The sequence below is a fragment of the Cydia splendana genome, chromosome 3 (genome assembly GCF_910591565.1).
Source record: "Cydia splendana chromosome 3, ilCydSple1.2, whole genome shotgun sequence".
NCBI classification, from domain to species: Eukaryota; Metazoa; Arthropoda; class Insecta; order Lepidoptera; family Tortricidae; genus Cydia; species Cydia splendana.
The window spans coordinates 11,759,084-12,047,441 of record NC_085962.1 but is presented as its reverse complement, the minus strand read 5'-3'; the positions used below and the strand labels follow the sequence as shown (position 1 = coordinate 12,047,441).

The 288,358-nt window shown below is 36.8% G+C and overlaps 1 protein-coding gene across 3 annotated transcripts; it reads left to right on the top strand.

Moving 5' to 3' along the window:
• Positions 1-80,469: 80,469 nt before the first annotated feature.
• On the top strand, positions 80,470-261,490 carry LOC134806792 (hemicentin-1-like). 3 transcript variants are annotated; one of them, XM_063780153.1, is made up of 17 exons: positions 80,470-80,722; positions 107,839-108,045; positions 165,342-165,495; positions 201,478-201,671; positions 233,478-233,588; positions 234,771-234,980; positions 240,538-240,692; positions 243,630-243,774; positions 244,237-244,367; positions 248,736-248,895; positions 249,380-249,531; positions 251,625-251,847; positions 253,194-253,409; positions 253,624-253,752; positions 256,515-256,610; positions 260,511-260,653; positions 261,295-261,490. In XM_063780153.1, the coding sequence occupies exons 2-17, from the start codon at positions 107,952-107,954 to the stop codon at positions 261,397-261,399; spliced, it is 2,418 nt and encodes an 805-aa protein (XP_063636223.1). In that variant the 5' UTR covers positions 80,470-80,722; positions 107,839-107,951; the 3' UTR covers positions 261,400-261,490. The 3 variants fall into 3 exon arrangements, with proteins under 3 accessions (XP_063636223.1, XP_063636222.1, XP_063636224.1); XM_063780152.1 differs by lacking the exon at positions 80,470-80,722 and adding an exon at positions 96,567-97,142; XM_063780154.1 differs by lacking the exons at positions 80,470-80,722; positions 260,511-260,653 and adding an exon at positions 96,567-97,142 and having other exon boundaries at positions 261,295-261,378.
• The last annotated feature ends 26,868 nt before the right edge of the window (positions 261,491-288,358 follow it).

The window sequence follows — 288,358 nt, the reverse complement described above, 5'->3', positions numbered from 1 at the left end:
ATATTTGCTGAGAGGGTCGAAAGGATTTACCCGACTTATTAGGTACTTACTTTTTTTATACTTGAATCTAGAAATCTCATTAAGTAATACATTTTTTGGTTTTTTAATCAGCTTCAAATAACGTCATCTAAAACTAATAAACTCGCAAAACACACAAAGTTGCATAAATATAAATACTTTTCCATATTATTTTGGCTCTAAGTAGTAATAAAGAACTATACTTGAAATTGACGTTTATCGGCGCGATTCGGGAAATGATTTAGAGATTCGCTAGATATGAAATAGTAAAGATATGTGACGTTCCACGGCAAAAGGTACCTTATGGCGGTTGGGTTGGTTAACACCTTTACACCAGGTACCTTTTGCCGTGGAACGTCACATATCTTTACTATTTCATATCTAGTGTATCTCTAATTCATATCCCGAATCGCGCCGTAAGTCTTGTACATAAGTATATGTTTTGTACTATGTGTTGTTTGTTTATGTTATGTATTGTGTATGTTTCGAGTCATTATTTGAAGCAACAAATTGATGCATTAATTAATATAAGTACTGATTTTTTACACGCACAGAGGCCACATACAACACTTTGCAAAACACTTCATATTTACCGATACTGATACATTTTATGTAACTTCCGTTGACCTACCCTTTGAATAAAGCGCCGGAAATTTGATTTACGGCCCTGATGAAACAAAGCAAAACATTTACCTATCGCGGATTGTAAGGCACAAGTCTATTACATAGTAGAAAAAAGCGAGCCGAGATGCCATTAGGTAGGGGAGCATTGGACAGTCGGGAGGTTCAGGCACCACCTTGCAAATGGAGACGCGTAGAAGATACATAATTTTGTATACTGGCATGAAAGCTCAGGCTAATCTCATTCGTAATATTGTTTAGTGGTCAATGTCACATGGTGTCGACGGTTTCGTGAGTGCAAAACGAAGTATGTATCTTGATGGGATTGCGGAGGAAATAACAACATGATCTGCCAAAAAACGTAAGTTTCTGTATTTATACGTATTAATTAAGGTAATTCATTAGACTGCAAAAAACATACCTGAATTTATTAGTGAAGTGAGCATATGGGGAGCATTGAGCACTAATTATAGAGGGAGGTTTGACATGCCCAATTATGCTCCCGGTCGACTGTTTATTTTGGCGATCGGTGAAAATCGGTAATGATCTGACTATTACTTTATTGGCTAAATGGAAGAAGTGACGAAATTCTTATTAAACATTGCTACTATAAAATTCATGCGTATGAGTGATACGTAATAAATGTAGGTACGTAGGTATTCAGAACTTGAAGATATATCAAGATATCCCATTGACAGACATTTAAACCAAATTGCCAAATGGAGCAAACGGGGAAGTTATTTTAGAAAAGCCTATCTGGGTAACATAAGATTACTGAGTATTGAGTAATTTCCTTGCCTACTTAATTAAGATTAAAACAATTAATTGCTTGTCGATAACTTACGTAAACTTTAGTGTTGCCTAAACAATACGTATATAATATGAAGCTAATTTTGTATTAAGAAAAGCATCTAAGTAAGGTAATTGACGATAAACGACCATATCGACTATCGTGTACTGTACCGTCGTGTACTATATCGTGTACTGGCTATTTTTAACCGACTTCCAAATCTCAAAAGCAGGAGGTTATCCATTCGGTGATTAAAACATTTATTTACATACAATATATATAATGTATGTAAATAAATGATAAAAATTGGTACATTGGATTACCGATACAAACACCAGGGAGGAGGAGATCAATATTCGCATCCAAAGCGCCATCCATTCGGTTGTAAGTTCAGCGAGGAAGTCTCCATGTTGGGGGCACCGTCTACCGTGGAGTTGACAAGTTCCGGTACCTTGGATTACCATCCAAAGCGCCATCCATTCGGTTGTATGTTTTTTTTTTATGTTTGTTACTCCATATCTCCGTCATTACTGGACCGATTTAGAAAATTATGATGTATGTATATGCACACGAGTTCAGCGAGGAAGTCTCCATGTTGGGGGCACCGTCTACCGTGGAGTTGACAAGTTCCGGTACCTTGGATTACCATCCAAAGCGCCATCCATTCGGTTGTATGTTTTTTTTTTATGTTTGTTACTCCATATCTCCGTCATTACTGGACCGATTTAGAAAATTATGATGTATGTATATGCACACGAGTTCAGCGAGGAAGTCTCCATGTTGGGGGCACCGTCTACCGTGGAGTTGACAAGTTCCGGTACCTTGGATTACCGATACAAACACCAGGGAGGAGGAGATCAATATTCGCATCCAAAGCGCCATCCATTCGGTTGTATGTTTTTTTTTTATGTTTGTTACTCCATATCTCCGTCATTACTGGACCGATTTAGAAAATTATGATGTATGTATATGCACACAGATTGGTCCCGTTTTTGTCAAAACCCAGTTCTAATGATGGGATCCAAAACTGAATACCTCCACATGAAGCGCTACAAAAATACACGAGTTCAGCGAGGAAGTCTCCATGTTGGGGGCACCGTCTACCGTGGAGTTGACAAGTTCCGGTACCTTGGATTACCGATACAAACACCAGGGAGGAGGAGATCAATATTCGCATCCAAAGCGCCATCCATTCGGTTGTATGTTTTTTTTTTATGTTTGTTACTCCATATCTCCGTCATTACTGGACCGATTTAGAAAATTATGATGTATGTATATGCACACAGATTGGTCCCGTTTTTGTCAAAACCCAGTTCTAATGATGGGATCCATGAGGAATCGAGGGAACTCCTCAAATCTTAAAGGCATATATATAGTGATTTTTGGGTTTTTATCAACAAACCAAGCATACACATTCAAAAAAGTGACATTTGATGACGTGGAACTGCTGATTATGATCAGAACGGAACTCTTCAACGATGCATCGTTCACGTTTGGCGATTTGTCATCTTCGTTATGTTTGTTAAGCAAGTTAAGTTTTTAAGCCACATTTTTGTCAAGCTCGAGTTCTGATGATGGGATCCATGAGGAATCGAGGGAACTTCTCAAATCTTAAAGGCATGCGTATAGAGATTTTTGTATTTTCTTCAGAAAAACAAGCATTTTCATTAAAAACTGTCGCATTTTATGGAGTGGAACTGCTGATGATGATATTGATGATCAGAAGAGAACTCTTCAGGTCGGCAACGCGCATGTAACACCTCTGTAGTTGCAGGCGTCCATAGGCTACGGTGACTGCTTACCGTCAGGCGGGCCGTATGCTTGTTTGCCTCCGATGTAGTATTAAAAAAAAACTGTTCAACGACGCATAGTTTGGCGATTTCGATTTTGTGGGTTAGGTTAGGATAGAACTGCGACCCTTAGAGAAACTTTAGGTATGGGTGACCCTATAGGGAGATGATGTAAACAAGGTAAACTTATAACACTGATTTATTCTGACTCCATAAAGAAATATCAGAAGGTTACGCAAATATATTTAAATACACAAGGACGGGACCAGAACCAGGCGGCGTCGCGATATCGAACTAGTTAATTAAGTATGTGCGCACTGTATGCCTTGCGCTGAGCGACTGACTGGACTAAATGCTCCTTCGAACTGTATACCGAAAATGCTGACTCTAATCCGCGTCACCGCCATGTCCCTACAAAACGAAATGCTACTAGAAAAGTACGTAAGGTTAGGTTAGGTTAGAACTGCGACCCTTACAGAAATGAAATATGGTACCAGAAAAAGGTGACGAAGTGGATTACTATATCTGGTGATCAGTTAAATAACTTTATTAAATTTGCACAACGGGACTTAATCGCGTATTTAAGTTATAAGATTTACCTCCGACGTCTCGAGGACGGCGTTGTCCTCGTGGTCTCGGAGGAGTACCGTTGTGCAATTTAATAATGTTTAAAAATCGTGAAAGTTAAATACCTACCAGCCAATAATTTATATATGTGGGGGACACATCACAGTCACGTAAAAACAGAACACATTAAGCTCCAAAATATTTGGCGTGACTAAGTGACGTGATATATGCCAGAGTGTTTTTTAGTTAATAAAATAATTTAACAGAGTCTGTTTCCGCTGGCTCGGAGCGGCATGAGAAATCCTTAACGCGAAAGCGGATACTAAAAACGGTGAATATCAAATTGCCGCGTATACTTAGCGTCGGCTTCGCAGTAAATGTTTAATTTAGCATGGTAAACATGTTTATTATCCAGGCCAACACAACGACAAAGCGCATGTCACTAATAGGCAACAAAATAGTACTTAAAAGGAATAAGCATAATAAATATAAAAGAAAATAATCCATTACAACAGTTTACAGTGTGATGCTGATGAATCGGGGGTTTGAGGGATTGGTAGAGTTCAGGGATCAGCATAAGGTAGTAGTTTATAAGTCGGGGCGTTGAGTTGAGACCGGGACTAGAAGAGATGTACGCTTTGTGAAATTATTCGAAGACATTAATAAAAATAAATTCTGACTACGAGTTATTTCATATGAACCGCAAATTAAGCGGAGCCGTGCCGAGATAATTTACGTAGCCGTGCTCCTGTTCACTTACCGGGTTGTGTTGATGACGAACTGACACGTCATTCATAACCTGGCCCCTATTTCACCAAGTACGACAGGTATGACAATTGTCAAAAAATGACAGACCTCTGTTTCACCACACCGACATTTGTCAGTGACACATGCACACGCATAATTTTTTTGTTACGTTTGAGTTATTTTTTCTGCAAATGCAAAGTGCAGTGATGTCAAAGTAAAAATCTATTCGTACCTACTTTATATATCACCTCTGTTGCTTTCGCGGAGATTCATTTTCTAACCAAAACCCTAACTTTACCGTTAGTGCCCAACTTCGCCCAAGTAAATTATTAACAAAAAAACAATACCAACCTAAACATACCTTATTTCGCTACCGGTCCCCAACGTAATCAAAACTATACTGAGACTTATTCCAAATCTAAATCCTAAATGTTGAAGTACTAAACGCCTTCGTAGGCAACAATTACTATTTATAGTGTTATTATGATTTCATGCTTGTTAAGAAGAATTTAAAAGCGATTTAAAGCGATTTTTATTTGTACCCTAAAGGCGAATTTAGAGTACAAAGTTTTGCCAACGTTTGCCAATAACGGGGTTTGCTAACAACGAAAACACTACAATTGTCACCTAAGCCTGACACAGCTCCGAATTCATGTCAAGAATTACCGACAAATTGACAAACATGTCGACTTATAAAAACTACTCTTGTTTCACCAAATCATTGTCATTAAATGAAAGATTGACAATTGTAACTAAATGCCTGTCAAGTTTATAAGCACTTCTATACAAAAACAGTTTACGAAATTGTCACTTGTCACCTGTCACTTGACAATTGTCACTCGACATAATTGTCACTGACAAATGTCGGCTTGGTGAAATAGGGCCCTGTACTTACTGTACTTAATTATATTTGGTTCAATGATTGATGGCGTTTAACTCAGAAGGTTTTCATATTTGTTTTCTTTTGTTAAATACCTATTTATTTAAAAAAATGTTGCCAGCGCCGTGGCACATACCTTCATTTATGACTGAACGATATATATATTTTGGGGAAAGGCGGGTTAAAGGATAAGATGTATAAAAATTGTAATATGATAAAAATGGTGGGTGGTTACCGGAATCACCCGATATAGCTACTGAAGTATTCAGAATTACCTAAACAAGGTGACTATTCATATCGCCAAAGAGCGATCTCTTCCATGCAACCTTGGGGTAACGGATTATTTTCTCTTTTATATATATATTATTATATTAAATTTTCACCTAGCTGCAAAATTATATGGCCATTTTATGAATTATTTCATTTATAAAGGGACCCACTGATTAACAGTCCGCCGGACGGTATCGGCCTGTCAGTCAGAACAAAATTTTGACAGTTCCAAACAACTGACAGGCCGATACCGTCCGGCGGACTGTTAATCAGTGGGCCCCTTAATGTGTCTATACAATTTTGCAGCTCGCTGTACAGCAGTACTTTTGTCTCTTTACTGTTTGATTGTGATATTGTAATTTATTGTAATATATACGTTCTAATGTATAGATGCAGTTAGTGTGAATAGGTCAGGTACCCCGTCTTTGAAATTGAAATTAGATTGTTAATTAATCCTTGCCGTAGAAGCAGGGTTAATTATTTAACTGAAAGGCTTTTCAATTTAGATATCCGTTAGAACTATGTTTCCGTTTTCTATTAGGAACTACCCGGTGGTTTTAAATAATTTTACCGCTGTGTGTGTGTGTGTGTGTGTGTGTGTCCGTTTGTTAGGTACCACTAAAAGTTTGAGTATTATGTTCACTTCACACACGTTCAAGTTTACTAATGCGAGAACAAACTTGGGAAAAAAACAATTTTGTAAATCGAAACATTAGATGTACACGTTATAAAACATAATTATGTTAAAAACTTGGTATTACGACGTTACTGCTGCAGCGTTGACGCGGGCAACTGGCTTGATTCGAGTTTTAATAAACGTCAAAAATAGATCTCGATACTATATGGATAGGATCTGTCAGTGTCAAAAGTGACACTGACATTTTGCAATAATACAATAGCTAACTGATATGATTAAAGTATCCGTTTGATGTAAGAAGCACTACCACCAGTTTTAACATTGACATATTCACTCACGTTTAAGTAACTTACTTTCTATGCATCTCGCTCGTACTCGCATATTAGTGCAAGCGAGATGTATAGAAAGTAATTTACGTAGACGCGAGTTAATCTGTCAATGTCAAAACTGGTGGTAGCCGTACAGGGGCACGTTTAAATTGGCCTGAAACGTAGGTATTTAATAATAATAAGTACATACATACCTACTTACATAATTATATACAAAGACAGCTAAATTCATAACCAGTCAGTTTGGCTCTTAGACGGGCGTAAAATAATTTTCTCGAGTCGCTGGAACATGATTTAAATACTAGGCGCAAAAAGTTCTTTTTGGCTTTGACAACGCTTTTCTAACGTTAGCTGCCTTTGCCTTTTGAGCTACGATACTTACACATGGTTCAATATCCTATCGAGCTCAGATTTTACTGTACAACAACAAAATGTCGTTGTCTTTCAAACACGAAGGGTAGGGTGACATTTGATTTCTTTTTCATTCCATGCCATCGACGTTTCATTCATACGTCAAATCGTTTCAGTCGCGTCCAGCCGGTCCAGCTATTTGTTTACTTAAAAATAAAAATCATCCCCAATAGAATCGATTATATGGCCATTGCAGATTTAATCGAGAATAGTAAAAAATCTTTTCTAATTTGCATTGTCACAAGCTAATAATTGGTTTTTGAAGTGTCAGTCTACCCTTCGCGTTTGAAAAAGATTATAAGAGACACTTAAAACACAAAGAAAAAGCACAAAATACTGAACGTTATCGTTAACGACGTTCCATTTACCGTATTTTTTAAGTATACGTAAATGACATACTTAAGTCAAAAACATCATTTGCTATTAATATAATCGCTATTAAATCACCACCTGGCGCCCGTTTTTCAAAAGCTTGTAACTTGTAATACAAGTTTAGTGGAAGTCCCTTTCTAACAAAAATTGTGAAAAAGTGACATCCGCTCTTGTATCACAAGTTACAAGCTTTTGAGTAACGGGTCCCTGGTTAAGGTGATAAAACAAAATATACCTACTCGTGATACATGACCTGAACTTTTCGCTGCAAAAAGCTAGCTTAGGTAAATGCATTAAATTTGCTCGACACAAAATTTTCCCATGCGAGCTGCTACTTCGGGCGTAGGTACATTCAATTACTATAGACGTCGAGTGTCAAAGGCTTTCAGTGTCGTGTGTCGTTTAATCCTCGGGTCTAAACGGTTCATTCGTGTAAGCTTTTAAAATGTTACATAAAATAATACACTCCGGCTCATTTTTTCTTTACATTCTTTAAACGAGCAATTCTTGTATATATTTTTATATATCCTCCTGAGTCCCCCTTGTCATTATTGCAGTTTTGAAATTGGAACCTTCTTGTGTATTCCATTTTAATTCAAAATTCGATTTGGATTAAATCCTTAAAAAGGCCTCAAAGACTCAGGAGAATATTTCGAGGTTCTCGGAAACGGCTCTAACGATTTTGATGAAATATTTGCTATATGGGGGTTTTCGGGGGCGAAAAATCGATCTAGCTAAACACGCATTTTCGAGTTTTTATTTAAGTTTTCCGAGCAAAGCTCGGTCTCTAAATATATTGGTATTGGTAAATTACTCGTACAAAATATTAGGTAATTTCACAAGTGTTAACGCTTGTGGGATAAGGGTTGCGATCCTAGGTCTGGTTCGTACCTGGTCCAACGTAGGGACATATGTCGTAGGGACATAACTCGTATCGTTAGCAATTCAACGCGGAAACGCCGCTGGTATTTTGGGAACATTTATGCCGGGTACTTACCGGATTAGGATATAGGTTTATTCTTTATTAGTTACTCTTATTATTTTGTACCTAATCGCTTATTTGTTTTAATTTTGACAATGCGTGTTGCAGAGTAAATGCACGTTTTCTCATGACGAAGCTTGCGCTGTGGATCTAAATGTATGCATTTTTTTCTGTTATTCAATAAATTAACTAATTGATTAAAAAAAATATTGCACATAAGTGTACTTAATACAATTTATATGAAACACTTGATCACAAGCTGTTTCTTCTTCAAAGAATTTGTCACAATACAAAGTCAGTGGCTTATGGGGGTCGAGGAAGTAATTGAACAGCTTATGCGCCAATGTACGGCAATGCCGTATTCTCTTGCTAACACCCACACATAACATGGGTCAGAAGGACATCTGACGTGACCGCAAGGGTAATAACAAGTCACACACTTGAGATGGGACTTTTAATATCGGCCCAATGTGACGTGGCTACCCTACGTAATATTGTTGTAACTAATTTGACAGGACACTTTGCGGCGTCGACGGGTTATACGGCGTGATATGAATTTGACAGGATGACATAGATTTTTGGGGATCAGGTACGATTATCAATTTATTTTTACGTTGATCGGATACAGAAACGCCCTGCAATAGACATATAGTAGACTGCTAGCTTTATTGCTTCAATGCTGCAATGCTTTTCGCACTTAAAACCTGGACTATATAAAAGATAGAAACGGTTTTCTGTGTGGGAAATTTAAACCCAAAAATACTTACTGTTTGTTTACTACGGACATAATGCTTTACAAGGCGTGGGTAATGTGAAAACTTCGCCCATAGAACCAACGGCGAAAGCAATAGTTTAATATTAACTTTTGTAATTTAATGTTTGGTAAACTACTTATGCTTGTCTTTGGATATTTTCATTGCGAATATGTTAGGTATAAATGATTAATGTATAGAATAAGCGGTAAGTTAATTTATCTACTTAGAGTAGGTACTATTTATTTTTCTGCATAATTAATACAATATATAAGTTCATTCGAGTAAATAAATTAGAATATTCAAATAAAGTAAAAAAATACAAACATATTTATGACCTTACCTGATAATATCCTAGTTGATAAAAGTGCTAAACATTTTTGGCTAATTTTATTGAATGAACAAAGATAAATTATTCTTAAACACTCCCTTCAACCACACAGACAGCACAGAGCTAACAGTGACGTGACGAGAAAGATACGCCACCAAACTTGTTTTTGCAGTTGGCTTCACAAAAACAACCTTTTATATAAAGTATTTTCAACTTTGAAAGGTTTTTACGAGTTGCAAAGTTAACTTGGCAGCACTCATACGCCCTACTCTTGTTTATCACGATTATCCGGCACATTACATGCGACGATCTCGTGTTCGTTCGTAAAAAGAAACGACGTGATCGTTCTTTCCTTTTTAACGCTATACCATTTTTTGGGATATTTTTCTCCTGATGAAGGGCTTCGCAGTAGTACCTATTTTTACTCTACTTTGGGAAGGGTTATTATTTTAGCGGTCTACATAAATATGTACCTATGTAGGAATTTGTTTGAATTGTGCTTGACAAAATTAAACTTTGTCATACTTTTTTGTATGTAGATATTGAAGCACTTGAAACTCGTAACAAAAATAATATTATACTGACATTTAGTTTTAAAACAAACCGACTATTTTCTATTATATATTTTTTCTATGATTAAGTTACAATAATAGGACTCAATAGCTTTCATTTTAATATTAAGTACCCACTAAATTTAAATATAGGTAAGTAAGAAAGGTATTCAATACAGGTTTTGGATTTGAGCTTCTTAAAGGAGGTTACAGAGAGCTCGTTATAATAATTTTATTTCCTACCAAAAATCTACAGGCTGGAATATTCAATAAATAATACACTTCGATAACTATTCAACCCTATCATCCAATATCAATTCCTATTTTTTTATCTTACTACTCACACTTCCGCAATATTTTCCACATCGCTTCCTATCAATACTTACTGACATTTTGATAATAACAATGAGGCAATAACGTCTCATTATTATTCCAAGAGAAGCCCTCAATTCACCATACTGCGTATTAATATCAAATTGTCAGAAGTCGCACGACTGCTCAAATATAATACGACTCAGAAAGTTTGAGGCAATAATCCAATTGTACTGCCGATATTACTTGAAGAATCGCTTATTGAGAGATCCCAATAACATTGGTTTTTACTAACGTTATCGGGATTTTTTTTCGAATAAGTATATTTTTTATTTCCTTTAGTGTAGTGAGTAGGATGTCATGGAGGTGGCAAGTACTTATTAGGCGTTCATTCCCGTGTCCCCGATAGTAATTATAGGATGACTTACTTTTTGCACAGACTATGATCAGTCGTTTTGTAAAGTTTGTTGACTAAAGTAATTCATAAATAAAGAAAATTTATTTTAAATAATTAGTTTTTTCCATATTTTTTTTTTTGCCATATTGACATTATTTTTCATTTTACATATATAATTTGACATCGTTAATAAATTAGTTAATTAATTGATTGCTCATAATGGTTTTTAAAATAGTGTATTGCTTGACATTTGTATAATTAATATAATTATAATCAATTGTTATTTTCCTACTTGACAAATATAATATAAATTCGTATAGATTAGTGTAAAGTAATTTATATTGTAATTTCATACTATGAAATAAATAATTCTAAATCTGAATCTAAATCTATTTCCTTCAAAAAGGCTTAGGTGCCCACCACTGGGGGACTTCCCCCTAAGTAGCTGTATTAGATTAGTGTTAGGCGAGCTTTTATCACAGAACAACTAATAGTACTACCGTACAGAAAATTCACTCCTTCACAAAAGTCAGATTTAGGTATAAAATTATACCTATACTCGCCGCCTGCAATAAAATTGAAACTTATAACCGCGCACGAACTGTGAATCTTGTTTGCGCGAGCGCCACGTGACACGACTATCGTGCGGTCGAGGGGCAGCCCACTGCCATATATACGCCTGCTGCTAGTGCTGCTCCGAGCGGCGCGCCGGCCAAATGTACCTAAAGTTTAGGTACAGGTTAGGTAGTTTAGGTCCTAAACTGCGTAGTGACACCCCCCTGCTTTTATGAAATAATTAAAGGGCACGTGTTTCATAACTTCGTATTTTAGACCGTGGCATAATATTATGTTACCCACAGTTGATATTATTTATAGAAATGTCAACCGGTAACTGATTTTCAAACTCAATAGCTGTCATTTTAATAGCATGGTTTAGCAAAACAAATCGATGACTGCTCCAAAACCATCAATATTTGCTGTACAAACTGTACACGGGGGACAAATTTGCTTACTGAACGCGACAAACATTATATTTCAAATCCTAATTACAATAAAAAGATCACAAAAAAGTTTTCTATTAAGAAGTAACCTTGAAGTTTAAGTACCTACATCAGTTGACACTCATGATAATATTATGTAGGATTTATGTTGGATTTGCAGAAATTGACATCGAAATAAGAAAATAATAATAACTTTATTATTTGTACCATTTAACGCAGAATAATGCATAGGCTGCCGTTAAATAAAGCTGCTTTTCTATTCCTGCACTTTTATCTATCATTTATTCAGTCACGAACACACATAAATAAGGACATTTGGGGGACGTCAGCGCCCCGCCAAGACAAAACTACATTATTTAAGTCTATAGAAAAGTACGCACTCTATTCCACATTAACTCAAGCAGAGATATATGTAACACCGTATAAGATAAGTAGTCTAAGAAAGAAACGTACCTCGGAAAATCAAGAAAAAAATATGCTCGAACAGATAACGCCATACCTTTGGCCTATAATCGCGTAAATGGCGACAGCGTTTGATATTTCACAATTTTAACACGTATCAGTGAAAGAACATGGGTCAAAGTCATATGGCGTTCTAAAAAAATAAAAAAACATTTATCCATATATATGTATATATGTACATATATTATTTGATAATTTTATTTTTAGTTTTAATCCTGTGTCGAAAGATGGTAATAAATTTACTGTGACTACAAAAATTACTATGGCAGAATTCTATACACTCTATTCTCTTTGGCTCAAGTACCTACATAATTTTTTCGACTTTAACGCACTGCGGGTTTCACATACAACTACAATGCTACAACTTAACAAAACCTTAAATTCATACATATTATATATATAAAAAAGCTTTTAGAAGAAGTGCAGTACTGCCAACTTTTTTTATTTTTAGTATCATCATTGGTTACTATTTTCTAGCTCTCTACGCCAGCTAGCTCGAACAAGTTAAGTGTAATTTGTTCAATAGGTAGGTACTTGATTTTACCTCAAAATTTTACATAATTATATACATAAATTCACTCCGTAGGTACATAAGTAAACCTAACTATTTTTACATGAACGTTAACATAAAGCCTTTTAATATTGCTGGACTAGTGCCATATATTACCAAATATAATGGTTTCAGCCGCGTAAACTCTAGTAAATATACCGTAGAATGGTTTTATTTAGGCTGTTACGTACACTCGGCCTACGAGTTAGCTCTTTTATGGCAGGCTCATAAAAATGATAGATCACTATATGTGACTTGCTGGTCTTAACTCTTAACATAACAACGCGTTTTCAGTTCCCCGAATGTTCTAGTATAGTAAAAAAAAGCCTATATATGTACGTCCCACTGCTGGGCACAGGCCTCCTCTCATGCACGAGAGGGTTTGGGCTTTAGTCCCCACCAAATACATATTATGTAACGCTGGCCCAATGCGGGTTAGGGACTTCACATAGATACATACATTCATTCACACACACATACATTCTAGTATAATAAAGTTGAGAAATTGATTACAATAAATAATTAATGAAACTCGGTTTTGGTATAGGTGTTTTTAAATATCTTTTGGAAATTTATCTATCTATCTATTACTTCTTTCTAAGCTAACCTAACTTTATGGTAGGGATATTAAATATATTAAAAACGGGTCACTCACGTATTTTAAGTCGAAAAACGCTCGACATGTTTCACTCCGTACCGAGGAGTGTCATCAGGAGCTTGCGTTTACGGTGACGGACCGGCGCAGACTGCGGCTTTCGACTTAAAATACGTGAGTGATCCGTTTTTAATATATTTAATATGTCTGTGTCTCACGGAAGTTTTATGGTAGGGGAGCCCAAGAGGGGATTTTTGTGTTTACTCGAGCGCGTCAGATTATGATATGAATGATATCCTGCTACCTCGTGAAGCTTTACCCCTTTTAGCCATCTATGTTGAGCCCTTGGATGGTGGGGGGTTGGTGCGGGGTTCAACAAATTGTTAAGCAGATTGTGGATTTGGTCATATTAGTCCAAATTAACGGTATTATTGTGCTATTACTAAATCTGATAATTATTTGCACGCATTTCCTTAATCTGACGGTTACAATGTCAAAATTAGGCGTCAAACTTGTGTTCGTCAGATTAAGAAAATGCCTACAAATAAGTGTTATATTAAGTTATAGAAAAAATATAGCATTAATGTGGACAAAAACGAGCAAACTCACAAATGCCTAACGATTTTTTAACCCTCCACCAACCTCCCTAAATTTAAAAAAAATTGTAGACGCTTTCCGGCTCCCTGGAAAAAAAAAACTTTATATAACTTTTTTTGTTCTTATCATCTAATATTTCGATTCCAATAGGTCTGTATGACGCTCGAGTAAATCCCGATTTAGCATCGTGGGCTCCCCTACTATTACTACATGCGACGTCTAAACGTCACCCATTCATGTTTTATGCAACATGTTGAATCTTACTATGATTTTAGCATTACCAGACGAATATGAAGTTCCTTAAGTTTCTTTTTTTTTATCAAGTACATCCATTTTTCCTATAATAGTCTTTTCTTGTCTCATTTTGATGCAAAGTAAATACCATACCATGGTAATATATGGATACCATACTAAAATCCCACAAATAATATTTCTTGTTTGTTATCGGAACGACGCAAATACCTACTCGAAATGTACTTACGTACCTATATTTTCGTTTGATCAGGGACTTCATATTCAGCTGGTCAGGACAGGAAATTAGAATCCCCGACATACTTCGGAGATTCGAGAATTCTTTCACCATTTGATTGATTGAACGAATAAGATTCAGAAAATCCTTAAGGTTCATTGCGTCAAGGTTAATCTAAACTGTGACACCTACTTTCATAAAATACAAAGGTTACGTAAAAAAAAACTGCTTTTTCAAGTCACTACGTAAGTGTTTCAAGTACTATTACTAAGTCTAAGATTAACCCAGGCATATCACGATCTGCTTTATAAAAGGGCAAGCAGGTCAATCAGAGCAATGATGTATTCGTCGATTTTCCTAGCTTCATAACGATGAAGATTTAACCATATGGCTGCGTTTCATAATATGCCTAGTTTCATGATCTATCGAATTTTATGATCGGCCGCCGACATACATAACTTTTTAGCGAGCAATAATAAATGCATAAAATGCCAAATAAAATTATTTTAAAAGGTTAGGTATATAGTCTTAGTTTGAGTCAAATGACAGATGAGGGAAGAAATACCTTATCGCATCTTTGACTATACGTAAATACGACTGTTTTATCTGTTGTTTACGAGCTCTTAGCATGTGTGGCAGTTTGGCAAAATTTAAGTCCCGTTTACGTTTATTTTGCATTTGTTGAGAAAGTTGAGCATACGTACTTTATGTTCATTACGAATTTTATTATCTTGTTCGCTAAGTAGCTTTTGTTTATCGTACACATTTTATTCTTTGACGAATACTCGTACATAAGAGTTACTTACCATTGTAGGAATTGTTAAGTGTATGTTGCTAGACGTTGTTTGATTCATTTAGTGTTTGTAACAAAATAGGATAACAAGCATCTACTCCGTATATTCTTATACTTTCTTTCAAAGCATTAAAGATGGCGTGTGTATTTAGATTTTTTTAACTCACGGGAAGTGATTGTGATTAAACGAAAAAAATACAAACTTTTATACCAAAACGTAAAAAAAGTCTACATAATAAAAATGTCTCCAACCTTAAACGAGGCCACATTTCCGTACTGTATATTTTTTCACCCTCATATCCTCAGCTTTCAATAAGGTCGCGATACACTTTCGGTATCCGGATATTTCTGAAGATATACGAGTATATCACCGAGATCAAGTCCCAATAGAACGGTCTCCCTTTTTTGGATCTTTGCTCTACGGTTCAGGGTTTAAAGTCTTTTGCTTATCGGTATAAGAACGAAAATTATACAGGTACTTCGTATGTAGAATAATAGAGTCATCGGTAACGTTTTTACCTTGGACACTTTAGTATAGGGTAGTTTTTATTTCACAAGACTTAAAAGAGTGCCTTAGGAACAAGTTAAATACAATTAAATCCAGGCTTCCGTACAAATCACGCAATTTTTATGGTTCCGTACCTCAAAAGGAAAAAACGGAACTTCCGTCTGTCCGTCCGTCTGTCCGTGAAGACCCTTTATCTCGAGGACACGTGGAGGTATCGAATTGAAATTATTATTTAATTTAAATTTTAAGTAAATACAATTGTTTTACAAATTGGGTCGGAGCTCAATAAAACGGTTCTCAAGGGAAACACCAAAAACTTTTTGTTAACGAGTTTTCGTCTTATTGACTTAGAGAGATTATATATGAATGTTCCTGTTAGTCTAAAATAAATTTCAGTTTTTTCAATTATTTCGAGTTTCAGAGGTCAAACCGCAAAAAAAAATCGTCTTATAGAGGAAAGTACATAAACGCCGATAGTTAAGTACCGGTATTATTACGGCACTTCGCTGTTTTATAGATAGTTCATGTTAAATAGCTAAATGAGTCGTGTAAGCATAAAATTAATTAATTACCTATAAAAGTTCTTTATACTAGATGTAGGTATGTTTGTGCTAGAATATCCGTACTTCACTCACACAAATCCCATTTTAACTTGAAGGAATAATTTGAAAATCTGTTTCACTTGGGCACTGAGCGGAGACAATGAATTATCCCTTAGGCGTTTCGTCTTAACTTCTCAACTTCCGTCTTTGTTGAAAGCCATTAAAGTTTTATCAGAATCGGTTCATTGGGATCCAGTACAGTCGCCATCAGATATATCGGAGCGGCCAAGGTGCTCACAAATATCGGAACACGCCTCTATTGTCAGGGCGTTAGAGCGCGTGTTCAGATATTGTGCACACCTTGGCCGCTCCTATATATCTGATGGCGACTGTACCTACTTTGGATGTAACCTTAACTACTTCCCGATGCGTAAATATCATGTAGTAAAGTGCCATTCTATGGAACTTGCTAACTATGTAAACAAACCGCCATATTGAAAATGTCAAAGAATGATGTATTATTTACTAGATACTTTTATTTACATAGTTAGCAAGTTCCATAGAATGACACTTTATATCTATTTCGGATGGTAAAAGGCCTGACGGTCTGACACTGGTGCCATGGGAAAAAGGCAAGTGCTTACTATGGGACGCTACGTGTGTAAGCACTTTTGCCCCCTCACACCTTTGTCGCACCATCCGGACGGCGGGCGCAGCCGCTGAGGTGGCGGCCCTACAAAAACACCAAAAGTACTCAGCACTCACCAATTACCTGTTCGTCCCAGTAGCCGTAGAGACGTCCGGTTGTTGGTGCGCTGAGGCAAAAACCTTCCTTAGGGAAGTAGGTCGCCGCCTGCAAGAAAGGGGCCTTGACCCGCGCTCCGGGTTTTTCCTGGTGCAAAGGCTGTCCATCGCAATTCAACGCGGTAACGCAGCGAGTGTGATGGGCACCTTTGCGCCGGGGGTAGCGCGTGGAGGCCTCTTTCAGTAGTTTTTATATTCCTTGGTTTATTTTAGATATATTTAGGGTTGTTAGTTTTAATTTAGTTTTATTCATAGATGTATTTAGTTCATAAGTTATTTATTTGTCCTTTTACTGTCTTTTACAATGAAATAAAACAAAAAATATAAAAAATCACTTATTTAGGTTCTGGTTACATTTAAATCTAGTTAAGTGAATTACGGCCAGATTCGAACTTTAAGATGCGTCAATTAATAGATCTAGAAACGATATGGAGTAGATGTGTCAGTGTCAAAAGTGACATTTTTGTTTGAAGAAACGTCACATTTGACACTGACTTATCTAATCCATATCGTTTCTAGATCTATTAACTGACGTATCTTAAAGTTCGAATCGGGCAGTTAGGTACGGCGTCATATACTGGGGATTCCGAATAATGGAAGAATAAGTAGTTGTATCTTTTGTTATTTTGAACGAACCCTATATCTATTATATTAATATTTATAATTTTCATTCGAGTTTACTCATTAGGACACCTAAGAATAATTTCAAAATTCAATTTCAAATCAAAGATTTATATTGTCCTTTTCCAACGCATGACGCTTTCTCTTTCTCTCTAGCTTGAGCCGTGGTGACTGTTCGGAACAGATGTGAGCCGAGTGCGCCCGGACAAATTGAATAAAATATCATTATATTACCGTTTTATGGAGCTCATTTACTGGCTGGATGTTTCTGTATATCTAATTGATAGGTATGGTGTTTGGTATCATTAGGTATTACGTAAAAATCTATGTTATGATAAAAAAGCGGTCCCTTCGTTTTCCATAAAGTTTTAAGTCATAATGTATTGTTTGTCATATTATCGTTACCGTAACTGCGGGTTACTTTGACCAAAAATAATTAAACTTTTTACAAACGCGTCTGCCATTTCTTCTGTTATTGATATTTTAGAACGAAATCAAGTTTAATAGTAACTTAAGGATATATTCAAAAAGTTTACGCATATAAAAAGAAAAATACACACGTATTAATATATTTTTTTATTTGTTTATAAGGGAGGGCTACTATGGTTCAAAATGATATGGTCGTAGAAATAGCATATTGTGTGCATTTTTGGGCCAATGAAAGTACAATGTAGGGGTAATAAAAACATAACAGGAAGTATGTGGTACTAATAAGAGTATTTTTATTGAAAAAATCAACAAAATGTCGACTTCAAATTTTAGACAAATAAATCTACAAAAAAATATTTTTAAATGGGATAAACACCTTTTTTAAGCTAAAACAATCACTTTCTTTAAGCAAAGAAAGTGATTGTTTTAGCTTAAAAAAGGCTGCATGGCAATAATCAAGCTACTTCTAAGTAACATTTATTACTTAACTTAGATGGTTTACTTTTTTTTTCTGTCAGACTTGACCTTGAAAGGAGATCAACGTAATCATATAAATTTCGCTTATACGTAATCCAGTTTCATTTAAAACAACAGCCTTTATTTCAACTTTTTGAGACTGCTTTTACTTTTATAGGCTTTCTTTTCTGCAAACCTGATGATGTTGCGTCTGTCAGTGATGAAGTACCAATGGAGACCCCGGCACCGGCAGGCACATTTATTTTTTCTTCTTAACGTTTATTCTTGTTTCTACGCTTGTGTTACATCGAGAATGGTGCAGTTTTTGAATAGAAATCTCAGATATAAGATCATTGTTGATGACTCGGTCCTGGTTTGGTAATCTATCCAGCGGTTCTTGTTTGTGTGGAGGATTTATTGCAGTCTTGGCTCAGGGCCAATGTAGCCCGAAAAGCGGGATAAAGTATACCTCCTTTTAATTTTGACAAATATCACTACTCAAAGTTAATAAATCTTTATTATCTTATCATGGTTATATTACTAAACACATAAATGACTTCAATAAATATATATTATATAGTATACTTACCAAAAAACAAAGTTCTAACAGAAAGTTTGCTGAGGTATTTTTGCCCAAACTCACGTGTCCGCATTTCGAGTATGACTGACAGGTATGAACACGATTGCGAGACCACCCAAACAGTGCTCAATCGCTTACATTGCCAGCTACGATTTTCGGCTAGAACTCTTACTATTGACCGATAGACTATGACACGGTGGCAAGTAGAAACATTTTTTTGATTTGGGCTAAAGTTATCCCCTAGGGCTAATGTAGCCCGCAGTTACGGTAGTCATATAACTGAAACCGTTAACTTTTCAGGATTTTCGTAAGGTTATCCTTAGTGATCGTTATCAACGTGCAGTTTTCGTAGCAGAGGGTATGGTTGGCAGAAAAAACAAATACATTTGAATATTCACTTTTGTTCTTAACTAACAATAAATAGGTACTTATCTTAGGGTTACACCTCTAGATATATCTCTTTACGGTACAAAACCTTTTCCGCCCTAATATATTTTTAAAACATCACACATTAGAGACCCAATAAAAAATTATAAAAAATAGACGACATTATAAAGAGATTGACCTCTTCTCAGTTTAATAACCCTAATTAATTAATTATCTACGTCACTCTATTTGCACGATCAGGTCGGTATCTAACGTACCCATGAATAATTATAATAATGAATTCCTTTCCATTATGCGACCGGCCTAAAACTTATATTCACGTATGAATCACGCTAGAAAAAAACACTGTTGTCATAATATTTTGCAAATTGTAAATTTGGCTAAACATCGCAAACCAGGATATAAGCTCTCATATCAAATCTAGTTAGGTTTCAGATTATTCATAAGCAGGTGACTCCATCACACCTGAGCTCGTATATTATGATTGTTTACTACGGAGCTGCATGCTGTAGCCTCGAAATAGTGTGTTCAAAATCAAGAGGCGTGTAGCGAGTAGTGGTGGTCCGTTACGTAATTTTGGCAAGCAAGTAATTTCCCTCTAAGTTGTCGTATTATGATACCCAATATTACAATGAAAGCTGCTTATGAAGAATTAATTGAGATTTTTAGAAGTTCGAATTGAAACGTTGGTTTAAAAAAACACATACATGAGTATGGAACATTGTGCAACAAAAGATATCAGTAGGAGTTCATAATTTACCCCCTAGGTATGGTAGTAGTTGTTTTTAACTTATTTAAATTGAATTAAAAAATATAGACATAAATAAAAATCATTTATTTCGGACTATTCAATCCATAGTTTGTTAGTTAAAAAAATACTAAAATTACTATGTTAGTAGGTACCTCAACTAAGATATTGGGAGGAGTAACTTTGTTTCTCTTAAAATTAAGTAAAGATATGTTTTTTTCTGAACAATGTCGAGTTTCTGATTGTGATTTTTTTCCATTAAGATTATACTACCTGTACAGATGTAGTGCATAATTATTTTCCTTCGTATTTTCACGGAAACGTACGAACGTGTCTTGCTATTTCAGTCAGTCTCGGTACAAAAAGTACTGAGGTTGATTAAAGTGATACGAACGTTTCGAGAAAATACGAAGGAAAACAATAAACAATTATGCACTACATTTGTACATACTATTGTTTTCTAAACATCTGTCTGATAACTGGTACAAGGCTATCTCGTAGCGCTCTGTAAATCATGTCCCGTGGTCGAACATTTATTTCGACTTTATGCAGCAGTTAGTTATGCGAAATGGTTTAGAAAGTTCGGTTTACAGTGCATATGCGACACTCGTTTCGCTTTGGAGTTAGTGGAGTTTATGAATTGTTTTTGACATTGGAAATGTCTTTTCGTTCGCTCCAGTATACGGTCCGATTTCACGAAAAAGTGCGATCCCCTTATATCTCGGAAAGTTGTGAAGATATGATATTAAAAAATAGGCTCAAAAGACGCATAATCACGAGAGCTGTAAGGTGCAAAAATAAATATTCGAGAAAGTCAAAAACAAAAAAAGTTATGGTCGAAATAGTGAAAATAAAATTCAATTTTTTCCGAATTTTTGATTTTGGTGCTCGATAATTTGGAAACGAAGAATGATATCAAAAATGGAGAGGGAGAGGGAGAGGGAGAGGGAGAGGGAGAGGGAGAGGGAGAGGGAGAGGAGAGAGGGAGAGGGAGAGGGAGAGGGAGAGGGAGAGGGAGAGGGAGAGGGAGAGGGAGAGGGAGAGGGAGAGGGAGAGGGAGAGGGAGAGGGAGAGGGAGAGGAGAGGGAGAGGGAGAGGGAGAGGAGAGGGAAGAGGGAGAGGGAGAGGGAGAGGGAGAGGGAGAGGGAGAGGGAGAGGGAGAGGGAGAGGGAGAGGGAGAGGGAGAGGGAGAGGGAGAGGGAGAGGGAGAGGGAGAGGGAGAGGGAGAGGGAGAGGGAGAGGGAGAGGGAGAGGGAGAGGGAGAGGGAGAGGGAGAGGGAGAGGAGAGGGAGAGGGAGAGGGAGAGGGAGAGGGAGAGGGAGAGGGAGAGGGAGAGGGAGAGGGGAGAGGAGAGGGAGAGGGAGAGGGAGAGGGAGAGGGAGAGGGAGAGGGAGAGGGAGAGGGAGAGGGAGAGGGAGAGGGAGAGGGAGAGGGAGAGGGAGAGGGAGAGGGAGAGGGAGAGGGAGAGGGAGAGGAGAGGGAGAGGGAGAGGGAGAGGGAGAGGGAGAGGGAGAGGGAGAGGGAGAGGGAGAGGAGAGGGAGGAGGGAGAGGGAGAGGGAGAGGGAGAGGGAGAGGGAGAGGGAGAGGGAGAGGGAGAGGGAGAGGGGAGAGGGAGAGGGAGAGGGAGAGGGAGAGGGAGAGGGAGAGGGAGAGGGAGAGGGAGAGGGAGAGGGGAGAGGGAGAGGGAGAGGGAGAGGGAGAGGGAGAGGGAGAGGGAGAGGGAGAGGGAGAGGGAGAGGGAGAGGGAGAGGGAGGAGGGAGAGGGAGAGGGAGAGGGAGAGGGAGAGGAGAGGGAGAGGGAGAGGGAGAGGGAGAGGGAGAGGGAGAGGGAGAGGGAGAGGGAGAGGGAGAGGGAGAGGGAGAGGGAGAGGGAGAGGGAGAGGGAGAGGGAGAGGGAGAGGGAGAGGGAGAGGGAGAGGGAGAGGGAGAGGGAGAGGGAGAGGGAGAGGGAGAGGGAGAGGGAGAGGGAGAGGGAGAGGGAGAGGGAGAGGGAGAGGGAGAGGGAGAGGGAGAGGGAGAGGGAGAGGGAGAGGGAGAGGGAGAGGGAGAGGGAGAGGGAGAGGGAGAGGGAGGCACAAAATAAAAACTTATACAGAGAAACATAAAAAATTTCTTTCTTTCTCAGCATGTTGCTGGCGACTGCTAGCAGATAGCTGATGCTGAACCCTGGCAGTACCTAGTGGAGCTCGGGTTTAATACAACATAAACACACGCTGTTTTGGTCATCGGACTCGTCTTAGGAGAGTAGTACCCAAGATAGAGCTGATGCTGAACCATGGCTGTACCTAAAGGAACTCAGGTTTGTTGCAACATAGGCACACGCTGTTTTGGTCATCCGACTCGTCTTGATGAGCACTTAGGAGAGTAGTACCCAAGATAGAGCTGATGCTGAACCCTGGTTGTACCTAGCGGAACTCAGGTTTGGTGCAACATAGGCACACGCTGTTTTGGACACCCGATTCGTCATGATGAGCATTACCCAAGATAGCTGATGCTGAACCCTGGTAGTACCTATTGGAACTCAGGTTTGGTGCAACATAGACAAACGCTGTTATGGTCATCTCTCGTCGCGTCAAACTGCTGTCAAGAAAATTTCATATCTTGCAGCAAATGGGCCGCTGGCGCCGCTGCCGATCACCACTTCTCGAGTTGACTACGGATTTGCCGTGTAATAATTTTCTTGTACTTTGAACATTAATAATATATCCTGCTTATTAATCGAAAAATGAAATATGTACCTATACTTATGCGCCACGGCGACAATTATTCATACTTGGATACGCGTGTGGAAATTTTGCAATTTGTTTGTTCACATGCGTTATGTCCAGGATACTTGTGTTAGTCTAAGAATAAAATAATTATCATTCAACGTTGTAGTTTTATTTTGTAACTTTTTCCTTATCCAGACTTTCTCGTCATTTTTCTCAATATTTTTTCGAATTCCGTAGATTCATTTCCAATGTGCTCGATAGTCGTGTGAGGCACGAAATCTGTGATTTTTTTGGGAAAATCCAGCAACGTTGCATAGCATAACGTTAATTTATTGTCTTAAATGTCTTTGTTTGTCATACGACGACGACATTGTGGCCAAACGAGAATTACAAAAAAAATACTTTATTAATATAAATATCAACAAACTAAAAAATCAACGTAAGTATAACAAATTAAATTAAACCTGATATTCTAACGGCTGAGATTGAGCGGACGATCACCTTGAAATAATGCCTATGAGGCCAATTCGAATGTACACTTGACATCAAAACGATATCGAAATGATATCAGTAAGTTATCATTCGCCCGTGCGTTTCGATCCGTCCCGTCGTCGTCGTCGCAATCCATTTAGTATTTCGTAGTTGGTTAGAATTCCAATCGCAGTAATTACATTTAGGTACTTATTTTTTATATTTATTATTTGCGGTTTCTTGAATTATGCTGCTAGGGTCTAAGATGTCAACCTTACAAAACACGGGTATCTTAAGAAAAGTCTATGTTGCTCAAACGGCAATACAGAGAGAGTTGCGCTTGGAGTTGGCCTGCGAGAACGAATTAAAAGTGAAATAATCCATAGGGGAACTCCCTCCTCTTGGGGATGGTCTCTTAACTGGACAGTACGTACGGAAAATAGAGCCTTAAGAAGTCCCCGCTGCTGATCTGGTTAAGGTCACAGAAAATAGTTAAATTGGGACTTCACACGACCAGTGCAAGGTCTTTAAACCAGTAGAGAACGTCTTTCAGTTAATATGATATTATACTCATAGAGAAAGAAATAACAGGTTTCTATGATGAACTATCTTTAAAATATACGTATCGATATAACCGATGGCCATTTATATTAGCAGACCCAAATGACCCTTTCAACTAAGAGCTAAGCCACAACAAACAGTTGTGGTTAGGCAATGTTCAGCTACCAATTAAAAGTTGTATTGAACTCACGATTAGCAAAAACTGCACACGCACCAATCGACAGGGGAGATAAATGGGGGGCAAGTTTTAATTACTTCAACCACAGGGTGAGATTTTGGTGCAAGGATAGAGTGATGGCGGATTGAAAAACGAATTCCTTACTTAATTAAATTACAATAGAAGGAAATTCAATAATTATAATATTTACAACTTTTGTCTCTGTTTTCGAAATCGCCTGTAAATAAAGTAGGTAGTTTAGAGAGATGTATAACTAAGTTTGTGTAATCAGAATTCGTTACATTGATGAGCACCAATACTTAGAAAAAATATAAATGAATTCTCACCCTCTTGTTGATAACTTTGGTTGTTATTTAGTTGGTTGTATAATTAAGTACCTGGTGTTTTATTACATAATATCCAGATTTTCGCGAGGCTTCAATTATAAAAATGTCTATGTCTAATAATATCGAAGCATGTGACTAAAAAAATTACCTACTTGGCAATCAATATTAGATGTACATACATGCAACAATAGGCATTTTTTAACAAGCTTTTATTAGGTCGACCTGTATGTAACTAACATGTAATGGAATCTAAGGTAACTAATTTAACCATCTTCCAAGGATCGTAGCGTCATGAAAATTGGCAGCTGTATGTAGTTCTGATGACAATACAATGATATGGTACTGTCGAACTGATCTGATGATGGAGACAGGAGGTGGCCATAGGAACTCCGTGATGAAACAACGTAACCTAATTGTGTTAGGGGTTTTTAGAATTGTCTCGATGAGTATTAGTTGTCTGTCGTAAGAAAAGTACAGTCAGCGATAAAAGCTTGTACCAAAAATGAAAATTTTGCCAAAAACTTATTCTTACATAAAAAGCAAACACAATTTGGAAAGAATAAGTATATTATGTTTCTTGTATGCAGCAGGATTTTTGAGCTGGCAACTACGTTGATCCCAGTCTTTCTGGCGCGACACCCTTGACGCTACCTTTAGTGTGGTACAAAAAAAAACTTCTTCCGCCGTTTGATGTTCGAATACACGCTCCGGACCGCGTCGCATTTCGTCTAAATTAATTTCCTCGTGGACCAATTCGACGTATCCTGGACAAACGTGGATGTCAGTAGACGCAGTGGATTTTCGTGATCTGTAACCACGAGGGTACGCAAAAGCGCTGCTGGATTGCATATAAGTTTGCCTCTCAATGTTATTGCCATGCCGCTACAGTAAATATGTTGCCGTGCAATGATTAACCCCCAACCGTTTGTCCCTTTCTGATGTATTAGTATGATGGAAAGGGACAAACGATTATTATCGGCTTGTCAACTTTAGTAAACGTTTAGGAATAAAGGGGTTAGTCGTTAAATTTGTAAAATAAATAAAGATTTTCTTATATTGATACTGTTACTAAAACTTGTAATCATCTAATAAATAACAAAGTAGCTGGATAAAAATGCTCCCGTACCTCTACAACTTTCAATAAAATTTTTGAGGTTGAATAAAAATTAAGTGATTCTATCATTTCCGTAAGTATTTTTAAGTAAAAAATACAGTCAACCAATAGAAGTAGGTAACTCTTCTCTTGCAACTCAAACCGTAGTCAAAACCTAGTTCAGCCAATCAGTAACAAGAAATCGACATCAAGTTTACCTATATTCCGATCCGTTTGCGATAAGCGACGTAGGCGATAAACAACCTGAGAATTTGATTGGTTGCGAATTACTACATACATTCGGATTTCGAGATAATCACAAGATCTTGAGACGATTTAGAGATCAACTAGATCTACATTAGATATCGACTAGATGTGACTTGGATATCTAAGTCATAACTTTTCGAAATCGTTCAAGAGGACCTCCAGAATCGCGGAAACGTCAAATTTGACATATCTATCTTACAAATATCTTTAAATTATCCGTATCGTAACTTGTTGAAGTCTAGTAGAAATCTAATTAATTTTCCGAATCGAGCCGTTAGCATTTTCCCAATAAATACCTATACCTATATTTCTAATTTGAACTAGACACTGCAACTCGGATGGGATCAAGCGTTACAGAGTGCAGTAGCAGCGGCGAAAACGGGCAATACCATGGCTGACAATCTTCTCGGTTTTAAAATTATATGTGACGGATTTCAATTTATAATTCGACAGCAGCAATGCGGCAACATTTTTGCTGCTGAAATAGGTATCTATTTGCGAAATACTTTTAGAGTACATATGGTCCTACTTTCCCACACTAGTGCGGGAAACAGCACTTTCCGTGCATATGTCAAAAGTTTAAAGGGCCATATGTACTGTAAAACGTTGTACGACACACGTGCGAATAAGTAATTCGCAACTCGTGTCGATTTAAAACACTCCCTTCGGCCGCGCTTGTATCGTAAATAACTATTCTGTAAAGTGCTACAAGAAGTTATAAAAAATAAATAACTAATTAATGGAACTATTTAAAAGCGAATCACAGAGGCAACACCCTTGTCTTAGTTATCATAAATTTTATTTTACCTGTCATAATATGCGTAACATTGCTGCAACCCGGTCTTACATGTTTCGGGTCAGATAGCAAAATACCGATTAGTTCTACTTATATTAGGTAGTTGAAACTTGAATGACAGGCAATATACAAAACAAAGACCTCAGCAATTATTTGTATTCACAAGGCAACTATTTGCTCTGGGAGTTATTGCGTTTGTTTACTCAAATGAACATGCTGATGGGTCGCAATTGATAATTTAATTTATTAGCAAAACGGCGGCAGAATACGCAAGTTGGCCTTCGAGTTTAATAAATAAAGAGCCGACAAATCGTTGTGAAGTTAAAAAACATGCAGTCTTAGTAGCTTCCGATAAAATCTGTATACTTATATCTTACTGTATTTAAACTCCCTAGAAAATATCCAAAAACTCCCTAGAAAATATCCAACTAGTGATTTATATAAAAAGAGTGATATCCTGAGCATGAGGAAATTATATGTGCTTCTCACTGTACTAAAACTGCATAAGACATTAAATTTTAATCCATCCCTATTAAATCGTAGGCGAAGTCACGCAGTAGCCCCTAAATGGCCAACAAAATCTTTATTTGCTAAAAGACAATTTAATGCAATATCATCACAGATGTATAATAAAATTAACAAAGCTCTCAACATCTATCCAATGCAACGGATAAATTGTAAAAGAAAAATCACAGAATGGTTACTGACACTTACCTATGATGAGACTGAATCGCTTCTTAAGGCTTAATGCCTTAAATGATAAACATAAATGCACACACAAACACACACACACACACACACACACACACACACACACACACACACACACACACACACACACACCGAGAGAGACACACACACAAACTTACACCCTATTTAAGACTAGAGTTAGTAAAATAGTATAAGGATAAAGTATACCTACGAATTAATTCTTGATTGTAATTATAAATGAAAAATTTAAATTATGAATTTGTAATTGTAATTATAACAAACTAACTTGAACAATATTTTTCCCTGTATGTATAATTTATTATAAATCTCTGAATATTTAATTGTAAAAATATAATAAAAAAATAAAATAAAATACTTATATGAATTAGCTATAGGTATAGTTATAGTTATTGTAAAAATAACAACTATGTACCAATTATACTATGTATCTGGTATTAAACCTGAATCACTCCGTTTGGAAGGAGCGGTACCTCCTAACACAAGTATTGCTATACTTAACAGGAGGTATCCACCACAAATTATTGTATAAATCCACCTAGATACCAAATAAATAATTTTGAATTTTTGAATTTTGAATTTTATATACGGAAGAAGAAAGGATCTACAGTCGCAGCTCTCACCATAACTCATCATTCATCATTTATTTTACTAGAACGTTGTTACAATTTTTATGTCAGTTCATGAGTTACATGAATGCAAAACGTACAGTAAATCATACAATTGGCTAAGTTTACAATAAAGTTTGATATTAACGGCAATTTTTATTTTTATTTTAAGTATTTCTTCGAAGAGACAAATGATTTTTTTTTATTGATCCACGACACTCCATTCTATGGCTAATACTACCTCCACCATGAGAATTAGAGCCAGCTGAACGTCAGATCTTAGAAAAAACTGAATGTTCCAATATTTGTATAGAAAAACACGGTCTCAAAAAATTTAGACTGTCTACCTATCGGTTCTCGAGCGAAAGCCCAATGACTGACAGACAGAATAACGACACGATGGACGGACGGACAGACAGTGTAAGATTTGTAATATGATTTCGATATTTTCGATTTTCACCCTTCAGGTCCGGCGACCTAAAACAGGCTACAGAATTTTGCACGGTAACGGATCGCTAGGAAACCGGAAGGCACCAGGGGCCGATTTTTGAATTTCGATCGCTCGATTTCGTCACTCTAAAACCGGTGGAAAACGGCGAAATGCTAATTTTTGAAATACGAGCCATCGAAATTTGGAATCTAGTGGTATTGACCACTCGGTTTCAATTCTATTAGTTGAATTTAAATGCCTAGTAGTGGAGATATTATTGAACGAAATACACGAAATCGAGCGGTCGAAATTCAAAAATCGGCCCCCAGGGTGAGCGACGCGCAAGGCGTAAGTACCTATTTGAAAATATTTATAATGTATGTACGAGGAACGACGTCTAATAAACTTTCGTCAGTTAAAGGTTAATTATTTTATTATATTACTTAATTTAGCAAGATAAAATAACTGAAATTCCTAAATTTTTTTTAGTAAGAAAAACATTTATTTACATACAAGATATACACAGTGGTACTACTAAACGAAATTAATAACTAGCTTAAATCTAAAATAGGCCCTTGAGGCATTGTAATTCCTACATTATAATCATAACAAATATTAATGCTAAAAATGTCTTATTTATCAAACGACTCAGTCAGGAAGCCATTAAAGGAAAACGGACTCGCAAACACAACTTCTATATTCTACGTGACGATAAAGAACGTCACGGAGGAGCGATTATTGAAAACGTTTTGTGCATAGGACCTTTAATATCTAAGCAGCGGTGTCATAAATGTTATATCACTTCAAAGGCCAGAAAATTAGGGAGCCTCGCTAAGCCAGCAATTATATTTCACCTAATAAATATGTATTAGTGTTTTTCTTTGAATAAATGTGCATAAAGGATGACTCACACTAGACCATGCAGTGTCCGGGCCGAGGCGGCCGACGTGTCATTTTCTATGACGGCTGATCGGTGATCACGTGGTGCTTTTCATTGAAAACGAAGCGCCGGAAGCTCCGGCCCGGCCCCGGCCCGGTCTAGCGTGAGTCATTCTTAACTAATAAGTGTTCGTAATTTCGGTAATGGTCACATAGTATACCATAGGTGTGTGTTGTAGACCTCGCGATAAGATTGATAAGCTTAAAACATGTAAAAACAAAAAAATATTTACTTCTTTGAGTCATTATCACAGCGTACTCACAATGGTCTTAAGTGCCATAGACGCTATGTTAAGTCCTTTATGCTAATTTCCACCATCTTTAACATAAAAAAAAAACGAAAGGACAGATAAATTATATATAACTACTGAACCTTCTAACAACATTTCACGAGAATAGGTTGAGAATTGCGACCTGTAGAGGAGAACATCCGGACATACAAAAGTCACCTTAGCTAACAGTACGGTTACCATCAGTTTGTCACTGACATAAACGCCGTCGAGAACGTAATTTACTTTATATACATCCCGTTTGCACTAATATGCGAGTGCGAGCGAGATGTATAGAAAGTAAATTACGTTCTCGACGGCGTTTATGTCAGTGACAAACTGATGGTAACCGTACAGTTCGGTCAACTAATCTGAATAAATAACGTTTCTATAATGTAGGTATTTTTTTACCTACTTAATTGTTTCTTAGACGGAAATCGGTATTGTTTTATATGTGAAATTTAAAATATTTTTTATTATACATTCCACCATCGGAAACCTTTTAAAAACACGTACCTATTAGGTAACGGGAATTTAAAAGGCACAGAATCCTATTTGTACATTCGAAGGCAAAAGGGGTGTTTCATAAACGGCTTTCATTTGCAGCCGACAAAAAGGCGAACGGAAAGGTTCGAAATATCCGAATGGAGTCTATGAGTGAATTGATTGAATTTTAAACTTTACCCTATAGCTAGAGGATTTGCTTCCAAGCCAGAGTTAATTACTTGGTCTGTTCGGAAACTAGAAAGTTCTACTAGGGGCGCGGCCTTTGGTAGGCCAGATCCTGTACCAGTCGACCTGTGCAGCTGGCCCCGCCAGAGTCGGAGCTATTGGAACCTCCGGCCATCTGGTCGAGAGAGCCGTCGACTGTCGCTACAGTGCAGCTAAGCCTTTCACTATTTTTTCCCTAAACTGCGATTTTGGACTATTCACCTTTTAGTATTAACGGTCAAATAGCGCAATCGACCAAGTATCACCAACGATAATTAAAACCTGGTTATATAGACATATATTTAGAATTTAATTTACTACCAATAAGTCGTCAAATAGTGATTAAGCTTAAAAGTGTAATCTTAACTAGCCCGACAATTAAATTGTTCCTGTCCACTATCGGGTTGTTTGTTTTATCTCCTTCGGTGAACCTTAGTTTAAAAATAAGTATTACAATACCTAGTTTATAATTACGTATATATGTTTAAACTGTAGAAACATGTTGCTTTGATTTAACTTAAAAGTTGATTAACATTCGATCTTTTGACAACTTTTGACAACAAATAAAATAATTTAAAAAAGTTGTCAAGATAGAGGCGTGATTATAATTATTCGTTCGTAAAAAACTTCGGAGTTAAGAGGGAGAGGGGGGGGGGGCGGGGCACAGGGGTGAACAGGTATTTTTTTTGTCACATTTACCTTCATAATATTTTTATTTTCGGTCATACCTGTTAAAATGTGACCTGTAAAGTTTGCTTTTACCAACAAAGATCTGTATTATTCTGTATGAAAAATGATCTTTCAAATGATACCCCACTTGACCTGTTATCTAGACTTTAAATGTCCCCTTTTAATATTGGTCATTTTCCATAGGTAATTAATAAAGAAAACATACTTTCGATGTGTTTTGGTCAGCGTGATTAATGAGTTTTCCAAATTTCAAATCGATAGCTTAAGGTGGATGTCTTGGGATGGGATGCCAATTATCAGCCAAAAGATGGCGTCAGTGTGCACGAATTGTGGATTTTCACCGTTTCTCCCAAAATATAAACAGTTTCATAAGATGTGTTGATATTGGAGAAAACAATAAAAAATATTACGTCCAAATCGAAACATGTTATACTCAACAGTGTCTAATCTAAATAATCAGAGAATAAAACTGCAAAATATTGCAATATCTTGCATTCACGCACACTCACATACCTAAAGTCAGTGTCAAATGTCAGTAGATTGTAATGGGTTACTTAAATAAGAAGGCATGTTTCGCCCCGATCTACTACGGTCATATGGTCTAGTGGCTTCTAGCTATTGAGTATATAATACAGTAAAATTATACATTTTGCGTTTGCGTCAAATCCGGTAGTTCTGATTTTTTTCAGACTTGTTTATGATGTTGGCCCAATGAATAATCCAAGTTTGTGACCTCGAGCGCCGAACTCAACTTTGTCAAAAATCGAATAAACCGCAATTTTTTTTTAGATTTGGGTGATTATAACCCTAAAGTACTAGTTTTTGATAGTAACTTCATAGGGCGTTTTTAAAGTAGACTAAATTTGCTACAATAAGACACTAGAATTGTCTCTGTACATCTAACATTTTGCGAGATAAAGCCTTTCAAAATGTACATACATATTTCGAACTTGTATTCGTAGGCTAAGTAAATGCAGTGAGTATACACTTTTGTCTCAGGCGATGCCGGTTGGCACAATTGTTTCTAAGGTCAATCAAAGCTGATTTGGCCCGGGGTAGCCACAAGATCGTACCCCCCCTCCCCTCCTCAAAACAGGGTTGACAAAGTTGCGTTCGGCGCTCGAAGTCACAAACTTGGATTATTCATTGGGCCAACATCATAAACAAGTCTGCCAAAAATCAGAACTATCGGATTTGACGCAAAAGAGCCAGGTTACAAAATTCGACAAAGTTACTGGATTAATATGTCTAAGTTGAACTGCGTGGCTGAGTTCAAATCACGAACAAAGACTCAATTATTTTTGTTTTTATTTATTTATTTTATTTCATTTTTTGGCTTTTTATAACCTTATGCGACTGGCAAATATCAAATGATATTAAAAAATTAAAAAAAAATCAAAATATTTTTATTTCATAACTTAAAATTACAGGGGCAGTACAGTGATCCTCACACGAGGTCTACAACTAGGCTTAGCCTGTGACGTGGGGATCTAAGAGAAATACAAATTATTATTTCGTTCAATTAGTTCCGAAAAACTCATTGGTACGGGGTCATCCATTAATTACGTCACACGAATTTCTAGGTTTTTTGACCCCTCCCCCCCTTCTTGTCACACTTGGTCACATTTGGCAAACCCCTCCCCCCTAGTGTGACGTCACATTTTTTCTACGAAATCGCTAAATTGAATTAAGTAAGTACCTACGTATTATTAATATTTTATCAAAATATTTTTGACGATATAAATATTAGTAATTTTATAACCCAAAACTGCTCAGGAAAGAAAATTAAACGAATAAAAACGATTATCGTTTTAAAAAACTTGTTATTTAAATGTACAGCGAATAAAATAATTTAAATAAATTTTCGGTTACTGATGAATTCGGTTAAAGTGACGTCACAAAGTTTGCGTCCCCCCCTCCCCCATGTCACAATATGTCACATTTTCTTGACCCCCTCCCACCCCCTAAACGTGTGATGTAATTAATCGATGACCCCTACGAGTCGGGGTTTGAACCCGCGACCTCCGGATTGAATGTCGCACGCTCTCACCGCTAGGCCACCAGCGCTTCTACGTGCAACCATATATAGGTAAATAAACGAGTTCGCATCCCATCATAATCACAATATTTTAGTGTGTTTAAAAAACACTATTTTGTCTTTTTCTGTTTCTCATTACTTCCCCAAAAATCTGACTCACACGCCAGCTTAGTTAGTAGTGTTAGTACTAGGCTAATATTAAAAGCGTTTTTGTAATTTTAGGTAAAATAATTTGCGTCATATTCAATTTATAATAAGAATAAAAAATAAATTATAAAACTTTTTATAAAATAAACACAATTAAAAAATTAAGCACCTTCGGGATTTGAACCCAGAATCATTGATAGTCTAGCTAAAATTTATTCAAAACAGATGTTGTGGGTGCCACAAGCACATGACAATCAACGTCTGAAAATACGTATCAGTTGATTCTAAGTTACTTGTCAATGTCTCAAATAAGAATTTAAATTCTAAATTGTTTTTCCTAAAAATATTCATGCGCTGCACTGCGCCCTCTAGGTTACTTTACTGTGACCGTAAACGCAAGCTCCTGATGACACTCCTCGGTACCTCGTTCTTGATATATTTAATATAAAAATATAAGTAGCTACTTTAGTTTAAAAATCATTGTTAGAATAAATATAGGTTTTTCCAGAGAATATTTATTTATATTTCTGCCGAGACGAAAACAGAATTCACAAGTCTTTTCGGTGGACGACCGTTACGCGAATGATTGTTTGGACTGACCTTTCTATTAAATGTATAGTTATATAAATGTATTTTATTATATAATATAACATCTGGGAATGAAATTATATCAGAAAAAGGAGACTCTTAAATGAGTACACTCATAACAGCTCATAACATGCTTTATGCATTAAATATATCTCCCTCTATTGAGTAAAGATAAAACAAAATACACAGGTAACCTGTGTTTCGGTTTTAAAATGCCATCTGTTACACCTTTGATAAATTAAAAATGATTGCTTGTCAAATGAAGTCGCCATGTTAGAATTACACCTATACTAAAAGCATCACTCACACAAACAAGCAATGGGGCAAAATTTTACTAATTTTCAAAGGCTTTTTTCTTAATAATATTAATTCTTTTCTTAAAATAATAGAAAGTCGCATCTCAGGAACGCTCGATAGCCATCAACCGCCCGAACAGGCTGGGTTCCGCCCAGGCCTCTCCACCACCGACCACTTGCATGCCCTTAACCAAGTTATCGAAAAATGTCAAGAGTACAAAATACCAATTTACCTTGCATTCATCGATTACTCAAAAGCTTTCGACAGTCTTTCCCACAATTCTATCTTCACAGCCTTACACAATCAAAACATAGACCTTAGTTACATTCAGCTCCTTACCACCATCTACAGAAATAGCACAGTTACAGTCTTCAGGTGTATCTTTCGATATTCAAAAAGGAGTCAAGCAAGGAGATCCGTTGTCGCCGAAGGTCTTTACTAGCACACTAGAGCATGTTTTCCGAAAGCTAATGCCGAGGTGGGGAGACAGGGGCCTTGTCGTGGGAGATAGAAGATTAACCAATCTTCGATTCGCCGACGACATTGTTCTGTTCTCCCCAACTGCTTCCGAGTTACAACAAATGCTCGAAGATCTTAACAGCGCAAGCCTCGAGGTTGGACTGAAGATGAACATGTCGAAGACTAAGCTTATGACCAATAGCACCCCACGTAGGATTGAGATAAACGGAGAATCTATTGCATATGTCCAGGAGTACCTTTACTTGGGCCAAATAGTCTCCTTTCAGGCGCGACAAGAGATGGAAGTCGTAAGACGGACTGAAAACGCCTGGAGGAGCTATTATTGGTCCATGAAACATCTCATGAAAGGTGATCTCCCATTATCACTTAAGAAGAGACTCATGGACATGTGCATACTTCCAATTCTCACCTACGGTGCACAAACTTGGTCTTTGACAGCATCTCAGAAGTCCAAACTCGGGGTTTGCCAGCGAGCCATGGAGCGCAGCATATTAGGTGCAAAATTAATGGATCGTATCCGGAACACCACGCTGCGCTCCAGAACACAAGTCATAGATGTAACTCGGAAAGCGGCTAAGCTGAAGTGGGACTGGGCTGGCCATGTCTGTCGTATGCCGAGTGAGCTGTGGGCCAAGATTACCACAGAGTGGCAGCCCAGCTCAAAACGGGGATTTGGCAGACCACGTCGGCGATGGCGAGACGAGCTAGACTCCTTTTTAAAAGAATGGCCGAAGACTGCTCAGAACCGGGAAGAATGGAAAAAACGGGGGAGGCCTTTGCCCAGCAGTGGGATACAACAGGCTCTCAATAATAATAATAATAAATAGGCGTAGGGATGTGACGACCCCATCGCCCGCTGGTTTTACCAGTGCAATCAGTCAACGCAGGGCAGCTTGTGGCGAGCTGTTGGGGATTAGCGACCTCACGTACCCGAGTGCTCCTGGAGAGTTCTGTTACCCGCAAGGAGGGTGGGTGGGACAGGATTCTCTGCCTCTGGCTTGCCTTAGCCGGCCGGCCAGAGTGGAGTCGTTAGAGCTATAAGCTCCAGGGGTGGAAGTGAAATATGCATAAGACGCGAGTTGGCACAGTGGCTGTTAACAGCCACTGGGTAGAAAGCGGCGCACACCTCTCGACACCCCTGAGCCGCTCACACCGGTGTTGCCCTTGAGCCATCCTAGATGTCGCTTTTTGTGGGGGCCCATCTTGTGAGGGCGAGTCACCGTCTGCCGGAAATAAAATTGCATACCGTTTTATTAGGCAGGCGTCCGGTTTTTTACCCCATAGCTCAGTTCTTAGTCCATCGCTTTCACCCAATAACCTAGTTCATTTTAGATTCCATCAACTCTCAATAGTCCTTACACCCTGGCAGGTGCTGCCTCTGCGTGCGTCCCATGACACGGGCAAGGGCAGCCTCCGCTCGGTGTACCCCTTACATTTCATTAAAGTGTCAAAAGGGCCTCTACGTGTTGGCTTCGGCTCCGCGCACGCCTCCCAAAGGTCCGGAACACCATTGTTCCGTGATGGGAAAGACATACAAAATAATAATAACAAGTACTCATCTGCGCCTGTTCTCGAGAATGGTCGTGCCACGCTCTATTGGGATCGATCTATCATCACTGACAGGACTATTGTAGCCAATAAGCCTGATATTGTGATAATAGATCGTTCGCAACGTCGGGCCGTGCTCGTTGACATCACCATCCCCCATGATGAGAATCTCGTGAAGGCCGAGAAGGACAAGTCCAGTAAGTACCTAGACTTGGCTCACGAGATAACCGCCATGTGGGATGTTGATTCGACGATCATTGTCCCGATAGTCGTTTCAGTGAACGGTTTAATAGCGAAGAGTCTCGACCAACATATAATATTAATTAATTTCTAGTATTTTGTTACTTTGGCGCAGTCAGAAATATATATACTACCCAAACATTACGTATTCAAGTGAAGAAACCTTATAATAGGAGTTGGTAGCCAAGAAAGTTTGTATGAAATTCGAGCAAGAAGAACCATCTTAAGTACCTAGTTCTCGAGATATTTAGCGACGTGGCAGACAGACAGATTCGCACATGAGGGTTTCTTTTGTACCTTTTTGGTACGGAACCCTAAAAATTGTATTTTTACCTAGCAGTAAGACGGGCGACATACAAACGGGGTTCAAACTCTTGTACCAATAAGTTTGTAGCGATTTTGTAAGTACAGTCAGCTATTCGCTTAGTACCTTTGCATACAAAGTTCTATGCAGAAGGGTACCTTTTCTCTGCAACTGACTGTACAAAATATTATTCGATAGTTACTAGTAGAACCAACCAAGAAAAAGAAGCACCTAGCCGTCCTTCTAGTCATGGAGAAAGCTTGACCAAGTATGGCACATAATAAAACAATATCTATTGCCTACATCACCTCACCTTCTTCTTCATTCAGCAAAGAAATTTCCTTCGAAAACGTGGTTTGTCACTTTGTAGTATGACTTTACCTAAATACTTACCAGCACTCGTAATTCCACAGAGGATTTAATTAATAAAGGCGCAAGTTTTGGGGTTTCGAAATATAACCCGCTACATAGTTTAGCAACAACGCAATAGCTTGAATGCGGTCAGCAAATAAACATACTAATTTACACAAAAATGTAATCTTCTACCATTTTTAATTAATCAACAATTTTCATTTGTACGTACATACTCGTATTCGTTGAAATGAAGTAGAATTTCGGATAGAATGCCGAAGTATTGCATGGTAAATTCAACATTGCTAAAGTTTAACTTTGCATAAATATGAAAACTTACAATTACCGACTATAATATTTTAATTTCATTTTCATTTTATGTGTACTTTACATGGAAACTACGCAAAATAATTTACGTACCTATCTCATAATCAAATATTCCAAAAAATCTTCCAAAAGGATAACAAGACTAAAGATAAGTATATTCATTGGGTACAATTATTTACCTGTCCCTTTAATTATAGTCTAAGTCAGTTTGAGATTTCCATGACAAAACGTGGCTGCATGCCTCAATAAAAGCCATCGGTGCTTTTATACTAGAAGAGTAGGACAAACCCCGACAGGGCGCACGATGCGCGCGCTCCATTAGAGCGCCCTCATTCTTAAATTTATGATATTATTTTATATTATTTATATATAAAAATCCCGAACAAAGCCTGACGTAAGGGCGCGTTGTTCACGTTTCAGTGGCAGTAGCGGGCGCTTTCGGCACCCTCATATTCAAAGAGTCTATGAAGCCCGATGTACGGGGTGCGCTCCGTGCGCTCCATACAAGGCAGTATTGGGCAACGTACAATAATGCCCTTGTGGTGCCCTACACTGGAAAGTACCTACGAACAGGGCTAACTAAATATGCAATTAAACTTAAAAAACAACATACATAATTGGACTTCAATTAGTTTGAGTTTGCTATTTCAAAGTCAAAGGTTATTTCTCTTGTTTTATACTTAGTTTGCTATTCCAATTTACTCAATTTAGCTAGTATGTATTTTTGTACGTTGACATAACTTTATTTACGATAAAATTCTATCTTTATATTTATTAGTTTATCCTGACTGACTGACACATTCAGTCAAGGGAGTTCCTCGAGGTCCCCAAATGTCAAATAATGTCGACATGAAAAAGAGACCTAACATACATACCAATTTCCAGGACGGTTTCTGCTATTATTAATAATTTATTCTATACTCATCTCCCTAATCGTCTTTACACGTTTCACGCAAAATAGGCACATTGGATGTCGATTTGCGGAAATGCCCAGCAAAATAACTAACTAATCGTCTTTACAAACTTTATAATTGGGTCCAAGTGTTATAACTAAAAACACTCGAATGTGGCGAATAGTCGAATAAGCTACAATAGTTTCCCGGAACAGTCTTCAAACGGATGGCGCAGTTCTATTTGTTTTATCAGAGTTGATGCCGCGTTTGTTACATTATGATAGTGTGCTAATAATGACTTACCTCATGCTAAGACCCACTGAAATAAGTATACAAATTTTAAAGCTGTTGTTCTGTTACTTACAGATATCTGAAACAACGAATACTTTGTGCTAGCCGAGAAATTCGTGAAAATCTTAAAAACTGTTTTTTAATGTGGTGCCGATGATTCAAGGACATTATTTATGAGTTAAAATTTGAGCCTAAATCTAAATTTGTATCTTAAAAATTCACAACAAAAATGCGTACCTACCTACTAATAAACATTAAGGAGCATTTTTATCACCATTTGTATTTCAAGAACGATTTTTTCTAACCTAGACTGCCCACGCGAATTTACATAGTTGCCTCACCCATATAGATACATACAAAAAAGGTAGTGTGGTAGGTTTTACTCTCAATGCGGCTCTAGCAACTTGTTGAAAATAGACTATAAGTCTTATAACGTCGGCAAACCTCGTAACTCATCCGAAGGAGAAGCACATTTTGTTATGTTTAAGGCAACAAGCAACGTCAATCACAGTGATAATGACGTAAATTGAAGATAATATATATTTTGTATCCAGAATCCTTTGTTTAAACAAAAACATGCTATTATATTTCAATGTTTTGCGCATCCGTATCTTTCTTGGGCTAAATAATATCCATTAAATATTAGTAAAATGTTAAACGAGTACTTAGAGAAAAAAAGTGACGTCAAACTATCCGTTATGGTTCAATTAAAGTAGGTATCCTTTTCAATTACCTACCTATTTAAACTTGCTCACTTACTCGCTCAGTGTAAACGGGGCTTATGTTTGAATAATGATAGAATAACAAGAATCTGTATATTGAAGGGCAACTTGTGGGAAAACTAATAGTTGGGCCCGATGACTAACGGAAATTCGTTATAAAATAAAATGGAAAAGATTCTAAATTTTTAAGACATTGCATCCTCCGTCCAGTGGCGCCCTCATTGGGGGAATTATGTTTTCTAATAAACCCAATTTATTTCTGTATACCTACTGATTCCCCAATTTTTGCTTTACGCAACTAAACAGCAAATGGTGGACACAAAAATAAATGGGCCTTCCTTGGTTCAGGTGCCTTACATAATAATACGTTTGATGTTAAATTTAGCGCAAAATCATTTGCTTCAATATGGTCTCGTTTCATAATGGTCTCGATACGTCGTGACTCAACTGTCATTGTCTCGATTATTGTCTTAATAGTTAGATTATGCATTTAAATCCATAGGAAACAACGTACATGTTTATATTGCACCTTTTAAGTCTCAATCGTAATATTAATAGGTACTTTCATAAATTATGTGAATTCTGTCCAAGAGCAGAAAGACGCAACGGGTTTGATATTGCCACTGAACCACGACGTTTTATAAAAGTTGTACGATTTTCTGGGCTAAGTAGGGCACGTGACTGGGACTCGTAAATTACGGCAGAGGTACACTTAAAAGGCTCTTAGAGTTCGCTTATCGCTTGCACAGTCAGCATCTCTACACGGGCGGTAAGCTCAAAAATGTGTAAACACTGTTGATCCCGAAGCTTTCACGATTAAAAGGTACCTATACCTACTAGAGCTAGAGCATAAATTATCGACTGGTTAAGTTACTTCAATATATATGTATGCTTATTTTTTTGCTTACAGAAATGTTATCGAGTTTATAAAAATATAAAATTTGTACGCAAATAACAACCACAAAATTTTCGCAGAAATCATTTGCCGCCTAGAGGTACCGGTGTAGACACCGACTGACAAATTATTGGAGACCTACTGTACCTTAACATCCTGTACTACATGTTGTTTTAAGTATTCTAGCAAATAAAATAATTCTGATTCTGATTCTGATTCTGAGAAAATCAAGACAAGTAAATATTAAACAAACCTATATTTTATCTTCATAAAATGCCTAATTATCAATTTCTATCGGGCATTGATATTTTATATTCAAAATTGCAACTCGTGAACCAGTTGTGAAGTTTATTATTTTATTTTATTGAAACCCACATTGCAAAATGGCAGTAGCTAAACAAGCTTATAATTACAATCCATATAATGAACACATAAATCAGTAGTAGTAGTTCATTTACAGGAACATTCGTATAAAACTTGTGATCTTTGGACGTCGTGCCTCGTGCCTTTGTCACTTGCATGAATCAGATAGGCATAGGGTTTGCACGACGGATCCGAAATGTATGGGAATATCCGCGGATCTGGATCCAGATCCGGATAATTTCATACATTTCGGATCCGGATTGCAAACCCTAGATAGGCAATATGTACATACGTTCACTGTGCGTTCAATAAGCAATTTTATAAAACGCAGAATTTTGTCCGCTTTTTCAATTCTAACAGTCAAAAATAGCTAAAAAACATAAATCTAAGTACGAGTATACAGAGTAGGTACAACCTTGTACACTACTGCAAGGTAAGATCAGTTATTTTCACTGTATGGTTACCTCGAGACCTGTCGCCTCGAACAAATGCGGCAACTTCGTAACTTCCTAAATGCTTTGGCGTAATCCTGACATTGAATAGATATTAGCTCTGATGCATCGCCACTAAATACAAGTTAGTAGACGTCAGTGCAAACTTGCGCTGGTAAATTTTAAGGCAGGGTGCGAAAATAACTCGATTATAGTTAAGACTTTGCAAATTTTCAGTTCAGTAGTTAAGGTTGTATGCGAAGTGCTGGCACTATTTTGTCAACACAAAAATAAAGTGTCGGTAGAGTTCAAAGTTACTGATTTATACACAGATATCAAATCTAGATACCTACTGTCTAGAAATAGAAACACATCACCAGATATTTTTCTATTTCACATAGTTACATTTTAAGTAACTTACTTCTTCGGATTCATCCACAATGAAAAAGAGTGCTGTAATGTTAAAATGTCTAGTCCGCTGCTTTATGGGAAGTGCTCTAAGAGACAGTTCCCATCCAGGCCTGTGCCAATCAACGCCGCCACGGGCGCGGAGGGCACACACTGAGCGAAGTAGTTAACGGGCCATAGGAAGAGCTCCAGGTTAGGAAATTATTAAAAAAGTTAAAATTAAAGTGTGGATGGGGCTGATAATAGAAGTTAGGCCAAGAGAAGCACAGGTTTCTTCAAGGTGCGGAGCCTGCCTCGGCCTTTAAAACTTGCAACTATTTGTCTGAGTACCCACAACACAAGCCTTCTTGAGCTTACTCCACAGTAAGCCCCACGGACGGCTTAGTCAATTTGTGGAAGACACTATAATAACGTGCTAGTATAATATATTTTTTTATTTACCAAACAACTTGTGACTCACTTTTAAATCGATGTTAGTTACAATTTTCAAGGAAATTAGTCCTATAAAGGAGGAGTTCTTCGATAAGGTATTACAATAACTTATTCACGCTTGTTCTAAATCTGAAACCTAAATGGCCTTTGTACATTAACATCACAGCAAATATTTGAAACCATCCATTACGATACGTTGCGCCTATTCATCTCAGAAAATGTTGTTTAATAATCAAGTAAAATTGCTTTGATCTATGCACGGCCCCAGTTAATTACATAAACATAATCTGTGTGATAAAATAAGCTCCTAATATACATTGTTTCTTAGCTGGCACAATTCGAATTAAGTAAATGTAGTTAAGTAGAAGGATAACATCATGTAGGTATGTTCGCTTTCATAGTTGTTGTGTTTTCAGTAGTCACACCACTATGTGTCGTTTCCAAGCAAAAAGTCCCACTTTGTCGCTTGCCTTTGTAAGGACGCTTTGACTGGTTATTCGTATAAAGATACAAGCGAATCTCGTCCTTGTGGTAAGTGACAAAGTGGGAGCTTTGAATAGACTTCGACACAATGACATAATATATATATCAATAATTTACGTAATGTGTAGTGAGTATTTAATTTATTTTTAATTATTATAAACTGAAATACTAAAGAAATTGTGACCAAGCCCTCCCTCGTGTATATTTTGTTTATGAAGTTGGTTACAAAATGTGTTTTACTGTGCATATAAAAGTTCAGTATCTTGACATAAATTCTAATTTTTGGTGAACCCGAACTTACTGACGGCTTTGGATCTCGCTTATTTAGCCTTCGAAAAGACGTTGGGTCTCTATGCCTGTTCTACCATATGTACAATGGGGACTGCTCTAAAGAACTGTTTGAATTAGTGTCCTTGTCTCGCTTTTAAATATCACCGCACCTCCTGCCAAAGGAGAACAGCTAATTGACACATGCATACATGGCACACCCAGAATAAGCTGGTAACTTGCTCGTTTCATCCCAGAACATGCAAAATGTAGATTGAGTTACCTCCTGAGGTCCTTCGCATTACGCCATCGGGTTCTTCAAGAAGCGGGTATTAGGTTCATTGCGTTTTTTTAACTTGATTTAAATGCTTGCCAAAATAATTATAACTTTAGTCAAATTTTGGTAGGTAACACTAATATTCTAAAGTGGCTAAAAGTATTTAATATCGGAATCAGTGTACGGTAGCCGTTGTTACAAAGGAATACATACACTAATTCGAGTTAAAATTCGTCAAGTCAAATTTCGTTCAGGTTTTAATTTACGAACCCGTTAAAGGCGTTAAATCTCACTCTTTTTGCCCATTGTAAGGGTCAAAATGTAAATAATCTTAGTTCCCGCTGCCGCACGGTTAGACAATACAAAGAAAGTTCCACTTTGCTTCATCAAAGACCGTGAGAAAAGTTAGAATCGAATTTCCGGGTGCTGTTTTCAGTCGATGTAGGTCAAACGAGGGCTATCAATGGAGGAATCTGTTTTTAACCGACCTCCAAAAGAACGATTCGAAGAACATAGGGAACAAAGTTAAAGTGCTTAAGTTTTGATTGTTTGGTGTATGGAGTTTATGTAGAACGATCTACTTAGTGTATTTGCTGAATCCAATGACATTTCATTCAAGTACTTAAGTAATAATTTAATACATTTATTTTGATATAGGTATAAACTCTTGCTTATTAGATTCAAGACTTTTTTGCTACGTTCTGATCAAGATTTCATAACGTATTAGGACATAAATACCTATGTTTAAAAATCGCCAAGTACACAAATTGGCGACCGCCGAACATCTTCTAACATCTGGGAAAAATTACTGGATTGGGCTTCATAAACCGAAAATTGTCTACACTGACCGACATTATTAAGTCTTGACGAGACATAAAACTGATGAGACTTATCATCTTTGAAAGTGAACTAGAAGTGAAGGTTGATGCAGTCTAAAAGCAGTTCTGGTCGGTCTCAAAGGACTCGTCTTCCTAAGTGCACCTATTCATCTTAGTTGCTTAATATTAAAACAGCTACGGTATCAAAATTCCAAGCAGCTCTGGAGCGATATAAATTTACCTATAGATCAGAAAATGTTAACGATTGAAACCCCAACTATAAGTGAGAGCCAGCACACTAGGTACTATATTTAAACTGAAATAGATACCATACACTAAAGAAAATGTAACTAAATTCACATATATCAGCCGCGTAAGCTGAAGACGCGGGTTCGATTCCCGCCTCGGTCCAAAATACAGGATTAAAATATCCAAAAATACAATAATTAACTAAAATACCTAAAAACTTCTCTACATGAAAAAATCGATTCAGTAACATTATGAAACTTCAAATTTAATCTAACATTATGTTAGATTTAAAAAAAATAATTGTAGTTGCACACATTATAGTCTGCATCATTAGGTATTTAAATAAAAGTAAACAAACAATTTGTACATTTTCGAGTAGTTATAACATTTATTGGTTAACCAACCAAATACAAAACCGCCTGGATCAGTCACTGAACGACCTGACTTTAACCTACATTATTTGATCATGTAATGTTTTCATCTACTCTCAACTGGCGGAGCCATTTAAGGGTAGATTTTATTTACTTTTATTTAAATACCTAAAGATACAAAGTACAGAAACAAGACATAAAAAGGCAAGTTCAAACGTTTTAGATTCCATAATATTGGTTTTTCACATACGGAGAGAGGGAGAGAGTATGTTAGCCCATCGACCTAGATAATAAACACTTCTAAAGTAGGTAAATGTTTTTTTTTTATATCTGGGAGCTGTTCGCATTTCAGTCATGGATTATCTCTACGGAGTAATATTTTTACTCGTTTCCGGGGGGAACAACTAAGGCGAGAAATATGTGTCGCGGTAAAAAATTGAAACGCTTCAGGATGAGGAAGATTATGTTGGCATTTTGTGGTGCGTGGTTTTGCACATAATACAACTAAAACTTATCATATCATAAACGTGAAACTTTGTGCCAATGTTTGCTTCTCTTAATCGCAAGGAAAAGGATTTCTATGACATTTTCTAACAATATAGCTTCTACAGAGTGGCTAAAAAATAACTGCATTCCCGTTGCCAGGGAGGTTTTGGGATTATACTGAGCAACTTTTACTATGGGACCAACCCCCAAAATCGCGAAATAAAATTTGGCTGCTTCATACATTTTGGCTGGTCCATTTTCTATGGGAGGGTACATTTTTTTTCGCGATTTCGGGATTGGTCCCATAGTAAAAGTTGCTCAGTATAATCCCAAAACCTCCCTGGCAACAGGAGTGCAGTTATTTTTCAGCCACCGTGTATATCTCAATAGAACAAAGGTGTTTGAAGAGTTGGTCTGGGAGTAAAAGTTTATATGGAGAGCCTTATTTTGTAAACCAAAATACTTGAACGTATATGCGAACATTATTTATTTAAAAGTAATCAGATTAACTCTAATCATTTAAGTGGGAGACTGTGTTTATAGAATCTCATCAAAAACATAAATGTGAAATGAGAGCTAAGTTCAATATTAGAACGAAGGAATGGGAGCTTATTGAGGATATTTATTAATAACTTTTTATTTATAAAAGTATGTTATTAAAAGATGTTTTAAAAATGGATGATAGTTGTTTATCTGGCTACTCATAATCAAAGAAAAAAATCCACAGATCTCGTGCCTCTCACGACCTTCGGGTACATTGAAAATGAATTAAAATAAATCAGTTTTTCACATTTTTATTTCTTAAAAATTCATAATAATTAAAATTATACGATACTCGAAAAGAAAAATAGTAAAGAAGTAACTACCACGCATGCGCTCCTAAATGACACAAGAAAAATAGTTAAGCAATATACGTTGCACTATAAGCGTACAGATTATTTTAGATAGTAGATTGTATAGATATAATAAATGACAAAAAAATGAAACTACCACACGTGGGCTTCTAAATGACACACTTAAACTTAGTTATATTTTTATTCGAAATCACTTTTTTATTTATTGAAAAATCTTTACAATTAAAATTATACGATACTCAAAAAAGGAAAGAAATAATACCATGCACTTGTGTACAAATTATTTGAGTTTAAACAGCAGTTATTTGTACAACAAGAGATCAAAGTTTGATATTTCTTCGAGTGCTTATTTTGAGTCCCGCGCAACTGAAAGTATAGTGTAGGTAATTTAGAATTTTGAGCGTAGGACTCCAAACTAACTAAATGATGTAAATATCTTTGATCTCGTGTTGTACACACAAATTTTCACTTCAGAAGTGAGAACGTAAATATTAGACATCCTGAACCTGTAAAATTTAGGTAATCCTTCTTCATCAGCATCACACAGTAGAACACGAGATCAAAGTTATTTACATCTCGTGCGCTTTTGAGTCCCTTACTACGCTCAAATTCTATAATAGATTCACTCGCTACTTCGTGAGTGCAAAATTAGTTACGGACCACGTACTGGTTAAATCGAATATCGGTTTTTTTCATTAATGAAAGAAATTTCATTAATACGATATTTTATAAAATAATAGGTAATAAAACGTTATTAGATCTTGTTTACACTAAATAATAAGGATCTACTAACGAGCTAACGACACGCAAAGATATATCATTATAAGTTTTTGGCAAAAATTTCATTTTTGGTACAAGCTTTTATCGCTGACTGTACTTTTCTTACGACAGACAACTAATACTCATCGAGACAATTCTAAAAACCCCTAACACAATTACGTTGCGTTGTTTCATCACAGAGTTCCTATGGCCACCTCCTGTCTCCATCATCAGATCAGTTCGACAGTACCATAATATTATTGTATTGTCATCAGAACTACATACAGCTGCCAATTTTCATGACCTTAGATTCCATTACAGTTAGTTACACACAGGTCGTCCTAATAAAAGCTTAAAAAGGAAATAAATATACCATGCACTTGTGTACTAATTATTTGAGTTTTAACAGCAGTTATTTGTACAACAAGAGATCAAAGTTTTATATTTCTTCGAGTGCTTATTTTGAGTCCTGCGACTCCTGCGCAACTGAAAGTATAGTGTAGGTAATTTAGGGGACGGAAGACGGGAAGGGACTCCAAACTAACTAAATGATGTAAATATCTTTGATCTCGTGTTGTACACACAAATTTTCACTTCAGAATTGAGACCGTAAATATTAGACATCCTGAACCTGTAAAATTTAGGTAATTCTTCGTCATCAGCATCACACAGTAGAACACGAGATCAAAGTTATTTACATCTCGTGCGCTTTTGAGTCCCTTACTACGCTCAAGATTCTATAATAGATTCACTTGCTACTTCGTGAGTGCAAAATTAGTTACGGACCACGTACTGGTTAAATCGAATATCGGTTTTTTTCATTAATGAAAGAAAAGATAGTTGTATTAGAAAGATATATCTTTCAACTATACAACTATCTTTTCTTTCATTAATCCTGTAAAAATTAAATTTGCAGGAATTGTTTATACTGAGTTTTACAGAGTAAAGTAACACGCAAGTCTTAAGTACCGTTTGTTTACATTAGGGAATATTTTGTTGTTATAGTCAGGCAAGAATTCTTATCACTGGGGTTTCAAGTCGCAGCTATCAATGACTGTTGTTGTATTTCGAGGTAACTTTAAGTGCTTCATTCATACCCACTTATAAGGATATGGGCGGTGTGAATATCAAAAGTAATAACGCGAGTAATTGTTTAATTTGGCTGAATAAGGTTGAATGTTGAATGACTTTAGATTTGAAACAAATTTTACCGGAATATATCGCGTATATTTAGGTTGTCCACGTATGAATTCTGAGCTGTTGAAATTATTATTAAATTTAGCGCGTTACCGATGCTCGTTTTATGTTGACGCAAATTGCAATTCACACCACTAACGCATTTTGAGAGTGCATTGGAATCTAAGAATTTGTGACTGTCCTTTTTTTGAGCGATCTTTCGAAGTGATTCGACGTAGTATGGTCAAGTGGTTATTACTTGCACATGTAGGGGCGCTCGGTCTGCGCTTTCTTTCTCATGCCTGCCCGACAACAAAAAATCAGTGTTCCTGTGTGTTGTACCAACAATGCTGAGTCAAATAAACTTACAACTTAATTACAGAAGCTATCGTAGATTCGTAGATAATTGTTGTTAGTTATTGTTGATTTCGAACATCACTACATTTTAATACTTCCATCAATTGCGAACGGGAATGTTCCTTCCTTCTTTTCCAAGGCGAACCCTCTTGACGTCAGAGGGGCTACCGCGAAAACCGAAATTCGCAAATTGCGGGGATCTTACTCTTTTACTCCAATGAAGGCGTAATTAGAGTGACAGAGAAAAATGCCCGCAATTGACGATTTTCGGTATTGGCGGTAGCCCTACTGACGTCTATCCGAATTTTCTCGACGTATGTACATATAAACTAAATTGTTCTAGACACTAGTCCCACTAAACAGATCTCACACAGAATCGAATCACTCTCCAACACCACTAATCACTGATCACCAACACAGTAAACAAATGTTGAAATCACACTTACCTATAAAAAACAATGTCAGTAATTATCCGCACTCACAAGCACACTTAGATATTAAATCATCAAAATAATTTGGAAATAAATAAAAAATTTGGAAATTAAAATAAAATACCATTTATATTTATTTCAATAACATATCAAGCTTTAACTATACAAAACTCAACAAACATCAATCATACTACTTGTATAGGTATCCCGCGCCGCGCACGCCTCCTGAAATTTCGCTACATAAAGGATAAGCCACAGCCTAGGCCGTAATAGATAGAGAGATCTGGTTTTTTCAAAATGTAGCCTAACTCAATACCCCTAGGGCCATTTTTTCACTTTTTCGATATCGCTTTTCTTTTTCGATAAATTGTCGATTTAGTGCGTCATTTTTCTACATTTTTGAGATTTCCGAAAAGAGTTATTGACTTTTTCAAAATATTTATTCACTATATTATAGCTCTTGTTAAGACAAATCTTTTGAGACCTGGACCATTTACGTAGCCCTAAAACTCACAAGACCAGGGCGATGTCTCACTCTGGCTGAAATTGGAGGGCTATACTGGTGCGATCGAAAAAACATTTTCAATGTTAAAAACGAAATTAAACATAATCATCAATGAGACACGAAAAAAATGGAAGTCGCTCCCATTACCACCCACTTCGGGTTATCTGAGCCAAAGAACATGTCTAACCTGAAATAGTTTCGAATTGCATTTTCTAATGTTTCTACTGTCTAAAGTAGGCTTTTGTATGTAGTTCTAAGGTCTCTTATTCGGGGCATTTAGAAAGGTAAACAAAACTTGTACATGAAAAAAAAACACAAACTGCTATGGGGTAATGAGAGCTAAATTCAACTACTTCTGCTGTGGTGCTATTAAAGCAGGCCACTGACGAGCCTTCCAAATGGATGCCGTTACAATGGATTCATCCAAATGGACGGCATCGGCATCCTAATATTAAACATTGTACGTTTTTGACATTCACGGACCGATTTTGGATTGCAGCCACGCTATTTGGACTGTTGGAAGGCTCGTCAGTGGCCACCTTTAGGCTCTCATTGACCGCATATCACCCGTGCAAAAAATAATATGTTTCTCAGTTGTTTGCAACTTGACAACAGGATTTGACTTGGCTAGTTTTTGGCTAGAGTTACTATGACATTATCAATAAAAAAATCAATAATTAATTTATTTAGGAACTCATGCCTTCACAGAGACATAATTATTATGCTTGTGTTGCAATCAATGCTATAAGATATTTGGTTTTATCAAATAAAATACGGTAAACTTTCCTTGGTTACTTACGTGACAAATATTCTCTCTCAGGGATAAAGGGGCTCTGCCCCTATAAGGAAGAAAGCAAGAAAGTAACAGTAACATACATAACTTGTGTTTACAGCTCACTGAGACCTCACTCTGCTTATGGCATAATTTAGAAATTCCTCAATTTATTTTAAACACTTGTGTATATTTTACATTGACTTTTATAATACGGAGCTTGCGAAACGATCATGTAGGTAAAGCCGATTTTACTAATGTAGGTATATTACCGTTAAGAATAAGTGCTCCTATTGCGTATCGGTTTAGTCAGTCAAAATATATTATTTACTTCATTTTTTAAGTCAGGGTTTTATAAAATTCTGACAAAAGTAAAATATAAACATACCTACATTACATCCGCCAGTCCATACTTGAAGTCGCGCTATATGAAAGTACGAAGTCGCGCGCGAGAACGCAACTCATGCTAGACCGAGAGGTCAGTGTAGGGTTCCGTAGTTACCCGTCCGTCACAATAGGCTGCCTTTAAACGGGGGCCATTAGTGGATATCAGTGTACACGCTGATGACATGACATGACATGACGCTCCGCGATTGTTGCGCCATTTAGGGCCCTAGCTAAATTGGTTGTTCAATACTTACGCTGTAGAATTTCCAATTTAGCAAGAACCATAAATGGCATAACAATCCCATGTGGTGACATAACAAGCTATATCATGTTCATTCGCGGCGCTATTATACATACTACGAGTACTCACTGAAATTTAATGGTATGTTGATTACTTTATTTTCTACCCAAAAGTGCTATAATTTGCTTTGATAATAATGATAAGATGGTAGTTTTTTGACATTTTCCTTCATATTTTTATTTTATATTTAATTTAAGCACTTTCATAATAAAATTGTATACCGCTTGACGTAGTAACTAGACTTTGAAATTGTGCCCCCTCTTCATAATGGGAATCGTCCATAGTTGATAAAAATAAGATAAATAAATAACACTTTCAATGTGTGTGGGTTAGCGTTGTTCTTAATTTCAAATCAATAGCTTAATACAAAGTTCTCGAGATATTTTAGAAATGGGACGGACGGATTGATTCGCACTATAATAGGTTCCTTGTGTACCTTTATGGTACGGAACCCTAAAAATGGCTACTCTGCTCACGTTCTCGTGAAAATCATCATCATCATCATCTCAGCCATAAGACGTCCACTGCTGAACATAGGCCTCCCCCTTGGACCTCCATACGTGCCGGTTGGAAGCGACCCGCATCCAGCGTCTTCCGGCGACCTTAACAAGATCGTCTGTCCATCTTGTGGGTGGACGTCCTACGCTGCGCTTGCTAGTCCGTGGTCTCCACTCGAGCACTTTTCGACCCCATCGGCCATCTTCTCTGCGTGCAATGTGGCCTGCCCATTGCCACTTCAGCTTGCTAATCCGGTGGGCTATGTCGGTGACTTTAGTTCGTCTACGGATCTCCTCATTTCTGATTCGATCACGTAGAGAAACTCCGAGCATAGCCCTCTCCATAGCTCGTTGAGCGACTTTGAGTTTTGAGATGAGGCCGATAGTGAAAGACCACGTTTCGGAGCCGTAAGTCATCACTGGTAACACACATTGATTAAAGACTTTCGTCTTGAGGCACTGAGGTATGTCGGACGAAAAGACATTACGTAGTTTCCCGAACGCTGCCCAACCGAGTTGGATTCGGCGGTTGACCTCTTTCTCGAAGTTGGACCTACCTAATTGGACTACTTGTCCTAGGTAGATGTACGAGTCAACAACTTCGAGTACCGAGTTCCCAACAGAGACTGGGATGGGCACAACATTGGCATTTGACATAAGTTTTCGTCTTGTCCATGTTCATTTTCAAGCCCACCCGTTGTGAAACTCGGTTGAGGTCATCGAGCATCATGCTGAGTTCCTCCATCGACTTTGCCATGACTACGATATCGTCGGCAAACCGAAGGTGAGTGATGTATTCGCCGTTGATGTTGATGCCAAGTCCTTCCCATTCCAGGAGCTTGAAGGCGTCTTCCATTACGGCAGTAAACAGTTTCGGAGAGATAACTTCTCCCTGCCTTACGCCTCTTCGCAATGGAATCGCCCTCGTGCTCTGCTCCTGTACTCGGACCGACATGGTGGCGTTACTATACAAACACTTCAACACTTCGATGTACCGATAGTCAATATGGCATCGCTGAAGAGACTCAAGCACCGCCCATGTTTCCACCGAATCGAAGGCTTTCTCATAGTCCACAAACGCTAAGCATAATGGCAAGTTATACTCTTCGGTCTTCTGTATAACTTGCCGCAGCGTATGGATGTGGTCTATGGTACTATAGCCTTTTCGGAAACCGGCTTGTTCGGGAGGCTGGAAGTCATCAAGTCTGTGTTCGAGACGGTTCGTGATGACCCTTGAAAACAGCTTATAGACATGGTTCAGAAGCGTGATGGGTCTGTAGTTCTTCAATAGGTTGTTATCACCTTTTTTGAATAACAGCACCACCTCGCCTCTATTCCATGTTTCAGGCGTTATGCCCTCGGACAAGACGGAATTAAAGAGCTTCTGGAGGACTTTAAGTACCGGTGTTCCACCCGCTCTCAGAAGCTCTGAAGTGATTCCGTCTTTGCCCGGCGCCTTGTTGTTCTTAAGCTGCTTCAGGGCCATCCTAATCTCGTACAGACTGATGTCCGGGATATCTTCGGTATAATGTCGGGACAGCTTGGCTCTTGGATCTCCTACCAAGCTGTCAACGGGCTTTGCGATCGAAGTGTATAACTGTCCATAGAACCTCTCGATCTCACCTAAAACCTCCGCTTTGCTCGACGCTATGCTGCCATCTTCCCGTTTCAGCTTTATCAGCTGGCTTTGCCCAATAGACTTGTCCTTTGCGAACACTTTGGAGCCTTGGTTTCGCTCAATAGTCTCTTTAATACGGTTAGTATTAAAGAGACGCAGATCATGTCGCAAGGACTTAGATATACGTCTATTGAGCTGCCTATATGACTCCGCGTCATCGGGAGACTGCAACTGTAGCGAGCGTCGTTCAGCCATGAGGTTTAAGGTTTGCTCGGTCAATTTCTGAGGTCTAGATCTTTACGGCGGGGTCTAAAAAACTTAGACCCTACTGTGTGGACAGTTTCCACTAGCCCGTCGTTGATTTCGTCCACTGAAGCCAAGTTCTCTAGGCAAGCAAAGCGGTTAGAGAGCTCGAGTTGAAAGCTTTCGGGGTTTTGAACATGGGCTCGAGTAGGTCGAAGCGTAGACTTCATCAGGCTGGACCTTTCAAGTTTAATATTGATATTCAGTGTGCCTCTTACGATTCGGTGATCACTACCAGTCTTTACCCTGTTGATCACAGAGATATTACTGAATATGATGAAGTCTGTCTCGTTTCTCGTGGAACCGTCAGGACTCATCCAGGTCCATTTCCTGTGAGGCGGCTTCTGGAAGAAAGAGTTCATCATGAAGAGTTCCTCTCTCTCCAGAAAGTCGGCCAGCCTCTGACCCCTAGGGTTCCGTTGCCCATACCCAAATTGCCCCACTCTCAACTCATCCCCGCTTCTCTTGCCCAACTTTGCGTTGAAGTCCCCCATAACAACAGTAAAGTAGGTTTTAGAAGTATGTATGGCCCTACTTACGTCCTCATACATAGCTTCTACTTCATCATCGGAGTGTGACGAGGTCGGTGCGTATACCTGAATGACCTTCAGCGAATATCTTTTGGATATTCTGAGTATTAGGTATACCACCCTGCTCGACACACTATCGATGGTTATTATGTTGTTTACGAGGGACTTGTGAACGAGAAACCCGACACCACCTTGGGACTGTTGGTCGCCCTCCCGGTGGTAGAGCAAGTTACCAGACTTCAGGGTTGTCGTGTCCTCCCCCTCTCTACGGACTTCGCATAACCCTACAATGTCCCAGTGTAACCTGCTCAGTTCCTCTTCCAGCTCGCAGATCTTTTCGTCAGTCCTCATAGTGCGTATGTTGTGTGTTACCAGGGCCAGTCGTCGTCAGGGCGGGTAGCCGGATCTTTGCCGGAGATTCTTAGCACCCCTGACCCCGCTAATGCCCTGACCGCTACCATAGCCAGAGCACCGGGGGTCGCCGGAACCTCGGGGCCGTGGTTTTATTGTGCTCATCATGATGGGGGGTGAATGCCATAATCGCCACGCTTGGCAGGCGGGTTGGCGATCGCAGTCGAGTACACCGAATTTGAGGGACGCTGCTGCCCGTCCACCGGTGGTCTTGGACGGGGAGCACTGTGGCCGCATAAAAATCTACACGCGAGTGGCGTTTTAAGTTTTGGGTAAACCGAAATCTGCTCGTTCCCAAATACCCTTTTCATATATTTTTGCATTTATTTATGTTTTGTCTCTGTCTACAATAATCATAATTTTAGTATAGGGTAAACCTAAATTGCATAATTCCTAACTACCCATTTAGGCATACCAATATTTTCTCTCTGTCTCTCTCATGTAACTGTTTGTTATTTTTAGCGTAAGGTAAACCTAAATAGCGATAATTTAAACTACCCTTTTCCAGCGCAGTAACATTCTATCTCTTTCTTTCTTATGTGTCTACTATGTTCGTCTCATGCCTGCAAACTTGTATAAAAGGAAGACGATTTTCTAAATAAAGATCCATTACATCCCTGAAACTGCTTTCATTCACAAGCCACAGAAGCTCTCACCTCAACAGTGGTCCGGGTCCGGGTCCGGGTCTCGAGAAAATAGTTTACGAAAAATATATTTACGATACACACAAAACACAGATCCAATTTATTTCAAACCTATTTCACCTCCGTACCATGCCGGGCTTTCCAGTTTTTGACAGTTTGACAAATTGAATTTTGAAAAATCCACTTTCTTTGCGTAGGTGCTTCCAGGGTACTTTACTTACACGGACGGTTACGTTGCTCCAGTTATGTTTTTATTTTATAAACTATAGTTCGTTTTAAACTGAAATAAATGTCTATACTAAGAAAAAGTGACCAAGGCCTCTAGTGTCCCAGGCTGGAATCGAACCAGCGTCCTCTGCTATCGCGGCAGGTATTTGTTCAAATACTTTAGTATAGTTCGTTTATTTAGCATTAGAAAGAAGGTAAGCGATCTTGACATGTCTTTTAATTGAAAAACGCTTTTTAAAAATCAGTAACTATTACTTACAAAAGCAGAAAAATAAATGATCGTATTAGATTCATAATTGTTACGTTTAATAAAAAAAAATCAGACCCCTAGCAACGGAAAAACATGCTCTTTGCTGAATTAAATTTTAAATAAGTCTCCTAGCCCCCTTTCCATCAGTTTTTTTTTATCTCAACCAATCTACATGGGTTTATTTATAGTCGACATACCGCTTGCGAATTTTCTTTGTGGAGACCGCAGCCCGAGTAAATGGACCCTAAGCTCTGGCGGCCGGCTTGACAGACGTTACGTCAATCTAAGAAGATGTGAAATCATAACAGAAAAATGTTTACAAGGAATATGTATTCCAAAAAAACATTATATGTGGTCATGATAATACAATAATTTCACACAAAAGTGTAATAAGTGCATGTGTGCAAGTAACTGAAGTTCCTATCCGCAGAATTCGACTTATTTAGTGATTGTTTATGCATGTTTTTATATTCATTTTAGTTTCTATTATACTCATAAGTTTTTATTTTCTTTGTGATAAGTTTTCTATGTCGCTTCAACCAAGTGCAAATAATGCCGTCCCCTCCACGTTATCCCTGGAATCCACTGAAACACAATGCCCACTCTGTCCTGAAGTCCGCTTTTTCAAAGGGCAACGTGGTCTCAATATTCACATCGGTCGTGACCACGGTAACCCAACTCCCAGAAACACGCCGCCCGTTAATTCTAGTGTAGTCTCTAACCCTACAAGCTCACCTCCTAATAATTATCCGCCAATTTCAGAAACTTTAAACAAACTCAAACAATCAATTCCAGTCATTAAAAGAATCCCACGAGGCGCCCAATTTTCAGCTACCCAGAAACTTGCAGATGATTTGAGAGCCACGGTGAATCAGAATTCTAAGGAAAGCTGGGAAAACCTACTTACCTTCCCCTACAGAGTTCTCTACGCCAAACAAGCTGCGCAAAGAGGTGTTTCCCTAACGTCTCGGATCAAGCAAAACGGTTCCAATCCCCATGATGTCTCCGAGTTGTCAAGATCCGCCTTTAATTACAATTATTCACTTGCGCGAAACGTAGAAAATAAAATAGGGGAAGGTAACATTAAAGGAGCTGCACACCTTCTATTCTCTAGCGACGCTGTAGCCCCTGGTACATCTGATACCTTGAATGCTCTACTAAGTAAGCACCCTAATCCGGATGACAATCTCTTGCTACCAGATCCTCCCGGCCCAACAGATCCCTGCCTTCAGATAACATCCGATGAGGTTTTTAGATCTATTTGCGCCTTCCTAAACGGTTCAGCTGGGGGTCTAGATGGTCTAACTCCACAGCACCTTAAAGACCTGCTTGGCCACTCCTGCGTTGAAGCAGGTGATACCCTACTTAAAGATTTAACCGTTTTAGTGAACTTCATGCTGTAGCAACACGGAAGGATAAGGTTAACACGGAAGTTACCAACATCTTGTACGGAGCCAACTTATGTGGTTTGATTAAAAAAGACGGCGAGATCAGGCCTAGTGCCAGTTGGCACCACCTATCGCCGTTTAGCAGCCAAATCATGCTGCAAGGCGGTTTCAGATAAACTGAGTGCTTACTTTCAACCGGTTCAATTAGGCTTCGGTTCCAGGTGCGGGTGCGAGGCAGCGGTACACGCACTACGTTCTTTTGTTACCAAGAAAGAAGGCGAGATTGTATTGAAAGTTGACACGAAACGCATTCAACTCTGTCGACCGAGGCGCTTTACTTACCCAAGTCAAAGAAAAGACCCCTGAGTTGTATATCTTTGTGTGGCAATGCTACGGCACAAATTCTAAATTACTTTTTAAAAATAACCTTTTATATTCATCAGTGGGCTGTCAGCAAGGCGACCCTTTGGGCTCTGCACTTTTCAGCCTTGCCATACAGCCTATCCTGGAAAGCCTAAATTCTAAATTTAATGCTTGGTACCTCGACGATGGTACCCTGGGAGGCACCGTCGACGAGGTATTTGAAGATATGCGAATTCTCATAGAAAAGTTTTCTGAAATTGGCCTGTGTTTAAATTTTTCAAAGTGCGAAGTATTTTTTTCCAACCGATGCATGCATAAAGATGCAGCGCTTTCAAAGTTTTGGATGAAAGTTCACTTTAACTCCTAGGTTCACCGATCCTGGACGAAGCTTCCTGAATTACATTAATAACCAGCTTCAAAATTTTAAAAACTATTCGGACCGCTTGCTCACAATTAACCCTCATATGGCCTACACAATAATTAAATTTTGTTTGTTGGTCCCCAAACTTACCTCTGTCCTGCGTTGTAGTCATTTTTGGAAATATCCCAACCTTTTGGAAATACTAGACCAAGAAATAAAATTTACAGTATCGTCCATTTTTAACATTACTTTTGACAACTCTCAGTGGTCCCAAGCCTCCCTGCCCATTAGGCACGGTGGTATTGGGATACGACAAACATCTGCTGTTGCTCTTCCGGCTTTTCTTTCTTCAGCGCATAACATTGAAAAACTGTTTCGAAAAATCCTTAAAACTGGATAAATTTAAATATTTGGACGCCCCTTACAAATTTGGACGTCCCTTTCCTGCCGGAGGCCATCGACAGCTGGAAAACGACCTGCTCTAACACGGACTTGCCCATTACTCGCCATTCGCAACACCAATGGGACGAGCCGCTCTGTCTGCTAGTACGGGATAATCTGTACGAAACGTCTACCAGCACCACAGAGCGCGCTCATCTCCTTGCTGCGACGAGATGGGAGGCCGGCTTATGGTTGCAGGCCCTGCCATCAAAGAACCTAGGCACACTTCTCTCTACGAACTCCTTTTGGATTTCTTTGTGTTTGCGCTTGGGGGTGGCTTGTGTGGCTCCTCATCTGTGTCAGTGCGGTGCAAACGTGACGCGTTTTGGTTTCCACGGCCTATCCTGTGCGAGGAGTGTCGGCCGTCTCTCACGACACGCGAGCCTAAATGACATCCTCCGCCGAGCTCTTGTCACTGCTGGGGTGCCGGCGGTTCTGGAACCGTCTGGTTTGGCCCGCGATTATGGGAAAAGACCGGACGGCATGACCCTCGTTCCCTGGAAGATTGGACGGCCTTTAGTTTGGGATGCCACATGCGTGGACACCTTTGCGCCGTCCCATCTTCCAGGAACATCAAACAGAACTGGTTCGGCCGCCAACGCGGCTGAACACCTCAAGCGGCGCAAATATGCAGCCATTGAATCTGGCTGCATGTTTGAGCCGTTTGGGGTGGAAACCCTTGGGCCGTGGGGACCTAGCGCCCACGGCATATTCTCCGAGCTGGCGAAGCGCCTCGTGGAGGCGACGGGTGACAAGAGGGCTGGCTCCTACCTTGCGCAACGCATTGGGCGGCAATGCCGAAAGCCTTCTTGGCACCCTGCCCAAAGGCACAGAGCTGGAGCCAGTTTTTTATTTATAATTTTACTTTATGTTGTAGTTAGTTGTAGCTTTATGTAGTTTTTTTATTTCAGTATCAGTCACATCATTTTATCACGAAAATTGACAGTGCCGCAGCAGTAACGTTGCAACAGAGTACCTAATGCTGCTGCAGTCGCCACCCGAATGTCAATTATCATATCTTAGAATGTTATTAAAATGCGAGCGAAGCGAGCGCGAAAATTTTGTCGATATAAAAACGCAATTTGATAGACAGTTGTACATTTTTACTTTTAGTATGGAAATCAGTCACATCATTAAATCACGAAAATTGACAGTGCCGCAGCAGTAACATTGCAACAGAGTAATGCTGCTGCAGTCGCCACCCTAATGTCACCTTTATCCAGGATTTCATACAGAGAAGGGATGGGACAGTTTTCTATTAGCCTAGCTTCGCATAGGGCTCGATATTTAACGGTTGAGCGAGGTTGTTTTCATACAGAAAAGATGCAAGAAAGCAGAGCTTGGAATTGACCAAGTGAATTGAATTGGCGAAGTGTGAGCAAGGCAGAAGGCCCAGCTGCGAAAGAGGAAAGCTTGGATTTGGATCCACGCCCAAGTGTAATTAAGGCAGAAGATCAACTTTGCCGTAAAGCAGAAGGCCTCGCATAAGACCTAACGCCAAACTGCAAAAGATTAGCTTGAAATCGAATCTATGCATGTAATCACGACTCTTCTACTGCTCGCTCTTTTTCTTCACTCGAAAGCGCTACTTGATAGGATGCTTTTAGTATTCGGCTTTCACGGGGCCCCTTATAACACTTTGACAGTTAGGTCTGAGGATCGCGGCTAAGGAGCAACTCGGCTTGACCGCCAAATCTGGCGTGCAAGAGAGCAATATTCGCTATAAAATCGGTAACCTATGTCGAAAAAATTGGCTGGCCGCAAGCTCGAAAGCAAGATTTTTTTCCATGACTTTAAGGGCCTCCGCGTAAAGTCAAATCGAAAGCCTACGTTGGAGATGTTCTTACGTACCCTCACTCTCTTACTTGATCCCTACGACCCTTCGTTATTAGATGGGTACAATGTACACGTATAAAAGTTTCATGTAGGTACCTACTCCACGATGACTGCAATGCTGATGCAGCCTGCGTGTTTTTTTGCCTACGGTTTTGGTGCCCCCTAGACGGGGTACCCTAAGCAAGTGCTTATTTTGCTTAAAAGGGTTAATCCCGGCACTGCAAATGACAGAGGTGCAATGTTTTTTACAAGCTTTTATTTACTTTCACCTGACCGTTGTCTGTCTGTCTGTCTGTCTGTCTGTCTGTAATCAAATCTTGCAAGTTAAATTTGATCCACTTCCCGGTGTCCGATTAAGCTGAAATTTTTCATGCGTGGATAAATTGGATGACAATGCAATATTATGGTACCATCGAGCTGATCTGATGATGGAGACAGGAGGTGGCCAAAGGAACTCTGTGATGAAACAACGCAACCTAATTGTGTTTGGGGTTTTTAGAATTGTCTCGATGAGTATTAGTTGTCTGTCGTAAGAAAAGTACAGTCAACGATAAAAGCTTGTACCAAAAATGAAATGTTTGCCAAAAACTTATTTTAAAGTACCCACCTTCGTGGCCATTATTACGTGCTTAATACGTATGAATATGGATTTGATATGGATGCGATATACATAATTACGATTAAGTATAATTCATGACGGAGAAAATTTATAATTTTAAATAGTTATGCAATTATACGCGTGTTGATATGTGTGTTTATTTTACCACTACGTAAATAACTATGTAAATTCATTTTTAGTTTTCTTGATTACTTAATGTTTACTCAGTTCCCCAAAAGATGGCACTGTGCAATGAGGGGCAATTAATTTACTGTCGTTTAATTTTGTTGTATTATTAAATCAACATAATTATTCAATTAAGTTTTTTGATATCCGTACCCCCTCGTCTAACCTTAGAGTTAATTTGGCAAAATCCTTTCTCGGTGATTTATTCATATCACAACGTATTAAATTCAACGCCATCTGTTAGTTTACCAGGGTATTCTATAGTAGTAGCACATATTTGAAAAAAGTTTGCCCCTCCTTCCTAAGTAGCGCCATAAGATTCAGGGGCAAACTTAAGTCAATCGAGTGTTGTGGCTACCCCCCCTTTTAGGGGTTAAATTTTTATAGCCTATAACCTGGCCGGAGATTTTCTCGACAGATTAGTAAAGTTTTTATCAAAATCCGTTCAGCCGTTTTCACGTGATGCGCGGTCAAATAAACAGACAAACAGACAAAAATTCTAAAAACTGTTGGAACGTGTTCTGTTATCGATTCTAAATATCCCCAGCCAACTTTTTTTCGAATATATTCCATGTTCAGACTTCCGACCCTCTTCAGCTTTATTATATGTATATAGATAGATAGATAGATAGATTCTCTTACACTGTATATGCTTGTATTACCTATTTACTAATCATTTGATTTCATAGGTAACTCACTAACTGATATTGCAAGTTATTAAAATTTACCTTTTCATATTTCATCTATGAAGAGTAATAAATAATTACGTAGGTATTACATTTAAAACTTTCGCGTTTTGAACACATATTAATTACTTATACTACCACCAGTGAAACCTGCATCGAAACGTCGAAAATAAACTTAATGAAATTTTATCGCGATAGACCCGTTAATATCATTAAATATGTGTAGGTACAAAACGTGAGAGTTTAAAGTGTTATAATAACACAAACCAGTAAAATGGAGATATTTTCGTTGCCGCTATCTCGGCTGCAGACCATATTATATGTGAAAGAAAACAAGCAGCTCGTGTTTGCTACTTCATTAAGTAAAACAAATACTCACGTACTGCAGCCACAGTGATACTGGACTTCGTTAACAGAAAAACTTTTCTATTGCAGATGATATTACAGTATGAGGCTGATATGATAGCCATGTTATGTTTATTTTTTATAAAGTGTCAACATTTCCCCGTTGATTTTTATCACTTTAGGATTCCATAGTAACCTTATGCTGCAATTGAAATTATTGTACCTAATCGTAGTTTAAAAAAAAATACAAAAATTTTTTTTGATTGGTTGTATGAATTAAAGAAGCCCGTATTAATTAATAGGATTGATCGTAATTGACCGTAAAAGGATAATTATCACCCTTTTCTTGGCAGTGTATCTTACAATATAGATATTTTGACACCCTCTTTTGTATTTTTTTCTAAGAGCTTTTTTTTTTGCTGCCCCAACCCTTCTACGTTCTACACTATTACGGTTCTGAAACGTGTTAGGCTTGGTTATAAGGAAACAGCTTCAATGGATTTTTATTTTAATTTAATACATTCGTTTCATGACAAATACCTACATAAGTATTTGTACAAACAATGTAAATACCTGCAATTTTTTTATATGTTTTAAAATCATAATATGCTTCGTCAGATCAATATAATTTAAATTTTTATTGATGTAATGTATGCTTGTAACAGAACGCAACTACAGACTATTTATAATGACCCAGTACATATGGAAGTGCCAGTGACAGCGAGCGGCATTTGTTAAGTACAGACGCTGTTGAATTGGAATGAACTGTGTAACTATAGGGTCAGCCATATCGAATTTACTGGTCTAGATGTTTTTTGGTCGCACACGAGTAAAGCTTATTTTAAAAGTAATATAATAAACTCAGTGTTAATGATACGAACGTTTTATGACTAAACATTACATGGCGCAGCCGGTAGGATTTCGGATGTTCGACTGTGACTGTTATTTATCAATTACTAAACATTACAATTGAAACTACCTGAAATGGCTTATACCCCATGCCACTACAATCACATTTTGCAGTTTAGCGATAGCGGTACAACCTGAAATTCGGGAATCAGCTGCAAATGGTGTTAAAGGTATGAAAATCGGCACGATTAATCTTTAGGCCATTTGAATCAATTTGACCCGTAGCACCAAAAACTAAAATTACTTTGGCGGTAATGGCGGTGAAACTATAGGCAATTGACATCATTTAGTTTGTTTAAAAAAATAATATCAAATTTATTAAGGATAACTTTGTTCATTGACACTTTTTCTGGATCGCTCACGGCTCCCACGAGTACAGTTTCATCAAAAATTTACAAAAAACTTTGTTTGGGGACCTATTATGTGGGTGTGCGGAACGGAAGGTTGACGATTTGCGGGTGTGTGGGTGGGAGCTTGAGGGGAATAGGGAATATTAGGCAAAGCCCTGCGGCCTGCGTAGGTAGCACCACTAGCACATACAGTAAACAAACCTCACTGACATCATCAATGACACATCATGCGTCACTAGGTCAATCACATGACCTACCGTGAAACACGACAATCGAAAGTTCGGTTTCTGCCTCTCTATCACTCTTGCCTATTAGATCGATGGAGAGGCAGATAAAGAAATTTCGATTTTCGCGTTTTGCGGTAGGCCACCTGTAAACAAACCGCCTTGATGCATCAATGTCATAGTGAAAACTTGTCATAAAACTGTTTAAGGCCTAGTATGTATAAGTCACTCTATGGTTTACTAAACAAATTAGTGCTGCACTCTGGCTGCAGAACATTGCAGTGATGAAAATTAACTTTGGTTTAAAACGTATGTATAAATTCATAAAACTACCCCATTTATTTATTTTCAATCATAATTCTTGAATTATATGGAAATCCACTGACTTCAGCATGGTTCAACATATTCTCGACTGTTTTTTGTTCTGAATGTGAAAACCATGATTTTAGTCTCTACTTTGCATTTGATTAGTACTTACCTTATTTAAAAATATATAAGACAGTAGTAGTAGTAGTAGTAGTAGTAGTAGTAGTAGTAGTAGTAGTAGTAGTAGTAGTAGTAGTAGTAAAACACTTTATTGTACAAAATCAAAACAAAACGGGAAAAATAACATTCGTCAGGGTCTCTATTGGTTCCCATACATTTTTTGTTCCGTTTTTTTCAGTCCATAACGTTTTCCATCATAATTTTTATTAGTCATATTGTCAATAGTCATAAATTTTAACAATATAAATTGCAGTTCCGATTTTTGCATGTCATTATTATTGTTAGTCATAAAATCTGTTACTCATAATATTCAAAGTCCAGAAGGTATACTATTACATAATGTTGAAGGTAATAAACTTACTTACAATAATCGTTGTAAATTCCCTAAATTTCAAGTTCCGATTTTTTTAGACCATAAAGTTTTCCATCATAATTTTTAGTAGTCATATTGTCAATAGTTATAAAATTAAACAATACAAATTGCATGCTTGCCTACCTACCTTGGCAAAAATTTGGCTTACTGATTTGCCCTCCATTTCTTATTTTTCATGTAGTTTATTAAGCCATTTCGTCCCGCCAACAAGTCGACGGAGCCCCGCTTCGCGGGGCCCCTATTTCCGCTCTGAGGGACACAAGGTAACTAACGAACCTACCTGAGGAAACAGATTTTTTATTGTTTGGCTTACTGATTTCCCCGCCATTTCTTATTTTTCATGTAGCTTATTAAGCTATTTCGTCCCGCCAACGAGTCGACGGAGCCCCGCTTCGCGGGGCTCCTATTTCCGCTCTGAGGGACACAAGGTAACTAACAAACCTACCTGAGGAAACAGATTTCTTTTTTCTTTATATGAAGGATGTTATTGATTTGGTTTCTTAGACGTAATTCATTTTAGTAATTAAAAATGGGGGTCCCTTTGATTGACACAGTTATTGAAAGTCATAATGTTTAATATTATAGCTCCTAAATATTAGAATATTAGAGGATATCATTTTCTGACTATCGAAATTAGAAACAGTAAGTTTATGGGAAACAAAGGGATGACATTAAAACGATATGATTAACGACCATTAGTCCGATAAAATATATGCCTTAAAATATTTCTGAATAATTATTGATATACCTTTGAATGTTATACGCATCAATTTTATAACTTTTGTGATTATAGCGTTTAATATTATAGATGTCTAACATTAGAACTATGAAACGTTATACTTAACAAAAATTATGACTATTGATGTTTATGTCCATAAATTATATGGATATCAATTTCTGACTATCGAAATTCGAAACAATAAGTTTATGGGAAACAAAGGGATCCCCATTCGTCATTAGTACAAAGGCGAACTTATCCCTTTAAGGGATCTCTTCCAGTTAACCTTACAATACAGACAGTATTATTGACAATACGTGAAGTTTTTTTCTGTCTCATGTTCTAATATAAAGTATAATTGTATGAACAAGAAGTAAACAGATGAGAGTGGATTTATTAACAGGTAACGCCTTAAACGAAATTAAACTTTTACATTAAACCTGAAACTTGGTAGAGCACGAAAACTAAATTCATTATTAAAGCGTTTTAAAAGTTTTGCTGGTTCTTCACTAGAGTCCGTCTAAGCTAATGCTTGCTTAATAACATCAAATTTCTTTGAAAATATAACGTTAGTAACTATTTGATTATCAATTTTTTAAACAAACTTTTTCACTGCCCAGTAAGTGCAGAACAAGCTTAGGGTGGTATTACACCTATCCAATTTCTTTGTCCAACGTGTATTGCGGCTCACATTTTGCTTTAATGAGAGTGAGACACACTGACATTGGACAAAGAAATTGGACAGGTGGAAACCCTTAGACAGACCCAGGTTATTTAAAATTTAAGTCTGGCAACAAGGCCCATATTACAAATACCTTACAGATTAACATACATATATGTGACGTCCCACGGTCAAAGGTACCTTATGGCGGGTATGGAGTTATGCATACCCCAGTAATCTACAATAAATAAGCTATCGATAACACAAAAGATCAACCTTCTAGGTTGCGTAGTTACAGAGATATGATTTTTTGAAAATAATGTTGTGAAATGAGCAACTTTACGATAGAGAAGTTTTAAGTTTAGCCGCCTAAAAAACTATGTTCCTGAAGTAAGTTACATAGTTGACTACAAATAATAATGCCTTATATATCTGAGATTAAAAAAATATTGCGACTTGTTCTATAATGCAAATAGAAACTTTTGATATCGACTGATTTATGTGTATACTAACCAATCTCTTGAAAATAAAGTTTTATTTCATTTTCACGATTGATTGCAATGAGCTCTCAAGATTTAAATTTTATCTATTAGAAAACGACACTGACAGACAGTTTAAGCAAAAAACAATACCGATTTAGAGGTGAAAATGTATTTTCTGACTTTTGCATATAAAATCACAAAATTGAATATTTTTACTTTTAATGTGACACACAATCAATTTTTCTGAGCACATATGAAAGAAATTCTGTCATTCAAATGAAATAAATCCTAAAACCCCAACTAAATACTATATTTAACCCCTTATGCCACTTTAAACTTACATAACAATAACAGTATTTGCTCCATACATTTACGAAAAGGTACCTTATGGAAATAAATCTAATAATACATCACTACAAAATATCAATCATATTATAGTTTATCTTTTATGAATAGAAAATATTAATTTACATTAAACTGCCCCCAATTTAATTAGTTCTTCGTCATAATAATCTTAAAAAAGACCAATAATTTGTATGTAATGAAAAGGTACCTTGTGGTCAAGTTACATGATGAGGCATGATGATGATGGAACAGTTAGGATAAACTAATAATATTTTGGGGTTAAGATGGTACAAATCGTCTATTTCTTATCAATAATATATTTCGGTTGCTATTGAAGATAAGCGGCATTGAGGTTCAATGACCTCAGATATTCCATAAGGTAATGCGTCGGGTATTGGCATTTTTCAGCAAACCAATGGCTGATTTACTGCATGCGACCAAACCAAATGAAGATTATTCTAGTTAAGAAAGACTTGACGAGAGTAACTTTGGTATAATAGCAGTCTACTTGGATTTGTGATGTCGGTCTATGTACGGTTATAATATTTGCGAGGCGCCCCAACCAGAACTGAAATTATCAAATTAGTTTTGCAGAATGCTAATACAGTTCTCTACCAAACTTCTTTTCCCGTATTGACTAGTTTTTTTGGGAATTTTCAATCTTTTTTCCATAAGGTACCTTTTCTACTAAACTCTGAGACGACATTACTAGGCTTATAACTAACTTATAACAAAAATAAAAACAGGTAAACAAACGTTAGGCATTAAGGTTTCAGATCACACAATAAAAAAAATTGAGCATTTTTCACCTCTTTACAAAACATTTAATATCTCCGAAACTAGAAGGTACCTTTTCCCGTGGAACGTCACATATATTTTATAAACTTAAAAACTAAACACTATTTATGCGAAAAAACGGCGTGGCTCCGTTGAATCGGCTGTTCTAAGTAATGTTGTGGTTGTTGTAATGTTGCCTACCTAGGTACTTAATTTATTTTTCTATGACGGGACGTTACTAAGTTACCTATATGTGATATTACTGTGTAGGTAAAGTTTTTTTTTATCAACGATATGGTAATAATTAATCTAACCTAGTATGATTTTATTTATGTGGATGCAGACTGAAAATAACCACTATGCTTTACGCTCGGGCATATAAGTTGGCTGTATTCATAATGCTGCAGATTTAGGCCGGTACAGCAACCAATTGGTTTATTGTTAGTACTTTCATCTTGCTGCCTTATGAGGTAATTACACGACTACCAAAAAAAGGAGAGTAACGTTTTTAGGGTTCGTGTTTTTTTTAATGCACCTACGAATCCAGTGGTTATTTTTATTACGAAAAATGTTGGTTATATGCTAAGTTCGTAGTGAGACAGCTAAGAGTCATGACAACGCATGGCATCCCGCAATTATAAAATTTTGGAGGTCACCCAATAAAATGTTATTACCTCTGTGATATTCTCCCTATTGTTCAAATAAAGTAAGTAAAAGAAGTTATAATCAATGCACTCAAAAGGGAAAATTGAATCGCAAGTCACGTTTTTTTTATATTTTCAATACAGATTGTTGAATATAAATTAATTTTAAGAAGAATGGTTCCATTAATAATAAAACCACCAATCACACGCTATATCGTGCCAAGTTTATAGAATTTATTATACCTATACATTTTTAACAATTTCATTCCTACTGCTTTCTTTTTGTGAGTTTAAAGTATATTCTACCACGCCAAATGCATACACATATACTACATATAACATAACTAATTATAATCGAAAACCAGTGCTGAAAAGCTGTAAAGCTATGCGAGTAGGTAGCCAGCAGCGATAAGTGCTTGATAATGAACGTAACTGAAACGATTTTACGGTCCAATTTACTGTTGAAACTGAGGGCCTACCGCGAACCACGTTCGACGTGTTGCCTCCCTGTCACACGTACGTAGGAATTTGCAAGTGCGACAGAGAGGCAACACGTCGAACGTGGTTCGCGGTAGGCCCCCTGGCGCTTTCAATCAACACGCTCCACCATTACTTTATTGCAGCACGAGTGCGTCATATAAATAATTAATTACGAAATTAGCTACTTTGAAATTTTAAACCGTTAAGACAGATTGACTAAGTTAAATGAGTTTGAAATGTTCATTTTGATATGTAAGTACGCAGATAATCCGTCCGTTTTATACATTTAGTTAACCTTTTATTACGCTTAGGTAGATTAGGTTAGAAACAACATAATTTTTGGCCCTAAAAGTAGTAATTTTTAACTATTTATTCAGCAAATAAGTAAGTGGTACCTATATATGTAGTTAAAATAATAAAAAATAACTTAAACGTATCCAAATCAATCAATAAACTACAAAGCTAAATAAAATATTTTATTCAAAAAGACCTCCGCGAGCTGTACTGGGTGCAAAGGTGCCCATTACACTTGCCGCGTTACCACGTTAGATAGCGATGGCCAACCTTTGTATCAGGTAGTAGGTACGAACCCGCGCGAGCATCATAGTTCCTCTCCGAATCCTATGTCCCACCTCCCTAATGAACGCGTCAGACACCAACACCCCGTGGTTTTCGAAGGCTAGGGGTACAAAATAATAATTTTCCTCGAGGATAGAAGTTTGCCCTCTTTCTCAACGCTGCCGACTCTGCCGTCGGGTGTCTGCACCGTCCGGCTGAGGTGTAAGGCGGCGAAAGTGCTGACGCACATTGCCATGGCACCAAATTTAACCCGTCCGGCCTTTTGCCATCGGTGCGACAGAGACCCGGTGGTTCCAGAACACACGGTATGTTCGCGGATACTGATTGTTTTACCTTATTTCCACTCATATTTAGAGAAAAGGAGAAAAGCACTACTCTATATGCCTCGGCAGGAATAGCAAGTCATGGATTCGTTTTTCATGTCGAATCGAATCTTATCCACAAATTACCATTTCCCGGCCTATATGTACTTACTATTTAAAGTTTGTTTACTATTCCTGGCACTCCAACCCATCCGATTGCGTATGCGTAGAGAAAACGTTACGGAGAAAACAATTTCATTACTTACTGCCCGATTCGAACTTTAAGATACGTCAATTAATAGAACTAGAAACGATATGGATTAGATTTGTCAGTGTCAAAAGTGACATTTTTGTTTGAAGAAACGTCACATTTGAGACTAACATAATATCTAATCCATATCGTTTCTAGATCTATTCACTGACGTATCGTATAGTTCGAAGCGGGTCGTTAATGACTCCCCGCTAAGTTTAATAGATACTTACTCTGGATTCAGTTTCATCAGGGGGCGGGTTAAAATAGGCTGCTTTTTCGAAATAATTGTGGTGTATTAATTGTGGCGTTGCGTATATTAAACTATGGTAATTTTCAGCTATAGGTACCTATTTACTGTTCAGAAATTGGTACACTGGTTTTAAAGTTTTGTGATAATTATTTAGAATAATTAACTGCCTGCAATGATAGCCGATTGTTCAGACGTCCGACTATTGAGAATTCTGGTTCATAAGTAAACATTTGTATTTGGCATATAATTATATGCTTTGGGTGAATGTTTTTTTAATAATAACAATGGAAAATATGTAAAAATGGAAATACGTATGTCAAAAGGTACCGTAAAACGGGGTGGCTTTCAAATGCTGGGACGACTTTGAAATTCTAGTTTTTAAGCCATAATATATTTTTATGCGAGATTTTTACAGTAGCAACATGGAAATATATAGTAATCTAACTTGTTACACGAACATTTTCAGTAAATAATGAATAATGGTAATTTTATGGCAGAATAATTTTCCTAAATCCACCCCGTTTTACCGTAGTTAACACAATTCATTCTTTCGTTTCTGAAAATTTTGCGACTTTAAAAATGTAATTGACCCGCTTTAAAATATATAATAATATATACAGTGTAGAGATCAGGTGAATAATTGCGTACGCCACGCAATACACTCTTTAAAAAATTCTGAAACTTCGGAATGAATAGGTAATTAGATATAAGACGACCGCATCTCCATACAAACGTAGTTCCCATTTTCCTCCCTTGGTATTAATTTTATAGAAAATATATTGACCCTATGCCCCTTCGTTTGTTTTTTTCGAATTTCGACCAATAAATAAATAAAAATAAATAAAACAATAATAATGTAAGATAAATACGAGTTTGAAGGTTTTAAAATTTGTATGGAATTTGTTTTTCGCTCTTATAATAGTTATAATAATACGAAAAAATTAAAAAATAAAATACAAAGGGGAATAGCTATAAACATCGTACCTTAGATAAGTAGGTATTTAAAGTTAATAAACACATTTTAGTAAATTGGAAACAACAATAATGTCAGGCATAATAAATAAATAATTGAAACCTGTTAATAAACATCCTATTTCATATAATATCACTTATCAGTCTTATCACTTTTTTTAGAGCCCAACACGCTCCGGCTCTCGAATTGCCTCCGTTTAGGTATCCCGGTGTGTGCCCCTCATCGTTGCCCCTGCGGTGCGGACGTAGACCAGTTAGGTCACCACGGTCTCTCCTGCCAGAGGAACGCGGGCCGCTTCTCCAGGCATGCCGCCCTTAACGACATCATCCGCCGGTCTCTTGCATCGGTCAATATATGTGCCTGCTCTATTGGAGCCGACCGGCATATTGAGAAGTGACGGCAAGAGACCCGACGGGATGTCTTTGATTCCGTGGAGTATGGGGCGGGTGCTAGTGTGGGATGCAACCTGCGTAGACACGCTGGCCCCGTCACATCTCCACGGAACCTCTGCGAGGGCGGCAGCTGCTGCAGAGGCGGCCGAAAATGCAAAGGTTGGGAAGTATAGCGGTCTCGGCGCCGAATACTGTTTTGTTCCTTTCGGCGTCGAGACCCTGGGTCCGTGGGGTCCTGGCGCCCTGAGTCTCTTTGGAGACCTTTCAAAGAGACTCAGGGACGCAACTGGGGACCCAAGAGCTGGCAGTTACCTCGCTCAACGCTTCAGTCTGGCAGTTCAGCGGGGTAACGCAGCCAGCATCTTGGGGACCTTGCCACAGGGACCTTTTTTAGATTTAGTTTAGTTTAGTTTAATTTTATTTTAGAATAGTTTGTATTTAGTTTGATTGTAATTTTAAGTTATTTTAATTTCTTATCACTTATATTTCATAAAATATTTTTCATAATGGAATATCCAGAGAAGTAAACGGTGAAAAAGTTTCTATGGACAAGTGGTCCCCTTTCCTCTTAAGAGGCTTGTTTTGTGTAGTTTCATTTATAACAAAAAAGATTTGACGAAAGGGTAATAAAAGAGCAAATTTGCATCTCAACCGATGCAGGGCGTCTAAGTAAGCGGCAAGACTCAGCATTTACAGTTTTTGAAGTACAATGTAAGCCTTTCCGAGCTGGTGTGGTGAAAATAACTTTTTCATAATGGAATATCCAGAGAAGTAAACGGTGAAAAAGTTTCTATGGACAACTGGTCCCCTTTCCTCTTAAGAGGATTGTTTTGTGTAGTTTCATTTATAACAAAAAAGATTTGACGAAAGCACATTAAAACAGCAAATTTGCATCTCAACCGATGCAGGGCGTCTAAGTAAGCGGCAAGACTCAGCATTTACAGTTTTAAGTAAATTTTAATTAGAAAAGTTTCGAGCAATTAGCTGTAGCACTCCGAGCTAGCCAGGTATTCGTTAGTCAGATAAATTGGAATTGTTTAATTTGGTTGCTCTGCATTGTACGGAGCGCCGTTAATCTTTGTCGTTTGAATATTTTAATGAATTTTGGAAGGATTAATTCTTGAAACAAACCTGTGTTCGAATGATAACGAAATCGACTTAAGGCGCGCTTTGTTTGCCTGGTTTGGCTGTCAGTTTATTAAGCTGTTTAGAGAAGCGACATTCAACTTAGTTTAGAGACAGCACGTGATATCATTAAATGACGCTATATAAATGTAACAACATACTAAAATAATAATTATGATTTATGTTAATTTGAACTTTCTATGATCTTTCAATCCAATTAATGAACCAGATCTAAAAAAATAAAATAAGATACGAGTTAGTCCTTGAAATTATGGTTGAGAAAAAATATAATAAGATAATAATTTAGGATGGTCATTTTTGCTTTACCTACAGTATAAATTGAGGTACACTACATAATTCCGAAATATTTTATGCCGAATTTCAAAATATCGAATTTTATTATTCCGATTTTTAAATGCTCGACCCATCAAAATTCCGATTGTATTAATTACCGAACGATGAAAATCACGAAGTTTTATATTTCCGAATAGTAAAACCGACGATTTTTTAAATTCCGAACCACATAATTCCGAATATAACAATTCCGATAGGGAGAAACACCGAATTTAACATTTACGATTTTTGATATCACGAATTCCGAATTGTCATAAATCCGAAATTTTGAATTCCGATTGACGTGATTCCTATTTTTTAAATTCCGAATAACGATATTCCGAATTTGTTGTTAATAAATAAAGGTACCTACGTTTCTACGGGGGGTAGCAGTTCTAACGTAACCTACACCTATTTTTTTAAAAACAGTTATTTACTGTAGGGGTCGCAGTTCGAACCTAACCTATACCTACTTTTCTGTAAGCAGCTGGTTTCTGTAAAGGTCGCAGTTCTAACCTAACCTAACCCACTTTTCTAGTAGCAGTTGGTTTCTGTGAAGGTCGCAGTTCTAACCTAACCCACTTTTCTAGTAGCAGTTGGTTTCTGTAAAGGTAGCAGTTCTAGCATGTCCAAATGATTTAAATGCATTTTTTTGCAGATCAATTTTAAAAACGGCTGATTTAATTACTTCCCTTTTGAAAATCACGAATTTCATTATTCCGAGTTTACAAAAGATCGAATTTCTGAATTCCGAATTATTTTATTTCCGATCGGTCAATGATTTTTCGTAATAGACAAATTCGGAAAAACAAATTTCGGATTTTTTAAAAATCGGAGCTTTAAGCTTTCGTTCATATGACAATCGGATTTTAAGTATTCGGAAATAGCGCAGTCGTGATTTTCTTCTTTCGTGGTTTTCAAAGTCGTGATTTCGATATTTCGGACGTATAAAAAATCGTGATTATGAAAATCGAGGTTATGAAAGTCGGAAAAACATATTTCGGAATATTTGGGTGTTCCCTATAAATTGTTCTCAATTAAGAGTTAAATAAAGTTCGGTGGAGACTCTAAACTAAAGTATCTTACACAGCCTTTATTAGGTCGCATTGTAACGAGCTGTTATTAAAAAGTCGAATATAGCCTCCAGTGTTGCTACGTGATAACGTTTTGTTATTGGGAGCTATTTATTCAACGGTTGCTGAAGCCTGCAAATTATACCCATCAAAGATTTAATTAAATCTTAGAGACGTCAAATCAAATGACAAAGCATAATTATGTTGCGCAGTTTTTCCACATGGCAGAATGTATTAAAGAGATGGCAGTTCAGATTTAAAAATTAGAATCAAATCACAAGAGCTGCTAAACCAAGTGGTCACCATTCTCACTAATGAGGGACCGAAACAAGAGCAGAAAATATGTTATTGCCTCCGTGTTTTTTAAAGAGCGGTCCGTAGCACGCAGGCATGGGATTCGAACTGAGTTATTTCCCGTCCCTCGTTCAGAGGACTTGATTATTTTACCTGAAATGTTTGTACTTATTTAGGTAGATTCAGATTTATTTATTTCATAATATTTAGAACCAGGTGGTTATCTTTCTTAGATGACAATAAATTAAGTTCTACTAGATGTAGGGGAGAATTATTTATATTGTACCAGTTTTTACTTAAATTTTGATATTTCTTATGAAGGCAGTTTCGAATGTGTTTACGCATATTAAGTTCAATATCTTGGCTATACTTGTTATGTATGAAGATGTTATATGAGCATTCTGGTATTAAATTAACTAATTCAAAAAGTATTTTTCAAGGGATTGTTATCGGTAACGATTTAGCTGACGAGTCAACTCACTGATAATATTTCTTAGATTTTGATTTTATATAATTCAATATAGACAAAATAATAGTCCACTTGGCCAATTTGTACAAGCCAAATGTCGCATCAGATACATCTAATCTGTTTATAGAAACCTATAGGGGTTTTAAATGAATTATTCAACAAGAGAATTCGACATTGACGTCATTAGCTTTGAGCTAAATCGTCCAAACACATGCAATTTAACCACGGGTCGCATGTCCGTTCCGTGCGTAATTACGAGTAGCTTTACTTAACTCCAATTGAAGTGTCAGCCGTTCATCTGAATCATTAATAGTGTCAACACCTGCTGGATTGGATGACTCACTACGCAACTAGAAAAGAAAACATGTATTATACATTCGAATGACCAGTCGGCATTCCATCTATTCCATTGTGGGTCCCATACTGTAATGGAAAAATATTTAGATAACAAAATACTTCTATGAAGCCGGACGGGCGATTAAATCTGTATCTCGAATAGTGTCAATGGGCTGTCAAGTTGACAGCGATTCCGCGTTGCCAGGGAGATAATTCCGAATCCCTTCGACACCAGTTCGGTCGATAACTAGTTCTTACCAAAATAATTATTATAATTCTCGATGAACGGGTAGAAATGTATAGATTGTCGAGTCTTCCTTTTCTTTTCTTAAAAAATATCATACCGTGCTTGTCCAGCAGCGCTTACCACGCTCTGGTTTAATTTCCGTATTTAGAATTTCACGTCAGTTTGGTTAAATGCCTTGGGATTGTAACCCTGGCAACATCGAAAAAGAGGCCCTCAGGAGGCAGTGATTCCGCCATTTTTGCCTTGGATTTTCTTCCCCGACCCAGCCGAGCTCGGCTTTAAATTAAATATTTGGGACAACGTTCTCATCTTTGCTGCCCTCAGTGTGTGATCGTGCCTTGCGGTTAACCCGTTTCCCGAAAGGGCGAGCCAGGCGCGTCCTGGGCTCTCCGGAGTTGACATTCGCTCACTCAGAAACCCCCGCAAGACGATTTTCCTCCGACAGGAGGTGTCTACTAGGGGCCCGGCCTTTGGTAGGCCAGATCCTGTACCAGTCGACCTGTGCAGCTGGCCCCGCCAGAGTCGGAGCTATTGGAACCTCCGGCCATCTGGTCGAGAGAGCCGTCGACTGTCGCTACAGTGCAGCTAAGCCTTTCACTATTTTTCCCTAAACTGCGATTTTGGACTATTCACCTTTTAGTATTAACTATCAAATAGCGCAATCGACCAAGTATCACCAACGATAATTAAAACCTGGTTATATAGACATAAATTTAGAATTTAATTTACTACCAATAAGTCGTCAAATAGGGATTAAGCTTAAAAGTGTAATCTTAACTAGCCCGACAATTAAATTGTTCCTGTCCACTATCGGGTTGTTTGTTTTATCTCCTTCGGTGAACCTTAGTTAAAAAAAATTAGTATTACAATACCCATGTCTTGGTAAACCGTCTGCAAAGTTATGTACAGTTGTAATCAAGAAAGACTTGTTGTATTCTTGACAAATAATTCATTTACGAAGATTAAAATTATACATTTTATAAAGTCCTCAAAGACCTTGAGCACTGAGAGCAAATAAACATCTATGATGATAACTCAACCGAAAATAAATTGTGTTGTCCACACACTGTCTAACTATAATACAAAGTAGGTACAGAGCAAACGGACATGTACCGCAATGTTTATGCTCTGTGCTTGGTTTTAATAAATACAATTTTCATTACACGTTGCACGTAGAATTAAGTGTGATGTCATGCAGAAGTACTGTTCCATTTGTGCCCCAAACGACGGCAGCTGGCTTTATGTTAGACTTTTATTTCATAGTACTACAGTATACTATTGTTTGGCTAACCGCAATGGAGGAATGTCGCCTGGCTTAATGCAATCTTGTTCCTTATAAACTGTACTCAGCACTGCAGGCTGAGTATCTGTGGTTGCATTTTGACACGGCTTAGTTGGAGAGACACTGTTATTTCAGCGTTAGGTACTCGTAGTTCCAAATCAGCACAATAATGAGAATTACGTTGGAGTATTGTCTTGTATTACTACGAATATGGAGTTGCAGATACTCGTAAGTAGGATTTTAGGAAACCAAAATACATAATTCATTTTATCAGCACTCCAATATCGCCTAAAGGTGACATTAGGATGACAACTGCAGCTGCATGACGGCTCGGCCACGACATTGCGCGACTGGCGACGGCGGCGGCGGCGACAACCATAGGTGGCAACGAAAGGTCCGATCGCTGTGTCTCGCTCCAACCTATGTTTGCCGCCGCCGCCAGTCGCGCAATGTCGTGACCGAGCCGTGACTGTTGCAATATTACTACGGCGGCGTTGATGCCACCGCTGTATCTATGTCAATTTCCTTTATAAAATGAGTGACGGAACCGATCTCATAATAATTGCAGCATAAATTGATACAGCGGTGAACGCCACTCATTGTATCAAGGAAATTGACAGATACAGTGGCGGCATCAACGCGTCTGCAGTAACGTCATAACAGGCACCTCTAGATGTTCAACCCATCGGGCCGATCAGGCGCAATCCGAATATCACCTTAAAGGTGACGTTCGGATGTCAACTGCAGACGTGTTTATGAAATGGTGCAAGTGTCCCACACAGACAAGTCTCCCGGGCTCCCCCAAATATGAAAAGGCATCAGTCCAATGGTGCCCTCATTAGGGGGATTGTGACTTCATCTTCTAAACGGAAAAAAGTGGCCACCCTTTGTCGTTTAGGTGATGAATTGATGAATCAAGAAATAAATAAGCCAAATAGAACTATACTGTGACAAAGACCAAAACTTTGGGAATCAGTAGGACTACATTAATATTATACTGAATGATACAGAAACGAGTAGATTTATTAGACAACACCGATTCCAATGTTTTACCTGGAAAAAACTTACCAAATCCACAATCAACTTTGTTTGTTACATTTTGCGGAGCAGTACAGGAATAAAAGGCGACACAAATTTAAAAACATACTCGATCATTCATTTTAATAAGTATAAAAGCTGCGTCCATTAGAATCCGCAAAATGAGACGGTCAAATCCCTGGTGGGGTGATGTATGCAAATTAGTTGACAAGTTCAGAGCCCCTCGGGCATCGTTGGCCGGTTGCGCAGCACACAGTTAATCGATGCTACCCGTACTAAAGGGATATAGTACACATGTTCAGCAAAATGTAATCTGGTTATGGTCTGTAGGAGACTTTATAAGGATTTTCACTAGCCTTGGCCATTATTTAGAGCATTTAATAACCGGAGTCGCCTTTAAGAGCTTACCCACAACTGTCCAAACTTTTGTATGGACTGACATTTATCTGTCATGACTAGTTGTACGTTACGTACAAATCATGTACAAATAAGTGCCCCTCCCCCGCAAAAATCGGCAGACTGTTTTGTATAGTAAATGACAGCCATGGCGTCTCCAGTTACTATATACTCAAAGGGCCATTTATACACTAATTTTGAATTAGTTCTGCCATTTAGAGATGTAGGTACATGTTATAATTACAAGAACTACTTCATGATTAGATTTGTTTATTACGTCGTGTGAATTTTAGAACCTACATTTGATTAGAATAAATTGTCAAAGTTATGCTAATTTAAATAGGTATCACAAATAAGCCAGTATACAAACATGCAACCTCGAATACACCCTTTTAATATATTATATGCTTACATATATTAACATACATAAAACTCGGTTAATAAAATAATATTTAGCAAACTTTTGTGTGCAACTAAACACAAGTACATGTACACATAATTATTATTTATACAATTTACCAACAAATTAAATACGTATTAAAAAGCTTTTCTTTTTGCAAACTTTTGTGCCTAACTATATACAAGTACTTATGTATAATAATAGAAATTTGCCCAAAAAAGTTTGCTAAATTTTATTTAAATATTTGAGTTTTCTAGAATATTATTCTATTACCTACCTAAACAAAACATTTAGGTATAAAATTGTAACACATATGTAATTGCTACATGTAACACTCATTTATTTATTTAACCTTTATTGCACAAAAGAAAACCTTACAGTCCAAAAGGCGGACTTAATACCATGAGTCATTCTCTACCAGTCAACCTTTAGGCTTATCAAAGAAACTTGGGTAATTAGCAGAGTTACTACAGTCTAAGTTTACTTAAACACTACTTTACGTAAACATTATTTTACTTGGTGAAAAATATACCTCTATTGCAAGTAAGTTACAGACAGCAGTACACAAATATTAAAAAACCGTTACTATGCTAATTTAAACAAGTGTCATATACTCGTGTCGTAATAGGACTACTACTAATGTGCCAGCATAAATACGAGTACACACATGCAACCTCCACTACGTTCTAAGTTTCATATTAAAGTACACGTTGGTGTAAGCGAAGCGCAAAAATTCTCGCTGTTGCAAAAAGCTAACATTGTGTATGTTGTACCATTTCAGTGAGAACAACAAATTTTTCTACATCGTTATGAAACAACATGGCTCACCTTTAAATATTTAAACATCTCTCTTTATGCGGAAGTTTTAGCCCTTAACTTTGCCAAGGTAACGGAGGTTCGAGAACCATCGTCTTAAGCCGAGGGTGCATTTTAATTTTTTCCCACCTCGTTCCTTCGAGATACGCAATATTTTTTAAACTTCTTCCAGTTTTATGGCGGTGTTAGTATAATCAAGAGCCATTATTTAGGATTAGATTGCGTTTTGCTCTATAATTTTGAAGAAAGTTTTATGATTTTTATTTGTGTGTGTTTTATGATTGTTACTTTGTTTATCTTGAGTTACAGTTAGCGATATTAGACAGATATTCGTTTCACAAAACGTATTATAAGCGTGCGTAATCGTATCTATAGGTCCCGTGGATGATATGGGGCAGCATAGGAGCCGTCCGATTTTTGACGCGAGGCGTAAATGTGTCGTTTATGCTTCCGATGTAGCCCACAAGATGGCAGAACCTACTATGCACAAGGAAACGTAATGACGAGAATAGTAGATGGTAGCACTTTAGTAATGTACATGTGCACATGTATATATTTCCTATTCAGGTCACAAGATGGCAGACCCTCCAACGCGCACGGTCCCTATAAGTACATATTTTTTGTAGCAGAAGATAACACAAAACTATAAGTTATTTCAAATAAGCATCTTACTAAAACGTTAACATGTTCTGCATTTGTACCGTATGTATATGTCGTAGTCAGATCGTATAATCCGCCGTATTACATTACGGCTAGCCGTTTTCAAAAACAGGGGCGTTTTGAAATGCGGCGGTTCGACGATTAGCCGGATTGTCATTGCGATACGTTCTTCAATAAGGCGGCCTACGTTTAGCCGCATCGTACTACTATTTAGATTGTAGAGTGACCAGTTCTTTCGGTCACCTACGTAACCCGAGTTTGACAATGTTTGCAATTTAATTTATTTTTACCATGGTCCCACCGCACTACATGTGTTTCTTTTCCAAAACATTTCCTTTACAACTTAAATAGACGGAGCCCCGCTTTGCGGTGCTTCTATTTCTGGGAGGTTTGCCCTTCGGGCATCTAAAGCTACTTAACGAACCTAACCTACTTACCTACCTACGCTTTTTTCCCCGAAGTGTAATGTTTTCACGGACGTCTCACTAAATCAATAGGTAGGTTGGTAGGTTAGGTTCGTTAGGTAGCTTCAGATGCCCGAAGGGCAAACCGCTCAGAAATAGGAGCCCCGCGAAACGGGGCTCCGTCTAGTTAAAATGCGAAGGAAATGTTTTTTGAAAAGAAACAGTCCGACGAACTCCAGATTTGATTGACACCCCAGCATTTTTCAAAGTTTGTTGTTGTTATGTCAGGCAGCGCCACGAGTGTTAAAAATGGGAACTAAAAACTGTCAAAGCGGCGGCTAATGACTCGCTGTATTACATTACGGCTAGCCGTGTTGAAGAACGTATGGCGCCGAATACATTCCGGCGGATTCTCATTCAGCGCCCCTGTTTTTGAAAACGGCTAGCCGTAATGTAATACGGCGGATTATACGATCCGACTGCGACATATATATAATCCCTCTAAAATCAGTTGAAAGCAAGTTCAACGTAACGTAGCATTACCTTATCAGACTCAAGAAACTGCTTTTCAACATGCAACTCATAATTCCAGTTTTGAAGTACGACCTAAATTAATTAGTCAATGCCTTGTTGAAAAACTTTAGTTTAAATCTGCCAGCAGCTAAAGCTGCAACATTTTATTAAGAAAGTTCACGCAGATAACTAACAAATGAAACGAATTTTCTTATCAACTTCGTACACTTTCTTTCAGTCTTGGTTTTCATGTCAAAAATGCAAAATAAAATACATACTAATGTACCTTCACATAATAAGTATCCACCCGGCAGTTACTAGAATTATCTTCGTGCAAGAGAGAACTTAATTATTCGAGACCACGAGGACAAAGTTGTCTTCAAAACGTCGATGGTAATTTTAAAGCTTAATTATACGTGTTTAAGTCCCGCTTAAGTAGGTTAATAATAATAATTGTGTACAAGTCGTAAAAGTTTAACTCTGTATATTTTACGTAGCCATGGCAACGTGCAAGAAACGTGTTGTTCACTGAACTTTACTCCCGCTCATACATCAGCATCACATATGCGCTGGATGCAAAGCATGCTCTTAAATAGAGTGGTTAAGTTGAGATTGTAAAATACCAGACTAAGGTGACCCCGGCAAGAGACTGTCTTATAGGGAGATGTATTATCATCTCTGTATTCTTTATGTGTATGTACATTAAAAAAAATCTTTTATACGTTTTCGTTCCATCTATACCTACGTAAGTATCAGCTGCATCTGTCACACTCAACTCGCAGCTCGGAGATAATGCCAGTTTATTCACACTTTTCAATAATGTTCTCCCGTAAAAAGACTGATCTTTAAAGCTAACTTTTGAAACTTAAGTCCTTCTTACATAAAGGATAAAAGTAATCATAAGCCGTATGCCAGAGCGTCATGCTACCAGAATTAGATCAGCCGGGTTACCTTAGGTCAACACAATTAGTACTTAATTGGCCAAAAGGGGTCCATTAAACCAACTTTTACGAACGTCATGTCATAATCTTGAATTCAGTTTTAAGTGTGCGTTATTTGAAGAGTGACGTCTATAGTGATAAGTTTGTTTGGAATAGACTTTGCTGTTGTGCAGGTTTTTGTAGGTGTTTGGTGTGGTATGTTTTGAACACGTTTTACTCGTAACATGGTAGAGCCTAGACTTTTTTAAGAAGAAAGGAATTTTGCTGTATTAATGCATAAACAATAATAACAAATTCTAAGGTTTTTTACAATAAGAAGTTCATATCATGAATAGACCTCATTTTGTAATTACAGTAATCAAAATTAACTTTTGTGATTTACCGCTAACATAGATACATAGGTGCAAACTGCTAGAGTTAGACCAAGAAAAGTCTGCAGCGATTTTGGTAGCCCACGCAGTGCAAATATCATTTTAAACGTCAAACTTCTATGAAATTATGACGTATAAATAACACTTGCACTGCGTGGGCTATAAAATCGCTGCAGACTTTTCTTGGTCTAACTCTATAAACGCGTTAATATACCAATTTAATAACTTTACGAGAAAATGAGTCAAACACATTTTAAAAGCTAAGCTGATAGAGTTTTCGAATATAGTTAGTCCATTTATCAATTAACAATGAACACGATTTTTAGAGTTCCGCGCTACAAAGAAATGGATGATAGGATGTTATAGGTTCAAATTTGGTACACATATAAACATACATACATATTATGTAGTAAGTCGGTGACCCAGAGACGGACGAGCAAGGTAAAATAATTTGTAAATTTAAACCTAGCGGCCAATTTTAGCGTGTAACTTGAGTGACAAAATATATTAAAAAAAAATTAATTAAAAAAATCCTTTTATTTCCATATTTTTATTGAATTTTTATTAAAATATCCGAAGTAGAATGTTGTGTTATGGCAAAATGCAATTTTTGTGAGAAATCGGCTTTGAAGTTTCAAATCGTTTTTTGGAGTTATATCGAGACCTTTTAAATAAATGCATAATTATTACTCGTATTTCATAAGAAATCGAGATATCTATTAAAATCTTATACTTACCTAAGCATCAAAACATTGCCAGAAATATACTTAACTATTGTGAACTAGCTTTTACCCGCGACTTCGTCTGCGTAGAATGATGATGATGAACACTATCATATGTCTTTCTCTTAGCTTGAACTATCTCCATACCAAAGGCCATGCCAGGATAAGCTAAGTAAATCTGCCGCCAGCGAGTTTTGGCTTGTAATTTTTTTCGATGTGGCTTTGTATTGGTAACGAGTATGAAAAATTTGAGCCACCAAAAGTTTATAGTTTTAAAATAAAAAATAAAAATGAAATGTGATCTTTCTTCCAATTTTTTTTCTAGACAGCCGATTTTGACGTGCCTCACGTATAATGAGCATATAGTAAAGACAATTATATGACATTAATTAGGTATAGGATATATTGCCATACAAAAAAGAAAAAAAATACAATTAGGTACCTACTTTAAAAAAAATATTACTTTCACGTCAGCGACACCTCCAAATTTTTCACCAAAGCTAGCCTCTTTAATAAGTTACATAATGAATGTATTTACTTAATTTTATCTGTGGTGTTTTTTTTAATTGAATACATCACTCTACACTTATAAATATTCGAAGTTCATGTGAATAACCGGCACAGAGGGACATTTTTTAAAATTATTATTTTATACCTGGCCAGTGTTCATCATTATAAGCATGCACGTTTCTATAAAGAGTTAATCGAGTAGTTTTGACGAGCGGGTATAGAAAATCTATAGTGATGTATTCAATTAAAAAAAACACCTTATTCTACCACAGATAAAATTAAGTAAATGCATCTATTTTGTAACTTATTAAAGCGGCTAGCTTTGGTCAAAAATTTGGAGGTGTCGCTGACGTGAAAGTAATAATTTTTTTTTTTTGAAAAAAGTAATTGTATTTTTTTTTGTATGGCAATATATCCTGTAATTAATGTCGTACAATTGTCTTTACTATATGCACATTATACGTGACGCACGTCAAAATCGGCTGGCTAGAAAAAAAAATATTGAAAAAAGATCATATTTCGTTTTTTATTTTTATTTTAAAACTATAAACTTTTAGGGGCTCAAATTTTGCATACTCGTTACCAATACAAAGCTACATCATCGAAAAAAATTACAAGCCAAAACTCACTGGGGGCAGATTCACTTAGCTTATCCCTGCCATATGGCCTTTCGTCTTATTCGGTTTAGCGGTTTAAGTGTGAAGAAGCAACAGACGTACAGAGTTATATTCGCATTTATAATTATTACTAAGTTTTAAGTCTACCTAGATACGAATTTATTTATACGATTTTAATTTGGTAAGGCCAGATTCTGATTTCGCAGTAATTCAAAACACCGTATCTACCAAAATATTCAGCGAAAATATAATCATTATCGTATTTTAATTATATAGTAATCTACAATCTACATACATGTTCATTCAGTTGCAATGGCAGATACCTTCCGGCAATTATTTATCTTGATAAATTCATTCAGAAATTTTGACATTGTTAAAAAGTTCCCAGTGAATTGATTCTAAAAACAAAATTATGTAACAAAGGAAGCAGAATTAATGTTAAACTCAAATTAACAAATAAAAGGAAGTCTACGCGGAAGCGAAGTATTGTCATATCAAGCAACGGTTGACACGCAAAAATTAACATCCTTTTCACCACACCAGCTGGTAAAGGCCCTCTTGATTTTACAAAAACTGTCGTAGCGAAAAGCACAACGTACTGTCATTATTGATTTGATAATAATTGCAATAATTTTTCGTTCTTGTATACAACCTTGACTCATTTACATACTGTAACGTTAGATTATTGCACTGCAAATGAACAAATATCTAATAAACAAAATAAAGGATGACTCACGTCAGACCGGGCCGGGTCCGGGCCGGAGCTTCCAGTGCATCGTTTTCTATGGAAAGCATCACATCTGTTATGTCATAGAAAAGTAAGTGCCGGATGGTCCGGCCCGGGCACGGCCCGGTCTAACGTGAGTCATCCTTTAGCCTTTTAAATACCATAATAGCGTATCTATAGGCCCTATCATTTTTCACTTGAGTGAAGATCCTTTACTGATAGGATTGAAGGTACCTTCGTCAATTATTCTAAATTAACGTGGCCTAAAAGCTGGCAACTCTTACCTACCGTAAACCCGCGTCGAAACTTTTAACTTTGCGAAGTTTGTTTACTTCCTCGACACTAATGTTATTTGGTATGGTGCTTACCTGCTTACTTCAAGCGGCAGAAAACGATTTTCAATTTTGGCTAACTTTTACTGAATACCTATATTGTTACATCGGAATGTATTTAATTAGTAATTATGTAGTTAACTATGTCAGGCGTGTCTCACTCCGCGATTTCGTCGCTTTGCAACAGGTAGCTACAAGTACATCCGTCCCACACCAATTTTGGTGCCTAGCCATAATCCGCGCGTGGTGCTGTCGCCACCTAGTGGTCATATCTGTCCTAATCGTAACAGACGCGTTTTGTTAGAGAGTGAATCTTCTGTACCTAGTAGTATTATTTATTCTGTGACTATGTCTCCTATATGGTTAATACAATTTGATACCTACCCAGCAAAGAGCACTTACTATTAACGGACATAAATATGTAGTTTGTTTAATTATGTGTTACATAGGTCTATTTTACTTTAGATTTATAGTTACCTATACTAAAAAGCCGGCCGAGAGCATGTCGGGCCATGATCAGTGAAGGGTTCCGTAACTAGTGTAACTACCCGTCCGTCACAATAGTCTGCCTTGAAGTGGGGCTATTAATGGGTGTTGCCGACAAGTACCGAGCGCTCGGGGTGAGACACCAAAGATGGTCAACACACGTAGTACTACAAGACGTGAAATGGAAAGAAAAGAAGAAGAACGTAAACAGGCTTCAATCCAGCAGCCGCAGACACCTGTAAAAGATGAAGAACCAAAGAAACCGATCGACAAGACTATTATTTTAGAAACAGGTAGTCATATAAAATCCGAACATTCCGAACAAAGAAAGATCGCGAAGCCGCTAAGTCATCATTCTCGCAAAACCAGCTACCATGGTTCTAAAAGGTCATCGTCGTCATCTATTGTGGCACAAAGGAAGAAGCTGGAGCTGAAAGCAGCTGAAGCAAAGGCTCGCATACAAATGGACTTGATAGACAAAAAACTACAAGTAGATCTCGCCAACCTTGATGAATACAGTCCATCTGAAGAATCTGAACCGTCAGAACAAGACCATCAGTCGGTTAAAAGTGATGTTACCAGGTGGGTCGAGCGCAGCCAGCTGGAACTGGAGTCACAACACGTCCCCGAAACTGGAAATAACCCGGGCGCGCTGTGTTCGTCGGCAGCAGTAGTGGCCGGCACCGAGTTGCCAGTTCAGGAGTTAGCCAGCGCACTGAAGGAATTGGCCACCGTATCTGCATCCAACAATAACCAAAACGCAAGACTGCTGAGCCGCATCAGCACCCCGAAGGAACTGCCTTTGTTCTACGGTGAACCAATGGAGTGGTTACAATTCAAACAAGCTTTCGAAGAATCGACCAGAGTGTGTAGTTTCAGCGATATTGAAAATATGTGGCGTTTAAGAAAGTGCCTACGTGGACCCGCCAAAGAATCTGTAAACGCGCTGCTTATTAGTGGCACATCAACTGAACCTCTAATGTCAACTCTTGAGTTACAATTTGGAAATCCGGAATTAATAATATCGCGCATGTTAATAGAAATTAAAAAACTACACGCTCTGCCACCGGAATACCACAAAGAAATAGTTACGTTTTCCGTGAAGATAAAAAATTACGTCACAGCTGTTCGTGCCTTAGGTCGCGGAGAGTACCTGCAAGAAATGAGCATAGTCGGCATTATCTTATCTAAGCTACCTACGGTGTTGCTACCCAAGTGGAATGACTACAGTTACGCGCTAATTAAAGAAGGAACTAAATCTAAACTTGATATCCTCTCCGAGTTTCTCCACGAGGAAGCTATGAAAGTGTCAACCTGCAGTGCTTCTCTTATGCAAGTGCAATCAGACTATAAACGTAAAAACTATAGTGAAAACAGTGACTATAAACCGCAAACTATTTTAGTGCAAAGTGCGCAAACGAACAGTACTGATAAGTGCCGCTTTTGCCGCGTAGGAAATCACAATTTACCAGAATGCAAAAAGTTTAAAAAATCACTACGCAAGGACCGTTGGCAGTATGTGAAGCGATTCGGTTTGTGTTATAAGTGTTTATTATCGCATCGTGATAGACAATCGTGCACGGCCGCGGCGTGTGACGTGGAGGGGTGCGGGCAGGCTCACCACCGGCTCCTGCATTACGTATCGGGTCAAAGTTCGCGTTCGACTCCTTATAACGTTGTAGAAGTGTCGGACACTAGTGCTCAAACTGAAACTGTTACGCATATAAACGTTAACCAGCGCGAAGTGCTATTAAAAGTCGTGCCGATATACCTTCATCGACCTAACGGTAAAATTAAAACGACCGGTATGCTTGATGATGGAAACAGCGTGTCTTTCATAAGCACGGAACTCGCGCAGCGCGCGGGGCTGCGCGGGCGCCGTCAGTGTTTAAATGTGCGCGGCGCTTGGGTCAATTCAGAACTGAAGTGCGAAACAGCTGATCGATTGCTCGATATCTAATAGTGCCGGGACAATGTTCAACTTAACCGCGCGTAGTACAAACAATCTGGACTTACCTGTACAAAACATAGGACTTGTTAAGTGCGGTAACTACAAGTACCTAGACCGTATAAAAACTACTTGTGTGCTCAAAATCAGAAACCTGAAATTCTTATTGGACAAGACAACTACCACTTGCATGTACCACTAGAGGTCGTGGAGGGCGGCGAAAATGAACCCTATGCGACTCGTACCCCGCTGGGCTGGTGCGTGCACGGTCCGTGTCAACGTGCAACTGTAATGAAACAAAGGGAAATACATACTTCATTACACCTTAGTCACAACTATGAGCAAGATATTGCAACTGAAAATAATCAAATTCTACGTGAACTGCAAGAAGACATACGTCGATCTTTCTCCATCGATTCAATGGGCATATCTGCTAACCCTCGGCAGAACTCGGAGGACGTACTGGCCCAGGAGCACCTGGAACAAACCTCTGAACTTATCGATGGCCAATGGCAAGTTGGCTTACCTTGGAAGGATCCTCACTGTGTCACCGTCGACTCGTATCCAAATGCATTATCACGACTGAAAGGAGTTGAGCTAAAAATGAAAAGGAGTGAAGAGTATGCACGAAGGTATAAAGAACGCATACAACATTTGTTGGACAATAAATACGCTGAGAAACTGAATAATCCAGTCACATCTACTAGAACTTGGTACTTACCTACTACCTACTACGGAGGCTCTTCTTATTTGGATTATCCACGCCATGGGATAATCCAAATAAGAAGAGCCTCCGTCTGGTTTTTGATGGGTCAGCTAAAACAAAAGGGTTTAGTCTAAATAGCTACCTACATAAAGGTCCCGACCTACTAGTACCGTTAATAGGAATCATGTGGCGATTCCGCGAAAACAAGGTCGCGATCTCTGGCGATATCAAGGATATGTTTCTCAGAGTTAAAATAAAACCCGAAGATCAGCAAGCCCTACGCTTTCTATACCGAGATAAGCCCGAAGATCCTATAGATATCTACCTGATGACGTCACTCATATTCGGAGCCAATTGTGCGCCGTTCATAGCACAATTCATCAAAAATAAAAATGTGCGACGCTTCGAATCTACATATCCGGAGGCGGCTAATGCTATATACACGCAACACTACGTCGACGACTACATCGACAGCTTACCTGATGAAGAAACTGCAGTGAAGCTAGTCCGTGACGTCACCTATATACATGCGCAAGGCGATTTTCATATACACAATTGGAATAGCAACAGTCAAACCGTCATCAACAGCATTCCAAAAGAGACTCTCGGTACCAGTGCAGTAACGTTCAAAGTCGGACAACAGTATGAGGGCGAGCGAACACTTGGATTGTTGTGGAATCCCAATGAAGATACGCTCGGGTTCGATGTATCACTGAAAAAGTTATCTGAAAATATAATCCACGGGAAAGAAAGGCCTACGAAAAGAGACATTTTACGAGTAGTAATGTCGATTTTTGACGTGTATGGATTTTTAGCGCCTTTCACCATAAATGGAAGATTAATTGTTCAATTAACGTGGCATTTAGGCGTTACTTGGGATGAACAAGTACCTGACGTCGTCTACGAAAAATGGCTAAAATGGATAAATCAATTAGAATTTATGCGCAAGATACGTCTACCTAGATATTATCATCATGCCGCTACAAGTGCGAACGAGAGAGTCACAGAGTCTCCAAGTGCGAGCGAGATGGTAACAGCGTCTACATCAAGTGAGAGCGAGACATCCACAGATACCGCGAGAGCGAGCGGGACGCGGTTAGTACCTGTTATCAGTGCAGCGGGCGGCGATGCGCCTGCACAAAAACAAGATTTAATAACTATGAATAGTTATAAAGATCTACAACTTCATTTATTTTGCGACTCGTCAATGAAAGTTATGTGCGCAGTAGCATACTGGCGCTGGCAAGAAAACAACACAGTTCGCACGGCATTTATAGTCAGTAAATGTCGTATTGCAGGCCTGAAGAAATCGACTGTGCCTCGTTTAGAATTGAATTCGGCAGTTATGGCAGCTCGATTAGCCGAAACAATAATTAAGGAACACAGAATAAAACCAGATCGTCGTATATTTTGGTGTGACGCCACAGTGGTTCTGCACTGGGTACGAAACAACGCGCGTACATACAAACCTTACATCGCGAACCGGCTTGGTGAAATAGATGATTTATCACACGCGAGCGAGTGGAGATATGTACCTACGCACCTGAATGTCGCCGATATACCTACCAGAGAATTATACGACCGTTGTGTGTTGCCGACCGAGTGGATCCAGGGACCTGCATTTTTACAAAAAAGTGAGAACGAGTGGCCGCAAAATATTTTGAATGCCAACATAAACAATGACGACTTAGAATGTGTTATGACGATGACGTCGTGCAATAAGGAAAACATACCTATACCTGAGCCTACAAGGTTTTCATCGTGGTTATGATTACTCAGGGCTACTTTTATAATGCTAAAGTTTATAAACAAATGTAAACATATGAATGAAGAGGACGGCGCTGTAATGGAGAAGGCTGAAAGGTTACTTATAAAATATTCTCAAGCGCAGATGTTCTCCGAAGAAATCCTGAAACTGAAAAATAGATTATACTTACCTAAAACAAGTAGATTACTTACCTCATCGCCGTACCTCGACGAACACGAAGTCCTACGCCTCGGGGGCCGCATAGGCGCCGCTGCTGAAGTCGGACCTGAAATAAAACGACCTTCGATCTTGGACGGACGAGACTACATAGCGAGGCTGCTAGTGAACCATCACCACGTTCTCGCAGCCCACGGGAACCAGGAAACTGTTGTTAATAACCTGAAACAAAGGCATTGGATATTAAGATTACGACCGACAGTTAAAAATGTTACAAAAAAATGTATGCTATGAATAAGGAAATGTAAACAAGAAATCCCACGAATGGGAGACTTACCGCCTGCCCGCGTTGCTCATCATCAGCGCGCCTTTACCTACACTGGCGTTGACCTCTTCGGGCCTTTAGAAGTTACTGTGGGAAGAGGTAGACAAAAGAGGTACGGAGTTTTGTTTACATGTTTAACTGTGAGGGCAGTGCACATCGAATTAGTAAACTCACTTACCTCAGATTAATTTATAATGGCTCTCAGACGAATGGGAGCACGACGCGGCTGGCCGCAGTACCTATACTCTGATAATGGTACCAATCTTCGAGGAGCTGATGCAGAACTACGAAAGTCAATTCAGGAGTTGGACCAGGAGTACCTTAAGCGTGAGTCATTGAACTATGGGACTAAATGGATATTTATCCCACCCGGAAATCCACATTGGGGCGGAGCGTGGGAAAGGCAGATCAGAACTGTTAAAGAATGCATGAAGATAGTGCTGAAAGAGAGAGCCACTCGAGAAGAGACTTTGTGTACATTTTTGGCAGAGGTCGAAAGCATAGTAAACAGCCGGCCACTAACGCACGTCTCCGTAGAACCTGAAAGCACAGAAACTTTAACGCCTAACCATTTTCTTCTTGGCTCTTCTTCCGTCTTACCCCACCTTGGCGTTTACAATGACTCTGAATATTTCCTGAAAAAGCAGTGGAGAATCGCCCAACGACTGGCCGACTTGTACTGGAGAAGATGGGTGAAAGAAATTCTCCCGGACCTGCTACCACGTAAAAAATGGACACAAGAAGTGAGGCCCTTACAATTGGGAGACCTCGTCCTAATTGTAGACCCAGATGGACCTCGCTGCGCCTGGCCAAAAGGATTAGTAGAACAGCTGTTGCCAGGCAAAGACGGCCGAGTAAGAGCCGTTAGGATTAAAACCAAGAGTGGTGTACTTACCCGATCGGCTGCACGCGTAGCCCGTATACCAATAAATGGTGAGTGCTGCTAAGCAAGCACTGGGGTGGAGGATGTTGCCGACAAGTACCGACCGCTCGGGGTGAGGGCGCGCGGGGCAGGGACCCCACCAAGCAGAGATCCGAATGCGAGTCATACCGAACGGACGTTAATTTACTCATTTATTTTTCTTTTCGCTAATTATCCTAAAATGTACTGTGTAATGTTCTATATAGTTTAAAATAAAAGTAAAGTGCATAATTTGATCATTTTTATTGGAAAGAACCACTACAAACTACGACAATGGGTATCCTGTACAGTCGACGTCAAAGATATATTATGTTTATATCTTTGCACCTTACTCCTTTGTAATAAGGCGAAAAATGTAAACATATCTGTGACGTCGACTGTACATAACAATTAGAAGGACAAAAAAGTACCTTCGGATCACTTTTAAAGACGAAAGGCGTTTGCAATACTCAAAAACGACCTATCATGTTTGTTATCGTTTTTATTGAAATTTACAAAGCTTTTCTTTCACGATTTATTTCATACTTTTTGGCTAAGCGTCATATCCGCAAGACGCGACCTAAGCCCTCCTACACGTATGTATACCCGCAACTCGACTGGACAACTCCATTGCGCATCGTGTGACCGCATCTTCAAGACAAAGTTTGGTTTTGCGAGCTACATTAGGGCATTTCAAAATAAAAATTGTTGATGGAGTCGCCATTGCCGGATGCAGCAAGGAAGATTGAGGTAGACTTTTTGGACCCATGGTTCAAAACTTAGAGGAGATATATTATATTTTCTATATTTTTTTACCACTTTGTCTGGTAAAAAACAAAGGCCAGCCTTGTTATGGCGTGTAATATTTTTTATATATTCATGCCTAATTGCAGCTTTCTAGAACTAACTATAACGAAGCAAACGGACGGACAGACATACAGAAACAATAAGGATTCCTAGTTGACTACGCGACCTTAAAAAGGTTAGGTACCCCATTTTACCTACTACCTCGACTTGTCCCTCTCTTCCATAATGCAGTGAAACGTAAAGCTTAACTTTATACGAGTACCATAGAGTGTTTGAACATTTCAACTTCGGTGAATTTATTTCACGTTGCGTACAATGTGTATAGATGTGTTCCTTAACGAGCCAAGGATTTGATCTTACTACTAGGTCAAAAATTAAGTAACTTTTATTAGTATGAAAAAAAATAACTTCATTTAAAAAACAAAAAAAATATTTTTAGAAAGGCACTATTCGGCACACTATTCACTGGATTTCAGCACACTATTCGTGCCACTGCAGCTGATCCTGGTACTTAATTGTCATTTTTTGCAGTTATACAGTCAGCAGCAATGCTCCGCTGTATAATGATGTCTCAACTGAAATCTAACCTTAAAATGTACCTATTTAAAGCTCTCTAACATAGACAAACTTCCGACGTTTGGTTAATAGCTTGTTGTCATACCTACTTTCATTGAATTTAGAAGCCTTTTGATTATGAATTGTTCCGAGTCCTTAATTAGTTTGTTATTTGTCTAGTTGAAAGCTCCGAATTTATATTCTCTCCACAAGAATGGGTAGAATTTATGGGAGATGAACTTTACAGGGGTATTTATTTGTAAAATAAAAGCTCTCGTGTTGTTTGATAACAAGAGTATCTCACCCGGGACTCACCATGGGCACTCTTTTCCTAATAAAGCATCAGCTAAGGTTATTTGGGCATGTCCAGGGAATGGATGACAGCCGCTTGATATTTTCCTCGCGTTGGTGTCATGAAAATTTTTGTGTTTTACTCGGGAGCTACGTTTGTTTAACTTTCGTGCCTTAAAACCTTTCCAACGCTCAAGGAGTGATTCTCAAGAAAGTGGCATCGACTGGTTAAAGTTAATGAAAAAAATTATGAAACAGTGAAAAATAAATTCATGTTTATTTTTTCCCTTGAACGGATAGTAATACGAATGTCTCACTTTTAGCATAGATGAATAAACCTTCATACAATATAAAATGATATTATTACATTAGGCCCCATACCAAATACTTAAAAAAATCGAGACAAGTTAAAGTTAACATTCCGTTACAAAACCCCAGATGTCTGCCTTTAACCACTTGTCTCTACGAAACTACGACACTTGGGTCATGATGGTACCCTACGGTGGTTAGCTTGATACTTACCTAATATTTTGCCATAGTTATGATCTAAATATTTTTTTCTGTGTAATACGGCTCGATTCGAAAAATGAATTAGATTTCTACTAGACTTCAACAAGTTACGATACGGATAATTTAAAGATATTTGTAAGATAGATATGTCAAATTTGACGTTTCCGCGATTCTGGAGGTCCTCTTGAACGATTTCGACTTTCTTGAAGTTATGACTTAGATATCCAAGTCACATCTAGTCGATATCTAATGTAGATCTAGTTGATCTCTAAATCGTCTCAAGATCTTGTGATTATCTCGAAATCCGAATAGGCCTATGAGTCAGATGCAATACCGCGCATGTACAGGTTGGTACAGGTTAACAGTGAAAATATCCTTGGACAAACTTCGTGCGTGAATATTGTTGTAAAAAAATATATATATAAGGCCTGTGCAAAGTACATTTTAAAAGGTATTGTTTATGTTATTATATAGCATGATATTTATTTACATAAATTGATGCTTATTAAATCTAAAGAACTAAAACTGGAAGAGCGATGCTTTTGGACAAGACAGGTTACAGTGAAAAGTGCTATTCTTTATTTTTTATAAATATAAGTATTAAATTTAAATAAAAATAAAGACTTGGCCTCGATAAACATTGTTTTAGTTTAATCTAGATACATTTTTGTTTCATATGAAAAAACCAAATAAAGATACATTCAATTCAAAAACTCGATGACAGGTTAAGATGCCACTATTTTGAGAATCACTCCAAGACTCCACTTTACGGAACAACGAATGTAGAAGTCTTTCGCTTGCTCTGGTAGGTCAATATTAGCACGAGTGGTTAAACAACAACTTAGCCTAGTTGTAAAAAAAAATATTCTCCCGTATATTTTTGCCAGTTTTTTCTTTTATTTATTTTTTTATTTATTATAAATGCACCTGACAATTTTCAAATATCTGGTGCTTAATGGTCACTGAGCAAACAGGTAAAAGAACATGGCAAGAATATGGGGTTCCTAGCTGACTACGGAAAAAAGCAAAACACGGAATAACTTAACATTCATAAACAGCATCGTATACGTCGGTAATTATTATTTTTGAGTACCGTAAAATAATAAAACTTTGCCCTTTACATAACTTTGCCCACCACGTCACGGTTCAGTAAAAGCGAACTAACTTAAAAGTAGTTACAGATACATTTTCTAAAGAAAGTGAAGAACTGAACTGTGACGCTGTGGGCAAAATTATGTTAAAGGGCAAAGTTTTATACTTTTACGGCACGATCGTTGATTTGACTTGATATCTTCAAATATAATACACCAAGTGGAATACATCTTTATACCAAGTTTCTTAAGAGAGAAAAGGTAAAATATGCAAATTAGTGTAACTTTATTCCCTCAGAGCCATTAGGAAGACTTTGACCGTTTGATAAGTGGGGGAGAACCCGTCTCATCGGGTTACGTTTCGGGTTCTAATAATTTATTTATGAACGTAACATTAAGCTAATTCTTTATTTTGGTATAATAAAGAGAAATTAATTCCAAACAAAAGGTAGAATTTTTGACTATGCATATTGCGTAACCTTGTTTGGGGGTTCCGTACATCTAAAGGAAATATGGAACTCTTATAGGATCACTCCGGCGTCTGTCTGTCCGTCTGTGAGTCTGTCGGTCCGTCTGTCACAAATGTTTTCTTCGGAACTCTATTGCGAACGAGAAGTGGGAAAACATGCAAGCCTGACTGATTTTATAAATGTTATTTATTATATTATTTAATATTTACCTACCTACTTACATGAAATATAACTATGAATAAAAACGTATCATAATAAATTCGCTTACATAATAAATACATAATGCGAATAATTACCAGTTTGCGCCAGGGAATACCGGATTATTTATTAAGGCGATTAGGCTAATCATCTTTGTATTACACGTTAATTTGTATAACAGATATTACTCAATCGCTGTCTGCTGGGAATCAACCTAAAATTAAATAGGGTAATTTTATAGAGATTGTTACAAACTATTTAATTATCAGGGGAAAAGGACTTAAATTAAAGGTTTTTTAATGTTCCATAGTCAACTCGTAGAAACGGAAACTTGCGACGGAAGATAATTGTCGCGCCATTTTACTTACTATTATTTTATTTTATCACCTGCAACACGGTTGCACATGATTGACGCGACAGTATCTCGCGGCGAGATAGACTACCCGTCCCTCTTTTGTTAACATAGTTAGAAAAAGACGGGTAGTCTATCTCGCCGCGAGATACTGTCGCGCCAATCATGTGCTTGGCCTACAGAGAAGTTGTAAGTGCGTTGCCAGACTTTGAGATGGGAATACGCTCTTTTCTTGGAGGTTTGAAGGTCATATCGGTCCGGAAATACCGCAGGCGACATCATAATTCATTAAAATAGCTGTATGTACATAATAGGTACAGTTACCAACAAGTAGATAGTGATGGCCGAAGTATCCAAATATGCATACTTATTGTAACACGCCTTTGTTACCATAGAAATAAAGATGTGTTTCGATATATTTGGCCACTTTGACCGAGGCTATCTATTTGATGCTGACTGTACATAAAAACTTGATAGGTTTATGTATTACATGTATTGTAACATGTAACTCAATGTTATAAATTTATTAAAAGCAAATATTATATACAAAAGCGCTAACACGACAACTGAAAAATTATATTTTCAACCTTGTACCGATCGGCATTAAGTATACAATGGCAAATTTTATTCGTTTTGCGTGTTTCTATTTTGTTTGCGGTATCATTGTTGTATTATGTGACGTAATTGATTAGGCGTGCGGGGCGTGACGCCTTTAGGGACTGCTCTTTCTTGTTAACCATCAATATTCATTATTCCTAATTAAATAAAATAAAATTTGATATCATGCTATGTACATGCCGAATTTGTTTTTTTTTTTTATTTAACAATGCGCGTAGTACGACTCCCAGCCCTCACAAACTTGAAAAGTATGATCCCATTCGGCAGAGAGCATGAAATCAATGATGATCAAACCTCTTTCTCAATAGGTTATCTATCGCGATTCAACGCGGAAACGCGGCCAGCGTGATGGGCACCTTTTCGGGAGCGATGCGGGGTGGGTTGTTCGAGTTTGGTAGTTAGTAGGCTTAGTATAGGTTAGTAAAGTTTAGGTTTAGTTTTACTTATAGTTATTTATAGTATAGGCTTGTATTTAAGTATTATAAATTGTAACTATAGTTTGATTAAATCATACATGACAAGAACTTGTACATAGTAGATTAGTTATTATTGTGCTGTACATTATGCTGACTGCTTTATCAATGTTGCAGTTCATTGAAAATTAGGTTTTTCCAAAACTACGTGCCCTAAGAGGCCTTTCCCAATGACGTCCAGTTTTTTGTGGGTACAGTTTTCTGCAGGATCCCGTTTTAGTGGTAGGTAGGTGTTAATATAGTGACGTCCACACGAGCATTCTGTTTGCGGGATACTGCACGCACAGTACTGAAGACGGGATCCTGCAGAAAACGGTACCCGCAAAAAATGGACGTCAGTGGAAAAGAGCTTAAAATTCACCTTTACAACACAGAAAACTGACGGCTTGGATGACTTGGCTCTCTCCCGGACCGTTCTAGCGTGAGTCATCCTTTACACTGTGATACGATAATAATGTCGTCTTGAATGCAACCGCAATGCCCGCAACCGCAAACTTCCTCAACCCTGTTTCCGACATAACAAGATCGTTTATAGGCTACGTGTAACCCTTATATTCCTTATAGTGTAGGATGCAGGCTTCAAAACAATATCGTCGAAATCACTTAAGATAAGTAAAGGTTGTTTGAAGGAGAACGTATTTTAGCGATAAGGCGGTTATCACACTGAATGCGGTTCGCACGTCGTCGCTCCGATGTGCTAGCGGGATACTACAGTGTGATAATCGCCTAAGACCACTTTTTTTTTTTTTTATTGAGGCGAAAAGCATACCTAGTGAATATGAAATGATATTCCGTATATAAGTTTCGAAAAACTCGACTCGATCCGCGACCTAGGTATTGAAATTCGGACCTTATCTACTCGGCCACCAGCGCTCCTCATTTGTGATAGAAATATTTACTGTCCGAGTACTTGAACTGAAATTGGAAATGATTCGATAGTTAAAATGCTTTTAGAAAGATAAAAGCAAATCAAGACATAAGACAAGACATACAAAGCTTTTCTTCAGTGCAAAAATTGAACTGAATTGAATTCTTAAATTAAGTAAGTAATTAGGTGCCAATTAGTAAGCTCCGCTAGTAGTTAGCGGATAGAAGTGCCTAGTCCAGCCAAGCGGACTCAGAAAATTAATTTATTAACACCTTAATTGGTTACTTAGCCCGGAAAGGAAAATTGTGGAGGTAAACTCAACTGCGTCAAAACTTTGCGGCTGCGGCCACAAGGAAAGACACTAAGCCAAATATTTATTAAAGGACTTACTTTATACCTTCAGAGGCGGAGAAAAGTTGATATATTAATTAACTCGTGAATAAGTCCGTCAGGCCAAAGAGTCACTTCGTTTCACGCAGGCGCAATAGGGATCTGTCAAGATACGCCCTTAGGTAGTGTGAGCGCGGCGTTCAGCAAGCGAACACGAACGTTCAAATTTAGACCCGAACATTGACGCGTCACTAATTCGTACGATTCCAATTTGAACTCTAACGGTTACTGTGAATTAAAAACGTTGCGTGTGCATGAATAAAGGATGCGGTCTGATGCTAGCGTTACCGCAGCCTGTGCTACCTTGGGAACTTGTTTAAATTTTAAAGAGTTTCCGCGTATTTTGGCTGTGTTTGTTGTAGTGTCTGTGAACGGTGTTCATGATGAACGAGCGAAGTTTATCCCGGGTTACGGTGAGTGCGAAGCTTAAGTGTTTTATCGCGCCGACGATTTGTGGTGCTCGGTGTTGTTTATCTTGCGGCTGGCGCACTATACGGATGTCCCGTGTTTTAGTGCTAAGACGGGGATAACTTAAAATGTATATGAAAATGATTTGTCAGTAAAGCTAAAATGTTTTCAGCATTTTGGTAAAATAAAACTTACTTACGGATGAAAACATGTCTCAAGAGCCAGGTGTCTTGTTTTCTTATGATATTTTTCTTACAGGTACTTATATTTATATTTTTGTTAAGTTTTGTTTCGAAAAAAATATGAAATATATTATTATATTTTTCTTCACTTCTGGATCACTTCTGGATGAGATTAGCTCAGGACCGAGACAAGTGGCGTACTAGAAGAGAGGCCTATGCTCAGAAGTGGGCGATAAAGGGCTGATATGATGATGATTATTATTATTTTTTCTTGGAAATGATCAGTTTCGTTTTTTTCTGTCATTTTTCTCATGATTTTAATTAAATATAGTCTGTCAAGCCATTTCCGTCAGTAGAAAAAAAGCGGTAAATTAAAAAAAAATTAGGTGTGAAGGGAATCATCCCATAGAAAAATTGAATTTCGCGCCTATTTCTACTGACAAAGTCGTTTGACCGGCTATATGTGGGTAAAGTGGTATGTTCCACAATAAATAATAAATAAAAAGAACAATATGTATATTAAAATTAATTTAACTCTAAATTAATCCTAAAATAATAATTACTTTAGGACTAAACAGTAATCAAAGTGTGAATAGGGCCTAAGATAAATTAAAATTTAATGAAGAATGACGTTGACGGCCATATAAAAGTAGAAAACCAATCAAGTGTTCAACATCCTAATAATTACTACAGATGCCTAGCATATTCGGCACTTCGCTTGGCGTGTTCGGTTACTTTGACGAATATTCAGCATTTGGCTGAATATTTCGAAATATTCGGTGCTAACACCGACTACCCATTAGATCCACTGTTGCTGCCGTACAGCTCAGGATTTTAAAATAAAACTTCAAATCACAGCAGACTGCGCTACATAATTTTTCAAAAAAATTGCACTTTTGCATAGGCTATATCACTCTAGTCCTGTATGTAGGTGTTCTTTATAGGTGAACAATTTTTATAATAATTGTGAGTAAAAATGAATATTCCGACTATTCAGCGGCGCTTCGACCGCTATTCCAATATAGTCGAAATAACTAGGTAGGTATGTAAAAAAATTACTAGGTACTTCACTACCACATGAAAATTTTGAAATTCACGTTCTTTCCTTTAGTACCTATTAAAGACAAACATTATTCGTCGTTATTGTGGTCATTTTAAACAAATCGCGTGAATATATCACGATAAAAACATAGTTATTAATTTTAGTTGGGGCAATAAAATATTTTTTTTTTGTATTTTTTATTAAATGCTTTTATAATTGATAAGTCCAAATCTGTCAGAATAATTAGTAAATGATGATACTTAGCACAAAGGTAAGTTTTGGATGGCAATTGCATCAGAATTATTGTTGCGGCCTTGACGCGGGGGCTGTTTCTTTGATTTTGAGTCATGGATTGAGCGTTAAATGAGAAATTGAGTGACGGATTGAACGCGGCAACGCGGCGACGAACGTCACTCATTTTATCAAGGAAATTGACAGATACAGCGACGATATAGATGTAATGGAGCAAAAGTAAGGGTAACATTCCATTTCTGACTACTACTAGTGCGAACGTATCGGTGATATTGTCAATTTCCATAGTAAAATGAATGGTAGTGCTGCTGTCGTTGGAAATGGACTGTCACCTTAAAGGCCCATTTACATGGTGCGAGTTTCTCGCCTCGAACGCACGATTATCGTAGCACGAGAAAAAATATAGTATCATGTAAACTAAACGTACGATATCGTACTAGAAGGAGCGATAATCGCCTCGCCTTTGCTGATTGGATGTCTCCGTGTAAACAAAATTTTAATGCGAGAATCGTATTTCGAGATTTTCGAGTCCATGTTTGTTGGAGTTCCAATTTTATGTGTTTTTTATTAATAGCCAAAACGAGCAACAATATTTTTCTTTTCAGACAGTGTCTTTTGTGATGTTTGACCATAGGTACTCTGAGGGGTGACTTATGTGAAGGTCATACTGAACCTTTTTTTTTATTTTTAGACGGGGCACCCCCTTATTTGGTTACACTTATTATGCTGATAAAATACACCAAGTTTTGCAACTTTATCTCAACTACAAGGGGGTGTTCAACGGCCGGATAGGCCGGATACCGGATAGTAACCGAATATCCGGTGCATCTCTAATAAAAATACACGAATGTATATTAAAAAAATCACATCAATCATAAAAAAATGAAATAAGTATCTCTTACTATGTAGTTGGAATTATTAGTAGTAACCCGTAGAGTGCCAATCATAAAAATCAGACATTTTCCATGGCACTCAATCTTTATAATCAATTCCTACAGATTAATATAATTTAACTTGTGACTATGTCACATACAAATTCAATAAAAAGAGATCTTTATCTTCTCGTCTACATGCTGTAGTCTTACCACGAAGTACACTGACGTGACACTGACATATTAGCTAGCCTGTGCATAACTTTCTAACAATACATCTCGTTCATACCTGCGATGTTGTATAGAAAGTAAGTTACGCAGACGTTAGCAAATATGTCAGTGTCAAAGGCGTGGTAAGGCTACTGAATAAAAAGCTTTCACATACATTTATACAAGAATATCCATTATTACAAAAAAATTAAAATTGAACGACTCTGTTCCAATTGAATATGATTTAAATTTCATCGAACTGAATAAATGTTATAGGTAGGGCCTTGGGCCTTAAGAGGATAGGGGATTATTAAGTACCGTGTTTGACAACTTGTAGGATGATCGACAGCACCGCATTTTATTAATGGTATCGATATTATTTAGCTTTTGTCTTACAATGTGGTTAATCTATCTAAGTGAAACGACACTTGAAAGCTAGTTAAATCTCTCAGGTCTCAGGCAGTAAATACATTTGAAAATAGCGAAACGACAGTTTAAATCACAGTAAGTGAGCTTAGTTTACTGCATTTTAATTAGTAATTATGCTGAAAAATCGATAACATTTCAAACACAGTACAAATATTTTAGAACATTTATATTGTACTGCATTTTAAAGAGTTTTTGGCGTAAGTATTAACTTCTCTTTACTTGTTAATATAGGATTAACGTGAGACCTTTACTGTATTTTAATCAGTAAAGTCTCAAAATTCACAGCCGACAACTTTATTACTGCAGTTTAGTTAGTTTTACCTCAATAATTTACTAAATTCTTCTGATTTACTGTACATGGATGCTTAGATTTTTATATGTTCCTATTATCATAATCGCACGTGGACTATATACATGTGTGCGTCTTGACATGGTGGTCCAAGAAAAAACAAAAAATCGCAAAAGTAGCACTTACTGTTGTTTAAGTACTGCACGGCAGTATGCGAGAAATAAAAACTCGCCTACGATAATGTCATGCGATACTCGAACGGAGATTATCGCCAGGCGAAATAGTTTACACGGGGAGATATTTGCATACGATTTCTCGACTCGTCTAAACCGGTTCTAGTATGACATTTTTTCACGTACGTGCGAGTATCGCACGAATCGGTGCGAACCGATTTTCATACGAGTTTTACCTGTCAACTTACGTGATTAGTTACTAATGTTTTCACTATACTGTCAATATTCTTAATAAATATTTCTTGTTTCTCACATTATTTTAAATTTTAATATATTTTAAGTATTTACGAGTATTTTAATATTGGCTCGTGGCTGAAATAACGTGACGTTGCTTTTAAGAAAAAATAAGTTGCAGGGAAACGACAACATATAAGTATACCTACACGGTGTTTCTGTGATATCTGATATCTGACTATACTCTGAGGGGTGAAAACATACTCGTATATGTAGGTCATACAAAAGAAGTTTTACCTACTCCGTGGTAGGTAGGTCGGTTGTCATAAATTTCGAAGACTCATAATACGTCAATGTTTTCTATGGAAAAAGCAGATTTGTTTTTCGCGATTTTGGGGTTGGCTCCACACTCCTTTGTGTTTATCGTTGAATATATGAAATGAAACGACAGATTATCATTGAAAATTAAAGTTCATACTACCGGAACACTTTTCAAGTATATAAATCAACGTGCCACATATAAAAATAAACTTTTATTGAGGTTTGAAGTTGGGTTTGGTCAACTCACCCCATTTTACGGTACCTACCTAAAATATTTGAGTGCATTCTGACAGAGCAAGCTGTCATGTACCTACCTATGTATAAACGAGCGAATGTTGAGATTATTTATGCAATAACTAATGTGACTGAGTAGAGTAGGCAATTCTAGTTTTCATACTGAAAAAATTAATACATTATTTGGGGACTACCTTATAACGATCGATCTAATTCCAAACTAAAATAGTATGTCAATACAGACAGACAGATTAGTTTAAGTAGTGAAACTAAGTAATGTTGGCAGATTAAGTATTTACCGCAATTTCCATGAGAACGTGGGTATTAAGTGAGAAATACCAATCTCGTATACTATTCCTGAATTCCTACCTATTTCAAAATTTATTTTCTTCATGATTACTAAGATTGCGTCAGGAAAATTAAATGAGGAAGGACGCAGGAGAAGAAGGAAATTGGGAGGAAATTATCCTAAATTATGATAATGCTAATAAAGCTGAATTTGATAGATTGTATAATGATTTTTGTCAATTTTTAGCCAACTTTATCAATCAAATAGTTTAGTTCTCAGTTTTTATTTATTTAGTAGGTAGATGTATGTAACACATTTTTCTTTCTTATTTGTACTCAGTTGGATAAATTATTCTATATTTCAACCAGAATAAAATCTGCCTGTAGTTTTAGGTTTTATTTGTACACGGTTACATATAAAATGTTCTGCAATACTTACTCTCTTTTCAAGCTGATTATTTAAGTAATTTCATGACGTTTAGCTTGTCAAATGGTAAAAAAAGGTAGAACATAATTTAGGAACCAAACAAACTTCAGACATCACAAAACATTAATGGACTCCTTTATTTGAAGCCGAAACAATCAAAATATTACCATCAACTCAAATATTCACATTATGATTGGTCTGGAAAAAGAAAAATAAAGATACAAAGTAATTTATTCCCGAGTTGAGATCATTTGTTTATCAAGCACACAAAACGTCGGTGGAAGACGGAAAAAGGAGGAAAATCCAAGATGACTCCTTCAAAAGTTATCTTGAAGGACCATTTATAATAATCCGGTATAGCCTGTACGCGTCAGGTCGGACCCTGAACTAATCCGTTAATCTTTATTGTAGACTGTTGACTTTCTCGACTCTGCATAGCTACGACATAGCTATGCTAACATAAAAATGTTATTTCAAAGTTCTAAAAGTAAAAATAAAACTTAAAGACTGCTGAGGTAAACCAAACAAAATTATTACCACGTAAGCCGCTTAGGTAAGTAGGCTACATCATTGTAGCCTCATGTATAGTTAATATGAATACATTTTTAAATAGAGGTTTAGTTATACTACTGATTTTATTTATTATAAAAAATATTGGTGTTATTATTTATTGGAGGTGATTCTAGTATCTAACTCGTGTATTTGCTCTCGGAAAAAACATCATTTAGTGAACAAGAATTGCTGACGAAGGTCATTAAGTGTTAGTTTTGTGTCTTATTCTATTATATATGGGTAAGTACTCTCTAAATATTAAATTAACATCTATCTACTATTAAAAACGCTACGCTAGGGTGCAAGTGACAAAAATAAATAGGGTAATAGCGAAAGTCGCTGAACAAATGTTGGTGAGTTTGAGGAGTATACTACTTACAGTTTAATTCTTTGCTCATGTTACAGGCCACATACGGTATTATATCTCTACATGTGTCAGTGTGTTTAAATTTCAATAACTTTAGTTACTTTTATAGTAAAAAAAAGTTAAATAGATACAACATGTACTAATAGATACATATTGATTCAAATAAGAATCAAACAAAGAAGAGAAAAATCCCGTCAAATACATTTCGTCGTTGTTTCTATTTGAGAAGGGATACCGTTGAAGTGTCGTACAGAGTAAATGGGGGTTCGTAAATCCGGGTCGTTGAGTACTCGAAAGTTTACGGGTACCGGATTTCAAGAAAATGGCGTGTCATATACAGTGTGCTACATCATTCTCAGTTGTGCCGATTTACCCTCCTCTCGCAGGTTCGGAATCGGGTTTTGAACGAAATTGTTGAATAAATTTAGCTTTGATACAGTTTGTGACGAAAAATTGCAAACTTTAGTCCGGTAGTAGTTTATCAGTTTTTAGATGGGCGTGATGTATAGGAAGACAATAAAGGCTTGATTATGCGGTTTCGTGGCTGCAATGTTTTATATACTTTTAGGTGTTGTATTAAACGTTTCCATACATATTATTAGCAATTAGTTACGTTCTTAATTCAGTCGGATTGTCATAAATTACAATACAAGTGCTATAATATAATACAAAAAGCACTCTTGTTTAATATCTAGAATTATTAGCCTAAAAGCGGTTCAATAAGTTCCACGTTACGAGCAAGTGTGTTGAAAAAATACTTTTTAATTTGTAACATCTACGCTAAAATATTCGAAATTAAAATAACAGAAAAGAATTTCTCCAGAATGTTCACGTTAAATTAAGCTTAGGTACCTATATTATAATTTTAGCACGAGGGAAAATGTCGAGAAAATTATTATGCTAATGTACCGTAGCAAAAGGTAATTGATTCAAGCAATGCTTGAAAAAGTTTAATGAAACATCGTGATATAATTTATTCCAAAATGTTTTGAAGCTATGCGCTATGAGCTACCCATAGTTCAAAAGGTTTGACGCATAATAGCGAAACAATTAGGTATATTAATCTCAATAAAGGTGCAAACAAATACTGCATTATTATTATTGAACACCAAACAAATGATATGTGTCTAGTCTAATGATCGTTATTACCATTATCATTTTCCTGGAAACATAAATATTATGAAATGGTACTTTTAGTTTTGTTTGTTAGTTATCACTTATCAGTGTTACAATTATTATAACGTAAATATCACATGAACACATTTTTTATGAAAATCGTGACTTTTATTTATGTCGGGAATTGTGGGCGTATCATACTATGGGAAGCACATCAGAACCTTCAATTGTGGACGACAAGGGCTTTCAATTTCAATGAAATATTTACCTTATTCAACTCACAGTCGCTCGGCCGCTCGTCCACGGTGACTTTTTGTAGCGATGCTGTCGCGCGTTTCGTAAACGCGCGACAGCATCGTAACGCGCGTTAGTCGCATTTGCAACGTGCTACAGAAACGATGCCAACACGCTAAATACTAACGCGCTACAGCATCGCGACTGTATCGATGCAAACGCGCGACTGTGTCGGACGACATCGGGGAGGAAACTGAATCGCGTTAGCATCGCGACAGAAGCGCGACGGTATCGCGTTAGCATCGAGACAGAAGCGCGACGGTATCGCGTTTCTATCGCGACAGAAGCGCGACGGTATCGCGTTTGCATCGCGACTGAATCGTGTTATGTGGGTGAGGGCACACAGCTAGCGACCGCATGGCGACTGTATCTATGCCAACGCGCGACAGTATCGCTACTGCATCGCTACAAAAAGTCGCCGTGGGCAAGCGGCCAAAGGTGACGTTCGGATATCAACTGCAGCTGTATTACTATGCGGCGTCGTTGTCGCCGCCGCTAGGACGCCGCTGTATCTGTCAATCGCCCGATATGGATTAGATATGTCAGTATCAAAAGTGACATTTCTTGAAACAAAAACTTCGAATAGGGCCGAATGTCCTTGATAATATGAGTGTCGATATGAAAATCATAATCACGGCAGTATTATTGCGGAAGCGAAATAAATAAATAAAATATTTATAAAAAATAATATAAGTGTAGTATATAAGTAGCCCGGTAAGCAAAATATTACCTGTTTTGAAAGGCGTCTAACTTTCCTTTTATTTTAAGTAAATATTAAGTTTTAAACTCATTCAAAACATTAATAAAAAAAGTTGACTAACTATTATAATAAGCTTAAAGTAGAGCATGCTTTTAAAATACCTTTCTAACTGTAAAAATGAAATAGTTACAGGCCATCAAACATGAACTGTTTCAACCGTCCCCAGTCTACCCTACTACAACTGAAACGCGTTATATCACGTATCGTTTTGTATCCTTTACACTCTTTACGTTGTTCATTCGTGGGCAACCTTTAGATTGCAATCCATTTAGGTAATTTGTTCCATATTATTAACATGAGAAACTATAATGCGGCTACCGAAGGCAATAGTTCTATGCCTAGTTAAGTAGTGAGATGTGAGGAGGTAGGAGGCGAGATGAATATGACGGAAACCTTATGAAGTAAATAAGGATCCAAAACGTTTGTAGTCCGCGGAATAGCACGTTCTGGTTTCATTATGTCAAATCATACGTCGTATGTAGTGTTGATGACGGTACTGATACGGATGGGGGTAATGGTAGTCAAATAGTTTATTTAAACAAATTGTAATAGTCTGGTTTTTTAGGTCAAAATACAATTCCATCCGGAAGAAAGCATGGAATTTTGCTGGTGGAGTTTTGAAATTTGCAGCAATGGGAAATGGGTGCTTCTATTTTTAATTAAGTATCTTGATAAACTGCGTTATAGTCGTTGTTGCAACATTGCTATTGCGATTAGAAAATTCATTCAATCACTCGTTTTACCAATTTAATAAGCAGTACAATTTAGTCAAACCGTTTTTGGGTAGATGAAGAGAAACATGTATATGTCGCAGTCGGATCGTATAATCCGCCGTATTACATTACAGCTAGCTGTTTTCAAAAACAGGGGCGTTTTTAAATGCGGCGGTTCAACGATTAGCTGGATTGAATGCGGCTGAATGAGAATCCGCCGGAACGTATTCGGCGCCATACGTTCTTCAACACGGCTAGCCGTAATGTAATACAGCGAGTCATTAGCCGCCGCTTTGACAGTTTTTAGTTCCCATTTTTAACACTCGTGGCGCTGCCTGACATAACAACAACTAACTATGAAAAACGCTGGGGTGTCCATCAACCTGGAGTTCGTCGGACTGTTTCTTTTCAAAAAACATTTCCTTCGCAACTTGACTAGGCCCCGACCCTGACCCCGGAGGCCTTCGGGCATCTGAAGCTCGGATCGGATAACAGTTGTTTGTTATCTCCGTTTTGTTAACAGATTTGGGAAATTTTGGGAAGTTGGTCACATTTTCGTCAAATTCAGTTCTGATGATGGGATCCGTCAAGAACTAAGCGAAATCCTCAAATGTAAAAATAAAATTAACCATTAAAAACAGAAAAACCGACTTCAAAAAGGATAAAATAAAATATTATACATGCCCAGCTATTAATATGTTTGAAGTCGGTGCCAAACTATTTCGAGCAATCTCCTCATCCGTTTCGAAGAATAATGAGAGCCTTTACGAGGTGTGGTGGAAAAACTTTTTTCCTGTTATTGTGTCCCATATGATAAAATTAATGATCATTAGCAATAAACAAACAATAGCACGATATAGTCCTTAATTTTATGTTACTTGTTTTGTCGACAAGGTAATATTTATGTACGTAATTATTGATCAAATAAACGAGTGGATTACAAAAATAAAATATTCCAGCAAGGATAATGATACTTATTAACATGCTTCTTTAACCTGACATATTGTTTAAATTATTAATCTAAATTTTAGCTTATCTATTGGAGAACAATTTAATATTTAAGGTCAATAATAGTACCTATACGTAAGTTTACTATGATACAAAATGTACCGCTATTCGGGGCGGTATACATAGTGCTGATAAGTAATACGAGATAGTAATACCTACTCAATACTCAGGTTACACACGATGATTTTCAATACTTTTGCGAGAAGAAAAACCACAAATGCAAACATATTACTGTTTACTTAGTACGTTTGTTAAATATTTAAATAATAGACCGCTATAAATTACTTGTTAACTCTGAATTATTGATTGTATAGACTGCCGTATTCGAACTTCAAGATATTCACAAGAGACGACACGTACTAGATCCATTCTAGATACGTTATAGTTTAGATATCAACTAGTTCTCTTTTGCAGCGCAATTCGGGCAACCAATGTCACTTTTACGTTACATAGAGTAAGATATATATTAGATGTGAATTGGATCTCTAAGTCATATCCTGTGGAAATCGTTCAAGAGCATCTCCAGAATCGCACAAATGTCAAATTTGACAGGTTAGATCTTAAACATATCGTTATCGTATCTTGGTGATGTCTAAAAGATATCTAATAGATGTCTATTTCAAAATCCGAATCGGGCCCAGAGTCATGCGGGCTGTACAGACTCGTCGAGAGACCCCGAGACAGACCTCGGCCTGTGCGTGTGCTGTCAAAATCTCTGCAGACTTTTCTTGGTGTAACTCTATCAAATCACCATTATTTGTCCAAAGAGCAAAAAATATATATTATAAAGGAAATATTTATTTATATGTCAACAATTAAAGACTTTTCATAAACATATTACAACTTTTGCTTGTTTACATTCCATTTAGCTCAGCAAAATCCCTCACGAACATAAGCTTAATATTAATGCAAAAATTAATTAGCTGTTCTTGTTACAGGTTTGGACGAAATCGCGGCGCTCTAGAATGGAATACAGAATGAAATCAGTCGAATTCTTAAAACATCAACGTTTATTGTAAATAGATTCATAGATAGGTAGATAATATACAAAATGTATAGTGTAAAGTCTATTGGAAGAACTTTGATTGCTTTCCTCCTGCTGTTTGTGTCAACGCCGACGGCCACACAGAACACCGTCCTTACAGGTAAGCATGAGTGCATAAGTGATACTTAAGTAATCATTATATTGATAATACAGATTGTTGACCCTTTCCCATATTCTGGATATGGCAAAGAGACACATCTAGTTGAGTGTGCTCAGAGCATAAAAAGGTCAACCACGGCGTTGCGTGAACAAGAGATTTCCTTTGGCAGAATTAATCTTTGTGTTCCTAAAATGTATTTAAGAAGTGGAGCCACCCAGAGTTTTGATGCAGGTGGAAGGTGGGGGGGTTTTAAGCGTCGGCGACGTCTGAGGTTAATAATTGTTTAAGTTTAGGTTCTATATCAAGTTTAGTATCATTTTCAACTAAATCAAAGATGTAGACATAGATTTCATTTAAATCGGTGAAGCCGTTATTGATTCCTCATACAATCTTACACCTTCCTTTTCACTTTTAAGAGATATTTTTTTTAATAAAAACTATCCCATGTTCTTCCCCGGGACTCAAAATATCTCTAATGCAAATTTTATCTAAATAGGTTCAGCGGTTATTGAATCCCTATACAAATTTCCACCTCCCTTTTCACACCCTTAAAGGATGATTTTAGAGATTTAAAGTAGGCTATGGTATTCTCTGGAACTCAAACTATCTCTGTACCAAATTTTAACTAAATTGGTTTAGCGGTTTAAGCGTGAAGAGGAATTAAAAAAAAAGTATTTATTTCATATTTTATGTGTTTTTACTTCGGAATGGTGTCATTATGATATCAGAAATGAATTCGGCATCCCCGATTTATACGAAAACGATACCAAACTTGGCCTAGGAGCTTAAATGATATAGATATCAAGATCAAGTTGAGAGCCCCCCCCCCCTCCCCCTAAAATGTATTCAAAGCGTGTATTAGCACACAAAAAATTACAAAAGTTATTAACAAAAACAGGGAGAAAAAAGTAGATTTTTCTTATTTCCCAAATATCTTAAAAAGTATTAATATTTAAGAAACCAAAATTAATATTATAAAAGAGGAGGATATTTCCAATCAAACATTTCACACCTCCAGAACTATATCTCCATTATTTATACTTTTTATTCAACGCTGAACACGGCCCTCCGCGCCTCATTTTCGGGAAACGCGCGCGGCGTGAAAGAAGAGAAAAGCGATTACGTAAAGCCTGACAACAGTTTATTTGACCCTCGCCATTTTGCGGATTTTCAATGGTACTAATTTCTTTTACTGGCAACAAGTACTCTTTGACAACGAACGTTGGATGTCATCGAATGTCACCGATGTAAACAAATAGAAAATATCTACGAATATATTCAAATATAAACGGGTTTTATTACAAAAATGCCAAAAACAATTCCAAAGATGCGAAAAATAATTGTAGTGAATGCGATCAAATACTTACAGCTTAAAAAAGACATACATACATTACATAGCATTCCAATAAACAATGTTTTAAAGTTGGTTGTTGACATGACCGGTATTGACATTTTATACTGCGGTTGTATTAAACTGGTTAGTTGTTTGGTTATTGAATATTTAGAATGTTGATGATTTAGCTACAATTCGTGGATCATTTCGGCCAAATAGTTTCAATGAACTTCAACTTCGTATAGGAATAATAAAGAATGAAAAAACTCTCTATCACTCTTGCATATTCGAGCGATAAAGAGACAGATAACTAAATTTCGATTTTCGCGTTTACCGGTAGGCCCTTGCACGGCCCTTGTTAACAAACCGCCTTGATATTTTATTGTCTGTGAAAACTTGTCAAAAAACAGTTTGAGGCACAGTATGTATAAGTTAGTCTATTAATTTACTGAGTCGGTAGTGCTGCACTCTGGCGGCAGAACATTGCAGTAATATCTCCTATTGAAAGAACCGAATTCTCTGTAAGCAATGTTTTGACATTATACGAGTATCAACATGAAGCCAATGCCCACTACCCCGACTATACATGACGTACGCACATTATTGCCATACGTAAACTGTTTGCAGCGACACTATCTCAGGGTTAAATAAACTGTTGTCAGGCTATACGTAACATTAAATATGACTTTAAAGGTATTAAATACTCATTGAAAATTTTTAAAAAATATGGTGATATTTAAAACATGTCAACAAATGTAATACTTGTAGAAATTTATCTTAAAGTTATTTTTTCAACAAGTTAGGCAATTGTTAATGAACAAACTTTTCTTTATTGAAGACGAAAAAAAAAATGTATAAATAATTATTGTAAAATTTCCTCGCTTTCTAGAGCCCTTTTCATATACATGCTTAATAAGATCACGTTATAAAAGTTCTGAAAAAATTAATTGTTTGGTTATAATATTGTTTTATATTTTACAATTTTGCCTTGATTTTTCGTTTTTCGTCAATTTTCTATGTTATTGTAAAACTTATTTTAAGCAAAGTATTAACTTTATTAAAACTTTTATAATGTGATCTTATTAAGCATGTATATGAGAAGGACTCTAGAAAGAAACAAAATTTTACAATAGTTATTATACATTTGTTTTCGTTTTCAATAAAGAAGGATGTTCGAGACAATTTTGTTGATTAACAATTGCATAACTTATTGAAAAATTACTTTAAGATAAATTTATACAAGTAGTACATTTGTTAATATGTTTTAAATACACAATTTTTTTTTTTAATTTTTCAATCAATATTTAATATCTTTAAAATTATATTTAATGTTACGTAATCGTTTTTTCACGCCGCGCGCGTTTCTCGAAAATGAGGCGCGGAGGGCTGTGTTCAGGGTTGAATAAAAAGTATAAATAATGGAGATACAGTTCTGCAAGTAGGTATGGAATGTTTGATTGGAAATATCCTCCTCTTTTTTAATATTAAGTTTGGTTTCTTAAATATTAATACTTTTTGAGATATTAGGGAAATAAAAATATCTATTTTTTTCCTTTTTTTTTGTTTTTGATACCTATTTTTTGTGTGCTAATACACGCTTCGAATACATTTTTCTAGACATCATTACGAATCTAATGAGGGATCACACGTATTTTTAGGAGTAATATCTCTATTTTTCACCGTTTTCCGTTTCTCGAACAGACTATATGTGAATATAAATAAAACTATGAAAATTCTGCAGAATCATTTTCATATTTCGAAAAAGTTCCAAAATCGAGTATGTATTTATGTAGGTACAGTAAGCTGCAGAGATAACTGTACCTACATTCAATTTAAAATACTTAGGTACTTAATTTTTATTCGCTTCATCCATATTGTGTGTGGTGCCGTTGAATAGCATTTTTTGTAAAGTGAAAATTTCCGGGAATAATAACTCCGAAAGGGAAAAAAATGTGCATTTATTACTGTCATTTTTTAATATACGAGTGTAGAGAGCGATGATGCTTATCCAATGTGATGTACAGTCAGCTGCAAAGAAAAAGTAAAGGTAGGTAAGTATGCAAAGGTGCTAACTGTACAAGGCCTACGTGAAGCTTCAAATATTTGCTTTTTAGCTCATTTTTTGAATTCAATAATATCCTTTCTCATACTTACTCACAATTTACCTTACAAAAGCTTGGTCAAAAATGAGATCAATTTATCTCAAATGCTTCATGAAACACGATTATTTATGTTACAAACCACATCATTTACCTTCCCACCATACCTTTAAACCGCTCCTTTGAACTATTTTATCAACTGCCTAAATAAACCGGTGAGCCAGCACTCGATCTGTCTTCAAGCCACGGCGGGCTTATTATCTAAGTACCTAATATCTCAACGGTACCCTTGTACTATTCATACATAACTCTTATGTGACCATAACAAAGAGAGGACAGATAAAAGCATGTCCGGAATTCAAAATGAACTGAATAAAGCATATTATTTGAGTTTTGCCTATGGCCTTACTTGAGGAGCGGCCAAGTTTTATTAATGCCTGTCAGTTTATACCTACTTTTGCTTTATGGCTGAATGTTATTGTGGGATGATTATGAATATGAAGTTTGTTTTAAAATAATGGTTGATAACTAGAGAAATAAGCTACCAATTTTGTTTTATGTAACTCCCGAGTTATTTATCAGTTAGGTACTTGTAAATAGTGATGGGCAGCTTGTAAGTTACGAAAGTGAAACCCTCATTTAAATTTCATGTAAGTTACTGTAAGTTTCAAATGAAAAATTTCTGTTAAGATTCTGTAGTTTTCAGGTGTAATTTATCTGTTTGTGTGTAATTTTATACTTTCCAATAAACAACAACATTCTTTTCAGTTATCACAGCAACCAAACATAATTCCTTTAATTGTTTTATTTTGTGTATCAATATCACTGTTTTTTTAATATTTTCACAAAACAGCAAAGTCTCAAATGCATATAATCATTAGGTATTTTATACTGCAGAGACATACAAAAAAATAGAAGGCACTTCTTAACTGTGGTCTTGATTTCCGTCCTTCGTACAACAACTGGGAACAGATACCCCTAGGCCAAGCGGCCACTGACATATAGTCTCGAATTTTATAATCATAACCCGTTCTACTGACGTCAGAAGTAGCGGAGATGTGACATGAAATTTAAGTGTTATTTATTCAGTAACATTACTGTCAGAAACGTTTCTTGTCAATTATGTCATTTTCAAAAGTTGAAATATGTCACAGTTAAGGTAATATGTGAAATGTTTCAGAAATTGCCCATCGCTACTTGTAAAAATAGGTAAAAAATATATACTTTTATTAGTAGTCATCCTAAAGAGTGCCTCTTAAGTAAGAAAAATTGTAGGAGTCGGTTTAAAAGCGATACTTTTATAACGCTAAAGGTAGCTAGATCTCACTTTGTTTTGAATATAAAAACTATATCTGGAGGCACGGTAGCCAACCTCAGCCAAGTCGAGAAAAAACAAACAAAGGCATAGCCATTTCATCGTTTTCTCGAAGCCTTTCAGGAGGCCATTTCCAACTTACATATAACGCACATAATGATGTCCTTTTGTTATTTTATTTGCGTGCATTTCACTCGTACTTTGTTCATGTATTGGAGCGAGTGTGATGATTTTAACATCAAAAATGCGAATTGAAATGCAACATTTTTTTATTCATATGTCAAGCTGGATTCAAATGCTCTGCAATTGGTTTATCGTTCACTACCGTAACGAGTGGGTACCGATGTTACTTTATTATTATCGATTTTTAAGTTTACGATGGCAAACATCTGCTTCACGCCTCGGTGTTTATACTTTTCATCATTTTACGGATAGGAATTTTAGTAAATGAATAGTATCATAGTTATATATCAATGAATATACATTTAGCTATTATATTTTCACCACACCAGCTCGGAAAGTCTTACTTTGCACTTCAAAAACTGATAGCAAAGTTGCATTTTATTCACATGTGAGGCAAAGTAATCAAATGCAAATTTTGAGTTGTTTTCTTATTGTTTGCTGGTAGAATTTACTTTTAAATGATGATTTTGGATGATAAATATTTAATAACATTCATTTGGATTTGATTTGGTTTGATTTTGTTTGATATTTTACATTTAATATTTGCTTCGGGTTGGTGTGGTGAAAATTTTTGTGTTTCACTCGAGGGCAAATTTTGTTTAACCTTCGTGCTTTGAAACCCTCGCAACGCTCAAGATTCCATGTTTCGAACCACTCGCTACGCTCGTGGTTCAATTTTGGAATCTTTCGCTTGCTCGGGTATCAATATTAGCACGAGCGGTTAAACAACAACTTTGCCCCCTTGTAAAACAAATAACTATTTCACCTCAGCAGCTCGAACAAGGGTACTTTGCTTCTTAAAAACAGTGAGCAAAATGCGATTTTGCTCACTGAGTGAGACAAAATGACATTCAAGTGACCTTTATAGTCGACCGTAGTTTTGACGACCGGTCTGGCCTAGTGGGTAGTGACCCTGCCTACGAAGCCGATGGTCCCGGGTTCGAATCCCGGTAAGGGCATTTATTTGTATGATGATACAGATATTTGTTCCTGAGTCATGGTTGTTTTCTATGTATTTAAGTATTTATATATTATATATATCGTTGTCTGAGTACCCACAACACAAGCCTTCTTGAGCTTACCGTGGGGCTTCAGTCGATTTGTGTAAAAAATGTCCTATAATATTTATTTATTTATTTATTTATTTATTTATTTATTTATAGTCAAATGTCATATCAACATGCGGGGTCTAATACAAGTTCGATATACTTGGGTTCTATTATCTCTGTCCCTCTAGGTATGTTCTCACTGCTTAGGGTGAAAAATTTTGTGTACTACACGAGATCAAAGTTATTTATATCTCGTGCGCTTTTGAATCCCTTACTACGCTCAAGATTCTAAATTAGATTCACGAGCGTAGCGAGTGAATCTATTATAGAATCTTTCGCTTGCACGGGACTCAAAATAAGCACTCGAAGAAATATCAAACTTTGATCTCTTGTTGTACAAATAACTATTGTAATTCCTGTTTTTTTAGGGCTCCGCACCCAAGGGTAAAAACGGGACCCTATTACTAAGACTCCGCTGTCCGTCCTTCTGTCCGTCTCTCTTTTCGTCCGTCTGTCTGTCTGTCACCAGGCTGTAGCTGTAACTCATGAACCGTGATAGCTAGGCAGTTGAAATTTTCACAGATGGTGTACATATTTCTGTTGCCGCTATAACAACAAATACTAAATCAGAATAAAATAATAGTTATTTGTACAACAAGAGATCAAAGTTTGATATTTCTTCGAGTGCTTATTTTGAGTCCCGTGCAAGCGAAAGATTCTATAATAGATCTAATTTTGAGCGTAGTAACGGACACAAATGCGCACGAGATGTAAATAACTTTGATCTCGTGTAGTAAACAAAAAACTTTCACCTGAGCAGTGAGAACATACCTATTCGACAACTTGAAAAATGTAATCCTTCTTCATCACTTAATACCTGCACTCAAGTTTTCTTAATATATACAAACAATTAAGTTTATTTACCGCAATCGAACACAAAAACAAAACGTAATAATAAATTTCAGTAAAATAATATGGAAATAACGAACTAAACGAACAAACTGACATTTCAATCGACAACTTTTTTTTTGTAAAAAAAAACTTTGTAAGTTACGGTCCGAATTGCGGATACGTACCTACTACCTATTTGTCAACTATGGTAGAAATTCTTAAAAGTAAAATAATTAATTTTGCGTGATAATTTGATATTTTTTGACTTCATTATTTTAATTGTACAATAAAATACCTACAATATAGTATTTTATCAGTTTTTATCAAACCTTAAACTTAATTTTTATTAATTAATTATTAAGACTTCATACTCGTACGTGGTTTGGAACGATGCGGTCTGAAGTTTTCGGGGGTCTATTATAAACCCTCAATATACCGTTGAATGTCGTTTTAACTTTTTTTTGTCTGTTTCTTTTTGCTAACAGTGTGAAAGGGACAGAGATAATAGAACCCAAGTATTTCGAACTTGTATTAGACCCCGCATGTCGAAATGACATTTGACTATAAAGGTCACTTGAATGTCATTTTGTCTCACTCAGTGAGCAAAATCGCATTTTGCTCACTGTTTTTAAGAAGCAAAGTACCCTTGTTCGAGCTGTTGAGGTGAAAATATTTAAATGGGGCTCCCGTACAACTAACATGATTTTTTGCCGTTTTTTGCGTAATTGTACGGAACCCTTCGTGCGTGAGTCCTACTCGCACTTGACCGGTTTTTATAAATGTTTCTGGGTAAATACCTGAGCTGGTGTCAAAAATAAACCTGTGTAGGTGAATTACAAAGCTTTTCATTAGAGACCCTTAAGATTTAATTAATTTTCAAAAAATATGTCGACTTTGCTTTTATCTTGAAATAAGAAGTCAAAGGAGAGGGGGCGAACATTGATATTAATAGGAATGATGACACATGTTGACTTAAAAAAAAAAATGAGGTATCTAAATACTCATCACACTAAAGTGGACACAAAAAAATGTAATATGGAAATTATAACTAATTAAGTCCTGATCGCGATTAAATTGTGACCATTATTTTTGATGTATGAGACGATCCCGGAAATTAGCTAAGTAGCTTATTATATCCTACACCAGGAAGTTTTATTTTAAAGAATATTATTTACTAAATAATATTTAGTAAATATATGAGAAAATATTCTCAATCAGATTAAATACGGATATATTTTATATAACAAAATTAATCACTACTCACTACTAGAATCACTTATCTCAGCCAAATAAAAAATAATGCGTCGTATGTGGAAATTAAAAGACTGGCACAAGAAAGAAATGATTGGGGATTACTCCACCGACAAGAGCAAAGCTCTTAAGTTATGATGATGATGATGATGAACAAAATTAAATGTAAAATACCAACAGGCAAGCAATTCAAAAGTCAAAACGCGGTTGTCATGCTATTGTAGACCCCGTTCGGCGCTCCGGATTGTGAACGAGACAGCGCTATGCACGTATACAGCGACGTCCCGCTTGCACACCGAAGCGGCGCCGCGCGGTGTAGTGATCTTTATGTCTAGTCTTGACTGGGGCTTGGCCAATTTTTGTTAAACTTGCTCTAGCACAGCAATGCAAATGAAAAGATAATAAGTATCCAACTTACTAAACAGAAGACTTATAAAATTATTCAACATAATTATTCATTTTATGCCGATTTGATACAGTTAAAATAACCACCTACAATATGCATGAAACTCTACAGAAATCTAGTTAAATACTTTTTGTAAAAATATTTCGACACCGGTCTCCTTAACGTTCATGCACACTTTAACGGTTATGTCCAGGGCCTCTTTGTCGGAGTTATGACAAAGTTTCAAGGCCCACACAACGCTACCGACGCGTCTGGCATCTTCGCAGATGAGACTAAGTTTATTAGATACTTTGCGGTCCCAGGGGTATGAAATATGATCTCCCATTGGCCTTGTTAGGTAGAGTAATTTTTATTGCGACCGATAACACTATGATAATATATTATCCTTAGATAATTGTGTAAGTCTACATCCAGTTGGTATCCAGTTTTATGGCATTAAGTCTATGAAAAAAAAACTAATCGTTTTATTACTTATCTCTCTGTTATAAAGTTTTTACATTGGGTTTTTGCACAAATCACGCGAGGTTTTTGCGGCTACTTTTTGACCCTTTCTCCCCCGTGGTGATATTTGATGAGGTGTTTGGCTAACACAATTTAACTTGTGCACATTTATGGACCAGTCGTTACAAGATCGTATAGCAATAACAAATGAAACTGGAATTTTAAAAACCCAATAGGCTTTCTGAAAACTTATTTATGGCCAATAGTTAAAGCCAGCTTGTGCTAGTTTTATTAAATCAATCACATGCAGCAGTGTGACATAACAAAACTCGCGTGTTCAGGCAACTTTTGAAAGAGACAAATTGGTACAAAAACTTCAACGATAATTTTTACAACAACAATCACTTTGTACAAACAATACATTCAATGAGTAAATTGTATTACATACTTAGGTACTTATAAAATACACGGTGGCCAAAAAATAAGTGGTTCGTACCATAGTAAAAGTTGCTGAGTATAATCCCAAAACTTCCCTGTCACCGGGAATGCAGTTATTTTTTAGCCAACCTATACAGGCCTAGGGTGATTCATGAGACGTGAGCAGGACTAATCCTGCACACTCAGTAACTGATAATTAATCGATCACCGCCGTATTTAGGTGACACAACCACACTTTTTCCTATTTTTTAGCTTTTTGGTGAGGACAAATTTAATTAATTCTCTACAATCATGGTCACCCTACAAGACCTAATTAATAAACGGCTGCTATTTAACTGATCACCAGATTTAGTAAAATTTAATACCAAAAAAATATATTTTACCACCCTAAAATAATAAATGATCACCAAAATTATAACCCCATTTTAATTTGAAATGATTACCAATTTTAATAAATTTTGCTGTCCTATTTAAGGAAATGACACCAAACTAATAATTATTAACCCAAAAATAGTAAATGATTACCAAATTTCAAACCCCATTTTATTGTGAAATGATAACCAAATTTTTACATCTTGCTATCCTATTATAGAAAATGACACCAAAATAATCATTGTAAACCCAAAAATAGTAAATGACCACCAAAATTAGAACTCCATTTTAATGTAAAATTATAACCAAATTTTTAAATCTTGCTATCCGATTAAAGCAAATGACTCCAAAATAATCATTGTAAACCTAAAAATAGTAAATGACCACCATAATTGTACCCACATTTTAATTAAAAATGTGCAAATATTTAATATATCGTTATCCAATTAAATTAATTAATCCACTTCGTCACCTTTTTCCAGTAGCATTTCTTTTTTGTAGCAGTTGCAGTTCTAACCTAACCTAACCCACTTTTCTAGTAGCATTTCGTTTCTGTAAGGGTCGCAGTTCAAACCTGACCTAACCCACTTTTCTAGTAGCATTTCTTTTCTGTAAGGTTCGCAGTTCAAACCTAACCTAACCCACTTTTCTAGTAGCATTTCTATTCTGTAAGGGTCGCAGTTCAAACCTAACCTAACCCACTTTTGTAGTACCATTTCTTTTCTATAAGGGTCGCAGTTTAAACCTAACCTAACCCACTTTTCTACTAGCATTTCTTTTCTGTAAGGGTCGCAGTTCAAACCTAACCTAACCCACTTTTCTAGTAGCATTTTGTTTCTGTAAGGGTCGCAGTTCAAACCTAACCTAACCCACTTTTCTAGTAGCATTTTGTTTCTGTAAGGGTCGCAGTTCAAACCTAATCTAACCTACTTTTCTAGTAGCATTTCGTTGCTAGTAATTTTGGCATCATTTTACTTTATTTGGTAATATGTATACATTTTTTGGTAATCATAGTGGTTTATTTAGGTGAAAATATCGCATTAATTTGGTCTTCAAGATTTCCAAATTCCAAATTCTTTATTCGTTCATCACAGGTACATAAATAGGTGATTTGGTGATCATTAATGATTTTTGGTGATCATTCAATATATTTGGTACTTGAATACAATTTGAAGTGCAGTCGTAATTAAAACGGTGGTACGTTTGTAAATTTAGGCCTTATTTTTTTTGTGTTCAGTAATTTTTTTTGGTGTGCATGATTTCTTTATTTAGGGTAACAAAGTATTTTTTGGTGGTCATTATATTTGTAGCCTTAATAAACATGAAACCTCTTTAACCGTAATGACAGCATTTTGATTACGAAGAAAATAAACTGTGAAACTTGGTGTGATACGAGTTTTCAAAAGTAACCAGACCGTGATGACAGTGATGATATTCAACTTGACACAGAATATCGGTAGTTTAGTATTATAATTTTAGGGTGACCATGCATGTCGTAAATAAATTAATAACTTTATTTTTCAACACGACTAGAAAATTAACGTTAACCTCACTAATAGTGATACGAAAGTGTTGCTTATACATAATTTACGAAATGCAGTGTTAGTCCTGCTCACGTCTCCTGAATCACCCCGTATAAAATAATTATGTACTACTAAAATATTTAATACGGGCCTTTCGGCATCAATTTTAAGAAATTATATCAGTAACTTATACATTTTCAACCAGATAAAAAAACATATATATCAGTTTTGTATAATGTCCACTATAGAGTAGCTAAAGTATTCAAGTCCTGACTCCATTACCCGTAATATTTATTTTGAACTAAAAGATATACGAAAATAACGTCATAAGTATTTTATGTCTACCAAGTAACCCTTTTATCTTAAAAAATGTAGCTAACATTCAAAACAGAGCGTAATTTTAACACAAACGCGTAGGTGCCTAATATAATAAGATATTCAACATCCTCCGGGCGTGCGCTAAAGGGATAAATAAGCGCCCCTTTTCTAAAATCCCATAGTCAACACAAGTTTCTCCTTTAGAAGTAAAACACTTACATAAAGGTGCATTTACAAAAACCAGTTTTCATACTTTAAAAATAGTAGATAATAAAGAAAATTTCAAGCTCTTCTCCAGTGTTCTTTACTCGAGGACGGCATCCTTAAAAGTTTTTTTATGAAATTTAAAAATGCTTCCACATTGATCGGTTCTTAGTTACTTTGTGGGCTGTACTGCTATCTTGTCAAAGGACCCACGTTAATTGAGGATCCTATAGTACATAGTTAAAAGTGGAAAAATTACTATCTTGGGTGAGACTTGAACTCACGGCCTCCGGATCGATACTCCAGTGCTCTGCCATCTGAGCCACCAAGACCTCATTAATTCTAAGCTTAATAGCATCGATCGCAGATGTTTCTGCTTGATGGTTTACTAATATGTGGCTGAAAATTGTATGGCAAATTATCACTTCCCAAACTATTTTTCCCATAGTATCATTTGGCAAAACTATCAGATGGCAAACTAATGTTTCGCATATATCACATGTCGCAAATGATTATTTACAAATATTATTGTATGGCAAATTATTTAGTTGGTCATGTTTCAAAATGTCTTTTATTGTTATGTCGAATGTATTGATAGGCATAAATTATTTTTCACATAATAATATTATGAATAACCTACCTATCTCTGGCAGCAGTTTCGTTTTTAGGGTCATAAAAAAATAACCCTAATCTACCTATCTCTGGGAGCAGTTTCGTTTTACGGGTCATAAAAAAATAACCCTAACCTACCTATCTCTGGGAGCAGTTTCGTTTTACGGGTCATAAAAAAAATAACCATAACCTACCTATCTCTGGGAGCAGTTTCGTTTTACGGGTCATAAAAAAAAATAACCATAACCTACCTATCTCTGGGAGCAGTTTCGTTTTACGGGTCATAAAAAAAATGCTAAATATAATTGTGATCAAATAAAAAGTATGCGAAGTTTCAAGTTTCAATGTTATTTAACAATAAATAGTTAGGTATAATAAAACATTTGCTTAGTGACTATTTTTCTAAATAAATCGTGGTAAAATGAACATCTGCTAAATAAAATTGTGATCAAATAAAAATTATGTTAATTATTTTCTAAGCATTGGTTTGCCAACTAAAAGTACTGCATTAAGTTGGTTGGGAAGTGAAATTAGGCGAAAAATATTTCGGCGAGATGGCAGTACACCGTGCTTGATAAAAATTAAAAATACATAGGATGTGTTTGAGAGTTTCGATGGTCATGTCTATGAACACGGTCTTACACTGCAATCAATCTGTCAGCACTTATTCTCTTTAATAGTCAAGTTGCTGTTGCTACATTTTGCAGGCATGCGCGTATACACAAGACAATTTAATGAAATGTAAGGGTTACACCCACCAGGGTGTAAGCATATTGAGAGTTAGTTGATTCTAAAATCAATTATTTAGGTAAGCTGTAAAATACTGGACTAAATCCATTGGATGAAGAAACAGGATGCTTGGTTAATAAAATGGTATCCAAGCCGTCACACAGTAGTAATGGTATATTTATAAACTAAAATTACCTTACTTAGCAATAAATAGTAAACTGGCTTGATCAAATCATCACCTTGATGGCTTGATCAAATCATCACCTTGATGGCTTGATCAAATGATTAAATTCGTGGGATATTTAATATAATCTTACTGTGAGACATTAAATTATCCTACTTTTTTATTCCATTGCAACTCGAAGCGACTCTTGTGGAAACACCTTTATTCTGAAACTAGGGTCGTGCAAATAAATCTCTTAGCGACAGATAAGGGCTCGATCCGAAGAAAGGCCCGTGCTTCAGCACAATAAAGCGAGCAAGATAAAAATAATATAAACGAACAACGCAGATAGTTCCCATTCTTTACTTTTTTTCTTGCTTCTGTGCTCATTTTAGTTTCCCTTTTTCTGCTTTCAAAATAGTTTTTAGACGTAATTTTCGTACTCACTAGCACAGAGCCGGATTCATTGATTTATTAAACCTGCTCGAAACTGCTGATTGTTTCTACCCACAGGTTCCATTGTGATTTGGCCTGATTATAATCTCACGATAATTATTATAATATGAATGCTGCGTTAGTAGTTTTCGATAAAATTAATTACTATGTATTTTTGTCAATAGGTAAGTTTAATGTAGTATTTTGCAATAACAGAATCGAATATACTCTTTGAGTAGTATTTGATATCTGTTACTATGTTAAATACTCGTAAAGCTTCAACATGTACTAGACTAGATAGATGGGACTTTAGTCAGTTCAATAAATAGGCAAGTGTTAAGTTTTTTCGAAAAACTTGAGTCGTTTTAAATGTTAAATCCATATCTAAGCTCATAAACAGTATAATCATAGTTGGAAGTATAATACAAAACGGTGTGATGAGACAGTCTGTTGATCAAAGATGTTGTAAATGTGCCTCCTTTGATAGTGAAAGGTTAATTTAGCTCACTTTGATTGTGATGTTGCAATTTGTTCAACAAAAGCAAATGACATGTGAGTCACCGCTTGTATAGGAGAGTACCTTAATGTTAAATAATTTTGTGCCTTTGTGACATTTCCCATTATTGTGAGGGCGCGTAGGTATTTCATTCATTATTACTTAGGTAAGTCAGTTTTGTTGGTTTAAGTAGACTTCTATTTGCATAAACAAATTGAGATTGTATACATGAAAGTAAAATCATTTAGTTATTTATTAGTTTATACTTTATTGTAATAAAGTACTGTGTACAGTAAAAGTTGCACAATGGCAATAATGCTAAGGTATTTTAAACCCCAGAAATAGGTTCGGGATTTAATATGAACAATAATTGAGAAATTTGGTAGATCAGGTACCTACTAACATAATATAGTTACTAATTATAAATATTGAAATTACATACTTACCCGGGCAAGATGTCATTAACTTATTCTTCGATAGATTTTTTATCAAATCGTAAATATCTACTAATTTTCCCAAATTATTTAATAAATTTGAAAGTTTAAACGCAAAATTCGCGCAACTCTAAACAGCTTCTTCAACTAATGCACGAGTCAGATAAGTAAATATGTAAGTATGTATAAGTTTAAGTCATCTCGCAACTCGTTACTAATCCGCTAAGCCATACTCACGCCGATAAACTTCACTAAGTACTCTAAGTAGTCTGATTTCTTGCTCTTTAGACTGGGGAAAATGAATGTTTCGTTCCGTTTGATGTTATATATTAATACAAGCGAAGCTGGTGTTCAATACGACGATAGCAGCATGGATCACTGTTTTTTTGAATGCATAGAAATTTAAGCCCTGAACTCAAAAATGCCGCCCACTCGTATATATATACAATTACTTTTATAAACAACAACTACGAATTGTAATACTAAGCAACCCGCACCGTTAAACCAAAGAGTTGACCTTCCCGCATGAAATTTATTTCGTATAATAAATTAATGAATCATTGTTAGCGCGACGCGGTTCATTATATTGGTCAGTCATGGCATGCGCATTAAACAGAACATTCTTCATTATAATAAAAAGTAAATCAAAAAGACATGAGTCATAGAAGTTTCATATATCTAGTCAGTAAATTAATAAAAATGTAGTAATCTTGAATGTATGTACTACAAACGGGGGGTTGCACTGCCGTTGCCTATGCAGGTTGTACTGCCGGGACTCGCTACCTACTGGCCGGTTTTTAATTCCTGTAGTTTATGTCATCTAGCGCTTGTTTAAATAGAATGTACTTTAAAAAACTAAAATACTTGTGCCTATTTATAAACGTGTGTAATAATACAACATTTTTGGATGCCAACGCATATCACGAGGATTGACTTCAATTCGTAGGGACTCTGTTGACATTGAATTACATTTGGTCCGGTGGTTTCCAGAGCCATGCAAAGGGCCCTGAGGGCATGCCAAATATTTACACAACGACGTCAAGGTATCTGTCTTGGAAATGGGACTCTCATTATTTTGCTTTTTGTATTATGTTTTGTTTGCAGTCATGCTTAGAATACTAGTATTATTGACTAAGAGGCTTTCAATGCAGGGTTCGATTTTAATCTAATCTAATCTATTTTACAATGGGACCAACTCCGATATCGCAAAAAAGAAATTTTGGATCTTACAGTAAGTATATATAGGTAGAAAACATCGACATCTGATCAGCCACGACGTATGATATAGTTTCCGGGCTTAGTGCCGTCAACAGCAGGATATTATTCATTACAGCTCACAAACAACTTTTTTTACCAGATGTTCTGACTCTGTCATAAATACCGAACAACTCACTTCCACCCCTCTACAATCACGATTTGCAGCCTTAAACAACATGTTCCTTATCTGATCATAAACCGCTTTCGTGTTATCAGACAATAATCGAAAAAGTTTCAATTAAGATAAAATATAACGAAGCAGTAAAAAATTAAGCAATGTTTTCACTTAAAAAAATGAGAAGGTAAATAAAAAAAATACCAAGTTTTTAATTAAAACAGAGAAGGCTTGAAACATTCTCGTTGAGACGCAACGCAATTGTTTTTTTCCCTTCGTTGATAATCGGAGTACTTAGTTAGACCGGGCTGGCTTGGAAAGATTTCCTCATTAATTTAAAAATGAATTGTACCTAAAACGGCTATACTCGTAAAAAGCTGTAAGAGCTTATACAATGTCATTTACAATGCTGTTCAAAGGGCAATCAGCCAAAAGATTGTTCCCAAAGCCCTTTAATATTATTATTGCACAAAGCTAACTCTGATTAGGTTTCAGTAATTTTAATTTTGTGTTTTTCAAAAACAAACCTGTCTGAAGCAGAGGTTCTATCTAGTTATGAGAGTAAACATTGCAGGTTATTTGTCTTTCGAATGATGTAAACCATTTAACGATAAAAAGGAAAATTAGAAGAAACTATTTTTACAAGCTCAATTTTAAATCTTATATTTTGGCGGTTGCTGTGTTAACGATTAAACGTCTGATTGTTAAAGAATAATGTAACTTATTAATTTATGTACTCGTAATCCTAAAAAAGTACATCCATATGACTGGCGATTTGACATGAAATGATTCAAATATCAGTTTTTTTAAACTATGTAGACTTTCTGTAACTTATCGTATTATTTATTATATTGGCTTGTTTTAGCCGCCCCTCACTAATAGTTGTTTGTTTTACAAGGGGGTAAAGTTGTTGTTTAACCGCTCGTGCTAATATTGATACCCGAGTAACCGAAAGATTCCAAAATTGAACCACGAGCGTAACGTGTGGTTTGAAAAATGGAATCTTGAGCATTGCGAGGGTTTCAAAGCACGAGGGTTAAACAAAATTTGCCCCTGAGTGAAACACAAAATTTTTCACCACACCAACCCGAAGCAAATATTAAATGTAAAATATCAAACAAAAACAAACCAAATCAAATTCAAATGAATGTTATTAAATATGTATCATCCAAAATCATCATTTAAAAGTCAATTCTACCAGCAAACATAAGAAAACAACTCAAAATTTGCATTTGATTACTTTGCCTCACATGTGAATTACTGATAGCAAAGTGCAACTTTGCTATCCGTCTTTGAAGTGCATAGTAAGCCTTTCCGAGCTAGTGTGGTGAAAAATCACTTGTATCTCACTTTGCGCCATTATCGAATTTTCAAACGTCATCCAATCTATCAGCAAAGCGGCATATACTCGATAAAATTCATTCGAAAGCTTTACTTACATTTTCAACATTAAGTAAGCCTTGGTAATGTTTTCGCTTCGCGTTTCGTTTACTGCGAATGTGTTTCTTCTATAAAATGTGTAAATTTCACTGGCCTTGTTATAAATAAGGTTTTTGCTCTTTTCTCGATATCACTCGTTCCCATTATCTCTAAGGTACTTGAGCAGCTACGTAGTAAGTAAGTATTTAAGTAGCGGGTAATACATACATTAATACATTTCACTTACACTGATTATTAAATAGCCAGCATTATGTTTACACAACCAAGTCGCTTGACATCGGATGCCGTGCGACTGGAGTGTGTAGGCATCTCAGAACTAGCGGCCGGTCACCGCGATCTTCTGCGACCTGTCGCGCGCCTTCAAGACGATTCGTCACTTTCTTCTTCTGAAAAACAGAAAACAGTAGTAGTTCTAAAAAAAACAGTTACGATACGGTGTCACGGGAACCTTCTATAAAACAATTACTTCCTTCCTGGAAAACAGGAAGCGACGCACCTACGTGCTAGACTCTAAATCTGAGCTCGGTTAACTGCGCAGTCCCTCAAGTATCTTTTGCAGGAAACAATCTTGTTTTTAATCCTTGCTAATAACATAACAACAGCCTGGACAGGCATAGAATACGTTATAACTATTCGCAGACGACACTTGTATCATAAAATTGTTAATGTCGACTGTTAAGGCGGCATTCTACCAGAGTGCAGCAGTGGTATCATGGTCGCATTTTTATCATCTGTCATGACATGCGTCACTTTCGCACTTACATATTTGTTAGAACGTGACAGGCATGGTGACAAATGATAAAGAGCCAACCATATTAGCCCTACAGTACAAGCATTTTGTACTGAATATGATTGTGCCGCACACTTGGTGCAATCCCGCCTTTACGTTTTGTTCCGAGCTTACGCTGCTCCTACCCCTGTCATGGAATGCACGCAGGGTTTAAGGACAAGTTGATAGTCAATGGAATAAAAATGGATTAGGCGAATGGGTGAAAAATATCAACTAACTACTCGGGTATTGGATGAAAAACCGGACACATGCCGGATAAAAAATGGAAAATTATCAAATTTTGTTTGTTTAAGGGGCTACCCGAGGATTTCATCGATTTTCGCCAAGTTTTGAATCGTATCTCCTTTTTTTGCACTACAGATAGAATTATAAGACAAACGGTTATCGGTTTTTCAATCTTTTATCTCCGGTTTAGTCCACCGGATTATGAAATAAATAAATACTTATTTTTTTTATGAATTTTTTAAACATTGTCTAAAATAACACTTTTTGGTATCTAGTTTGCAGTGAAGGATCTTACATGTACGAAATCTACATATTTGGGTTCGTCTTTGACGTCTCGAAAAACCTGTCCAGGGTTTTAATTTTAAACTAATTAACCCTTAACTACCTACGTCCTATTTTTATCACACAACTACCTACCCACGGTCTCAGAGACCACTACATGTTATGGGACCTGAAATATTTATTTTGGCGTAATTAAAAGGTATTTTAAAATAATAAGTACCTTGTATGCAGTTTGAGGGATATAATAGCGAATAATAATACAAAAATGTTCAACAGTATAATTTTTAAACTTAAGATATTAAGAAACTTCTAATAATTTAAAGTAAAAAATGAGATATCCTTTAGGTTAGGACATGAGATCTCATCATTTCTAGAGATGTTATATAAAGCTTTTCATTCTAAAATATTAAGACAGAGTCGAGGTGGCGGTGTTATTATTGCTACGCGGAAAGAATTGGCCGTCAATCCGCAGCCTACCTACCATTCTTCGGCGGAAGACTTATGGCTCACTTTGTTGGTTAATAATGGAACGGTTAAGCTACATTTATGTGTTGTTTACTTATGCAAGCAAGGGCAGGGTTACTCTTTTTCCTGTCAACTCTCTAATTTTCTTGATAAACTAGGAGAAGTAATAATTAATAATCCTGACGATAAATTCCTAATTATCGGTGATTTTAATCTAAGTAACATTGTGTGGACGTCAAGTAACCGACATTTATTACCATCTAATTATACTTCCATGGATGAGTGTAATTTGATCGATGAGCTAAGTTATCTTGACTTGTACCAGTATAATGGAGTGTCTAACGTATATGGTAAGATATTGGATCTTGTGTTGTGCAATGACGTAGTGACTGTGTGTGAGTGCCTAAACCCGCTTGTACCCATAGACCCGTATCACAAGGCATTAAACATTAATGTAACATTTGTCTCTTGTACATCTCTAAAATCAGCACCGGTCATGAAATACTTTTATAACAAAGCCAATTATGACTTAATTAATTTCGAACTTTTACAGATAGACTGGGATGTTGAGTTCTTTGGCCGTACTTTTGATCGTTGTATTGATTATTTTTATTCTAAATTTGAAGAATTAAGAGCTAAGTATGTCCCTCACAAGTTTATTTCCAAATGTTCATACCCAGTTTGGTACTTATCCTCGCTAAAGAAAGCCATCAAAGAAAAACACAAGTATCATCGTAGGTTTAAGTTGTATGGTAATAGGTGTGATTTGCTCTCCTTCGAGTATCAGAGGGAAAGAGTCAGGCGTATGGAAAAACGTTGTTTCTTAAATTATATTGAAACGATTGAAAATAATATAAGTAAAAATCCAAAATTATTTTGGTCCTTTATAAAATCTCGTTCAAAGTCCTTTGGGATACCTAGTACTATGTGTTACAGTGGTGTTACTGTGAATTCAGGGAATGATATTTGTAATGCGTTTTCTGATTATTTTAAAACAAGTTTCCTAGACCCTGGAATCCCTGCCGCAAGCGATCCTCGCGGTTGTAACAACACTCTTAACTATACCGACTCGGCTATTTAAAATTTAAAAAAAAAATTTAAAATTTAAATCTATTTATTTCCCAAAAAGTACTTAAATCTACATACATATGTGTGCAGTATCGCAATGCTGATACGTTGTGCGAGGTAGCCGCCAGCTCTTCGGTCACCAGTTACGTCAACCAGACGCTTCGCGATTTCTGCGAACAACTTATGCGCGCTGGGACCCCATGGACCTAGAGTTTCAACACCAAATGGTACAAAATGGTACTCTCTACCGAGGCTCTTATATTTGTTACGTTTTAGAATTTCGGCGCTTTCCGCCGCTCCGCCCGCTTTTACAGTAGTCCGTTGGAGGTGGGACGGTGCCAGTGTGTCTACGCAGGTAGCATCCCACACCAACATCCGTCCCAAACTCCAAGGAACTAAGGACACTCCATCGGGCCTCTTGCCATCATCTCTGATAATGCCAGTCGGCTCAAGAAGAGCAGGCACATTGATGGTGGCAAGAGACCGACGGACTATGTCATTAAGCGATGCATGTCTCGAAAAACGGCCTGCACTTTTTTGACAAGATAATCCGTGGTGTCCCAGTCGGTCCCGTCCGTGCCACAAGAGCATATGTGTGGCGTACACACCGAAACCCCGAGTCGCAAACCAGTCGCCAGTCTAAGGGAGGCCGGATCCAAGAAAGTACCAGTATTGGGCGAAGGATGGGCATGTAGCCAGTTACCGGCTTCCCGGGCTCCGACCGCCAAAAGCCTCGCGCGGTCTGGACCTGTACAGTTGTTTAGGAGAGTATTGTAAGTTAAATCACAGTAAACATTATCCCAACTCCTTTGTGAATTTGGGTTGTCTGGAAATTGTTTGCCTGGGCAAGCAATTTTAAAAGCATTTTTGGCGTCCTCAAAGCCCTCAATCTCACAGTTTGTGGGCAAAGCCCTTAAGATATTTCCTATGAGACCAGACGTGCTATGAGTGGACGCCAAAAAGGCTGGGGAAGCCACACTGGAAATTTTGCGAATTCCTAAACCTCCAAACCGAATGGGGAGGGACGCTTGAGACCAGGAAGGCTCACTTAGCTGAATGTTTAGAATCGTCTCTAAACTAATTTTGATCAAATCATCTATGGGCGACAATAAATTTTGATGTTTCCAGAAAGGACAACAGCGGAGCACATACGTAAATTTAGGGACAAAAAGGCAGAATTTAAGAATCACAAGAGCATAATGAGGGCTAATTTCGAGTAAGCGATCCGTGTGACTTTTGAATTTAGTTATGGAGTTAGAAATATAATCGGGAAAAGATTCTTCGAATATAGGAGAACCCAGGAGGCAAAGAGAATACTTGTCTACTGATTTGATATTGGGAGTCAGATCGTCAAATTTGGGTTGTAAGTTGGTCAAAGTACAAGAAGATTTTTGAATAAAGAGTTCGCATTTACTGAAATTCAGTTCTAAACCAATATTTTCGAAACTACTCTTAATAAAAGACAAATCAGAGAGTACAGTATTCACGTCACCTCCTAGGGTTCCGTCATCTAAGTACCACACATTGAATTTTGATTTTAAATTTTTGATAATTGGATTTATAGCCAAACTAAAAATTGCTGGCCCGAGAGGGTCACCCTGCTGACAGCCAACCTCGGAAGATAATTCATGTGACTTGTACATTAATTTAGATGAGTCTGAATAGCAAAAGAAAAGGTAATTGTATAGCTCCGGAATTTTGTCCTTAACTTCTGTCAGCAAGGTGTCTCTACTAACCGAATTAAAAGCATTTTTAACGTCAATTTTGACAACAATTTCGCAATCATCGAGTGAAAGGTAGGTCCTTAGGGCATGGACGGCTGCCTCGCACCCACCTTTCGTGCCGAAACCTAGCTGTATTGGTTCAAAAAGGGATTGTAATTTTGATCTAATGTGTCTAACCGCAATTTTTGAAGCCAGACGTCGTAAAGTTGACCCCACCGCAATGGGTCTCACCCCTCCGTCCTTTTTGGTTAGGGCGATCAGGTTTGCCCCGTATAGAATCGGGACGATATTAGTGTTAATTTTGCCTGAAAACATAAAATTTATTAATTTAGTAAGGGAACAGACAAGCTGCTCACCTGCGTCGCCCACGGAATGAGAAATAAGATCTTTCAAATGTTGGGGCGAGATCCCATCCAGGCCGGCCGCCGAACCGGCTTTGAAAGAAAATATGGCGTCAATAACGTCTTTGCCTTCGATTTGGAGGCAGGCCTGGTCAGCTGTAGGTGGGGCAAACGAGTGTGGTACTGAAGGAGCCGGGGGATGTTTAGATCGTAAGGCCGAGAGGGTATCGGGAGTATCTGGCGATAGCACGTCGTTTGTGAAAAGAAGACGAGCGGCACCTTTAAGATCGCCGTCGCTAATTTTGCTTTCAATTAATTTAGTTCTATTGAAAGTGGATGAGCTACATCCAGAAGGTCGAGAAATGTGTGGAGTTGTATTCGAAACGCAATTGTTTTTGATTTTTTGTGTTAAAGAAATTGTCTTATCCTTCTTGGCATGAAGGGTTTTGAATGAGAAAAGGAAAAGATTATGCCAATCATCAATTTGATTATTTTCCACACATTTTGTAAGTAGGCCTGAAAGGTGTTTAGCGACTGTGATAACGGGCACATTATTTTTAAGTTCGCTAAGGTGTAAATGGAAAGGGATAGAATTTGGATGGTCAGAAAGGGGGGTGGTCAAAAGGGATGGGCCTAAATTTAGACCGGCGTCATTTTGGCTGATACAAAGACGGTGTTTTTTGGAAATATGAATATTGAGGCCTCTCTGCGTTTTAAAAGAGTTATCGCATTGTTCACAATTAAAATTTGGATATGGCGTGCCATCGCCTGATTGAGTTGCGGCATGCATCCACTTACCGGAACTACACAGCAGTAATTAAAACTTAAAGATAAAATAACAAGATTCACTAGAAATACAATATATAGTTCGTTGTAGACGTTGACATCGGCCGTCAGGGCGACACGACGTAGCCGTGCAAGACCGCAACGTCTGAAACAAAAAGATATGTTATTATTTGTTCAGTACTGGGCCTGCCCACACTATTGCACAGTAATCTGGTGTTTTTTGATAAAATAAAAGCAGTTTTAGGCATCTAGAGCCATGTATAATTTGAAAAATAAGCCAAAAATATCGCTGTGCAAAGTGACAGACAGAAGGTTGACATTTTAATTACCTCGCACAACGTATCAGCATTGCGATACAGCGAGGAAATGCCGCCAGCATCCTTGGTACAATGCCTCAAGGGCCTATTTTAGATTTAAGCTAGTTATTAATTTCGTTCAGTAGTACCACTGTATATATATTGTATGTAAATAAATGATTTATATTATGTGTGCAAAATCTCTAGTATGAGATTATGTGCGCGGTCACTAAACTCGCGTTTTGTTGTTACCTAACTAATTCAGAATATAAACAAATATCTACTTACCTTAATTTAGCTAATGGTTTTTTTTTTTAGTTTGTTTGCCAGTATATTTGCCAGAGCATTGTCATTTGTGAAATATTCTTTTAGAATATTATTGACTTGCGATGGTTTTGTATTTTCTAATATATGTACTAATTCCTTAGGTAATTTATTTAATGTATCTGGGAGAATATACCAACAAGTTCTTTTGCCATATACATTATTTGCCTTTGGCACCGTGTACATTGGTAAATTCTGGAGTTGACGCAATTTATTAGATCTCTCTAATTTTTGCAGGTGAGTTATTTGATGAGATTGTTCTTTAATGATTGCTGCATCAACTTTATCAAATACATTCATTACTTTGCAGTATTTAAACAATAGGGCATAGTTCTCTCTGTACTTAGTTTTTATTTTATATGGTACTATGGTTTTAATAAGTCTTAGTTGGATATCATATATTCTTTGTAGGTAGGTTTTGTACGTTCTACCATAACTTGATAATCCATAGCTAATAACCGAGTCTGCCAACGCCAAATACAGTAATCTTATAGTTTTATACGGTAGCTTGTGCTTTAAAATACTTAATTTGGCTAGGATTGATCTTAATTTATTACAGACTATTGATATAGCCAGCATCTGTGTTGATAGTGACTTGGTTACCAAACTCTTGCTAAGCCTCGATCCTAATAAATCAGCTGGCCCCGATCAGGTGCCAGCCTTGTTTTACATAAACTGTGCCAAAGCGTTAACCAAACCCATTTCACTACTGTTCCGTCGGTCATTCGTGGAATGTACCGTTCCTGCGATTTGGAAATCAGCTTTTATAACTCCAGTTTTAAAAAAAGGTTCAAAAACGGATGTGTCTAATTACAGGCCGATTTCTAAATTGTGTATTTTGGCCAAGGTTTTAGAAAGAATAGTCCACATGCAGATTTCGTCAGCATTAAAAAATTCTATCGATGATACTCAACATGGCTTCATTCAACGTAGGTCCACAGTGTCTAACCTGGCTTTACTCAATGACTTTATCTCTGAGTCGATGGACAATGGTCATCAGGTGGATGTTATCTATACAGATTATAGTAAAGCTTTCGATCGTATTGATCACGATATCTTAATATCTAAGCTTTATTTGATTGGTATTAGAGGGGATCTTTTAAGATGGTTTAAGTCGTACATAAAAAATCGGTGTCAGTCAGTGGTGATTAATAATTACATGTCGAGCTGGGTATCTATACCAAGTGGAGTCCCCCAAGGGTCTATATTGGGCCCACTTCTATTTAACATTTTTGTGAATGACATAAGTACCTGCTTCCAGTTCTCTAAGTTACTCAGCTTTGCTGACGACATGAAAATTTTTGCTAAAATTACCTCACCGGCTGATGCATATGCACTACAATCTGATTTAAGAAGACTCGATACCTATTGTATCACAAACAAATTAGATTTAAACCCTTCTAAATGTTCTACAGTAACCTTCTCTCGTAAATCAAATAATATATATACCCCATATTCACTTAAAAATAACATTCTTCAGCGAGTGGCAATCATGAGAGATTTGGGTATTATTCATGACTCCAAACTTATTTTTAGTGAGCACATTGATAGTATAGTAGGTAAAGCTTCCAGGTCACTTGGTTTTATAATGCGTAGTTCAGTCTGTTTTACCCGTCCCAAAACTCTTAAAATCTTGTATTGCGCTTACGTGAGAAGCAAACTAGAATACGCATCTCAGATATGGAATCCTCAATATCAAATTTATGTTGATAGGGTTGAGAGATTGCAGTTAAAATTCGTCAAATTTCTCTGTTACAAAATGCGAGTTAATTATAGTTCTACCAACTACCTCAAGCTGTGTAAGAAACATCATTTGATCCCACTTGTTAAGCGCCGTGAAATTGCAGATATAGTTTACTTAGTAAATATTATAAAAGGTAATGTAGATTGTCCAAATTTGCTTAATAAGATCTTTTTTAATGTTCCGTCAAGGAGGCTTAGGCATTTTCGTCCCATTAGTAATAACCAAGCTGCTGCTACTAGGTATAGGAAAAACAGCTTCATATGCAGGGCAGGCATGAGTTTAAGTCACGACAACAATATGTTGAAATAGAACACTTTGAACATCAGACCAGAACAATGCACAACATAAAATCCAATATAATATATATCGAGAACTCCATCCCACAAGGAAGTGTCATAGGATGCGTTCTCTTTCTCATTTATATAAACGATCTTCCCAAATCTACCAAACACAAAGTCGTTATGTTTGCTGATGACATTTCCCTCTTATTCCAATGCCCAGATAATAACAGCAGCAACCCTTACATAGAACAAACTTTCAATTCAATAATTCATTGGCTACGCGATCACAATCTCATAATAAATAACGAAAAATCAAAATTAATCCAGTTCAAACCCAGACAAAAGCAACCCATTAACCTAAACACGATAACAAACAACTTAAATATTAAAGAAGTAACCGAGAGTACCTTATTAGGCCTTACACTGGACAGCCATCTGACATGGAAAGCACATGTAGATCAAGTAAAAAACAAGCTTTCTCGATTTGTTTACGCACTCAGCGTACTAAAAAGTAGCACTACCTTTGAGTGTGCGCTGGCAGCGTATCACTCGCAAGCAGTCGCGTGGCTACGCTACGGACTCCTCTTGTGGGGCCACAGCACTGACATCCAAAACGTTTTCGTAATGCAAAAGAAATGTATTAGGATCCTATCAAACATACATCAACCCCACAGCTGCAGACCCCACTTTAAAAAACTAAACCTACTTACCCTCCCCTCCCTATACATTTTGGAAATAGCTACATTTGTCCGTAAGAACCTACATATATTTAATTTCTGCCAAAACCCCCGACGACTTCATTACATAGAACTCCCGGAGCCTAAATTGGAAATATATAAAAACGGACCATATTACAGAGCCATAAAAATTTATAATAATATCCCCACATATTTAAAAACTGAAAAATCAGATTCAAACTTCATAAACCGTCTAAAATGTAAGCTGCTGGATAAATGTTACTATTCAATAACTGAATTTATGGAGGATGATAATATATAACAATATAGGTTTAGTACATTCTAGTTCATAAGTATAGTTATAATTATAACAAAAAGATGCTAAGTTATTCTTTATTAACTTAAAATATTTTTTGTTCTTAGTAATAAGTAGGTTGGAATTAGTAATAAGTAGTTAATGAACAATGTTTTGTTATACCCTTCCAGGGTCCATTATGTAACCTATATGTAACATACTGGTATGCAAATAAAGGTCTTATCTTATCTTATCTTATCTTAAATAAAGTTCTTACAAATTGTGATATTGACATATATAGTCATAGCATATCAGTAATAAAAAATAAATTAATTAGATACTTCATGGGTGACAATAATTCTGGCGCAGGTCAGGGCTCGGTACATTATTAAATGTGTACTATCCGTAAAAGGTTTTCTTCTCTTTATTTATTTTTGTAAACATAGATCATATACATATAGATCATCTGTTCTTGTGCTTTGTGAACTTGTATGTGTAACTAAGTTGGGCAAAAACTTTCTATAATTTATTATATTTCTATAAGTGAGAACCTATAATTGGCTCTGTGATTCTATTGTAATTTCTGGATATATATAGCGCTGTTGGTTTTCCATGTACTAAAATAAAATAAAATAAAAATAAATAAAATAAATTAAAATCGACTAATCAACACAGCTATCACACTATCTTTTTTGTATAGAAATGTGTTATTATTATAAAATTGCAGGCCTTCAATATAACCATTTTTCTCAATACAATAACCATACATTGCAGAGCAAGGTCTGAATCTACGTCGCTGCGCTCATCATTTAACTGATAATTTTTATCATTCGACATTTTTTCTAACCACGTTACAATTGTTTACTGAAATTTGGCAACATTATTTACTAGAAAAAACAAGAAACATGTCAAACTAATAAAGACTATATGACATTAAAAATAACACAACCACCTATCTGCGGTCTCTAAGACCATTGAAGAATATACTGTAACCACCTATGCGCGGTCTCACAGACCTCTGACGACCATTTTTTAGTTACAAAATCCAAATGAACACATATCTGAACACGACGATGGCATGGTCTGCACTGAGGGGGCCCCGGGGAAAGGTACAAGGTCACAGAAGCTTGTGCTAAGTACTCGCATTGAGTTATTACAAATTTTATAAAGTCAATGGTCTGAGAGACCGCATGTTTTAGCCTAAAATTGTTCAACTTTGATACCAAATATCTCGAAGACAATGAACTTTGAAGTAAATATGGGATATTATATTCCTTAAAGCCGTTGCTGTTAATATAATAAGCTACAAAAAAACATTAGAAAACTAAGGGATTCAGATCGAAGGTCATTGGCGTGGGGTAGCCCCTTAATACTTAAAAACAATTAAAATGGGAAAATCAAGCATTTTACCGGAAAGCCCAAAAATGACTGAAGCGAATTCCTGGGAGTCTGAACCTTTGCTCGATTTCATGCACAAAACGATCATAGAGAGGTCTTTAAATTTATCTGTATGTAATGACTTTTATATACTACACACAAACCTTTTTACTTGTTTAAGAATCGTTTAAGGAGTGAAATCATTTTTATTTTTCAATTTGATGTATTTTACTATAAGCCGCCCACAAAATAGTGCCTAAGTAGGAACAAATACAAATGTTTAATCATATTACGAGTCTGTCTTGGAAATATAATCTATCTTAAAGGAATGATCAAGATGGTTGAATCGCATTTCCTCTAAAATAATCAACATCACGGCCAAGTGACTGTTCCTATCTATCCCCTAAAAGATTTATAACGAAGGCGTTACCTCCTTTTATCTTCATCTAAGCCGAGACCTCGTATTCCACTCTACGTCTCTATCAACGGTTTCCCATTTTCGCTGATTTTTCGGTTCACCTGAGTTTTGTTCGGGCTTTTCTTATATATTTATGCACTGTTTAGTTATAACCAAAACTTCGGTATATCGGAGAGTTATGGATTGGGCCTTATATTTTAACTACGTTTACGTATACGTTTATAAATACACAACATATATGGGTCAAATATGTGATCTTTGGTTGCGCCGACTATAGGTACCTATAACTCAGCTTTGCTAATGATGATAATGATGATTCCTATGACGTTTGTTAATTAACCAGGCAGGGTATTTAATGTACTTATGGCCAATACCTTAATGTTTCTACGGTATTTAACGTCAAGCCATCAATTTACAATTTAATTTTTAAACACAAAAAAGATGGGCGTCAGTCATATACGAGTAGGTAACATTCGTGACGTTGTAAAAGAAATGTTTAAAATTCTGCACGGTAGAATTTTAATAAAACAATTTAATTAGCAGTTGGTTAAAAAACGATAATCATTCTGAGTCATAAACGCTATACTAGCATTTCATCCATATTTAAGGACGTTTATTATTTAGCAACCCATTCACTTATTACGTACTAAAGAATTTTCATAAAGCAATAATTTTATTACAGCTTAGCTTTGAAATTTAATTTGCAGAGTCAAACGGGTTCGCAAAGTTTTATTAAAAAGTACACAACTTAAGTCTTCGCTTTCAATCTAAAACATATTTAATAATGCCGACGTTGAAAAAGTCATCTGCATTTCCATATCGAATTAATTAGATTTTGCTAGGTTTCGTGAGAAGCATGAACCGTATATACCTAATGAATACCTACAGCGTACCTATTTATTGTGAAGTGAATTATGGGTATTTATTATGTTTATAAAAAAACAGTTTCGGGTTTTTTGTAGACTTGAATAGTCATCGAACCCCAGTAACCAAATTAGATTGTTGATATTAACTGTCTATCATTTAACAAGTAAGTAAGGGCCAACGTGATTAAGTTTTCTTTGGGATTCTCATAGCTAAACGTTTTCAAAAGGACTCGGATAATCGATCAGGGTGCGTAGCCAACGTGCAATCGTTAACGCTCTGTAGCGAAGGAAACGCAACTGTCACTGTCGCACTAGTGTGGAAGAGAGTTAGAGAGAGATACACTGCGAGCGTGGCACTTTGGCTACGTGCTCTGGGGCCTATACCACGAAACTTACAATTACAATTTACAAGTGACAAGTTACAAATATGTATTTAGTACAAATGGGCATATCACAAAATTTATAAATGACAAAATTGTAATGGAAAATTTATACAAATATGTAAATTGTCGCGACAAATCTACAATTACGCGTATCACAAAATATTACAATTTACAAGCAATTTTCCGGAAAATTTGTCATTTTTGTAATTGACGATTGTACGTAAAAGATTTGTGTTACAACAAATTGTAGAAGAAGGTATACATATTTGTGGAAATGTAAATACAAGTTGACAATTCTCTCGGCGTGTGTCTAGAGCATAATACCATCACTTACCACTGTGCGTCTTTTCGAATTTTGGTGTCTCTTAAATACTTCCAATCCTTATCCAATATATCTAAACTTTTTAATTGACTTGCTATGTCTTTCCATTTCTTAATTTTATCATTGTGAGTCAATTTACTACTAAACTTCCCAAATAATATTTCCTTGTATTCCAAAATTAAATTTAAAATTGTAAGTTTGTCTTGCATAAACATTTTCAACCAATTTTAATGACAACGTAAAAAGATATGCTATTTAAGCTCGTAAGGTATTTTTAACGATATACTTAAATGAAATACCCTCAACATACACTAAGTGAGGAATATTAATACTTACATATTTGTCAAATTGTAATAAATACCATTCTACGTATGTCACTATATTATTACATATCTGTCATAAAACTAAATTGTAATAAATACAATTTTACATTGGTCACAATCACAATTATGTATGTTATCTTGACATACCCTCTATGTTTTGAGTTACGGGTCCTCGAATGCAAAATATTTGTAAGTAAATTGTAGACTTGTACATGTGACATGTGTAAGATTATTGTGATACGTATTTTTGTTTACAATTTAACAATATTGTCGAATTGTACACTTGTAAAGTTTCGTGGTATAGGCCCTTGGTGTATTATTTATTTAAGATTTAAAATGTCGAATGGGAAAAAACGGCCAGGGAGCAGAATCATCTACATATACACGATGATTTTTAATCGGTGATCAGGAACATTTTTTTCTAACTCAGTAATTGATGTAGATCACGTTGAAGTCGTATTTACATGTAAACAAACTTGTCTTTTGTTTATCATCATTTTAATTTTGAGATGAATTTTATCCTAAAATCCTTGTCACTTTACTAATCGGTATCTATGAGTTATAGCCTCTTTACAAACTTAATGGCAATTGATAATTTATGAGCATTAACTTGTCATTGTCATGTATGATAACCATGTATTTAGTAGTTATTAGTTTTAATTATGTTTTAACTTTTAATTAATTAAACAATGAGATGATTGCGTGAGACCTAGTCTAATAAGCTTAATTTAGCAGGATATTAATATTTTTCTACTCCTGATCACCGATTAAAAATCATCGTGTATTATTAACCAAATTATTTACTGAAAAGCTGTCTGTTCGTAACGTTATCAATGTGTGTATAGGAGCCTAATTTCGATGAATTCTCAGAAACCATTTTTTAAATAGGTACATTGATTGTAAATCGTATTCGTTTGATCTAAATTTAATGAAAGTGATACCATATAATATAAAAGCTACGATTTAATATTGCTTAATATTTTTTCTGGCAATGAAATAAACAAAGGACATAATTAAGGTCATGTGGTAAGAGAAACATTATTTTGCTTGGGGCAAGAAAAACAGTGTGAGGATACCATACAAGTGTTTTTCTAGCCCCATTGTTTCTCTTCCCCAACTAACCTTAATATAAATAAATCTTTGCTATATCTATGCCCTGCAATGAAAATTGGTTCAAACAGTTTATTGGACGAATTCAGGTTAAACTTGTCAATATATGCCAATTATTCAGATCATTAACATTGGTTTTGTCATTTCCTGCAGCAATGTACTCGTAGTTGGCAGTAATGCTGTGCTACAATGTTGTCGCATTTAGAATGTCACATTAGCGATTAATGTATTTTCATGAGTAGGTACCTATCTAGTTGAACGGTGAAGAATTTAGTCTGAGATTGTGGCCTGTCTGCGGTCTGAGGCTTTTCTCTTAGACGCAGAATAGCTTATCGCATTTTGACTAGTCTGTATATTTTATACAGCTTTTTTTTTACGTTTTAAATAATAGGTATCTTTTTTTATTGAAATTAGACCATGGATGGTTCTGTTAAACATCCAAATCTTGTGGCAATCTAATCGATATTTTTTTTAAATACATTTGTACTTCTTACTACATAATTTATCTATGCCTAAATTTCTCTGAAGCCCTGAAGCTTTGAATAAATCTTATAGCGTGCAGGCATTTAAAAAGATATTAATTACCTGCAGACGAAAACAGAAAGAACGGAATAAGTCGGAGAAAAACAATTAAGTAAGTACTAGAATTTAATGTGAAAATCCCAGGCTCAGTTAATTCCAATGTAGGTTTTACCTCCCGGAGTAACTAACAGGCGAATGCACCGCGTATTTTCCTTTAAAAGTACGGCCATTGCTGTTCGAATGTTTTATATAGCTTTCATTATGTTTCTTCTTTGTTTCTGTAGGTGTAAGTGAGACGATTGAAGGGCGTATTTCCTAGCAAAGTTTCTGGTCAGTTATTGCTATTAGCTACGTTGAACTTTGTGCTCAGTGTTATGCCATGCTCAGTGTTGTTTGTGCTGGTAAAAAGTGTTTTTTGAACTTTTATATAAAATTTTAATTTTTAACTCCGGTAGCCGTTTAAGAAGTGTAACACTCTTAAGGTAGATGTCGCTGGGGTCCCCTTGACCGGTAATTTAGTGGAAATATTTGCTGGCTATGGAAGAGGTCTTGGTGGCGCAGATGGCAGAGCGCTGGTGTATCGATCCAGAGGCCGTGAGTTCAAGTCTCACCCAAGACAGTAATTTTTCCACTTTTAAATTTATTCTAAGCTTAGTAGCATCGTTAGCAGACGTTTCTGCTTGTTAAAAATTAAAATTAGTATGGGTAGCACATCGTAACTGGAGAATTTCCAATGTAACTTGGAACTCCGGTAGCCGTTTAAGAAGTGTAACACTCTTAAGGTAGATGTCGCTGGGGTCCCCTTGACCCGTAATAAAGTGGAAATGAAGTGGATGAGGTCTTGGTGGCTCAGATGGCAGAGCGCTGGAGTATCGATCCAGAGGCCGTGAGTTCAAGTCTCACCCAAGACAGTAATTTTTCCACTTTTAAATTTTATACAAAAGTCATATTTGTAGGTCTTCGCATCTTTAATAATTCTCCGTAATCTCTAAGCATTAAGAATTAACTTAGTTAAATGACCACGATTAATGTTACAATTAGGTTTGTAAAAAATCAATGAAGACAATATAAAATTTATTTTAAATTAAAACATGAAAAACAAATAATACCTATAAGATACATAATATATCACAACAACCCGAACGATGTAAATGCCATGATGTATTAAATACAACATAATGGAAAGAGATTGCCTTTTAAAGAATACTAATATGTTTCATAAGGTACCTACAATATACACAAGCAATCAAAACCACAACGTTGCTGGTTTTAATTTGATCTTGTACGGTGATGATGACAGCGCCAAGCCACCTAATTACTATCCCACAAATAGTAGTAAGTACTCAGAAAGATATTCAGCGGTACTTACCTATAGTTCGTTTTTTTAGCATTAGAAAGAAGGTAAGCGATGTTGACTTTGTTGACAAGTTTTTAATTGAAAAACGCTTTAAAAAAAAGTAACTATTAGGTACTTATGAAAGCAGAAGAATATAAGTGATCGTATTAGATTCACAATTGTTACATATTTGCCGTGACTTATTTTTAAAACGTGTTTTTCAATAAAAAGACACATCAAGATTGTGTACCTTATTTCTAATGCTAAAAAAACAAACTATAGGTGATGTCATGAAATGTTCACTTGTCGAGTATGAGCAGAACTGACTACCTGACACATTAAAGCAATTGTGTTCAAACAATGCGGTCCTGAGTTGTATACATTACTTACGTTGTTTTATGTGCTAGCCTTTTCACACTCTTTATGGGATTTGTGCCTGAAAACGGGCGATAGATAATTAATGCGAAGCTCCTTGAATACCTACCGCACACTTTAATCAGCGACCATCAGTATGGCTTCCGCCACGATAGCTCGACTAGTGAACTTCTATTGTATCTCACTCAGCGCTAGACTTCAGTCAATTACCTACCTTAACTATCAGAGATTGATAGTTTAAAGATAGGCATTAGGAGTCGACATGGAGTTGGGGCATCTTATGTAATTCCCGAGAGATTGTGCCAGTGTGCGAGGGATATTGCCAAATTTTTGTCCGGTAGACTAGTATCCCTTATTCTTGCTGCATATAAATGAGGTGTTGTCTAACGGCGACATGACTGCAAATGCTTGATGCGGGTCGGGGTCGTGCCAACATCCCATGTTTCAGTGTACCTATTATTTAAAGTCGTTAAAAATATGTGTTAGATATCAAACCTCTAATGTGTTTTATCCAAAGCCTGGGTAATTTAACCCGTAACCGATTCTGTTTTGGCAATTTGATAAGGTTTAAACTCTTGCCATTAGGCATCCCACGCGCAGCAATAAGTGCGATCGAGATGCCTACTATTCTATTATAACTCTGATTGCATTTCGCGAGCACCAATCAAAATGAGCCGCAATCCCAGATTCATAAGCAATACTGAACCTTATTTACGGTGAGCCTTTAGCTCGCTATAGGTTTGTTGTGTCTATCATTTGTTTAATGGGTTGGGCTGTGCTTAGATGAATTGTTGATACGTTGACGGCAATTTTCGTCACTGTACCTCTCACGGTCGGCGAGGCGTTCATTCTTGAACATAAATGGCCGCACACTGCGCGGTTTCCAAAGAATTTCCTTCCTCTGATGCTCCGGCTGTGGAATGCACAGTTTGCCGTGTGGTTTACTGAGAGGTTTTCAAAAAAGAGTGTGTAGGAGGCTGGTTTAGATTACAATAACTGGTTATGAATTTGATCTAGATTTACCTATTATGGATATGAAAACATGCTAGATTTAGATTAATATTGCATGTTTGACTTTGTTATATACAGATTGTCATGGTTATGACAATCTGTATATATTTACATACGTGGAGGCTTATTTTGTATAGTAACTGGTTAGTTACTATACTTACAAAATAAGCCTCCAGATTTCTTAGCACATTCACCGCCAAGCTACGGTCACAGCGATACGTCGTAGCTAGTAACATCATAGATTTTCCGTTAGGCAGCGTGAAAAAGATGCTTCTCTTAGGCAAAACGACAACGTGTTGTGATTAGGCCTGATTGGGATAAGGGTCGACAACGCTCATGTGGTACAAGTTTCTGTAATTTACAGGCATCCGTAGGCTGTGGTATCCACATACCATCACGCGGACTGTATTCTTGTTTGCCAAAGACGTGGCTTAAAATAATTATAAAGAAATCTTGTAATAACTTAACGACTTTAAAAAGGATAAATCAAAATATATGCGCTAACAGCCGATATGTTTGAAGTCGGTTTGAAGCCGATAAATTCACTCGTCAAAATTCATCCAACTAAGCCACATTACCTACCTACAAAGATCTATTGGAATTACCGTTAAAATTACAAAAGAATTGTAATCACCCTAGAGGCTTATGAATTGAAATACTTCTCCCAGTTACTATTGTTCTGGAAATGTAGGTATAAGTTCTAACAAAGTAAATTAACGCTCCGGTGATTCAGTCACACAGTACAAAATGAAAAGGGAAGGTTCGTATACCTTTATGAAGCTGGATGGATGGATACATAGAAGTTTCATTGATCAAAAGGCGAATAAATTGAGAAATTATATATGGAAATGCGGATCCCGGTTTGTTTGTTGTCAATAGCTATTAGTGTGATATTTCTGCTCTCTTGGAAATATATTATCGATTAGCTCGAATTCGCGAGTGACACCGCGGAACTAGCACCATTCTTAGTGCCCGTCTTATAATATAAGTCAATGATCTTGAATCAATACTTTCAGAGATTTTTATGCGAAATCTCAACATTCTAAGTCGATATCTTCAGGTGGTGTAGGTATTGAATTTGATATATTTAGGATACTGGAACAAAACTGTAAATTAAATTTCAAATATATATGTGACGTCCCACGGTCAAAGGTACCTTATGGCGGGTATGGAGTTATGCATACCCCAGTAATCTGCAATAAATAAGCTATCGATAACACAAAAGATCAACCTTCTAGGTTGCGTAGTTACAGAGATATGATTTTTTGAAAATAATGTTGTGAAATGAGCAACTTTACGATAGAGAAGTTTTAAGTTTAGCCGCCTAAAAAACTATGTTCCTGAAGTAAGTTACATAGTTGACTACAAATAATAATGCCTTATATATCTGAGATTAAAAAAATATTGCGACTTGTTCTGTAATGCAAATAGAAACTTTTGATATCGACTGATTTATGTGTATACTAACCAATCTCTTGAAAATAAAGTTTTATTTCATTTTCACGATTGATTGCAATGAGCTCTCAAGATTTAAATTTTATCTATTAGAAAACGACACTGACAGACAGTTTAAGCAAAAAACAATACCGATTTAGAGGTGAAAATGTATTTTCTGACTTTTTCATATAAAATCACAAAATTGAATATTTTTACTTTTAATGTGACACACAATCAATTTTTCTGAGCACATATGAAAGAAATTCTGTCATTCAAATGAAATAAATCCTAAAACCCCAACTAAATACTATATTTAACCCCTTATGCCACTTTAAACTTACATAACAATAACAGTATTTGCTCCATACATTTACCAAAAAGGTACCTTATGGAAATAAATCTAATAATACATCACTACAAAATATCAATCATATTATAGTTTATCTTTTATGAATAGAAAATATTAATTTACATTAAACTGCCCCCAATTTAATTAGTTCTTCGTCATAATAATCTTAAAAAAGACCAATAATTTGTATGTAATGAAAAGGTACCTTGTGGTCAAGTTACATGATGAGGCATGATGATGATGGAACAGTTAGGATAAACTAATAATATTTTGGGGTTAAGATGGTATAAATCGTCTATTTCTTATCAATAATATATTTCGGTTGCTATTGAAGATAAGCGGCATTGAGGTTCAATGACCTCAGATATTCCTTAAGGTAATGCGTCGGGTATTGGCATTTTTCAGCAAACCAATGGCTGATTTACTGCATGCGACCAAACCAAATGAAGATTATTCTAGTTAAGAAAGACTTGACGAGAGTAACTTTGGTATAATAGCAGTCTACTTGGATTTGTGATGTCGGTCTATGTACGATTATAATATTTGCGAGGCGCCCCAACCAGAACTGAAATTATCAAATTAGTTTTGCAGAATGCTAATACAGTTCTCTACCAAACTTCTTTTCCCGTATTGACTAGTTTTTTTGGGAATTTTCAATCTTTTTTCCATAAGGTACCTTTTCTACTAAACTCTGAGACGACATTACTAGGCTTATAACTAACTTATAACAAAAATAAAAACAGGTAAACAAACGTTAGGCATTAAGGTTTCAGATCACACAATAAAAAAAAATTGAGCATTTTTTCACCTCTTTACAAAACATTTAATATCTCCGAAACTAGAAACCCTCATAAGGTACCTTTTCCCGTGGAACGTCACATATTTATTTCTTAACTTGTACTTATTTTATCCACGCTGCTTTATTAAAACATCATATTTCTAAATTACGACGAAAACTACAGTATTAACTGTAAAAACACGTAAAAGTACAATATTTCCATAATCGAACAGATAAGATTTTTAAACAACACACACAGAACAACAGAACAAACACACACACAACACACACAACAACATACAGAACAGATTTTTAGTAATTTAATAGATTTGAATTGAGTAATAATTGTAAAATAAATAGAATACAAGTTAAAAAGTGAAAAATGTAAAATGTTCGCATTAGAAACTCTGAAAGTATAGATTATTATTTGACGCTACAGAAAAAAACCAGAAAAAAAAGGTTTTTTCGCTCCACCCTAATAGGCATGTGCGGTTAACCTTTGTGTATACATGTAACGTGTGTAACCGAGGACATGCGGTGATATTTCTTGTGGTTTAGGTAAGTAGCTGTGCATTACGATTAATGGATTGTAAAAGGGTCACAAGTTAACGATATCTTCGTTTGTAGGATAGGAATATACGCGATATATCGTCAACCGGGTTGAATAGGGAAGGCTTTGGTGAATAGGGACAAAATTTAAAATGTGATTTACCTGACAATTTCTTAGAAAATACCCACACAAATTCTATCATTCGATTGAAAATAATAGTAGTAGTATAATAGTATATCGTTGTGTAATTATGTCCTACAATAAATATTTTATTTATTTAGTTACTTTAAAAATTTGATCTAAATTTCGAAATTGTTGCGTTATCTTTAATTTTACAAGAGTAAATGAATAGGTGCATACTTTTAGCCAACTTCTAACTTAGGATGTTATCAAGACCATCGCTCCAACAAGACTTTTTTGTCAGAAAAATACAAAAAGTTATTATAAAACTTGCAAAAAGAACGAGAAAATTTCCGAGAGGTTACGCGGCTGCCACCGCTATGGGATCTATGCCGCAGGCGGACCTCTTCTAGACGGGATGTTGAACAGGGATTTTGAGGGTCTTGGACATTTTCTGTAGGGTTTTATTTCTAAGTCACATACCTGTTTGTTAATACCAGTTTTTTTAAATATCATCTCATTTAATAAATACAAAATTGTTTGATATATACAGCTCAACAAAATACCTACTGGGCCCTATTTAATAAACGTTACAATTCGATAATTTTGTAAAAAAGTAACATATTTGTTAAATCTATCTACAAGTACTGTTTAATAAATCCTACAAATAATTAAGAAGCTTAGAAGTAAATAACTTACAATTATGTATTACCATTGTAAACATTGTCCAATAAACGTTTACATATGTAAAAAACGCCTGTCGCTTTCAATGACAATATTGTCCTTACAAAATTGTAATTGTGAGGTGCAATATACATAAAATGTAAGTTTTTTCTACAAGTTCTTAATAAATGAGGATAGACTTATTTGTTACTCATTAAGAAATTATTAAATTGGTTTATCTATTGAAATCATGGAGAACAACAAAAAAATTACAATTTTATCTCTAATATACGAGAATAAAGATATATTACTCGGCAGGTTTAGCAAAAAATTAACCCATGATATGCATTTCTTTTTGTATCATGTTAAAGATTATGCCTTATTTTTAAAAGTAACTATTCGAAAGTAGTCTTGCTCACCCGAAATTTTTCGTTGAACGAAAAATCCGTTACATCAAAAGTAAAATGTAACCTTTTACGAAAAACTCTCCGATTCCGTTGAATGACATATTCGTTATCACTATCCTCACTATTACTGTCACTACTTGTGGTTAGAACCATCTTTTTTTCTTATTCATATCGTAAAGCACACTTCAAATCAAGCTTTAAACACCTGTCATAATTATAATTATTACAGTTTACAAATTATGTAAACTTGTCAGTACTATTATGTGTTTAATAAAGTACATTTCCATACAAAATAGTAAACAATCACCTGTAAGGTGATAATGTTTATTAAACAGAATTATGTAAAATTGTAGCTACAATTGTACAATTTTGTGAATTTTCCGCTAATACAAATTTGTAACTTATATTTTTTATTAAACAGAAACTTGTAGAATTGAAACCTGTCAGGTACAATAATCTACAATTTACAATTCGTAATGTTTATTAAACAGGGCCCTGGTCGATTTTACTGATGAATTGATGATCAAAGAGCTGTGACAAAGCACATGTCACAAAATCAAATCCTAGACCGTGCAAATAAGGCAGGAACCCAACTTAATTGTTATAAAACATTTTCGTTTTGATGTGCAATCAAGTTTTCGCCATTATTATAATTATGGTATCAAAAAAAATTACTTTTTGTCTCTATGTCTATCCCTTAAGTGAATATTGTCGTCTTTGAGACTCAACTGCCCTTTTCTGATACAAATGGTAAAGAGTATTTTAAAATACTTTCCTACAAACGGTGACCTCTTTGGGCTCCTGAAGGATGCCCACGACCGGTGACGTGGGACATATTTCCACCTCGGTAAACCCTTTTTAGGGCAAAATGGTTTTTCCCTTGTTTTCATTTAGTTCCACTTATATTAGGAAGATATTAGGTAAACAAATTTGTACATCAAGATTTTTACGTTTACATATTTATGTAGGCGTAAGTACCTACTTAAGCATTTCTAGTAGGTATTAGAATAATTTTATTTTAGGTAGATAAAATAGGTAGACTTATACCTCCTTATATTTAAGACTGGCTAAGCTTAGCCAGATTAGAAGACCAAAGATGGACAAAGGCGGTCACAGAATGGCAAGGACCTCAAGGTACCAGACACCGTGGGAGACCACAGACGAGGTGGATAGACGATATTGTCTCAACATCTGGGCCGAATTGGACCCAAGAAGCAAAAAATAGGATGTACTGGAAAAAATTGGAGGAGGTCTATACCCAAAAGGGGTCCTTAAATTAGAAATAAAATAAAATTTAATTTAACATTATATATTTAAGGAATAAAGGGCTTAATAATCTTCTTCTACCTAGCGTTATCCCGGCCTTTGCCAGGGTCCGCTTTCCTACTTGCTTAATAATAAAGGGCTTAGTAATAATAAAAAAATATTTAAGACAAATAAATAACTACTAACTTAGCATTAATTGGGTTCGTTTATTAGGGTTCCGTGCCCAAGTCGGTAAGCTGAAATTAATATCAAATACTCAGGTCTGTTACCACTTGGAGCACTGAAAAAATCAAAATTTGAAGTTAACGCAATCTAAAGATAAATTCGTTTATGCTCCATTTATGGCACAAATTTCGACGCTCGCAAGGGAATCAAAACCTTTAGGGGACGTCCGGTGACCTAGAATCAATAAATTGCGGAAGTAAAGGAAAAAGTTCAAAAACCGTAACTTCGTTTGATCGTTCGTTTTTTTTTTCATAAAAATAGATCAGACGCGCTAAAGCTGGAATCGTATTCTAATGAATAATAAAACGGCAATCGGTTCATGATAAATTTAAATCTAGTCGTATTTACCTGGCGGAAATAAAAATAGCTGGACGTATAATAAGAGCGAGCGGCCTTATTCTAACTCTTAGTCCTTCCTTACCTTCGTCCTTACTGACGTGACCACGTGCCAATGTACGAATTTAACATCATACATTTTTATAAAACATACAATACAATGCGACAGTGATAGAAGTACGAGTTTAAAGGTAACATTCCATTTCCAACCACACTGCTGCTCCGACATTAATGCAGCGGCCTGAAGGCGTTGGTGTTATTGTCAATTTCAATAGTAAAATTAATGACGATGCCGACTGCACGTACGAGTAGCATGGTGATTTTAGCGTATTTCTGACCGCAGCTGCACTACTGCTCCGACACTACTGCAGCGGCCTGAACGCAAGGGACGCGGCTCCATTTAGACGGCAAATATTGCTGTTGCAGCGTTACTGCTGCAGCGATAGACGCCACTGTCAATTTTCTTGATAAATTGTGTTGCTACCGTTGCCGCATTGCTTTCCCGATGAGAAAATGAAATTCGTCACTCATTTTATAAACATAATTTATTTATAAACACGTATTTCATGGTTACATTTATAAAACAAAAACTTAAAAATGTGCCTGAACTAGACTTCCCTGTGTTTCAGGCGTGAAATATGGCAAACATTATCCATGCAAATTAATTCTCACTTACAAAAAACACATTATAATTGAGCAACTTTACACTATAATATTTTTTTGGAAATAATTATCTATTTATCCTGTTGTAAATCCAGCCATATTGCTTATAATCATTTTACAACTATTAGTAGATTCTCTGTGTCTTCGTTGTCGTAGAAAGAGCTTCAAGTATTTTTGGGTTTTGAAATAACGGAAAGGTTCAGCCCAATTATTCCCCACGTTCTAAACGATTATTGTTACTAAGCGTAATTTTGTTGCATAACATTCCATTTTTCATTAAACTCCAAATTGCCTTTGGTCCCGCCTCGCATCATCAATAATACCTTGTAAATGGACTTGGGGGTGTGTTTTGACAACGCATAAGCTACTTTTCATTAATTTCAGAGCGACATGCGATATGCGACTTTAGCTTGTCGTGCGCGTTTTCGTTGTATACTTTTTAAAGTAACGTTAATTTTGGTGCGTAGCAACAAATGTAAAACCGAAAACCACACAGATTGGTATAACAAACAGCTGTAATGTTTCAAATTAAATATAACTCATTTTTCATTAAATTCAATATAATTATTCCAATAAAACAAATCGATGTACCTATAAAAAATAATGAAAATATAATATAAGTATACTTACTTCTTAGTCTTTACCGTTCACGGGACAATGGTATTCCGTATAATTTGGGAGACAGAGCAGAAGCCAGACATAGAGGTCCGATTTAATAATTATTATTATGAGTCTATTGTGTCCCACTCCCACTGCCTACAATAAAAAAACAAATAATTAAAATACAACAAAACTTAGTGAAGCTCGAAAAATGCATACATGTTTTTAATACTGGCTAGTTAAAAGGTGTTTGTTGAAGAATGAACGACGGGCATTTAGATATTTTAGGCTGTACAATAAATAACTTCATATTGATTTACTAAGTGCTTCGGCTTGGTAGTTTTGAGGTTACACTTGAGAATATGTAGGTACTTATATATTATATTATTATTATTATATTATATTTCACTAATATTTGTTTCTTAGCTATATTTTCTTTTTATAAGCTTTTATTTAGTTTCATCTGTCCGTTGTACCTATGTCTGTCTGTCTCTCGGTCTGTAATCAAATCTTGCAAGTTAAATTTGATCCACTTCCCGGTTTCTGATTGAGCTGAAATTTTGCATGCATATATAAATCGGATGACAATGCAATATTATGGTACCATCGAACTGATCTGATGGTGGAGACAGGAGGTCGCCATAGGAACTCTGTGATGACACAACGCAACCTAATTGTGTTAGGGGTTTTTAGAATTGTCTCGATGATTATTAGTTGTCTGTCGTAAGAAAAGCACAGTCAGCGATAAAAGCTTGTACCAAAAATGAAATGTTTGCCAAAAACTTATTATCTATGTAAGTATTTATATATCATCGTCTAGTACACCCAAAACACAAGCCTTCGTGAGCTTACTGTGGGACTTGGTCAATCTGTGTAAAAATGTCCTATAATATTTATTTATTTATTAAAAAAATATCGGTACAATGTGAAAACGCGTTCTTGCAGCAGAGGTTATTATCGTAACCTCATAGTTTTGGTAACGTACCTAAATATGATAATGGTGTGTTTACAACAGCAATCGAGTTTTTCTAGAATACCTAGTCATGCGTGGAAAAAGAAATAATGACAGTAATTTATTTAATTACTTTCGCGTGATTCAGTTGGTCGAGAAATGTAGGTAAAGTGGCCCCCTAGCCTAATTGGTAGGTAGTGACCCTGCCAACAAAGCACTCAGGTCCCGGGTTCAAATCCTGGCAAGGGTATTTAGTTGTGTGTTCATCACAAATATTTGTTCCTGAGTTATGGATATTTTCTATGTATGTAAGTATTTATCTATTATATAGAATAGAATAGAATAGAATAGCTTTTATTCGTAAGCACAAACATATCGTTGTTTAGTACCCACAACACAATAGCCTCACCACAACGCCTTATTGAGCTTACTGCGGAGAGCTCGATTTGTGTATAATTGTCCCATAATATTTATTTACTTATTACTTATTTATAGATGGTCAAGCAAATATTGTCAGTAGAAAAAGGCGTGAAATAAAATTTTTCTATGGGACGATATCCTTTCGCGCCTACATTTTTCAAATTTGCCGCCTTTTTCTACTGACAAGATCTGCTTGACCCAGTATATATGTAAAAGTTTAACCATACCGAAGTTGAAGAGTGTTGCACAAGTTTTTACATCTCCAAACCGTTACCGCCTTACTCTAAAGGGTTAATTGGACCACCTACCCTTTGTAAGGTACGTCTGTCACGAGCCTGTGACGAAATTGCGGTTTTTGTGGCGACAGGTGTGGCGAGTACGTGCGTCCGGATGCACATACCTACCTACATCCTACAAGGGACAACTTTCGTTTTCAACTGGCTGATTTTAGGGGATAAGCGACAGCGTAAGGGTGGTATTCCATCTGTCCAATGTTGGTCCAATGTCATTGCGTCTCACTCTCTCATTAAGCAAAATGTGAGATAAAATACATATTGGACAAAGAAATTGGACAGGTGAAATACCATCCTAAAGCTAAACCCTTAAACAGGTTGTGTATCTATAAGTACCACATAGCAAATGATTTTTTTTTTGGCGAGCTGAGTAAATACAACTACCGCAAAATGTCATTGCCGTAAAGTCTATTAAGTGGGTGATATCGGAACGTAAAAAATGACAGGTGTCAAAACAAATTTCTTTGACAATTTAGTTGTCAAGTTCAAATCGACAACAAATGGCAGTTTTAGTACGTTTCTGCCGCTGTATAAGTTCGCTACGCCGAAAAAAAGTACTGTAAGTATTTTGTTTTATATTTTTATGGTAGATTATTAGATAATGTATGTGTAGTAAGTCATAACTTACCTTAGTTATTGTTTTCTGATAAAATATTCGATCTAAAAGTTTGTGGTTCGTATGAACCCTCTGCCCGTCTGGGGCACGTTTGAGTGGTTTATAAGTGGCCTCTGCCCTGCAGGGAGTTTACATGACATTTAAGGGTAAGATTCATTACTATGAATGAACCCTCATAGTACAAAAGTAATATATTTTCCTTTGGTTTTTAAATTAAATATTTGTTCAACAGTCAATCTTACGAGCCACGACATCCATGCGAGCCAAGAAAGTGCTGGCAATTAGTGCATTTTGTGATGCAAGTGTAAATGTGATGTCACATGACTTACCCTTAAAACTACTCTGTATGGCTAACAAGGCAGTGGCCATATAAGGACCACGTAGTACCATTGGTAACGAGCAGTGGGCATATAAAAACCACCGGGTTTTTTTTTTTATTTAATTAGGGGTAATAAAAAAATCAAGAAATTACTTTTCTTTTTAAGCTATTACCTACCCGAATCAGTAATCAAAAGTAAAAAATGCGTCAGGCCTGTTTAAGGGTTTTAAACAACCACAGAGAAATAAGAAAGTTTAAAGTGCTCAATCCATACATAGATAATAAAAAAAACATTTATAATAAGAATAAGCGAGCTTCACGAAAACTTGTGTGTAACAAGATTTGAGCTTGATAAATATTAAGTTGTAAGCGAGTTTAAACTTATTAGCAAAAGCGAATTTTTTTTCAAAGTCAACACTCAAGATCGTTTCAAGCTGAGGGTAAAGGTAAAGGTTACGTATATTACTTTTTTCACCTTAATTAAATTTTACCCATTTAAAATAAATCCTAGATTACAAATTCTCAAGGCTTTAGTACCGGCAGTCTGACATGGCATGTGATTACTGATGAAACATACTTTTTGATTCGGTCAAGTTATGTTCTAATTGTAATGTATGGGGAAGACAAACAAATTATAGCCAGCATAAAATTAATGTAGTATGATACCTTTGGGTATGGTGCTTTACGCACCAACTTTCTCGATGACAACGCTCACGATGACAACTTTCTTAATGTCATCAGTGTCTACGCTCCAACGCTAGACAAGTCTGATGACATGAAGGACCAATTTTACGACCAAATATCTCAATGCCTAGATGGCATAGACGCCAAAGAGCAGGTCCTATTGCTTGGCGATTATAATGCCAGAGTTGGACGGGACTATGAGGCATGGCCTGGAGTTCTGGGTAGACACGGAGTCGGCAATATGAACAGCAATGGTCAGTTGCTACTCAGTTTTTGTGCTCAATATGAGCTTGCAATATCGAATTCAATGTTCAGGCTTGCCGCTAAGTACAAAACCACGTGGATGCACCCGAGATCCAAACACTGGCATTTGATAGATTATGCCATCGTGCGGCAAAGAGACTTCAGTCAGGTGCAAATCACCCGAGTAATGCGTGGTGCGCACTGCTGGACTGACCACCGGCTCATTGTCACTAAGCTTCGACTCCGTCTCCGTCGCCCGCGTAGATCTATAGTGAAAAAGCCTGCGTCTTTGAACGTGGACAGGCTTAAAGATCACCGGGTGGCGGAAGAATATCGCAAAACCTTGTCCGAGAGACTTCTGCCTATTAGTGTCAGGGATGATGTTGGTGCTGTTTGGGGGAAATTGTCTACTCATCTTATGGAAGCCGCTTCTGTTACCTTAGGTAATAAAGACCGACGTAACGAAGTCTGGTTCGATGATAATGATGAAGTTCTTCGGGCAGCATTTGACAAACACCGGGACCTCTTAAGGCGGCATAGTCGACAAGGTAGAAGCGAGGCAGCAGTCAAAGAGAGTGACCAGGAAATGCGTAGGCTGTCTCGACAAATTAAGGACAGATGGTGGCGTGACAAAGCTTGTCAGATACAGTGGCTTGCTGACACCAACCAGCTTGGAGAGTTCTATTGCGAGGTGCGGAAACTGATTGGTATGTCTTTCAGAGCTAAGGTACCTCTGCGGGCTGTAGATGGCAACAGCTTGCTGACTAGAAAAGAGGACGTACTGCAGCGTTGGGCAGAACATTTCAACTCTTTGCTCAACGTAGATCGATCTGCTGATCTACTACACATCAGTTCAATGCCCGAACTCCCCGAAGCCATCGAGCTGGATGAGCCCCTGACGCGTGACGAGGTTGTCACAGCCATCAGACAGCAGAAAAATAAGCGGGCAGTTGGCATAGACCTTATACCGGGAGAACTGTTAAAATACGGTGGTGAGGAGTTGCATTCCTTTGTGTGGGAGCTGTTTGTTCGTATGTGGGAGGAAGAGCGAGTCCCGGATAGCTTTAAAGTGTCTCGCATACAGGCTCTCTATAAAAACAAAGGTGACCGTTCGGATTGCAACTCTTACCGCGGTATTTCGCTTTTGACAGCATCTGGAAAGGTCTTTGCCAGAACACTGCTAAATCGCCTAACGGATTTGTCAGAAAAAATCCTGCCTGAAACCCAATTTGGCTTCTGACCTGACCGAGGCACCTGCGAAGCTATCTTCAGCGTCCGTCAACTACAAGAAAAAAGCAGAGAACAAGGCCATCAGTTGTACCTCTGTTTTGTTGACCTGGAGAAATCGTTTGATAGTGTGCCTCGCGAAGCCCTTTGGTTGGTACTCAAGAAGCTGGGATGCACGGAGAAGTTTGTGAGACTTGTGAGACTCCTGCATGACGACATGCAGTGCTGCGTCGCCGTAGACGGTGAGCAGTCAGATTTCTTCCCCGTTACCTGTGGGGTGAAACAAGGGTGTGTCCTAGCCCCTACACTGTTCGCTTTATACTTTGCAGTTGTAGTCAAGGAAGTCTTACAAACAGTATCCGAAGGTGTCCGCATACGCTTCCGTACCGATGGCAGTATTTTTAACTTGGCCAGATTTAGGGCGAGAACGAAGGTTTCACATGCATTGATCACAGATATCATGTATGCTGACGACCTGTGCTTTCTTGCAGAATCCCCAGATGGCCTGCAACAGTTGATGTCTGTTTTTCACCAAGCCTGCTGCAAGTTCGGCCTCAAAATTTGTGTTAAAAAGACGGAGGTGTTGTCTTTGGACTCACATGGTCACGAGACACTAGCCGTACAGCTTGGTGAGGATGTGCTGAAGCAGGTCAACAAATTCCGGTATCTGGGAAGCGCTATAACGTCGAAGTGTGACCTTGACGCTGAGATCAACAGCAGGATCGGCGCTGCAGCTGCAGCGTTTGGAAAACTGTGTTCCGAGGTCTTCTGCTCGCACGACCTAAAACTGGCCACCAAAATTTCGGTCTACATGGCGATCGTGCTGCCAAACCTTTTATATTCTTCCGAGACGTGGTGCGTGTACCGTCATCACATTCGTACCTTAGACCAGTTCCACCTCAAATGCCTACGTAAGATTATGAACATCAAGTGGTCTGACCGAGTGCGAAATACCGAAGTTCTGCGACGCGCCAAGGTCAGTGGACTAGAGGCTTACCTAATGCGTCGACAGCTTCGGTGGTGCGGTCACGTATCGCGTATGGCGGAGGAGAGAGTGGCGAAGCGCATCTTTTTTTCTGAACTAGAGGAGGGTAAGCGGAAACTTGGCGGGCAACTCCTCCGATACAAAGATGTTCAGAAACGGCACATGAAAAGATGCAACATTGAGCCCTCTCAGTGGGAAGGTTTGGCAGCACAGCGTCCTGAGTGGCGCAGGCTGGTGCATGACAAAGTGCGCGATTTCGAGGAGCAACGTAAAGTTGACCTCGACGTTAAACGCGATGAGCTGAAAGCACGCCAGCCTGCTTCCATTCACTACCACTATGTGGCCAGCCACACAACACCAGTGTTCGCACGTGCCCTCAATGTGCGCGGGGGTTCACCTCAAAGATCGGCTACGTCAGCCATATTCGAGCGCACGAGCGCCGAGCTAACTAGGAGTCGAAGTGGTCGCCTTGGTCGAAACCGGCCGGAAGAATCAATCAATCAATCAATTTACGCACACTAGTGTCACATCCCCTCCCCCTGACGCAACCCCCCTTTAGCATGAAATATATCCCTTTATTTTTGGGACTAGGACGATTTATGATTAAAAATCGTTATGACATTTGGTTATTTTCAGAAGGTACATAGGTATAATAACAATTTGACATTTTCAGATTTGGTACGTTACTTATTTTGAAATATAGGACAAATAAAGACAATGGCATTTATGTGCAATTAAACCAAGGCACAACCTCATACACATTTACAAAATGGATGTTTAAAATTAACAAAAAGACGGACGCTGACGGGCGGGTCCCTCTACTTTTACAAAGAACCATCGTATCGCGACACGGGTTGTCCTTACCTTACCCGGTGTCACTTTACGAAGGAAGGCTTTAGAGGATAAACACTGCCCTCGCTAGGGCTTTCAAATGATACAAGTATACCTACCTCACTTTTTTACCATTAAGAGACAAAGATATCCTGCACAGATAGGTATGTTTTTTTGTCCTATGTTGTTAAATTTTAGATTAAAACATATTGAAAAACATAAATGTAAAAAAAACAGTAGTAAAATGATTGAAACAGTTTTATACGATACCTATCAACATAATTCACTTCTTTAAGACGATTGGTAGGCCCAATGCCCTTGAGCGTCTGGGTGGAGCTAAGCGCTCTGTACCCGCACCACCCGCTTACCCCGCTCACTGCGATCGTACGTGAATTTTGTATCGCTGCACCGCCACGAGGTTCAAAGAATAAATAAGATACAGCCCAGAGGCGCGCAGTTGGCGCTCTACTCGTATATAATCTTTTGTTTGCAGATATTTTGTTGTTTGAGTATGAGTAGATCATGCATTTAGGTCGTAAATTACATTTCACGGTTAATACGACTCGCGTCCCGCTTAATACGCCAAATAAAATTATATTATTATTATATATTACTTAACCATCCCGTTACGCACCGTGCACGTTTGTGTAATTGACATAACCGTCGTATCGGTAACCGTTCTATGAAACTTGCTAACCATGTAATCAAACTTGATGAATAAATGAATTTACTAGTAACTTTTGTTTACATAGCATAGTTAGCAAGTTCCATAGAATGATAGTCTATGCAATACGCCGTTAGCCTACATTTTTTAATGTGTTTATTCCCTACCTTAGGTTTTTTGTTTTGTCTAATATCTAAAATTATCTTTTTTCTACTAGTCGACTGTAATTCTTGAATTAAGATTTCTTATACCAAGCTGCAATTGGGTATTTTTAATGTATGGGCTCCCAACTCAACTATAATATTCATTTCGATACAGTTTAGTCAACTATAATGAAATAGATCAATCACAGCTCGCCGCGATCAAGGGGACGAAACAAAACCATAGCTCAAATTAATTATTTTAGGTTGTATAGTAGACACAATTGGTTGGTAGTCAGAAACGCGCATGTGACACCCTTAATATAGCAACATCCATAGACTACGAAAACCAAAATCGAGAAAACAACTGTCTAAAAATTGAATTTAGCGCGGAGCATGTACCAGGGCCTCATGTGTTACGAGGTGTCGTTGACCAGCCCGCCGTAGGGCGCGGGGCGCGGCGGCCGGGTCGCGTACCAGTATGGAGGTATCGCGGCTGCTCGCGAATCTTAGCTGTATAATTTTGATTTGGTTTGTTTGTATGATTCTACTAGTTTCAAGTATTATTTTTCTTGACTAGTAGAAAAAGTATTGTATACAATAGTGATATAATCAAGCTTTTCAATCTCGTACCTTACTTAGGCAACTCAGCAAGCTTCGTTGCCTAAACACGGTACTCGACTGAAAAACTCTCTATTATATCACGATTGTATAAAATACTATTATCGGATCCTTATCGGCGTAAGAATGCGACGCCATCGCCATCTGTTTAACCGTTATGGACCACGGAGTGCAAGCTATTGCTCCCATTTTTATTTGCAGTCAGTTACTCCTAGAGATGGGTCGCGGGTATTTACCCAATTTACCCACCCAGGTAAATACCCGGTAAATACCCATCTACCCGGTATTTACCCGTATCTACCCAAATGGACGGGTAGATTCATTTCTTGTTGCACATGTCGATTTGTGTTAAAGCGGAGATATAAACCGAGTTAATGGCTGTAATTATTGTGTGTCATTTAAAATGAAATGGTTTAGTTGCAGTTGCAGTTGTAACTAAGGAATTTTTAGTACAATTTTGATAAATATTAAAAAAACGCCGTCATAAGAGTATTTTTTTTAGACTTGAGTAAATTATCGTACTTATACGTTGATAATACACATTCCAACTTCGGTCGGCGGGGGGTGTGGTTGGGGTGAGGGGGGCAAAAGTGATTTTTTTCATATTTCTTGGAATCTGTCATTAATATCGAAAAGTGTTGTATGTACAAACTAAAGTAGACATAATTTTCTACAAAAAAGGTTATATACATTTTTGTCCTAAAACTAAATGTGTTTGACTTATAAGCTTCCCAAGTTGGGATACTGCACAATTTTTTTTTATTATCATTCATAAGTATTCTTTATTTTCATCTTTCTAATGTATATTAAAAGCATTTTAAAACATTTCCGGAAGCCAGGGAATGATTTTACACGATTTTTCTAATTGGACTGATATGTTAAAATCGAACTTCACCTCATAGCAACCTTTTCGTAATTAGTTTGAACATACATTTTATGTAACATTATAAAAAAATACTTAAATTAATCTTATTTATACTCACATACACATCAAATTTAGAAGAAAAACGAAAATACCCGCGTATTTACCCGCGGGTAGGTAAATATCGGGTATTTACCGGGTAAATACCCGCTCTCGGGTATTTACCCGGGTAGTTACCCATCTCTAGTTACTCCACTACTTTCTAGCTGAACCTATCGTGGTAGCTTTGAACGAGGAGATTATGTCGCTCCGTGATTTCTTTGTACCTAGTACCTACTGCTACTGTTTACGCTTGTGCTCGGCCCAAGTGCAGCTAAAAGGCTAATTTGTTGTGGCGTAATTATACTAAATCAATAACGCATGGACGTTTTAGTGTTTAAAGTATTATCAGTATTAAAGTAGTATCAGATGACCGCTTCCCATCAGGCGGCTCATTTGCTGACTATCAGATAAAAAAAGCGGCCAAGTGCGAGTCGGACTCGCCCATGAAGGGTCCCGTAGCAGCAAGTAACATACCTAATAAAATTGCGGTTTACGATTTATGACGTAATAAAAAAAAACTACTGACTAGATCTCGTTCAAACCAATTTTCGGTGGAAGTTTGCATTTCAGTTCTAAGTATGGGGAACCCCCAAAATTTATTGTTTTTTTTTCTATTTTTATGTGAAAATCTTAATGCGGTTCGCAGAATACATCTACTTACCAAGTTTAAACAGTATAGTTCTTATAGTTTCGGAAAAAAGTGGGTGTGACATACGGACGGACAGACAGACAGACAGACATGACGAATCCATAAGGGTTCCGTTTTTTTGCCATTTGGCTACGGAATCCTAAAAGCATTTCTCGAAAGAAGATATTTAATATTTATAATATTTACACAAGGCCGGGATATCCCTATTATATGCCTGCCGAGTATGATATTAAACACACAGCAAAGAAATTATATTTTATGAACGTAAGGCAGGTAAATGTTATCGCGATTGAAATAATATGTATGTATACTTACTTTTCTCAAAAAATGCGTGGAAATACTTAGTTATAAGAGTCCAAATAAGGACGAGACGTAATGACAATATTTCCACGCATGTTTGAGAAAACTTAATTTACTTAATAAACTAACATCATTTTAATAGGTAACAATCCTAAATATGTAATGGTTTCTGTATCAAACTATATAGTATATACATACCTACAACATAAGTTGCCAATGTTGATCAATTATGTACATAATTATTATTTTTTAGGAATCGAACTTTATTAAAAACGTTAAATTTTAATGGCAATAATATGTCGGCGCATGTTCGAAAACATTTTTTATAAATTTCGGTTTAAAGAAATTTCAAATGAAGCTTTGTCAAACATAAGTGGAAATATTGTCATTAGGTTGGTAATAATAGGCTGCGAAACACCGTGTTGCGCGCGCTAAAGCGCGTCACAACCAAATCAACTTTCTGCAGTTATTTAATCTTTGGCCACAATAACTCCAATTTTATTGCACTTGGGCTCAGCACAAGTACGCAGAATACAAGGAAGGCACGGAGCGACGAGCGACACAGCCTCCTCGTCTCAAAGCTAGCACACGACTGCCGGCCACGCCTTTCTCGAGCTACATACGCACGAAATGTCGAAAAATATTCGATTTCTAAAAAAAAAATATTAATTAACATTATTCTACGTTGCATTTGTAGTGTCGGTTAAAACATTTATTTTAGTTTAAAAATAACTTTAATCTAATAAACCGTTTAGTAGAAATAGGCAAAGTTAGTCGCGAAACGGCCTTTTGTAATGTTCCTTTTTTCGAAAAATTATAAGTCACAGGAAAAAAGTCAAACCTTACAAATGTTGTACATAAAACGTAGATTCATATATATTTTTTTCATATTTTTTTGTTGAACCGTTAAGAAGATATATACTCTAGAAAGTAAGTTTTTACGGCCAGAAACGGCGCGTAGCGCCTTAAAAGGGGGTTTTGAATACTGGTAGGATCAGTTATGAATAGGTTATGAATACAATAATCAGCAACTTTAATTGTGTTGCCAAATAAGTACCTACTCATTTTTATAATGTGTGACATAACATTATGCGTTATCGATTGGTATCTTGTCTACGCATCCTGTTACAAAATTTATATTCCGTCAAATTAGTAACTAATTTTTTTGGCAATCAAAAATCATAAAGATTCCTCGCCTACACTCGAAGTCAACATAATTCTAAAAATATACCTTTGCGGTAGATACAGTATTACAGTATCAAATTTAGTTACGTTTAGGTTCAATACAGACTGACAGAATTTTGATAGCTGCGGGCTTATTTCGTTCCTCAAATAGAACCAGCTGTCTTTTCACTTGACAGTCGGGTTATGGTTGAAATGCGGAAGTAACAATTTCGCAGCTACATTTTGAAATATTTAATGTGTATTATGTGTACCTCCCGCTTAGATTCTTTTATAAAAAGTTAGGAGATACATTTAATAAATATTTCTCTTTAATGTCCTCCTTTCCTATTGTTTGCCTATATACTAAAGCGGATATAAAAATTTATTCGTCAATCTTGTGCATCTTTCATCATTTGAGACAAGTAAAATGAGAGCCCGCACCGAGGCGACCCTCATCGCGCATGTGTTTAATTGCCCGTTTTCGGGCCAAGTCTTGAAACCAGGACCTATCATGGGTTAAGCGACTTCTTAAAAGGCTGTTCCTCCACTCAACGCGGTTTGTTGCAGATGCTCCCATGAGTCAGAGTCGATATTAAACGCAACCATGTCGCGCTTTACACAGTCCTTAAAGCGGAGTAATGGGCGTCCTACGTTTCGCTTGCCTAATGCAACTTGGCTCAGCATGGTCTGTCTGGGCAAACGAGCACTGTCCATGCGTTACACATGCCCCAGCCACCGCAAGCGTCTCTGTTTGAGTAGCACGGTAATGCTAGGAAGCTGAGCAATCTCTAGCACACTTTCGTGAGTAACCCTGTCTTTCCATATCATGTTTAGTAATACTCCGAAAACAGCGCATGTGGAAGGTGTTAAGCGTACGACGTCCAGGTTTCGGCTCCGTATAGTATGCTCAAGACACAAGTTTGGTAGACAGTCATCTTGATGTTTGTCGTAAGGTGTTTATGAATAACGCCATAAATACACACAAACCGCACGCACACGGCACACAATATAATATATCCCCATCCACACACATCCATGTTTCCATATAATACGTAAGTAAGCAAATGCCAAACTAACAAACCAATCCAACATCACGATATTTCTAGTAGGTACCAATATGTATATCAACTCTAGTAGGTACCATAGGTACGCATCAATAGTGACCCCAGCACAGTCTAAGACTTTTAAACGTCTACGCACACGCACCCGGTGTGCACAGGCCTTTAAAGCCTAGTAAATGTTGATTGTGTCACGCATAAATTCAAAATTATATTTTTTTTTTTATCTTCTTTATTCAATTAGGGTCTTAGGTTAGGGTTTTACAATGTGAGTATAAAAGTAAAATATAAAAACACTTACAAAACATAACAAAAATATATAAACACATTATAAAAAACCTAACCTAGATTGCCGCCGGCAGCGGGGCTTGGCCCAAGCTGCCGGTGGTCAGGGCCGCAGAGTGAGGAACCGACGTACTATACGCGCCGTGTCCAAAATTACCGCCTTCTGCATCTGACCCTTGATCCAACCACCCAGCGAGAGTCTCTCTAGGTGTTGGTCGAGACTCTTCGCTATTAGACCGTTCACTGAAACGACTATCGGGACAATGATCGTCGAATCAACATCCCACATGGCGGTTATCTCGTGAGCCAAGTCTAGGTACTTACTAGACTTGTCCTTCTCGGCCTTCACGAGATTCTCATCATGGGGGATGGTGACGTCGGCGAGCACGGCCTGGCGCTGCAATCGGTCTATCAGCACGATGTCAGGCTTATTTATTTATTATTACATTCAAATAATTTTATTCAGTGAAATACAAGTACCTATAAATGAAACCTAGGTAATAAAAAGGCTGCTATTTAACTGATCACCAGATTTAATAAAATTTAATACCAAAAAAATCTACTTTACCACCCTAAAATAATAAACGATCACCAAAATTATAACACCATTTTAATGTGAAATGATTACCAATTTTATTACATTTTACTATCCTATTAAAGGAAATGACACCAAACTAATCATTATTAACCCAAAAATTGTAAATGATTACCAAATTTCAAACCCCATTTTAATGTGAAATGATAACCAAATTTTTACATCTTGCTATCCTATTAAATAAATTGACACCAAAATAATCATTGTAAACCCAAAAATAGTAAATGACCACCAAAATTAGAAATCCATTTTAATGTAAAATTCTAACCAAATTTTTAAATCTTGCTATCCTATTAAAGCAAATGACTCCAAAATAATCATTGTAAACCCAAAAATAGTAAATGACCAAAATTGACACCAAAATTGTAACCACATTTTAATTAAAAATGTGCAATTATTTAATATGTCGTTATCCTATTAAATTAATTAATCCACTTCGTCATCTTTTTCTAACCTAACCTAACCCACTTTTCTAGTAGCATTTCGTTTCTGTATGGGTTGCAGTTCAAACCTAACCTAACCCACTTTTCTAGTAGCATCTCGTTTCTGTAAGGGGCGCAGTTCAAACCTAACCTAACCCACTTTTCTAGTAGCATTTCTTTTCTGTATGGGTCGCAGTTCAAACCTAACCTAACCCACTTTTCTAGTAGCATTTCGTTTCTGTAAGGGTCGCAGTTCAAACCTAACCTAAATCACTTCTCTAGTAGCATTTCGTTTCTGTATGGGTCGCAGTTCAAACCTAACCTAACCCACTTTTCTAGTAGCATTTCGTTTCTGTATGGGTCGCAGTTCAAACCTAACCTAACCCATTTTTCTAGTAGAATTTCGTTTCTGTATGGGTCGCAGTTCAAACCTAACCTAACCCACTTTTCTAGTAGCATTTCGTTTCTGTAAGGGTCGCAGTTTAAACCTGACCTAACCCACTTTTCTAGTAGCATTTCTTTTCTGTAAGGGTCGCAGTTCAAACCTAACCTAACCCACTTTTCTAGTAGTATTTCTTTTCTGTAAGGGTCGCAGTTCAAACCTAACCTAACCCACTTTTCTAGTAGCATTTCTTTTCTGTAAGGGTCGCAGTTCAAACCTAACCTAACCCACTATTCTAGTAGCATTTCAGTATGCTACTAGAAGAGTAGGTTAGGTAGGTATGCGGTGCGGGTTACGGGGGGTTGAGCGGGAGGGGCTAGTAATTTTGGCATCATTTTACTTTATTTGGTAATATGTATACATTTTTTGGTAATCATAGTGGTTTATTTAGGTGAAAATATCGCATTTATTTGGTCTTCAAGATTTGGTGATCATTAATGATTTTTGGTGGTCATTCAATATATTTGGTATTCGAATACAATTTGAAGTACAGTCGTAATTAAAACGGTGGTACTTTTGTAATTTTAGGCCTAATTTTTTTGGTGTTCATTAATTTTTTTTGGTAAGCATGATTTTTTTATTTAGGGTACCAAAGTATTTTTTGGTGGTCATTATATTTGTAGCCTAATAAAAATACTAAAATTATTTATTACAACACTGATTTATCGATAGTACAAGTCAGCGCAGGTATCAGTATCTTGTATGAAACTTGTAGCCTTACTCACCTGCACTGCGCAAGATATGTAGGTAGCCTTTTTACTAGAGACACAGTTATATATTTATTATATACATAAATACATATTAAACTAACCATCAGCTTACTATCAGGTGATTCGTCTGCTCGTTTGTCTCCTATATCATAAAAAATACTATCGGCGCGATTCGGGAAATGAATTAGAGATTCACTAGATATGAAATAGTAAAGATATGTGACGTCCCACGGGTAAAGGTACCTTATGGCGGTTGGCGCTTACGTTATTATTAACGCCGCTCCAATATTATTTCGGCGTTATGCGACGTAAGCGCCAGCCGCCATAAGGTACCTTTTTCCGTGGAACATCACATATCTTTACTATTTCATATCTAGTGAATCTCTAATTCATTTCCCGAATCGCGCCGTATAAGTAGATAGGTAACCAAAATGTTTAAATGTTTAGGTATCTGAGATAACTTTTTTTTTCAGCTGGAAGCTCACAATCTGCGATGTCGAGCAAGGTGGTGACCGTGCCAGCGGTGGTAGGCGGCGAAGCGGATCTTCCCTGCGACTCTCGCCCACCAATGCGGAACGATAGCCTGCTACTAGTGGTTTGGTATCGAGATGACAATCCCGTTTACAGGTTAGTTTATTACGTATTCGTCGATTTTAGATATACGTAGAAAATAATGGTATATTTCCTTTTTAAACACACTTGCTCGTAACGTGTAACTTATTGATCCGCTTTAAGGCTCATAATCCAAAATATTACGCACGCGTGCTATTTTATTACCTATGTTATCGCACTTGTGCGGTAATGTATGATAATCCGATCGAGTTAAGATTGTAACTAGTTGCTAATAATATCTATGGAGACGAACATACCTTCTTAATTGGTCGAGTAGCTTTTACAATAAGGATTGGAGGACGCCGGCGCGGCGCTGCGGCAGGGTCGACGGGGCGGCGGCAGGCAGTATGACATACTTTTACTAACTGTTTTAACAATTTAGATTTGAGTAATACAGTAAAACCTGGATAATTGCAATCTCAAGGGACCGGCAACTTTTTGTCAATTAACCAGGTTTTTCATTTAAGCAGGTCGTGCCAATTAACGAGGTTCAAAAAATCGTTGTGTCAATTATAGAGGTTTTCATTAAGAGCGCTATTACATTTCGGCGTTGAGCGAGTTTAGGTATTTTACGCGCTGCGGCAGGCCGTGCGAGCTCAGTATGCCGATCCCTTCTACCACACTCGCACTACAATGATGGATTAAACATTCTTGATCCTTCGCGAAGCATATTTAAATCAACCATAACAACACTAACTGTGCTTAACTTTTAAAGTCCTAAAACTGTTATTTGGTAAGTACGAAAATACTAAATGCAGTGCAAATGTAAGTGTGTGCAGTGTTCATAAATTACGTCATCTATTTTTGACCCCCCCACCCCTCAAATCATCCAAAAATCATGCTTCGGATGACTCTGTTTCCTCCTACGTCATACTACCATCATCCGATGTCCAGACCCCCCCCCCCTCCTTCCATTTGAAACGACGTAATTTATGATTAGCCCCATAGGGGCTGTCCATAAATTACGTCATCGATTTTTGACGATTTTTGACCCCCCCCCCCCTATAATCATCCAAAAATCATGCTTCAAATGACCCCATTTCCTCCTACTTCATGCTACCGTCATCCGATGTGTAGACCCCCCCCCCTAATTTGAAATGACGTAATTTATGAATAGCCCCATACTCGTACTTATGAAGGTATAAGTATTACTCGAAATAAATTATAGGTACTCGCTTATTTACATGTTTCGTCATAGCATTTGGTACCTATAGGTTGTAAAGTTTGTATCAACGAGGGTTTAAAAACGAACTAGTATTGAGGATCTGATGATAATGATGATGATTAAGGTGGTCACGGATACCAATCAACCATGTAGTAACATGATTAGGCTCGTTTGATTCGTCTCAACAAGATCTTTGACACTGAAGATACACAGTGTCTGATGATGGAGCTGGAAGGTGGCCACGGGTACCAGTCTATCATGTACCTAAACCACTTCGTGTTTGGGCTCGTTTGATTCCTCTGAACAAGATCTTTGACACTGAAGATACACAGGGTCTGATGATGGAGCTGGAAGGTGGCCACGGGTACCAGTCTATCGTGTAACTAAACAACTTCGTGTTTGGGCTCGTTTGATTCGTCTCAACAAGATCTTTGACACAAGACAGTACTCAGGGTCTGATGATGGAGCTGGAAGGTGGTCACCATTACCAATCAACCATGCAACTAAACCACATCGTGTTTAGGCTCGTTTGATTCTTCTCAACAAGATCTTTGACACTAGGTGATACACCAAACACGAAGCCCAAACACGATGCCCAAACACGAAGCCCAAACACGTAGCCCAAACACGAAGTGGTTCAGTTACGTGATAGACTGGTACCCGTCGCCACCTTCGAGCTCCATCATCAGACCCTGAGTAGTATCTTGTGTCAAAGATTTTGTTGCGACGAATCAAACGAGCCCAAACACGAAGTGGTTCAGTTACATGGTAGACTGGTACCCGTGGCCACAGTCCAGCTCCATTATCAGACTCTGAGTACTAACTTTTGTCAAAGATCTTGTTGCGACGAATCGAACGAGCCCAAGCACGAAGTGGTTTAGTTGCATGGTTGATTGGTACCGGTGACCACTTTCCGGCTCCATCATCAGACCCTGAGTACTATCTTGTGTCAAAGATCTTGTTGAGACGAATCAAACGAGCCCAAACACGAAGTGGTTTAGTTGCATGGTTGATTGGTACCGGTGACCACATTCCGGCTCCATCATTAGACCTTGAGTACTATCTTGTGTCAAAGATCTTGTTGAGACGAATCAAACGAGCCCAAACACGAAGTGGTTTAGTTGCATGGTTAATTGGTACCGGTGACCACCTTCCGGCTCCATCATCAGACCCTGAGTACTATCTTGTGTCAAAGATCTTGTTGAGATGAATAAAACGAGCCTAAACACGAAGTGGTTTAGTTGCATGGTTGATTGGTACCGGTGACACCTTCCGGCTCCATCATCAGACCCTGAGTACTATCTTGTGTCAAAGATCTTGTTGAGACGAATCAAACGAGCCCAAACACGAAGTGGTTTAGTTGCATGGTTGATTGGTACCGGTGACCACCTTCCGGCTCCATCATCAGACCATGAGTACTATCTTGTGTCAAAGATCTTGTTGAGACGAATAAAACGAGCCTAAACACGAAGTGGTTTAGTTGCATGGTTGATTGGTACTGGTGACCACCTTCCGGCTCCATCATCAGACCCTGAGTACTATCTTAAGTCAAAGATCTTGTTGAGCCGAATCAAACGAGCCCAAACACGAAGTGGTTTAGTTGCATGGTTGATTGGTACCGGTGACCACCTTCCGGCTCCATCATCAGACCCTGAGTACTATCTTGTGTCAAAGATCTTGTTGAGATGAATAAAACGAGCCTAAACACGAAGTGGTTTAGTTGCATGGTTGGTTGGTACCGGTAACCACCTTCCGGCTCCATCATCAGACCCTGGGTACTATCTTGAGTCAAAATTAATACATATAGAATGTCAGGTCGCTTCAAATATTTTTAATCCTGTCCGGTAGTTTATTAAACTGTACCATTATAAATTATAATACTATAAAAACAGTGCTAGGATCAAAGTGTCTCGTTGCGGTTTACACGCACACAGTATAGCGTTTTACACGGCGCCCGCCGCACACAATGATAAAAAATCTCGTTGTCGCCGTTGAAAATGTGCGGAGCCGACCGACACACGTCCTGCCTCTACAAGCTCTGCCGCGGCACTGAGCTGGCGCAGCGCGCGTCATCGGTAATATAGAGTAGTTTTCAAAAAATTGCCAAAAAATTATAGTAGAATTTCATAAACACTAATGTATACCAACAGTATAAGCAAACGTTGCAGATTGCTTGAGTATGAAAATGACTTCGATATTAAGTAGATTTTCGTAGGAATTGACACTTGTTTCGGAGAGAAAATTGAGTTCGTTTTACTTTGATTTTCTCTTTCTCAAAGGTGTGTAGGAAAAATATCGTTTGATATGCCTAAAGTACAGGGTATTAGTAATACAAAATAGCCAGGTTTAGCAGAGTAAACTTCTCAACATTTCCAAATAAGAGCTTGCCATTCAGTGCTTCACGGGGTTTTTCGGAAACGACCATCAGAAAAAAAATCATTACTAATTTAATAAGTCCTTTTTCTAATATTTACAACGATATTTAAAAAGATAAGAAGAGACTTTTACTGGAACAAGTACTCATTGTTTCTAATAATGAGCACAAAGTCCTGAATTTCGTCGACTAGTATCATCAATTTCGCGTTATTTCGACTTTTCTTGTAAGAGCGCTCTTAATAGAGGTTGCGTTCTGACAAATTTCTTTTGTGGAGGTGCAAATAACCTTTGAAAGTAGATTTACAAGCTTACGTTCTGGGTTTTTGGTCTATATATTATAGAGGCCTTTTGGTCTCAAGGGACCGGGACCGGACCTTTGGTTGCAATTATTGAGGTTTCCCATTTATCCAGGTGCCAATTAACCAGGTTTCACTGTATGTAAATTTCGTTTTTTTCCTCGCAAGTGTGTTGAAAACGTCGTATGAAACGCGTGGGCATTGGTCCTTTCATTACATACATTGGCTTTCTTATTGCGCGCTCGCTTCGCGCACAAGATAACCTCGTGTATTTTTCCTGGAATATAAACAAAGAGTACCTACATTTTATCCCACACCTCAACTCGTCTCATGGATATACAATTTAGGGCGCAAATTCAAATGTCAGGTAACCTTAACACGTTCACTGCGGCAAGCCAAAACCTTTACCTAAAATGTAGTGCGTTACGAGGCCTAATCCGCCCCGTAGTGGTTTACACCTTGGTGCGTTACGGGTATAAAAGTGCCCCGTACACCCAAGTCTCTTAAAACTGCTATAAAGTCCTGAAATATTTAATTATATAAGTTTTTTTCTGACTAATTTAAAGAGAATGAAATGACCTACGTCATGTTCCCTTCGAACGTAGATACGATAAAAACATATAAAATTATAGAGAAATGAAAGAACGGGGTTATTTTCTCCCCGTATCGCGCTAAAATTGAAAAACTACGGGGCTTAGCAAACCCCGTAACGCACATACCTTATTTATGTCGATAAATCAATAGTAATGGGAAATAAAACAAACGATATTTTAGCGCTTACTATAGTAATAACTAGATATCGTTTTTCAGATTGAAAGCTAAAGTTTTAATATTAAAAACGTCACTTTCGGACACAACATGTCTGGAACTGATTGGTGTCAAAATTGATTACTGAGCAGCAGTTAACAATACATAACATTCAGTGATATGATTATGTCGTGATAGTAGTTTATGTGACTGCTACATAATGAGAGGCATTAAAATACGAGTGTGGGTTTAAGAAACGAACGTTAGTGAGTTTCTTAATAGGATCATACGAGTGTTTTAATGCCTAATTATGTACAGTTACATACACTACTTTATCTAAACACATACTTAAAACTAACTAAAAGAAAAACTGTACGTCAAATGGCGGTGAATGAAAACTTTTTTCACGCATGTCACACATCCGTCAATGACGACCGGTCTGGCCTAGTGGGTAGTGACCCTGCCTATGAAGCCGATGGTCCCGGGTTCGAATCCTGGTAAGGGCATTTATTTGTATGATGATACAGATATTTGTTCCTGAGTCATGGTTGTTTTCTATGTATTTAAGTATTTATATATTATATATATCGTTGTCTGAGTACCCACAACACAAGCCTTCTTGAGCTTACCGTGGGGCTTAGTCAATTTGTGTAAAAATGTCCTATAATATTTATTTATTTATTCATATTTATTTATTATTACATCCGTAGTTTTTTTTAATTCCTAGACAAAAGAATGAAGTCCCTATTCTCATGTCACCGAGATCAAATATCGTGCGGTTTATATTTAAAAAACATACTAAATTGACGTTTCGTATCGATAACTGTTTTAATATCTATGGATACTAGAATAGAGACCTACTTGAGTTTTGACAGCTGTTCCAAATTTAAACTCATAACCTACAAAAATCTATAACGTTATGTACATTAAAGTACAAATTCTCCTACTACCACAGATAAGAAAGTTCTCATAGTAAAATTGGTTGTAATAAAGCTTGTCATTTCCTACGGTTTCTGAACGCATTATAGAGCACTAATGACATGTGTGTAGATAAAGTATATTACTTGTTTTAACCCTTAAACAGGCCTGACGAATTTTTTACTTTTGATTACTGATTAGGGTAGGTAATAGCTTAAAATGAAAAGTAATTTCTTGATTTTTTTTATTACCCCTAATTCAATAAAAAAACCAGGTGGTTTTTATATGCCCACTGCTCGTGACCAATGGTGCTACGTGGTCCTTATATGGCCACTGCCTTGTTAGCCATACAGAGTAGTTTTAAGGGCAAGTCATGTGCACATCACATTTACACTTGCGTCACAAAATGCACTAACTGCCAGCACTTTCTTGGCTCGCATGGATGTCGTGGTTCGTAAGATTGACCGTTGAATTAATATTTAATTTTAAAAACCAAAGGAAAATATATTATTTTTGTACTATGAGGGTTCATCATTATTCATCATATTAAACAGTGTTGGCCGAACGTTAATGCAATTGACCATTAAAAATTAACCATTGAAAAGGTTAATTGCCATTAACCATTAACCATTGAAGGGAAATTAATTATCAATTGCATTGATCATCAATTTGCATTAATATTAATTTATTTCGAACCACTAACAATTAAAAATAATTAATGGTTATTGCTTTACAAACCATTAAAAATTAAATCAATTTTGAATGAAACTTAAAAATGTGATTGATAATTAATAATTAACAAGAATGAACATCTTAATTTTTGCCTCTGTATTTTTATGCAGGGTTTTCCCATATGTTCCCCGCGAAGACAAATGGGAATTCACCCATTATTGGTAATTATTGGTAATAATGGGTGCTTATTGGTGTATTCCCATTTGTTCCCGATTCGCGTGACCTACGCCATGCATGAAGCTGGGACAAATGGGAATGTTTTATGTGAATGAATATGAACGGCGGGGAACAAAAGGGATACACCCGATATTAGTGTTCCCATTTGTCTCCGCTCCAATGAGATGGGGAAAAATGGAAATATTTCTGTGCAGCTTCTTTTCCCATATGTTTCTATACACTCATTATAGGTGTATTCCTATTTGTCCCTGCCATATGTGAGTTGGAGACAAATGGGAAACGGGAACAAATGGGATTTATATGCAGAGCCTATTCCATCTGTTCCAGGTGGGAACAAATGAGAAAACATCGGAAAATGAAGTGTTCCCATTTGTCCCCACCTTATTGGTGTGGAGACAAATGGGAAACGGGGACAAATGGGATTTATATGCAGAGCCTATTCCATCTGTTCCAGTTGGGAACAAATGGGAAAACATCGGAAAATGATGTGTTCCCATTTGTCTCCACACCAATAAGGTGGGGACTAACGGGAAATATTTATATGCAGTATTTTCCTATATGTTCCCCGAGGGGACAAATGGGAATACACTCATTATTGGTTATAATGGGTGCATTATTGGCGTATTCCCACTTGTCCCCTATCCACGTGTCCTACGCCATACATGAGAGAAGGGACAAATGGGAACACATCATTTTCCCATGTTTTCCCACCTGGAACAGATGGAATAGACGCTGCATATAAATCCCATTTGTCCCCGTTTCCCATTTGTCTCCACGCTAATAAGGTGGCGACAAATGGGAACACTTCATTTTGCGATGTTTTCTCATTTGTTCCCACCTGAAACAGATGGAATAGGCTCTGCATATAAATCCCATTTGTCCCCGTTTCCCATTTATCTCCAACTCACATATGGCAGGGACAAATAGGAATACACCTATAATGAGTGTATAGAAACATATGGGAAAAGAAGCTGCACATAAATATTTCCATTTTTCCCCATCTCATTGGAGCGGAGACAAATGGGAACACTAATATCGGGTGTATCCCTTTTGTTCCCCGCCGTTCATATTCATTCATATAAAACATTCCCATTTGTCCCAGCTTCATGCATGGCGTAGGTCACGCGAATCGGGAACAAATGGGAAAACATCGGAAAATGATGTATTCCCATTTGTCCCTTCTCATGTATGGCGTAGGACACATGCATAGGGGACAAGTGGGAATACACCAATAATGCACCCATTATAACCAATAATGGGAGTATTCCCATTTGTCCCTGCGGGGAACATGTAAGAAAAGACTGCATATAAATATTTCCCATTTGTCCCACCTTATTGGTGTGGAGACAAATGGGAACACATCATTTTCCGATGTTTTCCCATTTGTTCCCACCTAGAACAGATGGAATAGACGCTGCATATTAATCCCATTTGTTACCGTTTCCCATTTGTCTCCACACCAATAAGGGGGGGGACAAATGGGAACACATAATGTTCTGATGTATGTCCATTTGTTCCCACCTGGAACAGATGGAATAGGCTCTGCATATAAATCTCATTTGTCCCCGTTTCCCATTTGTCTCCAACTCACATATGGCAGGGACAAATAGGAATACACCTATAATGAGTGTATAGAAACATGGGAAAAGACGCTGCATAGAAATATTTTCATTTTTCCCCATCTCATTGGAGCGGAGACAAATGGGAACACTAATATCGGGTTTGTCCCTTTTGTTCCCCGCCGTTCATATTCATTCGTATAAAACATTCCCATTTGTCCCCACCTTATTGGTGTGGAGACAAATGTGAACACATAATTTTCCCATGTTTTCCCCATTTTTTCCCACCTGGAACAGATGGAATAGACGCTGCATATAAATCCCATTTACCCCGTTTGCCATTTGTCTCCATACCAATAAGGTGGGAACAAATAGGAACACATCATTTTCTGATGTTTTCCCATTTGTTCCCACCTGGAACAGATGGAATAGGCTCTGCATATAAATCCCATTTGTCCCCGTTTCCCATTTGTCTCCACACCAATAAGGTGGGGACAAATGGGAACACATCATTTTCTGATGTTTTCCCATTTGTTCCCACCTGGAACAGATGGAATAGGTTCTGCATATAAATCCCATTTGTCCCCGTTTCCCATTTGTCTCCAACTCACATATGGCAGCGACAAATAGGAATACACGTATAATGAGTGTATAGAAACATATAGTGTAGTCTCATGTTAAAATATGTATCACGATCTGATAATTCACTGAAGCTTGTATTAATGGTTATTTTTATTTATAATTTTAATAGTTCCAAGCAAAAGTAACATTAATTATTAGTTTATGAAATAAATTATTTAATTCCATTAAACGTTAATGCAGATTGACAATCAATGTAATTAAACGTCTCAAACTTCAATTCTAACTAATTTTAATTATATTGATGCGTAATGCAATTGATTAATTGCGGAATGAATGGTTAATGCAATTGATTAATTGTTAATTAGAATTAACCATTACGGCCAACACTGATATTAAATAAGGAGTTTCGCTTGTAATATTAGTTGTAGTTTGTTATGCAATCGGCCCCTGGTTATACTTTTGACAAGAAACTCAAATGTATATTTGTCTTTATCGTAGTCATAAAAATATCCAAGATACAGCTTCCGCACCAGAAGTAGACACGATTTTTAGCCTCCGCACTGAATGATGACATCGTACGGGGTTCAAAAGCCCCCGTAACGCAGTGAACGTGTTAAAAACTTGTCGAGGATTCATTAGTTATTTATTACTTAAAAGCATTTCGCTCGCACCAATGGCTAAGTACGAGCGAGTCACCGTGGGAGCAATGTCAAAATAAGAAAAATTTTATACAACAACTTCAAGCTTCAGAGTTAAAATGTTTCTTATTATACATATTTAAGTTATAATAAAGAAAACTTTGGCGTTGCTGTTTCTGATCGCGTATTAATTATGTATTACTTAGCACAACAACATTGACCAGAGTACAAATATAAGCTGTCAATAGTTTGCTAACTGAAATTGCCCGGGAGATCCATATCGTTTATGGCTGTCAAAACATCTGAGCGACTGGCTGGCCGTTTATCGTACAAACTATAATTATGTTTATATACAATTAGGTACACTGGGATAAAAGTTAAGGTAGTACACATACCATTTTATATTTATTATTTAGTTCATCAATTTACGTGAAAGTAACACTAATTTTTAGTTTCATGTGACGTGTGATCGGTGATAACGTGATGTTTTCTATAGAAAACGAAATATCTGACGCCTCGGTCCGGGCCCGCACCTAGCGTGAATCAGAAATCGGAAATCAGAAATATTTATTGTGTAAACTGTGTAGGTACAAGAACTATAACTAAGTAAATTATTTGATGAGTACCTATCGACAGTTTTACCCTTTTCGGGCATACAATTTATTTTATCTTAAACTAAGTTTTTATATTTTATCTTAATAATCCTTAATTTACCTAATTTTTATTCCGTCTATCAGTCTGCATGTAGCTGATGGACGTAATAAACAAATCCACAATCCAATAAATTTTAATACACAGAGCTGGATTTTGCACTCGGTAACATGGCAACAAATCCTCATTAGACAGAAATTTATAGTAGCAACTTCGATGGCGCTGCGGTAGGCGTATAACGAGACATAATACCACATAAATACCTAATACTGAGCGTGAAGCGCCATGCAGAGGGCCTACCGCGAATCACGTTCGACGTGTTGCCTCCCTGTCACACTTACGTACAAATTTACAAGTGCGACAGAGAGGCAACACGTCAAACGTGGTTCGCGGTAGGCCTTCAGGTCTGATTTACGTGTAATGGAATCGTAAACACTTACACGTTTTTACATATGATCGTACCTATTATTCCAAGTGTTGCTCTGAATGTAGAAAAACACGTTCACACAAAATTTGATCGTGAAGTGAAACCTTTTTAAAAACGTATTTTGACTAGAAAGTAAACGTCTCTACGTCAATTTTCCTATTTCCATTAAACATTAAAGCTTTAAAGAGAAAAAAAAGGCACGGCTTTAAACGGCAAAAGCCCCACTTAAATATTTATTAATTTCTGTTTTTAGTATTTTTTATTATAGCGGCAACAGAGAGTTACAGCCTGGTGACAGACAGACGGACGGACAGACGGACAGACGGACAGACGGACAGACGGACAGCGGAGGCTTAGTAATAGGCTAATAGGGTATTAATATACCCTATGGGTACGGAACTCTAAAAACTGTCATTTTATCTTTTACATTTCTTAAAGTCAGTGAGCACTTTTATTAAACGTTTTATAGACTTTTATTGCATTTTCTCTTATAGAAAGCAGTAGAATATTGCAAGCGCACTGGTTCTTGATGTTAAGAATGCAATTGCGTGAGTGTTGCATCTGATAAAGTTTCCGAAGTGGCCGCTGAATATTTAAGTACATACTTAGTATTGGCTGTTTTTTGTTTCTTATTACTGAATTGCAACTACACATGATACATCTAGTTGTTGTTGGTAAAAAGAAACGAATGTGTCTCAATTGCAAAAATATAACAAAAGCGCTTCTTTTGTAAAAGCAAAAACTACACTTTTGCTGTTTCTTCAATATTATTTTTTTCACCACAAAATACATTAAAAATGGAGAGATGTATGGATAAATGTATGGGTGGATAAGTAGTTTTCACGTCCTAAACGAAACTATCGTTGATCAAACCTTCTAGTTTGGCACAATCAGTGCCTTTGTGCAACAATTGACGACTGGTGTGTCGGTTTAAATACAGCGTCTCTCTAATTAACAATTAGCGCAATCGATCATCAAGTACTATCAACACCAAAATTACCGGTAATTTAACTGAGCGCAATCTCGGCACCTAATCCGGCGTAATACACAAGCATCGTTATCGCGGATGCAAAATCAATTCAGATGAAATCCAATCAACATAAAGTATACTAAAGAACTCAAATAAATGTGTGTTGTGAAATCAAACGAGCCTTTTCTGAAGTTAATTTTTCAAAATAGCCGTACCTCGAGTTGACACTTGTCGTTTACGTTAGCGACTGCGTAAACTTGACCGCAGTCCATATCCTTCGTATTGATGTATTAGTGCGATAGAGAGGGAATGCGATCGAGTTCACGCAGACGCTAACGTAAATATCAAACGCCAACGTGGTAGCCATGCTGCTTTTCTGAAAACATTTTAATTAAGCACTAGTATTTGTGATAAATGTACACCAACGGTCTCACAAAGACGACGCTATTTTGAACAGCAAGATATAGGAGAAATGTTTAAAAGTGGATCCTTGACCAACCTGATAGAGGCCAATTCGAACAATGCTTAGGTATAAGATGTCACAGCGATACGATACCGATCCGACAGTGTCAAAAGTGACATCTCTTCAACCAAAAACGTCACGTATGATCAAACATCGGTGGCTCATGGCAATTAGGTGATGCCGGGATAACGCGAGGAAGAAGAAGGGTCATAATTAAGTGTAACTTTAAAAAACTTCTTAATTCATGATTACACGTACACGGGTAAAGTCTATGTCTAGTTTGATTGGTTGCCCGTATTGAATTTACACACTGTATATTAAATGACAAAGCATAGCAAAATATGAAGAGTCACTATAGCCACATTAAACGAAATGAACTTATAAATCAACTAGGGAAAACTTCAAATGAAAGAGAATTAACTTAAAACATCTATACATTAACAGCAAACATTTGACTTACTTACTTGTGCCTCGGGTTCAATAAAATCAAACCAAATACAAGTGTAACTTCTAAGTATAACTTTGAAAATCTGGTATCAGCAATGAAAAGTTATTTCGAAAGCATTGCAGAGTAACGACATGGCGTTGCAGTACACATGTTATATCAGTAATACGGGTCAAAACGGTCGTAGTCAGAATAGTGTTACTATATTTAATACCTACACCTAATGAAATTGGAAACTTTCATGATTTTTTAGTCATTTTGTGAACTGTTAGGATGATAGAAAATAAATAATTTTGTATTGACTGAATTTTTCTGTGTTCGGATTTCGGAATTATCACAGTTACCTACTAGGAGTGATATTCAGATTTTACAATTCAAATTGTTGGTATTGTAAACGTACTGGTGCTCGACGCGGTCCCAGTACATGTCATCTTGAAACTTAAGTCATTGTCAATAGAGGTGAGAGCAAAGTGTCATCTATTGGGCATTAGCATGTCGAACACTAGTACGTTTACCTTACGACTCGCAGTATAATTGTATACTTTATATTAACTACTTTTTATTTGGATAGAATTGAATTTTATCCCGGTAAGATTATAGATATATTAAAAAAATCTTTCTCAGGTAATATACTGTAAAAAGATATTCACGTAAAAGTGTAGGAGTATAAAGTGTCCTAAATTCGAATAGTGATTATATTATTACTACTGTGTTTTACTGTAAAGTATATCTGATTCAAGTTGAAATTTTAAAGTTGCTCTGTTCTCAGAAGTGTGAGATAAGTTCTATTGGTAGCTTGTAAAGTACCTAGCAGATGTTTGCGGCAATGTGAACTGTGAAGTTGCCATTGGTTGGCGTAGCTGTTGAATTTCGTATTATGTTAGTTACGTACAATGAAAAACTCTGTGATCTACCTAATTTAATGTACGTTCACAACACTCTAACAACATTCTAGTAATACAATACATGGCAAAGCTTAGCACATTACCCACTAAGTGCTACGGGTTACGCTCGTAGCGCTTAGCCACGGTTTCGCCGTATGTAGCGCGTAGTCGCTACGAACAGTGTACCCGACAATCGGGTTACTGGCCCTGAATGTGTTAGACGCGTAACGGCCAAGGCTACACAATTTATAGAGAGCATGTTATATAAGTAATAAAAATATCACAGTTCTCCGACGGTTATACAACATGCCACAAGATTGCGTAGCGTAGGGATACCTATAATATACCTACATAAAATTGTTCCCCTACAAATGGGGCTTACTCACGTAAACATAAAATAGGATGTGCCTACCTATCTTAAAAGAAAACATTTTTCTATTCCTGTTCCTGTCCTATCACGTAGCGGTGTATCTATAAAATATTTTTTATTATTTATGTTAAACAATATTGAATTGATTTAAGGCCAATACTTTACCTACTTAATTATAATACTTACATAATTATAATGCACAGAATTAACATTTCGTAACCCAAGTAGGTATTGAAAATGGACATTGACTTGATTGAGTTCATCGTGTCTTTATCTAATGTTAGATTATTAGTATTATTACATTTATTACCTATTCATATTCGTTTATCCAACCCTTTTGTTTTTTTATAATATAGTATTTCTAGACCATATTATATTCTTACAAAATATTTTTCAGTGACCACCCAAAACTTCGTTAAAAGATTGCGAAGTTCGTATATATGTATTCAACTTTTGGAATATATTGAGCCTAAAAAAATTCCAGTCGTCTCGCGATGCGCAATGCGGCACGATATTGTGACAAAGCCGGTTCGCTTGAGCGTCCGAAATTGGGCGTTGAGTTACAAGTTGAGCAATTTCAGCAGATGGAAGTATTCTTTCTTGGTATACTTTAACAATAGGGCGGTTTTCTACAGATTAATTCAATTGTTTCACAGCGTGCTTTCAATCAATTTAAAATTATGAATATTTTTACTCTAAAACTATAAACATAAAATTAGGTGAACTCGTTATGACGTCACATAATCCGTTCTCATAATAACTTGTTGGTAAAAAATAGTTCCAGGAAGAATAGCTGTCTTGACTGGTTAATGTACACTAACCTATGGTGGCAGCTTGCACTACAGCATATTGTTAGGAATGATGGCGTTGGCGTTGGTTGGGTGCGGTTCACTGTATATAACAACTATGGATATATTATTGGTCGATATAACGATCAACGGATATAATTTATAAGACATTATACATACGAATGACATATTTTTATCAGATATATCTCTCATATAGTATAAGAGGTATTTGCTATAATATTTTTCAACCTAATGCTAAGGTAGTATAGCGCACATACTTTATAATAAGGTTCGGTATAACATTAATTAGCTATTATGTATTATAGACATATTATTTGATATTGGAGAGTCGAATCAAGTATGGTATAGGTTAAAAAATAGACACAGGTATCCCCATATCTAAAGAGGAAGGCGGCTCGGGGTTCACTGTATATAATAACTATGGATATATTATTGGTCGATATAACGATCAACGGATATAATTTATAAGACATTATACATACGAATGACATATTTTTATCAGATATATCTCTCATATAGTATAAGAGGTATTTGCTATAATATTTTTCAACCTAATGCTAAGGTAGTATAACGCACATACTTTATAATAAGGTTCGGTATAACATTAATTAGCTATTATGTATTATAGACATATTATTTGATATTGGAGAGTCGAATCAAGTATGGTATAGGTTAAAAAATAGACACAGGTATCCCCATATCTAAAGAGGAAGGCGGCTCGGGGAGCTTAGGTTTTAGGTTGGGTTAGGTTAGGTTCGTTAGTTATCTTTTGTCCCTCAGAGCAGAAAATAGAAGCTCCGCAAAGCGGGGCTTCGTCGATTTGTCACCAAGTAATACTTGCTATGTTAAAACCTATATTAGTTTGATTTCTAAATGTAAGCTCTCCGCATAAATTTCATTTTATGGATTGAACCTAATATAATTTCACACACGATATAATAATGAAGTAAATTTTATGAGTAATTTATAAATGTTGGGTGATTAAATTTTTTAGAAGAAATATTTAATGTATGTAATATCATATATTATACAGCTAAAAATTATGTCATTTATAACTTATATTGGGTAATCGTTACATTAAATTTATTTTATATCTACCCTTAACTATACAATATAAAATTATTCCTCTTGTTGGTATACACATTATTGATTATATTACCTTAGTGATATATCTTTCAAAATTATACCATATGTTGTGATATCGAATGAAAATATATCATTTATTGTTATAGCGATCATTACACACCCATTGAAATCTTATACGGAAGTGTTGTAAACTAACGGTGATTCGTGATTATCGTCTGTACGAGGAACTTAATGTCTTCTTATTAAAACAAATACCTACCGACTGCCATTTTGTAATTATGTTTTTAGTTTGTCTACATTATAAGTTTTGCAAATTGGTGAGGCCTCGTTCGATGTAATCAATTTAGATCTTCTTTTTATTTAAGGATAGTTCTTTAACGGTGGATGATTTTTTTTTTTTTTTTTAAGTAACTACACTCAGCCAAGAGGCTGTCTTTTACGGACTAATACTATGTAAAAGATAACGTCAGTAAACCGTGCATTGAATATAATTGATAAGTAAGGTTAGTTGCAAGCTTTGCAAGAAATGCGTTTTAAAATGTCAACGTTTAGAGCGATAACCTCCGCCCAGCGAAGTGACACACTGTTATACCATTTTTAGAATGACCCAGATACCGCAAAGTAAATTTCACGCCAACAAATCCCGACGCTTGGGGTCTTCACACTGGTGCCACAATCGTATGCGGCGTCAGTGTGATAATCGCCTTAGGGTTCCGTTTTACAATTTACATCTTAAGCGGCCCACTGATTAACAGTCCGCCGGACGGTATCGGCCTGTCAGTTAAAACAAAATTTTGACAGTTCCGAACAACCGTCAGACAACACGACGTCTCAAATATATTCTATAACAAATTAGCTTCAATGTTTGTGCCTAACGTACGTCCCAGGGACAATTCCTAATTATTCATGCGATAGGAGTAAAAAAATCTTGCATGAATATTTATGAAAATACAAAATGGCCATACAAAAAAGGCTTTGGGAGAATAAGCCGTGTGCCTTTTGGGGGTAATTATATTACATATTTTTACACGTGGTCAGAAAGAGTTTAAGCATGCGTCAAAATAAAGATTGATTGCCAAATTACTTACTACAGTTTTCCCTATTCTAATAACTTTCAGTTAGGCTCTCGTATTATAAAAGACTTTAAAAAGATTTTTTAAATGAAACTTGAAGCTTGCTCATATAAATGATATATCGGCTAATAATAAATGATAGGGGTCATGAGGAAAGTTGAAAAATATTATCCCTCATAAGCACGACTACCTAACCAAAAACATTCTAAACTTATTTGAGATAAGTCATTAAACTGACCGTGAAAAATGTAAAGGGCTACGTTAAATTGACGAAACACACCCAACCTCACAGTATTCCTTAGTTATACATGATATTATGTTCGAGTATCATTAATCTACGTTGTGGCCTATAAAGAGCCTATAAATATGTAGATGACGAACTTCAGAAGAGTTGTCTTTATAAGGGAATATCATTCCGTGTGTCTTAATTACAGGAACGGAGTGTTATTCACTTTTCACGTAGGTCACACCAGTGATAAGCGTCATTTTTCCCGACTACGGCGAAGCAAAAAGGAGGGTTATGATATTGACACATATAGGTACAAACTGTATGCTTATCTGAAATGTAATGTAAGTTGGAATTTGCTTCCATTTCATTTTAAAATGATAGCGTAATTTCGATTATATGGGAGCGGCTTCTTTGGGTTCGTGTGACTCTTAATATACGTACTTACCTATATAGCCCATGAGGCCCATTCTAACTTACACTGTGACATCTAAATGATGTCAGTAACTCGTGCGTCTCGCTCGTGCCAATACACGTATGGACAAGTAGTTACGAGCGAAATGCTAGACTGACATCATTCAGATATCATTTTGATGTCACAATGTAAGTTTGAATTAGCCTCTATTACAGTTGTTTATTTTCAGAAGCTTCACATATTATGTGTACCGTTCGCGAAAAGCCTCAGTGCTCCCTCTAGACCAATGCATCCTTCTCGTAACGAGAAAACATCAAACTGAATTAGCGGTAACGTTATTTCGTACCTAAATGTTTTGTTTACGAAACTTTGTTTGGTTCATTTAATTGTCATGGGCTTGTATCTTTAGCAAAATAAAACTGGAGTCCAGTTACTATAAAAGGGAATGAAGACGAAGTGTATTTGGCTTTAAGAAGTTTCGGAACAGTTCTATGTTTTGTATATGTCGTAGTCAGATCGTATAATCCGCCGTATTACATTACGGCTAGCCGTTATCAAAAACAGGGGCGTTTTGAAATGCGGCGGTTCGACGATTAGCCGGATTGTCATTGCGATACGTTCTTCAATAAGGCGGCCAACGTTTAGCCGCATCGTACTACTATTTTAGATTGTAGAGTGACCAGTTCTTTCGGTCGCCTACGTAACCGGAGTTTGACAATGTTTGCAATTTAATTTATTTTTACCATGGTCCCACCGCACTACATGTGTTTATTTTCCAAAACATTTCCTTCGCAACTTAAATAGACGGAGCCCCGCAAGCGGGGCTCCTATTTCTGGGCGGTTTGCCCTTCGGGCATCTGAAGCTACCTAACGAACCTAACCTACTTACCTACCTACGCTTTTTTCCCCAAAGTGTAATGTTTTCACGGACGTCTCACTAAATCAATAGGTAGGTAGGTTAGGTTCGTTAGGTAGCTTCAGATGCCCGAAGGGCAAACCGCTCAGAAATAGGAGCCCTGCGAAGCGGGGCTCCGTCTAGTTAAGTTGCGAAAGAAATGTTTTTTGAAAAGAAACAGTCCGACGAACTCCAGATTTGATGGACACCCCAGCGTTTGTCAGGCAGCGCCACGGGTGTTAAAAATGGGAACTAAAAACTGTCAAAGCGGCGGCTAATGACTCGCTGTATTACATTACGGCTAGCCGTGTTGAAGAACGTATGGCGCCGAATACATTCCGGCGGATTCTCATTCAGCCGCATTCAATCCGGCTAATCGTTAAACCGCCGCATTTCAAAACGCCCCTGTTTTTGAAAACGGCTAGCCGTAATGTAATACGGCGGATTATACGATCCGACTGCGACATATACATATGTGAAAATGGTGGCACGATCTTGATGTAAATATGTAGTCCGGAAATATTGGCCTGATATTGTCATATTGTTTAGACAGAAAGAGAGGGAGGCATTTTCATAAATAAATGAAAACTGTAATAACAGTGGTCTGTTATTCAAGTAGTAATTCTAAATCTAAATCTAAATAAGCCTTTATTGCTGTTCTACAGTGATAACAATATTACTTATTTCTTTTCCGACGATTGGGTTTTGTAGCAACAGCTTGTCTTTCGACAAAGGCCTCCTCTAAAGATTGCGATTTCTCCCTATCTCTTGCAAGTCTAATCCATTCTGGGCCGGCCACTTTTTTGAGATCATCTTCCCAGCGTTTCCATTGGCCACCCTGGTTCCTTTCACATCCTCTTGGGTACCATTCTGTTATCTTCCTGGTCCATTTATCAGTTTTTTCTCTTATCATATGTCCTGCCCACTTTCATTTTAGTGTTTTACATATTTTGGTCGCATCTTTGAATTTGGTAAACCTTTAATTTTGTTTAGTTCTATTTTTTATCTTTTATTTTTACTCCAATTACACTTCTCTCTATACTATTTTGGCACACTTTAATTTTGTTACTTAATTTTTCAGTTAGTGCCCATGTTTGGCACCCGCATGTTAAATACGGTAGGATGTAGGAGGTAGGATGCATGTGTACTTTCCTTTTTTCCTTTATGGGCATTTCTTGGTTTTTCATGACTTCGCTAAGTGATCAAAACCTTTTCCAAGTTTACTGTTGGCAAATCTTCTATCTTCTTTAGCCATAGTATCACTTGTAGCTGTTAGCTGACCCAAGTATACATACTCATCCACGTAGTCTATTTTCTCCTTATTTACCATGATGCTGTGACTTTGTGAACCGTTAGTCATGATTTTGGTTTTGTTTGTGTTCATTGAAAGCCCTGCTATTATGCTTTGATCTGATAGTTGTTGTAGCATTAGTTCTAGATTTTTTGGACATTCTGAGAATAAAATCAAATCGTCTGCAAAACGCAAATGACTCAGGTTTTCACCGTTTATATTGAGTCCATTATCATTCCATGTGAGATTCCTGAATATCATCTCTAGGGTCGCCGAGAACAATTTAGGAGAAATTGGATCGCCTTGTCGGACACCTCTTTCTATATCGAACTCTTTTCCCGTTGCTTCTAGTCTAATTTGGGCAGTACTTTTGGAGTATATGTTTTTAAATAACCTATATGTCCTCTCTATCTCTTACGGTTTAGGCTGTGGCTTACCCTTTATGTAGCGAAATGTCAGGATACCGCATGAGGCGTGCGCGGCGCGGGATACCTATACATAAAAAAAAGATAAGATAAAAAAGATAAAAAATAGTTTATTCAAGTAGGCATATTACAATGCGCTTACGAACGTCAAATAAACCTTTACCGGCTCCAACCGTACACCTCTGCCCCGAGAAGATTTAAAACTATACAAGTAGTATGATTGAAGTTTGTTGATTATTGTATAGTTCAGTGGTGGGCAAAATTTCTTCATGAGGGGCCAAAACTTGAAGAAATTTCAGAGGAGGGCCAGATTTACAGCAAAATTGCATTTTTATTATATTGCTGGCTATATTATACATCTTTTCAAATGACCGGCGACGGGCCAGATCAAACCCTTGTTTTTAGTGGAGCCTAAAAACAAGCCAAACTACAGTTTGTATCTTGATTTCATTACTGAATGAATGAAGTGCTTAAGAGGGGAGTGCATTTTAAAAATGGTTGATCTCTAACATCGCTCTGCTGTTATCGGAGAAGACCGGTAAAAGCTAATCGTAGATGTCACTCTCGACGATGGTACTGCCGTTTGTACGGATTTTGACAATGCCTTAAACCAGCGGTCGGCAACCTTTTTTGCGTAGTTTTAGTAGCGTAGTTAACGATGAGTAAGTTGACGCGGGCCGCACTTTGTTAATATTTATGACTTTATCAGACATTGTCGTTTCTCAATATTACATAGCCAGAGAGGCTATGTAAGTTTCACGAGCCGCATGCGGCCCGCGGGCCGCAGGTTGCCGACCGCCGCCTTAAACAATACATTAGTTGCCTTCCTCATTATAGCAATTTCATTTTTTTACGATAACTAGAGAACTGTAGAACTTACTGACCCTTTCTTGCGCTTAAATGAAAGGTATTTAAATTTGCGACAACTTTATTCATAGCAATATATCTCATAGCATGAGCGGTTGTGCCGATATTTGTCCTGAAATATAGGAAAAACAAAAAAAAATCATTCTAAGGAAAAAAATACCCTTTTTTTAAAGTTCCATATCTCATGAACTATTTAATATGAGGCGCTGTACATGAGCTTAAATTGTTCCAAATTTAATGTTCTTTTAACATTACATAGCAAGTTTTGACCACAAACCCATAGTTTTATAATAAAAGTGCAAAAACTGAAAAAACTCCGGAATTTTTGCAGTTTTTTGCAAATTACGCAGGGAGCACAACTTTTTTTTGCTTGCAAAACATAGTTTCACATTCCTCCAAGGACTCCAAACAACATACAAAAAATATAGAACTACATCACGCAATGTTTTTTTATAGTAAGATTTGACTGGTGTATTATTTGACTCAGCATTGTTGGTGTAACACACAGGAACACTGATTTTTTGTTGTCGTGCAGGCAAGGGAAAAAAAGCGCAGACCGAGCGCCCCTACACGTGCAAGCAATAACCACTTGACCACACTACGTCAAATCACTTCGAAACATCGCTCAAAAAAAGGGCAGTCATTCTTAGATTCTAATGCACTCTCAAAATGCGCTAATGGTGTGCATTGCAATTTGCGTCAACATAAAACGAGCATCGGTAACGCGCTAAATTTAATAATAATTGCAACAGCTCAGAATTCATACGTGCACAACCTGAATACTATACGCGATATAATCCGGTAAAATTTGTTTCGTATCTAAAGTCATTCTACATTCAACCTTATTCAGCCAAATTCAAAAATTACTCGCGTTATTACTTTTCATATTCACACCGCCCATACCCTTAAGTGGGTATGAATGAAGCACTTAAAGTTACCTCGAAATACAACAACAGTCATTGATAACTGCAACTTGAAACCCCAGTGATAAGAACACATCACAACAAAATATTCCAAAATGTAAACAAACGGTAAGACTTGCGTTACTTTACTATGTAAAACTCAGTATAAACAATTCCTGCAGATTTATTTTTTACAGGATTATTGAAAGAAAAGATAGTTGTATAGGTAGTTGAAAGATATATCTTTCTAATACAACTATCTTTTCTTTCATTAATGAAAAAAAAAACGATATTCGATTTAACCCGTGTGGCATCCTAGGGATCTACGTGGTACGTAACTTATTTTGCATTCACAATAAAAATGTGAAATATTTATACAAGAGAGCAAAGTTTGATATTTCTTCGAGTGCTTATTTTGAGTCCCGCCCAAGTAACATTTTAGTCCTATAATTTTAGTTTTTATCGCTAAAAGCTTGTATAGACGTCGTATTAAGGTTTCAGAGGTGACCACCTGTCGTATGAAAGCGTTTGGCAACACCTTTTTGCTCTATAGGCTTATACAGCTAATATAATTATTCTATAAGCAATTGATGTCAAGGTTTACTTCATCATTTTATAGGGCCGTTATAGGCGTGTAATATAACAGGTTCAAATATAACCACTATAGAGCAATATTACTGTATAATAGTATTTGGAATCACTTTTATGCAACTAATTTGCGCTATTAAGGTTCCCTGTAAGCCACTATAGTTTTGTGTTTTAACAGTGACAAAAAACCCAACTATACAACGATTTTAGGATATAGTGGCTTTAAAGATCACTGCTATAGTACATAATACTTTAGTAGTTTGCGCTATTAAGGTTCCCTGCAAGCCGCTATAGTTTTGTGTTTTAACAGTGACAAAAACCCAACTATACAACGATTTTAGGATATAGTGGCTTTAGAGATCACTGCTATAGTACATAATACTTTAGTAGTTTGCGCTATTAAGGTTCCCTGCAAGCCGCTATAGTTTTGTGTTTTAACAGTGACAAAAACTCAACTATACAACGATTTTAGGCTATAGTGGGGTGATTCTTAAATTGTGTCCAAAAAAATTTTTTTTTCATAAACGTTTTTATTTTTCACATATTATTACATATATCAAAAGTACATACAAAAAGCAATTTTTTGATTCATATGGTCAAGTTTAATACCCTCAGGAAAGGTAAATAAAATGAGTACATAAACACGGTTGTGACAAAGTGTCCCTCAGTCGTGACATTTCGGCATTTTGCTGGCCAACTCGGCTATTTTGATTTATATTGTTATTTTAACATAGCCTAAGTCACTCCTATGACTATGACAAACCTAATGACAGCTCAGACGTTGAAATCCGTCAAACTATAAAGGCTGTAGAGCGTGACAAAGAATTCGATACACATCATACATACATACAAGCGAAAAACATTTTTTTTGCTTTGGCAGTCGGGCAATAATAGCAAATGATATATAGCTAATAAAAACGTATTTCTGAAAAGTGCATGTGCCTCTAAATTAATCAAACGAATTAAGAATTACACGACCACGTGTCTATATGTCACGACGTGGACTCAAAAGTCCGTGGCGGTGACAGATTTTTAAGGCCACGGTCGTGATAATTTGGAACATGTTCGATATTACATAAACATTTCCTTTGATTTTGCAAATGTTATATAATTAGCTTAATCTGCAATGTATGAGGTATATCTTATGTTACAAACGATAACGTGAAACCCCAACTTACTTTGAAAACTCTAACACGGCAGTGACGCGTTAAGGTTGACCGATTTTTCAAATGAACACAAATAAATAATTTTCGACAAAACTTCTCCCTTCAGCCATTTGTAAACCTGACAACAACACAGTGTTGCTGTTCTAAAAAAACTTTAATTAGGCTGCCAGTAGTAAAGATAATTTTCTACCGAGTACCACATGTTTATATTACCACGTGCGGTGGTGACGCGAAAACTAATCACAAAATGTATGTTGTTTAAAATTATATAAAATTGTTATAAATCCATACAATTTTTAAACAGTGCTGTAGAACTAGGATTAGTGTTTTATATTTGATATAAATTATTGCAAAATCACTTCATATTTTTTCAAACAAAAATCAAATATCACAAAATCTGGGGAAGTCACACTACACGGTCCGTGACATTTCGCACTTGTAATCTTTTTTTATATGTTTCTAATACTCTTAGGACAATACATTTAGGTTGACCTAAAACTAGAGGTAAATTTCTAAGTATATTGATATAGAGTTTACTTATTTTCACAAAAATACATGCTATTCTTACGTGTTACACAAAAAATGCATAAGAATAAGAATTACCCAGTGGCTTTAGAGATCACTGCTATGGTACAATAATACTTTAGTACTTTGCGCTATTAAGGTTCCCTGCAAGCCGGTATAGTTTTGTTTATTAACAGTGACAAAAACCCAACTATACAACGATTTTAGGATATAGTGGCTTTAGAGATCACTGCTATAGAATATAATACTTTAGTAGTTTGCGCTATTAAGGTTTCCTGCAAGCCGCTATAGTTTTGTGTTTTTACAGTGACAAAAACCCAACTATAGAACGATTTCAGGATATAGTGGCTTTAGAGATCACTGCTACAGTACATAACACTTTAGTAGTCATATGAACACTATTATAGAACTGTTTTGCTCTATAGTAGCGTTTTTGGGACATATATTTATAGAGTTAATAAGCGCTTTAGTAGTTTTCAAATCCCAACTATATCTCATAGCGGTAAACGTCACAATGACTCTTTTATATTACAAAACTGTTGTATAGTGGTTTTGTTTTTTCTCTTAAAAGACAACAGCGTTATAGCTGAGTTTTTATGTCTTTTATAAACCGAGTTAGATACATAAAGGTAGAAAACGACTACTTGTAAATGATAAATTTGATCTATAATGGCTACTTATATCTTGCTTATATAAGTTCAGGCCTAAGCCACATAATGTGGTTCCGTACAAAATATTTTTATATTAATGAATTGATAAAAAAGACCCCAGTGATATTAGTGATTGTAGTTCAGATTTATCATTAATGATTTAATACAAGCATAAAATCGTGATGGTTTAGATATTTATCGACATCCATTATTAGCACATTTTTTTACCAATTACACTGAAAAAGAAAACAACAGTAATGACTACATCCAAATTTAAAAAAATCCTATGTTTTTCTAAAGAGTTTGTATGTGCAACTGGGTCACAGCAAAATTCTTTTGGAACCCTAATTTTAATTATGTTGGCGGTGAATATTTCGTCGTAAGTTCTATAGTTAGCCTATAAAAGCGTCGGATTTACTTCTGGGCTGTATAGTAGTAACTATGGTGAATATCATAATATTTTATTAAATTATTTTATTAAAAACATAAATAAATAGAGGGGGCATTTAAAATTCCTCATTAACCTAATACTATTCTAACGGTAAAACTTCCGTCCCATATACTTTTTGCACTAAGGACCGAATTATTCGACATCTAAATGACGCATATTAATATAAAGTCTTTATTTATCAGCATTTTACTTAGTACCGTTTTTGTGAAGTAAACACACAACAAAACCACTCACAACAGTTGATGGAAAACTTGATAGCAAATTGCGTAGTATAAGAACTATGAATTCTACTATAGTATAAAAAAGCACTATAATAGAATTTCATATACTACTATACTATAAAAAAAGCACTATAATGGAATCTCAAATGCTACTATAGTATAAATTAACACTATAATGGCGTTACTGACAACAAATTAGCACAAGAGTCATGCATTACATCACTTTTATAGACCTAAAACGTCACGACTGACACTGCTACAGGTCTACTATATCACTGAATGGCACATAAGATGCGCCATTTCGGCTTTATACAACCTTCTTAGGTCTTTTATAGGACCTTAGGTGGTATTTAGGAAACGTTCTATCGACTACTATAGTACCACAAATTGTTACTTGCGTGTAAGCAAAAGATATAGAATCTTGAGCGTAGGAAGGGACTCAAAAGCGCATGAGATGTAAATAACTTTGATCTCGTTCTACTGTGTGATGAAGAAGGATTACCTAAATTTTTCAGGTTCAGGATGTCTAATATTTACGTTCTCACTTCTGAAGTGAAAATTTGTGTGTACAACACGAGATCAAAGTTATTTACATCTCGCGTGCTTTTGAGTTCCTTAACCTACGCTCAAGATTCTTAATTACACTATAGAATCTTTCGGTTGCACGGGACTCAAAATAAGCACTCGAAAAAATATCAAACTTTGATCTCTTGTTGTACAAATAACTGTAATTTAAACTCAAATAATTTGTACACTTATAGTGCATAGTATATTTCTTTCCTTTTTTTGAGTATCGTATAATTTTCAGTGTAAAGATTTTTCAATAAATAAAAAAGTGATTTCGAATAAAAATATACCTAAGTTTAAGTGTGTCATTTAGGAGCCCACGTGTAGTATTTTTGTTTCATCTGTGTGGCTCTGTTTTTTTTTGTTTTTTATTATATCTATGCAATCTACTATCAAAAATAAGTTGTACACTTAAAGTGCAACGTATATATTATTTCTTTATTATTTTTCTTGTGTCATTTAGGAGCGCATGCGTGGTAGTTACTTCTTTACTATTTTTCTTTTCGAGTATCGTATAGTTTTAATTGTTAAGAATTTTTAAGAAATAAAAATGGGAAAAACTGATTTATATGAATTCATTTTCAATGTACCCGAAGGTCGTGAGAGGCACGAGATCTGTGGATTTTTATATCGAAAAATTTTCGCACTCGCTTCGCTCGCGTTTTCAATATCTAAAAAATAATGTGACTGATTTCCATACTAAAAGTAAAAATGAACAACTGTCTATCAAATTGCGTTTTTTATCGAAAAATTTTCGCGCTCGCTTCGATCGCGTTTTCAATAACTTTTTAGGATATAGCAAAGGTGACATTCGGGTGGCGACTGCAGCAGCATTACTCTGTTGCTACGTTACTGCTGCAGCACTGTCAATTTTCGTGATAAAATTATGTGACTGATTTCCATACTAAAAGTAAAAATGAACTGTCTATCAAATTGCGTTTTTATAACGAAAAATTTTCGCGCTCGCTTCGCTAGCGTTTTCAAAAACATTCTAATATATGATAAAGGTGATATTCGGGTGGCGACTGCAGCAGCATTAGGTACTCTGTTGCAACGTTACTGCTGCGGCACTGTCAGTTTTCATGATAAAATGATGTGACTGATTTCCATTCTCAGCTGTAATGCGGCAATTAACGTCAGTCAATTTAACAAAAAAATTCAATGTAATCTTGATGACACTAGGGAGAGGGGGCACCATGGTCTAGAAATGCTAAGGGCATCAAAATACCTTAATCCGGCACTGGTCGTTTGCGGAGTCAAACGATTTGCGACTCGCATTTTATACGCATTTCCCAAAAAAAAATCGAATCATTCGCGAAAGTCTCGCAACGCATTGAGGTTACAAGGGGCACGTGGTCTTCCTCAGGAGTCTGAAGAAGACCACGGTGAGTGGCGCTCTAGCCAGGCAGGCCGCTTCGCCTTCGCTCGCGCGCGTATACCTTACTGTATCGTCCGATATACACCTACTACTCTGTCGTTTAAATCACGTGTAAAATTTTAATAAGGGCGAAAAAACCTATTGATTTTGGAGTGTTGTTTTATTTAGTGGTACCTAACTGTAAAATATTTTATCTGGACTACAGTCCTCTAGCATATCCATCTGTCAACTTTACTTCAAGTTCCGCCTCCATGGATGAGGGAGAGAAATTAGGATTAGAAATTGGCCGCTAACTGACACAGACCGGATTCCACGCGGGCGGAGCCGCGGGCTCAGGGCACAGCACAAATAAATAAAAATTAAAACCGGCGCCCGGCCCCTGCTATTTTCACTCAACATTGTGTCAAATTAATTCATATTAAATTGTAATCGTGTTTTTTGTATAAAATGAGTTATTGTGATTAATTTTTGCAATTCGTGATTGTAAGTGTAATACTCATGTAACCAATATTTTGTTTTATTGTGATTTTTTTTTATGTAATAAATACGTCGTTCATTATACGTATTTTAACTATCAACAGTTTTACAGCTGCGTCAGTTGATGACCAGTCGTGTAACAATATAACGCATTAGCGTACCGGCAGAAAATAAAGGAAAAAAATAACGGACCAAAAATGAACTTTACTTTGCATGTGGCATCCCGAAAGTAATTTGTCAAAAAATTCCTATCCCTTACCGGGTAATACGCATACAGTTATATGTATACTATCATAGAATATACATTCTATGGAAATATCAGAGACATTTCAAGTCTTTTGTTGCCTGAGCATTGATATACGAATATCTACATCATTAACCTTTTTGGTCAGTAGCTACGTAACGTAATGAAGCAAGCCCACGGCAAACCATGCAAATATTGGGACCAGGACTGTTATTGTCATCTCTTTTCATGTAATTCGCGTTCTAACCAGTGTAAGTGTAATCCCTAAGTACAATACCTTAAGGTTGCATTTAGTACTGGATAGTTCGAATCAACTCCTTGTCAAGCAATAAGAATTACAGCGAAACCCTTTGTGATCCTGCTTGACTTGAACTGACCCTTCTAGGTATGCCTGTATCTTCGTTAACATGGCAACTCCGGTAATTAAAATAGAACTTGGGGTTGTTTACTTCCCATGTTAATTCAGATACAAAGGTTTAATCAAATACTAAAGCTTAACTAAGGATTGTGGCAAAAGGATAGATAAGTTTCTTGGTATTCCTCGATGGGATTAGCAGTGCAAAACGGTAAAGGGTAAAGGGCCTAAAATGTAATTTGATAAAATATGTATATGTGTAGAATGTTTCTACGGAAAACCTACGCAAAAACTATTATGAATTTGATGTACTTTAAAAATTTCAGAAATTTTATTTATTTTTTAGTAAGTATAGATTTATTTCTCTTAATAATATATCCTAACTGCGGCTGGTGACATCTTCTCCATTCCGCTCAAGGTCAACTTAATACCCGCACAAGGATTACATGACTGAATTGATCGTAACTTTCAAGATAATCGTATCTTTCAAACTTAATATATTTATTTGACCTTGATATTCACTTCAACGCTAAGGTTGTCACTAGGTCGTCAATATACCTGACGATATCCAATGAATTGAAGTTTTCACACGTTTTAACACATTCAGTGCCAGTGACTCCCTAGGGGAGTTCACTGTTCGTAGGCGCTTTTCGCTACATACGGTTTTTCCCGTGTTATCGGCTACGCTCGTAGCGCGTAGCTCGGGCTGGCACTGAATGTGTTAAGGATGACTCCCGCTAGATCGGGCCGTGCCCGGGCCGAGGCGTCCGACATGTCGTTTTCTATGACGGCTGATCGGTAATCACGTGGTGCTTTCCATAGAAAACGAAGCGCCGGAAGCTCCGGTCCGGTCTAGCGTGAGTCAACCTTTATACGGTGATACGCTCTTTATTTACGATTACGTCGGTAGCAATCAAAATCACGTTTCTAAAGCGGAGCAAGCCATCCAAGCCAGAAAAGCATACACAAGCACAAACAGTCAAACATGGACACGAACTTTTTCGTCAGTTAGAGAAAAACCTATTACGGGTAAAATTTCAATATTTACCCGGTAAATACTAGTAGTTACTGAGAACTCGCGCTTCGCCAAAAAACGTGCAATTAAAAAAGTCTTTTGACCACAGAAATATATAGAGTGGATTTACATCCATCTATTTTATGTTCTTCGAGATGGCTGCCGTTTTTTAAAATGCCGACTGCGTATTTATGTTATAAAGCCTTTCGGATTTTCAGATATCAATTTTCAAGATGATAATTCCAAAAGTGAAGAAGTACAAGATGGCGGATGTTTGTTCCATTTTTGATTGTGGATTCCTACTAAACAGCCTTTTAGATCCCCATATCAACTTCTGTATTTATCAAACTAATTATGAAGAAAATAAAGACAACCTTAATATTAACCTCCGATCTCGATTTTTAAGACTCGATTGTATGATAAGATAAGCCACATAAAACGCACAGTTTTCCGCGTACCCGACAAAAATAATTCGGAATGCCAAAATGTGCCCCTAGCCGGGCGTATATTCGTAGTTGAATGTAAGAAATTCGATTAATAATAAAAATGTGTAAGCAATTTTCGATTAAATGCAATTTCGATCGCGTCAGTCAACTGAATAAAAAATATCACACGGTTATTTTAAATTACATTTTGTGAGCCTTTTATCAGATTAAAATAAATAGGTAAGCACATTATTCTAAGGAGTTCTAAAGTTCCGAACAAAAGCTATCATAATAGGTAGGTACTATGATCAACTCAGATGAAAATTTAATATCTCTTAAATGCACTTGCATTTTCACAACTATTTGAATGATGTTCAAATGCCGAAGTATTAAACGCTTTTAAATTGCGCTCTTCACAAATAGTATGTTCAACCCCAGTATTATTACTTTTGCAGAATGTCTGCCGATATTTCACAAAAATGTGCTAAGTGTATTTGCTCTTGCAAAATATATAAAAAGTCCGCTGCAGCTATATTCAATACAGTTAACTCCGTTCAAAGTCAAAAGAGATTTTTCCCGCAGTTCGGCTAGCTCAATATCGTGTACCTACCCTTAACTTTTGCATTTAAAACGTAATTTTTATATGGGATGTGGGAGTTTCATTTCATTTTTATCTTTAATTTTTAAAGCATTCGAAGTGAAGGTAATATTCACTTATAACTGAGTAACTGTTCAACTAACAATGTAATGAGTAACTGTTCAACTAACAATGTAATACAATCTGTTTAACAATGTAATACAATGTGTTTTAAATTATTTAATATCACAACACTTAACTCGTACTCGTATGTGTATTGCTCAGACTACATGTGATTAGAGCTAGCGCTATGTACAATTATGGTCATTTTAAACATAGTCATGGTCAAATTTAGAGGAATGCAATAAAATGGTTTAATTAATGGATTACTGCACCTAAAGTATGAGTGCAGTTTATTCTTATGTTGTTATGTAGCGGTTTATTTAACATTACACATTTTAAAACTCTTTTATAATAGAAGGACTGCGTTACGAGATGATTACGTAGTTTCGCCTCGGTGTATCCTACGTAGTATCCTCTAATACACGGAATATGTACCCCTATTATGCAAGTTCTAGTTATGTATATAAACTTTAATTGTGTTAAAGCGAGTCTCGATACGATACAGTTTAGATTGCTCGGCGGAGTTCGCGTTTGCGTTCTGCAAAAACAGATGATTTAGCGTGGTTACATGATAGAGTTTGCAGAATCTGCCCACAGCGTCCCTTTCCAGATTATATCACAGCTTAGGTAAGCGGTTAAGTTGATGTATTATATATGTATATATATATATATATACATATATATATATATATATATATATATATATAGCCGTGAATCTGAATATTGCAAGCGATACAATGTTTAGAGTATAATGTTTTTATTAGTATATCGGTTAGAACAGAACGAAATTATCTTGTGTAAAGTTTTAGGTACTTGTAGTATCATTTTTAAATGTGATTGCGGCAATTATATTAGTTTATGTGACTGCTACATAATGAAAGGCATTAAAATACGAGTATGGGTTTATGAAACGAATGAAATGAGTTTCATAAAAGGATCACACGAGTATTTTACGCGGCATTAATTTATTAATAAATTAACTAACGATAGAAACTGTCAACTTAATTTAATGTAAATCGAAAAACCTTGCTTTCACACGCTAGAATAGGATAATGAAAAACGATCTTTCACGCCAAGACAGTCGGAAACTAAATTTACATTTGAATTGCAGCTTAAGACTTACGGAACTCATACCAGTGGGTTATTGTGTTGGTTCAAATTTCCGAATCATGGGCGTTGATTAAACTTGAAATTATTCTCATTAATTTTAAATTATCAAAACAGCGCATAGGTAACATTTTAAACTGAAAATGAAAAGTATTCTTCACCACACCAGCTCGGAAAGGCTTACTTTGCACTTCAAAAACTGATCGCAAAATTGCATTTTATTCACATGTGAGGCAAAGTAATCAAATGCACATTTTGAGTTGTTTTCTTATGTTTGCTGGTAGAATTGACTTTTAAATGATGATTTTGGATGATAATTATTTAATAACATTCATTTGGATTTGATTTGGTCTGATTTTGTTTAATATTTTACGTTTAATATTTGCTTCGGGTTGGTGTGGTGAAAAATTTTGTGTTTCACACGGGGGCAAATTTTGTTTAACCCTCGTGCTTTGAAACCCTCGCAACGCTCAAGATTCATCTCGCTACGCTCGTGGTTCAATTTTGGAATCTTTCGCTTGCTCGGGTATCAATATTAGCGCGAGCGGTTAAACAACAACTTTGCCCCCTTGTAAAACAAATAACTATTTCACCTCAGCAGCTCGAACAAGGGTACTTTGCTTCTTAAAAATAGTGAGCAAAATGCGATTTTGCTCACTGAGTCATTTTGTCTCACTCAGTGAGCAAAATGCGATTTTGCTCACTGAGTGAGACAAAATGACATTCAAGTGACCTTTATAGTCAAATGTCATTTCAACATGCGGGGTCTAATACAAGTTCGATATACTTGGGTTCTATTATCTCTGTCCCTCTAGGTATGTTCTCACTGCTTAGGGTGAAAAATTTTGTGTACTACACGAGATCAAAGTTATTTACATCTCGTGCGCTTTTGAATCCCTTACTACGCTCAAGATTCTAAATTAGATTCACTCGCTACGCTCGTGAATCTATTATAGAATCTTTCGCTTGCACGGGACTCAAAATAAGCACTCGAAGAAATATCAAACTTTGATCTCTTGTTGTACAAATAACTATTACCTACAGTGAATTTTGCATTTAAAGTTTAAAAGTGCAAAGAATATTTGGGCTGGTTATTTTTGAAACTGTTCACGTATGTCAAATTCGTATGTACCTATGCAATTTAAAATGATAGATTTGGTTGGATACGTACGAATGAAGAAGATATTTATGTTTGTCGGAAAATCTGACAAAAAATGACAATCACCCAGAGCATACCACAATAATAGACATCAAATCAGTCTCGTGGACGTGGAATTTTGATGACCGACTATCTCCATTCCATCATTCTTGCCTTTTAAGTAACACGGACGCCAAATATTCTCGAATTTGATGTTATGGTATCTGCTTTGATGTCGAGTCAGGACCAAAGAGCTCTTGAGTACCGACCATGAACATTATGGTGCAGACTATAACAAAACTGGTCTTATAATAAAGCCAAGTCAACCTTTACCATTATACTTCCTCTAAACTATTTCAGAACACGCGATTAACGGCCCGATTCGAACCTTAAGATACGTCAAATATTACGTCTAGATACGATATGGATTATACATATATGTCAGTGTCAAAAGTCGCGTTTCTTCAAACAAACTCGTCACTTTTGACACTGACATATCTAATCCCTATCGTATCTAGTCGTAATATTTGACGTATCTTAAAGTTCGAATCGGGCCGTAAGTTCCTCAGCGGCTAATCACGATCAACAACAAATCTATTCACATACCGTTCAACCACAAAGGCCCGGCCGAAATTGATCATAGCCAAACAGAATGTTCCCGTATTGTGATCAGGCCTAAGCTAATCTACATTGCAGTTTACAACGCACGAACCCCTATTGATCTTGTTGGTTAGTGTTTATAATGGTGGATGAAATCTGTCCTGTCCATTGTTGGGCCATTTAGAACTGTATAATATTAAATGAATATGAGGTGCACTATGACACAAAGAATAGCCGGAGGTCGCTGGTTCAAATCCCGGCTCGTACCAATGAGTTTTTCGTAACTTATTTATACATTTGATAATTTACCAGTGGCTCTTCGGTGAAGGAAAACATGGTGAGGAAACCAGACTAATCCAAATAAGCCCTAGTTTACCCTGAGTTGGAAAGTCAGATGGTAGACGGCGGTATTTAGTGGCTGGGTTTTCCTTCTAAATGGGTGAAGCTGTAAATTAACATATTATTGGTCCCAGGCTCTAAATATCATTTTGGACCCAAATAAAATCAAAGCGCGCTTGTCACTAACCGCGATGACACGCAATCGGAACACATTTTGAGTAAATTACCTCGTTTGTCGACAAAATAGATTGATTATGTCTAACCGCATTGTATTGGCCCCGAATTGAGTTTGGGCTGAGATTTTATCACGAAGGAAACGAGCTTTGGTTTCTGTTAAATTTTTTCCAACTGTTTAATTATTTACCTGCTAGGTAAATTTTATCCAGCTGTTTAATAATTTACCTACCTAGATATGCGTTTTCACTTTATAGAAACTATAGTTTTACTTTGACTAGCCGACTTAAAAAAAAGAAGTAACTATTTTATGTTGGGCTGTGGATAAGATTAACATTCATATTTATTTATTTTATGATAATAAATTAGGTACACTTTTAATTTGCAACAATGTCAAAATCATGATTCTCTTCTCAAATCGTCAAATATTAGGTACATAATAAAAAATAAATAAAATATATCAACATTGACACCCCGCCTAAAGTAAGGACGCTAAGCCCGAAGATTTTCGTACATTGACGTGCCTTTTCCTATCTCTATCGCACGAGCATATTTATATTGCTGTCCCGTTTGCACAATGGCATTGACCGCCGGGTCAGTACCATACATATAGTTAGACCAAGAAAATTCTGCAGCGATTTTAATAGCCCACGCAGTGCAAGTGTTATTTATACGTCATAATGTCATAGAAGTTTGACGTTTAAAATAACACTTGCAATGCGTGGGCTATCAAAATCGCTGCAGACTTTTCTTGGTCTAACTCTATATTATGGGAGGTAGGTTAGAGATAGGAACAGGCGAGTCAATGTACTAAATTCTTCGTGCTTAGCGTCCTTACTTCAACTATTCTTTGGCTCTATTTGTGTGGGGTCATTATACACTACAGAGTAAATTCGTCATCTATGTAAGTTTAAATCCTTGGTCCTTATTTATATGCATTTAAAACACAAGATTACTGCATAAATAAAGATATGACAACTTTTACCTCTATCCTGTAGTACACGAAAGTGCATGGATGTTTGTATACTGTATAATAAATACAGTAGGTATCCATTCGTTGAGAGCACGTCCGCTTGGAGCAGCACTAGTACCTAGTGACGTGAATTTGAAATTACCAAGACTTTCATATTTCATATCTATTAGAGTAAAAACATAGGGCCCGATTCGGATTTTGAAATAGACATCTATTAGATATCTTTTAGACATCACCAAGATACGATAACGATATGTTTAAGATCTAACCTGTCAAATTTGACATTTGCGTGATTCTGGAGATACACTTGAACGATTTCAACAGGATATGACTTAGAGATCCAATTCAGACCTAATAGATATCTTACTCTATCTAACGTAAAAGTGACATTGGTTGCCCGAATTGCGCTGCAAAAGAGAACTAGTTGATATCTAAACTATAACGTATCTAGAATGGATCTAGTACGTGTCGTCTCTTGTGAATATCTTGAAGTTCGAATACGGCAGTTTTTCTCATAATTATATCCTGGATCTGAAAATCCTTAATATAAAATAAAATTTTACTACTACTAGTTATACTATACGTGTGTTGTGCTATGTATGGGGCCCAATACATTCCACGACTCTTTTCTTTCCGAACAGACTCTAGCTGTCTAAAAATTCTACAGATAATAGTCTGTTGCTCAAACCATCTCAACAATGGAATGGAACGCCGTGAATGCAATTCCACGTATCTGATACGGGCTTAAGTTTACAACTATAAATTCACGTTTGTGAATAGATTGTTCGGTGCTACGATCTTCACGCCGTGCTGTGAAATTTTAATTAATGTTTACATGTCGTTTATGAGTCCGGTGTTAATTGCATACGTGAGCTTCCAACTCCCGAAGGGATACTGCAAATATTACTGGCACTATAAATTGGCCAGGGATGCATGGTTTGACTACAGTTAGACAGGTAGTCTACATATATCTAGAATAAACCTACACAACGATTGTTTACACTTTGCGTATTAGCTTTGCGAATTCTCTTATGAAATACCAACAGGTAGCGGCAGCAACTTTTCAAGTAGACTGGTTTGATTGTAATTTATTAAGAAAATTACAAATTTAGTCAGATTATGGTTTGATATTTCTTGTTAGTGCCTTTATCAACTGGTAGCGGTACTTAAGAGCGTGCTAATTTCAATCCGGAGGTCGCGGTTTCAAACCCCGGCTTGTACCAATCAGTTTTTCCGAACTTATACATTTGATATTTACCAGTCGCTCTTCGATGAAGGAAAACATTGTGAGAAAACCAGTCTATTAAATCACAATAATACCTAGTTTACCCTCTGGGTTGGAAGGTCAGATGGCAGTCCCTTTCGTAATAACTTGTGCCTACGCCAATTCTTGGGATTAGTTGCCAAGTGGACCCCAGGCTCCGATGAGCCGTGGCAAAATGCCAGGACAACGCGAGGAAGATGATGATAAAGGTTACACTAATAAAACTTCTAACAGTGTCAATTTGTCCACAGCTTCGACACACGAGCTTCAGATGATACGGGCCACTGGATGGAAGATGCGTTCAAAAATCGAGCTCGGTGGAACAGCCTGCCGTCTGCCTTACGCATCCACAATGTGCAGGCAAAGGACCGCGCCGTGTATCGGTGCAGAGTCGACTACCAAATTTCGCCAACAAGAAACTTTATAGTTTCTCTCGACGTTGTCGGTGAGTAGTATTGGCCGTTTTCTCATTATTGGCGATTGACGGGTGGTTCTTTTTATGTATATTTGGCACTAGAGATAAATTAATATGTAATACGAATCTCATGATTAGGGTCATTATTAGGGTGGGTCGAATAAAATGTTTTTCATCAAATCTTTTCTTAACAGTAATATTATGGGGTTCCCTTCATCTGGCATAATATTGTTTGTCCGAAATACACTTCGCATAACATGTATCGCCGAAACACTTTTAGTCGAATGATAATTTTGCATAAATATTACTTGGCATTATTATTACTATGCATACAATACATTTTGCAGCATATTATTTAGCAGAAGATTACTTTTGGAGACTTGCGTTTAGCATAATTTAATGTACCATAATCATCCTGCAGCATAATTTTATTATGGCATAATGATTTTTCTGCTAGCAGAAAAGTGGATTACGTTAAGTAAGAACTGTGACCCCCAAACAAAATTGAACCTGTGCCAGAAAAGATTATGTTAGGTTGGAACTGCGGCCTCCTGTATAAAACAAACGGCTGCCAGAAAAGTGGGTTAGGTTAGGTTAGAACTGCTACCTCATACAAAACGAATGGCCACCAGAAAAGTGGGTTAGGTTAGGTTAGAACCGTGACCTCCTACAAAAACGAACAACTGCCAGAAAAATAGATTATGTTAGGAAGAGCATGATATTGATATACGTACTAGGTAATATAAATAAATGAAGCATTTTTTTATAATATTTTCTATTACCCGATAGACTTTATACTGATTCTTTTACCATATATTTATAAACACTTTAAAAACTAGCAAACAGCAATTCCATCATAACTCTGTCCGTCTGTAAGTACATAATATATGTTACCTCTTCACTAAAGAAAATAAAATAAAATTCCTCAAATTACCCCCTTAATTATCATAAAAACCCCATATCCCATGTATGTGTCACACAATAATACAAGTGATTGAAGTAATTCATCTGATTAACTTTAATGCAGCTTGATAACTTTATGCTACCTAAATATTATGCAATACAATATCTGCGAAATTAATATTCGTTTAAAAGACTATTATGATCATCAACAGTATGCCAAAATATGTCTCGGGATTGTAAAACTCTGCGAAGTGATTGTAGGCTAAATGATACTATGCTAAAGGTAATTCTGGCCAAAGGACATTTCTGCCAACTAATATTATGCAATACAAAAATATGCCAAAAAACTTTCTGCAACACATTAGTAAACCAATATTATGTTGTCTTGAGTCGAAACGAATATTTTTTTGCATAGAAAAGGAAAATTAAGTCATAATTATCTTTATCCCGCGCATGTGTTTTAAAATTTTGGAATTCTCATAAAAAACATTTTTATAACTTACACTAAATTTTATAAAACATTCATATATTTATGTAGAATAATCTAATTATTCATAAGAAAGAAATAATTCATGGAGTATAATACTTAGTTGAAAAAAAAATACAATTAACCTTTTATTTAGTACCACTAATACCACTATAGAGTTATAAAAAACAAAAATATCAATAAACAACTGCGATCTTTATTACTGATAATTATTACCGGTAAGATTATATACGTATTAATTTTGGTTGCAATTAATATTATTTTCATAGGTTTAGAGTTTAGGCTATTGATGTCTATCGACTCTATCGTCACTATTTGTATGAATGATATCAAACTTTCCCAACAATGCGTGGGTAATAGTTACCTACACTTATAATAAAGTAGGTACTGATATTTGACACATTTCTAAATGAACATGTTAGACAACATAATATGACTATTACAAAGGAATTTGAACAAAACAACGGGTTGCACTCCGGGAGTGCCGACAGAAGTGAAAACTCAATGACTAGTCCAAAATGTCTGCAGCACTATGTATAATTGACCCATCCTCTTTTCTATTGAAAAACTTTAGATCGGAAAGTTGGTCAGTGAGCTTGTTTAAAATTCGAAATTCAAATTTGTAGCGTTAATTGTTTAAAATTCGAATAGAAATTGTAAAGTTACCTTGCAGACCTCGCATTTAAATATATTTGGTCATGATATTTTGAGTTTTATTCACCAGTTCACTTTTATTAGTGATTTCATCAAGATGTAGCTTTATTGAATTATATCTGAGTGATATAAAGTTAGAATGTAACTGTGAGATCCTCGTATTTCAACCCGTACAAGATTAGAACCTTTTTCATGTAATGTCATTGAGTTTTTCTTTATTGATTTAAATGCCAGCTAAATGAGTTGCCATCTAAACGTTACGGGCACGTGATCGCGTTACTCTGTCTCGAGTTTATCATTTTTCCCCACCTCAAAAAGTGCCCAGCGCCGCTAAAGAAGTTTTCACTTCAAAAAGTTTTTTCGACCCACCCTAGTCATTATTTCATTTACCTAATCTTTTTCGACATATTACATCAAATGTTATTTGTTTGACCTCCAAGGTTCTGTCAAGAAAGAGTGCAAAGACCCATTGATTGCAATAATAATACAATACATTTATAGCATCCAATGGGCGTTATAAAGATTTTACGTCACCGACCTTAAATAATCCAATATCGTTGTATAGTAACTATACAATACAATATTTGATATCAATCGGCAAACATAGATGGGTACAGATTGGGTATGTAAATAACATGAAGTATTTTTTAATACATTAACTACCGACCCGCCCGGCTTCGCACGGGTAGTTCAACCAATTCACATAAAACCTTAACAAATTATATACCTAAACCGTTCTCAAGAATCACTAGAGACTCATAGGTGAAAACCGCATGAAAATCCGTTCAGTAGTTTTTGAGTTTATCACGAACATACCGGCAGACATACAAACAGACGCTGCGGGGGACTTTGTTTTATAATTTATGTATGGGGGTCAATTTTTGAAGAGGGTGTTTATTCAACATTTGTATGGAATTTTTTTATTTTTGGAAAATCTGATTTATTATGTAATATTATTTATTTGGAATATCAGCGTTTTAGGAAGGGTTCTTAACAATAAAAATATACTGTACGAGGCACCACTCTAATATTTATAGTTAGCTAGATATGGACGTTTAAATATCGACATTTGTATGGCACTATTTAGCCATTAGTAAGGCGCTTTTGACACGTATATGACATTTTTTTTGAAATTCTATGGCAGTATCATAATTTATATGCAATTAAAAAATAAAATTAAAATAATTGAATAAGCTCAACAATTAGGTTGAATACATTAAATTAAATTGTATGTAATTTCAAAACCAATTCGCATCAAAACGTGACACTCTATAAATTGTAATTTATTTTCAATACCTATGATTTTAACGGTGAAATTTTGCCTTGAATATAATGAGTATTATATTAAAATTTTGTTATAAATTGAATGTGTTGAGAAACCTTTAATTATTTTTAACTTAGGAATCATGGCGGCTTACTTGTGCGTGACACAAAACAATTAAAAAGTATATTATAACCTGCGTATTTTACACGAAATCACGGAGAGAGTCTATTCGGATAGAGAAGAGTCGTGGAATGGATTGGGCTCTATACATTCCACGACACTTTTTTTTTCCGCACAGACTCTATTATTTAACCTTCGGCTTTCAATAAATTGAGTAGTCTTCTACCTGCACATGCACATAAAGAAATCAAACAGTATGATTAAAATCAGTTTATGCTTGGGTAAGTATTTTTCGGTTATTGTGCCTTGTCATCTTTACCTAAATTTTCAAACAGAAATAGGGGGTGTGTAATGTTTAATATAATTATAAAAAAACTATCATACATTTGTTATAACGCCCTTTGATATATTATTGTATGTTATAATTTAATTTTTATTATACGTTTCCTTTATTATATAGTGATTTCATCTAAACTGTCATTGATATAATGCATAATGTAATATAATTTTCAAATAGTATATAGACATGTTTTATAATGACATTTGTTATATTATATTTTTGTATAACGTAATACTTCATACAAGTTTATCAAGTATGAATACATTTATCGTATAATATTTTTTGTCATATTTCATTTACTGATAACGTAAAGTTTAACATACTTTTTATAACTACTACGCAGGCCTACTGCTTTTGCTAGCTATTTTATTCTAGGGAGGTCGCAGTTCTAACCTAACCTAACCTATTTTTTCACGGTTTTCGTTCTGCGGGGGCCGCAGTTCAAACCTAACCTAAACCACTTTTTTGATAGAATATTTTATTCTACGGAGGGTCAAAGTTCTAACCTAACCTAAACCTCCTTTTGTTAGGTAGTTATTCTTTTGTGCGGAGTCGCAGTTCCAACCTAACCTAACCCATTTAGGTCATGCAACTATTATGCTACATAAATAATTATGTGATGTAACTTGTCATAACAAATAATATGCTTTAGAGTATGTAATAATTATGGCAATGTATATTAGACGAAGTGTAAATATACCTTATGACCATTATACCAATAATAACATTATGTATACAGTTAATTAGGTATTACGGTAGTATGCCATTTATTACGTTATACAAAATAACGATATATCAAACTATAATATATGAAAAGTAATTATAACAAATGTAATGCACCCAGAAATAGGTACATAAAGGTACGTCTGGTAAGTTTTTTATTTAATTGTGTCGTTAATGAATATCATCCATGGGTCAATTTTCAGTTAGGCATTTTTGCTGTCCCACGGCTAAACCTCGAAGTCCATAGGACTAAAAGACTGGGTATGTATTTATTTTCATTCAATGTATTATAATAAGCTTTAAAAATAATGTACAACTGTACCTTAAATATTATTTGTTTCTGACAAAATCGCATTTGAAGTTCCAAAAACGGCGAAATTTGCCGCTTTTTCGTGTGTCCCAGTGGCGGCATAGCGCAATAAAAAAAATCATAACTTTGGATGTAGGCTACGTATTATGAATAACTTTGTATTTTTATTAAGAGCATTTTCCAGATAATTGATCTAATCATTTCGATAAATTAATGCGTTATTTAATAAAACAAGGGAAGCCTTTTTTATCGTTGTCCCACGCGGCACTTGTTTTGTTATGACTTAAAGATACCCCCCAAAATCTTCTTTGTATATTGAATAACGGTAAGAATAAATTTACGACGCAATAGTGCAGTTAGTTGGGCGTCGAATGCCATCTAGTGTGGACACGGAAACAGTTTAATTTATATAAAAACAGGTAAGAATCTCTTTCGATATATTTTGGTACGACTACAATGACATTTGTATGGACGCTTAATATGTTGGTACACAGTCGAAATAAAAATGTGTATTTTATAATAATAGTGGCAAATATAGTGTTAAAACATATAGTAAAATAAATAAGTGAATCGGTTGTATTGTGTAGGAAATATCGCTACAAAATATTATTGCAGACATTTATACGGCTATTTTGACCGTATAAATGTCGATTGTGGCATACAAATGTCGACATAGTGCCATACAAATGTAGAAAAGGTGCCATACAAACAGACGCTGCGGGGGACTTTGTTTTATAATTTATGTATGGGGGTCAATTTTTGAAGAGGGTGTTTATTCAACATTTGTATGGAATTTTTTTATTTTTGGAAAATCTGATTTATTATGTAATATTATTTATTTGGAATATCAGCGTTTTAGGAAGGGTTCTTAACAATAAAAATATACTGTACGAGGCACCACTCTAATATTTATAGTTAGCTAGATATGGACGTTTAAATATCGACATTTGTATGGCACTATTTAGCCATTAGTAAGGCGCTTTTGACACGTATATGTCATTTTTTTTGAAATTCTATGGCAGTATCATAATTTATATGCAATTAAAAAATAAAATTAAAATAATTATTATTTTTATGGCATTTGTAAGACCCTGACGACATTTGTATGGCACCTTTTCTACATTTGTATGGCACTATGTCGACATTTGTATGCCACAATCGACATTTATACGGTCAAAATAGCCGTATAAATGTCTGCAATAATATTTTGTAGCGATATTTCCTACACAATACAACCGATTCACTTATTTATTTTACTATATGTTTTAACACTATATTTGCCACTATTATTATAAAATACACATTTTTATTTCGACTGTGTACCAACATATTAAGCGTCCATACAAATGTCATTGTAGTCGTACCAAAATATATCGAAAGAGATTCTTACCTGTTTTTATATAAATTAAACTGTTTCCGCGTCCACACTAGATGGCATTCGACGCCCAACTAACCGCACTATTGCGTCGTAAATTTATTCTTACCGTTATTCAATATACAAAGAAGATTTTGGGGGGTATCTTTAAGTCATAACAAAACAAGTGCCGCGTGGGACAACGATAAAAAAGGCTTCCCTTGTTTTATTAAATAACGCATTAATTTATCGAAATGATTAGATCAATTATCTGGAAAATGCTCTTAATAAAAATACAAAGTTATTCATAATACGTAGCCTACATCCAAAGTTATGATTTTTTTTATTGCGCTATGCCGCCACTGGGACACACGAAAAAGCGGCAAATTTCGCCGTTTTTGGAACTTCAAATGCGATTTTGTCAGAAACAAATAATATTTAAGGTACAGTTGTACATTATTTTTAAAGCTTATTATAATACATTGAATGAAAATAAATACATACCCAGTCTTTTAGTCCTATGGACTTCGAGGTTTAGCCGTGGGACAGCAAAAATGCCTAACTGAAAATTGACCCATGGATGATATTCATTAACGACACAATTAAATAAAAAACTTACCAGACGTACCTTTATGTACCTATTTCTGGGTGCATTACATTTGTTATAATTACTTTTCATATATTATAGTTTGATATATCGTTATTTTGTATAACGTAATAAATGGCATACTACCGTAATACCTAATTAACTGTATACATAATGTTATTATTGGTATAATGGTCATAAGGTATATTTACACTTCGTCTAATATACATTGCCATAATTATTACATACTCTAAAGCATATTATTTGTTATGACAAGTTACATCACATAATTATTTATGTAGCATAATAGTTGCATGACCTAAATGGGTTAGGTTAGGTTGGAACTGCGACTCCGCACAAAAGAATAACTACCTAACAAAAGGAGGTTTAGGTTAGGTTAGAACTTTGACCCTCCGTAGAATAAAATATTCTATCAAAAAAGTGGTTTAGGTTAGGTTTGAACTGCGGCCCCCGCAGAACGAAAACCGTGAAAAAATAGGTTAGGTTAGGTTAGAACTGCGACCTCCCTAGAATAAAATAGCTAGCAAAAGCAGTAGGCCTGCGTAGTAGTTATAAAAAGTATGTTAAACTTTACGTTATCAGTAAATGAAATATGACAAAAAATATTATACGATAAATGTATTCATACTTGATAAACTTGTATGAAGTATTACGTTATACAAAAATATAATATAACAAATGTCATTATAAAACATGTCTATATACTATTTGAAAATTATATTACATTATGCATTATATCAATGACAGTTTAGATGAAATCACTATATAATAAAGGAAACGTATAATAAAAATTAAATTATAACATACAATAATATATCAAAGGGCGTTATAACAAATGTATGATAGTTTTTTTATAATTATATTAAACATTACACACCCCCTATTTCTGTTTGAAAATTTAGGTAAAGATGACAAGGCACAATAACCGAAAAATACTTACCCAAGCATAAACTGATTTTAATCATACTGTTTGATTTCTTTATGTGCATGTGCAGGTAGAAGACTACTCAATTTATTGAAAGCCGAAGGTTAAATAATAGAGTCTGTGCGGAAAAAAAAAGTGTCGTGGAATGTATAGAGCCCAATCCATTCCACGACTCTTCTCTATCCGAATAGACTCTCTCCGTGATTTCGTGTAAAATACGCAGGTTATAATATACTTTTTAATTGTTTTGTGTCACGCACAAGTAAGCCGCCATGATTCCTAAGTTAAAAATAATTAAAGGTTTCTCAACACATTCAATTTATAACAAAATTTTAATATAATACTCATTATATTCAAGGCAAAATTTTACCGTTAAAATCATAGGTATTGAAAATAAATTACAATTTATAGAGTGTCACGTTTTGATGCGAATTGGTTTTGAAATTACATACAATTTAATTTAATGTATTCAACCTAATTGTTGAGCTTATTCATTTATTTTAATGTATGCGTATGTAGTAGTTAAAGTAACTTATATTACGCGTTTTAATAATTATATGTGAAGCGTTTTAAAATAAGGACAATTATATTTATGCGGTTTAATATAGTTAGGTACTAGCACTAATATTCAGGGTGAGCGGCTATTTATTTGATATGGTTGTGTACCTATAGGTATTGGTAATTGACAGTTACATAATATGTGACTGTGTAAGATATTTTGTGGTAACTTCAACCGCCTTTCGATAACTATGAAAAACTGCACAATGTGTTACTCATGATTGCTGTACTCACATATTTGTTACAATTATAATGCATATTGTACCCGAGCAAGCGAAAGAGTCCAACAAAAGTGGTTCGAAAAATGGAATCTTGAGCGTTGCGAGGGTTTCAAAGCACGAGGGTTAAACAAAATTTGCCCCCGAGTGAAACACAAATTTTTCACCACACCAACCCGAAGCAAATATTAAATGTAAAATATCAAACAAAATCAAACCAAATCAAATTCAAATGAATGTTATTAAATATTTGTCATCCAAAATCATCATTTAAAAGTCAATTCTACCAGCAAACATAAGAAAACCACTCAAAATTTGCATTTGATTACTTTGCCTCATATGTGAATTACTGATAGCAAAGTCAACAAAGGCAAAGCAACTTTGCTATCCGTTTTTGAAGTGCAAAGTAAGCCTTTCCGAGCTGGTGTGGTGAATAATAACTTATAGTACTTAACAAGTTTCTGTACCACCAAGACAAATGATGTTTTAACTAAATTAATCAGCGTCTTCGACTAAATTAGGCTACAAATGAATTTTGCAATCTAGATTACCAAAAAATTATATCGGATCGGCTAAAACAAAATAGAATACTCGTATTACTCCGATAGGTTAGTTATTTAGGATCGTAAAAAGGAATTATGATTTAATCCCACCCAACAAATCCAAATAGAGAATCAGTAAAATGTTTATTTCGTTCGACCCACATTTTTAGGGTTCTGTACCCAAAGAGTAAAAACGAGCCCCTATTACGAAGACTCCACTATCCTTCCGTCTGTCTGTCATCAGGCTATATCTCATGAACCGTGATAGCTGAACAAAATTTTCGCAGTTGATGTATTTCTGTTGCCGCTATAACAACAAGTACCAACTAGAAAGTACGTAACCCTCGGTGGGCGAGTCCGACTCGCACTTGTCCGGTTTGTTAATGTCAGAGAACGCGACCGAACGTAAATCATCTCTCGATGTGTACGTTCCTTAAAGTTTCGTGCTGATTTCGCCCGGATAACGGAGGGTCAAATTTACGATCCGACCGGTTTTATCGAGATTGCCCGGTACGGCGACGACTTTTCATAGCTTTTGTTACCTCACTGTTTCGGGGTGAATTATTTTATTAAAACACAAAAAGGGGAGAGCAGATACCAGGCGAGATTAGGTGAGAATATAAAGCTTCACCTTGGCTTTTTTCAGATCGATGCGATAGCGAGTTTCTGTTGGAGTTTTTAGTGGCTTCTAGATTAGTTTTATTGCACTCAGGAAGCGTTTAATTGTGACTGCTTTCCGCACACAAAAAAGGAAAAGAGGCTTTGGTGATGTAATATTTTTTTAAGGTTTGGTTTAATTTAATTAAGTTTAAGTTACTGAAGTAAAAGTAAAGTGCAAAATGGTGATGAAGATCACAAAACTATGGCATTTAAAGGATGACTCATGCTAGACCGGGCCGGAGCTTCCGGCGCTTTGTTTTGTATGGAAAGCACCACGTGATCACCGATCAGCCGTCATAGAAAATGACCTCTGCATGGGCCCGGACCGGTCTAGCGTGAGTCATCCTATCCTATCCATACAAAATCTGTATTAGGTATACGACATTTTTTTAAACATTATTATATTAGCATCTATTGAGCTATCCTCAACCCGAGCGCTAGATTCGTAATCCTATTAAATTAGTACGACGGCAGCGGCTGCTACCTGCTCGTACATTAGGGTTATCATGTTTCAAGTAAATGAATAAATAATACAGGTATCTACGCTCGCAATAGGCACTCAGCCTTTATCTGAACGTTTAGACTAGAACTAATACTATATAATTACTATATAATTATAGTATTCCCAAATAGCTTAAGCTTAATATCTGATCGAGAACCGACCCCGCGGGTTAAAATGTGTAAAAAGTAGGTAGGTACCATACTCGTATACTGTATATAATAGAATAGAATAGTAGAATAGAATAGTATTTATTCGTAAGCACAAACAATCGAGACAATACATCATAAAAAAGAAACACAAAATAAGATTAAAGTGCCACGAAATGGCCCCATCTCAGCTTGTTGCTGGTGGCTTCCAGCGCTGATCTTCCGATGAGACCATCAAGTGAGAAGAATCACGGAAGGTAACAGACAAGAAGAAAAATACATAAAAATAATGGACAGTAAACAAATAGTTATATAAGAATAAAGTTACACAGCTTAAGATACAACATAACGACTATATTAAAATTAAAATTATTTATAAATATAAAACAAGCATCGTGCTCACAACACTGTATCGGTCCGGTCCAACCATACCTTGGCTGAGCATTACAGCTGCATACGAGTTTAATTTCGGAAATGTATAATGAATATTATACAGAACAAAATGTATTGGTGTTCCGGACATTTGGGAAGTGGCGCTGTGGGTCAACCACAAAAAGGGCCGTCTAAGATGGCTACATTTATTACGACTATAGAAACTGCCTCATTCTGGCGAAAACTGTGTCTTTGGGCAAAACTCGAAACATTGTCTTTTGCCTGTAGAAACATTATTTAATGTTTTTTTTATCTGCAAAAGCGCTCGTGATTCCTGAAATGGTAGTTGCTAAAGCGTTTTAAGTATCACTTACGTTACGGTATAACTATTATACAAGCTATCGGTTTTACGGGATATTATTATAGTTCAAATACTCAATTGCCAAATATTTCCTATAAATTCCTATTACGTTATGTAGGTACATAACATTCAACTAGTAAATCCGCATTAAAGCTCACGCATTATTTACCGCTACATACTTAGGTAGGGTATTTGGTTTATATTTCAATATTGATTCAACAATATTGATTCAATATTAAATTCAATGTACAGTTATGTACCCGATATGCCTAATGTTGACGCTGATATTGATGTTCATTATCGGGTTACATTAGATAGATTATAATCGATACAATAAACAATTAGGTATATTTTATTATGATAACGTCACCTTGCTTAGTCGACGCGTCTTAGGTAAAAATGTTTTAAGATTACTTAAAGTCAAAGGTATACAGTGTGTAAACTCAATACGGGCGAATATTAATACGGTGGTTAGCATACGACTTAAAAAGTATAGCGAGATAAATTTTGCTTAGAAATACAATGAAACTATAAAGCTTACAAAATAATTCGGCCCGCAATGTAAAGCAACACAAAAATTATGAGATATGAGCTTTTTAAAGTAACTGTCAACGTTTGTTGGCGGTTTCTATAAAAAAGTCGTAACGTCATCATTTCAACTTATGTCTCGTAATGTTTGCAATACATTGCTGCTCGGTAAATTCTACTTAAAAAACTTACTTAACACACGGATTACACGGATTAATTCCATATCTGGTTTAATTTATCGCCCGTATTGGATTTACACACTGTATTGTTACCGGAAATCTTTATTCCGTTTTGTTCTGTGTACAGGTAGATGCTATTTCAATGCTTACGGAAAAGAACACGATGTATATGGGTTTCTTTCTCCTTTTATCTATTATGTCAATCATCGTTTAGCACCCACAACACACAGGTACTGGGTCAAATTTGTGTAAGATTACTCCACCTGAGTACAGACAGTAATAAAAATGTTTCAATTCCTACATGAATATACTTACTTGATTACCCACATAGTTTTCATTTATATAGCTGCGATTGAAAATTTGAAATGTTGTCAATTAGGAGCAGCCCCTCGTCACGTCTATGGCTAAAGTTGATCGAATTATTCAGGTTCTCCCCACCCACAAGTTATAATGTACTTATTAAAAAGCTGCGCGTAAAATTCTTACTTTGATGGTCACGCTATTCACTGAGACGATTCTTAAACGAAGCACTGTATATTTACAGGAAAAATTACAATAGGTCTTGGTATGATGAAGATATTTTTTAGATTACTATGGTAACGTATTCAACTTTTTACAGTGACAAGGTTCTAAACAAAATATAAATAAAATAAGATTATAAACCGTATATAAACCTTTTTACAATAGAAGAACAGAATATGACACACTTGCGTACAATATTTAAAATTCATAAATAACGTTTTTTCAACGTCCGTACTTTCCTGGTAAATATTAAATCTTATCTCCCTTTTTAATAAATAATAAATAAATAAATAATAAATTCATTTATTCGCGACCAACTTGGATCAATAGTGTTAGTGACAGTTTTTATCTTAAGGCTAATGTTAGTATCTATAATATAATATACACAATTATTTACTTACTAGCTAATTAACTACTACAATAACTATTTCTAATAAATAAATAAATAAATAAGCAGATTTTCTCAATAAAAACAGTTTAGAGAAAATCCCCCCACCTACTTATTCCTGCGCACATGGATCATGCAGCAGTTATTTATATACAGGCCATCAACCCTGTCCGCAATCATGGTCAGGATGCTGTTGGAGCTGGCCCGTACTCTGCGCACCATGGATGTGGCTCGTTTGCGCATCGTGGTGTAGAAGCAGTCTACCCGCGCTTCCGCGAACATCCCTGACGCGCTACAGAATCTGGGCAACCCCATCAGCACCCTGTACGCGTTGTTATATTGAACGCGCAGAGCATTGTACCGTTTATGCGTATAGTCTGCCCACAGGCTGCTCGTGTAGAAACTAGTACAGTAGGCTCTGAACAAACTGACTTTGACTTCTTTTGAGCAGTGAGCAAACCTGCGGGCTATCATATTCGCTCTGACGGACAACGCTCTGCGCTCACGCTCAATGTCGGCATCATCTTTAAGGTCAGGGTTCACCAGATGTCCTAAATATTTAAATTTATTTTTGACCAATACATTGTAGTTAATAATTACGTGAGTATGTTTGTAATTCACACACCGTCTTCATTAACCGTAGTAGATAATCTAATAGATTACATGAAACTTACGGGTACCTACCGTATCTATTAATAGGTGTTATGTTATATTGTTGTGGTGTTAAACACGTCTGTTTACCATTTGCTACACCGGCTGGTTTCGTACTTTGGTCACGTAATGCGTACTTACGTAGGCGTAGGAAACACGAGTAGAGAGATAGAACCAAAATAGCTTGTCGTTGATGGCGAGTGAGTGAACACTCTAAATCGTATGAATATTTTAATAGTTTTTTTGCGATAGTTACATGACAAGGGTTCTAAAAATTCGAGGGTCGAAGCAAATTGAGCCATAGTCGAGTTTATAACAGTTCCTAGAATTTTAAGACCAAATATACCGCACAATATTGCACTTATGCACCCCATACTTAAGTTGAAGTAAATATCAGTAAATAAATTTACTCTTATATGTTTACTTCATATTACCTAGCACAAAAATTTCGTCGCGGATTTCAGAATATAATAATATAATATAATAATAGGACGTCCAGAAGAGCCTTATTTTATGGTCACTTTATTATTTCACTTTTTGTGTCTTTCCCATCATGGAACAATGGTGTTCCGGAACTTTGGGAGACGTGCGCGGAGCCGAGGCTGGCACGTAGAGGCCCTTTTGACACTTTAATGAAATGTAAGGGGTACACCGAGTGGATGGTGCATTTGCCCGTGTCATGGGACGCACGCAGAGGCAGCACCCGCTAGGGTGTAATCACTTATTTTAGTTATTTTTATTAATATTATTATTTTATTCAGGAACAATTATCGTTCTCAACATCTGCAAATTTTTGACATCACTTTAACTAACCACTAGTTTAACTGTAACGTGATCTGGGTTCCGGAAGAAAATTAGTGACTCCTTGCTCGTAAGAGCGAAGCGTATAGCTGAGTCGGCACCCCTTTGTTTTTGCTGCAATGCACACAGTGTATTGCAAGTTATTTCGTTATTATCATGTTGACTCGAAATAGTATTTTATACAATCGTGATATAATAGAGAGTTTTTCAGTCGAGTACCGTGTTTAGGCAACGAAGCTTGCTGAGTTGCCTAAGTAAGGTACGAGATTGAAAAGCTTGATTATATCACTATTGTATACAATACTTTTTCTACTAGTCAACAAAAATAATACTTTAAACTAGTAGAATCATACAAACAAACCAAACCAAAAGTATACAGCTAAGATTCGCGATCAGCCGCGATACTGGTACCGACCCGGCGGGCCTACGGCGGACCTACGGCGGGCTGGTCTGGTCAACGACACCTTCTCGTAACTCATGAGGCCCTGGTAAGTACATGCTCCGCGCTAAATTCAATTTTCAGACAGTTGTTTTCTCGATTTTGGCCACCGTAGCCTATGGAGACTAACTAGCAATACTAAGTGGTTTTCGTAGTCTATGGATGTTGCTATATTAAGGGTGTCACATGCGCGTTTCTGACTTATGAACCAATTGTTTCTACTATACAACCTAAAATAATTAATTTGAGCTATGGTTTTGTTTCGTCCTCTTGATCGCGGCGAGCTGTGATTGGTCAATTTCATTATAGTTGACTAAACTGTATCGAAATGAATATTATAGTTGAGTTGGGAGCCCATACATTAAAAATACCCAATTGCAGTTTGGTATAAGAAGTCTTAATTCAAGAATTACAGTCGACTAGTAGAAAAACGTATATTAAATGTTTTCGTTTTATATTTTGTACCTACTAATTGTGTAATTTTTCTGTTTGTCGATTGATTTCTAAATTGTGTGTTGGCAGCAATCAAATAAACGTCTTATCTATCCATCTAAAAAGTAAGAGGTAATTTACAAATTCTATGGAACAAGAAAATGTAGTACGGTACCTACTAGTAAGTCTAGTAATCTACTAGTAACTAGTACTACTAGTGATGATTGAGGTTACTTAATAAATATTGCAATCTCAAGACAAAACTCTCTCAGCCCAGCTTTTGTTGCACTATCGTTAGTAATACCTACTTATTATTGCTAGGACTGTTATAGTTATTTGCCACAATATAGTAATTGGCCACTCGTAACAATAAGACTTCTTTTGGCTTATTTCTTTCTGATTGATAGATAAGGCCGATTACTATGTAGTGGGGAATAACTATACCAGTATAGCTGGCACACTATGCCCCATGTGCCACAATATCTAGGTATATAATTTTATTGTTTTTTTTTTTTACTTTCTATAAAGCTCATCACCTTAATTATGACATGGGTACATTATAATCACGTAATTTTACGGACTACGGGTAATTTAACCTCATTATGCACGGAAACCTAATCGTGAAAACAGCGTGTACCATTGAATTTAAATTCGAGCGTGTACCATATCCAAGACGTGCGTGTTGATAGTTAAAATTTGTTACCCGGTTGTTTAACACCGTAGTACTTTGTTGTCTCGGTTCCTTTCAATTATGTAAAGTAAAAATTTAATAATTTTTGATAATTAAGCCTTATTTAATCTATCAAACTTAATGTTAATATTTAATCGTTTTAACACAAAAGCTAGTCATTTATCATTTTATCAATATTAAACATTTAACACTATTCATCAATTGGTGTAGCCTTGAATGAAATTAATGTATTTCATTATAATCGATAGTTAAAATACTCACGACAAATGTAGAAGATTAAAATAAACGCCTATGTCAGTGAACATTTTGTTCAAATGCATCAGCTAATAAAATAAAAAGTCATTTTATTTTATCAACGGTTTTACGAGAGCTAATTTGATTCGAAATCACCTCTGTAAAGTAACAATTTCCAGATAGACGGTACAGCTTTATTCAAACATGGCCGAACGATCTTGATAAGCCGCGGCCCAGCCGCAAACTCTGGTCTTTTATCCGCACCAAAATCAACACGAAACTTTTACGAATAACGCCTGGATGAAACTTCTGTGTAAAAGAAACTTATTTTATTGACAGAGAGAAAAGTACCTTGTACAGGGGTCGCTGTCTGTTTTAGTCTAAATTAATCTGACATTTTTATTGAGGCGATGTGGCAAGTGGTTACATATTATATAAGTACAAATCATATAAGTGAAGATATTTGTTTAGGTTGGCGTTATGAGCTGACGCAACACATGGTAATTAAGTTTAAGCTCTGATTTGTAACGATTTGTAACGCGTTCGACTGTTTTAACACTATATTCGACGTTTTAACACTTATGGTTCGACTGTGTACCAACATATTAAGCGTCCATACAAATGTCATTGTAGTCGTACCAAAATATATCGAAAGAGATTCTTACCTGTTTTTATATAAATTAAACTTTTTCCGCGTCCACACTAGATGGCATTCGACGCCCAACTAACCGCACTATTGCGTCGTAAATTTATTCTAACCGTTATTCAATATAAAAAGAAGATTTTGGGGGGTATTTTTAAGTCATAACAAAACAAGTGCCGCGTGGGACAACGATAAAAAGGCTTCCCTTGTTTTATTAAATAACGCATTAATTTATCGAAATGATTAAATCAATTATCTGGAAAATGCTCTTAATAAAAATACAAAGTTATTCATAATACGTAGCCTACATCCAAAGTTATGATTTTTTTTATTGCGCTATGCCACCACTGGGACACACGAAAAAGCGGCAAATTTCGCCGTTTTTGGAACTTCAAATGCGATTTTGTCAGAAACAAATAATATTTAAGGTACAGTTTGTACATTATTTTTAAAGCTTATTATAATTCGTTGAATGAAAATATATACATACCCAGTCTTTTAGTCTTATGGACTTCGAGTTTTAGCCATGGGACAGCAAAAAATGCCTATTTGAAAATTGAACCATGGATGATATTCATTAACGACACAATTAAATAAAAAACTTACCAGACGTAAGCACCTTTATGTACCTATTTCTGTTTGAAAATTTAGATAAAGATGACAAGGCACAATAACCGAAAAATACTTACCCAAGCATAAACTGATTTTAATCATACTGTTTGATTTCTTTATGTGCATGTGCAGGTAGAAGACTACTCAATTTATTGAAAGCCGAAGGTTAAATAATAGAGTCTGTGCGGAAAAAAAAGGGTTGTGGAAAGTATGGAGCCCAATCCATTCCACGACTCTTCTCTATCCGAATAGACTCTCTCCGTGATTTCGTGTAAAATACGCAGGTTATAAAATATTTTTTTATTGTTTTGTGTCACGCACAAGTAAGCCGCCATGATTACTAAGTTAAAAATAATTAAAGGTTTCTCAACACATTCAATTTATAACAAATTTTTAATATACTACTCATTATATTCAAGGCAAATTTTCACCGTTAAAATCATAGGTATTGAAAATAAATTACAATTTATAGAGTGTCACGTTTTGATGTGAATTGTTTTTGAAATTACATACAATTTAATTTAATGTATTCAACCTAATTGTTGAGCTTATTCATTTATTTTAATGTATGCGTATGTAGTAGTTAAAGTAACTTATATTACGCGTTTTAATAATTATATGTGAAGCGTTTTAAAATAAGGACAATTATATTTATGCGGTTTAATATAGTTAGGTACTAGCACTAATATTCAGGGTGAGCGGCTATTTATTTGATATGGTTGTGTACCTATAGGTATTGGTAATTGACAGTTACATAATATGTAACTGTGTAAGATATTTTGTGGTAACTTCAACCGCCTTTCGATAACTATGAAAAACTGCACAATGTGTTACTCATGATTGCTATACTCACATATTTGTTACAATTATAATGCATATTGTACCCGAGCAAGCGAAAGAGTCCAACAAAATTGGTTCGAAAAATGGAATCTTGAGCGTTGCGAGGGTTTCAAAGCACGAGGGTTAAACAAAATTTGCCCCCGAGTGAAACACAAATTTTTCACCACACCAACCCGAAGCAAATATTAAATGTAAAATATCAAACAAAATCAAACCAAATCAAATTCAAATGAATGTTATTAAATATTTGTCATCCAAAATCATCATTTAAAAGTCAATTCTACCAGCAAACATAAGAAAACAACTCAAAATTTGCATTTGATTACTTTGCCTCACATGTGAATTACTGATAGCAAAGTCAACAAAGGCAAAGCAACTTTGCTATCCGTTTTTGAAGTGCAAAGTAAGCCTTTCCGAGCTGGTGTGGTGAATAATACTTAACAAGTTTCTGTACCACCAAGACAAATGATGTTTTAACTAAATTAATCAGCGTCTTCGACTAAATTAGGCTATAAATGAATTTTGCAATCTAGATTACCAAAGAATTATATCGGATCGGCTAAAACAATAGAATACTCGTATTACACCGATAGGTTAGTTATTTAGGATCGTAAAAAGGAATTATGATTTAATCCCACCCAACAAATCCAAATAGAGAATCAGTAAAATTTTTATTTCGTTCGACCCACATTTTTAGGGTTCTGTACCCAAAGAGTAAAAACGAGACCCTATTACGAAGACTCCACTATCCTTCCGTCTGTCTGTCATCAGGCTATATCTCATGAACCGTGATAGCTGAACAAAATTTTCGCAGTTGATGTATTTCTGTTGCCGCTATAACAACAAGTACCTACTAAAAAGTACGGAACCCTCGGTGGGCGAGTCCGACTCGCACTTGTCCGGTTTGTTAATGTCAGAGAACGCGACCGAACGTAAATCATCTCTCGATGTGTACGTTCCTTAAAGTTTCGTGCTGATTTCGCCCGGATAACGGAGGGTCAAGTTTACGATCCGACCGGTTTTATCGAGATTGCCCGGTACGGCGACGACTTTTCATAGCTTTTGTTACCTCACTGTTTCGGGGTGAATTATTTTATTAAAACACAAAAAGGGGAGAGCAGATACCAGGCGAGATTAGGTGAGAATATAAAGCTTCACCTTGGCTTTTTTCAGATCGATGCGATAGCGAGTTTCTGTTGGAGTTTTTAGTGGCTTCTAGATTAGTTTTATTGCACTCAGGAAGCGTTTAATTGTGACTGCTTTCCGCACACAAAAAAGGAAAAGAGGCTTTGGTGATGTAATATTTTTTTAAGGTTTGGTTTAATTTAATTAAGTTTAAGTTACTGAAGTAAAAGTAAAGTGCAAAATGGTGATGAAGATCACAAAACTATGGCATTTAAAGGATGACTCATGCTAGACCGGGCCGGAGCTTCCGGCGCTTTGTTTTGTATGGAAAGCACCACGTGATCACCGATCAGCCGTCATAGAAAATGACCTTTGCATGGGCCCGGACCGGTCTAGCGTGAGTCATCCTATCCTATCCATACAAAATCTGTATTAGGTATACGACATTTTTTTAAACATTATTATATTAGCATCTATTGAGCTATCCTCAACCCGAGCGCTAGATTCGTAATCCTATTAAATTAGTACGACGGCAGCGGCTGCTACCTGCTCGTACATTAGGGTTATCATGTTTCAAGTAAATGAATAAATAATACAGGTATCTACGCTCGCAATAGGCACTCAGCCTTTATCTGAACGTTTAGACTAGAACTAATACTATATAATTACTATATAATTATAGTATTCCCAAATAGCTTAAGCTTAATATCTGATCGAGAACCGACCCCGCGGGTTAAAATGTGTAAAAAGTAGGTAGGTACCATACTCGTATACTGTATATAATAGAATAGAATAGTAGAATAGAATAGTATTTATTCGTAAGCACAAACAATCGAGACAATACATAATAAAAAAGAAACACAAAATAAGATTAAAGTGCCACGAAATGGCCCCATCTCAGCTTGTTGCTGGTGGCTTCCAGCGCTGATCTTCCGATGAGACCATCAAGTGAGAAGAATCACGGAAGGTAACAGACAAGAAGAAAAATACATAAAAATAATGGACAGTAAACAAATAGTTATATAAGAATAAAGTTACACAGCTTAAGATACAACATAACGACTATATTAAAATTAAAATTATTTATAAATATAAAACAAGCATCGTGCTCACAACACTGTATCGGTCCGGTCCAACCATACCTTGGCTGAGCATTACAGCTGCATACGAGTTTAATTTCGGAAATGTATAATGAATATTATACAGAACAAAATGTATTGGTGTTCCGGACATTTGGGAAGTGGCGCTGTGGGTCAACCACAAAAAGGGCCGTCTAAGATGGCTACATTTATTACGACTATAGAAACTGCCTCATTCTGGCGAAAACTGTGTCTTTGGGCAAAACTCGAAACATTGTCTTTTGCCTGTAGAAACATTATTTAATGTTTTTTTTATCTGCAAAAGCGCTCGTGATTCCTGAAATGGTAGTTGCTAAAGCGTTTTAAGTATCACTTACGCCACTTACGGTATAACTATTATACAAGCTATCGGTTTTACGGGATATTATTATAGTTCAAATACTCAATTGCCAAATATTTCCTATAAATTCCTATTACGTCATGTAGGTACATAACATTCAACTAGTAAATCCGCATTAAAGCTCACGCATTATTTACCGCTACATACTTAGGTAGGGTATTTGGTTTATATTTCAATATTGATTCAACAATATTGATTCAATATTAAATTCAATGTACAGTTATGTACCCGATGTGCCTAATGTTGACGCTGATATTGATGTTCATTATCGGGTTACATTAGATAGATTATAATCGATACAATAAACAATTAGGTATATTTTATTATGATAACGTCACCTTGCTTAGTCGACGCGTCTTAGGTAAAAATGTTTTAAGATTACTTAAAGTCAAAGGTATACAGTGTGTAAACTCAATACGGGCGAATATTAATACGGTGGTTAGCATACGACTTAAAAAGTATAGCGAGATAAATTTTGCTTAGAAATACAATGAAACTATAAAGCTTACAAAATAATTCGGCCCGCAATGTAAAGCAACACAAAAATTATGAGATATGAGCTTTTTAAAGTAACTGTCAACGTTTGTTGGCGGTTTCTATAAAAAAGTCGTATCTCGTAACGTCATCATTTCAACTTATGTCTCGTAATGTTTGCAATACATTGCTGCTCGGTAAATTCTACTTAAAAAACTTACTTAACACACGGATTACACGGATTAATTCCATATCTGGTTTAATTTATCGCCCGTATTGGATTTACACACTGTATTGTTACCGGAAATCTTTATTCCGTTTTGTTCTGTGTACAGGTAGATGCTATTTCAATGCTTACGGAAAAGAACACGATGTATATAGGTTTCTTTCTCCTTTTATCTATTATGTCAATCATCGTTTAGCACCCACAACACACAGGTACTGGGTCAAATTTGTGTAAGATTACTCTACCTGAGTACAGACAGTAATAAAAATGTGTCAATTCCTACATGAATATATAACTTACTTGATTACCCATATAGTTTTCATTTATATAGCTGCGATTGAAAATTTGAAATGTTGTCAATTAGGAGCAGCCCCTCGTCATGTCTATGCCTAAAGTTGGCGAATTATTCAGGTTTTCCCCACCCACAAGTTATATGTTACTTATTAAAAAGTTGCGTGTAAAATTTTATTCTTACTTTAATGGTCACGCTATTCACTGAAACGATTGTTAAACCATCAATCAATCAATCAATCAATAATCATTTATTTCGAATAACAAAGATTCATAATACATGGTTAGTAAAATAATAAATAACGAAGCACATAATATATATATTTACAGAAAAAATTACAATAATAGGTCTTGGTAAGATGAAGATATTTTTTCTACTCGTTGACTACACTCGCGTGCAAAAGTATTGCATCACTTTGCATTTTTTCGTCCGCACCCAATATCTTTGTAATTCTATACCCGATTCTGAAATTTTTGGTATCAACTGAAAGCTTATAATGTAACGCATTAGAAAAATGGTAAATTCAATGAAATTTCTAATCTGAAGACTATAAAAAATCATAAAACTGAAAGTAGTCTCATAATGCTCCAAAAATAAATCCGGAAACTTGAGAATAAAAGTCATTTTTTTAATACAATATCGTTTATTTTTATTAAATTAATACTTGGTATTGCCACCCACAGGCCTCCTTTCACAAACCAAGTGGCTTTCATAGACGTAATTAATTTTCTAATGTGATCATGAGGAATAGCGTCCCACTCCTCCAGCAAGGCTCCCTTCAACTCCTCAACATTGACCAGGGCAGGATTCCGCTTTCGAACCCTCCTTTTTAGGTAATCCCACACGTGTTCAATGGGGTTAAGGTCCGGGCTCATCGCTGGCCAGTCCATTGTGTCGATGCCCACTTCGAGAAGGTAGGCTGCGGTGGCCCTAGCGGTATGATACGGGACATTATCCTGTATTAGGATGAACCCCTCATCAAAAATACCGGCATAAGGAACAACATGTTCCTCCAGGATATCAGTGATGTACTTGGCAGCGGTCAATCCACTGTCACGGCCCCCGCCAGGCACGAAAACCAGTTCTGTCCGCCCGTCGTAGGAAATGCCGCCCCAGAACATTACGGATCCACCGCCATAGGCGACCCTTTCGGAGAAGAAACATTGAGCGAACTGTTCTTCTGGCCTTCTGTAGACTCTTTCTTTTCGGTCACATCCATTCAAACACATTCTGCACTCTTTCAAGAAGAGAACTGGGGTTCATTGCTCAATGGTCCAGTCCTTGTGATTTTCAGCAAACTCTCTTTAGGCTGTACGGTGTCGCGCCAGCAATCTGGGCACCGCTGCGGGCCTCCTGGGTGTCAAGTTCGCTTTCTTAAGTCTTCTTCTTATTATCTACTCACTGGCAGCCACTCCTCGTACCTCACGCAGACGCTGCTGGATGGCAATGCTGGTCTGGTGTCGATTTCGGAGAGATGTTGTGACAAAGAAGCGGTCGTCCCTCTCTGATGTACACTCTCTGCGGCCGCTTCTGGTCTTGAAGTAAAGGATCCAGTCCCCTGGAACCTCTGGTAAACTCTGCAAACTGCAGATTGGCTTAAATTCAGCTCGGCAGCTACTGAACGTTGGCTACGCCCCGCTTGCAGAGGCTGGATGATTTGGCGGACTTCAGCTTCAGTGGTTTCCATTTTTCCAGGTCTTTTTCACGGGAAAATACGCGGAGATATGTAACGATCGACGTCTGATAAGTGACTGATAACAACCCCTTCTCTACCCCCGTTTTATAAGGGTCAAGGGTAACGCAACTCGTGCGCGTGATAACGTGAAACCGCTCACAAATCGGGAAAATGCCGATAATTTGAAAAATACTGCGCCGATTTCCATGTTTTTTTACTTTTCGTAAAGCTAAAACTTCAAGGAACATGATTACATTAAAATAATTTAGAGAAATTAACCAGTTTACAAATATATTGGGTGCGGACGAAAACATGCAAAGTGATGCAATACTTTTGCACGCGAGTGTATAATATGTGTATTACAACTTAATATACAACTCTATAACCTTACTCTTTTATACGTTGGATAGTCTATGGCACTTCCGACTCAACTATAATAATTGTATCTTACAAATGACTCAATACAAATTAGCCAACGATGGCGATTCGGAACCAATACCGTCGCGGCATCTGTCATACTTCAGTCTACTTAAACACGCTACTGCGTCGCCTCTGCTTTGTGATTGGTTGGCCAATACAAACAGCTGCGATTGAAAATTTGAAATGTTGTCAATTAGGAGCAGCCCCTCGTCATGTCTATGCCTAAAGTTGGCGAATTATTCAGGTTTTCCCCACCCACAAGTTATATGTTACTTATTAAAAAGTTGCGTGTAAAATGTTATTCTTACTTTAATGGTCACGCTATTCACTGAAACGATTGTTAAACCATCAATCAATCAATCAATCAATCAATAATCATTTATTTCGAATAAAACAAAGATTCATAATACATGGTTAGTAAAATAATAAATAACGAAGCACATAATATATATATTTACAGAAAAAATTACAATAATAGGTCTTGGTAAGATGAAGATATTTTTTCTACTCGTTGACTATAATATGTGTATTACAACGTCATATACAACTCTATAACCTTACTCTTTTATACGTTGGATAGTCTATGGCACTTCCGACTCAACTATAATAATTGTATCGATACGGTTTAGTCAATTATAAAAAAAATTAAATTAGAACTTCATACATTTCGATAAAATATTGCTTGTTTAAGGAGACCCGACTCAATACAAATTAGCCAACGATGGCGTTTCGGAACCAATACCGTCGCGGCATCTGTCATACTTCAGTCTACTTAAACACGCCGCTGCGTCGCCTCTGCTTCGTGATTGGTTGGCCAATACAAACATTTTTTCACAACGGACGCCCACGAGATTTTCTCTGCATTGAAATTTGAAAACTTGTAAAAGTGTTAAAGTTTTGTTTTGTGAGTGAAACTGTGAAAAATACTAAATAAAAATGAGTGACAGCGATGAAAATATGTTGCCCAGTACTCCTCAGGAAATTTTATTAGATTGAGTGTTTCATTATTCACTAGTAGAACTAACTATTAGAGATGCAACGGATAGTTGTTTGGCCGGATATCGGATATTCGGCCTGCACATCGGCCGAATATCCGGTATCCGGCCGCCGAATATTCGGCCGGCGGAACTATACCTACATTTCGGTTTTCAGGTGTGCATTGTGCAGATTTTGACCTGTTTCGAAGTGACGTTCGCGCGGACTCATTTCTAGGTTGGAAATGAGTGCGCGTGCATGTCTGTGGAATGATTAAATTGTTTTAAAATAATAACGAGTACGATTATGACCGTGACTGTTTCTTAAATCCAATTTTGTTTACTCTGAAATCAAGCAATGTTACTATCCGGTATCCGGCCGGATAGTAGGTCACTATCCGGTATCCGATCCGATATTAAAATAATGGCCGGATAGGCCGGATACTGGATAGTAACCGAATATCCGGTGCATCTCTACTAAGTATTGCATTAGGTACATTGGGTTAATTTTGGTAACACTATTTTTTCTGAAATTACCCCAATGCACCTTAAAAAATGTACACAGTAGTTTTTCATATTAACTGTTTTACTATTTCAGTTAACTTGAGTAAAAGAAGTCAGATAGTAGAAATAGAAAGTATGGTATTATTGACTACTTATTTTATGTAGTTAACTCGTAGAAAAAGTATTGTATACAATAGTAATATAATCAAGCTTTTCAATCTCGTACCTTATTTAGGCCACGAAGCTTGCTGAGTACACACGGTACTCGACTGAAAAGCTCTCTATTATATCACGATTGTATAAAGTACTATTATAGACTGCTATGTTAAAGTATTCAACTTTTTACAGTGACAAGGTTCTAAACAAAATATAGATAAAATAAGATTATAAACCGTGTATAAACCTTTTTACAATAGAAGAACAGAATACGACACACTTGCATACAATATACAATATTTAAAATTCTTAAATAACATTTTTTTCAACGTCCGTACTTTCCCCGTAAATAGGTATGTATTAAATCTTATCTCCCTTTTCGACCAACACATTGTAGTTAATAATTACGTGAGTATGTTTGTAATTCACACACCGTCTTCATTAACCGTAGTGGATAATCTAATAGATTACATGAAACTTACGGGTACCTACCGTATCTATTAATAGGTGTTATGTTATATTGTTGTGGTGTTAAACACGTCTGTTTACCATTTGCTACGCCGGCTGGTTTCGTACTTTGGTCACGTAATGCGTACTTACGTAGGCGTAGGAAACACGAGTAGAGAGATAGAACCAAAATATCTTGTCGTTGATGGCGAGTGAGTGAACACTCTAAATCGTATGAATATTTTAATAGTTTTTTTGCGATAGTTACATGACAAGGGTTCTAAAAATTCGAGGGTCGAAGCAAATTGAGCCATAGTCAAGTTTATAACAGTTCCTAGAATTTTAAGACCAAATATACCGTTGCACTTATGCACCCCATACTTAAGTTGAAGTAAATATCAGTAAATAAATTTACTCTTATATGTTTACTTCATATTACCTAGCACAAAAATTTCGTCGCGGATTTCAGAATATAATCGGTACTTTGGAGGACGTCCAGAAGAGCCTTATTTTATGGTCACTTTATTATTTCATGTTATTATTTCACTTTTTGTGTCTTTCCCATCATGGAACAATGGTGTTCCGGAACTTTGGGAGACGTGCGCGGAGCCGAGGCTGGCACGTAGAGGCCCTTTTGACACTTTAATGAAATGTAAGGGGTACACCGAGTGGATGGTGCATTTGCCCGTGTCATGGGACGCACGCAGAGGCAGCACCCGCTAGGGTGTAATCACTTATTTGGTTTTAACTATTTATTTACATACAATATATATACAGTGGTACTACTAAACTAAATTAATAACTAGCTTAAATCACTTATTTTAGTTATTTTTATTAATATTATTATTTTATTCAGGAACAATTATCGTTCTCAACATCTGCAAATTTTTTACATCACTTTAACTAACCACTAGTTTAACTGTAACCTGATCTGGTTTCCGGAAGAAAATCAGTGACTCCTTGCTCCTAAGAGCGAAGCGTATAGCTGAGTCGGCACCCTTTTGTTTTTGCTGCAATGCACACAGTGTATTGCAAGTTATTTCGTTATTATCATGTTGACTTGAAAATGCATATTAAATGTTTTCGTTTTATATGTTGTACCTACTAATTGTGTAATTTTTCTGTTTGTCGATTGATTTCTAAATTGTGTGTTGGCAGCAATCAAATAAACGTCTTATCTATCTATCTAAAAAGTAAGAAGTAATTTACAAATTCTATGGAACAAGAAAATGTAGTACGGTACCTACTAGTAAGTCTAGTAATCTACTAGTAACTAGTACTACTAGTGATGATTGAGGTTACTTAATAAATATTGCAATCTCAAGACAAAACTCTCTCAGCCCAGCTTTTGTTGCACTATCGTTAGTAATACCTACTTATTATTGCTAGGACTGTTATAGTTATTTGCCACAATATAGTAATTGGCCACTCGTAACAATAAGACTTCTTTTGGCTTATTTCTTTCTGATTGTTAGATAAGGCCGATTACTATGTAGTGGGGAATAACTATACCAGTATAGCTGGCACACTATGCCCCATGTGCCACAATATCTAGGTATATAATTTTATTGTTTTTTTTTTTTTACTTTCTATAAAGCTCATCACCTTAATTATGACATGGGTACATTATAATCACGTAATTTTACGGACTACGGGTAATTTAACCTCATTATGCACGGAAACGTAATCGTGAAAACAGCGTGTACCATTGAATTTAAATTCGAGCGAGTACCATATCCAAGACGTGCGTGTTGATAGTTAAAATTTGTTACCCGGTTGTTTAACACCGTAGTACTTTGTTGTCTCGGTTCCTTTCAATTATGTAAAGTAAAAATTTAATAATTTTTGATAATTAAGCCTTATTTAATCTATCAAACTTAATGTTAATATTTAATCGTTTTAACACAAAAGCTAGTCATTTATCATTTTATCAATATTAAACATTTAACACTATTCATCAATTGGTGTAGCCTTGAATGAAATTAATGTATTTCATTATAATCGATAGTTAAAATACTCACGACAAATGTAGAAGATTAAAATAAACGCCTATGTCAGTGAACATTTTGTTCAAATGCATCAGCTAATAAAATAAAAAGTCATTTTATTTTATCAACGGTTTTACGAGAGCTAATTTGATTCGAAATCACCTCTGTAAAGTAACAATTTCCAGATAGACGGTACAGCTTTATTCAAACATGGCCGAACGATCTTGATAAGCCGCGGCCCAGCCGCAAACTCTGGTCTTTTATCCGCACCAAAATCAACACGAAACTTTTACGAATAACGCCTGGATGAAACTTCTGTGTAAAAGAAACTTATTTTATTGACAGAGAGAAAAGTACCTTGTACAGGGGTCGCTGTCTGTTTTAGTCTAAATTAATCTGACATTTTTATTGAGGCGATGTGGCAAGTGGTTACATATTATATAAGTACAAATCATATAAGTGAAGATATTTGTTTAGGTTGGCGTTATGAGCTGACGCAACACATGGTAATTAAGTTTAAGCTCTGATTTGTAACGATTTGTAACGCGAACTCTCCGGTTGGGGGAATAAACTCGTCGCCGAGGCTTTCTCGGCGCTACTATGTTCTTCAGAAAAGGGGTACATAGGTTTTCGTCAAAGGGGTACATAGGGCGTCCGCAACGAGCATATGAAACCTCTGGGGTTGCAGGCGTCCATTGACTTGCGTGACCACTTACCATTAGTAAAGCCGTATCCTTGTGTATCTACTTTTATAAAATTAGTGACTCTGTGAGTTGTAGACCTCGTGAATACCTTTGCTCCGCGATTCTGAATCATTTCCAAAAACCGAATAACAAAAAAACACCCTGCTAAAAAAAAATCACGAGTATTAGTTGAAAAATGCGACCAATAGAGGAGAACACCCTATATACTTATGACACCGTTATCCCTGCGCCACCTCTGTCTGTCACGCCATGTATGATCGCGATAAACTCGAAAACTACTGAACGGATTTTCATGCGGTTTTCGCCTATCGATAGAGTGATTCTTGTGAAAGGTTTAGGTGTATAATTTGTTAACGTTTTGTGTAACCCGTACGAAGCGGGGGCGGGTCGCTAGTATACAACATTTTATTTTCTAAATTAGATATAGTCAAGAATAGGTGTGATTATTTAGATTCCTTCCGAGAATAGTGTTTTATAAAGATCCATGTTGGATTGCGTAGTAACATGTCAATTATTTCCACTCGCCACACACTTGACCTAATTTAATAATACAATACAATACAAATACTCTTTATTGCACACCTCAATAAAAGAAGACAATACAAAAGAAAACAGAAATACAAGCAGAGGTAAACAACAGGCGGTCTTATCGCTAAAAAGCGATCTCTTTTTTTAATCGTAATAATGTACAACACGTTAACCCGTGGAGCGCCCTAAACAGACACGTGTGCTGGTAACTAGTATAGGAGTTCCATACTACGGTAATTCTGGGGCGCTCCAGGGGTTAAAAAGAAAATTCCCCTTTTTAATATAATAAAGTATTATGAAATTATGAACATATTTTCATAATAATAAAGCATATTGTTGCTTTACTTTCGCTTAATGTCGGCTCGTTCGTCACAGCTGCAAAGGATTACTATATCGTCGTTGTTTATGAACGAGCAAAAATAAGGTTAAGCAGTATTATGAATAATTTTATAACACTTCCTTGAAGGTATAGATTAAGTGTTACATGATGTTATGTACCTTATTACCTTATACATATACCTACATATATAGGTATGTAAATATGTACTGACTATTGCAAAATATTTTTTTTAGGCCCAGTGATTTCGTGTTCTTCTCTCACTCTCACTGAGCCTAAGCGTGAGCGAAATGAAAATACGTGCCCGGAAACGCGGATATCATGTTTTTTAATTATTTTTTGTACCTACGTTAAAATAAACAAAAAGTAATTGATACGTCCTTTCTGAAATTCGGAACACAAAAGTGGGGGAGGGGGTGGAAGAAAATACTTGACGGCCTCGTTTCCAGTACCGATTTTAATTGCATCGCTATAAATTTCACGCATACCATGTTTCAGGCTTTCTGTAGGATGGGTTTAATCTTCTTCTTCTACATACCGTTATCCCGGCCTTTGCCAGGGTCCGGCTTTCCTACTTGCTTTCCTCCACTTTGCGCGAACCTGGGCGTCGTCTCGTGTAAGCCCGTTTACGCTCATATCTGCTTTCACGACATCGAGCCATCGCTTTTTTAGGTAGGTATAGGATGGATTTAATATTTTCGTTGAATTTTCCTTTTACTAAAACTAATAAAAGTTTTGTCCAAATAAATATTTCCAATAATAAATAACTGGCAATGTTACTTCGAAATCGGTTCGCATTTTTCGAACGGCGGCGTCGTAATACTCATTTTAGGCCGGCCCCACTTATGCGAGCGAACGAAACAATGAACGGGTGGCAGATGTTCATTTCAGTAAGCGATAGCAACGTTGCGGGAATGGATATGAAAGCTCCGCATGATTGCAGAGATCCTCCTCTGAATACTCATATCGTACAACCTTTTGTTTCGAGTCAACGAAAACATTTTCATTTCCTCGGCCACATTGAAGCCCTGTTCGTAGTTTGTTTATCCTCAATTTGAGGATATTTGGGACACGTTCGACGCCTTTTGCAATTCTACGAGTTCTGATTTGGAATCTGAATATTTTTATGGCAATATCAGAGCATTGTTTGAATAATTCGATGGAAATATAATTAGAGTATTTGTATTGGAGTCCCAAAAATATTTATTTTTGAGGTGATTACTTATTTCACTTTCATGATTCAGATATATAATAATGGGGAAAACGGAATAAAAATTTCTATAGCCAGTAAAGTATTTTTTCTCAAAAATGGACGGCAAAGTCGACTTTGACGTCTAAAAAATAGGTCGCGAAGCGCGTAGTTTATGGTCAGTCAAAAATTAAAAAGTTAAAAACATTGCAGTCTCGATTTTGGGACTGCAATGTTGCATACAAATTCCATTATTTGTCGAGTTCCAAACTTTTTAAAAGTTGAAATGGCCATATCAAATGAAGGCACAGGCCCATTAAACAGCCAAACAGATGATTAGTACCGCGACTATTTAGCTGTCTCAAATAGGTTGGCGTATTTTCGGCAGTAAAATACACTTCTATTTTTTTATTAAAAAAATAAAAAGGCGGCAAAGCTAATTTTTTCAATTGTTTCTACTTTTTTCTGTGAAAATATATACGTAAGAAGGTTGCTTCTGTAAAATATTTCTAAAATATGTATATTTCTCGCACCATTTTTGAGAAAAGCACTATATATGACTCGGCTGGAAGGCTACTTGCTGGCTTCGGATTCAATTAAACGGACTCCCAAGGTCGTCCGTTTAATACGAATCCTCAGCCTGCAAGTAGCTACTTCCGAGCCTCGACAATAATGTACTATTACTGGCTATAGAAATTTACTGGCCATAGAAAATGTGACAAGGAAACACAGTATAAAATAAAACTTTCGCGCTTTGAACACGTCTATCGCGTATTAATTTTTTTAACTTTATTTCCGCTTTTATCGCCAACTTTGGCTCACGAACTTAACTTTTGATCCAGAAATTAAAGCCAAGGGATCCATCTTGGGATGTGCGCGCGGATGTAGCGTGTCGGTGTATTGACTAATTAATATTACCTATATGTGTGGGTTGTTTGAATATCTGATGTCTACTCTCAGCTTTTTCATACTCTTCGTCGGGAAGTTACATAAATATCTGTTTTGACATTTTGTCGAAACGTCGGAAATAAAGCTAATATAATTATTTCGCGACAGACCTCATAAAAGTATGTTTTAAAAATCTGCTTAAAAGAAAAGTATGACAGAGTAAGAACTTTCTTCAAAACTCGAATTTCATTAGAAATTCTAGCTGTTCACGAGTCCAAACGCCTGCCAATAAAACGCTAGCGTTTCTCGCCTTTCCATCTCACCCGTCAATCGCCCGATAAGCCAGTGGCGACATTCATTGACAAGCTCCTTCATTCCAAATCATATAATAAAACTGTCGATTTCTAATTCTCGTCCTTTTCAGAGCTACCCAATAAGCCGGTGATCTTTGACGAATTTGGCAAAGAGATATCCGGGATCGCGGGCCCCTATAATGAAGGGGGGGATTTCAGGCTTAATTGCACAGTGAACAGGGGTAAGTGTGCTTCGACTAAAATTTAGGTATTTCTCTTTATTACTATACTTTACCATCCAAAAATGTGGTTGAGAACTAGATTTGACATTGTCGAGTTATTTCTCAATGAAGACACCGCAGTATCGTTTTTCCTGATAGGTACTTTGTTTTCCTTTTCATCATAATGAAACTTATGGTTCTCTGCGATGGAATTGTATTATTTTCCCTTAGCAAATAAAGGCTTTAGTTGAATACACAGTATAAAAGCATTCCATGTTCCCGACAACGTCGTGAGATTTTATGCTAAAACTTGATAGCTCGCGTGTATTCTTGTACGAGTAGGTACTCTCAAGAAACTGAGGTAAAAGATGGCATATAAATTTAAAACGGCAAGCAGAATGAAGGCACTTCTGCGGTATATTTTTATTAAAGCAATTTCGCTCATGTTGATATGTGTTTTACAATTGTGGATTTGTATTCATGTTCTTTAGACGATAAAATATTCTTAAGTCTTATGTAAGTTTATTTTGTCACATAGTTTGTGTTTGTTTTGATACTAAAATAATTATATGGTGGCCGTTAAACATTACAATTAAAGAAGCATTCATTTTTACCAAAGAGAATTTAGACTAGAGGAATATTGTCAAAGTAAATTATGTAGTCAGTACATTTACTGCCATCTTTAGACAAAAATGATTAACACTTTTAGAACGCCATTTGACTTTGATCCTTATGTTTTATTTTTTCAAAGTCAAATGGCGTTCTAGAAGTGTTAATCATTTGTGTCAAAAGATGGCAGTAAATGTACTGACTACATAATTTACTTTGACAATATTCCTCTATTTCAAATTATCTTTGTTTTTACGAAGGCTTTACGGATCCTCTCTTAATTGTTTAGATTGAATCAGGATAGAAAATTTACCAATTTTTTTAATATCTCATTTTAATGTTCTATTTACTTATTAAGTCAAATGGCGTTCTAGAAGTGTTAATCATTTGTGTCAAAAGATGGCAGTAAATGAACTGACTACATAATTTACTTTGACAATATTCCTCTATTTCAAATTCTCTTTGTTTTTACGAAGGCTTTACGGATCCTCTCTTAATTGTTTAGATTGAATCAGGATAGAAAATTTACCAATTTTTTTAATATCTCATTTTAATGTTCTATTTACTTTAATTAATATAACTTTTTCTTACCAGGTAATCCTACACCTAAAATTCAGTGGCTTCAAGATGACACAGTTCTTGAAACATTGGACCCCAGTGTTTTTCAAGCAGGCCACGGGAGAACGTTGGTCCTGGTGGTCAAAAACGTTACGCGTGCTCATTTGTTGACAGTATACACGTGTACTGCCGACAACACTCTTTTGTCGAAACCTCAGACTACGTCGGTGAAAGTCGACGTTTATTGTAAGTATTTTTTAAGGCTTCAATCATAATCGTAATCCTCATCATAATCATAATAATAAAAATTACGTCAATTTGAAGACATCTTCTTCTTCTTCTTCTTCTCTCTCCTGCTCTTAGCCATTCTTGCCAGTATGGCTGCGCTGAACTGAATACAGTTCATCCATTTTTAGGGTTCCTTACCCAAAGGGTAAAAACGGGACCCTATTACTAAGACTCCGCTGTCCGTCTGTCCGTCCGTCCGTCTGTCTGTCTGTCACCAGGCTGTATTTCATGAACCGTGATAGCTTGGCAGTTGAAATTTTCACAGATGATGTATTTCTGTTGCCGCTATAACAATGTAACAAATACTAAAAATAGAATATAATAAATATTTAAATGGGGATCCCATGCATACAACAAACCTGTTTTTTTGCCGTCATTTGCGTAATGGTACGGAACCCTTCGTGCGCGAGTCCAACACGCACTTGGCCGGTGTTTTTAATATTGTCAAGCCTGTTTCAATCAATACTTATTAAAAATACATGTACATACAATTGTAACGGTCGCCCCATTTTTTCACAATAGATTATTTTAGGACGGTAGGTAGAATAAATGACCCCTATCCTAACCAGTCCTTAACTATTATCTGACACAGAAGAAGGTATGACGATCTAATATTTTTAAACCCTATTATAGGATCTCCACTTTTTATAAGGTAGAGTGAGACCAAGAAAAGTCTGCCACGATTTTGATAGCACACGCAGTGCAAGAATTATTTTAAATATCAAACTTCTATGAAATAACACTTGCACTACTTAGGTATGCTATCAAAATCGTTGCAGACTTTTCTTGGTCTAACTCTATCTGACCATTTCAATAAACAAAATTCAAATATACCTCTCTTCTTTCATTAAAACTCACTACAATTCGAGAATTTTGTTAGAATTACAGATGGTAAGTCTATGACCTTCCTTGAATAACGGCTCGATTCAGAAAATGAATTAGATTTCTACTAGACTTCAACAAGTTACGATACAGATAATTTAAAGATATTTGTAAGATAGATATGTCAAATTTGACGTTTCCGCGATTCTGGAGGTCCTCTTGAACGATTTCGACAAGTTATGACTTAGATATCCAAGTCACATCTAGTCGATATCTAATGTAGATCTAGTTGATCTCTAAATCGTCTCAAGATCTTGTGATTATCTCGAAATCCGAATAGGCCTGTAAGTCACAGTATTGTGGCACACCCGCATGGCGATATTGTGTCTACTTTAGAAGATACGTGCTGCGGGTTTGAAGGATTCAGAAATGGAGTTACCTACTTTGCTAATAATATTACTCAATTTCTTCCTCAAACATTAGAAAGATATAGTCAAATGTTCAGTCTATTACTTTTTTAATTTTGCTATTTTTATAGATTGCTCATTTTCTGTCCAATAAACTATAATAATTCCTACAATAATTCCCATAGGCATTTACTAAAACCAAACATATTTCAAAACCGGCATACTTGCCCTCTGAGTAAATATTTTTAGGGTTTGGCAGAAATCACTTTTTACGATCTTAACACGCCTGTTTCACCTCGCTCTAAAATATAAATCGTTTCATACATATTTTTCCAGTCTCGCATCCGTTTTGTACCTTTCTACATCATTTTGTGAATACTATCTAATAGTCCACGGGAAAGCTATTTTAACCTCTCAAACTGACATGTTACATGATGCGAAAAAACTGTTTAAGTAGGTAGTAACGGTTTTTGACGTTTGGTTACGTAACAATTACCTAAAGCTACACTAAAATAAGTCTGCAACGATTTTGATAGGACACGCAGTGCAAGTGTTATTTATAAACTCCTAAACTACTCTATTAAAGGGTATTAAGTGAAATAGTAATAAAAGTTTGTTTCCTTTTTTATCATTTGCAATAAACATTTGGAGGTAAAAGTTAGTGAGACCATGAGTAATATATTTTTTGTGACGTTCTTCCAACTCGCCGATAAATAGTCCGGTCTTACTGAACTAATACATTTCTATTCGAAAAATGATCTTGCTACTTAATTATAATTATAAGTATTATAACATACCTACATTAATAGTTAATTGAGAACCAGAGAATAGTTATTTGTTTTACAAGGGGGCAAAGTTGTTGTTTAACCGCTCGTGCTAATATTGATACCCGAGCAAACGAAAGATCCGAAAGTTGAACCACGAGCGTAGCGAGTGGTTCGAAAATGGATTCTTGAGCGTTGCGAGGGTTTCAAAGCACGAGGGTTAAACAAAATTTGCCTCCGAGTGAATCACAACATTTTTCATCACACCAACCCGAAGCAAATATTTAATGTAAAATATCAAACAAAATCAAACCAAATAAATGTTTTTAAATATTTATCATCCAAAATCATCATTTAAAAGTCAATTCTACCAGCAAAGATAAGAAAACAACTCAAAATTTGCATTTGATTACTTTGCCTCACATGTGAATAAAATGCAACTTTGCTATCAGTTTTTGAAGTGCAAAGTAAGCCTTTCCGAGCTGGTGTGGTGAAAAGGTATTTTCATATCTCATGCTCTGAAAGTTGTTGTTGTTCTAAACGGTGCGCAGAAAGTGATACGTATATGCTCTAGCGCAGACAAGTGGTGTACTTCTCTGCGTCCCGTCCCACAAACAACTGGGTGGAAACAAAATGGAAAAATAGTGTCTTTATTTCCTCGCCTGGAACAATTGGTAACTGTTTAATTTTACCAATCCCACGATGACCCTTTTTTATAAAAAATTATGTAAGTAAATTGTTAAAAATAAATTATTCTTTATTTCTTTCGTTGAATTCTATTTACTCGATTTCATAAGGCGGGAACCAAAAGGAATACACCAAAAATATTTTTTTAAACCTTACACTTGCGTAAATGAGCAAAGGCAAAATCTTATACAGCCACAGTTAAACGTTTGTACGATATTAAATTGGTTTTTAAAGTTATTTTGCACTATATTCATGAAAATAAAATAAAATACAAGATAAATATTTCTTATATTATTAATTAAATTGTTATTTAAGATTTAAAATACTCTTATTGTTATTACGTGGTGCGGCGCACCAAGGTCGCGGTGCGGTCTGGTAGTCTGTTGCGGCTTTTAGAACGAAAAAGTATAAAATTAAAAAGTAAGAGGCAATCCCGCTGATTTTCATACACTGAAATATGAAACCTATGGAAGTGAAACGTCAACGAATAATGCGTGCCACTGTGACGTCATCTTAGGACTAAACATGGCGGTTTTAGTGCTGCCCAGAAGATTTTTACTGTTACTAGGTTTTATCGATACATCGATACCTTTTTAACGTTCTCGGCTCATTTTATTTAAAATACTAAGTATGTATTATTTGTGCAGTTTATGTTTTAATAGGAAGTAAGTAAATAAATAAATAAAAATTCTTTATTAGTATATTGTTATGTGAAAAGATACTTTGATTGAGTAAGATGTGTGGAGTCTAGGACAATTTCGTGCTTCAAATTTGACAGGTAAACGAGATGACGCTGTACTACTCAATACATATTGCGATTTTTGCGGTAACACTGATTTTCATAAGTTGACGTTTGACAACTTAGTGACCGCAAAACACATGGCGCAGTACAGCGCCATTTGTTTTGGATGTCAGAATAAGTGTACGTGTTTTTCTTGGACTTTACCTCTCTATTACAATCAATTTTGTTGTGTTGCTAACCCTGAAGTCTGTAACACACTACCGCACTGCACCTCGACCTTGGTGCGCCGTATCTATAAGTGAGAGCGATACAAAATTCAAGCTTATTAAGCGACGGGTGAAAAAAAACAAAACACCTTCAGAACATTTTTTTATTACAAAAATAAGGAATGACTTCCGCTCTTCAACTTCTTCAACATTTATTCAGCAAATAGGCCACAAGGGCATTTTTATACGTCAACATTGAATTTACATACAAGCAAAAATAATAACAATACATTAACCATTTTATAAATTACAACTATATGTATATGGTCTCTTAATGTCGAATTATATAAAAAAACTTTAATAATGATATAAAAAAGCCCGCAGGGCAGCTTGTGGAGTAACGACCCCACGGACCCGAGTGCTCCCGAGAGTCGGTCAGGGTCTCCATCTCCAGCTCTTTCTTTTTATGTTCATTTCTTGGTAAGCTATAAAAATGATTTAATTATTAAATTAAGATAATTTAGTTGGTTTGAAGCGGGGTAGCATGATAAAATAAGAAAATATAAATAGGCAATCATAATATATCGATATCAAAGTCGATAAATAAAGTACAACCCTAGCTGAAATGTTTACATTATTTAAGCGTAAAAATATAGTTAAATAAATCCAATCACTTCATGATCTATAACTGCACAGAAGAACCTTGCTATTTATAATGTGAAACATCCTTAAATTTCCCAGGAACATTAACAATAACCAATATTTTTCATGTAAATTATAGCGTACCTGTGTATGGTTAAAGATGGCTGATTTGGTGGTTTTCTTATGCCGCACCCTAATACACTACACACTGGCATATTCGCGACGTAATTATTCACATTTGGCTTCAATTATTTTCAATCACAAGCAAAATATTGAAAGATAATAATAATTTTAATTTTCACCACGACTTTTTGACAGGACAAGTACCGGCTGAACTGACAGACAATGACATTTGGGTGACTAAACATGGCGGATTTTCGGCCGCATTAGGTATTTACGTATTTTCATGGAACACTTTATGTCCGTACTGAAATACTGTCACCTTTTTTGCTATGGGTTACAGTGCTGAGTAAAAACGAGATAGATATATATTTATGTGTGTGCCGTCAAAATGGGTGCTATTTCTATAAGCAATTGTACGTATAGAACAATATGTCTTAAACTTATTTTTATATTTATTAATTTATTATTTAACTTAAAAACTATGAACAAATTATTTTAAAATTACTGCAGTTTGTTAAAAAAATTGCGTTTTCGTAAATATTGCAATCTAAATGATTTTCGCTAGGGGTTATTAATCTTCACACATGTAAAGTCTCCGATTGCAAGTAAGTCCTAAGGAAAAAAATCATGGCCGTAGGTCTATTAGGTAGGTACTTCAATTACTGATTTTGCGAAATTGCCTTGTCTTGTTTGGTTTCCTCGCATTCGATATGAAAAGTAGAGTGTTTAACTCGGGTGAAAGGCACCATTTCCGTCTCGGACTATTGGCGCTCTCACTGCGTTGGAGCGCCAAACTACCTCGACAGAAATGGGTGCTTTTCAACCCTTGGTTAACAATCTACTATTTATCAACAAATAGTTACATAATTTGACTATACGCAGTTGATTTGTAGTGGCAAAGTTAAAAAACAAAACCTGTACATCAATATAAGGGCCACTTGCACCACACTTGCACCATCCCACTAACCCGGGGTTAAGCGGTTAAACCGTTAACCCAGTGTCAAATTGTATTGGTAACCATGGTAACTCCAGGTTTAACCGGTTAACTCGGGTTAGTGGAATGGTGCAAGTGGCGCTAATAAATATAACCTTATCTTACGTAATTAATCGTTTTGTTCACAGTAAGACCGCTTACAGTGGAGATTTTGTCTAGAGAGCATCCACTGTCAGTCGGCAGAATGACAGAGCTGTCATGCAAGTCCACAGGAGCACGGCCACCGGCCAAGGTCACGTGGTGGCTTGGCGGTCGGCAGTTGAACTCCATAACAAAACAAATGGTAAGAACTTTACATGTTGTTTTTTCAATATGCATAGTTGCATATTGAAAAAACAACAAATATAATATTGTTAGAGGGATAATAGAGGGAAAAATAGAAGGGAAAAGGGGCAGAGGGAAAAGAAAAACAACTTGGATGGATAACCTTAGGAGTTGGACGGGAATCGACGCTGCCACGCTAGGCAGAAAAACTGCAAATAGAGAAGAGTTCCGGAATGTGGTAGCCGACATCCGTAGAGGATATGGCACCTAAAGAAGAAGAAGATAGTTGCATAATCAATGTGTTCCTTGAGGGTCTTTTATTAATATAAATTTTACAGTATAATTTCAAAAATAAAAAGCATAACAGTCAAATTAACGTTATTTCGATATGTTAAATTATATGGATTTGCTTCTTAGTTATAATATATTGACGTGTAAACTTTAATAATGTATGTTTATAAATAAATAATCTGAATCTGTTAATCCAAGTGTAGGTAAATAAAGTACAAATTTATAGTATGTATAGTATTTTTTGACATTTCATTGTAATGCGTATAGCAACCCTGATAGGGCCAGACTAATAAACTCGGCATCGATTTTGATAGCTCAGACTGTGTCAGTGTTATTTTAAACGTCAAACCTCTATGAAATTATGATGTTTAAAATAACACTTGCACAGTCTGTGCTATCAAAATCCCTGCCGAATTAGCTTGGTCTCTATGCGTTTTCTAGATAAGAAATTTAATGTTACCTTTTCCAATCAGACCATATCCTTATAATGCATATAAGTACATAAAAGTTATTGTAACAAAACTACTACAAGTAAAAATGCATCGTTTAGTTTCTATTTAACACGTGAATACTCATATTAATATCTACCATTTTATATGCATTGCTTTGTAGTTTTTGAAGTGAAAACTTCTTTAGCGGCGCTGAACACTTTTTAGGTGGGGAAAAAAAGATAAACACGAGACAGCGTAACGCGTAACGCGCTGACGTCATGTGTGACGGACAATGTTATTCACCAAAGAACTTTAGTCATACCGTATCATAATCAGGTCAATTATTTAAAACTGGACTTTTATATTAAGCAATAAAGCTCAATGTTCTAATCTTGTACGGGCTGAAATACGAGGATCTCACAGTTACATAACTTTATATCACTCCAATATAATTCAATAAAGCTACATCTTGATGAAATCGCTAATAAAAGTGAACTCTAGTACCTACTCGTGAATAAAACTCAAAATATCATGACCATTATATTTAGATGCGAGGTTTGCGAGGTAACTTTACAATTTCTATTCGAATTTTGAACAATTAACGCTACAAATTTAAACTCACTGGCCAGCAATTTCGGAACTAAAGTTTTTCAATAGAAAGGAGGATTGGTCAATTATACATAGTGCTACAGACATTTTGGACTAGTCATTGAGTTTTCACTTCTGTCGGCACTCCCGGAGTGCAACCCGTTGTTTTTTTTAAGATAAGTACATATAAGGTAAACGTACTGGTGCTCGATGCGGTCCCAGTACATCTCATCTTGAAACTTAAGTCATTGTCAATAGAGGTGACAGCAAGGTGTCATTTATTGGGCATTAGCATGTCGAGCACTAGTACGTTTACCTTATATGTACTTACTCTTTACACAGGTGCAAAACTTAAAGGAGATCGTCATCAGACCATCTATCTATTATCTATCTATTAAGCCCTTTTATTCTGAGTTAAAATATGTCTCTAAGCTCAGTGTGCCGCTTGGCAAAGGCCTCCTCTAGCTCTTTCTATTGGGGTCTGTCGTGGGCCACTCTTCTCCAGTTCGGGCCCGCTATGATCAGACCATACTAGAGCATATAAAATTATAAAACTGACACGGACGTACTTTGTACAGTCAGCAGCAGAAGTTGCTAAGCGGGCGAGGTGTTCAAAATGACCTTGACACGCTGTTATTTTCTTAGCAATAAAGTCACCGTCAAAAAAAAATGAGTATGTATTTACCGCAATAGTCTATAAGATATAATATATACGATGGTTCTCCACTGAGCCCACAATCGATGGTCTCATTTGGTATTTTTTCCCTAATTTGCTTCGTCTGTATTAATCACGTATATACATATTTTATTATTGAATCTGTCATGAACAAAGACACTTAATTAGAAAACGCAAATTGTACAGAATACGTGCTCATTAACTAAAAGCATCTTTATTTGTTTCTTGGAGCTAGTTGAATTTCATCAGTCTGAAATCTACACAGACAAAGCTAAATAACAAAGGTAAATTTCCGATTTAGGTTGATAATACAAAGATTATTTCACTCTACTTCAAATTCTGCTAGTCGGATTGCCTCGTTAGATCTGTAGGATGTTTTCGTCGAAACGTCCGAAATTAACTACAGCCTAACATATCAACGCCAACTCACGGTACTGATTCATGATCCCTACCTATTATCATTCCTTTGATCTTTAGCGTGAGATAATTTGCTTTCATGCGTAGTTCTTGTTACTTAGACTGGTGTCTATGTGATCTTGTGAAAAGCCGTGGACAGTAGGTATACTACAAACATCTCTCCCTCGAGGTTCGAGTAGATTCGACGCTAATTGGCGGAATAAATGGATCCGTGTGGCTGTGTTTTGTTCTATCAGCAAGAAGTAGGAAATTTCAAGCTTAGTATTCATATTTCGTTAAGATTTGTACTTTCTAATTCTACCTGTATTATATTTAATTGTATTTAATATTAGAGCTGAAGTGACACTTCTAACGCTTACCTAATAAGACGACATTTATTTCTAATTCCGGCAGATGGTGACTCGCTCCCTCAAGATCATTATTATTAAGTACCTACCTTAAAATGAGAATACCTACTCGCTACTTACTGAAAATTTTATGTAAAACAACCATGTTTATAATAATTTTTATTGACACTGAACTGAATTTAATTCTTAACTTGTTGTTCCCACAGGAATCTGAAGACGGAAATGAAACACATTCATTGCTACGTTGGACGCCCTTAAAAGAACACAACGGGCAAGTTTTAACATGTCGCGCTGAACATCCTATGTTTAACCAGTCAGCCATCGAAAGCAAGCTACCACTGAATATTTACTGTGAGTAGGGTTTTATGAGGAGTAGTTTTAATACGCGTACTACTTAATACTACAAGGTATCAAATCATACTTTGATGCTTGTCTATCCATCGTTCAAATTATAGAATTAAGAAAATAATGATGATTAAGCTACAGTAACATGCAACTTTTAGTAAGAGATAATGTTTAGTTCATCGTAAAATGGTTGTCTCTATGTGTAGGTAGGTAGGTACCTACTTATAAACATGCTTTCATAAGCTGTGACATATCAATTTTTAACTTCATTATGATCCAAATCTTGCAGTAAAGTGTTTTAAATCAACAATATAACAATTGTGTTTTATGTAATGCCCGGTATGTACCCGCAATTATTACTAGGTACAACATTTCTCAAAAAGAGCTACAAAATGTCGTGAAAAAATCACCACTTGAAACTCAGTGATATTTACGAAGCAATTGAGTTCAAAATCGTTGTGTCTACAGATGTGCCTGTGGCGACTATTCATCTCGGTGCCAAGATGAACCCTAACGACATAGAGGAGGGGGACGATGTCTACTTCGGGTGCGAGGTCGACGCAAATCCGCCGGCTTATAAAGTGGTGTGGGAACACGACGTGAGTGCATTTTCTTGGCTGTTATTTTGGCTGCATAAAACAAGCACGTGACTTGTTATTTACAATGTAGTGTTGGCCCAGGGCGGTTAGCTTGCAAGTGACATTTTGAAGGAGACCTTTAAGTACCTACTGGTTGTTTGGTGAAACTTGATCGTTATAGCGCGTTTACCAGCGACGGAATATATACATTTAGAAGCTCTTAGTGCATTTCGAAATCAAAAAATGGTCCATATGATATGACTGACACTTCTCTGACACATATTACAGAAAGTTATTCCTTCTCCATAAATATATCCTGCCCGCAACTTTGAATATCAAACGTGAAATGGTGTTTCATTCTATCAAAAAAAAAGTTGTGATTGGTCAATAAAAGTTTTGATTAGCCGAAGGAAGCTTACGCTTAAAGATAGGTAATTATTGAAGTGTGCAAAAGGTTAGTCATCACGTAGGTACATGCGTATAAATTATGAATATTTCATGAGCTTACGAAAGAATTACACGACAATTAGACGGGACTACTTATTCGCTAACGGCCCTGAGAAACTAGTTTTCATCTAGGCACTATGCAAAAACTAGTTTTAACTAGGGAAAATGCGTTTTCACTTAAAACGGGTTTTTAAGGTAACATAATTATATATGTATATAATTATATATGTATATAATTATATATGTATGCTGAAACGGGAAGATGGCAGCATAGCGTCGAGCAAAGCGGAAGTTTTAGGTGAGATCGAGAGGTTCTATGGACAGTTATACACTTCGATCGCAAAGCCCGTTGACAGTTTGGTAGGAGATCCAAGAGCCAAGCTGTCCCGACATTATACCGAAGATATCCCGGACATCAGTCTGTACGAGATTAGGATGGCCCTGAAGCAGCTTAAGAACAACAAGGCGCCGGGCAAAGACGGAATCACTTCAGAGCTTCTGAGAGCGGGTGGAACACCGGTACTTAAAGTCCTCCAGAAGCTCTTTAATTCCGTCTTGTCCGAGGGCATAACGCCTGAAACATGGAATAGAGGCGAGGTGGTGCTGTTCTTCAAAAAAGGTGATAACAACCTATTGAAGAACTACAGACCCATCACGCTTCGGAGCCATGTCTATAAGCTGTTTTCAAGGGTCATCACGAACCGTCTCGAACACAGATTTGATGACTTCCAGCCTCCCGAACAAGCCGGTTTCCGAAAAGGCTATAGTACCATAGACCACATCCATACGCTGCGGCAAGTTATACAGAAGACCGAAGAGTATAACTTGCCATTATGCTTAGCGTTTGTGGACTATGAAAAAGCCTTCGATTCGGTGGAAACATGGGCGGTGCTTGAGTCTCTTCAGCGATGCCATATTGACTATCGGTACATCGAAGTGTTGAAGTGTTTGTATAGTAACGCCACCATGTCGGTCCGAGTACAGGAGCAGAGCACGAGGGCGATTCCATTGCGAAGAGGCGTAAGGCAGGGAGACGTTATCTCTCCGAAACTGTTTACTGCCGTAATGGAAGACGCCTTCAAGCTCCTGGAATGGGAAGGACTTGGCATCAACATCAACGGCGAATACATCACTCACCTTAGGTTTGCCGACGATATCGTAGTCATGGCAAAGTCGATGGAGGAACTCAGCATGATGCTCGATGACCTCAACCGAGTATCACAACGGGTGGGCTTGAAAATGAACATGGACAAGACGAAACTTATGTCAAATGCCAATGTTGTGCCCATCCCAGTCTCTGTTGGGAACTCGGTACTCGAAGTTGTTGACTCGTACATCTACCTAGGACAAGTAGTCCAATTAGGTAGGTCCAACTTCGAGAAAGAGGTCAACCGCCGAATCCAACTCGGTTGGGCAGCGTTCGGGAAACTACGTAATGTCTTTTCGTCCGACATACCTCAGTGCCTCAAGACGAAAGTCTTTAATCAATGTGTGTTACCAGTGATGACTTACGGCTCCGAAACGTGGTCTTTCACTATCAGCCTCATCTCAAAACTCAAAGTCGCTCAACGAGCTATGGAGAGGGCTATGCTCGGAGTTTCTCTACGTGATCGAATCAGAAATGAGGAGATCCGTAGACGAACTAAAGTCACCGACATAGCCCACCGGATTAGCAAGCTGAAGTGGCAATGGGCAGGCCACATTGCACGCAGAGAAGATGGCCGATGGGGTCGAAAAGTGCTCGAGTGGAGACCACGGACTAGCAAGCGCAGCGTAGGACGTCCACCCACAAGATGGACAGACGATCTTGTTAAGGTCGCCGGAAGACGCTGGATGCGGGTCGCTTCCAACCGGCACGTATGGAGGTCCAAGGGGGAGGCCTATGTTCAGCAGTGGACGTCTTATGGCTGAAATGATGATGATGAATTATATATGTATATAATCATTTTAGATTCCATTAATTCTTAATACCCCCAGGTGACAAATTTGTCAAACCGTGCGCGTGCGTTCTTTAGCCCAACCAGCATCCTTTTTGGTATACCTTATATATTTCATTAACCCTTTTAACCAGTCCAGTTGTTCCGTGTAAGAGTTAACATTTAAATGTAGCGTCTACGGACTCATTTCATTCCAATTTAAATTGCGTGGCATGAAAAGCATTCAACTCGATCCTCTGAATGAATACAAAAAGCCAAGCTTAGTATATACAGGGTGATCAATCCAAATGGTCAGTATGGAGAAGTCGGAAACTATGAGAGATAGCGAAATCTGTTCTTAGGAACCATGGCTTCGATTTTAGATTTAATAATAATGGCATTCATTTTTTTTTAAATCTATCATACATAACCGGGATTCGAACCTGGTCAATATTCTTGTTGTTTGTTTGTATGGCAAGTTTTAAACGATGCGTGATAGGTGGGGGGTGCTCGACCAAATATCATAGAGGGCCCCGAGCCAAAACAAACTACATTAAAAAAAATTCAAAATGGCCGTTTTTTTTTTTATTTTTTTCAAGTTGGTCCGAGCGCGCCTTTTATTACCATGTCAAATTTTTTTTTTTGAAAAATCCAAAATGGCGGCGGACACGGGCAAAGTCAAATTTCCAAGTAGGTTAAGCGAGCCCGAAGGGCGAGCTTCAGGCCGGGAGGCCGAAGGCCGACTCCGGCGGAGGGCCGAAGGCCCGGAACCTCCACCCCGACTCCCAAAACGCGAGGCCGAGGCCGAGTAAACGAAGGCCGAGCTCCGCGTAGGGCCGAAGGCCCGAAGCGTCACACGAAAGGGGGAAGTTGGAGCTTAAACACGACCCAACACTTTTCCTATTGGGAGTCGACGAAGGGTTCGAATCCCGGTTGTGTATGATAGATTTAAAAAAAAATTGAATGCCATTATTATTAAATCTAAAATCGAAGCCATGGTTCCTAAGAACAGATTTCGCTATCTCTTATAGTTTCTGACTTCTCCATACTGACCCATTTGGATTGATCACTCTGTATAGTCATTAAAAAAATCAAAGTGTTTATTTTGGAGTCTGGTTTTTCATGAATACTTTTATTTATTTATTGAAATCGTCATGATCATTATGCAGTTTGTAACCAGAATGCATTTAACAAGTGAACGTACGCTCGGTTTCAATTATGCCGACGTAAGTGGCCAATAATTTAAAAGGAGATACCGCGTTATAGTGAAATTTTGCTTATAACCTACATGGTTTGTATGATTTAGTGACATAATTAAAAAAAAACATATCTCCCTAGGGAGTTATAGCTTTTTTTTAACAACCCATAACTCCCGCGGGAACAATATGGGCCTTTGTCCTTCAGTACATCTGCATGAAATAAGGTATTTTTCGAGCACGTGTGATAAAAAGAATATAATCAGATGCATGGATCTAATTAGATGCGCAATTATCTGTAACAAATGAATACCTATGTGATTTGTAAAGTTTGAGTACGGCTCCTCTACGTATAGTCAGTAGTAATCTTATGAATTCTTTGAAAAAAATATAGAGATAGAGCGTTATATTTTACTTTACGTGGCCGATTTTGTACCGCTGCGCCAAAACGTGTTTGAGGCAGGTATATTAAAGCACGTGTCCAGAATGTAAAAGATTGCCTCTCTAATATCAAAAGTGTAAAAAACTAAATGATGAAAAGAATATAGTGTGAAATTATTAAATTCAGTAATAATAATATGTGGTTGCGTGAATTATTTTCTTTTGTAACAGTAAACATCAAAATATAACCACCCAACTTATCTCCAGAATAACACTTTTCGTATTTTTCACTCCGGTAACCTTTACATACGTATATTCACACGGCCGTTAGCGGCCGCTATGAAGCTGAAAAGTAGTTACTCCTGTCTTTTTATTTATAATGTAGTAAACTAGTTTTAACTAGGGAACATTTTCATAATAGGTACCTATAACAAATGTTATTTACACAGGGAACGTTGCTACAACACAACGCAGCTAGCGGGGTCATAACGCACAACACAAACCTTGCGCTCCGCAACGTGTCCCGACACCAGGCCGGCAAGTACACTTGCACAGCATCCAACGTCGAAGGCGACGGCAAGTCGCCGGTACTACATATGCAAGTTGTTTGTAAGTTTATATACTTGCGCATTATTAAACCATTTTCAATCCCTTGGCGAAATGGATATACACGCACAGACACGCAGAACCTGAAAAGTCTAATTGGCATGTCGATTGACATAAATAAAGCGATTGTTAAATCACAACCCACCAAATACACCTACAATAGAATATTACAAAAAGAACACAATTGATCGACAAACTTTTATTGTGTTACATTGACGGCGTCAATTTTCATAACAATATAATAAATAGGCTTTCATTATTCATAAGGTGCCAAGAGTATATTAGATCAGAATATTTTTACGTTATAAAAACCTCACAATTTTAAAAGCAACACGGCAGGTGTTGCTTTTAAAATTGTATCTGTAACTGTATCTGCTTAAAAAACACTTTTCCAAATACCATTTAAGTTAAAAAATGTCCGTCTGTTGGCAATTTTAATATAATGGTTCAGTAAACTTTCATTATGTTTTTCTTATTTGCTCCTCAGACAGGCCTTTGTGTCGCATGAGAGAAATAAAGATGATCGGAGCGGCCCTTCAAGAGCCATCGAGCGTCGTGTGTGAGGTTGACGCTTACCCTGCCCCCGCTACTTTCGAGTGGACATTGAACAACTCTGCTGGCTTTATAAAAGTTGATTCAGTAAGTACCTGGTACATATACTAAAAATGAAAACATAAGTTTATAAACTTTTATCTTATATCTAACCCGTCTCTCAAAATTAATATAATCAAAATAAGCTTACAATTTGTGGTAGCCTCAAGTGTTTTAATGCAAAAAACTTTTTATATATGTATAAATTGTATAAGTTTTATTTGCGGCTAAAAACACAATTCATACCGAGCTAATAGTTTTCTAAATGGGTTAGTTGGTTGGTAAATGGGTTGGTGTTATATGGTCGCCTTATATTTGATAAATTATGTTATCTCGGGTACCCTAGGGAGGTGGATTTTAATTAAATGTTTCACTTATTAATTTTTGGTTCATATGCCATAATGACATAGGTAATTTTTAAAACGCCGTCACCTACATAGGAAAGCTTTTTCTTATTACTCCCGATAAACTTGCGTAAAATATTAACCATGAGCAAACGCGCTGAAACGTTTTTTGCAGAACAAGTGTCATTTTTTTAAAATTAGTTACAATCATTTTACTACTGCAGCTATCTGCTCCTACAAATATCTCTAATATAATATGAAAAAACTTAAGCAACCTAACTCTTCACTAAACGCATACAAATAGACATATAAATAAACCTAACACGTGACCTATCCTTAGCCATTATGTACTCACTATTGCGATTTCATCAGTAAAAATCGGGACCCGCATTTTCCCTCGAACTTGATAAGGGTCGGCTCCAGAAGTAATAATATTTTATCTGGTCCCCATTGTAAACATGAGAGCGCCATTCATTTCCAGGCTGATTATTGAAAAATCGTTCGTACCAATGATTACAAAGAATACCTGAATTGAATCATAATGTTAAAATATCTCTAGGTTTAAACAAACGGAACAATTTCGTCAAATAGCGGCAAATCCGGGAATGCCGCAAGGAGCGTAAATGGGACCGTTTTATTTTTCTCCCTTTTTTTCCTTGAGCAACTGATATGAATTTTGGGATAATGGTTAAAACACGTCGCTGGAGGCCTACAATTCTCTAAGAAGCTACAAGGATTTTGTTACTTTCTTCTTTCTACGTTTCACGGATAATTTTTGTGAATACATTTTTTGTACAGAGAGTTATATTATAGGTACCTACCTTCATAGTTTCGTTTGGATGAAAAGTTAAGGGGCCCACTGATTAACAGTCCGTCGGACGGTATCGGCCTGTCAGTTGTTCGGAACTGTCAATTTTTTTTTCTAACTGACAGGCCTATACCGTCCGGCGGACTGTTAATCAGTGGGCCCCTTTAGGTATATTTTCAGTGTTAATATAAATACAAAGGTCAATATGTCCGCTTTTCTGTTCCTCAATAAAAAATAAAATTCAAGCAATAACTTAGTATTTTGAAAAAAAAAACTAAATTAATTTGTCGTATAAACAGCTAATAATTTCAAATTCTAGAAGTTATGAAGTAATTTTACGCCCAAAACAAAAACAATTTTTACATAATTTTAAATTTAACAAGCAGATACGTCTGCGAACGATGCTATTAAGCTTAGAATAAGAGCACTGGAGTATCTATCCAGGGGTCGTGAGTTCAAGTCTCACCCAAGACAGTAATTTTTCCACTTTTAAATTTTTACATAATTATGTAAGTACCACTTTTAGATGACTACTCCTTAACAAGTTGTCAGTGTTTTCTCTGGTATGGTAGATGCAATGATGTTATTTACATACAATTATAATTATGAATGAATGAATGAAAATCGTTATTATCAGGCAACTATTGGCCCATAGATAAATACCATAAAACTATCATACATACACTATGCATTTCCATTTACATGTCCGGAACCCACCACAATAATTAATTTCTCATTTACATAGTAACCAGTAAACCAATTATTGATATTAGAAAACTGTCAACCACGACCTCGACTTGATAAAACCTTTCTTCAATTCTGAAACCAACATGGTTATTCAGATTCAAATTCCCGATATTTGAAAATGCTTATCGAAATAAATCAATTTAAGTACAATATTTACACCGTGTTATCTAGTTACGTACACAAATTATTAATATTTACAAAGGGTGTAGACCCTAGTCCTTGACTATACTTTTCTTTTCCAGGAGCGATTCACTGTCCAAACAAAAGAAGGCAAATCTGTATTGACATTTACCCCAGTATCCGATGTGGATTATGGAACGCTGTTCTGCCGCGCGTCGAACCTGGCGGGGCAGCAGGTGTCGCCGTGTGTGTACACCATACTGCCTGCCACTAGGCCAGAGGCACCTTATAACTGCACTGTTTACAATCTAACTGATGACTCATTGGATTTAGTTTGTGTAGCAGGTATGTACTTTGTTCCCTCGTACTCATCTCGTTTGAATGAAGATTCGAGACGTAAAAAGGTTTATTACCAATAAAATGCGTTCTACGATTAAACCTTGCATCTCATTCGAGTTTTGTGTAAAAAAAATTTAGTAAGTAGTTACATTTCATTTAAATAATTTTCAAAAGTCTCTGTTTCTATAAGAAAACAATTATAGCTCCTGAGTGACAAGCTTTTTCTTAATGTAAAAAATATATATTTCTATATAAATTTTCAGCTGTATTAATTGCTGTATAATCAAAAGTCTAAGTCGTCCCTCGTAATGATTGCTTAAAGGTCGATTCTGTCATTCGAGGGCTTGTGAAGGTTAACGAGCACTTGGCAAAAGCAATGCGGCAATTATTCACATAACCGTAATCGTATTTGGTGCTACTAACATTGAACTGGAAAATTATAACAATTCGATTTAAAATTTTGCTATTAACTTAACTAATTATCCTCCAATAATATAATGTACAGTGGGTATATGCAGAATTAAATATTAAGTACATATTTGATATTCAGCATAACTTGATCTAAATGCGACATTCGGATGGCGACTTCAGAAATATTACCTTTGTAATAAAAAATTAGCTATACACTTTGTTTTCGTACTAGGTAGAGCCATTAAAAAGTAAATTAATTATTTGGCAGAGCAGGGAGCTTATTAATTAAACAATGTAGTCCAGGTTAGGTAAGAATTACGACCCTTGACGAATTGTTAAATTATAGCAAAAGTCTCTATTCTAGGTGAATTACTAGTTAAGTCTTAAACATCTCAAAAAGCCCCATTTCTTATGGTGGCTCCGGCCTTTAATATGTGGCTTAGGTACATATTTACTTGATAAGAAGAGTGTGCCTATTATTTATTTCATTTCTTAAAACATTTACTATGAAAATACTTTCGCTATGAATAAAGAATAAGGCATTAGAAAACTTAAGAACTTAAACTTAAAATGAAGCTACGACGTAATTGAAAACGACTTACCATATTAAAACAATATTGATAATTTTTACTTGAAAAAAAATTGAAAAGGTTACTATGAAATGCGAAAGGTTACTCGTGAACGCTGAATTTCCTCACCTTTACGAAGTCGGTTTTAATTTAACCTGTAATTCTTCTGAAGTAACTTTAAAAAATGTCCGATTGATTCTAGGAGGAAATCTGTAAATTTTATTGGTATTTTTATATGTTGAATACGTGCGCGCTGATTGTTAAGAAAATGTACTAAAAAATTGTTGGTTTTATGTATATATTATTACAAGCAAGAAAATAGGTCGTCAATTTGAAAATTCTATTGTTAAAAAATATATTTTTTCCTTTTAGGTTATGAAGGTGGCCTCCAATGTGTATATTTAGTAGAAGTATGGGCTAACGAAGGACTGGTAGTTAATACTACTAATAGTATAGCTTTATGGAATCTAAGACGACTAGGAGCTAAGAGGCAGTTACGTTTAATTGTTTACGCCGTAAATGCAAGAGGAAGATCAGAACATGTCACGTTAACCGTAGAAACTGCGCCCAGACTGTCACCTAGGACAGGTAAACTGTTTTGATTAGTTAAATTTTATTGTAAAGTTTATAGTTCAGTGTTTTATTAATGTATTTATATACATAAAGTATGCGTATATATCTATATAATTATGTCATCGGCACAACTAGTACATTAACTTCTAACGTTACCGTTTTCAAATCGAACGCCAATAATTTTTGAACGGGTCAAGTTTGATAAATTGTATTGTATTGTTTCGAACAGAGGCTCAGGAGGCGTGGGAGGTGAACTGGGCGCTGGGAGGAGTGCTCGGGGCCGCCATTACCGTGGCTATAGTGCTGTGCCTTGCCCTCGTTGCCACGAGGTTACGTCAAAGGGCAAGAGATTATGAAGGTACGGATATACTGTAAAAATAAGTGTTCCGTGATCAAAGTTTTCCATGGAACACTAAAAACGGCATTGTACTAAACAATGTATGGATTCTTATGAGTTTTAATCAGTCATAATTAAACAATGACTAGAAAAAAACAGCTCAGCGAGGAAACGGATTAGCTAATTTTAAATCAAATAATTAGTGAATTAAATCATATCCAAACATTATTTCTACAATTCTGGAATAACTATTTTTCACATATCTAATTTATTTAACAACAATCAATAAGCCCGCCTGTTGTCTACCTTTGACTTTCATTTGTTAATATGTTTTTCTTTATCGAGTCATGCAATAATAGTATTTTTATCAGAAAAACGTTTGTAATAATAGGTTGCAAAAATCTGCGGGGTTTCTGCTTCAATAAGTATCCCCGATGATTGGGAAGAATTTCGCTAAATCTAAATCAATAAATTAAAATAAAGTTTGAGATGTATCCACATGACAAAAGTTGCACCAAACCGCTGCATTTCTTGGCAGTTTTTGATACCTACGTTATTTCCATCACCACTACCGTTCACACAAATATATCATAATTTTCAAATAACTACAAAGATGTTCGAAAAATTTTATTTTATTTATTTATCATTATTTATTTTCGTCATATTAAACGTTACAGTTTTTGTACCTTCCCTATGATAACCTGGATTGTACTTCATATTTTTATAATATACCTATGTCATTTATATTAAAAGGTTTTGATCTAATTGTATCTGTGTAGTTAATTATTAGCTGTAAGTCATGTCCGTACTGAAAACCAGCGCCTCGATGGTTGTTGGAATTATACTCAGTGGGGAGGGAACCCCCTTAATATTCAAAGCAGCTACTCATTTTTAAACTTATTGTTTATTTCATTACAGTATTAAAATACATGTTACTTACACCTTTTCTATCAGATAAGTAATTTATTAACATCTTTGTTTTATTTTGTCATTGATCGAGTTGTAATCAAACCTTTTTAAATAGGTAACTATAAATCTACAGTTATTATTAAACGCTTCAAAGGCCCAATAATAGTCGTTACCACCCTTAACTAAATAGTTTTTGCATTTTACATAGAGGCTGATTTACACTCCAACAATCCATTTCCACGTCGGGATATAACTGTGGCAGTGTAAACATCGGTTTTTATTCCATTCCAGTATGACTGCAGAGCGGTGTTTGAACAGTCACGTCAGCTTCGTTTAAAACTGCTGCTATTGCATTGTTCCCCTTATAGAAATTGCTAGCATTTTTTTGTTATACTTTTGTATGCATTTTGCAATATCATGGATTTATATTTAACATTACATTTCAATTTTTTAAAACTTGGCCTTACAACAAAGTTACGGCTCGATTCGGGAAATGATTTAGAGATTCACTAGATAATGAAATAGTAAAGATATGTGACGTTCCACGGCAAAATGTACCTTATGGCGGTTGGCGCCGCAATTCGGGAAATGAATTAGAGATTCACTAGATATGAAATAGTAAAGATATGTGACGTTCCACGGCAAAAGGTACCTTACGGCGGCTGGCGCTTACGTCGCATAGCGCCGCAATAGTATTGGAGCGGCGTTAATAATAGCGTAAGCGCCAACCGCCATAAGGTACCTTTACCCGTGGGACGTCACATATCTTTACTATATCGTATCTAGTTAATCTCTAATTCATTTCCCGAATCGCGTCGTTAGGTACCTAATTCATAACAGCATGCAATATTGCTGTTGGTATGACTCATTTTCCAAGTAAACTAAACGATAAAATTATTTATTTGAACTTTTACGATTTTTACACATTATTAAATTATTAAACGGGCATTGATATACCTACGCGATTAAGTCCCGTTGTACAATTTAATAAATTATTTATTGACAGCGGCTTTTCCTATGATTGATTGAATAATACAATTAATGATATATATACATAAAGACCACCACTGTCTCCGAAAGCTTAAAATAATTACATTTTCATGGTATGCATCAATCAATTTAATTAAAGATTATATCAAAAAGGTCGACCCTTAGCGGAACACGAGGAAAAAGATAAGAGAAAGGGCTATTAAAGAAACATTTCCATGGGATTGTTGCAACCTTAATTGAATGGACAGAGCATTGTCAAACTTCATTAGATTAAATGATACTTACGCTGGAAAAAACATGAGCGTGAGAATGGCGGGTACTTAGACCTCTTATATTTCAACGACCTTCTGAGGTAGGTACAAAGGAGGTATTTACAATATGCGTCGTTGGGTCTCTATGGTTTCCCATAAAGTTTTAAGTCATACCTAATGTATTTTTTGTTCGCATTTTAGTTAGTCATAATTTGTTTGGTTTAGAAACACGTATCTTTTCAGGATTGAAAACAGACCTAACCTAACCTATCTATAGGATAACCTTACGAAAATCCTGAAAAGTTAAAGGTTTCAGTTTTAGGACTAATGATGATATGACAAACAATACATTATGACTTACAAATTTATGTGAAACAAAGGGACCCCGTGTACCTCATTTTCTTTGATTATCTAAAGGTACATATAGCCGCTATTCTGACATCTGTATTTACACTTTAAACTCTCGCGTTTTGTACACATATTTAATTACACTAACGGGTCTACCGGGATATAATTTCATTGTTTTCACCTTTATTTACACCAAAGTTTTAATTGTCATATTATCAGATCTTGTTCTAGCAATAATCAACTTATGCTCATATCTCATATCTAATCCATGTGATTATTTCACAGTAACCATACCTCCATCGAAGACCCACAAGGCGACGCTGATGCGAGGCTCCCCCATCGGCGACGAGCGTAACCCAGACTTAATACCCCTAAGTAAAGGTAAATACCAATTACTGTCAATTCGAATCGTCGCGCCCTGAAGTAACACAATTCCGCTTGCTTTAACCATCGTTTAGGAATCAGGTATTTTAATGATGTTAAAATAGAAGGTCGTTTTCGTCTTAGTATTTACAAATTAATTGGAAAGTTAATGACATTAGATGTAACATGAAATTATTATATGCTCGTAGGTACTTATATTAATAATACTATTAACGTGAGCATGAGTATTCGCACGTTGTGAAAATTGGCTGCCACTCTAGGAGTTGTAAATATTCTGATTTTAAGATTTTTGTAAAGTTTTGATATTAATTACAAACGACTCGCAGTGCTCTTCACGTGTGTCATCATTATCAAAACAGGGCTGTTTTTAAAATCTGAATACTAATTTATGTTTTCATTCAGAGAACTATCAGTTTCATTATATTTCTTAATACTTAGGCCTTCAGCACAAGAGGCGTATACGTGAGCGTCGCGTAAGCGCGAAGAAGCGCGTAGAACGAGAGCGCTACGAGCACACGTAGAAGTTCAAACGACTCCGCACTCGAAGCGTAGTCGTAGCGTAGCGTATGAGATCCCTGTCAACATTACGACTGGCCTAACGGCGCGATTCGGAAAATGAATTAGAGATTCACTAGATATGAAATAGTAAAGATATGTGACACCCCACGTGTAAAGGTATCTCAATGGCGGTTGGCGCTTACACTATTATTAACGCCGCTCTAATATTATTGCGGCGCTATGCGACGTAAGCGCCAGCCGCCATAATGTACCTTTTGCCGTGGAACGTCACATATCTTTACTATTTCATATCTAGTGAATCTCTAATTCATTTTGCGAATCGCGCCGTAAGCGTGGCGTAAGCATGAAGAACTTATATGTAAACACAACGATCACGCTTACGTGACGCTTGGTATCCAGAACTCTACGCCTCTCGTAACACGCCACTCTTACGCGACGCTCACGCCTACGACTCGTGTAGTCTTATGGCTTATCGTTCGCGTTCGTTAGCTCTTTCAACTATAGGTACAAAATGCTTCCTTTCTTTTATTCTTCCGTTACGGTCGTAGTTATTGTGTGACTTGCAACTTGTAGCGAAGAATTCTCACAGCAATTTTCTAGAACAGTTTTCTGATTTTTCAATTTGTTAAAATTTTGTTGTCGTTATGATAATACGACGATATGTATTGTGTAAATAATACGACTCACAATGTATTTTGCACGTGAATGATCGTATCATATTGATATCAAATCTATATATTTATTTATATACATATTACGATACATAAGGTACTTATATGTATGTATACGTATATATTCTGTAATACTTGTTTGCTTCTAAACGATACTTGTTCTCACACTTTTCTGTTTGGCCCTATGGTTGACTGGTAGAGAATTAAGTCCGCCATTTGTACCGTTTTTGACGTGCAATAAAGTTTTAAATAAATAAACAAACTTATTCGTAATTATGTGTGAAATAATATACAGTAGTTATGCAATTATTGTACCAATAAACAGGGAGTTTTCTAACATCGCCTCAGTAAATTGTCATTAAAGCCGTTATCCATTAAACACTAATCACATTATGATAAACTTGGCCAGTTTAATCAGTACTTAATATTATGCTATGTAGTACATACCTAACGTAATAATACTATGTAATACCTACCTATAGATCTTTAGAAGTATGACTTGTCTGATAAGCCTATAATATTATGAGCGAGACAAAGTCAACAATTCAATTTACTGAGCTGTAATCAGCGAACAGGTATTGTTATTGAGTCTATTTAGTTGGTTTGCGTTAAACAAGACAAACGAGGATAACAATTTGTAAAATCAGCATCTATAGGTACTATACCTTTACTGCTGAAATAAACAAAGTATTTTCGCGAAATGTATGTTTTGTTTTACAGTTTAACATTATACTTTTACGCGATTCTAAAAATGTGCACCGTCACCGTGTGTGCATAAGGTGAGGTGTTTATATGAGGAATATTTGGTTACATTGTTGCTGAATATACCGTAAACATCTATAAGTAATATAGGTATTGCGGGATAGACTGTAAATGTATTATTTATACAGGTATGAGTGTTCAATATTCGAACTACCTATACGTAAATTATGCGGCTGCCGTATTGAGTGCGCCTCGCGTCTGCCCGTGCGTGACTGCACTTAGGTACAAAAGGTAGGTATAAAATGACGACTTTTTTATACGGTCAGTATTTATATTATTTTAGAATGACAATTATATTATGTAATTTCTGAGTCTTTTTCTATTAAAGTTCCGTAAATATAGTCGTAATATTACCAGTCAATTATGCAAACTTTATGCGTAATTTATAACGGTAATTAATTACAATAGTTAGGTACATCAGCAAGATTTGATTAGGTTCGCGAACAATACTTTATTAATAATTGATCTATAATAACTCCATCTATATTATTTACAAATAACAAACTATATGATAAGCTTTATTTTTAACCCCATTACCAAGCTCTGCTGGCCGTCCAACCTTCCGTCTGTCCATCTGTCCGTCCGTCTGTTACCGGGCTCTGTTTTAAGTAGACAGTTGTTAAAAATCCAGCACTGCTAATTAGTAACGGCGGCAAAATTAACTTTTGTCTCAAAGTTTTGTTAATGGGACAAAATAATGAAGCCTTGATTCTCATATTGCCCCAGATCAAATTCCATGGATATAAATTTATATAATACTACCAAACTGATGTCGCGTATCGACAGCATATCTATTTATGGATACTGTAATAATAGGCACTCATTAAAATTGTATTCGTATTATTTATGTTCCTCATTTGAAATTCATAACATTACAATAGTTAAGTATGCAAAATTACAATATATTATGATAGTGTTAACATTATACTCACCTATTACTGATGTTAAATATTCCACCATAGACAAAAAACTTGTCATAGTTACGTCATAACGTTCATAAACCAAGATGCGCGATCTCCTTTCTAAACTTCAAAAAACACATGTTTCGTGAGTTATAAATCTTTTCTGCCATAACACATACCTATTCTCTGAAACACTGTCCTATGCAACGAAACTTGTATCGTATAAAGCCAGATGTTGGCAGCAAACTGCTGAATGCCAGAAGTTAAAACTAGTGTTTACTTAGACTTTTACGTCAGGGCTTCGACATTCCGACTTTAAAACTTTACTTATTAGCGAGCTATCTTTTTGCCGGTCCGGCTTTTTCCACGGATTAGTGGCAAGCTTGTTTATTTTCTTCTGTTTATGTTTTGTACGGGTCGATGGTTCGCTCGCCACCAGGCAGTGAATAATCTGATTACCAGCAGCAGTAACAAGGGGCACTGTTGCTTTAAATGAGTCGGTTTTCCGGAAACCTCTTTCTATGCCATTTCTTATTCAATCCTCAGTTCGCAGTTTGTTTTGTTTCTATTTTAGTTTGTTTCGTTTCTATTTTAGTTTGTTACTATGATGTTAACATTTATGTTGCTAACTCAGCTTAATTTTAAGTTTTGCTTAAAATATTGATCATTGTTCATCTAAAACTCCTAATCATGTTATATAAATTAGGTAAATATAATTTTTATTCAAAATCAGATTATTCTTAATACATTTTGATTAAAATTTAAATAATAATGAGGCGGCAGCCATTTTGATGACGTGGTTCGGTATTTTTGATTCTTTCTCTGGAAATAACTAATAATAGTTACGATGTACGATTTTACAGGAATAAAGTACTAGGTTATTGTTCAATAAAAACATGCTTTCAGTCATTAGCTTGTTAACTTGCCATTGTAGCAGCACAGCTGACCACGCCAAAATAAATGCGCGACTGTTAGGCACGCTGCCCACGATTTGGCGATATTGTGCTAAAAATTGAAAGCACTGCTTACTAACGTGTGTGTAGGTGTGAACTGTCCGCCCGACCCGCCGCAGTACTCCGCTGTGGTAGCGTCGCCCGAGCCGAAACACTCTGGCAGCGCCCACAGCATCGTACGCACGTCACCGACCACGCCTATATCACAGCACGCCGCTTACGCTGACTCACAGGTAGATAATAAATCACATTACTAACACTTGATATAAGCACTGTCTTATAACTACTTAGGTACTGCTTAAGTTATTCATTCGGCGATCGATTAACCCCGATTTCATCTTAGTCAGTCGGTAATATGTTGATTAGTTTAATGATAATATTGTAATAATTGTCGGCTAATTAAATAGCAAGTAGTAGTTATCAAAATCAATACAAACTTTAAAGTCCGTAATAACCAGGGTCTTCACCCTTATAAATACGTCTGGGAGACGTAGACGTTGACTGTCGAAAGTGTCCGCTAACTCAAAGTGGTACAAGCTAAGGATCACTTAGTGCTCCGGAATCTCTTTTCTGTTCCAAAAATAGTGGGCATGAAAGAATAAAATCAGATACTAGTTTTTACAGTAACACGAATCAGAAGGACAGAGTAAATTTTACGAAAATAATGAATACTTTGTGTGACGTGATGTACCAGATTGGGGCGCGAATCTGAGGGGCTACCGCGAAAACCGAAATTCGCAAATTGCGGCGATCTTTCTCTTTTACTCCAATGAAAGCGTAATAAGAGTGACAGAGAAAACTGCCCGCAATTTTCGAACTTCAATTTTCGCGGTGATAGTCGTGATTGTTTTGCTAATGTGTTGGTTATTTTCAGAGTGAATCTGGTCGAAGCGGTGTCAATGGCGCGGTGAGGTCGCATCGAGAGGTGGTTACGACGAGAACGCCTTTACTGGCGGCTCAACAAGAAAGTTGCGTTTAATATTGGGTATTCAAGTTTAGTCAAGATTAATTTACGAATATTTAATAAAAAAATTACGAGAATCAGTAACTGTCAACTGCCGTTTAATATAAGTAGGTAGTGGGCAATCTCGGTCCCCTTTTTATTTTAGCATCTATTCTGATTATTATTTTTTAATTTATAGAGTATCATACGCAGGCATTTTTTTTACATAAACGATGGCAATTTTTTTTTTCAATTTAATTGCATAAAGGGTGGCTCTCGGTAAATTTTATTACTGCCAAGGATGTCTCCTTAGGTATCCCGACTGGTAGACTCGATACCGGGGAAATTAAGTCTCCTAGATACGTGGGTTCTAGACACCAATTATTAAACGAGTTTAATAATGACGCTCACGCGTAGATGCTTGATTTCCACCAAATCGGCTACATGATATTTAGGGATACATTTTCCTAGAAAATGGGATTTGCTAGAAACTGGATGTACCTTACGCAGTACTTTCGTCATGACAGTATGACATAAATCGTGTTATCGTGAGATCCTCCAATAAGTAGATAGCGTTTTCTTACGTTCAAGCAGTACCTATACGACCGACGACTGTGACCATGTCGTTGTGTTTAGTGATGTCTTCCGAGCACGAAATGAGCGGCCATCGCTATCAAAAAGTTTAGAGGGGATATATGACTTCACATAAGAAGGTACTTCAGCCATTTGGCCAAATGAGTCAGTAAAACACATACAAGACCGCTTGCTGCTGCACCGAAATGGTCTTAGGAGCCTTTGTCTAACCTTTTAATTAATTGCTGTTCGCATTTATATGTAGATTAAAATGTCAATTTGTCAATTTTAATTTAAAAAAAAAAACATATTTTTATGCGAATATTCAGCTTTCTAGCAGTAACGGTCTCACCTAAGCCGTGGACGGACGGACAGACAGACGGACATGGCGAAACTATATTCATCATCCGTCGACAAAGCATTTGTTATCTTTCCTATTACCTATGTATCACCGCGCGATAACCGTTACTAAGGTAGGTAATATAAGTTAATAATTCGGAGACCTGTTTTTGTACCGAGGAGCCCGCTTGCTATACTTATTGCAAAATATATATTTCGTTTTCTTATACCATTAAAATAAATAATTGTAAGTAGATTGCAATATTCTGTTTAAAATCTGAATAATTTATGATCGTTACGATAGGTCTAATCTAATTAACCTATGTTAATGTTATTGTATTTTATGTGTATTTAGTTTATTTGGAAATAAATACATACCGTCAAACTAGCCAACTTTGCCCGCAACTTTGTGATAAAATAAATAAGATAAAATATGTGAGTTCTTTATTTTTTTAAACTTGCGTCTATTTCAGACAAGATTTTGCCCGCACATTACATAAGTAACACACAATATGATGATTAATAAATCGTGGGAATTTTCAGCGTGATGTCAAATGTAGGGTATTTGACATCACGCTGAAAATTCCCACGATTTATTAATCATCATATTGTGTGTTACTTATGTAGTGTTGTCACAAATAATATAAAGTACTTTTACACATTTGGCTACATAAACGATTTTTTTATAAATTTCTTCTTGGGCAAAGATAATGGAGGCAAAGTTTTAAGTTTGCTAGTTTGACGGTACATCGGGTACATACGTAGAAATATTCCATTACACGTTGTGTAATGTGTACCTATACCTATTTACTCGTGATATAATAATGTTGATAATTGTTGTGTTAATGAATGTCCATTTGTGGTTATTTCCCTGTTTGAATAATAGTAATAAAAACAGTATTTTTTTTATTTAAATAGTAAAGTTTATTCATTTTGTCGATATTTAATGTGCGTCAAACTATTCTTGGAGAAAATTCGATGATGAAGTCAAATTATTAAATACATACCTATGTATTTAAAGAAATATTAATGTTTGTGTTCTTTTAAGTGTATAAGTAGTATAATAATATTTCAAGGCAATGACTGATATGAACTCAAAATGTAAATATTATAGAAGAAAAGCGTAGATAATATTAAAGTACTTCTTCGTAATAACACTTGTTTACTAAGAGGGAACAAGTGTGGGCAGGCTCTAAGCTAACATAATTTATCTCTTAGTATATAAATTTGATGATGTATAATAATAAGACAATCATTAATGTGAAATTTCACGAATAATTCTTATTTCAATTGCACTTATTATTATAACAATGGACGTATTTTATTGTACAGAACATAATTTATTGTAAACGAAACTGTAATGTAAATATAGATTAATGGACACGTTTAAAACTTTTTTTTATATTTTACCAGTCTGTTATCGTTAATAGAAAAAAGTAAATTGAATTGAATTAATTAAAGTAGAAAATGAAATATGGGTATTAAAATAAAGTGTACACAATCATGATTATTGCACGGACTGGTTGTCAAAAAATATTAAATGGATTGCTCATAATAATACTAGTAACAATAAAATTTACTGTATGCACGAATGAAATGATTTGTTGAATCCAGTTGCTATGTCATTGAAATTAATGATCAAGCGAAAACAGTTTTTATTAAATGTGATTAAAAAAAGTTAAAAGTAAATAATGCTGTTTTTAATTCAGGCACCTTTAATTATAATCTTGTTCGTCCTCGTGTTATCCCGGCATTTGGCCACGGCTCATGAGAGCCTGTCGCTCATGGGAGCTTGACAACTAATCCCAAGAATTGACGTAGGCACTAGTTTTTACGAAAGCGACTGCCATCTGACCTTCCAACCCAGAGGGGAAACTAGGCCTTATTAGTCTTGTTTCCTCACGATGTTTTCCTTCACCGAAAAGCAACTTGAAAATATCAACACCAACGCACCGGGGTTTGATACCGCGACCTTCGGATTGAAAGTCGCACGCTTTTACCGCTAGGCCACCAGCGCTTCTAAAGTAATGGTAAAGAGAATTTAAACTAGAGGAATATTGTCAAAGTAAATTATGTAGTCAGTACATTTACTGCCATCTTTCGACACAAATGACTACATAATTTACTTTGACAATATTCCTCTATTTCAAATTCTCTTTGGTAATGGGCTCTCCCAGCAGCAGTATGGTAGTATGGTATGCTTTCAGGTAAGTACATAACGTAAGTATGTACTATATAGGTAATTTATTCAAATTTACATGAATTAAATGTATGTATCTATCTTTTTCTTTCTTATACAAACCTACTTATTACTTACTGGATTATCTAGATTATTCTTTACTATTAATTGGTTAGTTAGTAAGTTAGGTTAGATTAATAACTTAGTTAAGGATTAGATTCAGGTTTTTTGGTTGGGGACTGAAAATCAGCGGTCTCGCTGAGTCTCATCCATTTTACTACACAAATATTTGTAAATTCTACCTGTTGTTCTTTATTTTACTTGCAATTCGTTGTGTTTTTTTGTGTTGGTAAATAAATATCATTTTATTATAAGGGGTCATCCTTTAATTACGTCACACGAATTTCTAGGTTTTTTGACTCCTCCCCCCCTCCTTGTCACACTTGGTCACATTTGGCAAACCCCTCCCCCCCTAGTGTGACGTCACATTTTTTCTACGAAATCGCCAAATCGAATTAAGGACTTACCTAAGTATTATTAATATTTTATCAAAATATTTTTGACGATATAAATATTAGTAATTTTATAACCCAAAACTGCTTAGGAAAGAAAATTAATCGAATAAGAACGATTATCGTTTTAAAAACTCGTTATTTAAATATACAGCGAATAAAATAATTTAAATAAATTTTCGGTTACTGATGAAGTTAAAGTGACGTCACAAAGTTTGTGTCTCCCCCCTCCCTCATGTCACAATATGTCACATTTTCTTGACCCCCTCCCTCCCCCTAAACGTGTGATGTAATTAATGGATGACCCCTTATGAGACCTATGGTAGGTACAAGGTAAAAAACGTTTCAAAACTACAGGTAATTTACTGCCTAGTTAAAACAGAAAAAAGCGAATTAAAGAATTATGACACGGTTACTACCGTGCCTTTGAAATAATAGCCAAGAATAATAATTTTATTTTGAGTCAAGTTTAATGATTCAGATTCAGATTTCTTTATTTCAAGATGAAAATTACACTATAAATTTGCTACATTCGTCAAAATTATGTTTATCTTCTCATCATGATCGTCAAAAATTACATTATAAACGTTATCACAGAATAAATAATAGTACTATCGTACAGAAAGGAAACTTCCTACAAAACCGAAGTTTGACAGCGGTTCAGGGTCGAATCATGCTATCCCATTCTAATATATGGCACTATCCCTTTCGGCTATACAGGGTTATCAAAATTCAAGTGATTATCGTATCTGTGGTCGTACACGCAAAAGGAAGTCAAGTGGTGCCAACCCTAATAATTGCTCGGAGCAATGCTGAGCCGAGCGGAGCCGAGTTTGGCCGAAGTCAGGAGTTTCGCACCCCTGACGTTATGCTTATGACACTTATGACGTTATTCATAAACGTGTATTAAATCTAACAAACAAACGATTGATAATCGCTTGTCCCAATACGTCATTTTGATTATAGTTTGTTCGAAAGACACAACATTTTACAAAGTTTTACAGGTTACATATCAGAATACCGAAAATCGATTTACCTAATGTTGAATCGCCTATGCTCGTTTCACCTGTTTTTTAAAATACCTAATGATCAATTAACCTAAGATCATAACACCTAATGAACGAATTACCTATTGCACGTTTCACCTACAATTGGTTTACCTAAGCTCAGAATACCTATGCTCGATTTCCCTAAAGTTGAAACACCTAATACTCGAAATACCTAAAGCTAATATACCTAATACATGAAACACCTAATGTTGATATACCTAATGCACGAAATACCTAAACTCGGTATACCTAATCATCGAGTTGCCTAAAGTTAACGTACCTACTGCACGAATTACCTAAAGTCGGTATACCTAATGATCGAATTACCTAAAGTTAACATACCTAATGAACGAAATACCTAAATTCGATACACCTAATGCACGAAATACCTGAAGTCTATGCACTTAGTGAACGAAATATGTACCTGAAATCAAAAATAGAATTCTTGTTTAGTAGAATATTATTAGGGCATACAACATTTGGTATAAATTTTTTAGCCAAATCATTCAATTGGCTTACTATTTTTTATTATAATATAAGGTAGTCATTTGCCAGAGTCGAGATAGGTGCGACGACGAGCAAAGCGAGGAGGAGCGTGTTAGGTTAACTGCGACCAAACAGTGCCAAAACCGACGTTTATTTCATCGTCATGATGTTAACTTACAAAAATTTTGTTTTTGATAAGATAAGATATCTAATTTTGTATTAGACTTACTTGATCATTCTACTACCTAAAAAGTAGCGTTTCAAAATGTGTATTTTTAAGTTGTTATCCAAACAAACAGTTTCTACTGTAAGGTTGGGAAATCATACGATTTATTGGGTGGAGTTGCCACTTGATCATTCGGCAAAATGATATGAATTTTTACTAGGTATATAGACTTTAGGTATTCCGTGCATTAGGCATATCGACATTAGGTAATTCGTTCAGGAAGTATATCAACTTTAGGTATTTCGTGCGATAGGTTTAACAGTTTTAGGTATTTCGTCCATTAAGTAAATCAAGTTTAGGTACATCGTTCATTAGGTATATCAGCTTTAGGTGTATCGTCCATTAGGTATATCAGCTATAGGTGATTCGTGCATTAGGTATAATAGCTTTAGGTGAAACGTGCAGTAGGTAAAACGTGCATTAGGTATATCGTGCATTAGGTGTTTCGTCCATTAGGTTATTTGAGCTTAGGTAATATAAACTTAGGTCAGTCAATGTTTAGGTAAATTGATCGATAGGTAATTTAAAAATAGGTGAATCAAGCATAGGTGATTCAACATTAGGTAAATCAGTTTTCGGTATTCTGATATGTAACCGTTTTACATGAGGTTGCTAAGTTTTATGAATTAGGAATTCGTATCCGACAGAAATTATGAAACTTGGCATGCTTTTGATATTGTTAAAACTTTGAGCCGTACTAAAGACAAATTCGTACTTCGAATATATATTAATGTAGATGGCAATGTACGGATATGGTGATATAAAGTTAACGGTTGATAATACAGTTACCACAAAAAATTGGGCGCCGTACAGCGCCACCTACTTCAGCTGTCAAATTAGGTAATATTATCTTCTTAAACTAAAGTGGAGATATGTATAGTACATATATATACATGTGTAGGTATACATATATGTGTAGTAATTTTTTTTTTGCTGCAACCCTATATTATCGGGTCTCGTTGGGTAGATCTTTGAAAATGAATACGGAGTTTGACTTTGAAAAATACTTTCCTTATTAAGTAAATATCTGACTATCTCGACAATCACTGACTCACTCACTGATGAATCATCAGTGATGATCATCAAAATTCTTAGGGTACTTCCAGAAGCCCTAGAAAGCTGAAATTTGGAATGTAAGCTAGTATTAGTACACAAACTTGGAACTTTTACCCCCCAACCCCTTAAACTTAAATCACATAAACTGCAAAACCAAGACAATTCGATCCTCAGTAATGAGAGACCGACAAAGAAGAAGAAGAATAGGTATACGAGTACTTTATTATTCCTGTAATCGTAATCAAATTGACAGATTTTCCCGCAAAACACATTTCACCAGACAGAAAACCATAAAAATGACAACCAATTCGACTTCAGAAGCATATTATTATAAAAGAAACGCAACGTAACAACATAAATTGAGTGGAGCTGAAAAAAATGCGAACTCACGTGATAAATCATATATAAGTTTTAATCCGGCGCGAAGAAATATTCGGCTCATAAATATGGGAGAAGAAAGCTCAATGGCCGGCATTGTGCCGTTGATGCAGGTTGACGCGCAAAACGTTTGTCCCGCGTCACAGGGGGCACAGTCAACTGAGCCCCAGTAGGTCATATCTCAAGACGAAATTGGAGGACCCGCATGAAATCGCCTCTTCATACAAACGTAGTTCTCATTTTCCTCTCTGGATATTAACATTTTGACACAATTTATTGTATATCAACCACAGCTATGCCCCTACGTTTGACTTTTTCGAATTTTTAGTATAAAAGTTAGGAGCATTTAAAAGATTGTACGTAATCTGTTTAACGCTCAAAATTTTTACTATAATGAAATAATCGAAAAAAAATCTAACGTAGGGGCATAGCTATAGTTAATATACGTCAAGTATTGCAAAAATATTTTGCCAATGTCAATATCCAGAGAGGAAAATGGGGAATACGTTTGTCTGGAGAAGCGGTCGTCCTCTTTCTTTTTTAATCTTGGCGATTTTAATGTGCGGCAAAATAGCCCTACGGCCAATCCGTGCGACATTGGTTGTAATGTAACAAACATGCTTTTTTTAAATTTTGGCATAAGTAACACTACCTATTTAAATAAAAATTTTTCTTAATCTTATGTTTATAGTGTCTTTTCAAGCTTCGATATTATGGTCACTGATTTTTATTAATTAATATAGCGTTGTCATCTCTCACCTGATCCCGCCCCGTGGGACGAAGATGGGTCACATTGATATGATATGTATGATTGTGGGTGGGCGTTGCGAGTCGTGAAGGAGCAGCAAGTTGAGTTTTTAACATCTGAATACTGTTCTAAGTCATACTGCGGAAACTTTACTGTTCCCTCACCAAGGCGTTACAACCATTTGTTACGTATTCAATACTCGGCCTGCCCGCCTATTTATCTCACAGCCATTCACTGCCCAAGTCGTCTATCAATCCAAATCGTTTCTGTAGATTGATCAGACATCAGACCTAGTTACGTCCATGATTCCTATGGTTTGCTCGCAATTATGGTAATTCAAGGGTTTGTTCTGAAATGTTAAGTTCATTCCTTGTCGCCTTGTCGGTTATTTTGATATAAGGCCAATTTGATTTCGATTCGATTCTGTATTCGGTATTCTGAATAAACGCTCCACATGTCTCGATCGCGGAGAAACAAATTGAAAAGCACATGCCCAGTTTTTCCATGGACATTTGGGTTGTTTATGGCGGTTGTGGGGTATCCTTCGAGATGAAAGTGTTCATTACATAAAGCTTCATGTAGGATTTTTTTTTACTTGTAAAATCAGAAAAATATTTCATAGATAGGATTAAAGGAGTAGGTACTAAATACTTAAATAAATAGGTATTACCTAATTTACTTAGCCCAAGATTAGCAAAGTTTGCTTCTGCTATGGGTGCCTACTATGTGACAATGTCGTATATTTTCTTAGATACTTAACCCTTGATGCTGGTCTTTTTGGCTGGTATTTATATAATATGACACATATTTGGTTTACATACAAATCGGGACACAAAAGACGAAATAAATTAACGACTTGTTTTCACTTTCCTTTTTGTCGTACCGGACAAGTTACACGTATTAAGTTTTCATCCTTTCTTGCCGATGGCACTATATATTGAGTAAATAATTATCCGAACTATAATTACTTATTGGTAAACTAATTCTCTTAAGGTATAACTCGATGAACATGACGCCAAAGACTTTGTCTAAAAATAGTAGGGTATCTAATACAGCTCTCGATACTTTTTCTCCTAACGGGTAATGTTATCTCTGCGAACGCTCGCTCCATGCAATCCCGGTACATTTAGTACAACATGAGAGCGAACAGTTTCCTACCACTCGATTGTATAAGGATACCGGGTTTTAATGTCAACACCGGACGATTGAAAGAGACTAACACTGTCTTTATCAAGTTATCGAGTAGATTACAGCAACCATAATTTTATTCGTACTGACTCGTTAGCATGTGAGGTATTTGGTGACCCGCGACTTTCAAAATTTTCAAAATGAGCGACCGGTTCGAAGATTCCGTTTGCGAGAAAATAGAGCCCGAACGATCAGGCGCCGCGGTGGGTCGGTTAACCATGAGATTACCACCATTTTGGGCGGAAGATGCGGAAGTTTGGTTCGCCCAGGTCGAGGCGCAGTCCGCCGTTTGGGGCGTGAAAGCGGATTCTACGAAATATTTTCAAGTGATTAGAGAGCTAGATCCCAAAACGGCTCGAGAAGTAAGGGATATCATAACGAAGTCCCCAGAAACAGATAAATACGAAAAGTTGAAAAAACAATTGATCGACCGACTGTCAACGTCGCAAGAAAACAAAAGACGTCAGTTGCTGCAATTTAAAGAACTTGGAGACAGAAAACCAAGCCAATTCCTTCGTCACCTTCGAGGATTAGCTGGCGATAGGGTTACTTACGATTTTCTCCGAAGTTTGTGGTCCACTCGCTTGCCTACTCAAGTGCAAGCGATCATCGCGTCTCAGACGACGGCTTCTTTAGACGACATCGCGATCCTTGCAGACCAAATCATCGACGTAACACCTTGTTCTTCTTTTAAGCAGGTTGCAAGCATGACTTCGTTCGAAGACATGTTTAAGAAGATGGAGCAATCTATAACGGCGCGCATCCAGAGCGAAATGACGCAACAAATTGCTCAGCTAATAAGCACCGGTAACAGCAGCGGTCAGCGACGTTCGCGTTTTAACAGCAGCAGGTCGCGCAGTCGCAGCAGATCGAAGTCACACGGTCGGTATCGAGCTGTCAAATCAGGTATGTGCTGGTATCATAGTCACTTTAGACCAACGCACGGAATCGTATTCCGCCGTGCAACTTTAAAGCGGAAAACTAGCAAGACAGTCTACCGTGGCGGCTGTCGACTGTCCTCCTACTACAACCTGCCGCCTATTTATCACGGACAGAGTAACTAAAATTCAATACCTGATTGATACCGGATCTAACCTTTGCGTTCTGCCACGCAACTTTATGCCTAAATGCAAGTCGCCTGACAACTACAAGATTACTGCCGCTAATGGTTCGCTTATACATACGTACGGCATAATCAAGCACAAGTTAGACATAGGATTACGAAGAGATTTTATTTGGAACTTTGTCATAGCAAATGTAAACAAACTTATACTTGGCGCTGATTTTCTTGCACATTATGGTATTCTTATCGATTGCATAAATAGAAAACTTCTTATTGACAGCTTAACAACTTTGTCGACTACGGGACAACTTAAGCACTGCAATTTGGACTCCGAAACGCTGCCCAAACCTTTCAAAGGTTCCTGGATGAGGTGCTTAGAGATCTGGACTTCGTGTACTCCTACATCGATGACGTGCTCATCTATTCTAAAGATGCCGAGCAGCACTTAGAACAACTACGGCAAGTGTTCGATAGGTTCCATAAGTACGGTATGCTCATCAATGAGTCCAAATGTTCTTTTGGCCAGAAAGAAGTCACATTTCTTGGATTTACTGTATCAGAAGAAGGCACGCGTCCCATTGACGAGAAGGTAAAGATTATGCAGGAATTTCCTCCCCCAAAAACCGTCGCTGGCTTACGCAGATTTCTCGGCATGCTAAACTTTTATAGAACGTTCGTTCCTCACGCTGCCGAACTCGAGCCCCTCTTCACGAAATGCTAATGTAACGTAGACATTTTCTAAAATTTTAAATTAATATTTTTGGGTTGAATTCCTTTTCTTATTTCGATGATTTTAACAATATCCCAAACTAACTCGATTGGTTGCACTTATTTGCATAATCTGTTGCATTCAGATGCACCTCTTTATGCTTATCTGTTGTCGGGGTTGTCATACGAGTAAAAATAATTAAAACTTGAGATATTTAGGTTGTCACTCCAGGAAAACTTTGTATGATTTAGATATGTTTTTTTAGGTAAGAGAGAATTTAGATGTTAAATAAAACATAGGAATTACAGACTCCAAAAAGGGGGCTCTGAAATGAAACTTTATTAGATTTATTGATAAAATATATTTCTTAGGCTCAGGAGTGAATTGTTAAATAAATCAGTCAGAATTTTCGTAGGATTTGTGTCTTCAAGGGATTGGCACCCTACTTTTGTTTTGGCCTTTTGTACTCAACATATGAGGAGGTCATTTTGAGATGACATGCGACTTTTGATGTGTGGACCCCTCCGGGGACGCACGCTCGCATGAGTACTATTTGTGGTGAGACCACACATTCGCCATGTTGGTTGAAATGCGGGAAGCAGCTCGAGTCCTTCGGTGTGCTCCACTGAGTAAGTACAAATGGAATTTAGGTGTGATCAACTCCACAATGGCGCGAAACGTTGTGGGTTTGTCCTTAACCAGGATTTTGGTTCTTTACAGAGTTGACTCTTGCTCGAGGGTTGGGAGTGCTCCGCCAGAAGTCCTAACAGCTTCCAGTGCGGTGAGCTAAATTTCCAATTGTTGCATATTTTCTTTAGCGGCTATTAAGGCGTCGGCTAATGTATCCATTTCTTGGTTTACAGGAGCCGGGAGCTTTTGAATTCTTTGGAAGAGCTTTCGAATTCTTTTGAAGAGCTCTCGATTTCTTTTGAAATTGATTTGAAGATGTTTAGAAGTTGTAAAATGAGGCTGTGGGATCTGTACCACGCCATCTGCAGCGGCCGGCTCCAACCAGGTTAGCGGCCAGCTTCCCGGGGAAAGGCGAGTATGCCCCCGCTGCTGCAGTTCCAGCAGCAGTTTTTGAGGTCGGTCTGTTGCATAACTTTTGAGTGGCATCCGCCACCCACTACAAATTTAAAATGGTTAATTATAATTTAATTTTATTCAGTTTGAAGTTTTGAAAGTTCTGGTGCATAAAACTTAGGTATTTCGAAATTTAGTTTTTAGTTTTTAATTAATGGGTGTAAACCCTTATAACTAGAACCTGTGAAGCGACCCAGCTTTACCACTGAGCATTTAACAGTAAATGATTAGATTAATAAAGTTTGTTAGATATAAATTTGTTTAATTGTTTCTCCTCCTAGCTTTCCTGCAGCAAGGTTTCCGTTTAGTCTATTTAATTTAATTTTGATTTAATTTTATTTTGTTAACATGGCTGTTTCCATTGTCCACAAGCCGGAGCTTTTCATTTATTATTTTACCCCCTTTCAAAACAGCTGTGTTACACTAACTGGACCTAAACTGAAAAGTTCGTCTCCACTAACTTGGACAGATCAACAGTTAGAAGATGTTGCGTCCTGGCGAGTGTGCGAGTGTGCGAGTGTGCGAGTCACGCGCGAGAACGCAACTCATGCTGCAGGTCTGGTAATAATACAATTTATTATCTTATTCTCCTTACTTATATACTAAGAAAAAAAAATTTGACCGATGCCGCTGTGACCCGGTGGCCGAGTGGCTTAGGCATCTGCCGCGATAGCAGAGGACGCTGGTTCGATTCCAGCCTGGGGCACTGGAGGCCTTGGTCACTTTTTCTTAGTATATGACATTTATTCGTATTCCTGTTCGGAAAATTAGTTTTCCGAATTCCACCATGGTTATTCTGGCTAGCAATCAATCTGATCGAATTACGGTACTCCTTGAACTATATCTGAAATTTACAGACATTAATAAGACTCTTAAAGTCCTTATCAACCCTCGGGATATATGGGAAGACTGGGACTTCTGCCTGGCTTACTTTGGGCTATTATTTCTATGACTTTCCATATGCAATGCGGCCCTAAGCCACCGCAATACATACCTTTAGGTTTTTCCAATTATTTTATGTAATTTTAGGGGAATTTTATTAATTTTAATGCTGTATATTCCGGGATTCTTTCATTGTTTACATTTTGCAAGATGATTGACGTAACCCGCCAATCACTCTTCAACTGTTCGGATTTCACCACTAAAAAGGCTAGTATGTATATTTTCGGCAAAGGTTATTCTAAATTTCGTTACAAATAATAACTGGTACACAACTAATTTTATATTTCTATGTAATTCTAGTTCTTAAGTTCACCTATAAAAGCGGTACAACCGTCATTCTGAGGCAGTTTATCGCCAGGTCTCTTCTGAGCGTATTCTAAATTAAGGGTCCGTGCGGGGCCAAGTGAGGCCCCGCACCTTCAAGAAACCCTCCTCTTCCTGGCGTAACTTCCTACCATAAATACTACTACTATAAATTACGAACATCGTGCGCCACCTTGAAGTCGATAAGCCTCCCAGATTTGGTGACCCTCGCTGCGCGCCTGTGTGCGCCCTCCTTGACGCCGCGCGCCCTCCTGACGCCGCGCGCCTGTGCGCGCCCTCCTTGACGCCGCGCGCCTGTGCGCGCCCTCCTTGACGCAGCGCGCCTGAGCGCGCCCTCCTTGACGCCGCGCGCCTAAGCGCGCCCCCCTTGAAGCCGCGCGTCTGAGCGCGCCCTTCTAGTCACCACCGCGCGCCCAAGCGCGCCCCCCTTGAAGCCGCGCGTCTGAGCGCGCCCTTCTAGTCACCACCGCGCGCCCAAGCGCGCCCCCCTTGAAGCCGCGCGTCTGAGCGCGCCCTTCTAGTCACCACCGCGCGCCTAAGCGCGCCCCCCTTGAAGCCGCGCGTCTGAGCGCACCCTTCTAGTCATCACGCGCCTGAACGTGTGAACGCGTTTCTCCAGGGCCGCACCCCGGAGCACCGTGCTACCTACTACGCTACCACTGCTACCCTGTGTTACTGGACTATTTTAAATCTCAGAAGTGCCATATTGACCCACTCACATATACCTGGAAAATAAACGTTACCTACCCCTGAGTCCTTACTTTTAATTACTTCACACCTTCTCCACCCTTCATCCTTCCAGCTGCTCAGTTGCGTGCTCTACCAATTCATTGGCAGAGCACGTAACGCGACACTTATTTAAAATCGATATCACCTATGAATTGATGCCACCAAAGATCAATTGTGTAGATCTATATTGACATCCAAAATCCATTGAATATTATAATGTTCTCATAGAATACAGGTATTCAAATAGCAATAACAAATATTATTCTTATATTTCTGGTAGAAGTTTATATACTTATATTAAACTCCTTCGAAGGAGGAAAACAATACCTACCACTTTCCAAGCCATATTAAAGTCCCCTCAAAACCATTAATTTAATGGCTTAGCGTTTATCGATAATGTCTAAATACATAACTTTCTTTATTGTGCCGTACTAGCCGCCGTTTACGATGTCATTTATAACGTTTAATGCGATATTGCTTTTAATATTTCAGTGTCACTTTTATTGAGCTTAAAATTTTAATACTACTTATGGTTTAACTATCAGTCTGCGTGTCGGATACTTATTTTAAAATACTCTCATGTACATTCCTACTATTTTAAATATTGCGGCCAGTTCAAAATTCACACACCTAAATGGCATACAAATAATGAATAGAATCAGGTGTTACTTTGCGGAAACCCATATTAATTAATACGAAAATATTACTTTGCTTATCCGCGAAAAGATAACGTGTTAGACAATCAGTGCTAACCCGTTACGAGTATATGTACCTACTTACTTGCGTATTTTTTACATGCAATTTACTTGTGTATTTTTATATCAATAAAATTGCATGTAAAAAAATATAAGATAATTATACCTACATTCGAATGTAGATAAAGGTGATCCGTTTTGCCTACAGATTAATTTTCTTTGTCATCTGCGAGTGGGGAGTAACTTACTCGTGGTTCGGACAAAGACGTTAAACAGTGGAGAGAGAAGAACGATATCACGAGACCGGAAGGACACACGTATTTAATCATCTTTAGTAAAATTTACCTAAGTAGGTACCTACTTACATCTCTGCTCAACTACGTGTATGTCTTTAAAGTAGTCACACTACTTTAGATATATAAATTATAAAATGAAATAGATGCCTTATATTAAAGAAAAAGTGACGAAGTCCACCGGTCTTCGCCCTCCCAGTTCCAGTTCCGGCCTTAGCCACCGGGTGGACTTGGATCACTTTTTGTATAGTACCTACATGCACTCTGTACATAAAAGCTAATCATGACACAATACATCAGGCCCCTATTTCACCACGGTGACAGGTGCGACAATTGTCGACATCACTGTTACTGACGTCACAGGCCTCCATAGGCTACGATAACCCCTTACCATCGGACGGGCGGTGTGCTTTTTTGCCACCAACATTTTAATTAAAAAAAACTCCAGTATAAAAATCGCCAATATAAGTACCTATATATTTTGCGAAGCTAGTGACAATTGTCACAACAAACACGACAATTGTCACGAAATTCCGACACAGAACTCATTTCCTGTCAAGATTTACCGAAAGTTCTTTTAAATCTTGTGACAATTGTCAGCATCGTCATAAACTTCGCAAAATAAATACTTATTTATTGGCGATATAATAAAGTTTTTTTAAATAATACAATAATGGTAGCAAACAAGAATACGGCCCGCCCGATGGTAAGCGGTAACCGTAGCCCATGGGCGACGGGGACGTCAGCAACAGTGACATTTGTCAAATTGTCACACCTGTGACCTTGGTGAAATAGGGGCCAGGTCTCAGTGGAACAACTTTACTCTCATCGAAGGCCAGATCCTTAAAAAAGCCAGTGAAATAGCTGTTCCGCATCCCGAAATCATTACTGTTGAGTTTTATGCACAACACTAAAATGGCACGGGAAAAAGACAATGCGGTGTCCCCTGGGAAGGGCCACTCCACGAAGTTAAGGCGATGTAAAATTTTATCACGGTGAGGGTTGCATTGTCGATAAATATATTACGGTCGGGGGATTAACGCCCTCAGGGCCGTCATCACGACATAAAGGTTAATGTTGTTCGAGTAGGATCAATTTTCTTGATTAATGGACATTTTACATATATGTAAGTATATCATGCCCGGGTTTGTTTACACTTTACGTCAAGTAAAATTTTATTTAAATAGTGGCCTCTGCAGCCGATGAAATACGCGGTGTTTCTCTTAAGATTTTCTTAGTAGGGCCTAAGGATTGATTTAAGAAGACGCCTCCAAGACGGGGGAGGGGCTCTCAACTTTATCTTGATATCTACGTCAGATCGTATAATCCGCCGTATTACATTACGGCTAGCCGTTTTCAAAAACAGGGGCGTTTTGAAATGCGGCGGTTCCACGATTAGCCGGATTGACATTGCGATACGTTCTTCAACAAGGCGGCCTACGTTTAGCCGCATCGTACTACTATTTAAATTGTAGAGTGACCAGTTCTTTCGGTCGCCTACGTAACCGGAGTTTGGCAATGTTTGCAATTTAATTTATTTTTACCATAATCCTACCGCACTACATGTGTTTCTTTTCCAAAACATTTCCTTCACAACTTAAATAGACGGAGCCCCGCGTTGCGGGGCTCCTATTTCTGGGCGGTTTGCCCTTCGGGCATCTGAAGCTACCTAACGAACCTAACCTACTTACCTACCTACGCTTTTTTCCCCAAAGTGTAATGTTTTCACGGACGTCTCACTAAATCAATAGGTAGGTAGGTTAGGTTCGTTAGGTAGCTTCAGATGCCCGAAGGGCAAACCACTCAGACATAGGAGCCCCGCGAAGCGGGGCTCCGTCTAGTTGAGTTGCGAAGGAAATGTTTTTTGAAACGAAACAGTCCGACGAACTCCAGATTTGATGGACACCCCAGCATTTTTATTAGTTTGTTGTTGTTATGTCAGGCAGCGCCACGAGTGTTAAAAATGGGAACTAAAAACTGTCAAAGCGGCGACTAATGACTAGCTGTATTACATTACGGCTAGCCGTGTTGAAGAACGTATGGCGCCGAATACATTCCGGCGGATTCTCATTCAGCCGCATTCAATCCGGCTAATCGTTAAACCGCCGCATTTCAAAACGCCCCTGTTTTTGAAAACGGCTAGCCGTAATGTAATACGGCGGATTATACGATCCGACTGCGACATCTACACTATTTAAGATACTTGGCCAAGTTTGGTACCTACCTAATGTTCTCGTATAAATCGGGGATGCCGAATTTATTTATGGTATCAAATTGACACCAATCCGAAGTAAAAATATATAAATCATTTTTTTTATTCCTCTTCGCGGGAAGGACATAGGATAGTTTTTATCCCAAAATTCATCCCTTAAGAGTGTGAAAAGTGGGGTGGAAGTTTGTGTGGTGAATCAATAACCGCTGAACCGATTAAGATGACATTTGGTATGGTCTCTTTTGGCACTCATATATAGTTGTGCCGTTCTCGAGAACATTCTCTGTTTTGTATGGGGAAGGCTTGTGTGCGAGAACATTCCCCATAGTAAACAGAGAACTTTCTCGAGAATGGCACAACTTCATAGGTATTAATTACTGCGTACTATATAAAAATGTTCAACAATCAAGCAAGAACGCTTTTACAATCACCCTTCAGAAAAATACACTTACCTACATTGTATGCCTTACGTTGGCATGTTGTTCCTACACGTAATTAAGAAGTTTGCCCGTCTACGTAACCGCTATGTTACTAGCCATTTCTCATTTAATTACAAGGAAATTAACCGATGACGTGCTTGATAAGGACTCGGGACAGGTTAATTTCAGATCTGTAGCTTTATTCCTTACCAGCTGGCTGAATGCTTTTTGTTTTTTTTTTCTACCACTTGGTTCCAAAGTTATGCAAATAAAATAGTCGATCAAGATCGGTTTGGAAAAATTGGGACAGTAATAAAACAAAATTTTTCCGATTCAACTTTTATTCCAATCATTGAACGACGAAGGAATATTATTCCTTATCACATAATTCCTCCTCCTTGCTTCGTTCTCCTCAGTGCTGAGGGTCGTGACCTCCTAGTGAAGCACATACACATAATTAATTATGTAGATTACTATGCAAAGATGCACTTATAAATTAGAAGTAAGTACCTATGTTTCAAATGTTTCAAAATGATCTAATCAATATAACGGCATATCGGGCAAAGTAATTTGCGATGAAAACGATTTGTATAAGCAAGCTAAGGTAGGGTAAGACTATCACCGGGATAAGACTATCACGGAATAAGACTATAAAATGGAATCCTCATACTGTTTGTCTTGCCCCGAGCAAAATAAACTATGTTAGTTTTACCCCAGCTTAACTTAAGGGGCCGGTATATGACGTTTTCGATTTAGACCTCACTTTGTGACCATAATTTGTTCAATAAATGTTTAATAATTGCATAAAATTACACGAAAATTTGACCACGAAGAAACCGTGTACCGACTCTTCATGCCATTATATTTTTAATTTGCTGTTAGTCTCTACAAATCGACACTAAAAGTATCAAAAAATCAAAATATGGAGTTCCTTTTGAGAAAGAAGCAAAACAATTTTGTCTTTGACAGTAATTGAATTATTGTGTGATTTTGAAAGCTAGATAATACAACTACCAATTTGTTGTACCATTCCGTTCGTTCCGTCTATATGTATAATGCGTGTACGTGCTGTTCTCTGAAAATCTTCAAGAAAAAATAACGTCTAGACCAACACTAAGTACTAGCGAGTTTTTGCGGCTTTGGAGACCGAGATGAAGCTTACAGGCCAAATACAGCTGTGGCCTCGTTATGGTTATGTATACCTATGTATCGAATGTTTTATAAATGTACTATAAAAAGCAATGTTTTATTTCGATTAGGTCTACATTTTGTGCATATTGCATATCTGAAGTACTTATTTTCGTAGTATTTGAAACTTTCGTTGAAATAAAATAAAATAATTATTCCAAATGTACAGTCACCTGCAATCTATGTTTCACAACGAAGGCCGCAAAAATATCTGACACGATCTTATTTGTAGAACCATAAGAGCATGTCACATATTTTTGCGGCCTTCGAAGAGTAGGTACCGTCATTATCACCAACTTTGCCCGCTTTTTTTGAAAAAACACGAATTTCTCAAAAAAAATCACATTTAATGACTTTTTTTGCTCAGCACGTCCATTGTGATCAAACGCATCAGTTTATTTGAAGAAAAAAATTTTTTATCTTGTTTTTACCCATTTTTTTGCGCTTTAGAGGGCGGGGAGAGATATCCGGGGTTTTCTCCAACATTGCCCACGTCAATTTGGTATTCAAATACAGCTCGTATGATGATGATGTCTAAGGATCACTTAAAGGTTTTGGGCAATCCTACCATTCCCTGTTAATAACTTAGCGATAAGTGTAAAAACTTTTAAATAAATTTGCTGGGCAATATTGCCTACCCGTTTTTGCCCATTTCCATATAAGGCTCGCCCAAGCATTTTACAAAGACTAGGGTTGTCACTTATGAGAAAATCTGTTACAATAGTTCAATGGCCAAAAATATGATTTTTGCTGGGTTTTTCATTCGTTAACAGGATAAAACATCTAAATAAAGGATAATCAGACAAATTAAATACAGTATATATTTATAAACTTATTTTAGTGTACAAACATAACCTTCTTTTACTTGCGAAGTTGGGTAAATTAGATGAAAGTGACAACCCTAATCCGTTTTTGGTGGTGGGCAATGTTGGTATGGATGCCAAATTACCGGATTACTTTGCCCACCGCTAAAACTTTTGTGTATTTAGGCCTTTTTAGTTTAAATCTCAATAGACATAATCTATGCTTCATGTGTTATAACTCAAACCCGGAAATATTTGTCAAAGGCTTCTCAATTTTTTCTACTTGCATTCATTATTTATCAGTTTTTTGCCCGCCGAAATATACCCTATATTAGACAACTCGCTGAAAATTCCCAAGTCAAGTTATGCACAAGTTTGGTATATAGTTTTGTCAGAAATATAACCTATTTACTACTAAAAATAGCAGGGTGGCCATAACTATTATAAATTTTTCTACATTACGAATTTGTTTAAAATTGTCGTATTGGGCAAACTTTCCCTGGAGGCAAAGTTGGCGCTAATGACGTACCAAATTATCGCAGGTGACTGTGTGATTTTGACATTATTTTCCAGGTTCGTTTACTAACAATCAAGTTATGCAGATACCGATTTCGTGAACGTATAAGTAGTAAGGTACCGCTATTGTTTAGCGATATCGATTATTTTTAAAGGTAAAACTATACCGGTTGAAATATAAAGATATTAAAATTACAGCAGGGACAACCATTTTTTATAGGTGTACCTAAACCATCATTGACCGAGCGTTAGCAAAGGTCTCCGTTTCAGCTTGGGCAAAAATGCTTTTGTATGTTCTCCTTTGCAGATCACATTTCTCAACAGATTCTCGTGAAAATTTGTAAGCAGGTTCGATAGAACTATTCTGTTTCGCTTTATCCGCCGAAATGGAATTGCCACCCTGCCGAATATTTATTTATTTAAATTCCCATCGAATGGATTTTGCACCTTATGAAAAACCATATAGAGTATTAAATAACATTTTACATCTGACTTAATGACATCTTGTTTTATTCGCTTTAATTGTACAAAACGCGTATCTCGACAAAGCAATATTAGGTAGTAAAACAGTCAACAATCAAATGAATTAAATAGGTACGTCACGTGTGACATGAACAACAGACAAGGAAAGCAAGATTAAATGCATTGTTTAATCGAATTTAAACTGTTGTGAGACATATTAACATTGAATAATTTTACGGTTTAGACTCACTTGTCGAAAAATGTCGCGCGAGTGACTAAAAACAAGTGAGTCTAAACCGTAAAATTATTCAAAAATAAATGCATTGTTTCTCTTTCATCTTTCAATGGAACGCTTTTACCCTCAAAGGAGACCACAAACTAAAAGTCCAATCTTAAAAAAACATGATGGGTCCTCCCACCTGTCCCAGTAAAGTGAGGTAGTGTGCGTGAAGTGCGCTTGTGTGTGAAATGGGGTAAATTGACAGAATCTGAACTTTTACCCACCGCTACCATCGCCTTAACATCATCCCTTAAAATTTTGCTTGAAGTCTTTTCGATTTCAGACACCAGTCAACCACAGCAAGTGAGCAAAGAGATGTCTCAGGAAACACACAAACAGGATGGAGGAAGGAGGCGGACACGGAAGGTAATTACTCACAAGCGTTCAAAGTGAGTGAAGGCCCGTCGAGGAGTAGCTGACGTGAACCCTCCAGCGTTGTAGCGTAACGCCTTCCGCGATGTGTGCGTAATCAAAATGTTGCGGGTGAAATACTCGTGTTTACGTTGATCGCAGACCGTGACTAATTGCATAAATGCAAAAGCGCGGTTCTTGGATTATTTTTCGAGATAAATTCGAGGCAGAGTTAAGTAATTAAATTCACTGTTTCGGGCGAGATTCGAACTCACACACTTCGCGATACCAGCCAGCTTCTGTACCTACTAAGCTACCGAGACTTGCCGTTAACATCGAATATTTCCATAATATCCTTAAGGATCTAAAGATGTGGTCGTTTTAGGGTTCCGTATCCAAAGGGTAAAAACGGGACCCTATTACTAAGACTCCACTGTCCATCTGTCCGTCTGTCTGTTCATCTGTCCGTAAGTATCTCATGAACCGTGATAGCTAGACAGTTGTAATTTTCACAGATGATGTATTTTTGTTGCCGCTATAACAACGAATACTCAAAAGTACGAAACCCTCGGTGGGTGAGTCCTTCGCACTTATCCGGTTTTTTTAAAAATTGAATCATTATTTTGGTTTTATTACATTTTTCATTTCAGCCTCGTAAACGAAACAAACGAACGCACATTAAAGTCCTCTTAATCTCAGAGGGCGCCCGCAAACAAAACCAATATACGCAACCGATAACAGCTGTAAACATCGCAATCGCAATATACTCCAGTCGTAATATCGTGACGAACTTTGTCATTGGCCTTTATTGCGTGCGGAACCTACCGTAATGGTGTCAGCGATGTATTGCAGGCAACTTGTTGGTTGCCGAGTTGCGATCAAAGTAGTTGCCAACTTTCTGGCTCTGCATTTGCGCGATGTTTCGAGAACATTTTTATGTAACTATGCGTTTCCAATGAGAATTCAATTGTAAGTAGAAGCACCTACTATGAAACCGTCTAACTACCCCGTCCTGGAGGGCAAATTCAGCCACCAAAATATTATGAAATTAATATTTAATTTTAGTAGCATAAAGCGAAAGTATGTGTAGTCAGCTGCAGAGATAACTGACCCCCTCTCCATAGAAATTTGTTTGTAAGGAGGGTATCTCTGCAACTATAGTTTTATTTTTATTCTTGGGTAGTAGGGAAGGGACAATGTAATGGACCCTTGAGCCATTCTATTTAAAGTTTAGTAATGATTTCTATTCGGAATCATAACGAGCTTTTTAAAGCGGATAAAAATACTCTCCACAATTTCCATACATTTATCGTTCCTTCCATTCCGTCAACGTCATACAAGATCTTGGAAATGGAAAAAAAAATACTCTGGACACTTTTCTCTCCCATTAGGGCTGATTTAGACGGCGCGCGAACTCGCATGCGATTTTAGTTACATTGCGGACTGTTGGTTACGTCCAATTCAACCGACCGATCAAAACCCGCAATGTAATAAAACTCGCATGCGAGTTCTTGCATCCTCTAAATGAGCCCTTAGGCTTTAAAAATCTCGTGATTCTAGGCAGATCGTAAGCAGAAATAACTTCAAACTAAAAATGTCTTTTGTACTTGTAGTTTTTCCCTTCCAGCTGTTAGTTTGTTCTGCGATCCCATCCGCGGCATACCTAGTTCATTAATTATTAACGCAAATTAGCCGTTAACTACTACTAAGAAGCTGTAATTTGGCTTATCGAGTAGGTATATCGTACATTGTCACAATAATAAATAATAATCGTGAAAACGAATACGAATTCATAATAAAACGGCTAATATATCATGTCGGGCCATTTGCTTGTGGAAAGGTAGATAATTGCCCGTCCATATAAATCTACACAATTTGTTACGTTATTTTTTTTCAATAATAATCGATTCTTAAGTTAAACAAAATAAGGAGAATGAATAAAACCGACTTTCTATTCCAAGAAGACGGAGGCTCGTATTCGGCGCAATATACGCATATTATACTTAAAAAGGATAATATTTTAAATTTTATCCTTTTTAAAGTCAGTTTTTCTTTATTTTTTGATAAAGTTTTTATTTCGTATATAATAGTTCATCACTCCAATTAAATAGTTTTTGCTACCAAATCCCGCGTTCCGCACGCGTAGTACCTACCGCACCTGAATAGAAGGTAATATCTAGGGGTAAAACCACATAGCAATAACACAAACGAATTAGGAAAGAGTACATGGCCCCTAATTTTGCTAAATAGTGCTAGTTCCTACTATTATGGGCTTAATCTCTGCGAAAATGTTTCCTTCAGGTATGTTGGGAAAATACGGGGGTTTATTTAGTATAACCAAGGCAGGTGCCTACGAGTTTGATTAAAAACAAAAGTGGGTGTAACACTTTTGTATAGGTTACTACCTACCTACCACCTACATTATGGATTTAATCTCTTCACCCGGGACTTGATGCAAACCAGATACGAGTATCACAGTACTAAAAAAGTTGTAAAGTCCATTTAAATAATTGTCTCGTAAAAGCTGTTAAATGAAAAGTGTAATTAGCTTATCTCAGTACTTTTCAAGAGCTAGGATATGAAAATGTACATACTGAATTGTCTTTGTATACCTATTTAATTAGGTACTTATTACAAAAACTATCTAACTACGTTGATTTGATAATTTTATGACAATTAGATATAATATAATGTTGGCTCATCGAGATTTTGTTTAGGATTATCTAGAAGTTGTACAATATGTACATTTAATTTGGACATGTGCTTGGATATGCTGTTATAAATAAAAGATTAACAATAAACTGGTCTTACCGTGGTAAGAAGAGCTCAATATCCCCGACAAAGGGAATGGTAAACCTAGTGCCTTGTGCAAGAAGGAAGGTGTGGATAAAATTGTTATCGAGAATCAATAAAACTTATATGACCCGTGTTTTTTTTGACACTTACCTACCTCTCGTTTTACACATAATGTTTTCATTCCCTGCGTTCACGGATTCAGGTGTTTTCCGAATGTTATCGGTATGTTTGCATGCTTCACGAACAGAATACTCGAGCGAGAAAGATAATGATACCACACTTTCTGAATTGAACTCTGTAGTTACATTTGTCGATAGACGGGTGTACGATTAGGTACATACCCGAAGATGGGCTATAACAATTTTTCTTTTTTAATTTTCAAGCGGAAACGTTTTTTTATGACATATACTTTATGCCACTGCTCTACAAAACTTGCCTACATCTATGCCAGAAATGCTGTCGAGAACATAAATGAGAACATGCCGTGAGTGTGGACGGGTCACTGAGTTTTGTGACTGACAAAATGTTCCGTGTATTTCGACGTGTGGCCGAGAGGGCGATTTGAACATTATAATACAAGTTTTCACGAGGAATTTCAAAAAAGGCTTCTAAAGGCTTTTGAAAGATCAGCAACGCGCATTTATAACGCCGCCAGAGTTGCAGGCGTCCATAGGTGAACCCATCAGACGGGCCGTATGCTTGTTTGCCACCGACGTGGTAGGTATTAAAAAAAACTTGTTATAATCGGTTGACAGCTGACAGGTCATATCCATAACCGTTTCGTAACAATAAATTACTATCTGAATAGGCCTCCAAGGTTTTTCACTGTATTTGTAACGGGTGGAACAACTTTCACAAGACAAATAAATATTTTAATTGACTTTTTTACTCAGATTTATAGCTTGACAATAACGCGTTTTCCCTAGTTCAAACTAGTTATAAAGGTTTTTAAAAGTTTTCGCTAATTGCTTTGGTTTAAACTGTCTTTGAGGAAAACTAAAACTACTTCTTAAATACTAATTTTGTGCAATAAGATACTTAAGTAACAAAGTTCGATATTTGTTCGAGTGCTAATTTCGAGTACCGCTAAGCTAGCAAAATTAATAAATTCATAACAGACATTAGTCATAAAATATTCGGCCAATAGCAAGTAGGACGTTGCTCTGTGTAGGGTTCCGTAGTTACTTCGGTCACAATAGGTAGCCTTGAACAGGGAGGTATTCGTTGATATTTTGTACATTAAGCCGGTTACTCACTAGCGAGCTGTAACCGAACATGCGTGATACAGTAACGAGGTTCTAGTGTGTACGCGTGTTACAGTTTCGGCTCGCGACGTCGCCGGAACGCTTTCACCGAGCGTACTCATTTTGCGAGCTGTAACTGTAACCGAACAGATACAGTACGAGGTTCTAGTGTGTACGCGTGTTACAGTTTAGGCTCGCGACGTCGCCGGAACTCTTTCACCGAGCGTACTCATTTTGCGAGCTGTAACTGTAACCGAACAGATACAGTACGAGGTTCTAGTGTGTACGCAATTACGCATGTTACAGTTTCGGCTCGCGATGTCGGTGGAACGCTTTCACCGAGCGTACTCATTTTGCGAGCTGTAACTGTAACCGAACAGATACAGTAACGAGGTTCTAGTGTGTACGACAAGGCCAAGCCGCTGGAAGCCGGATCTATCCTCAGATTTGGTTTGTAACTCCACGATGTCGGACGAGTATTTCTCGCTTGTGCAGAATACATACTAGATGCCTACTCGATAATCATAAACGGCCACGAAGATGTGGGATTCATAGAATGTATCGGGAAAGTAGTTCCATAGAATACTTAGTACTACATAGTACACTATTTTCCCTGTAGGCGTCTATCAGCAAAATACATTTATCCTCTGACCATTCACTCATGACGAAGAACTACTCGATATATAGCTGGTTCGCAGCGGCTAGCAACAACTGATCTTGACGTCCACGAGCGCAGTGCAAGCGTCCTTTGGTTCGCGGCAAAAACCGACAACCGTCGGATCGCTCGTGTAGCGATCGTTGCAGGCTCGCGAGCTACGTACACACTATGTTTTTGGCAACAGTAACGGTTACAGTTACGTGCAACGTTACGGGTTCAGAAATGAGTACGTTGTAAATTAAGTTAATTAATGTAAGCAGGTTTGCGAACCACGTACACACTATGTTTTTTTGGTTACAGTACATGCAACGGTTACGGTTACAGTTCGCTAATGAGTACCCGGCTTTACAAGTAAAAGGGAGTACCTAGGTATCTTTGCAGCACTTGTACTTCAGCCTACGAAGGAAAGATTTTTTGCGAAAACTCAATAACGGCTTATTTGATCACGGCATGTTCGCTATAATTTTCAAAAGTCTTTTCAATGATCGCTATTACGTGTGGGTAGACCACAATTAATAGACTCGCAGTACGTCAGTTAAATACTCCGTCAAAATGGCATGTGCAACTGTGCCAAAATATCGAGAACTCACAAGAACAAATGCGACGTCCCACGACGGTAAAGATACCACGTAGCACCGCGTAATAGTAGCCTAAGCACCAACCTGCAACCGTCATAAAGTATCGTGTACACCCGGGGAATGTCACAAATAACCATGGTAAATACCCCATAATTTTAAAGCATTATATTATCCATTTAAGTATTTGTTATATAAACTTACAACTATAACTTACAAATAAAAATTAAAACTATAAATTTAAAAAAACAAACCGCTCCCTGCCGTTCCCGGTGCAAAGGTGCCCATGATGCTCACAGCATTTCCACGCTGGATCACCACGGACAGCCTTTGCACAAGGAACGACTCGGAGCGGGGGCCCTCCCCTTTCTGTCTGAGTCGACGTCCCAAATCGCGAGTGAAGCGTTTCGCGTCGGCTGACCAGCAACCCGCCGTTTCTACAGAGAAAGGGATGACTATGTAGCCAGGGGAGAGAGGGGCATATTTTTGACGCTTTAGATCCGCTTGAGTTTCGGCTGCCGCTCCGGCCACGCGCGAGGTACGGCTGATGTGGGAGGCGGCGAAGGTACTGACGCACGTAGCGTCCCATACCAAACACCGTCCCCTTTCCCATGGTAACAAAGTCAGACCATCAGGCCGTTTACCGTCGGTACGACTGAGGCCTGGAGGTTCAAGCACTGATGGGACACCAGCCGACCTAAGGGCTCGCTGGATTGTATCATTTAGGGCATGGTGACGCGGATGCCTACCTGCACATCGGCGACAACTCAGTGCGTGGTGACCGTCAGCACCCACCATGGAACCGCAGATGCATAAATGTGGTTGGCAAACATCGCAGCCCAGGCGGAGAGCAACGGCCACGCGCAACGAGCTGCCGTCGAGTAAGGTGCCCAATTGGGGCGAAGGCAACGCGTGCAGC

Bases quoted from the DNA above. Each gene is read 5' to 3' on its own strand.
- LOC134806792 (XM_063780153.1), top strand. From the start codon at position 107,952: ATGTATAGTGTAAAGTCTATTGGAAGAACTTTGATTGCTTTCCTCCTG. The intron at 256,611-260,510 runs GTAAATACCAAT...ACGTGTGTGTAG, and splicing joins CTTAATACCCCTAAGTAAAG to GTGTGAACTGTCCGCCCGAC. The intron at 260,654-261,294 runs GTAGATAATAAA...GGTTATTTTCAG, and splicing joins CCGCTTACGCTGACTCACAG to AGTGAATCTGGTCGAAGCGG.